At 38.9% G+C, this 252,510-nt stretch overlaps 5 protein-coding genes across 13 annotated transcripts; 2 read left to right on the top strand and 3 right to left on the bottom strand.

Moving 5' to 3' along the window:
* Window positions 1-30,716: 30,716 nt before the first annotated feature.
* On the top strand, window positions 30,717-46,267 carry MILR1 (mast cell immunoglobulin like receptor 1). 2 transcript variants are annotated; one of them, XM_038546857.1, is made up of 8 exons: window positions 30,723-30,976; window positions 34,987-35,262; window positions 40,654-40,941; window positions 42,461-42,571; window positions 44,781-44,870; window positions 45,386-45,442; window positions 45,571-45,639; window positions 46,075-46,267. In XM_038546857.1, the coding sequence occupies exons 1-8, from the start codon at window positions 30,892-30,894 to the stop codon at window positions 46,125-46,127; spliced, it is 1,029 nt and encodes a 342-aa protein (XP_038402785.1). In that variant the 5' UTR covers window positions 30,723-30,891; the 3' UTR covers window positions 46,128-46,267. The 2 variants fall into 2 exon arrangements, with proteins under 2 accessions (XP_038402786.1, XP_038402785.1); XM_038546858.1 differs by lacking the exon at window positions 34,987-35,262 and having other exon boundaries at window positions 30,717-30,976.
* On the bottom strand, window positions 37,857-77,735 carry POLG2 (DNA polymerase gamma 2, accessory subunit). Of its 4 annotated transcripts, none has more exons than XM_038546854.1 (9): window positions 77,074-77,735; window positions 72,512-72,638; window positions 72,284-72,389; window positions 71,317-71,490; window positions 65,649-65,789; window positions 63,635-63,715; window positions 62,564-62,664; window positions 49,646-49,765; window positions 37,857-39,496 (listed from the first exon to the last, which is right to left on the bottom strand). In XM_038546854.1, the coding sequence occupies exons 1-8, from the start codon at window positions 77,633-77,635 to the stop codon at window positions 49,684-49,686; spliced, it is 1,374 nt and encodes a 457-aa protein (XP_038402782.1). In that variant the 5' UTR covers window positions 77,636-77,735; the 3' UTR covers window positions 37,857-39,496; window positions 49,646-49,683. The 4 variants fall into 4 exon arrangements, with proteins under 4 accessions (XP_038402782.1, XP_038402784.1, XP_038402783.1 ...); XM_038546855.1 differs by lacking the exon at window positions 37,857-39,496 and adding an exon at window positions 45,988-46,785; XM_038546856.1 differs by lacking the exon at window positions 49,646-49,765.
* A 2,326-nt stretch (window positions 77,736-80,061) lies between these two features.
* On the bottom strand, window positions 80,062-87,296 carry DDX5 (DEAD-box helicase 5). 2 transcript variants are annotated; one of them, NM_001286941.1, is given in 14 exon segments: window positions 80,062-80,768; window positions 80,995-81,219; window positions 82,463-82,522; window positions 82,597-82,658; window positions 82,872-82,982; window positions 83,310-83,482; window positions 83,571-83,731; window positions 83,822-83,963; window positions 84,234-84,299; window positions 84,421-84,554; window positions 84,653-84,749; window positions 85,082-85,247; window positions 86,466-86,644; window positions 87,269-87,296. In NM_001286941.1, coding segments are annotated over 13 exon segments (1,845 nt in total). In that variant the 5' UTR covers window positions 86,510-86,644; window positions 87,269-87,296; the 3' UTR covers window positions 80,062-80,364.
* Window positions 86,825-121,720, top strand: CEP95 (centrosomal protein 95). 4 transcript variants are annotated; one of them, XM_038546848.1, is made up of 21 exons: window positions 86,829-87,554; window positions 89,165-89,293; window positions 90,412-90,519; window positions 94,376-94,486; window positions 97,800-97,905; window positions 99,062-99,177; window positions 103,211-103,327; window positions 103,865-104,058; window positions 104,149-104,268; window positions 106,319-106,431; window positions 106,594-106,723; window positions 107,309-107,462; window positions 114,563-114,702; window positions 115,505-115,594; window positions 116,403-116,532; window positions 117,364-117,533; window positions 117,645-117,719; window positions 118,764-118,916; window positions 120,489-120,635; window positions 121,057-121,128; window positions 121,379-121,720. In XM_038546848.1, the coding sequence occupies exons 1-21, from the start codon at window positions 87,536-87,538 to the stop codon at window positions 121,553-121,555; spliced, it is 2,571 nt and encodes an 856-aa protein (XP_038402776.1). In that variant the 5' UTR covers window positions 86,829-87,535; the 3' UTR covers window positions 121,556-121,720. The 4 variants fall into 4 exon arrangements, with proteins under 4 accessions (XP_038402779.1, XP_038402776.1, XP_038402778.1 ...); XM_038546850.1 differs by lacking the exon at window positions 89,165-89,293; XM_038546849.1 differs by lacking the exon at window positions 104,149-104,268 and having other exon boundaries at window positions 86,831-87,554.
* Window positions 121,721-127,926: 6,206 nt separating this feature from the next.
* Window positions 127,927-250,719, bottom strand: SMURF2 (SMAD specific E3 ubiquitin protein ligase 2). Its single transcript, XM_038546847.1, has 19 exons — window positions 250,617-250,719; window positions 184,928-184,966; window positions 178,745-178,853; window positions 169,355-169,488; window positions 166,376-166,441; window positions 162,178-162,262; window positions 160,138-160,221; window positions 157,412-157,614; window positions 154,768-154,852; window positions 150,479-150,637; window positions 145,880-146,075; window positions 144,620-144,723; window positions 141,616-141,730; window positions 139,765-139,943; window positions 138,613-138,750; window positions 135,524-135,644; window positions 132,822-133,023; window positions 131,509-131,584; window positions 127,927-131,256 (listed from the first exon to the last, which is right to left on the bottom strand). The coding sequence occupies exons 1-19, from the start codon at window positions 250,666-250,668 to the stop codon at window positions 131,157-131,159; spliced, it is 2,247 nt and encodes a 748-aa protein (XP_038402775.1). The 5' UTR covers window positions 250,669-250,719; the 3' UTR covers window positions 127,927-131,156.
* Between the last annotated feature and the right edge of the window lie 1,791 nt (window positions 250,720-252,510).

Here is a 252,510-nt window from a genome sequence, read left to right as displayed (position 1 = left end):
TTACCCCTCTCCTTTTCTAGCCTATTCCTACCCACTCATTGTAACTCAGTTTAGGCATCCACTCTTCCAGAATTCTCTCCTGTCTCCCCCACACTGAGCTGCCCTTCCTCTGCATTCCCCTCTGCATTCCTTACCTCCCTAGTCTTCCGTCTGTGAGACACCTTCTACAGTGTGTCATAATGGCCTGTCCTCCCCCAAGTGGACTGCTGCCTGCATGATGACAGGGACAGTGCCTGGTACCTAGTAGATGATCAAAAAAGGCTCAGTGGGTTAAGCGATCTACTCTTGATTGTGGCTCAGGTCATGGTCTCAGGGTTGTGAGATCAAGCCACGCATCGGCTCCACGCTCAGCTGGAGCCTGCTTGGGATTCTTCTCTCTCTGCCTCACCTTCTGCCCCTCTCCCTGCCTCGTGGGTGCTCGCCCTCTCTCTCTTTCTAAAAACAAAAACAAAAACGTGTTAGTAGAGTAGATGATTGGGTGAATGAAGGTAAGTTAACAATATTGTCTGAATTAGATTATTACTTCCTTGAGGTCAGAGAGCAGTAAATGCTACCCTCTGATACTGCCACCAGTAAAGCTAAATCAGATTGGAATGGGTACAATGGAAACCAAAGAATTCTCTGTCATAGGGCAAATACCCAGAAGTGATGGTTTCCAGCTAGAAGACAACTCCTCTCTCTGATCTATGGTTCAGTGGAAGTTATGAGAAGAGCCATGAAGAGCCATGCAGCATAAAATAATTTTTTCTATTGTTTCATTTATTAGTGTTGTTTTGTATTCTTTATTTCCCACTGTAAACTCTCTTCTTCCATAACTGCTAGAAATCACCCCCACCCATCTACCAAATTTCTATTTGGCAAGAAAAAAGAAACACCATGAGTCCTAAAACAGACATTGGCTTCAAAGATAACTTTCACATGCCGTAGAGTAACCAACTTTTACTTCTTAAAGTAAACGTTCAAGCAATGGTGGTGAATGCCCCACCCGATGCCCCGAAGTCCCAAAGTAAACTTCAAAGCCTTAGTCATTGTTTCCTATACAATGCTAATAGTTTTAGAACGCCATGAGAAATAAAACTTCATTTCAAAATAAGTGTTAATATTTTAAAAGAAAAGTAGAAAAAAACTGTATCCCGTCACTCACACCACCTACCCAGAATAAATTTCAAATGGACCAACCATCTGAAAGTACAAATGAAACCACAGGAGTTCTAGAAGAGAACATGAAAGAATTCCTCATGACCCTGGAATGGCGAAGGCTAGTTGAACTCTGATTTTAACCAGAAATTATAAAAGACTGACAAATCATACTCCACGAAAAAAAGAGTTCTATTCCCTCCACCCCCCAAAAGAAATTTCAGTCGAGAGGAAAAATACAAACTGGAAAAAACATTTGTGGTTTACATTATAGACAAAGAGCTAACCTATATAACATGTAAACTAATATGTAAGCCCTGTAATATCCACGCCACAACCCACCATCCCTCATTGCAAACACCTGCTTTCCGTTATTATAGGCCCATTTGCATTCATAGAATTTTATAAAAATGGAATTATACAGTACGTACTTTGGGGCGGTGTCTATCTTCTTTCAATCAGCATAGGCAAATATTAATTTCTTTTGATCGCTGAGTAGGTATTTCATTGCATGAATATATCACAGTTTATCATTATTTGTTAATGAACATTTGGGGTTGTTTCCAATTTTGAGCCAATAGAGAGAGCTGCTGTGAACAGGCCTTTGTATGGACATACACTTTCATTTCTCTTGGGTAAATTCCCAGGAGCAGGATGTCTCGATTGGATAGTAGGTGTACGTTTAATATTTCAAGAAACTGCCAAATTGTCCTCCAAAGTGGCTACACCATTTGACATCCCTGCCAGCGATGTATGAGAGTTCCGGTTTCTTCACGTGTGACCATGCAGGTCCTTGGGATCTCCAAGCAACAGAGAGGCCAAACTGGAAGTTCCAGATGAGGGTTTTATTGGGGCTTATGTTAGAGCTCAAGGGAGATGGCACAAAGGAAAGGGCCCCTCATGCTGGCTCTGAACAAAGGTCAGGGAAATTTTGTAAAGAGGCTGAGGTGGAAAATGAGTGCCAGTAACATGCAAAGGCCGGAGAGATGCAGGAAGTTAGGTACACAGGGCAGTGGACGGGATGTGCTTTGTCATGCATCGTTGTCTCTTTGGCATATTAAGTCTCCACCGGGGTGTGATTTTTAGTACTATAATGAGGAGGAAGTCGGTGAAAGTTCAGCACTGGGGCCCACCTTAGCACAGACTGGTTGGGTTCAGTCTTCACCAGTCTTGGTAGTGGAGTCCCTCCTATGGTGAGCACACTCACCGGGTCTCTTTTTAGGACTGTGAGTAAGAGCTGGGTAAGCCATGCTGAAGAATCTCCCGAACAAGTCTGATACATGATTTTCATGTTAATTGTAAGTGTAAAATTTCCTCTTGCAGGGGAAACCTAGATTGCTTTGCTTTTTCTGGGAGGAGGTGATATTCCACTTAAACATTCCAACCCTGAAAGCTCAAACGGCACAAGCAATTTTCACTTTTGAAATTAAACTTTTTTATAACGTAAGTGCATGGTGAAAGGCTAAGTAACCATCTTACACTTTAAGACAAATATTCTTTTATTTCTGTTAAACTGACTATACAATTAAGGTTCCCCAGGCAACCAACTTTTGCTTATAACTACAATTTAATTTCACATTAACAAAACACAGACGGTGAAAAGACAACTTTGTGAAGATCTAAATACAATAATAAATAAAATAATTTATACAAGAAAGAAAACAAACAAACCTGCATCCACGTTCCTGTAAGATTCACTAGTTGACAGGCACAGGGGTTCAACCACCAAGGAATGCTGGACTTTGCCCTCTGGGTGGAGGGCATTGGAGTCCAGCCCTGCTCTGTCTCAATTTGGACTGTTCTAGATCCTCACCTTTCCCTTATGAATTTTAAAATCCAATTCTTGGGTTGCCTGGGTGGCTCAGTGGTTGAGCATCTGCCTTCAGGTCAAGTTGTGATCCCAGGGTCCTGGGAGCCAGGGATCACATCCTGACGTCGGGCTCCCCACGGAGGAGAGCTTGCTTCACTCTCTGCCTATGTCTCTGCCTCTCTCTCTGTGTCTCTCACGAATAAATAAATAAAATCTTTTAAAAAATTGAAGCATGTAAATGGAATGTTTTCTAGTTCATCTTTCAAAAAAAAATCATAAATTGAGTGGCTTTTTACATGTGTGTGGCCCTCACATCTCCCTCTCCTTGCCCTGTGTCCTTAGTGGACTCCTTAAACAGGAAAAAAAAAAAAGTTCCTCAAATGTTTTTCCTCTCTTCTCCCTCTTCTTGGTAAAAGGGAATTGAAGGAACACAGAGTGGTTTTAACTTTGCTGTGCTTCTGGCTTCCAATGCCAGGGAAGTCACACACAAATCTGGAACACAGCAATTCATTAACTGCAGGAAAAAACTGTCTGCTGTAATAAACCTCAGGAAGTGCTTTTTCTGAGAAGCCAGGGGTGGGGTCGGGAAAGAGTCGGGGAGGAGGCAGCAGGTCAGAGAACTACAGTGCCAGCCATGGCTGATCACCCATCTCTTTCATGACCAGAGTGATGGGAAAGAAGGTATTGGTCATTCTTCCAGCCTGTGGCTGCAGGTCTGATAACAGTAAACTCGGCGAGTTGATGAGCAGGACTAAGCCCTCATTCGCTGGATTTCGAAGTCACCACAATGGAAGACTAAGCCTGGTTGTTCCAGTCCCTTCTCTATTCAAAGCAGTTGAATAGCTTTTGCATTTTGATGTTCACGTTCCTTGCCTGTAAAATGCAGATAATACGCCCATTCTACCTATTTCACAGGCTTGTTCTGAAGATCAAAGGAAAGCCAGCATTTGAAAGCATAGGTAACCAGCAGGGCACAATGGGAATATAACAATAGTTAGAGCTCTGGTTTGGGCCCCAGCTCACCTGATCTGAATTGCTCTGGCAACTCAACTCAACTTAACTTAATGAGCCCAAGGGGAGGGGCCCAAAGGCCCTAATTCAATGCCCACCCAGGTGCTGGCCTCATAGCCCCAGGTGGTCCCTCCCAGAGATGGGCAGCAAAATGGAGGCAGGCAGAAACCTTGTAGGGGTGGGGAGAGAGGGTCAGTGCTGTTTCATCCCCTGCTAGAGGCCCCTTTTCCCCACCCCCACCCCCAGTGACAGGGGACAAAGTTGTATTATGACTCATAGCTGTATGCATTTTTGTCTTCAAGGGAAGTTTCCTCCATTAAAAAAAGTTTAATTATATGTTACAACTGCATTGGCACAAGCAAGAATGTATTAGAGTTATATTTACATGAAAACATCTCTTTGGAGCACCTGGGTGGCTCACTGGTTGAGCACCTACCTGCCTTTGGATCAAGTCATGATCCCAGGGTCCTGGGGTCAAGTCCCGCATCAGGCTCCCAATAGGGAGTCTGCTTCACTTCTCCCTCTGCCTATGTCTCTGTCTCTCACAAATAAATAATTAAAAAAAAAATCTTAAAAAAGAAAAGAAAACATTTCTTTGACCTAAAGTTCTTTTTTATTCTTCTGATTAAAAAACAACTTTCTTCATGGGCCCCTAAAAATATCATGGACCCTGGCATTGTGCTCCCTGGGTTTAATGGACAAGTCAGCCCTGATAGCAAATCAGCTACACAACAGTGTAAGGGGCCAAGGAGTCTGCTGTGTTCTGCTCTGAGCTGCCCAGGCATTAGCCTGGGAATAGGGCCAAGAGCACCACCATGTCTCAGGTGCCCAAAATGAAAACATTCTACAGGTATTTGTGTATTCTGTACAACCAACAAAAGGAAAATTAGATGAATTGGACTTTGCTGAAATTACAAACTTGTTTGGTAAAGGACACCATCAAGAAATTGAAAGGCAATTCACAGAATGGAAGGAAATATTTGGAAATCATCTGATAAGGATCCAGAATATGTAAAGAGCTCTAATGACTCAACAACAAAAAGACCACCATTTAAAAAAAAAATAGGCAAAAGAATAAATATTTGGCCAAAAAATATATATCAAAAGATGCTCAACATCATTAATCATTTCAGGATTGTAAATCAAAACCACGATGAAATATCACTTCATATCCAGTAGAATAACTATAATTAAAATGACAAACAATAATAAGTGTTGGTGAGCAAGCGGAGAAACCGGAACCCTCATACATGGCTGGTACGATTGCAAAATGATGCAGCCACTTTGGAAAGCAGTCTGGCAATTCCTCAAAAGGTTAAAAATAGAGTTGCCATGTGACCCAGCAACAATTCCATTCTTTAAAAAAAAAAAAAAGATTTTACTTATTTATTTATTCATGAGACACACACACACAGAGAGAGAGAGAGAGAGAGAGAGGCAGAGGCCCAGACAGAGGGAGAAGCAGGCTCCTTGTAGGGAGCCTGATGCGGGACTTGATCCCCAGACCTGGGATCTCGCCCTGAGCCCAATGCAGACACTCAACTGCTGAGCCACCCAGGCGTCCCAACAATTCCATTCTTAAGTATAAACCCAAAGGAAATGAAAACATGTTTACACAAATACATGCGAATGTTTATAGCAGGATTATTAATAATATCCAAAAAAGAAGAAATGCAAATGTCTACCACTTGATAATAGATGAACAAAATGTAGTATATCCATAAAATAGAATATTATTTGTCAGAAAAAAGAATGGAATATGGATGAAACTTGCTACAAAATAGGATGAGCCTTGAAAATGTCATGGTCTAAGTGAAAGAAGTCACACATGAAAGGCCACATATGATGATGATGATTATATGATTCTATTTATATGAAATATCCAAAATAGTCAAATCTCTAGAGACAGAAGTAGATGAGTAGTTTCTGAGGACCAGGGGAGTTGGAGGAAATAAGAGTGACTGCTAATGGGGAGAGAGTTTCTTTGTAGGGGTGATTAAAAAGTTCTAACACTTGGGCACCTGGGTGGTGCAGTCGGTTAAGCATCTGACTCTTGGTTTCAGCCCAGGTGGTGGGATCAGGCCCCGTGTCCAACTCCATGCTTAGAGGGGAATCTGCTTGAGATTCTCTCTCTCCCTCCTCCTCTGACCCTCCTGCTTGTGCACTGTCTCTCAAATAAAAAAGAAGAAGGCACTGAAAAAGTGTTCTAAAAGTAGTGTGGTGATAGTTGCACAATACTGTCAGTGATGAAAGACCACTGAATTGTACACCTTAAGCAGTTGGATGGTATGGTGCGTGAAATATGTCTCCATAAAGCTGTTATTTAAAAAATCCTAGGAGGTAGGGGTTTCTTAGTTTCTTGTGTCTGCTATAACAAATCCCCACCAATTTGGTGACTTAAGACAACAGAAACTTATTCTCTCACAGTTCTGGAGGGCAGAAATACAAAATCAGGTACCCCTGGACCAAAATCAAGGTGTCTGCAGGGCCATATATCCTTCAGAGGCTTCTGGGGGCTCCCAGCATCCGTGCCCACATCACACCCATCTTCAAGGCCAGCATCTTCAAAGGTTTCTCTGTTTCATCTTCTCATCGTTCTTCCCTGTATGTCAAATCTCCCTCTGCCTTTCTCTCTCTTTTTAAAAAGATTTTATTTATTTATTTGAGAGAGAGAGAGAGAGAGAGAGTGAGCACAAGCAGGGATAGGGGCAGAGGGAGAGGGAGAAGCAAACTCCCTGCTGAACAGGGAGCCCAACTTGGGGCTCGATCCCAGGACCCTAACTCGGGGCTCAATCCCGGGACCCTGGGATCTTGACCTGAGCCAAAGGTAGAGGCTTAACCGACTGAGCCACCTAGGCGCCCCTCTGCCTCTCTTTTAAGGACACTTGTGATGGCATATAGGGCCCGCCCAGACAATTCAGGATAATCTCTCCATCTCAAGATCTCTGACTAAACACATCTGCAAAGGTTTTTTCCATATTAGGTTCCAGAGATTAGGACCTGATATCTTTGGGGGCTACCATCAGCCCTCTACACTTGGAGTCAAGGTCCCTGTCAAAGATGGGAAATGGAGCTCGAAGGTCAAGTGTCACTCAGTTCTCAGAGTTGCATCTGTGCCCTGTGGCTGGCTCTTGAGGGCTCCAGTAACTGGCCTTCAGTGGTACCTTCCAGCTAGAAAAAACTCAGATCCTGCCCCTGACCTGACACACACATGAGTCATGAGACCAGGACCAGCTTTCCCAGGTGTGTAATCTGGACAGTCCTTGAAATTCTTTTTATTTTATTTCAATTTATTTATAGAACACGAGAACAGGGCCGGGACAGAGAGAGGAGAGAATCTGAAGTGGACTCCATGCTGAGTGTGGAGCCCGACTTGAGGCTCCATCTCAAGACCCTGAGATCATGACCTGAGCTGAAATCAAGAGTCAGCCGCTTAACCAACTGAGCCACCCAGGCGCCCCACCATCTTAAATTTTGTAATAAATTTTGGTCAAGGGGCACTGCATTTTCTTTTTTTTTTATAAATTTATTTTTTATTGGTGTTCAATTTGCCAACATATAGAATAACACCCAGTGCTCATCCCGTCAAGTACCCACCTCAGTGCCTGTCACCCAGTCACCCCCACCCCCTGCCCTCCTCCCCTTCCACTATCCCTAGTTCATTTCCCAGAGTTAGGAGTCTTTCATGTTCTGTCTCCCTTTCTGATATTTCCCACTCATTTTTTCTCCTTTCCCCTCTATTCCCTTTCACTATTTTTTATATTCCCCAAATGAATGAGACCATATAATGTTTGTCCTTCTCCGATTGACTTATTTCACTCAGCATAATACCCTCCAGTTCCACCCACGTCGAAGCAAATGGTGGGTATTTGTCATTTCTAATGACTGAGTAATATTCCATTGTATACATAAACCGCATCTTCTTTATCCACTCATCCCTTGATGGACACCGAGGCTCCTTCCCCAGTTTGGCTATTGTGGACATTGCTGCTAGAAACATCGGGGTGCTCTCTCTCTCTCTCTCTATGTGACTATCATAAATAAATAAAATTAAAAAAAAAAAAAAAAAAGGGATCCCTGGGTGGCGCAGCGGTTTGGCGCCTGCCTTTGGCCCAGGGCGCGATCCTGGAGACTCGGGATCGAATCCCACGTCGGGCTCCTGGTGCATGGAGCCTGCTTCTCCCTCTGACTATGTCTCTGCCTCTCTCTCTCTCTCTCTCTCTCTCTATGTGACTATCATAAATAAATAAAATTTAAAAAAAAAAAAAAAGAAAAGAAACATCGGGGTGCAGGTGTCCTGGCGTTTCATTGCATCTGAATCTTTGGGGTAAATCCCCAGCAGTGCAATTGCTGGGTCATAGGGCAGGTCTATTTTTAACTCTTTGAGGATCCTCCACACAGTTTTCCAGAGTGGCCGCACCAGTTCACATTCCCACCAACAGTGCAGGGGGGTTCCCCTTTCTCCACATCCTCTCCAACATTTGTGGTTTCCTGCTTTGTTAATTTTCCCCATTCTCATTGCATTTTCATTTTACACTGAATCCACAAATTATCTAACTGGCCCTGCATGGGACTTTGGGCAGGAAAAGGAACAGATGAGGAGAGGTGGGTGGGAAGGCTGCCCTGTGCACTGGCCTCCCCTCAGCCCCGGAGAGTGCTCAGCTCTCTGACCCTGCCAGCTATCCTCTCCCCTTGGACAGCTCTTCCTGACCACCAGCCCCATCTAGCTACTCCTCCCCTCCAGGCTCAGCTCAAGGATGCCCAGAGCCTACTTCCTGCTGCATATGCTCAAAGCACCTGTCACTGTTGTTAATCCTGTATTTGTCTGTGTGGGACTTAAGAAGGGTCACCCCTATTAGGCTGTCTGCTCTGCAAGGGCAGACATGGGTCTGTTGGCTCAGTGTCCCTGCAGGCAACACCACACCTGTGTCACGGTGAGCCCTACCAAAGTATTTGCTAAAATGACTTTGAGAGCTGGAAGCACAGCTGAGATATAAGCCGTCATCGCATGCAATGCTCTGCATGGGCCACGGTGGCAGATTCGCTCTCCATGGATACTCTCAGCGCTGAGCTGGACTCCTTGGAGGCAGATAGAAAGCCAGTGTCAGCCCCTCACCCTATGTGGCAAGACACGGCCCTGGAGGGAGGGCAGGCCCAAGGCCAGGGAGGGTGACCAGGGCCTGAGGAGTCCACAGGAGCGAAGGAGGAAGTGTGTGTGTGTGTGTGTGTGTGTGTGTGTGTGTGTGTGTGTGTAATGGCTTGGGGGGCCTGCACCCTCCTTCCTGAGAGGTGGTTTGGGTTGGAAGTGGGCTGGGCCAGGCATCCCTGGTCCCTGGCAATCACCTCTGCCTACCTTGGTAGGGCTGTCAGATTTAGCAAATAAAAATACCTGACAGCCAGTTACCTTTGAACTTCACATAAGCAACAAGTCATTTTGTCCAATAGGTGCGTCCCCTGTGTTGCATAGGACATACCAGAAAATGATTTGGGCTACCTGAAATTGGGCATCCCATATTCTATCTGCCAGCCAGCATTCAGGACCCCACTGTTTCAGGAATGCTTATGCTCAACTGGAGTCACGTATAGAAATGCCAGAACATTTGGGGCAAAAGCAGTGCATTTCCCCATTTAAAAAATTTTTTCAGGTTGAGTGGATGCAAGGGAAAACAGGCACCACATGGGGCTGCAGATGGGAGGGAGTGTCAGAAAAGCTCGGCTCCAGGTCCGGCTCAGGACAGGAGGCCAGTGTCCTCCAGGAAGCCCCATCTGATGATGCAGCAAAGATGCTCCCTGCAGAACGATGGCTGCTCTCTTCCCTAGCTGGCACCCCACTAAACACCAGGAAAGACAAAGGCCTGGCCCTACCCTCAAGGGGTTAGGAGGCTGATTAATCAACAGATTTTTCAACAAAGAGCCAGGCATGCTGAGAGGCTCCTCCTAGAAGATAGAAAATGAGAGATGGCCTTCCTTGGATATTCTTCATCAGTCTAAGGTGGAAAACAGTATCTACCTCCACGACCAGTGACTTTATCCATCTTCTTGACAATTGATTTTATCCTCTGACTTCTTTCCAGGTTTGAGTCATCCGCTGATTTTATCAGAAGGTCACCAGTGTCCTCATCCAAGTCATTAATAAAAATATTTGGTAAATGAAGATAGAGCCCTATAGCACTCTACTAGAGATTTGCCCTGGGCTGATTTTTTTTTTTAAGATTTATTTATTTTAAAGAGAGAGAGAGTGAGAGTGCAAGGAGTGGGGAGGGGCAGAGGGAGAGGGGGAGAGAGAATCTCAAGTGGACTCCCTGCTAAGTGTAGAGCCCAACATGGGGCTCGGTCTCATGACCCTGAGATCATTACTCAAGCCGAAATCAAGAGTCGGACACTTGGGCCGCCTGGGTGGCTCCGTGGTTGAGTGTCTGCTTTCGGCTCAGGCCGTGATCCCATGGTCCTGGGATCGAGTCCCACCTCAGGCTCCCTTGAGGGAGCCTGCTTCTCCCTCTGCCTATGTCTCTGCCTCTCTCTCTCTCTCTCTCTCTCTGCGTCTCTCATGAATAAATAAATAAAATCTTAAAAAAAAAAAAGAAGAGTCAAACACTTAACTGACTGAGCCACCCAGGCACCCCTACCCTGGGCTGATCTTAATCAAAATTCTTTTGATATAAATGCTTAACAAGCTTCAAATTCCCTTCCTCTGCTGTCATGTATCCCACACATCTCCATGAGGACATGAGGCTTCTTCATGAGGATGGCAAGGGTGTCTTGATCACATCCAGAAGTACCAGTGAAATATACATCCTTTATTTATTTATTTTTTTATATATACATCCTTTAGATGGTGGCCACTGTCAATACTGTCCTAGCAGCAGTGGTAACAGATAACAATAATAAATAACGGATTTTTTCTTTTTTGCCTTCACTCTCCTTTTTCTGTTCTTTCTATCCAAGACAAAGTAAACTTTGCTAAAATAAGAGGAAACCTTAACTGGTTTATCATAAGCTCAAGGAAAAATTACCCTGCCAGGAACAACTCTTGGAGAGGGGGTGGGAAATAGTCATGGTTTATCTAGAAATCAGCAAAATGAATTTTAGATACAAAAAGTGACTTTGGTTTAAAGTACAAGCAGTTTCCAGCTTATCATCGGATGGTTTTGATCCAAAAGTTTGTTTTTAAGTTGGCTGTTGAGCCGATGCTAAATGTACTCAGAAAACAGTCTGACAAACACTGATTAGGTTCTCTGCTCGACCCCACAAGTCATTTATCCGCAATGAGGCTGAAATCTTAACTGGACCCAAGTCTCTCCAAGCTTCCAGCTTTGAGCCCCTTAATCCCAGGGAGAAATCTGGGTAGTTTTCCTTTCCAGCAGGTGGGACTCAGCAGGCAGCTGCCTGTGTGCAGGATTACTTTTAAGTTCACTGTCCATAACTTAAAGGCATTTTTAATGGAGCACAATCCCCTCTTTTGGGGAATTTCCCAGCGGGAACAATGTCCCCGTCCCTCACATCACCCCATCAGTGCCTGTAGACCCCCTCTATGAGTGCCAGAGCCTCACCTGGCCCGGGAAAAGGTGGCAGTCATTTCTCTAACCTGGTTTCTTAAGCCTAGAGCATTGGACTATAGAAACCCATCTTTCTCCTAATATTTTAATATTAGACATTAAGAGGAAGTAGCAGAAAACACAGAAGGTAAGAGCCGGGAATGTTGGCTGATGGCTGCTATTCATATTATCGATTTACGGTTTGCCCTCTTCTGCACAGAGGCTCTGGGAACTTAAGAGAGGAAAAATACTTTAAAATATTTTAAAACATTACCAGCCGGAGTAGTTCTCAATCCAGTGTGTGTGTGTGTGTGTGTGTGTGTGTGTGTGTGTGTGTGTGTGTGTATTGCTTCATCCCTTTTCCTAGGTCCAGCAGAAGTGTGTGTCAACTTCTTATCATGACCAGTTGTCACCTCAGTTTAAATAGGAAGCCTGGTTGCCGGAGCTGTGGAGGAAGCAGTCTGGGAACAGCATGAACCATAAGATATTCTCTCTCCCTTCTCAACCAGTCCCTCCATCACCTGCTTTGAAAGGAAGTAATGGCTCCTGCCTAGGAGGCTTCTCCTCTCTCCCACGCTTTTTTGGGCAGGCAGGTTGATGCTATTCCTGGACTGGGCCTCCAAGTGTTGGAAGTGTGGGGGCAATCTTATTCCCTTCTGGTATCTCACCTGAAACCCAAAAAATGTCCTAAATTTCAAAGGTGAGGGTGATAGGAAATTCCAAAACCACGGATCACAGGGGTCTTGATATGTACCCTCTATAAAACTCCAGCAGATTATTTACTAGGCCTGTAAAAACTTCATATTGTATCTTAGCATCCCCTAAAATCTTTTCCTAGAGAGTTACGAAGGCTCATGCCGTGTGCAGAACTTCAATAAAGTCTGTTGAAACAAACAAACATAATTATGGAAGGGGCCCGGATTCCTGCTGTTGGAGTTTAGGGAAAGGTAGAGAATGGGGAGTCTGGGCCAGGCCTGACAGTGCTGCCTGCGAAGGTGATGCCCAGGAAGGGTCAGGCCAGGCAGTAAGGGCTAGACACAGCCTGCATCATGAAGTAGGTAATGGAGGAGGAAGAGTGTTCAGTGCAGGGCCTGAGATGGGGGACCTAGCACCCCATAGACAGGTGCAGACCAGAGCAGAACGCTCACAGGTGTTGCCAGGGGGTACTTGCAGCTCCTAGGCGGGAAGTGGAAATGACCAGAAACCAGTAGAATCTTCTCAAAGTAAGTCATGACAAGTTAACCTGGTTTCTTTTGTTGTCAGGGTTACTAGATTGTTGAAACAGCAACATGCTACAGGTACAGGGTTTCTGAAATTCAGCAAGACATCTGACCGGGTCTGTCCTGGAGTCTTCATGGAGGAGTGTGTGGTATCAGCGACGTATGGGACAATGAAATCAAAAGAGATTTGACCAAGGGCAACTCAAAGGGCATCTTCAATGGACTGCCACCCTGTCTTCCTCCCACTGCTGGTCATTTTTATTGCCAGCTCACACCAGGCTCTTGAGAGCATGCTGATTGGATGACACAGCACTGGGAGGGATAGGTCAGAGGCCACCCGACAGACTCAGCAGTCAAGAGGGTCTCCCTGGGAGGGAGCGATGGGCCAAGTGATGGTACATAATAGAAAGTCAAACTCCTGATCTTAGTTTCCAGAAACCACTTCACACGAATATTCTGTTTTGCTGCCCAAAGTATGTGACTATGTTTTTTGTCTTGTTTTAAAGATTTTATTTATTTATTCATGAGAGACACACAAAGAGAGGCAGAGACGCAGGCAGGCTCCCTGCAGGGAACCTGATGCAGGACTCGATCCCTGGACCCTAGGATCACAACCTAAGCTGAAAGCAGACGCCCAACCACTGAGGCACCCAGGTGTCCCAGTATGTGGCTATGTTAACTGAAATTTACTTTCTTTCTAAATGAATAACATTTTTGTTTGTTTGTTTCATGCTGGATAACTAAAATAAATTAATTTTACTGTAAAAAGAAAAAACAGAAAAGGCTGAACTTTTACAAACACAGGAGGAGGAAGAAGTGCTTAACAGTACAATGCATGGGAAAGATTGATGAGTTGGAAGAGGCCTGGCCACCATCATCACTGGCCACATTAATGGAGGTAAGGAGTTCAGAGGAGGGGAGGAGATAGCCCCACTGCATTTTGTCATGAAAACTCAGTTACTTGGGAGATACCCAGACACATGTAGACAAGTGACAAAAATGCTAAGGCAGGAACTTCAAACCACATACCAAAAGGAGCATTTGAAGGAAGTGGGAATGTTAAGATCAAGAAAGAAGATTTGGAGGAGCATCTGATAAGTATCTTTAAACAATTGCATTGTCTTTATGTGAAAGAAAAATTGGCCTTTTTTTTCTACCTCCGGGTAGAAATTAGAGGGAGGTATATTCTAGTTAGAACCCTGCAACCATTCAGTGAGGACAAGTTTTTTTTGTTTTTGTTTTAGTTTTTTTTTAAGATTATATTTATCTATTCATGAGAGACACACAGAGAGAGAGACACAGGCAGAGGGAGAAGCAGGCTCCCTATGGGGAGCCCAATGTGGGACTTGATCCCAGGACCCCAGGATCACACCCTGAACCCATGGCTGATGCTCAACCACTGAGACACCCAGGTGTCCCTGAGGACAAGTGTTTAAAGGTTTTTAAAGACAGCTGAGGGAGAGGGAGGGAGACGTTTCTAGAGGGCTGCGGAGACTCCCCTGGGCCAATGTTGGGCAAATACAGCCTTCAGCAAGAGGCAAGTATGCATGCCAGTTCCTGAACACTCTAGCAGCCACATAGGCCACTCCTCTCTCTAGGGGGAAATTGTGCCTACTGAACACCTCTTCATCTTAATGAAAAATAGCTACTAAGAAGGCAAACATTTATCAAAACCAATGCCATGGATCAGGGCACTGTTCCTGCTGATTGCCAGGGTTAAAGACAAAGGAAAAGGAAAGAAGAAAGTCGTTGTCATTGCAAAGATGCTGAAGTGGCCTCTGCTGCTTGTGGGGCTGGTGTCACAGTTCCGGTTCGATGCTAGGAAGGGCCGTGAAGTTTTTCGTGGAGCTCACAGATGACCAGCCAGACAGCAGGAAAATGCATCTGTGTCCCCATTGTGGAAACTTGAGCAGATTGGTCTGACCCCTGGAACAGCAAGCACGACAGCAACCAAAACAAAAAGGAAAACAAAGTGTAGCCTAAGAGCTTACAGTCTTCATTCCCTGGAGGTGTGGTGGTGGGGCGGTGCCAGCGGTGGTGGCAGAATGACAAAAGCCCCAGATGAGACACAAAGAACCGAGGAAGAAAGGAGCCCGGATCCCAGGGCCTGTCTAGAAGTGAGGGACACAGAGCAAGACTGCTGACTTTGGGAGGACTGGCCTGGACTTGATTTTGAGGGAGAGGCCTCAGCACTGGGATTTTCTCTGGGAAGTGTGATATAAATTCCCCCCTCACAGTCCCCTTCAAACAACCTTCCGTGAAGCCTTGCATTATTTCAAATGGATTTGGAGAGGGGTGGCTGCTAAAATGTATGGAGCATTTAGCGCCTCTCATCGATTGTCTCATTGAATCCTGTGAATCTGATACTAGTATCAACCTCGTGTTACAGGAGAAAAACGAGACTCTCAGAGAGGTTAGTACACTTGCCCAAGATCCCACAACTAGTTTGAATGGTAAAGCCAGTTGGAATATTGGATATCTGACTCCAAGGCCTGAACTCCTTGCACAAATACCTCTGGGAGAAAAACATTTCAGGGTTGCTTGAAATGTCCCACAATAGGAAAATCTTTGGCTTTGAACAAAGACCAAAGGGGTCAAAGTCTGAAAAAGGTAAAAAACACAGACTATGAAATATTTATTCGCTAAGGTTATTCTAGGATGTAATTCTTCAATTCGTTCTATACAACTGTCTTAATGTTTCCTGTTTCTTTAAAGCTTCATTACCTGATTAGACAAAATTAAAATAAATAGATACATACAAATAAAAAAGGCAGCCAAGTTGGAGTATGAGAATATGCACAGGAAACAGTGCTCCTAGACAGACATGAGATTCATGTGATTTAGGGACCAAGCTGGGAGCCTGTATAAACAATTCTGATACTGAGAATGTGAGGACACATGTGGCTCTCCAAATGGATCCCTTACAAACCTCAAGGATTTGCTTTAATTCGTGCTGTTTAAAAAGACACTGGTTGCCCAGAGAAATAAAAAGCATGTGTTGAAACAAAAATCTGCACATGACGTTCACAGCAGCTTTATTTGTAATTCCAGCTTTCCCAACGGAGCTGGAATCAGTCCCGATGTCCTTCAGTGGGCGAATGGTTAGATAAACTGTGGCACATCCACACTATGGAATATTCCTCAGCAATAAAAAGGAACAAACTTGAGGCGTGTGGGTGGCTCAGTTAGTTAAGCGGCCAACTCTGGATTTCAGCTCAGGTCATGATCCCGGGGTCCTGGCTCTGCTAAGTGTTACAAGATTGATTCAATGCCCACATTGATTGTTCTGAGAGCTCCCCCCCGCTCCCACAGCCATCAGAGCTGCTGCCAACAACAGGTTTCTTGCCGCCGTAGCTTCACAGTCAATTCTCAAACAGAAGACTGAGATGATGTTATTCCTTTTGCAGAAGCTCTCAACATAGAGAGAACATAGCAATTTGGAAAACAAGGTTTGTTTCTTGAATTCAAGAAAAATCATGACCCAATCTATCAATTTTTCCCTGGTACAGTCTGCCAGAATGCTCTGAGAAGATTCTTTGTCTGTTCCTACCACGTGTCTGGGTGAGAGGAAAGGAAGGGTGGAGAGGGGCCAGCGTACAAACAGGCTCAGCAGGGAGTCTGCTTGAGGAGTCTCTCTCCCTCTCCCTCCACCCGTCCCCCAAGTGCTCTCACATGCTCCCTCTCTCTCTCTCTCTCTCTCTCTAAAAAATAAGTAAACTCCTTAAAAAAAAAAAGGAACAAACTATTTGCAACAAATTGAACAACTCTCTAGGAAAATATGCTGAGTGAAAAAAGCCAATTCCCCAAAACAGGATTCTACTTCCATTAACATTTTTAAAGTAACAAAATTTTATAAATGGAGGACAGATCAGCAGTTTCCAGAGATTGGGGACGGGTGCCAAGAAGGAAGTGGGTATAGCTATGAAAGGTTAATAAGAGAGATCCCTGTTGTGCCAGAACTGTATCTGGACTGTGATGGCAGATACATGAACCTACACAGGTGATGAAGCTCAGACACAAAGTACAGGTAAAAATGGGGAGAGTAAATAAGATCACGGGTCGTATCAATGCCAATGTCCTGGTTGTGCTAATACACCATAGTTTTGCAAAATGTTACCGTTGGGGGAAACCAGGCAAATGTACAGGAATCTCTCTATATTGTTTGTTATGAATGCATGTGAATCTACAGTGTCATCAATCAAAATTTCCGTTTTTAAAAAATGGACTAGTTCCCTGTCACTGAAGGATTCAAGCTCTTGTTAACAGTTCTAACACAGTTGATGTTGGGGGATTACTGCATTGGGTGGCCCCTGTGGCCTGCAACCCTGCAACTCTCCTGAGGTTCTATGGGGAGTGAGACCCTTCAGGGTGGTGACAGGGAAGCTGACCGTTATGTGAAAAGTCTTCTATTTCTGCTGGTCACAGGCACAGAGTGAATCAGGGAGAACCAGAATGCCTTCCACAAAGAGGATCAGATTCTCTTGTTCCAAGAGGAAGAGGTGATCTGAACTGCTCTGAAGGCATTTGGCAACGCCATCTGCTTCTCCCTAACTCTGGGGCTCTCCTGGGATCTAGGAGTTCAGGCCATTCCACTGACAAAAATGAACATGAATTTTCATACTGCTACTAAAAAAATTAAAAAAAAAAAAGTAAAAATCCTCCCCCAGGGTGACAAGGAGCAAACATGCTCCAAATAGAGGGACATTCTAGGTGGAAAGTGGACAGAAACATTTTGAGATCTAGGAAAGATGTTGGATGTTCAAGGAGGTAAAGGAGGATTTTTGAACATTATTCTAGAGATGCATTGAAATGCCCTAGCTCCTAAGTGGAACATTTCCCTCTCAGATAATTTCACGATCAGTTGCACCAGAAAATTATCCTCATATGCACCTCTGGAACAGTGCAATGGAATACTGTGACCTGTCCTTAGTCCCCATTTCCTCCATAGGATGAGGCCAAAGAGCCACTCCTTAGGCTGGCTTGCAGAGACAGTCCCTAAGGTTGGCTGTGACTTACCTGTGCAGCCAGACAGGGGCCTGCTGAGCCTGGTAGTGTCTCAGGACTTCCTGGCCCAAGGAGTCTCCTTCACTGTCTCTGGGATCCCCACTCACCGCTTGCCCTGTGTCCTCACATCCAGGACCTGATACCGTGTGTGTGATGGCAGGCCCAGGGTGCTCTGACCCAGGCACCAGCTTCTAAAGAGTGGCCTGAGTGCTGGACCAACCCCGGCGGAGCCAGCTCTCACCAGGCCCTAGTGGACACCTCCTGAAACTCCTGTGAATGAGCAAGTGACTGATGCTGACACAGTGTGCCTGCCCCCTGAATACCAACCCCAGGGCATTTGCATGTCTCCCCCACCCCACTCTATCTGCAGGTGCCCTCCAGCTGCAAGCCTCACCCTCCAAGAATAGATTTCTCTTGCCTGGGTGGTGTCCACATGCGTGCAAGAGGCTCTGCCCACACAAAGGGACTTGGAGTTCAAGTTTTCAGCTGCTGAACACAATACTACCTGCAACTGCCTGAAAATCCATTTTCAAAACGCAGCTAGGAAAGCTGAAGGAAGGGGAAAAGCAGGGCCCCAGTTCAGCCCCGGAGGCTGCATTGTTCTCTGGCCGCCGCTTACCCAGAAGGCCCCCACAACCCCTGGGGAATCGAATGGGATTGTTTTCCCAAGATCCAGCTCTTCAGGTGTGAGATGCAGTTCTTGGACAACAGCTACTGTGGCATTTCTGCAACAGGAAAGAGGAAGGAACTTCGGAACTGTGAGCCATGGCATCAACAATGTGCGCCCCCAACCAGCCGTCAGCGGAGAGGAAAGAGCTCAGTTTCCATAGTGATAAATCACGAGGAAGCCGGTGAGGGATGGGCCGCAAGAGGATTTTTCCCTTCCCCTGGTTCCCTGCAAACACATTCCCAACGCCAGAGTTGGTTAGATGCCTGGCGCCTCTCCAAGCTGAGCCTCCAGAACTACACAGGTAGAGGAGGAAAGAGGAGGTCTCCGCCAGAGGGAAATCCACACCCCAAACCCCTCTGCTACTGAGAGCTCCAGGGAAGGGGTTTGGGCTTTTCTTACAGGCGTTACATGGGTCACAGGTAGCTGGACCAGTCAGCAGGCCCAGCACTGCATCACATCTGGATGGCCACGGGCTATCTTTTTTTTTTTTTTTTTAAATTCATGAGAGACACAGAAAGAGGCAGAAACATAGGCAGAGGGAGAAGCAGGCTCCCTGTAGGGAGCCCGATGTGGGACTTGATCCCAGGACCCTGGGATCATGACCTAAGCCAAAGGCAGACGCTCTACCACTGAGCCACCCAGGTTCCCACCTGTGCCACCTTTAAAGCCCTTCAGTATGTGCCACCTCCATTATTCTGTTTCATTGCCTTGCATTATGGCCCACAGGATGCCATGCTCAGTTATGCAAGCCCCCAGCACAATTACTATCAGCCTTTTTATCACAAAAGAACAAGCCCAGTGAGGGAGGGAGATGGGCCAGAGACAACACATCAAGTTAAAACAGCAGCTGAAACGGAGTGTCCTGTTTCTGGCTTTTGGCTGAATTTCAGCTGTATTTGTATTATGCTCATGTAAACATTTGCTATGTTTTATCAATATGTAGAGTTGTGCAACTATCACCACAATCTGGTTGTCGAACGTTTCCATAACCCCCAAAGTTTCCTCTCGTCCATTTTCAGCCAATCCCTGGTCCCTCCCCAGGCAATCACTGGTCTTCATTCTGGCTCTACAGATTTAATGGAGGCTGTTTTTAAGTGACGGGACTCAGCTGCTCCGCCACTTAGTTTAAAACCTAAATCTTGGCACAAAGAGTTTGGTTTCATTTTTCAAGTGAAACCATCGGAGAGACTGGCTGCCCAGCATGGGGTTTGGTTTGTCTTTTGTCATCTGAGCAGTCTGTGGGTTGCAGGTGTATGTGTTATTCGAATCTGTTAGTGTTTGCAGATTGTATGGGCAATGCAGCTCTCATTAGGCTGAGGGCCTCTTAGCCCAGCACTGAGAGTGGAGATACCTTCCAGGTGTAGCCAGGGTAGGGCAGGAGGTTGGGAAGGGCTCTCAGGCAATCGGCAGGGGCCATGCAAGGACACTGCCTGCGGCACTGGCGATATGCTGGTCTTTGGCCACCTGGACCCAATCTTGGAGTTATCTGACTGAAATATTACACGTCAAGGTGCCTAACACTGTGCCTGGTGCATAAACAGTGGCTGGAAAACAGCCTTACGTGAATTCAGAGTTCATTTGACATAATGGCATCTTCATCTGAGGATATGCATGAAAGATGGTCTTGCTTTAAGAAAGTTAATTCTTGGGGCACCTGGGTGGCTCAGTGGCTGAACCTCTGCCTTTGGCTCAGGTCGTGATCCTGGCATCCTGGGATCAAGTCCTGCATTGGGCTCCTCACAGGGAGCCTGCTCCTCTCTCTGTGTGTCTCTAGTGAATAAATAAATAATCTTTTTAAAAAAGAAAAAGTTAATTATTTAACAGCTAACATTTACTGAGCACTAATTGTATGCCAACATTTTCAAAGTGCTTTATTTTGTGTTAACATTTAATCATCACAAACACTACCAGGCATATACTATTATCCTCCCTAACTTGGATTTGAGGAAGTGGAGGCTCAGAGAACTTAAGTAAATCCCCCAAGGTCACACAGCTAGTCTGGGCCTAGAAGAGTCTTTTTTTTTTACCACTATTACGTTGTCCACTATATGTATAGTAAGTTCTGGGAGAGCCTAGAAAGCCAGGGATCTGAACCACGGAGAAGGAAGGGTCAGGCATCTCTAGGAGGGAGTCAGCTGATCAAAGAATCAGGAAACAGCATTCCAAGTAGAGCGAATAGCGTATGCAAAGGTAAGAGGCCAGAGAACATGGCAGGATGAAGAGTGACTAATGAGGCTTAGGACAAATGAAATTTCAAAAAAAAACTGGAGTTTTCCTCGGGGAAAATAGTCTGATTTTGGCAACAGAAAGAGTCTCAGATAAGAGTCCTGAAGATCTTAAATTTAAATTTCAGGCAAGTAACAAATAATATCTTTAGTGTAAGTATGCCCCACATATTGCATGGGACATACTTACACTAAAAAAAATTGCTGTTTATCTGGAATACAGATTTAACTAGGCATCCCATATTTTATCTGGCAATCCTAACTAAAAGTCATTGAAACTGAAATGTACACTTCTAAATGGCTGAATTATACAGTATGTAAATTATCCTTCATCATAAATTTAGCACAGTGCCCAGAATAACATTATTGCCTAATGAAAAATAAAACTTTTCCTTCTGCACAACCTCTCCATTCTCTCCACATCACTCCTGGCAAAATACAATTATAAAAACCACCAGGAACCCATAGAAGTCACCAGTGTAGATTTAAATAGTTGCCACAGGTTCATTTTCCTGGGGCTTAGGGGCTTCAGAGGGCCAGAATTCAAGGTCAGAAACACCACAAGGCAAAACAGGGAGTTTGGAGTGCCCCTGGGTGTCTCATTGGTTAAGCATCTGCCTTCAGCTCAGGTCATGATCCTGGGGGTCCTAGGATGGAGTCCTATGTTGGACTTCCCCAACAAAGCAGGGAGTCTGCTTTTCTCTCTGCTGCTCCCCCTGCTTATGCCCTCTCTCTCTTTCAAATAAATTAAATATTTAAATAAAATTTTTTTAAAAAGTGGAGTTTGGACCAGGCTTCTGCTTGCTGGGTGCTCCAAATGCCAAAATCACTCCCAACCCTTGCTAATCGCTGCCCAGAAACCAATTCTTATGGGCTGGGAAGGCACTGAATGCCCTACACAGGCTGGGCAGGGGGCTACCAAAATGAGTATGCACTTTCCTGCTTTTAAGGAGGTACCATCTTTTTTTTTTTTTTTTTTTTAGGAGGTACCGTCTTAAGAATTGCATGCCTAGCCCACATCCACACATGCCTAGCCAACACACACACACACACACACTCACACATCAGCATCACGAAGAGAAAGATTCCTCCTCTGTCCCTTCTATGGGGAAGAAACTTTTTCCTCCAACAAACTTCCTCCACTTCCATACACTTTCCTGTATCTGTGGAGTTTGCTGATAGAATTGCATTTTGTAATCAATGAGAGAATATTACTTTTTTAGAATTAGCATAGTGGTACTCCCCATGGTAAACACAAAACCACCTGCTGGTAGGTCAGGCTTCAAGCCAAATTCTGACCAACCGTCAAAATTATAATCTGTTCTTTAAATTCACCGCTTCTGAGATCTGCAAATGGACTTTTTTCTGGAATGAAAAGGACTTCTCAACGTTCCACTCTGTACTCTTTACTTTCAGGGTTCCATTTCAGTCCTAGAGGATTTCACAAAAACTGCCCCCCAAACAGTGGATACTTCAGTGACAATTTGTACTTTTATAGACCTAGGAATTCTGTTGTTTAGCTCATCAACTCTATAAACAGGGCGATTTGGGCATTTTGAGTAGCAGAGTGAAGCTCTGTGGACATTATCACCGTTAGCCCAAAGGTAAACCTAGACCAAGGGGTTCCCAGCTTGAGGGTTCTCAGGGTGAGCGGCCGGCGGGTCAGAGGAAGATTCCAAGTGGCTGCCTACGATGATGAAGCAGCACACGTTGAATAAGATAATAGTAACTGGCCTTTATGGTAGTGAGCTAAGTGGTCTTACATGCACTATGGCTCACCCCTGTGTCAGCACAGCTACAGGAACTCGCCCACCATGCCACAGTTGATCAGGGGCCGACCTCAGGGCCTTTGTTCTTACTGCCCAATTCAAATTCCTCCTGCTTTTAGCTGGAGCTACATCAACTTAGCAAGGGTGTCCCTTGTCCATTAGGAACTTTAATCAATCAAATCCCTACACACATATATAGCAAAGAGAAAAATCATTAACTACTTGATTAATGCCATTTGGGTAACATTATCCCGGTAATGAGATTGGTGAAATAAAAATAATGGAAGAGTTGTTGATGGTAAAAAAGGTAGGAATCCCAGCCTGCTCAGAATTAACAGAAAGTTCCAAAGTAGCAAACAGCATTTTGCATTTCTGATGATCAGTGTACCAATGGTGAATTTTTACAGGACTCAGGGAGAGTAACTTTGACTATTTTTCTTCTAATGACTAAATTCTTTTACTAAGCATTCATTTCATTTACCCCACGGGCTTGAAGTCGTAGGGCATTTCTGAAGGGAGATTTAACTGGTAGCCCCCCACCCCCATGACTTAAAAGAAAAGCAAGCAGTAATAAAACCAGTTCTTAGAGGCAGAAAGTTAATGAGGGCCACCTGTCCATCCCCCGCCCATTTAAAACTACAGAAATTTGACAATGGCGCCATCTAATGGAAGATTAGGTTAGACACAAAAATCATTTATTTTTACTTTGAAATTTATCAGTAACAGCTTCTCCTAAGGCCCCTCTGTATCAGCTTTGGACACCCCCGTTGCTTATTTCACTTTTGATTATTATTTCTAGTAAAAACATATAGTTGATGCAAAAAATTATATAAAATACGTAGCGTAAAAATAGTATATAGAGGAGCCTTGCTGGCTCAGTTGGAGGAGCATGAGGCCCTTGATCTCTGGGTGGTGATTTGGAGCCCCCGCTCCGTGGCATACAGAGATTAGTTAAATAAAAAATTTTAAGAAGTATATAAAAACGTGTTTAAAATAAAACTCCCAGGGATGCCTGGGTGGCTTAGAGGTTGAACGTCTGCTTTTGGCTCAGGTCATAATCCTGGGGTCCTGGGATCGAGTCCCACATCGGGCTCCCTGCAGGGAGCCTGCTTCTCCCTCTGCCTATGTCTCTGCCTCTCTATGTCTCTCATGAACAAATGAATAAACTCTTAAAAAAAAAAAAAACTCCGGGGATCCCTGGGTGGCGCAGCGGTTTAGCCCCTGCCTTTGGCCCAGGGCGCGATCCTGGAGACCCGGGATCGAATCCCACGTCGGGCTCCCGGTGCATGGAGCCTGCTTCTCCCTCTGCCTGTGTCTCTGCCTCTCTCTCTCTCTGTGTGACTATCATAAATAAATAAATTAATTAAAAAAAAAAAAAACAAAAACCTCCAAGACATAGTATTCTATGCATAAACTGAATAAATATAAACACAAATACAGAGATATGTATATATATGTATATATAGTACTATAAATATGATAATTTGTTATATATTTGTGCAGCATGCTTTTTTGCACCTTTTGCCCATCATGAAAATATTTCCATTTATCTAGAACTACATTTGAAACAATTTTTAAAAAAGATTTTATTTATCTGTTTATTTATTTATTTAGAGATTTGGGGGAAAAGAAGGGAGAAAGAATCTCAAGCAGACTCTGTGTAGAGCAGGGAGCCCAGCTGAGGGCTTGCAATCTCTTGACCTTGAGATCCTGACCTGAGCTGAAATCAAGAGCTGGATGGATGTTCAGCCAACTGAGCCACCCAGGTGCCCCTAGAATTACCTCATTTTTAAAAAATGTCTCCAAAGAATCTCATCGTGTATGGGAATTCTTTTTGGGATAATAAAAATATTCTAAAGTTAGATTGTGGTGATGGTTTCAGAGCTTTGTGATTATACTAAAAACCACCTACAAATTAAATTAATTAATCAAATTACTAATTAAATTATAATACTTTTAACTTTATGGTATGTATATCTCAATAAAACTAATAAAAAAACAAGATGTCAAAAAATATAGCATTGTAAGAAATGCTTGTGATTTAAACTAGTTTCTAATCAATGAGCACACAAGTATTTGCAGTTTTTCATGATTACCAGCAAAACTTCCAGGGATGCCCTGTGCCTATCTTTGCACACTTACAGATCTAGAGGGAAAATTCTAGGTCTATATGACAGAGCTCTGGATGTAGGGATTCTGATGTTAGCTGGTATGGTAGGAGCCACTTCAAATTTCTTCCAAGAATATAAATATTTTAATACAGGCTAAAGTAAGTTCTCCGTTGAGGGCAGGCCTATATTCCCCAGTGATCGTAGGTAGGGGAGGAGGGAGATGTGGTTTAGTCTTCTCATGACAATCTCCCATAGCTAGGTATAACTAGGCATCCTGGTTAGTATCCCAGATCTGCCTCTACCGGCTGGAGACTTAGCTCTGTCTGTTCCTGAATAGTTTTTCCCTCTATAAAACAGAACAGCTCACAGGATTATCATCCAAATGCAGGGAGCTGGCCCATCTTATATACCGTTGGCATGCTAGATCCTTCCCGTTGGTTCTCGACAGACTCTAAATGTGCAGCAAACTCAAGAGAGGGAGGACAGACCCTGGTGGGTTCAGGCACATGATGCAGCTCCTGAGTGGTGAACCCCACAAGTGGGAGAGGTCACCAGCCCAGTCCAGGCCTGGATGCCAAAGCTCACTTATACATAGCTGTGAATAGATGGAGCGAGTCCCAAGAAGACTCAGAAGGAGGGCAAGGCTAGCAGCTGGCCTTGTGAATGGACCTTATCTCCCCAGAATCCTCAGCAGTCCCTTCCCTCAGAGGGGCTAGGGGGTCAGCTGACATCACTCCAGGGCCCAGAGATGAAGCTGCCTCCTCAGCAGAGCCCTGGATACTGGAGAACTGGACAACAGGCAAAATTACTAGAGTGTCTTCCTGACCCTGCCTCTACAAGGAATATAAAGCCTCCTTCTTATAGAGACACCAGGATGATTGAATCTTAACTTATTACATCTGCAAAGACCTCACTTCCAAATAAGCCCATTTTCTAAGGTTCTGGATGGATATGAAATCTGAGGAGCACTATTCAAACAAATACAAATCATGGAAACAAATAAGAAATGAAATAAATGAATTACAGTCCAGAATATCTGCTATAGGGGCCCAATCAGAAGCGCTCCCAATGTCTTTTTATACCATACAAGAAAAGCACAAAATAAAGTAAATTATTTCTATTTCTGCAATGAAAGATAATTAGATTATCATAACAAAAATATGAATAGCACTCAGAGGTTGTGAATAAATGAGGCTCAGAAGTTACAGTGTGAAAAGCTGAAAATAAACCCTCTTACAATGTTGGTGGGAATGTGAAATGGTGCAGCCACTCTGGAAAACTGTGTAGAGGTTCCTCAAAGAGTTAAAAATAGACCTGCCCTACGACCCAGCAATTGCACTGCTGGGGATTTATCCCAAAGATACAGATGCAATGAAACGCCGGGACACCTGCACCCCGATGTTTATAGCAGCAATGTCCACAATAGCCAAACTGTGGAAGGAGCCTCGGTGTCCATCGAAAAATGAATGGATAAGGAAGATGTGGTTTATGTATACAATGGAATATTACTCAGCCATTAGAAACGACAAATACCCACCATTTGCTTCAGCGTGGATGGAACTGGATGGTATTATGCTGAGTGAAGTAAGTCAATTGGAGAAGGACAAACATTATATGGGCTCATTCATTTGGGGAATATAAAAAATAATGAAAGGGAATAGAAGGGAAGGGAGAAGAAATGGGTAGGAAATATCAGAAAGGGAGACAGAACATAGACTCCTAACTCTGGGAAACGAACTAGGGGTGGTGGAAGGGGAGGTGGGTAGGGGTGGGGGTGACTGGTGGGGGGCACTGAGGTGGGCACTTGACAGGATGAGCACTGGGTGTTATTCTGTATGTTGGCAAATTGAACACCAATAAAAAATAAATTTATTATTAAAAAAAAGAAAAGCTGAAAATACTAAATATATTTAATCAGAATGGCAATCATATGCTGACAAAGTTCACCGCTTTAATAAATTCCACACTCTCAGTGAGCAAAATAATGAAAAGAATACCTTAAATCTGTCTCACACAGATATTTGAAATAATAAAAATTCTGGAAATTTTCTTTTTTTTTAAAGATTTTTATTTATTCATGAGAGAGGGAGAGAGACAGACAGACAGACACAGGCAGAGGGAGAAGCAGGCTTCATGCAGGAAGCCTGGTATGGAACTTGATCCCGCCCTGAGCCAAAGGCAGACGCTCAACTGCTCAGCCACTCAGGCATCGCAAAATTCTGAAAATTTTCAAATCAAAATTGTATCTATAAAGCAAGTGAGGATATTCACAAAATGCTATCAGAATTTTTAACACAATTTAATGTGTAGTTTTAAGTAATTATTTTTAGACATAAAATTAATAACATTTCAGCAAAGAATAAAAAACATGGGCGTATCACTGTGACCCATTATCAATGGCCCTGCTTGTAAAATGTAACTATTGAAATAAGAAAATGAAAAAAAAAAAAGAAATAAGAAAATGAATTTTGGAAAATTTCTAAATTAAGGCAATAAAATTTCTGTTATTTTTCCCAAAGCTCCAACTATTTCCATGATGTATATTTTTAGATTTCTTAAAATGTAAAATTCAAGATTTTGAAAGTAGTTTGTTGGTTTTGTTCATCTCTTAAAGGGGAAGGAACCACAATTCTATATCCAGATTTTATTGTCAGTGCTTAAGAAATACGATTTCAAGGTTGTTTCATGAAAACTTTACTGGACTTTGTACAACATAGGAGCATTAGAGCAGGATACAGAGGAAACCTGGCAAATCTGACCAAGATTTTAGAATGTGTCAAGTGTCTCTTGACTCTTTAGTTTGGTGGTAGGTATGGGCTGTTGGGCAGGCCCAGTTCCCCTACCCAGACTGGGTAGAGTGGCTCATTATCTCTAGAGGACAGCCTGTCTAGACAGACACCTGGCTGGTTCTATGCCTGTGAGCCAGGGGTGTAAAAATCCAGCTCTCTTGTCAAAAGAAGGATCAAACCCAGTGATACAACTCATACCCCATCCCTCCCTGTGGCAGCCCTTGTCCTACCCTACTTCCATCTGTCACTCTCTCAATTCACATACACATGAATCCTATCTCACACTCTGTTGCTCAGAAACCTAACCCAGGGCAGGTGAGTGGTGTCTAACTCTTCCGAGTCATTTCTGGGTGATGTCATTAAAGATGTGAATCACACTGATCACTTAACTTGTGTGCCTGATGAACTTTGTTTTTTACCACTTTTCATCAAAAAAAACATCATCTCAATACTTGGGAATGAACATCATGAAGACTTGGAAGACTCCTGGCCCCTGTGGAGGCTGGTAGCACTATAGCATCAGAGACAGTTTTGAAATTATGGAGTCTTGCATGTTCATTTTATTAATTTTTTTAAAGATTTTATTTATTTATTCACGAGAAACACAGAGAGAAGGCAGAGCTTTAAGCAGAAGGAGAAGGAAGGAGCCCGATGTGGGGACTTGATCCTGGGACTCCGGGATCATGTCTTGAGCCGAAGGCAGATGCTCAACCACTGAGCCGCCCAAGGGACACCACATGTCCCTTGCATGTTCATTTTAATGGAGATGGCAAAATCTTTGGAAAATGAGACATTGTGAGGAGCTTCATTCCTAATGATATTCTAACAGAGATATTACTTTTAGATTTACAAGATGAATTTGATGAAAGACAAGGAGAAGATACTAGAAGAATGAAGAAACATGGCACACCACTCATAACAAAACAAAATAAAGAATCAATTCCAAGAGAAAAAGTGCAGTATTTTAAAAATAATTATTATATGAAAATGCACTTGCTATCTGGGGGCAGAAGTGAAAATAAATGAATTCTAAAGTCACTTACATTTATTGAATCCCATTACTTTACCAAATGGTATTTGTAAAGTTCTACGGAAGGATAAATATTACACCAATGGATTAAATGACTTTTGTGATTTAGAAATATAAGATAATAGAAATATTGGATTTAAAAAAATTACAAAAATCATGATTAGGGCTAGGATATTTTAAAACTTAAAATTATTATTGCTTACCAGGGGTTGAAGATTTAACGCCATGAACAATATTCTTGATGTGAAGAGAAATTCTCTATTTATTTGAGACTACACGTTATCCAATGGCCATCTATTTCAAGGAATTTATTGGAAAAGTTCAGTTCAAAATTTTGGAAATTACGGGAATGATTTGATTAACAATTTGCATACAAACGTGTATGGCTTAGTTTACTTAGAGATAAAACAGGGGTGGTGGTGGGATATAGTTTAAAATTTTTGATCTGTTAATTGAGTTATGTATTTACATTATTCTGCTGGTTGTTTTTTTGTTTTGTTTTGTTGTTTTTTGTTTTTGTGTGGGTTTTGTTTTGTTTTGTCTTTTGGTTGTTAAATATTTTTAATACCTCTGCATACCTCATAGAGATTTTATAAGGATTAAATGAGATTATCAGTGTAAAGCTCTTAGCCAACAGAAAGGAATATAACTAACTTTATTCTTAGTAAACGTAACAGGTCCATGGATAAACTTCTTTTTTTTTCCATTTGAGACTTCACTCTTGATTTATTCTGTAACCTTCGACAAATTACTTTCTTTTTCTGGTGTCTCGCTAAAGCCCTCCTAGCAACTAGTGTTTGCTGGCAGCTGTAAGTAGCACTTCCTCTGCTCTGGTTTTCTCTGCTCTCTTTGTGTCCAAGCTGTGGTCTGCAAATTTCCTGACCCAGCTGAATTTCACATGGGGAAAATGCCCCAGACACATCAGCTTTTCTGAAAGTCCCCCCTTAATCACCCCCCACCTTGTTCCTTCTGGGCATTAAAGTTCCCCAGGGCTAGCCCCGCCGCCCTACCCAGGCAAGGATGCAGAAGATGTTGGTGAGAAAGTGGCAAAGCAGCAATGCCTACAAAACTTCCAATTTCTTCTGGCAAAAATTCTGATATTAAGGATCACTTCCCCAGAGATTCAACTTGTGAGGTTCTTTCCCTCCCACTCTTTAGTGAGAGAAATTATCACCAATATCATATTCTCATGTGAAAAATCACTGACAATCACTGAGGGTTGTGCTTTTTAGAAGAGTAGGTGCTGAAACAGTAACCTTTACTGTCAGAAGGGAAGAAAGGCCTTCTAGGCACTAATAGTTACCCAATGATTTGCCTCTAGACAGTGGTGGCCGAGTGGCAGACCGTGGCTTTGCTCAGTCCCCCAGCGGTGGCCAGGTATGGACCTAGAATGACTGACCTCCAGAGGATGAGATCTAGAGAGCCCAAGCAAGGAGTAATTCTGTGAGTGAATACAGGAGTTTGGACAATGTCCCAGAAGAATATGTACCTGGGCAGGGAATTGGCTTCTCCGCAGAGAGGATAGCTGTCCACAGGAAAGTGCAAGACCTATAGGGTAGGCCAACAGAAATCATTACCAAAGTGACCTGGCTAGGTCATAGCTCCTTCCACTTGGGAAGCCCCTCAACACTTTCCATTTTCCACTTCAGACTGGTGACACTGGAATATGTGGCTTTACTTCTGCATACATATCACAGAGCCAGGGGAATTCTAGACTGAGTAGAAGTGAATCACAAGCCCCTCTGGATTGTGATGTAGAGACTCTGATACTGCTAGGCCCTTCTTATAATTCAGAGCCCCTGGTTTTATCTCTTTTTTTTTTTTTTTTTTTTTTTAAAATTTTTATTTATTTATGATAGTCACAGAGAGAGAGAGAGAGGCAGAGACACAGGCAGAGGGAGAAGCAGGCTCCATGCACCGGGAGCCCGACGTGGGATTCGATCCCGGGTCTCCAGGATCGTGCCCCGGGCCAAAGGCAGGCGCCATACCGCTGCGCCACCCAGGGATCCCCCCTGGTTTTATCTCTATTAAGTGTGGAGTGGGGCCTAGGAATCGGCATGTAACAGGCATTTCTGATGCCTTGTTTGTGTATATCTACTCCAGACAGTCAGTATTTGCTTCCCAAAACTAAACCAAACTTCCACTAAATTCTTTTTGATATAGGCCGAATCCAGAGAGAGATGATCAGAGACATCTGATTCACAAAGACAATATCACAGTCAAATTTTTCCTTCTTCTTCCCACTGTCCAGCTTTCCAGACAGCCAGAGTTAGGGCAACCTATCACATCTCTCTCTTTTTGTATAAGAACTCATTGAGGGAACACAGGTTGGTCAAACCACCCAGTCATATTGTTTTAAGCTTGTCCCAGCAACTCTAATTTCTTTAACTTGGCCAAAAAAGAGGAAGTCCCTGAATGACTCACCACCCTGGGGCCACCACGCCTCCTTTGCCCCCCTCTCTGATTTCTTCTGACAGAATATGGAGTCATTTGAATAAACTGTTCTTTTGGGGCTTCTTTTCTTCTCCCACATGTAAGGCTTATTTACCATTTTGAAGCTTGCATCTCCAAACCAACGTGATGTGGAAAAGGAGTTTTCTCGCGTTCCTTTTCTCTCTTTCACTTCAAAAAGCTGCTCTGGATTGTGAGACAAGAGGAATAAACAGTAAGTTTCATTTACTTCCTTCTCTCTTTTACGGAAACCATTTTCACCGACACAGTGGGGATGGTCAACTTTCAACACGACTGTTCATGAATAAGTCTTTCTATGCTTTTAGATGAGCAACCAGAGTCAAGTCTTCTCAAAAACCTACAGTTTAAAATGATGAGATGTGAAGCAGGGAGTTGAAGCCTCTTTCCTGAGATTTGGAGATAAATATTGAGATTGTTTTTACAAAGAAATATTTTTCTTTCTTTCTAGGTTGTTTTTTAAAGATTTATTTATGTATTTTAGAGAGAGTGTGTGTGTGAACAGGGAGAGGGGCAGAAGGAGAGGGAGAGAGAAAATCTCAAGTAGACTCCCCACTGGAGCACAGAGCCGGATGTGGGGCTCCATCCCAGAACCTGGAGATCATGACCTGAGCCAAAATCAAGAGTTGTCAAGGTTAACCAACTGAACCAGCCAGGTGTCCCTGCTGTTGTTGTTTCTTTTAATGTAGAAAATCAACACGTAATCATTGTAAAATAATTCAAGCAACAAAATAAAAATATATACTGAGAGGCAGTTTATCATCATAGAGCTAGACCAGCCAGGGTCATGGTCCTAACCCTGGTTCTACCATTTTCCAGCAGGAAGCCTGGGTGCATGATGCAACCACTTAATCTCTTTCCTTTGTGATGTTGGGAAAATAAAAGCACCTAGGGGAGGGTTCTTGTCAGGACTGAGTGAGACAAGCCATGTCCCTCAGTACAGTGTTTGGTGTATGGTGAGCCGTCAATAAATGCTAGGCCAGGTTGTTGTTACTATATGAAATATGAAAGTGCTGTGATACCCTACAGTTCTCTTCCACTTCCAGAAGCAACCACTATTAACAGTCATTCATTCTCTGTTCAGTACCATAGTAAACAAACCCTTCATGACTTGTCCTTTTTTTAGATAACAATAATCACAGACATCCTTGTAAGCAGTAGATGTAGACTTGGCTCCTTTTTCATGGTGCTTGGTAATATGACTCAGCCATAGTTGACGTAACCATCCCCCTTACTGATTGTTCCATTTTTTTCTTTGTAATGTAAACAACACTGCAATAAACATCATCGTACAAAACATCCTTTGCGGACTCATGAGAGGATGAGAGCATCTCTGGAGATTAAAATCCTAGAGGTGAAATTGCCAGGTCAAAGGCCATGTACATCTGAATTGCTAGGTTGCCCTCCCAACACTCTGAACCCGTCACCATGACTACTCACATAAGCAAGTGTTTCCCATGCCTCTCCAACAGCAGAGACAATCCATTTGTAAATGTGTCCCAATCTGATGAATAAAGACCAGTATCTCAGTGTCGTTGTAATTTGTAGTTGTCTCATTACTTGTGAGGTTGAGCATCTTTTTCATGTTTATTAGTCATGAACACTCAGTTCCACAGAGAGGAAATGGAAGAGAGGAGAGACTGTGTCTTGAAGCTAAGTTATGTAACACTGAAAAAATGTTAGTGGAAAGGGAGGTATCCATGGCATTTCTGAGGGGCTTAAGCCCCTTCTCCACCCAAGTCATCCCTTGGCCCTCACATATTTAATGGCTCTCTGCATTCATTCTTCTGGGAATTACCTATTCATATTATTTATCCATTTATTTGTCTTTTTCTTATTCATTTGCCATTGACTTACATGTATAAAAAGAATCCTTCACTTTCATTTATGTGTTAAGTATTTCTTTTTAGGCTGTCACTTGTCTTAATTTTGCCATAGGGAAACTTTATATTTTAGTCAGTTTTTCAATGTTTTTGTTGTGCCTTTAAATTTTTGTGCCTTACTTGGAAGAACTTTTCCCCTCAGATGATATAATAACTTTTTATTTTAAGATTTTATTTATTTACTCATGAGAGACACACAGAGAGAGGCAGAGACACAGGCAGAGGGAGAAGCAGGCTCCCTGCAAGGAGCCCGATGTGGGACTCTATTCAAGATCCCGGAATCATGCCCTGGGCTAAAGGCAGATACTCAACCACTGAGCCATCCAGGCATCTCTATTTTCTAATATTCTCTTAATTCTTTACTAATTTTATTCTTTTTACATTAGTTTTTCTGATGAGTGTTATTTTTCCCTTGGCATTTTAAAATAATAAAATACAAATACACAAGCACTCAAAGACTACTGGGTAGTGTCAAAAGGGCTCAGGAGGGGTGCCTGGTTGGCTCAGTTGGTAGAGCATAGGACTCTTGATCTCAGGGGTGGTGAGTTGAGCACCACATTGAGCATAGAGCCTACTTAAAAACAAACAAACCCTCTGCTTCTCCCCCTGCTCGCTCATGCTCTCTTCCTTCTCAAATAAATAAATAAAATCTTAAAACGAGCAAAAACAAAGCAAAAAAAGGTCTCAGGAGTTGGTTTAGAGTTGTTTCCCATGGTCAAAAAATGGCACAATAAAAATAATAATTGCAATGGATTGAAATACATTAAATATGTTTAAACTATGAGTTTATAATGATTCTTAAACAAAAAATAACAATAATGAAAGAAGAACATCCCACTGTTACAAGATGCTAAGACACCAACTCATTATTTTCAGAACTGGTCAATAAATGGAGTGATCCAAGCATTTATCCTGCCTTTTCTATGTAAATCATATCTCAGTATAACCAAAAAGTTGATGGGGCAAGCTTCTCTTTATAGAATTATTTCAGATAATAAATGAAAAAAGAGGGATAGAATTAGTCTAAAACCATTTTGCAACCTCTAATGAAATAATGCTTCCAAGTGATTATTGTCAAAGCCAACTAAGAAACAAAAAGAGAGATGATCAGACATTATATACCTCCTAATGGAAGTACACTCTACCACCATGCATTCTTGCTAAATAAAAGCTAATCTGGATTTTATTAAGCCTTTGGGCAGGGGACAGAGGAACATGGTAAAGGATACCATGGCATTGTGATCAACAAAATCCAGATCGTGGAAAATGCTATAGAACAAACAGCTTGCCATTTTCAACAAATAAATTGCAGGGGGAGAAAAAGAAAAGAGAAATGGAAATGTCTATAGATTTAAAAAGATGTAAGAAAAAGAAAATAAAAGGGACCCCTGGGTGGCTCAGTTGTGGACCGACTGCCTTTGGCGCAGGGCATGATCCTGGAGTCCCGGGATGGAGTCCCACATCGGGTTCCCTGCATGGAGCCTGCCTCTCCCTCTGCCTGTGTCTCTGCCTCTCTCTGTGTACCTCTCATGAATAAATAAATAAAATGTTAAAAAAACAGACGTAAGAAATATATCAACTAATTACAGTGGGTCATTTTGAATCCAAAACAATGACAACAGCAGACAATTAGGGAAATTTGAACACTAACTAGATGTTTGATGATATTTTAAAAGTGTTATTAATTTTTAGTGGGATAATAGTACTGTTATGTTTACGTCAAAAAAGTCCTTATCTTTTAGAGATATGAACCATCAATTAATATTTCTAAGTCAGAATAGCAAGTGTTAAAAGAGCGCACTTCACTAAATTGTACATCTGAAAGTAATGTGTCAATTAACTGGAATTTAAAAAAATTTTTACTTATTTATTTGAGAGAACAAGTGCATGTGTATGAGAGAGGGTGGGGAGAAAGAGAAGCAGGCTCCCCCCTGAGCAGGGAGCCTGACGTGTGGCTTGATCCCAGGACCGTAGGATCATGACCTGAGCCAGAGGCAGACACTTAACCAACTGAGCCACCCAGGTACCCCAACTAACTGGAATTTAAATTTTAAAAAAGAAAGAAAAAAAATCAGAGTGTCCACTTCAAGTTCTCACTGGCAGAAGAGGTGACAAGCATGAGAGAGCTTGTCAGGGCCCCCCATGCATCACTGGGAGGAGCTCTGGTATTTGCCAAGGCTTCCTCACACACTCGTAAGCCTAGCTGTACAGGCAAGGTAGAGACCAGTGTCTCTACCACCTTGACCCACAAAATGTGGCTGGATCACCAGTTAGTTATTAAGGGACATTAACAAAGACTTTTTCTTGTGTTACTGTTTTCCAGAACTCCTTTCTCCAAGTTTGGACTCAGAAACAAAAGCAGTCAGGAGAGGTCAAAATGTATCACTAATTTGTTCCAATCAGAACAAATCACTAGAGATCACTTATTTTTTGTTTCGGAATGAGAAACACCTGAGAACCCAGAATGGAAAAGGTGAACCCGTGATTTTTAACCTAAGCATCTCAGAAGCCCATGAGTTGGGCCCCTACAAATGCAAAGCTCAAATTTCTAACTGTTCAATTAGCAAGTACAGTCGTGAGTTCAACTTCATATTTGTTGGTAAGTAGAGCACTCATTCTTGGGGGATCCCTGTGATTTACCGGATTCTTTCCTGTTCTACAATGGTCTCTCTGCTCCCCTACAAATACTCACTCAAGAGCCTGGAAAGTATGTCACTGAGATCATTATTCTTAATAATTCTATTTTACTTTCTCTTCTAAAGACTACTTTTAAATGATTAATAGAAGATTTATCTAAACAATAATACATAGAGTCAGCATTGCCAGACTTAACATGAAACATTAAATGTTCGATCCAATTTTCCTTCCTGAATAAGCTTTGGGTTTTATTTTCCTACCCTTGTCAGTTTTGAAAACATAATACCAGAAGAAGAGGGGCCCACTTTCAAACAGAGCTCCTAAGAGTGAGGTCCTGGGAGTGAGTTTGAAATTGGGATAGATATTTGCTGATCTTGTACAGGTCTACAAATCAAGGCAGGATCTTCACTGAGCCCTCTGTAGCTGGGGTTGTTGTACTGAAGCAAGTACTCTCATTTAAGCTGGGATCATGTGACCAACTGCTCAGCTTGTGTCTTCCAGGCTTGCAGAGATATGCTGTATTCAGCTGAATGGAGGATAGTGGGTAGAGTGGCCAAATGCAATGGCTTGTAATTGGGGGAATGACATCTTGGCAATCCCTCATACCTCTTCCAAAGACTTCTAGCTATTTCAGATAATAATAGCCTGATTGCCTTAGACAAAAAGTCTTATCTGAACAATTTGGGAAATTGTTGAGATCTTTTCTAGATGTTTTACTCTAGGATTCCCATCATGTAGGCAAAAATTACTTTTTCAAAAAAAAAAAAAAAAATTACTTTTTCTCTGAAGATTCAGGAAGTCTTAGAATCAGTACTGGACACTGTGGCAAGGGCCTTCAAAGCCCCAGGTCTTTCCCACCTTCTCCCCTTTACAGTGACCATCCATCGGGTACCGCATCAGCCAGCACATCTTATAACTGCTATATTTTTCTTTCCTATCTTTCCACCCTAAGCCTCTCACAACCTAGCATTAATGGTCTCATTTATAAAGATGACCTTGATAATGGATTCCTGGGAGAAGGAGAGAGGGTTTCCAGCTAATATGTGTGACTTGTACCTGGAGGTTTCTAAACATAGGAGCTCTGACTTACTGATCAAATCCTTGAGTGATCTTTAGGTCTGCATTCTCAAGCACTAGTGGCTAGACCACTAGCCACATGTGGTTAATTACATTTAAATCCAAATTAATTAAAATTAAATGAAATAAAAAGCTCACTTCTTAGTCTTATTAGTCTTATTTCAAGTATTCAATACAGCCAGCCATATTAGACAATGCAGACAGAACATTTCCATCATTACAAAAAGCTCTATTGGACATCACTGCTCTAGCTCAATGCTTTTTAGCTTATTAGGTTATAACCATCTTAATAATCAATGATAGTGATGGGTACTTTCCCTGAGAAACATTCATGAGATTACATGCAAATTTCTGCACACGGCTTTAGGAGATCCAAGTTAAAACCAACCATCATAGGACAGTTTTGAACACAAACTGAATAGAAGCCATATTGTAAAAGAAGTGCGAAGAGGGGAGAAAACACCTGTAAACATGGTCTTGGGATGTTGTGCATAATGTGAGGGCAGTCCCCCAGCTGATAATATTCTCTGGTGGTCAGTGTAGGCCACCAGACCGGACTGGGCAGTGGTATTGCAGAAAGAGAAATGGGATGAGCATGGGGGAACCTGTGTACCATCAGCTTCTTGTGAAACTTTGGTTATTCCCTTTCATTACACCTTTGATATACCACCAGTCCTCAATTGTTAAATATGAATTGAGAAGATAGGCAGTACAATGCTAACATTGGTTTTAACTCTGATTGAGTCTCAGTCTATTGTGTGCAGAATGGGGTGAGGAGAGTAGTCACTCACTTTGCAGGGAAAGCATCCAAATGCCCTTCAAATTACTGAGATTCAGCATGAGAAAGGATGGCAAATCCCACCACTGGTGTGGGTTTCCTCCATTTGAATAACAGGGGCCTACACTTCGGCAAGGAATAAACCCTTACAGGGCTTATTTTAGATGACTTATGAACTTGATGGCTGAAGCTTCAAATTAGCTGATTAATAAACCTCAAGTCTTCATTTCCTGAGCTTCTGTCCCACAGATATGTATAAAATTGTCCCACATCCTGCCTTCCAAGTAAATGCACACATTTCCTGCAATTTGTTACAGTAATCGCACTGTCCTGTAGAACTTTTTTTTTTTTTTTAAGATTGTATTTATTTATTCACGAGAGACAGAGAGTGAGAGGCAGAGACACAGATAGAGGGAGAAGCAGGCTCCATGCAGGGAGCCTGACATGGGACTCGATTCTGGGTCTCCAGGATCAGGCCCTGGACTGAAGACGGCACTAAACCACTGAGCCACCTGGGTTGCCCGAACTGTTTTGATGGATTATAAAACTGTTTTCTCTTCATTTAGATCAGATTAGTAGATATCTATTGAGTGCTTACCCAGATGCAAGTAATTTGTTGGGCGTTGCTGGGGTTTCAATGATGCCTAAGACATGTTCTTGTCCCCAACTCAATAGGGATATAAACCATGAACACAAATTCATTAATCATTGATTCACTCATCAAATATTTAATGATATCTCAAATGTGCCAAGCTCTGGGATATACATTAATTTCTGCCCTGGTGGAGCTTCCAGTCTAGTTGGGGAGATACAAAACCCAAGTACCCAAACAAATTCGTAATCACAAACTATGGTGATTGTTATGAAGGAAAAGTAAAATGGCACAGTGATGAAGAGAAGCAGAGGACGGTGAAGCAATCTACTTAGATAGGGTAGTTAGGGATGGCTTTACAAAGGGATGACATTTAACTAGAGTCCTGAAGAATGAGAAGGAATTAGCCATGTGAAGAAACAGGGAAAGAGGGCTCTAGTCAAAGGACAATAGCCTGTGCAAGGGTTCCAACTTGGGAAAGATCTTGGCTGATTGGGATGGACCTAAAAAAGGAGGCTGGTATGGCTGAAAATCAGATGAGGGGAGTGTGACCTCAGGTGAGAAGGGAGAGGGAAGGGAACAAGTCAGGGCCTGGCACCCAGTTTATCGTCTTCAAAGTTATTCCATTCTAGGTGAGGCAGGGCAAGAGTAGGAGTTGGGGATTGGTTGAGAGGCTTTTGCAGTCATCCAGGAGACAAACAATGGTGAGGATGGACAATGGAGATGTAAGTGGATTCAAAGTGTATTTTGGAGGAAGAAACCGTAGGACTTGTTAGATTATTAGATTTGATTTGGGTTCACAGGTTAGTGAAGGTGAAGAAGGAATCAAGAATGACTTCCAGATATCTAATATGATCAGCCGATGGGAAGTGGTGCATTTACTGAGATGGGGAAAACTGGAAGAACGAGGAGTTGGGGAAAATGAAAATTGTTTAATGGGTATAAGGTTTTGGGTATGCAACATGAGTAAGTTCTCCAGATCTTGCGGTACAACATTTTGCTGTACATAGTTAATAACACTGTATTGAGCACTTAAAAATTTAAGAAAGTAGATCTCATGTTAACTCTTCTTACCATAGTAAAATAAGTGAATGGATGGATGGATGAATGAATGAATATGTGAATAAAAACATTTTTTAAACAATTGGATTTTAGTATATGTTTATCTACCTATTGATTTTTCAGTAATTAGCAGATTAGCTAGAGTTCAGTTTCAAACAGGTTACATTTGAGAGGACCATAGACATCCAAGTGGATCAGATAATAAAAGGATGGGAAGCAGAAGAGGAAGTACTTCAGCCTAGAGGATTTAGGAAAGGTCTTCTGGGAAAGGTGACAGCTGAATGAGTCTTCACGGATTCCTTGAAATTTGTAAAAATATAACTGGTTTAGTGAAGAGTAGCAACTCTCTTACTCCAATCACTATGATGCTATGATCCCCTTGGCCAGTCCTTTTACAAACTCTCAGGAAAGTTTACATTTTTCCAGTCAATTGAGATATCAATCCTTGGTCTAGTTTGGATCATGTCATCTCAGAGAAGAGTCCATGTTTCCTCAAGTATGTTTCAACTGCTCTTTCCTGAAAATTACGGGATGTAGACTTCAGTTCCATAGGAAGAATGAATTATTGGTGCTGTTGGTGTTCTTCCCCAAGTTGCGTTCCAAGGCCACCATCACTGTTCCCAAAGTTGTTCTCTGAGGCCACTGTTGCCAGGTGCTGCTCTGTCAAGGATGCTGCCCCAGGGATTCCTGCTCAAGGGAGGGATGGAATAAGGAGATTCTAAATTATTTTCTTTGATTTTACTTATACTTTGGTCCCTGTATTTCATTGTTTCTGTGCCAACCTGATATTGTTTAAAGAAAAAATCTGCTTGGGAGTTGGCCCAAGCCAACTGGATCTGCTGTTTACTAGCTGAGTGACCTTGGACTAATTTCTTAACCTCTGAATCACAGTTCATTCACTGGTGGAATGGGCATGGTACTACCTTCCTTGTAGTACAGTTGTGATGTGAAATGAGGTAATGTGAATAGCAAGCCTGGTACATGATGGATACTCAACAATTATCCTTCCTTTCCTATAATACTGCTTTATTAATAAAATATATATATTTTTTTATTTGAGAGAGAATGAGTGAGAGAGAGAAAGCACAGAAGTGGGGGGGCGGGCAGAGGGAGAGGGAGAAGCAGAGTCCCCATTGAACAGGGAGCCTAACATGGGCCTCGATCCCAGAACCCCAGGATCATGATCTGAGCCGAAGGCAGAGGTTTAACCAACTGAGCCACCCAGGTGTCCCTATTAATGAATTATAAAGTAAATAATATAGCTGGGTTCTCCCGCAAAATAGGATATGATTTGACAGAGTCTAGCAGACCCAAAGACTGCCTTCTGAAAAGTTCCCTTGAACCTATTTACCAGGGTTACTTCCTGCTTGTGGGAAGAAGTAAAAGATAACTGTAGAGATGAATTCTATAAATAAAAATATAGTTAGAAGAGATGATATTTTTAGATTTGATTTAAAAAACCCACTGTAGCCTTATAAAGATTAGAAATAAAAGCACCTCTCAACTTCATACTTGGAACTAGATCTTTGAAAAAACTATACTCATTCTCAGCAACAGATTGAGCCTTCTGATGAAAGACAAGTTTGTGCTCTGATTCCTCAAAGCAGAGAGACAGCCTCCACCCTCTGGCATTCTCAGCACCTGGCTTGTGCCACACTGAGTGGAGCTAACCACATATCATCAGTCTTTCTCACCGGGATGCCAGCTTCTTGACTTTTCAAGAAGGGGTGTCATTCATCTTTGGGTCCACAGTCGGGAACAGAACAGGGGTTCAATCCATTTTGTGGACTGCGTGAGTGAATCCAATTTGCTTATCCCTTTAACACACACTTTCATTTTTCTAGACCCAGTGATCACACCAGTGCTGAACGTTAATGTTGTTAAAATAGAAACAGACCGACATATAACACTACGTTGTATCTCCTTCAATGGCTCTCTGCCCATCACTTATACTTTCTTTGAGAAAAATATTGCCATATCACCAGCTATTCCCAAGTATGTAAGGGAGCCTGCTGAATTCAACGTAACCAAGAACAGTGCTGGAGAAATGGAGGAGTATAGGTGCAAAGCTAAAAACGAGTTGCCTGATCACACAAGATACAGTCAGCCAATCCTCATCAATCCCCAAACAGGTAAGGGCTATGGGAGCTCTTTCCACAGGATCTGGATTTGCTTCCAGAAACTGCAGCTACTCCTCCCATCCCTCTTTCCTTGCTGGCCATCTGCATCCAAATTCCTTTCTTTTGGGAGGTTCTACACCAACTCTGATTGGGGGTTTCTTTCTGCCATGAAAAGGAAGAAGACAAGCCTAGAAACTAGGTCAGAAGGGGATCTTGTATGGAGACTTCCCCACTTGACCGTGCTTCCTGCTTGATCTTCCACTGGCCAGGTTCTAAGCAATCATATCAGAATTCACATTTCTCTCAGAGTTGCCGGGATTTGATTCTCTCTTGCTTTTCCGTTGATTTCTAACACCTCTGCTTGCCTGCTTGACTGTTTACTGCCCACTGCTAAGGGTTGGTGAGTGTAGACCGCCAGGACCACCCTTGGGGTGAGAAGGGCTCCTGTCCTAGTCCTGTGTTTTAGAGGGCATTGCTCTGGTGCTTCTTGGCCATGCATCTTCCCATAGGCTGAGGAGTCCAGCATATTCTCATGTCCCCACCTGGACCTTGTCCCACTTTCCTAAACCATATGCTGGGTACCTGGACCTGAATTTCCCACCCAATCAGATCAGAACCCCCTTCCAGGGCCTACACAAGTCTCATTCCCAGCTTATCCTCCCAAGGTTGTACTACAGAAAGGAAGTGAGCATCCCTGGACCCAAGTAAAGGGGCTGTTTGTGGGGGGGGGGCATGGACAACATTTGTACATACAGCCTAGAGGGTCCATGTGCACGTGAGACCTCTAGGCTGCATAAGAAGGGCCTTACGAAAGGACACTTGTTGAGGTAGAAGGATAGAACAAAAAAGAGGTTAGCTAAAGCAGTAGGCATGCTTGGGTTTGGACACTTCACCCACCCTTATCTTCTGAAGAATAGAGCCCATGCCCTGGCGATCAGTAAGTTCTAACAAATGAGGCAGCCTGTTGAACTCAGGCCCCAGAATCAAGCTTTTGCCTACAATCACAGCCCTTCCACTTACTAGCTGTGTGACTGTAGGAAAGTCATTTAACCCCCCTGAGCCTTACTTTACTCATTTGTAAAATGAGAGTAGTATCAATGAGATAAATTAGGCAATGCATGGAAAGTGCCTAACACAGTGACCGGTGTGCAGTTAATAATGAATGGTGGCTATTTAGGCAACATAAACTATGTCAGAATGACTCAGGGCTTTGCCCAATAAATAAGTGACTGTTCTGAGCCTTATGACCCTAACGATGCCACCAGGAATCAGTCTGTCAAATACTCCGCTGTTTTTCTCTTCCTTGTATGACTCCTTGTGGAAGATGTACTTGGTCATGACTTCCAGAACTTCACTGACTCACAATTTAACTCTCAAGAGTTGCAGCTGCCTATAGGAATCTGGGGACCGGGGTGCACAGTACATTAGCTAGCTTCAAAGACAGTGGTAGTCACCTTTTCCAGAACATTCCATAGCTCATTGTCATTGGAAAAGAAAGCTGTGTGGTGAAGTGAATGCCATCTTCTTCTAGGTGGATACAGCTGTCCTTTCTGCCTGCAGCTACTACTTCCAGGGTTATTGCTGGTGGTAATCATAATAATCTCAATTCTGGCATTTTGGATACGACCAAAGTACAAAGCAAGTAAGTTCTTTAGTGGCTTTCTCATTATTTGCCATGATGTTGGGTACAGAAAGCAGGAGAGAAGATGAAGAGGAAGGGAAAGGAAATACAACATTGGATACAAGGAAAACAACGAAGGAAATGATGCAAAGGGGGAAGGTAAATGAAGCAGACTTCCTGCACAGCTCACGCCTAGGCTGGTTCTCACTTCTCTGGTGGAAGCCCTTCTTGTTTAGATCACTTGGAGGTATGTGACCTGTGTGGTCACACAGGGGGCCCTCACTAAGAAGAGCCCTATACTAGGTTTCATTCTCTGTTGTCATTGTCTTGAAATTCTGAATCCTTTTTTTTTTTTTACTCTTTTTAAAATTATTTATTTATTATTTTTTAAGATTTTGTTTATTTATTTATTCATGAGAGACAGAGAGAGTGAGAGGCAGAGACACGGGCAGAGGGAGAAGCAGGCTCCATGCAGGGAGCCGACACGGGACTCGATTCCAGGTCTCAGGATCAGGCCCTGGGCTGAAGGCGGCTCTAAACCACTGAGCCACCCAGACTGCCCTAAATTATTTTTTAAATTTTAAAATATACATACCAATAAAATTTGCCATCTTAACCATTGTTAAGTATACAGTTTCATGGCATTAAGTGCATTGTCATCGCCATCATCCATGCACAGAACTTTTCTCATCTTGCAAAACTGAAACTTTGTCCCCATTAAGCTCTCCCCATTGAGCCCCCCACCGTCCCAGCCCCTGGCAACCACCACCCTCCTTTCTGTCTCTATGAATTTGGCTACTCTGGGGACCTCGTACAATGGGCTCATACGATATCTCTCCTTTTGTGACTGGCTCATCTCACTCAGCAGAAATGTCCTGGAGATTCATCCATGTTGTGCATCTGTCAAAATCTCCATCATTTCTCAAGCTGAAGAATATTCCGTTAACGACAGATATGTAGATACAGATAAATATATACACTAAGTTTATCCATTCATCTGTCAATGGGCCCTTGGGTTGCTTCCACCTTTTGGCTGCTGTGAATACTGCTGCTACGAACATGGGTGCAGAGATCTTCATAATTTTTTAACAAGAGGCCCTGCATTCTTGCTGTGCACTGGGCCCTGCAAATAAGGTAGTGGGTTCTGACTGCCAGCTGCGCAAAGGCAAGAGCTTTGCCTTGTATTTGTCAGCATCCTAGCTCTGCCACTCTGAGGAAGCTCAACAAGAGTTTTATTGCTCTATGCCTCACCTTCAGTCCTGCATCAAGCCCCAGTCACTGTTTCTCGCTATATTCACCTCTTATGACCACTTCTACTTAAAATTTCAAAATGGCCTTTTCGGGGGATCCCTGGGTGGCTCAGCAGTTTAGTGCCTGCCTTTGGCCCAGGTCACAATCCTGGAGTCCCGGGATCGAGTCCCACGTCAGGCTCCCGGCATGGAGCTTGCTTCTCCCTCCTCCTGTGTCTCTGCTTCTCTCTCTCTCTGTCATAAATAAATAAATAAATAAATCTTTTAAAAATGGCCTTTTCATTTGGCATGGAAGTAATAGACGAATATCAAGATATGCACAAAGAACAGTGTGTCTAAGCACCAGCACCCAGCAGTGAGCTGAGGGGCGTCAGGCAGGCTCCTTCACTTACCTGAGCCTCAGCATTCTGACCTGTAGAATGGGGAGACACTGTCACAACTAGGGTGAGAACCAAGTGATACTTGTTAGCCTCCTGTGCCTGAAGTCAGAAACTCAGTTGACATAAAACTTGAAAATAGATGTCAAAATGTATACACTTTATACATTTTTAAAAACCTATCTTTCCTTCCTACAAAAAGTCTTGCAAAAGCAGAATTAGTATTCTTGATTACTGGCCAGGGCTAAATAGAACTCAGCTGGGTAATTTATGATGTCTTGCAGATATTACAAAGCTTTTTATAGGCTGTTCTTTTCAGTGAAGGAAAGAAAATGTGTCTCTGGCCACCTCAAGTGTAATCTGATAAGAGGATGTTCCTTGCAGACCCAAGAAATTAAATCAGATGGGCTTCTGGCTTGGAGGAGTGGGTGCTATGGATTCCTTTCTGAGTCCATGGTTTTCCTTCAATAGACAGCAGTGTAGGCTATTGGAGCAAGTGATTCTTTGTTTCATGTCTTTGGGAGATTCTGCTCCTTAGCAGAGGAAATGAGAAAAATGTGGCTGAATTGGTTTAATTTAATAATTATGCATCAATTAATGTAGGAAAAGCTATGAGAGATAAGACACCCAGAGACAATGGAAATACGGCCATGGAAGTTGGAATATATGCAAATATCTGTGCAAATCAAGCAGGTAAGAGAACTTTATTGGGTATTTTGATTGGTTTGGTTGGTTGGTTTCAGGTTTTTGTCTTTTTTATTTAAGGTTGTACAGATACATGGGTTAAAAAAAATGAAAAGGAACAGAATACAATGTCTTTCCCTCACCACCTGACGTCAATCCCACTTTACAGGGGCAACCAACCAGTTTTTAAAATATCTCCCATAGATACTCTATGTGGATGCTAGCAACTAAACAAAGGGTTAGCAGATCATTCTATGCCTTGATTTTTTTTCATTTAACAACATACCTTGGAGATTTTTTTTAATGTCAGTTTGGAATGGTCCACACTGTATTCCAGAGCCTCTGCCCTCTTCATGCAGGCATCATACACTGCTTTATGGTAAATAGACTCAAGGTCTTGGTAACAATAAGAACAAGCCCAACACTGCCTGAGGGCTGGCCCTGTTCCATGGTGCTAAGCAATTTGCCTGCCTTGTCTATGCAAACACCACTAAGTCCTAATTTATGTTGTTCCCATTTTACAGGTCAGGAACCTGTGCCAGGCTTGGAACCACGGCAGTGTGTTCCCACAGCCCAAGAAGGTCAGTGTTCCCTGCTAAGTCCAGAGGTTGCACATCATTTTGAGGGTGGCTGGCTAAACCACTATCCCCAAGTGATCAGAGATTCAGATTATAGGACCAATAACTCTGTTCTTTATCTTTCACCCCAGGAATCAGACACCCCCAGGAGATCCATTATGCTACTCCCATGTTCCAGGAGGTGGCACCAAGAGTTCATGGTGAGCCACAGTTTGGGAAAGAGATAGTATCAAAATGAGACCACAGTCTTTGTAAGGCCACCATACTCTGGGGCTTTAGATGCCCAAGGATGGGGTAGATGGGGACGTCATGCACACCCCCAGAAAACCAATAGCAACCAATACCACAGCTCCTAACAAATCTCATCAAGAGATGGGTGGGTAGGGAGTAGGGAAGAATGTGACACTGAGAGTATCATATAAAAAATCCAAAGAGAAGGAAGGATGCAGGGGTACTTTAAACCATTTTCAAGAATAATTTATTTTTATAGTACAGGAAAAAACACTTAATACATGGTTCTGTCAGACCATCCCGCTACTAAAATGAGGGGTTTTTGGGGGAGGAGAGGGTGCTTTTAGAGTCTCTATGGATATATGTTCTAATTTTACTGAATTATTTTCTCTTTTATATTTCAGAAGCCTGTAACGACCATAAAACTGGCTATCTTTATTCTGATCTCATCTTGTGAAATCTAAGTTGTGAAATAAGATACATCTCAGTGTTAGATCCTTTTTATAAAGCTGATTTACATGAAGCAAATGTGATCAATACTTAAAAATACCTCACTGGTGACCTAAAATGAATTACTATTTTTCATGATTAGCACTATTCCTTTGGCCTATTTGTGTACATCCAATCCTGTCATCAGACAACAGTTTTGTCAGGTGGGATCCTGACTGGTGACAGTTTTTAAATGCTTCTGCTATTTTTAGGTATGGACCATTCTCCCCATTGCCATATCATTTAAAGAGTAATTGCTAGACCACTGTGCTCTTGATAAGTGCATCCTAGAAGCAGTATAGTGATCATCTTTCCAGTGTCCCCACCACCATGCCCACTGAAGGTTCAGAAGAAAAAATCATGTCTAAATTCTAAAACAAAAATTGGTAACTTTGAAAATGTGTCTGAAGAGTCCCTGTAGTTACCATAAGAGTAAAGTGAGATTACTCACTGAGTACACATTTATTATCCATTACCATTTCAATTTGCTCTCAGATTTTGGAAGGCTGCAAAAATATTTACATTGATTTTCATGGATGTTCTCAGTCTTTAATACTTAGCTAATGTCAAAGGCATGCCTTTATGTGCTACATTTCCTATCAGCGTTCTGTAGAGAGGACAGTGTTCTGTGGAAGAAAGGAGAATAGATGACTTTGCCCATCTGAACAAATCACCACAAACTGGTGGCTTAAAACAATAGAGATTTATTTTGTCATAGTTCTGGGGCCCAGAAATCCAAAATCAAGATGTCAGCAGAGCTGTGGTCCCTCTGAAGACATTAGGGGAGAATCCTTGCTTGTCTCTTTCAATTTCTTATGTTTCCTGGTGTTCCTTGGCTTATGGCAACATCTCTCCAATCTCTGCCTCTGTCTTCATATGGCCTCCTCTTCCTTTTCTTTCTTTCTCCTTTCTTTCTTTCTTTCTTTCTTTCTTTCTTTCTTTCTTTCTTTCTTTCTTTCTTTCTTTCTTTCTTTTTTTTAAGATTTTATTTATTTATTCATGAGAGACAGAGAGAGAGAGAGGCAGAGACACAGGCAGAGGGAGAAGCAGGCTCCATGCAGGGAGCCCAACGTGGGACCTGATCCTGGGACTCCAGGATCACGCCCTGGGCTGAAGGCAGGTGCCAAACTGCTGAAGCTACCCAGGGACCCCCCCTCTTCCTTTTCTTTTATTTTTTTAAGATTTTTAAAATTTATTTGGGGGAGTGGAAAGAGCACAGAGGGAGAAGCAGACTCCCCACTGAGCAGGGAGCCTGATGCAGGGCTCCGTCCCAGGACCCTGAGATCATGACCTGAGCCAAAGGCAAACATCCAACTGACTGAGCCACCCAGGCACCCCACTTTGCCTTTCTTTTATAAGGACGCTGGTTATTGGATTTATGATCCTTCCTCCCCCCACAGGATGACCTACCTCATCTTGAGATCCTTAGTTGTATCTACAAAGACCTTTTGTTCTTTTTAAAGATTTTATTTAGGGATCCCTGGGTGGCTCAGCGGTTTGGCGCCTGCCTTTGGCCCAGAACGCGATCCTGGAGACCCGGGATCGAATCCCACGTCGGGCTCCCGGTGCATGGAGCCTGCTTCTCCCTCTGCCTGTGTCTCTTTCTCTCTCTCTCTGTGTGTGTGACTATCATAAATAAATAAAAAATAAATAAATAAAGATTTTATTTATGTATTTGAGAGAGAGAGAGCTGAGGGAGGGGCAGAGGGAGAGCAAGAGAAAGAATCCTCAAGCAGACTCCCTACTGAGCACAAGGCTGACACAGGGCTGGACTCTGAGATCATGACCTGAGTGGAAATCAAGAGTCAGCCATTTAACCAACTGAGCAACCCAGGTGCCCCTGCAAAGACCTTTATTCAAATAAGGTGACATTCACAGTTTGTAAGAGTTAGGACATGGACTTAGCTTTTTTAAATTAATTAATCAATTAATTAATTAATTTTTAAAGATTGTATTTATTTATTCATGATAGACATAGAGAGAGAGAGAGAGAGGCAGACACAGGTAGAGGGAGAAGCAGGCTCCATGCTGGGAGCCCAACGTGGGACTCGATCCTGGGACTTCAGGATCATCCTGGGCCAAAGGCAGGCGCTAAACCCCTGAGCCACCTAGGGATTCCCCGCCCCCCCCCCCTTTTTTTTAAGATTTTATTTATTTATTCATGAGAGACAGAGAGAGAGATTGGCAGAGACACAGGCAGAGGGAGAAGCAGGCTCCATGCAGGGAGCCAGACGTGGGACTTGATCCTCAGACTAAGGATCACACCCTGGGCCACAGGCAGCACTAAACCGCTGAGCCACCTGGGCTGCCCTGGACTTTCCTTTTTGGGGAGCCACCATTCAGACCACCTCAGAGGTCAAATTGTATCTAGTTTAAATCTCTCATCCTAGGAGTTATTAGTAAAGTCCAATAAAAGCAAAGAGGCATTTGAAGGGCTCTAGACAAACAAAACAACTTGGCCAAAACTTTTCTGCTCTGCTCTTCTTCTGGGGGTTGCCTGAACCGGTCTTAATTGTTCCCAACAGTGGATCTCTAACTAGAAAAATCATAGCTACTGATTAGACACTAACTATATAATATCCTACAAGGGCAATATTTGTTTCTTAGATTCAGATGGGTTAAGTAATTTTACAAGGTCACTCATAGCTTAGTAGTAGTGGTTGAACTGGGAGTTAAATCCTAGCAAAGATCAGCAGAAGCACTGGCCATGGGAATGCCTCTTTAGGGTGGGAAGGGATACAACGCACACAGATCCAGATTAATTTGAGGATTTTGTTGCCATAAAGCAGCATTCATGAGCATAATTTCTGCCCTTTCTCTGCTGACATTTTTTTAAAGACTTTTAAAAATTTGAGAGAGAGGGACGCCTGGGTGGCTCAGCAATTGAGTGTCTGCTTTCAGCTCAGGGCATGATCCCGGGTGCAGGGATCAAGTCCCGTATCAGGCTTCCTGTGAGGAGCCTGCTTCTCCCTCTATGTCTCTGCCATTCTCTCTGTGTCTCTCATGAATAAATAAATAAAATTTTTTTAAAAAAATTGAGAGACAGCACCAGCAGGGGCATGGTGGAGAGGGAGAAGCTCTCCCCACTGAGCAGTGAGTACAATGCAGGGCTTGATTTCAGGACCCCAGGATCATGATCATCTGAGCTGAAGGCAGATGCTTAACTGACTGAGCCACCTAGGCACCCTCCGTTGACATTTTTATTTGGGAGGGAATCAGTGTGTCATAGAGACTAAAAAAGTAAGGGTTCCAGAGTCAGACAGACTGAGCATAATTTAGGCTCAGTTATGTCTTAATTGTGTGACTCTGGATAAGTTAAGTGTTTCAGTTTTTTTTCTTTTGGGGGGCAGAGAAAGGGGGGTAAATAATAACTGCATTATAGGGCTGCCATGAGAATTAACTCAGGTAATCAATGTAAAGGTCTTGGAACAGGGCCAGGTACATAATAATTCAAAAAAGGCTAGTTATTTGAGGTATGATACTTACATTGAGGCATACGAATTGGCTGCTCCCCTTAAAAATCTTTAAGTCTTTGAGGCCATAAAGTTGGTAACTTGGTCACCATTGGCTGCTTCTTCTGTCTTGAGTTCCCTCCTGAAGCAGAGCCTGAAACAAGGACTTAGATGCAGGTAGCCTATATGGCAGGTGACCTCAGACAGCAGGAGTTGGGGGCAGGGCCGTGAAACAAGAGGAAAAGTCAACACAGGGTTGGGGAGGGGCTAGCAAGCTCCAGACCATAATGGTAATTGGATTTGATCCAGTTAAGACCTTCTGAAGTTTTAAAGTCCAGAAATGCCTCTAAGTTTCACAGCATGCCCTGAATCAATAGCCTTTCATTTTCTCCTTGCAAAGCTTTTAAAGCAGTTAGTAGAAGCCAACCAACTCCACAATCCATATAATTACCATTGCCCCATGCCTTTGAAAGTGCTAAAGCCACTGCATACTCAGCCTCCTTCCCCACTGTAGGGGAAGGTCTTAGTAATTGTAAAGTAATTGTGAAGCTATGGCTGTAATGGTTATCACCACCCTCCTCACTACCCCTTAGAACATCGCCTGTTGCTATCCATCCAAGCAGTAATTCCATTTCCCAGGGCTGCTTTCTAAGGTCTTCTGATACCCTGTCTTATCCTGGGCTAGCCCTGAAAGCAAAGCCTGACATAAGGCCTTCAGTGCAAATAATTTATCTGAGAAGTGACCTGCGGGAACAAGTGTAAGGGACTGAAGGAAGAGCCAGTACCAGGGCATACTGTTGAGTTGGGCCCTTCTATGGGCAACTGGGGCTTGATCCCACTTGGAACCTTCGGAGCAATGAGAAAATGTCTCTCCAAACTGTCCTTGAGGACCTCTCCATTGGCTTCCACCCCTATTGACTGAGGGTTGTCCCAGGAGGTGATGCCTCCCCCACTTCTAGGCTGTGTATATGGACATTCCACATGGGCTTCCACTGGCATCTTACTGCAAAGCACCAGGACAGAAAATGAGTGGCATGTGTTGTACACTTGAAACAAGAAGTTGTCAACACAAAGTGAGTGAAGTCTCAGAGGCAGCTGGAATCAGAGGTGAGGCTCAGGGGATGTGACACAAGATACAGAGGTGGCGGGTACTCCATCTCCCAAGAATTCCTTTGTAACGACAATAATAACTGCCACACGTGGAGCACGTACCAGGGTCCAGGTGCTGTTAAGTGCCTTGTGTACTTAGGCTCACTCCTCACCCAGCTGCAACTTCCTGTGGCTTCCCATTCTACTTTATCCCCTACACAGACGGTCAGGCTTTTGGATGGAATTGTTCAGGAAGGGAAGAGGAGGAAAAGATTTACTGAGTTTTCATTTCAATAGCTACATTTTTTTTTTCATGTCTGTTTAAGCTTCACTTTGGTTCTTTTCCAAATCCATATATTCTTTGTTTTTTGTTGTTGTGAAATAGAGCACATGTTATGTGAAAATGTGTAAAAATAGATATGTGCTGTGTAATAAGTTAGACCAAGAGAACACTGCCAGCCACCCGGGAGGCCCTCTGCATGCCTCTTCCTACTCAAAACCCTCCCTTCCCTACCTTCACTACTCATTTATGGGAATTAATTCTTTGCTTTTCTTTATTGCATTCCTGAACCACCAAGTATGCATATGAACATTGTATTTTTGCCTGTTTTTGAGTTTAATATAAATGGAATCATAGAGCATTTATTCTTGTGTTGGGCTTTTTTTGCTCAACATTTTATTTGTGAGATTTATCCACGTTGGTGCATGTAGTTGTAATTATGTATTCCATTACTAAATAGCATTCCATTGTTTGAATATACCATAATTTATCTATTTTATGGCTGACAGATATTTGGGCTGTTGCCAGTTTGGGGCTATTACAAATAATGTGGCTATGACCACTCTTCAGCTAAGAACATGTCTGCTGCTTCCCAAGTGCATGCAATTATGTTGAATATGTGTAGGAATACAATGGGTCATGGGGTTTATCCTCAATCTAAGTAGATGATGCCATGATATTTTCCTAAGTGGTCCTATCCCCTTTTCATTCCCTTGAGCAGTATGAGAGCTTCCATTCCCCTACATCTTCAACACTAGCACTGTCATTTTAATTTAACAATTCTTGTGGGCATATCATGATATCTCATTGTGATTTTATTTATTTTTTATTTTTTATTTTTTTAAATTTTTTTTTACTTATTTATGATAGTCACACAGAGAGAGAGAGAGAGAGAGGCAGAGACACAGGCAGAGGGAGAAGCAGGCTCCATGCACTGGGAGCCCGATGTGGGATTCGATCCCGGGTCTCCAGGATTGCGCCCTGGGCCAAAGGCAGGCGCTAAACCGCTGCGCCACCCAGGGATCCCGTGATTTTATTTTTTAAAAAGATTTTATTTGTTCATGAGACACACACAGAGAGAGAGAGGGAGGGGGGGGGGAGGGAGAGAGAGAGAGAGAGAGAGAGAGAGAGAGAGAGGCAGAGACACAGGCAGAGGGAGAAGCAGGCTCCATGCAGGGAGCCCGACGTGGGACTTGGTCCCAGGTCTCCAGGATCACACCCTGGGCCGAAGGCAGGCGCCAAACCGCTGAGCCACCAGGGGTGCCCTCATTGTGGTTTTAATTTGCATTTCCCTGAGACTAGCAAGGTTGAACACATTTTTCTATTTATAGATCACTTGGATTTATTTTTTAAATATTTTTTAAGATTTATTTATTCACGAGACACACACAGAGAGAGAGAGAGAGAGAGGCATAGGCAGAGGGAGAAGCGGGCTCTCTGCAGGGAGCCTGAAGTGGGACTCGATCCCAGGACTCCAGGATCATGCCCTGGACTGAAGGCGGTCGCCAAACTGCTGAGCCACCCAGGGATCCCCAACCATACTCTTTTAAATAAGTTTTGATAACTGGAAAAGGAAATTTTCCCAACTTGTTCTTTTTAAGAATGTCTTGGCTATTCTTGACCTTTTTGCATTTCCAATTAAGTTTTAGAGTCAGCTTTTAAACAAAAAAAAGACTCAGCTTTTCATTTTTTTAAAGGAAAAAAAACCGCTGAATCTTATAGGGACTTTGATTGATATTGCATTAAATTTATAGATCAATGGGGGGGGGAACTATTAACATTTTTAGAATAATGGGTCTTCCAAATTACAAATATCTCACTGTGTATGTCTTAATTCTCTCGAGTGTTTTATCATTTCCTGCATAAACATCTTATATATCTTCTGTTAGATTTCTAGGTACTTGATATTTTGATGCTATGATAAGTTGTGTTTTTATTTTATGTTGCTGATATATAGACACAATCAATATTATTGAGCTTGATTGTGTATCCCTTAGCAACTTCACTAAACTCTCTTCAACTTTAATAATTTACCTGTAGATTTTCTTACAATCTGGAGACCAGTAAGCTACTGCCGTTACTGTTACCATTGTTGCCTCTGTCACCATAGCCTCAGGCTCAGAAACTGGAGGTCAGACACGGAGTGTGGAACTCTACCACCTTAGTTACTTGCTTCTCATGACAATCACTAACTCTGTTGTACTTTCTAAATCCCATGCACACGCATCCAATTGGAAGATATTCACCACCATACCTACCCTGGCAGTAAGGGAATGGTAATGTTTTTAGGTCTCCGACGCCGCCAAGTAGAAGAAGGGTTATGATGAGTTTGAGAGAGAGCCACTCAATATATCTTCCACATTAGCCAAAATTTCAATCAAGATTGAGGGTGAACTAAAGATGTTTTAAGACAAAGACTGAGAAGGAGGTTTTTCCATCATGTTTTCACTTAAAGAACTACACAATGTACTTGAACAAGAAAACTGAACACAGGGACACCTGGGTGGCTAAGTGGTTGAGTGTCTGCCTTTGGCTCAGGATGTGATCCTCGGGTCCTGGGATTGAGTCCTGCATCAGGCTCCCTGCAGGAAGTCTGCTTCTCCCTCTGCCTGTGTCTCTCATGTATAAATAAATAAAATCTTCAAGAAAAGAAAAAAGAAAAGTGAACACAGATAAAGAGTAGAGGATTCAAGAAGCATATAGAAAACATAAATGACAGAAAGCAGGGGGAGAGGGAGAGAGGTGTGTGTGAGGTTTAGAAACATTATAAAGCTACCATGATGTTTAAAGTGTGATATTGGCATACATAGTACTGAACAAGTAGAACAGTGGAATGGAATAAAAAGTCTAGATATAAATCTAAACACACATGGGAATTCAGTATATGAAAAAATATGGCATTTTAAGTCAGTGGGGAAAAGATGGATCATTCAACATACTGTAAAAACTTGAGAATCACAATAAAAATTTGGACCCCCTACTTCATTCTCTACAACAAAATAAAGTCAGATAGATCAAATATTAAAATACCCAAAAATGAAGCCATAGAAGTGCCAGAAGAAAACAGGAGGAATTTAAAAATAATCTTTAAGAGGGGAAGACTTTTCTAGGTATGACTTACAATTCAGAAGACATAAAGGATTCTTTAATTATATGACTCATTTAAAAATTACATTTAAAAATCATAAGCTAAGCCAAGAGCATAACTAGGGCAAATATTTTGAACCCACCATCTCAGATAAAGTTTGAAGTTCCATAAGCTATTATAAATTATTGGGGAAAAAACTCCCACCAATAATCCAAGAGAAAATTGGGAAAAGATGGTACCTGCAGGGTTAACACCGGAGCAGCACAAAAGCCTTGTTGGGATGACCAGCTGTCCCTTCTAACTGCCTTTTCTCAGTGATGCTTCTCAGGAAGGATATAAAGGGGAGACCTAACCAGAGGAATGATCAACAGTAGTTCTGTGATGCCTGAAGTTCAGTTTCCTTCTCTCTCCTTCCCACCCTCGAGGGACATGGACTATGCCCTTGACCTTTCCCCAATACTATCTACCAGAGGTTGTTAACTGATTTGCAGGTTATAAAAATTAGCCACCTAAGGACTACAATGATCTCCAAGCATGCCTCCTTGGCGCCTCAAACATCCCATTGGGAAGGACGCAGACGAAGGGCCAGAGCAGAATGCTCGAAGACAGGGCCCAGTACAGGGGGTTCCTCTTGCAGGCCTAAGAAGGGTACTGCCGTCTGCTTGTCCTGGCCACCATCACCTGTCAGCGTTCCTTAACAGGTCTCCCTGCTTCTCTTCTGCTCTTCTACATTCCATTCTACAGCGATCCTTTCAAAATAACAGTATGTCCTTAATTTATTTAAGCCATCCCCTCCTGCCTCAGTGGCTTCCAGAAGACTTGCTATGGCTGCCATGGCTCCAAGTGATGTGGGTCCTGACCCTGTCTGATCCCATCCACTACTCATCTCACCTCTGCTCACTTACTCCAGCATCCTCTGGCCTCTTTTCTGCTCCTCGATCACTCCACACCTTTTCCATCCTAATGATCTTGGCACTCGCTAGTCCCTCCCCCCAGGATGTGCTACCCCAGATCTTCACACATCTGGGTCCTTTGCATCATTCAGCCTGTTTGAAGGTCACATACTCTGAGCTTCTTTGACCACTTATGCAAAGTACATGATCTAGCACATAATTCTATTACCTACAACACTATCTGAAATTACCTGTTATTGTCCATGTGCCTACCTGCTTAGTGGCTGTCCCCACCTGTCTACTAGAAAGGCCTCTTCTATCTTGTTCATCACTACATCCCCAATACCTACAGTCCCTGTGAGTTAGGTGCTCAAAAAGCCTTTTTGAATGAATAAAATGAACAAATAGATAACACATATAATAACAGGCCAGGAGAAGTACACTATCTGAGAGAAAACTCTCCCATGCTTTCTTACAGGAAGATGTGCTATAACAGCAAACAAAAGCCTTCCAAAAAAAAAAAAAAAAAAAAAAAAAAGGCCTTTAAGAACACTCTTACAGCAGGGACACCCGGGTAGCTCAGTAAGTTAAGCCTCCGACTCTTGGTTTCTGCTCATCATCTCAGGCTTGTGAGATCAAGCCTTGCAGCGGGCTCTGCACTCAGTGCTGAGTCTGCTTGGGATTCTCTTTCCTTCTTTCTCTGCCCTCTTCCACTTGTACACATGCCCACATCTCTCTCTCAAATAAATAAACTTAAAAAAAAAAAAAGAACACTCTTATGGCTAAATCAATAATGAGTTTCATAGAACTATTTCTAATGACATCTTTCAATATATATTGGAGTCATTTAATACCTAAGAAGGGTATTTGGTAAGAAACTTTATTAAAAACAACCTGGATTGAAAAAAAATAACAATAAAAACTGGATTGGAGGGAAAATCTATCAAAACCATACCACCCAGGCATGCAGCTCTCTGATAAATTTAATGGCGATTATTCCTGGGTGAACATCAGAAATCACCTGTAAGTTTCAAAAATATACTTGTGTGAGCCCCACTGTCAGAGACTGTTACCAGTAAATAGGGCTCAAGTATATTTAAAAAGTTCCACAGGATTGGGGTGCCTGGGTGGCTCAGTCATTTGAACAACCAACTTGATTTTGGCTTAGCTCTTGATCTCAGGGGGCTAAGATTGAGCCCTGTGCTGTGCTCTGCACTCAGCAGGGAGTCTGCCTGAGATTCTCTCTCCCTCCCTCCGGAGGATTCTGCTCCTCCCAGGGAGAGGATTCTGCTCCTCTCCGGCTTGTATGCTCTTTCTCAAATAAATAATCTTTATTTATTTATTTTTTTTTAAAAGATTTTATTTATTTATTCATGATAGACACAGAGAGAGAGAGAGGCAGAGACACAGGCAGAGGGAAAAGCAGGCTCCATGCACCGGGAGCCCAACGTGGGATTCGATCCCGTGTCTCCAGGATCGTGCCCTGGGTCAAAGGCAGGCGCTAAACCGCTGCGCCACCCAGGGATCCCTCAAATAAATAATCTTTAAAAACAAAAAACAAAAACAAGCGCTAGAGGAGATTCCGATGTAGAACTCCAGCTAGATACATCTAATCTGGATAAACCTCCATAAGTATCACTGACCTCACCTGCAGTGTCAACATTCCAAGTTGCTAAATACTGCAGATGCCTTAGCAGTTACTGCGGATACAATCTGCAGTCAGACCAGGAATACAATCCTTCCATGAAGGCTGAGGCTTCTAAGAAGACAAGGTACCTAAATAAAAGTAGCCGTGGGCAGGACTGGGGTTTTCTTTAGAAAAATGCTTTAAAGGGCACCTGGGTGGCTCAGTTGGTTGAAAGTCTGCCTTTTGTTCGGGTCATGATCCCGGAGTCCTGGGATCAAGCCCCACGTTGGGAGTCCCTGCTCAGCAGGGAGTCTGCTTCTGCCTCTGCCCCCACCCTACTCTTGCTCACTCTCTTTCTCTCAAATAAATAAATATTTTTAAAAAATGAGTTCACTTTTTAAAAAAAGAGAAAAATGCTTTAAAACTTTAAATATTGAGCCCCAAACTCCAAAAATGAAATTTAAATTTTTAGAAAGATTTTATTTGAAAGTGAGAGAACATATGTGAGTGGTAGCAGGGAAAAGGGAGAGGGACAAGCAGATTCCCTGCTGAGTGCAGAGCTGGATGTGGGGATCAATCTCGCCACCCTGAGGTCATGACCTGACCTGAAATGAAGAGCAGGCTGCTTAACTGACTGAGCCACCCAGGTACCTCTGAAATGTAAACTTTTAAGTAGACATACAGTGGTCATACTGGTACGGCAATTCTGAGACTGCCATAATGAAGATGAGATCAAGCAAATGAGCAGTTGTGGGGCATGGCTTTCTAATTTTATCATCACCCTCAGTATTCTTGAGAACTGGGGTTTTGGAATGAGAAGAAATACAGATACATGATAAAAGAGATTCAGTAAAAACCCTGCAGTCCTAAAAAGGCAGGAGGGGACATTTTTTGGGTGACAAGAAATGTTCTCTATTGTCACTGTGGTGGTTACACATTTGTAAAAACTCATCATTTATACATTTAAAGTAAGTAAATATATTGAAATAAATTTTATCTCGACAAAGCTAATTAACACACACACACACACTGCAGTCTTGAATTTGAATATAAAGTATTGGTGTGGATTCATGACTTTTTTAATTCAGGGGGAAATATACAAACACACTTACGTATTTGCTAGTACTGAACACTGAAAAGGCCTAGAAACAAAGATCACCTTCTAACAATGAGCAGCCCCAGTACCCAGATACAGCTTCCAAATACTGTTTTCCATTAAAAGGAACCAGGGCTTCTTAGAGAAACTCTGAAATATATATCTCTGTGTAAGACATTAGATACAAAGGAAGCTATCAAAGACTACTAAGTTGTCAAAAGGACTCCAAGCCAACTCTAAGAGGCTCCCACTGGCCAAAGATAGGACAATTTGAACATCAAAGAGAACAACTTCAAATCTGCATTTATCCTACCTCTCTCATACCTCTATGCAAGTAATAGATGTTTTTCTTCACAGAAGTATTCTAGTTAATGAAGAATCAGAATATCACCGTTTTGTCAGCTCTAACGAACTGACTGACCTAAGCACTGATCAATGATTGCTAGCATCCCCAAAGAAAACCCACCAGGCATTACTCCACCTGATGGGAGAATACAACAACCTAAGAAAAATCTTGTTTCCCAGAATTAAACTTGAAACTGATCAAGGCTTTGGATTCAACTTCCAAATCCATAGGAAATTATATATAGAGAGAAACAGGTTAAACCATCATGGGGATGCAATAAGCAAAATCCAAAGAGTGACAAACACTGTAATAAACAGCCCAATTTCTTAAAAAAAAAGAGAGCGAGCTTGAGATTAAAAGACCTAACCATCAACTTCAAACAATTTTAAGAAATTATGAGACAACTGAAAAGATATCTGATTATTAAATAATTGGTTTTTAAAAACTTTTTATCATGAAAATTTTCAAACACACACAAAATACAATGGACCATCATGTACCCATCACCCAGCTTCAACAACTCAGAAATACTATTGTTTTTTAATCTATATTTTACCATTTTTATTTTATTTTTTAAAAGATTTGATTTATTTATTCATGAGACACACACAGAGAGGGAGAGACATAGGCAGAGGGAGAAGCAGGCTACCGCAGAGAGCCTGATGAGGGACTCAGTCACAGGACCCTGGGATCACAACCTGGGTCAAAAGCAGATGCTCAACTACTGAGCCACCAGGTTCCCCTATTTCACCACTTTTAAACTAGAGAATTTTAAGGCAAGTCTCAGATATCATATAATTTCACTCCAAAATATTTAAGTATATGTCTATCAGATTTTTTTTTAAAAGGCCCTAATGCCATTATCACACATCCAAGGAAATTGTCAATAATTCCTTAATATCACCAAGTGTTAATTTTTAGGAATGATAAAGGTTAACAAAAGACACTTAACTGAAACACTTACACATGAAATGAGAGCTGCAATCTGCCTCAAACTGATGGAAGGATGAGGCAAGATGTTCACAGGTGATAGTTACCGGTGCTCGGTGAAAGCACTTAAAGAGTTAATTATACTATTCTTCGTATGTTTGGAATTTTTGTCAGGTAATGACAGTATAATTAACACAAACATAACCAGGTCATAAAAGTTCAAAGATTTCCTTCAAATATATCTATTAGAACCAGATACAAAAGAGACTATAGTATTAGATTATGCCACCTAACATTTATTTTTTCTTGCTGTTCAAAAATCAATAAATGTCCTAATTTTTTAAAGTTTAGTTTTAGGTTAACCTTCAACATTTGACAGTATACATGTGGCAGATTTTTTAAAAATATTTTATTTATTTATTTGACAGAGAGAGAGCACAAGTAGGGGGACAGCAGGCAGAGGGAGAAGCAGGCTCCCTGCTTAGCAGGGACTTGATCCCAGGATTCTGGGATCATAACCTGAGCCAAAAGCAGATTCTTAACCAACTGAGCCACCCAGGTGCCCCATGCGTGTGGCAGATTCTATAAAGATTCCTTCTTTCCTGATAATAAAAGAGAGGATAAGAGACTATCAAAACCCTAAAGCTTAAGTTGTGTTTGATCCAAATAAATCATATTCTCATTCCCTTAGGCAGTGATTGGCCTTGGGATGACTAGGTGACCCAGTTCTGACCAATGAAACATAAACGAGCCTTCTGATTGGGATGTCTCGGAAAGTTTTTACTTTCCCAATTAAAAAGGGGAAGTAGGGATCCCTGGGTGGCTCAGCAGTTTAGTACCTGCCTTCGGCCCAGGGTGTGATCCTGGAGTCCTGGGATCGAGTCCCACATCAAGCTCCCTGCATGGAGCCTGCTTCTCCCTCTGCCTGTGTCTCTGCCTCTCTCTGTCTCTCATGAATAACTAAATAAAATCTTTTTAAAAATAAAATAAAGCAAAATAAAACAAATAAAAAGGGGAAGAATTTTGGCTGGTTAGCTCTTTGACTTTCTTCCTAACTAGAATGTGGACAAGTCTAGAAATACAGCAGCCACCTTGTGACCACAAAGCAGCAAGCATAAAAATTAAAGCCAACACACTAAAGATGGTAGAACAGACAGGCATCAAGAGCCTGGGTCCCTAACTCTAGAGGAAACAATTATACCAGCTCTGGGCAGTCTACCCCTAGACTTCTTATAATGAGAAAAACAAACTACAATTTGCTTAATCCAGTATGATGGAACTTTTGTTTCTCATGGCTGAACATATTTCTGATAGAATGGAATCCATTAAGAAATATAAGTAATAAAAACTTAATTAAAAGCACCAAAAATGTCCATAAGAGTAAAGGGGCTAAGAACAAATTTAACATAAGACAGTCAAATTAGGAAAGGAGAATATTTATTACACAAATATTTAAAGCTATACATTCTTAGCTGATGATATGTACTTGATTAAAAAGCCTTTTACTTTGGATATATGCATCATTTCCTTCATTGTGGTATCTCTATTTCTCAGATGTATTAACCCATTCTCCAAAGTAGTTTCAGTAATCAAAACTGTGAACAGGATACTCATTTCATCATATCTAAGGAAAAAAGTAGTTAAACAAAATACATGAGCACAATTATAAATTCACCATATTACCAGCTTTAATTACTTTAGAATCCAGCCACTTTCCAGAGTCAGAAAACTCAAAAGCAGGGCTTGAGAGCTGGACCAAAAAACACGTTTTTAAAGTTTTTGAACCATATTCAAAATAAACTTTTCAGAAAGTTTCTCTCTTATTGTAATACATAAAAAGTCATAAAAGAAAATAAAATCCAAGAAATAAACACTGGTACCTCAACACATTATTTGGGGTGAAATTAGGGATGAACCTCAGATTCTTGGTTTTGGCTCAAGTCATGATCTCAGGATCATGTGATCGAGCCTACGATGTGCTCAACACTCAGTGTGGAGTCTGAGATTTTCTCCCTCTCCCTCTTTGCCTGTGTATGCGGACCCTCTCTCTTTCTCAAATAAGTAAATAAAAAATGTTTTAAAAAATCCTCTTAAAAAAAAAAAACATAGTAAGTGTGCTTAATAAATATTTCATTAAAGATACACTGGGACCACAAAGTCTTTACCATTCAAAAAACAACTGTAACTTGATAATGTTCACTCAATTATCCTTTAATGACTCAAAAGATAAGATTCTAGAACTAAGAGGACTGGGGAGTTCAAGCACCACCATCCCTTTGTTTTATATACAATGAAACCATTAATTGCTTTATCTATAGAAACCTATTTTTCCTCTTATATCATCTGAAAGGTGTATTTTATTTTATTTTATTTTTTTTTGAAAGGTGTATTTTAACAAGTTACTAGAGAAGAGAAAAACATAAAGCTTCCCAACTTTTCACCCAAAAGACAGATATTAAACACAACATTGTGTTTAGTAATATAATGTTACTAAAGATAACAAAATAAGCCCAAAGGAGGGAAGAATTGATTACTTATAAAATGGAAGTTAATGAAATAGCAGGGGGCAAGACTGGAGACAGAGCAATCAGGAGATTATTCCAAGAATACAACCAAAAGGGATGCCTGGGTGGCTCAGTTGTTGAGCATCTGCCTTCGGCTCAGGGCATGATCAGGGGTTTCAGGATCGAGTCCCACATTGGGCTCCCCATGGGGAGAGCCTGCTTCTCCCTTTGTCTATGTCTCTGCCTCTCTCTGTGTGTCTCTCATGAATAAATAAATATATGAATCTTAAAAAAAAAAAAAAAAAAAAAAGGAACAAACAATCCAGCCAAAGGACACTGGTGACTTTAACATGGGTAGTGCAGCGAGGATGGAGAAAGATAGATCTGGTTGAATTTAGTTATCAACTGGAGGTGAAGAAGAAGGAGTTAAGAATGATAAATACAGGTAGCAGTATGGAGCACTAGATGAACAGAAGTGCTCATCATTGAAACTACTGCTCTGTTCTTTGTCGGGGATGGAATTATCTTCCACTCAGCCTTAGAATGAACCAAGCACTGGCAAGGAAAAGGCACTCCACTCGTTTTCCCTCAATCCTGATTCCATAAACGCATCCAATATACCAATTGTATCCCTGGTAAAATGAGAAACTCAGGTACACATACCACATAACATTAAGTCTTGAAGTTGCATATAATATGTACTTAGATATACTAATGAATATTGTTCCCTGCTGTAGCAATTAACTAGAGGCATATGGTTCTGTAAACGGGAAAGTTAGGAATAATTTTAGACTGTATTTTACATATATATATATAAAAATATATATATATATATATATACACTTAGAAGAGTATTTAGAAGAAATTTCCGTTACTCTTGGTTCTGTAAACGGGAAAGTTAGGAATAATTTTAGACTGTATTTTACATATATATATATATATATATATATATATATATATAAAATATATATATATACTTAGAAGAGTATTTAGAAGAAATTTCCGTTACTCCTAAAGAGTATTTAGAAGAAATTTCCGTTACTCCTAAAGATCAAAAACTCTGATCACATATCTTAGTGACAAGAAAGACAATTCTTACTTTGAATAAAGTTGTTCCAATGAGGACTGCACAGTTTCCATATAACCAGGCCACACAGAAATACCATTTTCTAGTAATTCATTAAATAACCCTTGACAAACCTGAGGAAAAAATATACACAATTCAAATATGAAGGAAGTAAAAGTAGCTAGAATGATTATCCTGTTTTTGTGAAACCACAAACCACTTTTTTCAGTCCTTAAAATGGGGCATAAATTCTTTTACCAATGTGGTAATATTGTTTACAATTCATATACTGTACACTTGTAAATTGCATACTTCCACTGAAAATGAAGAAATCCAGCACCTCAAAGCTGAATACTAAATGCAAATCTTCCCTAAGAGAAAATTTTATAACAAATACAAGAATTATCATCATCATTGCCATTCAAAACATCAACAAAACCAAAACAGATTCTGTCAGAGAAAAACCTACAAGGATCTTGGGGAGGCGGCCAGAACCCCAGGGGGAAAAGTGGAAATTAAAATTAAATCACTACCTTCCCTTCCACTGAGTGCACTATCCGCACCTTCCCAAGGAAGGAAGCTGGGTGAATCTTGTTAGTGTCCTCACTCAGGTACTGGGTGGGTCTGAGTCACCTGGACCCAGCATGACTGCTGAGGGGGTTTCTGGAAAGAAACTAAAACCACTCTCCTGGCTTTTCTCAAGAATGTTTAATTAGACCAGACAGGTTAGAAGAACCAAAATAAGGTATAGATCTGGAACCTGTGCTTATACCAGGAAGTATCAAAGGTGTTAATTAAACATGTAAGTGGGCAAGAAATAATTCACTAGACATCTGTACAAATATTCAATTACCAAAACTATGCATAGTCATTTGAAAAATGCAACTATGACTAAGCCTAACTTTAACAGCAAAACCCACTGAACTGTATGCAGCTTCTTTTATATATTTCAAATTATCTATAATAAGCCATACTATTTATCCGCAGCTATTTAAATTTTTAAAAAAGCAAATGAATCAAAATACAAATTTAAATGGCAAGCTACTAATTTATTTGAAATAATGGTTATAATTAAAATCATGACACTAAAACTCATTTACCCACCTGTCTTAGTTCCACTGTTGGGCCTCTTCCCACATCCAAAGCAACCTTAACAGGGGCTAAACAAGGGTGAAGTTTAAGTACCTAAAGCAATTTAAAGAGGGAAAAAAAGGACAGCACATTTTGTTTAAATCTAACACAAGTACTTTAACAAACACGGAGATTCTAAAATAGATTTTGTGTGAAAATGGAAGCTAGCTGAGGTCATAAAAAATCATGTAATGATGTATTCAGCTGGCTATATCAAGCTGCTCATTGATTTCTCCACTTAAATGTTCTGGAGAGATAAGTTCAGTTGATATTTTCTTGTTTTCTGACAACTCCATTTTCCCTCAATCAAAATGTCCCTTTCTGGTATTACTGCCTTCCCCACCCAGCCCCAACTGTGGGGCTTATCATTTAAACTTTCTCTTACCAAAACCTACCACTCTTCTTATTCATCCATCCACTCAACAAACATTTGAATGGCTCCTTGGTGCTAAAAACAGTTGTAGGTACTAGGGACAAATGGTAGGGATAATAGATAATAAACAAGTAAGTAATATATTTGAATGTGGGAAGTACTAAAAAAGAAGTGGGGGGAGGAGAAGATAGGAAGTGCTGGCAAGGGCTGGGTTGGAGAAGGCTGTTTGCAATTTTAAATAAGGTGGGTCACGTCTTGGAGGTGACATTTGAGTGAAGTCTTTATAAAGGTGGTTGTGGATCCTGGAAAAAGAGCATTTCAGGCAAAGGGGAGAACAAATGACAAAGTTCTGAGCTGGAAGACACTGGCATGTTCTAGAAACAGCAAGTGGTCTGTGCAGGTGGAGGAGGAGGTCAGAAGGGTTTTGTAAAAAACACTTTAGGGGCTTTGCCTTTTCCTCTAAATGAACTGAGGAGCTTAGTGGAATGTTCTGAGTACAAAAAGTAACATGTACCTTTTAAAAGGGCCACTCAGTGCTAGTGGGGAGGGAGGAGAAGTGGTAAGAAATGGTCGAATTCAGGATATATTTTGAAGACAGAATCAAATGGCTTTTGCTGATGGTTTGGGTACAGGGTATAAGAGAAAGAAAAGATCCCTCATTTGCTATATATCCTATAAATCCCAAGCCTTAGAACAATTCTATAATGTGACTTTCTTTATAGGAATATCAGGCTAAATGAACACAGTGTAATAAATCATTCAGTTATTTAAAGTGGTATTACAAACTCAAGGTTTCCAATCCCAGTTGAGTACTCAACATGTCGAAACTTTTGATCTGGGGCAGCTCTCTTTCACATTTAAGGGAAATATTAATAAATTCTTGCCACTTAAACCCCTACTTCTCCATGTTTTAAGCTAATAATCTTGCCTTCTAATTTTCTAAGAAAATAGAGGGTATGAGGAAAACTTCCTTCAAAGGCTAACCAGCCCTGGTAGCCTATTTATTATCTATAGCATCATTTCTCTCCTCCCTGGTTTTTCAAATAACTCCTTTTCAAGACCAATCCCTCCACTGGTGTTCCTGATTCTGTCTTGACCCCTGTTTCTTCCAAAATCTTGCTCCATTAGTCATTTACTTTCTTTGCTATAGCTTCAATCCCTCTTCCCTCTTGATTTTGAGCCCATAAAAATGTTGACCCAGGCCCATAGATAGCTCCTGTGATCTAGTGACTTGGGGTCAGACTAGAAGCAGAGAGGTCAATACTACAAGTCTTCTAGTCTGACATATTCCCATTCAACACTCTAATACAAATGGAAGCCACCAAGGGAAAAAGGCTCAGGGGCTAAGAATCAGAGATTGTTCTCTCTCTACCTGTCTCACAGGATCAAACAGAAATGCCTCTGGGATTACCCAATAGGAATGCCTTGTTCTATTCTGTGAGAACATGCTTATTACTCCTGCGGCCAGATTCTAAAACTGAAAAATGGTAAAATAACTTGCATTAAAAGAAATTTATTATTCACAGTTTGGATTAAAAACCAAGCACACTAACATATGAAGGAAAAACATATATTTTTAGTTTCCCAAGTTTATCTCTGAAATATTAAAAGCACCTTTCTATGAAGATTCTTCTTTCTTGTAAAGGAGTTCTCCGTTAGCTGGAAAGAATCATAGAGGTAAGCCAGCACACCTCGGTCTAGATTGCCATTAATAGATAAAACATATGGAACTACATTTTTCCGTCCATCTCGGCCCTTTACAGAAAAGCAGAAAAAAATAATCATTTAGCAGAGCTATCTCACTATAGATTTACAGAATCAGAACACAAACTTACTAATTCATTTTACAAAGCATCCACTCCAGGCCAAGCCTATGCTAGGCACTGGACTCACAAAGATGGTTATGACATGTTCGCTGCTCTCGGGGAGATCAGGGTTTAGAACAGTGAGTCTCAACTGGCGAAGTATTAGAATTGCCTTGAATTTTAAAACATAAAAGGTTTCATGCCTAGGCTCCACTCTCAGAGACTCTGAACTACCTGGACAGGAGTGGGACCTTATTATCACTATTTTTCCAATGCTCCCTAGGTGGGCACTGGAAGTATTATAATAAAGATGATAATATTATATAAAGTTTGGCAGGGCCCTTAGAGAAAAAAATTAGTATGCTTAGGGATAGGAATTTGGAGTATAGTCTCTGGAAATGTAGTTTTTATAATAAGCAAACATCTATTAAAAATCTGGTTTGGAGGGATGCCTGGGTGGCTCAGTGGTGGAGTGTCTGCCTTCGGCTCAGGGCAGGATCCCGGAATTCTGAGATTGAGTCCTGCGTTGGGCTCCCTGCATGTAGCCTGCTTCTCCTCTCTCTGCCTATGTATCTGCCTCTCTCTGTGTCTCTCATGAATAAATAAATAAAATCTAAAAAAAAAAAAAAAGATCTGGAGTATTTACTTTAAGGCTATAATTAAGAATGTAAAATATACCATAATGTATGATATAAATCAGGGATTGATAAAAAGACTTTCAAACTGAAGAATCATGTTGAATTTTTTTCAATGTCAATTCTAAAAATTTAACAGGTTTTGCATATAAACAGTTCTACTTTGATTTTTCTTTTTTTTTTTTTTACCATTATCACTGCCATCTGTAATTCTCTAATACTTAAAAAAAACGTTAATCCTCAGCTTCTACTAATTAGCCACAGTCTTCATTAATACATATGTATTGGCATTTTAAACCCATTTTAATGACCTATAGTACTATAGATTAATGTAAATTTGTCCTCAAAAGGCAGTACACCTAAAATAAGACATTATCAGAGAGTGAGACAAACCATAAGAGATTCTTAACTATAAGAAACAAACTGAGGGTTGCTGGAGGAGAGGTGGATGGGGGAGCGGTAACTGGGTGATGGGCATTAAGGATGGCACTTGATGTAATGAGCACTGGGTGTTATGTGCAATTGATGAATCACTAAACTCTACCTCTGAAACTAATAATACACTATAAGTTAATTAACTAATTTTAAACTTTAAAAAAGGCAGTACATTTCCTGAAATCTGGGATTCTATCTAACTTTATTACTTGATGTCTTTCACACATTTATAGAACTGATTTTTTTTTTTTTTTTAAATTCATGAGAGACACAGAGAAAGAGACAGAGACACAGGCAGAGGGAGAAGCAGGCTCCATGCAGGAAGCCTGATGTGGGACTTGATCCCAGGACTCTGGGATCATGCCCTAGGCTGAAGGCAGGTGCTAAACTCCTGAGCCACCCAGGCTTCCCTATAGAACTGATATTTAATATAACACTGAGGCACTGCAAGCTTCTGCGGTGCCATCTGAATAAAAAAAAAAAACAACAACCCTGAATAATATTGAAATATTAAGACTTTATTTTACTTTTTTAAAGACTTTTTTTTATTCATGAGACAGAGAGGCAGAGACATAGGCAGAGGGAGAAGCAGGCTCCCTGCATGGAGCCTGATGTGGGACTCAATTCCAGGACCCCAGGATCATGACCCTAGCTGAAGGCAGGTGCTCAACCACTGAGCCATTCAGGCATTTGTTTTTTATTTTTAAGATTTTATTTTTAAGTAATATCTACACCCAACATGGGGCTTGAACTCACAACTCTGAGATCAAGAGTTGCATGCTCTACAGACTGAGCCAGCCAGGTGTCCCTACTGTTTTCTAATTCTTTCAATGTTGGATATCCAAGGATGCTGAGGTATCCAATGGCAAATTCTCTTAGCTAGAATATCTGATTTCTCATACCATCCAGAATGAATTTCTTTCTATCCTAACTCTGTTCTTTAGACTTTACAGATCTGCTTCACCATTCTCTAAAAATAAAGAATATATTTAGATATTAACTGTAAAACTTACTAAAAACTAATACAAAATAGCCTAAGAAGTCTTTCAAAAAAGTATACTAAATGGCAGAAATTCTATTATTTTATAACATGGTCAACTAATGAACAATTTTGAGAACTATGGAAATGGAAAAGCAACAACTAAATGGAGTAAAACTGCAAAATAAAGCTTTTCATTGAGATAGTGAAAGTTACCACAATAATGAACAAAATAAGAGACTAGTAACAGTCATGACAAAGAGATCATCTTTAAATTCCTACTCATAAGATTAGGGTGCCTGGCTGACTCAGTGAGAAGAGTGTGGGATTCTTCATTGCTGCATCCTGAGTTCAAACCCCACACTGGGTGTAGAGAGTACTAAAAATAAATAAATGAGCTTAAAAAATAAATTCTTAGTCACAAGATTGATTGGCTTTTAACTATGATAATGATTATTTAACTAAAATGACTATGATAACCAAGTTTCATATGAGCTGAATATCCCAAAATGAAATGTGATGGTGTTGGGGTAATGGGAAAATATTCATAAATAACTTTAAAATTTTTCATGGTCTTATTTATATTTTAAAATTAATCTAATTATGTGAGAACTACTATGTTTTCATTATTACATTTTCAAGTTTCAAGTGCCTTTTTTTCACTAAGGCTCTATTAGTCACCAAGTAGCACATAAAACTCCACCTGTGGCCAGTCAGAAACTCTAAACATTCAAATCTGGAATTGCTCAAGAATGGGTCAGTAAAGAGGACTCAGCCACAATTCTATACATCCACAGGGCTTCTAAAACTTTGCATCCATGGGGTACCCTGAGAAACATTACAGCCATTTACACAGTACTCTGTGGGATGAAAAGGCAAGCTTCCTCCTCTAAAAAAATTATATCACCTATTTAAATTTTTGAAAACTCTATTTAGGAAGTAAATGAAGCACTTCTTCCCTTTAGTCAGGCCTGAGTTTTTGGTCAGCTGGCTAGTATATCCAACCTGGGTTGATCCAAAGCCAAACTTTTGGTCAGTGGGACTGGTAAAGGGGATACTGAGGTTCAAGACCAGGCTTTCTAACATTCCCCCTTCTCTATGATCTGGTCAGAGCACCTAGTGAGGGGGGCTATAAAGAGAGGGGGCAGCAGAATGTCCAAGTCAAGTTCTCTAATTAGTCTTTCTTCCTTCCTCCCCCTGGTTCAAACACTTATCTAGAGTGTCTGGTGGGTGGGACAAAGGGTGTATCAGGGCTGATCTTTGTGTAAGAATGGTAGGGAGTTTGGTTACATATAAGAAATGAAAAACCAATACACTGAGGATACTGGGAGCCAGGTTTCTCATTGTCACAGGAAAGAATTGTAAATTTGGAAAGAGAAAAAGCTAGAATAAACCCTGTGGCAGTAGACTAGAACTTGAAGAATGGTATGAACTCCTAGTTTTTAATAATAGGTAAATATAAACACAATTACAGAACTCAGTATGTAAACATATATGTAACATAATTGCCTCCAAAGATTTCCTAGCTGTGTCCAGTTAGGGCTCAGAAGCAATGATACCCATGTACAAGAACACCTAGTAGCAAAATCTCAAGATTTTTTTTTTTTTTAAAGATTTTATTTATTTATTCATGAGAGACACATACACAGAGAGAGAGAGAGAGGGAGAAAGAGAGGCAGAGACAGAGGCGGGGGAGAAGTATGCTCCCTGCGAGGAGTCTGATGAGGAATTTGATCCTAGGACCCCAGGATCATGGTCTAAGTGAAAGGCAGATGCTCAACCACTGAGGCACCCAGGTGTCCCAAAATCTAAGATTTTTTTTTTAATTTAAAGATTTATTTATTCATGGGAAACACACACACACACACACACACACACACACACACACACACACACACACACAAAGAGGTGCAGAGAGAGAAGCAGGCTCCATGCAGGGAGCCTAATGTGGGGATTGGAAACTGGGACTCCAGGATCACATCCTGGGTTGAAGGCTGGCGCTAAACCGCTGAGCCACCCAGGGATCCCCCTCAAATCTAAGATCTTAAATACATTTTCCTCCAATAAGAACTAAGGTTCCTTAGAGAAATGGCTGATTCCACAGCTAGGCCAAGAAACAAGATGATCCTGGGACAGTTTGTTGCTACAAAAAGTAAGGAAGTACTCAGACAATGAAGGAGATATGTCAAAAGGACACTGGCCAAGTCCAGGACAATTTTAGCATCAAAATAAAGAATGCTAGTAACAGATTATAACCTTTTGAGAAAAACAGGAATCTGTGGGCACACAGAAAGAGAGGAGGAAAAAACTTGACCCCATAGTATTCCATATTTATTTGTTGATAAATAAATTCAAAAGAAATAATGAAGTGGGACACCTGCCTGGGGCTCAGCAGTTGGGTGGCTGCCTTCAGCTCAGGTCGCGATCCCAGGATCCAGGTTCCAGGATCCAGGATCGAGTCCTGCATTGGGCTCCTGCAAAGAGCCTGCTTCTCCCTCTGCCTATGTCTCTGCCTCCATGAATAAATAAATACATCTTAAAAAAAATAAAATAAAATTAATAATAATTTAAAAAATGACCCCATTTGGCAACTCTCATAATAATCACTGATTTGCACAAGAATCAGCAATGTATGCTGCAACTGGTAGGTCAAAATGTATCTGCCCACAAGAGACTTATTAATTACTCACTAATTAATAAGTACAAAATATCTGTCAGCTTTATGTTGGAGAAACCTGGCAGCACTATCATAACCAGAAGATAAAAGTTAACATCACCAGTAACAAATTTAGTATCATATGCCTTGTGATATGATGCACTGAGAAGACAACAGCACCTTTCTGTGGTATTCTTAGGAAAAAAAATACATAAATCACAAGGAAATATGGAAGAAACTTAAACTGAGGGACACTCTACAAAGTAACTACAAAAGCCTCTATCCTTTAAAAATGTCAAGGTCATAGGATGTCTGGCTGGGTCAGTCCGTAGAGCATGTGACTCTTCAATTCAGGGTTATAAGTCTGAGCCTCATATTGGGTGTAGAGATTAGTTACAAATAAAATCTTATAAAAAAAAAATGCCAAAGTCATGAAAGACCAAAAGGAATTGTTCAGTTGAAGGAGACTAAAGAGACAGGACAACTGCATGAAATCCTAAATTGGATACTGGACCTATCAAAGGGCCTTATTAGGATAATTGGTCACATCTGAAGGATTACATAATTAGATGATAATAATGGATTATTAGTACATTCTCGATTTTGACGGCTGTGTTGTGGTTATGTAGGTGAGTGTCCTTGCACCTCAAAAATACAGACTGCACTTTTAAGAGGTCATGGGGCTCCGTGTTTGCAACTTTTTCTCAAATGGTTTCATAAATGATCAGAGAATCTGGGTAAAGGATATACAGGAGCTCAAAGCAAAACATACGTGTAATTGAGACTCATTTCCAGGATACATGTGTAAAAGTTCATGGTCTCCTAGATTCCATAGGGTCTCTATTGGCTCCTTTCCCCAGGGGAAATTGTAGTAAAGCTGGTTTCCTTTTCGTCCCTCTTCATCCTGACAATCGCTGCTGCTGAAGTTAGATGGACTCACGGCAAACTGGAAAAGAAAGTTTATTAGTTTATTAAAATAAAAGTTAAAAAGTTGCCAAAGACTTTTTATGCGGCAACTCAATGAAACTGGTTAGGTCCCAAATAAAAATTATGAAGTTCAGTTAAATATGAGTGAATATATTGCTAAAAATACTGTTTTTAGTCTGAAAGACCTACAGAGAAAAACTGTTGGTGTGATCTAGCCTTTTTGTGGTCAGTTAAAAAGAGTGGAAGGTGACCATAAACTAAATAGGACAGAGAGGAAAGTGTATACTCATCATTACTGTCCTCTAAGAAGAGTGTGATTATTTGTAATTATTCCACTTAGTTGAAGTGGGCATTTGGGGATTTTAAGAATTGGGAGAAAGGTAAGACAATGGTGAGCCACAAATGCCTACTCTTTCCTCTTCAGCATGTACTAATACTTGATGATAAGTCACAGAACCATTTTGATAAATATACAGAGTTTGTGGAGGCAGGGAGCAAAAGCTGAAGCTGTAAGGGTGTGCAAGGGTCAAACTCCACACCAGCCAGGAATGCCAGGTGAGGGTACCTCAAATGCAAAGGCTTATCAACAAAAGCTTCTGAGCAGAGTGACATCAACAGATTATCTTTACTAAAGTAACTTTTTATATGAAACAATGAAAATCATTACAAAGAGGCTTTTATGTGTGTTAACTGATTTGTTAGAACTGCCTCTTACAAAAAAAATAATCACATCAAATAAAATTTCATTTTATTATAGAAAGTATTATCTCTGTCACACTAAGACATTTTACCTATTATTAAGTTAAGGGTACCTTTCTCCACCACAGGAGTCGATGACGTAACCAGAAATCAAGCCACTGGCCTGCAGTTCTTGCTGAAGTAAACCAAACCAGTGAAGCCTCAGTCTTCTCACCGATTCTTTGGATATCAGAAAGATCAGATTGTTACTTAGTTGAAGATTACATAACCTATCCCAAAGTGAAAGTGACTGGTTCTTGATTACTTAAATACGAGATCAAGTTATCTGCCAATTTTTGTACCTTTTAACACCATCAGGTGTCTGCTTAGTATCAGAAACAGGATGAAAACATACTCCAATCTGAGCAAGGCCGTAAGGTAGCCTCTTGTTTACCAGATCCAGGCAACTAACATAGTGCTCCAAAGCACCTGTCAAAAGATAAATTTGTCATTGTATAAATCTATTCTATATACCCAAGTCATAAGGGTCAGTTTATAAACAAATTAATAATAACACTAACACAGCAGTACAAGTAGCATGGAACTATTAAGGCAGATATTGATTACTACTGAGTTTCCCCCCAACTTCTTTTTTTTTTTTAAGATTTTATTTATTTATTTATTTATTTATTTATTTATTTATTTATTTATTTATTTGAGACAGAGAGAAAGAGAGAGAGAGAGGCAGAGACACACGCAGAGAGAGAAGCAGGCTCCATGAAGGGAGCTCAACATGGGACTTGATCCCAGGTCTCCAGGATCATGCCCTGGGCTGAAGGCAGCACTAAACCGCTGAGCCACCCGGGCTGCCCTCCCTCCAACTTCTTAATTTTTCAAATCTATGAGAAAGTTGATAGTACAACAGTGTAAATAAACACAATAAACTCTTCAGCTAGATTCACCAATTGTCAACACTCTGCCATTTTCTTGTTTATCCCAAAACATTTCAGTATGTGTCTAAAATTATTCTCTGTATATCATTATTATACCATAAAACTAATCATAATACCATAATTTCATCTACCATATGGTCAATATTCTATTTTCTCCAATTGTCACTCAAAATGCCATTTATTGCTATTCTCTTTTTCCCTAATTAAGCCTCCTGCTCTGCATTTTGATTGGGCCTTTTTAATCTCTTTTAACCTGGAACATTTCCCCTTACTCCTTCCTTTTCTAACTTTGTTTTTAATGAAATATTGGCTTTTTAAAAAGATTTTATTTATTTATTTACTCATGAGAGACACAGAGAGAGGTAGAGAGATAGACAGATGGAGAAGCAGGCTCCTCGCAGGGAGCCTGATGCGGGACTCAATCCCCCAACCCAGATCATGCCCTGAGCCAAAGGCAGATGCTCAACCGATGAGCCACCCAGGCGTCCCTGAAATGGACTTCTGAGTCCAGACCAGTCACAGTCAAGATTTAGCTGATTGTTTCATTGATTTGGGTAAATCATTTTTAGCAGAAATAAATACTACATAGTTGATGTATATGTCTTCTTGTATTTTAACAGGAAGAATACAATATCAAATTATCCCATATTAATGAAATCAAATTTGATTACCTGGTTAGGTAGCAAATATCCATTCCCCAACAATATCCTGCTCAACAATCTTCCATCAAACATTTTAGAATCCACTGATGTTCCTGCTTGAATCAATTATTATACTGGACATTACAAAATCATAAAACGGTGATTTTTCTGTGTTCCTTCTACATTTATTATGTAGTTTCTGTAAAAATATAAACTTTCTCCACCTCCTTCCCCTACCAGCAGCTCAACTATTTAGTTTTTTGATTGACACTATAATTTTTTTTAACGTGTTAAGATCCATTACCATTAATATTTAATATTCAGTCTGTCTCAAATTTAGCCAGTGGGAGTCTTCTTCAAGCCAGCATCTGCGTCCTTTTGACATGACCCAGCTAGTCTTCAAGTAATTCTTTGCTTTCTAGCACCATAAAATGTCCCAAACTCACCTTATACTTCCATGCCCCAGACCTGGGATGAGACATTTCTCCAAGCACTGGTTCATTTTAGAAATCAAAAACTGTGTACTAAGTGTGTTCACTGCTATTGACTGTCATTACTTCTAGGCCTTTTCAATGAAGAAAGTTAAGAAATAATATTTTTTAAAATATGAGGTCATACTGACATTGCTGATTCAAATTTAACATTACAAAGTTTATCCTTATCTTATTTTTATATATCTTTTTTTCTTATAGTGAAAAATCTTGGTTCTTAATAACATTATTCATCTATTTGCTTTATCCTATAACATATGAAATAGCTTCAGAATTATAATTCCAATATTTCTATTTGGAATAAATCTTAGTTCTTTATAAACTTGAATTATATCCCACTAAATGACAGCACTGTGTTTAAGTTACTTGAGATTTCCACTTCTGGTAGTAAGTATAGATCAGAAAGATAAGAAAAGCTGGTCAAGAAACTTAAAAAAACATCTGCTTAGAGACTAAGCTATCAAGGCAGTGAGGACTTGAAGGTCCAAAACATGGAGAGAAGGGAGGAGCAGAGAGGTGAACCCAACATTTAGTGTCTCTTTTTCTAATTCTCAAGTAGCAGAGCTGAGAAGTTGAAAATGCTGAGCAAAGCTTCCTGACATCTTAGGGGACTGGGAAGTACAAAAATTGTAGTTCCTAGCTCCTCAAGGAGGGGCGGCTCTGGTAAACACCCCAGTCTTTCACTAGGGACACTCAAGGGCTACACTTGTAGAAGCGATGAAAATACTGAAGACTAATCTCCAATAAATTTAATCCCAGATTGTATTAAGAAAATATGCTCCCACTCTATGGGGCACCTGGGTGGCTCAGTCGGTTAAGTGTCTGACTTCAGCTCAGGTCACAATCTCAGAGTCCTGGGATCAAATCCTGAATCTGGCTCCCAGATCATCAGGGAGTTTGCTTGTCTTTTTCCTTCTGCCCCTCCCCGTTTGTGTGTGCGCTCTCAAAAAAATAAATATATTTTTTAAAAAAGATATGCTCCCACTCTGGCTGCCTGCCAAAAGCAAAGTAATTCCTCCCAGAAAGAAGGAAACATCACCTAGAAGCTCAATTTACCTCTACAATTTATACACAAATTACACAGAATATCAGGAGTAAAGTCCAAAGGACCAAAGGTCCAGAGAAAAACAAACAGTAGAAACAGAAATATCTGAGTTATTAGATGCAGACTTTAGGAAAAATGTGATTGTGTTCAAGAAAGTTGATGACAAAAAAAAAATAATAAAAATAAAAAAAGTTAAAAAATTAAAAAAAAAAGTTGATGACAAGATGAGTGAAAGGTCTAACATATGTAATTTGTCACAGAAGGACAGGAGAGGGGATCCCTGGGTGGCGCAGCGGTTTGGCGCCTGCCTTTGGCCCAGGGCGCGATCCTGGAGACCCAGGATCGATTCCCACGTCGGGCTCCCAGTGCATGGAGCCTGCTTCTCTCTCTGCCTGTGTCTCTGCCTCTCTTTCTCTCTCTGTGACTATCATAAATAAATAAAAATTAAAAAAAAAAATCTTAGAAGGACAGGAGAGAATGGAGCAATAACAATATCTGGAAATATAATGACTAAGATTTTTAAACAACTATTCATAAGTAGAGGCTACCAAAGTAGTTCAGGCATGAAAAAAAAAAGAGCAAGGAGTCTGGGAGTAGGAAAAAGTCGCAAATTGGGTAACTCTAAGCTAAAAACACTATAGTCAACTAAAGGATTCTGCAAAATAAGTGGTTTTAACATTTCTGAAAGGAAAGAAAATGTCTGGTGTATCAATAGATGTTTTGATGAATGGATATCTAAGCAAGCTAAATTTCATCTTCCTAATAGGGAAAAGATTGATTTGCTTTAGACATGGTAACAAGCAGTGATTTAACTTGCCCAAAATACAGACATTATGGAATCATTAAAGTAGTACAAATCAAAACTCACAAATATTCACCAGTTTGCTTTAGTTTGCTGTATCTTATTAAGGAAGTCTTTAAAAAGCTATAATGTGGGTACTAATTTTCAGAGAACCATGGACATTGGATAAATTACTTGGTAGTGCCACTTAGTTAAAATATAGTAAGGATGGCATTTTGCAAAGATGAGATGCTGTGGCAGCAAGTCTGTCTTGTAAAGAACTTGAATCCCCACCCCCCCCAAATCTCTGCAATCATGTTCTATTTGACTAAAGGCAAATAAATGGTGGGGGCGCCTGGCTGGCTCAGCCAGATACAGCAAGCAGCTCTTGATCTCAGGGTTGTGAGTTCCAGGCCCACGTTGAGGGCAGAGATTACAAAATAAACTTTAGAGGCAAATGATACCCCAGAAATTTCTGTGTGTTTACTCAAGAATCAGTTACAAAGCTTGATTAGTCCTATTATTTTTTAGTCAACTCAAATACCACTTAAAGGGCTCTTCAAACAGTGTAGATCGCTTTTCTGTAGGAAAAACTGGGAAAGGCCGATTTATTTTGCTCCAGAAAAACGAGCTCTTGATAAGTCTGTTGTGTGTAAAATTAAAGAATAACTGTGGAAGTATTTACAAACACTTTGGTAATGACGAACAAATGATTCAAGGGACTTAATTTACCGCTAATTCTAGGGCTGCTCAATTGAACTCTAGGGTTGCCCCATAAAATTGAGAGCATCACCTGGTCTTTCAGCCAGATAGTTTAAGAAACTGTAACTATTCCATAGGCCAGTTTTCTCCCCGGTAGAAACACTATCAATATACCCAACTACTTCAAAGAGGAGACCCGATAATTGCCTTTCCACGTGAATATAGGGCCAGTTGCAAATCGCGAAATCTCCAAGACTGCCTTTCCACCCCATCAATTTTGAAGCATGAAAATCATGAATTTTGTAGCATACCGTGAAGAAGGTTCTCCCGTAGTTTCCCAGAAGTTTTTAATAAGTTCTCAAGAAATGCTACTAGCTGTTCCTTACTCAGCTCTTTGTCTTGCAAGATTTCACGTAGAGTTTCTGCTGAAACTAACCTGAAGGCACTGTCCCCGGGCAGCGTAGGGCCAGGCTCGTGATGGAGGGCATCCACCGGGAAGACCTGCTCCCTGACCACCACCACCGAGGACCACCATTCTGCTGCCAGGTTCTTCCGCAACTCTATGCCCAAGGGGCCAAAGCCGGAGTGGCACCCGTTCAGAAGAGAATGTTGGCTAAGCTGCCGCTTGCTGCCGCTGAAGAAATGCCTTCTCCGACAGATCTCTACCAGCTCCTGGCTCCCCTCACCGGACTCGGGGGCTTCGGGCGGCTCGCTCCCCCCGGGCGGCTCTGCGTGCGACCTCAGGGGCACTCCGAGGGAGCCGCTCCCTTCCACCGACAGCTCGGGCGGCCCTCCGTCCACTCGACCCCCAAACCCAGACAACAGGCACCTGCAGACTTTCCGGCAGGCCCTGACCGCCGCACCAGAACGCATCGTCCGCGGGCTTCAACAGCGGTCTCCTCTTAGCTGGTTCATCCCGGCAAACCGCCGCAAACGTGAGGCTGGCGGCCAACGGCGCAGGCGCGACGGAAGTGAGCGTGAGCGCAGCCGGCCACGCCCACGGAAGCGCGTCACGGCGCTGCGGCTGAAGCCGCGGGGGCCCGGCCAAGTCGCTAGGGCCGACGCAGACCCCCTATCGTTTCTTGCCTCCCTTAAGCCCGGCCCCTCCCGTCTTTAGCACCCGCAGAGGTCATCCTCCCCTACTTTTTATCATCACGCTGTGTACTAGGAGTCGTTTTTGCTTCACTTCGGCGTTCTCCACCCTTCATGTTGGTTCAGAGACCCAGGCCTTAGTTCTCTGTAAACGCTGCTGCTATGGTTCTGCTCACAGGAGTGATGGAGGTGTGGCGGCGAACGGGGATGGGCTTTCCATAGTGGGGGGGTAGTTCGGTCAGTGCTGCCTGCACCCCCCCCCCGAACATTTTGAGAGGAACCCAGCCCTCCAGGTGAACGTGGAGGCATACTGATAGCTCTAAAGACAAGCTCTCTACCAGAGAACCTTTCTACAAGTCCTTCAAAACATTCAAAACGTGATTAAGACAGATCCAGGATTACCTGAACAGGCACTTACGATCTCTTTTCCTTCCCACACTGGAGCCCTCAGGAATTGCCCAAATAGTGCAAAAGTGGCACAGCCCACAAGAGAAAACTGTTGTTCCCAAAGCCCAGGATTCTTACTTCTAGCTTCCCTTAAAGTGTAGTTAGGGTAACCATTAAAGATTATCGCAGATGAGAGAACAAGCTACTGGATTCTACTAAAGTAACAAAGGACAGTTAAAGAAAGGAAGATGCAGCCTAGCAGACATAGTTAAAATTTATCATTACACGTGTATGTTGCAAGACAGGCTCAGAAAAAGCACACGTGCAGAAACTTTTTAAAAAAATTCAGTATTGGTGGGAAACAATTTTGTTAAAAATTTCTATTTAAAGCTCTACTTAAATTCTATTAAAAGCTGGACTCTATCATCGTGTTTTCCAATCAGGAAACACACCAGGGAAGAGGCCTATACACAAATAAATAAAAGCGAGAATGGGGAGAAAAATCACATTTATTAGTTCAGACAACCACAGGCTGGACACAACACACATGCTAAAAAGTGGACTGTCTTAAAACTTACTTCAAAGGTAAATAGGTAAATGTTTTCCACAGCCCCACAATCATTTCAGTAAGTGTTTACAAATTAAAAGGCCGTTAAACATTAAACAGTAAAATATGTAATAAATACTCCAACCTACCCCAAAAGCTTCTTATAAGTTAAAAGTCATAATGAATTTGACTAACCATGCTATTGAAAACTTTTCAGTCACTAGAGGCTGAATCAGTTTTCAATGTATTAGTCCTAAAAATACCACTTCCCCTGTCCCCCAACCCCAAGCAAACTCTAGTAAGATTTTACATTTTAGAGATAAGGCATTGACACCAATTAAAGCCTGTTTAATAATCAGAATTTAAATGAAGTCTCATAAAGACCTCTCCTCTCCTGACAAAAAGGAACATATATACCAGACTCTCTGGGAAGACATTCAGACCTATTTCTAGTCATTATTGAAATGAAGTGTTAGAAAGATCGGTGAGCCAAAGTTAAATCTAAAATAATCCATCATCCCCTGACCTTTCTAGCAATAAAAACCCATGTTGACCTAAGACGACTTGTATAAGTCACTGTGCTTTTGGTTATGTTGCTTCCTCTTGGTTCATCATTCATTTACTTTCACGGGGTTTTGTTTGAATATGAATAGACCCTCCAGTTTTTAAACTCCTCTAGAGTTCCCTGAATTATGGTAAAGACATTCATGATTCCCAGTGTCAACTACAGTTAAATGTCCCAAGAGCCTGAAGACTACAATCTGTATAAATTTAAAGTCTTAGCTTTGTTCACCATTTTGCTAATTCACATTAGAGCCAAGAGCAAGACTATAAACTGTTCTGAAAAATCAAGTTATTTGGAGCTTTTCAAATATAAAATTTTGCGAAGAAATAAAGTCATCCACGTTGTTCTCACACTAAGCAGTTTGAGGGTGGGGCTATACAGTTGATTATGTCCTATTTTAATCTCACTTCCCCATTCTGCTAATAAATAGGCTATTAAATGACTCACCTGATGAGGTACTGGCAGAAAGCCTTAATACAACTTAGCCTACAATTGTAAATTTACTTAATCTCATTTAATTCTTGCAATATAAATAGATCATTTTTAAGAAGGGCCTTCTGTTCTCCCCACTTCCCAAACCTAAATCATAGAAAGGAGCAGTTAATTTAGTTTTTATGGTTAAAAAAAAAAAACAAAATCAAACCAGACCATCTAAGCAAAGTTTTACATGACATTATAGATGTAAAATAAAGTACAATTTCCACTTAATTCAGTCTTCAAATATTTTTTATTGGAAGGCCATGCGTTGCCTTCATTTATTGTATTTCAAATCACTGTACATTTACTTTTGTGAAAACACTGCCTGCATTTTCTAGTACAAAAAAAACCTAAAAATTGTTTCAGGAATGTAGAGAAATATCCAACTTAAATAGCGAAAAAGTGCACCATAATTACTGCTGCACTGCAGTCATTTCTGCATTTCCCATGTTTCTTAAATAACTATCTTGTCTGATAACACACAATATAAAGAGCAATTATGAAAAACAGACATTTACATATACTTCTAAAGTCTTATTGAGAATATCCTGTTGGCATTGGATAACCAATCATAGGCGCAGCTGCAGTAGCAGGATATGCATATGCCTGTTGGTTCATACCATTGTGCATATTGGGAACATTACTTCCATATTGCTGAGTGCTATCGTAACCATTCTGGTAAGTCCCTGTTGGATTACCAGTCCTAAAACTGGTCTGTATACCAGCAGACACAAAATTACTTCCAAAGCTCCCATTGGTGTAATTTGCAGCACTGTAAACACCATTCTGAGTTTTTGCCCCAAAATCTCTCTTAAGCAGACTAGAGTAACCTCTGTCATAATTTTCCCTGTCTCTAAAGGTATTAAAGCCACCCCTTTTGCCCGCAGAGTATCTGTCCCGACGGTCATCCTTCATGCCTCCTCTACCCCTGGAACGACCTGTCAAAAAAAAAAAAAAAAAAAAAAAGAATTGCAAGCTGATTATTTCCACAGCACAAATCATTACTAGTACAGAAAAAATTAGAAAGAAGCTCTATTCAAAGTTTAAAGTGTTTTCTCAGTTTCATATGAAGATTTTACTCACCTGCCAATCCCATTTAATGGATTTGCAGACAATCATGTGACCCCAAAATCACCAACATTTCTTAATGAAGGTTAGTCTTACCTGAACCTCTGTCTTCGACCAACTGAAGCAACTTTGGATTAATTGCTTGATTAGCTTCACGAAGCACAGAGATAAGGTCGCTCACTTGCTTTATGTTATTAGGTGTAAAGAAAGTGTATGCTGTGCCTGTTTTGGTACTGCGAGCAGTTCTTCCAATTCGATGAATATAATCCTCTGAGGAGTTAGGGTAGTCATAATTGATGACAAATTTCACATCTTCCACATCTGTAAGGTGTTGCAGTGTGGCAAAATAGCAATGTACGGAGTTTTGCACACCACAACAGCCAGACCAAAAATAAAAAGTTAGACAATTGTATTCCCAAGAAGGTACGGGCTGCAAAAAATACAGTTAAAATGGTTATCCATTCCCTGTAGGAATACCATTGAGGTTGGAAGGAAAAAAAAAAAAAAGCACACACCATCTACCTGTCTCATTGCCCACCCAATGACAGAGCACCTAACAAAAGGACGTGTATTCTCTAACATATTCCCAAACCAGCAAGTCCCCTTACAGATCATCAAGTGACATCTGAATGCTTCTGCGCAGTAGGGCCACTTAAAGGTTCACAGCAACCTCTTCATGTGCTCATTTTGAGGACCTTTAAACAAAAATGTACATGGTCCTTTGCATTACACACTCATCAGAAGTTCAAAATTCTGGCCACACTGCTTGTCTTGCCAAGACCTTACAACCGCAGCTGCAAGAAAAACATACCTGTCCCCCAAAAGTTGTTTTTATGCACTGTGTCTCGTCTAGGCAAGCGCTTCCAAGAAGCCAGGATTCACTTGAGAATGTGTCTCTCTCTGGCAGGTCTCGACATGACGACTACTGTGTAGGTGAGGGAGGAACTTTCAAAGCACTGCTTTCTTTTCCCACTGACTAAGTGTGAGAAGTTGCTCCTGCTCTAGATCTCATGTGCCAGTACTCACCAATTTGTAAAAGGCTTAGTACCTTTTAAAGCTGCTCTCTCCATTTCAAACTTGAACAAAAATTTCATTGAACATTGAAGTTTGGAAATATTTCTTCAACATTTCAGCAAACTCACTGAAACTCAAAGACCCACAGATCACAGTAAACAGTTTGAAACAATGCTGTACCATGGCAGTCATGCAAAGCATGGGACAGAAGAAATACCACGGCAGTGAACTGTGAGGATAACTTCCATTTTTTTCCCCCGGAGAGAACAGTTTACGGGGCAGAGGTGGTATGTTCTGCCTTTTGAAGATTACTGGCACACTTTCAGCTTTTCACCTCTCTAATCGACTGGAAGCAGCCAGCCGATCACTAGTCCTCCATCCCCCTCGAGTCCTCCGATTGTCATGCCTAGGCCTTGCCACAAAGACTGCACCTTTATATGAAAAAAACTTAGAAAAAATGCAGAGGTTAAAGAAAGCAATAAACTTTCTTTAAAAAAATTATATGGAGATCTTCTGGGAAACCAAGCCACGAATTCGAGTTTTTACTAACCTAGCCCTCTGGAGGCCACATCTGTAGCAATCAGAATAGGAGCTTTTCCATGTTTGAATTCTGTGAAAAAGAAACGATCATCAATAATCTGAGAACTCCAGGTTCTGAGGGAAAAAATTTTTCATCTGACTTACCATTTAGAACCCAGTCACGTTCCTGTTGACTCTTGTCACCATGGATACCCATGGCGGGCCACCTACATTCAAGAAAAATTTTGTCAGTAGGCTTTGCATTTAAAGCCTGATAGGTTTTACTTTACTGCCTATCTAGTCACTAATTCCTTTAACTTCACCTGACCCATGCAGTTTTATTTACACCAGGTAAACTTATCTATGACATTCAAATCCACTTGCCCCTTCCCTTAAATTCAGCTCTCATATACTTGCTTTAATGGAAAAAACTCACATACCCGTCTCTCCTCATTTTTCTAGTAAGCTCATCACATCTTCTTTTGGTTTCAACAAAAACAATGGTTTTATTCTCCTTCTCACTCATGATCTCTTCCATTAGACGAATAAGTCTTGGAGGGAAAAAAATAGTGAATTTTAAAAGAAGTCCATGATTATGGCCACACATTTATGGTCACTCAAGAACTATCTTCAATTTACATGGCTATGAATGAAAAAACACCTGCTTGAACACTTATCAAGCAATTCTACCTTTGGTCCTTAAACCACAAAACAGGTTCCTCTCCTAAAAGAAATGTTACCGATAACCAATTTTGTGAATGAAGGAAATATTGCTAAGATTGACAGGATTTTAAAAGAACACGTTCACATTCTACCCTATGTAAGTTTCTTAACTTCTAAATTTGTACACTGAACTTTTAGTTCTATAAAAAACTTACTTTTCATCCTTTTCTACGTCATGACATACATCCACAATCTGAAGAATGTTGTGATTTGCACTCAGTTCCAGTGCACCAATGTTTATATGAATGTAATCTTTCAGGAAATCTTCAGCAAGCTGTCTTACTTCTTTTGGCCAAGTTGCACTCCACATTAGGGTTTGCCTATCAGGCTAAAGAATGTTGGATTTTAAAAAAGCATTGTATTCTAAATAAATTTAGAGCCCCGTTTCAAAATAAAACATTTTTAGGGGTACTTACTCTTATCTGATCCACAATCTTCCTTATTTGGGGTTCAAAGCCCATATCAAGCATTCTATCTGCTTCATCAAGGACAAGGTAGGTGGTTCTTCTCAGATTGGTTTTCCCACACTCTAAAAAATCAATCAGTCTTCCAGGTGTTGCAATACAGATTTCCACACCTTCAGTTAAACATATAAATATAAATAGAACTGTAACATCTAGACTTTCTAACACCAACAAAAAGAAGAAAAAGGATTTTTGTTACGTGCCTCTCTCCAAATCACGAATCTGTGGTCCCTTAGGAGCACCACCATAGATGCAAGTGGACTTCAATCGACATGCTCTACAGTATTCAGCAGCGACTTGCTGTACCTGTTGGGCCAGTTCCCGAGTTGGTGCCAGCACCAAGCACTAAGAGAAACAGAAAGTGGAATAGGTTTTTGCAAAGTCCTGGATCCTAGTTTTAAACTTATGAGCATTTACTGGCATTACTTCAGCAGCTAATGGATTTTGCTGTCCAATATTCCAGGATAATCAAGGCAACTTTGTCTCCAGTTAAATTACATAACACAACTGATGTCTCTATGTGAAACTACCAGAATTGGTTTTGCTATATATTCTGCAACTCTCTTTATTGTACTCACACAAAAATTAAGAAAAAATACACACATATATACTTACAATAGGCCCATCACCTCTCTCTAGGAATGGCTGATGATTGATATGGACGATAGCAGGCAGCAAATACTATTTGGGGTGGGGGAACAAAACAAAAGTTAAATTAAAAAGCTTCTAATTTCCTTATATCACTAATCCATTTTCTCTAACATAATCACATATTAAAACTCAAAAATTCTTCCACACTTACAGACAATGTTTTCCCGGATCCAGTCTGTGCTACTCCAACCATATCCAAACCACTTAGAGCAACGGGCCATCCCTGAGCTTGAATTGCAGTGGGTTCAGTAAAATTCTGTCTTGCAATCACATCCATTACATTTGCTGTAATTAGCAACAGTAATTCAGTAAATTTAGTGAAGCTAAGAAAAAGGGTGAAATTAATAAAGGGGGGGGAGTGAGTGCTCTGAACTAGCACTTACCAGGGAAGTTTGCTTCATAAAAATTCAGAACTGGCTTTGGGCAGTTGTGACCTCTAACCGTAATTTCCTTACTCCTTCTGTATGTCTCCACCTCTTGCTATAAAACAAATTTTAATAACCTACTAAGTACCATAACAACCTTCACCAATATGCAGTCAGCAGGCCTTAAGTTTATCAAGGATTAGCAAACTGTAACGGGCCATTTAAAATCTATATCCACATATAGAAAACCTACAGAGCACAAGATCCATCTATTGTAGTTATATTTAACCACTCTAAACAGAAAAATTCAAAGATACCACTTGCCAAAGCACCTCCTCTTCCTCGACTATCAGAAAATATGAGTTTTCCAAGGCCTCTGTTCAAATTTCTGTTTACTAAAAGTCACTGTTGAGTTACAGCCCAAGGAAGCCCTGTGAAATTACTCACTGCTGTGCGCCTAGCCAAATCAGGGTGTTCTTGATAAAAATTCTTCTCAAATTTGGGCAGCTCATCAAGATTCCACTTCTTTTTGACTAATTTCTCCCCAGGGTTTCCAAACTTCTTTCCAGATAGGGGCCCTGCCCTACTTCCCCCAAATCGAGGTGCACCAAACCTGAAATTAAAACAAAAAAGTTATATTTTCAACTACCTACTAAGACGTTTACATACAGACTATTTATTGTCCCTTGACACACAGTACAGATAAATGAAAGACTTTTCGAGGTTTAAGACTTAGCACTGTCCTTAGTGATGGGTCATGCTCTCAAAAGCCACAATTAGCACCATCTCTCTCACTTTCCGTTGTCCCAAATACACACTATTGAAGCCAAATCAACAGCCCGGGATTTATCAGGTCGGAAATTGGCTGCCCAAACGCCCCATGTTCAGATTACAAGGATAGACAACAGCTTGTGGCTCCTAGTCTTTCCCGTGAGCTTAGGCATTAAATGTCTGGGGGAGAGACAATACAAGGGAGGTGCGTAACAGCAATGTTATTATCAGCTCTTTCCAAGCCAAGCAGCTTTGGTTCTAAGGAATAATGGGACAGCACCAACGAGAACAGAACAAGGACGGTGGTCTCAGAGACATTTATGCAAGCCCATCGAATTGGGGGGATCCCCCCGGAGGGCTCCTCATCAAGATAGCAAAATTATATAACGCAAAGAAAAAGAGGAGGAGGAGCTGGCAACTACCGGGGGAGGAGTCCCGGACCGGGCGGCGTTCCCGCTGGGGCGGCGCTTCCCCCTTTGTCTCGCATTTCTCTCTGCGCCACATTTTCTCGACGCTGCCATTTTGAGCTCCTCCGCCGGGCGGGGTAACAAAGGCGCCGCCGCCATGTCCGGCGCCGGCATTTTGTACCCGCGGCTCAGCCACATGGCCGATTCCCGCGGTGCCGGCCGCCCTCCTGCTCCCGCGCCATCAATGGCTCGTGAGGCGACCCCTTCGATTACCACAGAACTCCCGGGGCCCCTACAACACTTCCCGAAAAGATGCACCGAACAGCGGTGACTTCGTTCTCCTGAAAGCGTCGCGCTTTCCAACCATTGAAATACACTCCCCCGAATTGTCCCCAACAGCTGCTCAGTCGGCGGGGGCGGGGGCTTCGGCGCCTCCCCCATCCCCCCACCAACAAAAGGCGAGCTTGAGGACCGTTAACAGGGAAACATCCCTCTGTCAGTTCCGGACAAATATCAAAATGGCGCAAGCCTTCGATTCGTAAAGGTTAAATATAGCCGGAAAAAGCCGACTGTCCATCGCCCCCGCCCGCCGCCTCCTTCATCGGCCTCCCATCCCCCACTGCCGGGCCTGACAAGTCCGTTCCCACACTCACCCTCGATCCCGGCCGCGGTCTCGGTCACTCGAATAACCCGACATGGCGTCAATGGTTGCGGTTGGCGGGGAACGAAGTAAAGAGAATCGGGTGCGACGAGTCGCTGCAGGTGGCTTTGGCGATGGCAAAGCCTTGCGGGGGCGGCAGCGGCAGCGGGGCGGCGATGACAGGGGCCGGAGCTGCTCGACAAGAGACCGGTGGAAATGAATGAGGTGCCGGCCGCGTCCCGGCAGCCGGTTTTATAGCCTGGACCGCCTCCTCCGCCGCGGAGAATGCTGGGAGCCGCTCTATGACCTAATCACCCCGCCCCTGCGCAGAGGCCGCAACGCCCGCCGGCGTTCCGGGATCCGCCATGTTCTCGCCCCACCCCCACCCTCCGCTTCCCTCAGAGTCGCCGGCTTGGGGCCCCTTTCACGGCTGGGCCCACCCGCACTGAGACGCCTTAGCCTACTCTGTGTTCTTCACCTTTTTCTCGTCTTTCCACACCTCAAGGAAGCCACCCCGCCCTTTCCCAGGTCTAGCCCTGCCGACAAAATGGCCAGCACAGACCAACCCACTCAGCCCACTTGGAGATGTTTACGTCTCCGAAGAGCCTTCACGCCCCTAACCAAGTGAGACGGGAAGGCGGAGCCTGACATTGTCACGTGACTGCTCCCGCCCATCGGGTAAGCGGACCGCACTACTTCTCCACTTGGCGTCGGCGGAGGAATACGAAACGAAATAGCTCGCCGGAAGTGCCGTACTATTGCCCCCGGGAGGCCGGCCAGGGCCGCTGGGTGACCCGGCCTGTCAAATCCACCCACCTGAGAATCCCTCAGCGGGATCTTGCCCGCGGAGAATGGTACCTAGAGCCCACAAACCGCCGCCTGGGCGCGTGCTGCGAAAGGAAGTCCTCCCGTGATGACCAATCAGCAGCAAGAAGCCGTTTTAACGTCCCTCCCTCTTTCACCCCCTGCCCTTTCGTTTCGTTCTCCCCCCACCTCGGCGTTGCGTCTGCGCTGTGCGGCCCTTCCCGGACGCCGTCCGCCTCGCGCCCAGCTGGAAGTCCGGCAGCGACCTGCCTCCGTGACATGGCCGGCTCAGAGGCTGGTGAGTCTCGGCCCGGAGCCCGGGTGTGTGTGGACTGAAACCCTTTAAGTCCGCCGGACGCTCCTAGGCCTTTTATCTCGAATCCTCCGGCTGGACTCCCTGGGTCTGGGCTGCCGGCGGGGCTGGTGACAGACACCCAGTCGCAGTCGGCGGTTCCGTGGGTTTCTTGGCCCCGCTCTGGGTCCCCCTCCTAGAGGCCATCTAGCGAGATCTTGGGGTGTGGAGAGAAGAACCCCGTGGCGAGGCCCGCAGCACGCCCGCAACCTGGCTGCAAAAAGGGCAGTCGGAAAGCTGCTTCCCGGGACTCGTGTTTCTCTGGGGCATCCAGCCACTGTCAGCGCGCTCTCTGCCTCTTGGATTGTGGGGACTGAGGCCGTTACCTCCATGTGCATTGAAGTTTTGAGGGGAACGGCACTCTAAAGATCTGCTGATGCTCCTGCCACAGTAGGATAGTGGCGGATTTTTCTCTTCAGTGCCCTCTGGAGTTACCTGCATTGTCTAGCAACCGCTTTTGAAAACCGAGTGGGTTGGGTTGTCCGGGACGCTTTTCTTTTCATCCTTTCCTCAGGACAGCGTTCAAACCAGCTCGTGGTTTGGTCAGCTGTGAGAAGTGGGCACGGGGACAGGGAGATAACGTGCCTTGAACGCGCTCAGTTCGTCAAATACGAAGTAGAAGGACTTCTTAACCACCTTAAATTGTATCAGGGAGCAAATAGGTCAGGCTTTAGAAATTACCTTTGTTGGAGAAAGTCGTGAAATAATCTTGCTAATTCCGACCGTATCTGGGGGTGGGGTGCGGTGGCACACAGGAAACTTCCAACAGTGTTGGTAATGTGCTAGTTCTGAATTTAGGGATGTCTTTGTGTATTGCCTGTATTTTACTTCTTATTCATTGACTTTATTTTTTTTATAAGATTTTATTTATTTATTTGAGTGAGAGCATGAGCAAGGGGAAAAGCAGACTCCCCGGTGAGCAGGGAGCCAGACTTGGGGGCTCCATCCTGCGGGGATCATGACCTGAGCTGAAGGCAAAGGCTTAAACCGATCGAGCCACCCAGGCGCCTCCATTAAATGTAATTTTTTTAAAGAACTAAAACAAATGTTGCAGTGTTGGGGTCATTACTTCAGTTTTTTAACAGCCTGAATTAATCACCACCTTTTGGGGCACCAGAGAAATTCTGACTTGCACAAAATAATTGGGTAGAAACATGACTAATGCTATTGGGAATTTGAAGCAGCATCCATTAATTAGTTTCTGCTAATCTCAGACAATCGTTAACAAACTGTCTCGTTTATGACATCTATTCCTGTTTACTTTTAAGTATGTTAAAAAACAGCTATGTATGGCTTGTAAAATAAGAAAAGGTAAAATAACAAGGTTTTAGTTTGCAACAGTAAAAATTGGATTTGCATCATAGGTTTGACTGCATTGAAATTCCAGCCCTCTGGAAGTCATCCCAAGAAATTAAATATGTTTTCAAAAATCATGCCTCAGAGGGTCTTTGACCTTCTATAATCAGATATTTTATCTTCTACATCATTTGGTGTTTATCTTTGTGGGGATTGACTTTCTAGTGTTATTTAAGGCTGATCTTTTCCTTTCCTGACAGAGTGGATAACTATTGCCAATAACCTTCTTTTGAAATGTCATATACACCTGAGGATACGAGAACTAGAAGATTGTGATGCTAATGTTTTTATTGCTCTTTACCAATCTATTTTGGGAGAAAAGGTACCAGGTAAGGGTACTAAGAAGTGGGAGTAATAGTGACTATATCTTAGGCCAGGAGTTTTGAGTGCCCTCAGTTAGATCCTATAGTATTTATAAAATCTTAAATTTTTTCCTTTGTTTATATCTTATTTCTAACTGTTACATTTGTTACCTTAATACCTTCCTGAGAGCCACACATAGTAACAACCTTGGTCAAATCGGGTTGAGTGGTCTTGGTCATTACTGTTTAATTATGCCTAATACCTTACCTACAGAAAGTCACACCTTTTCTGTAAATGTACCTAAAATTGAGTGGAACTTGGAAAACTATTGGGTCCTGTTGCTTAACCAATATTACAAATATGAGTTGATGTTTGTACTGCATCCCTGGTTGAGTAGCTCAGAGTCTTTAAGATTCCTCTACTATCTCTGTTTGTTTATGAAGCTCATAACCATTAAGTACTAAAACTGTGTAGTCTCTCTTCTTTTCCCATTGTTACCATGAGTTAGTGCCCTCATCACTTGGAATAATGGAGATGGCCTCTAGCTGGTATCTTTGTTGCTAGTCTTAACCTTATTTTGACTGCAAGGGCATATAGTTATCAGAGCAGTCTTTTAAAATACTTCTTTCATCCTTCCCCCCAAAATTCATCTCTCTCAATACCAGAGGAGAAACTCTCAAAGTTGATGTTAAAATCTTTCCTCACTCTGGTCTATACTGACCTTTTAAATCATTATATCAATAATTCCTACTAGGCTGCTTTGACAAGACTTACAAGAACTCTCCTTTTGTACCTTTTGTGGGTTTTTTTCCTCTCATGGAAAGCTCACCATGATTATGGGTTAGAGTCTCACTTTATGTATTGTTTCCCTTATTAGAGTATTAGCATCCCCTTGAATTTAGGGGTCTCTTTTTCTATGGTATAGTGCTTATGGTACATATATATGTTAAGTATTCAGCCAATAAAGATGCTCTGTAGGATTCAGGCTCTGTTAGCTTTATCTGTACTTTATAGCCTGTTCTGTTTGGGTAGAGCTTGCTTTTGTAGCAGTTAACTTGACTCAGAAGCCTGGTCAGAGACCATTATAATTTGGACCCCCGGATGAAAAATTTTGTAGCTTTTTTTTTTTTTTTCTTCCCTACAGACCTCATAGCTATTCCTAGGAGTCAAGAGGATGAAGCTCACAATGTACAAGCGGTAATTGATTCACTGGCCTTGGATTACCTGCAAGTCAGCTTGTCTCACATAACAGGTTGGTATATACTTAACCATCAGACAATTTTGTATTTTACTAAAATAATTTGTTAGGTAGAATCCTATAGATTGTATAGGTAACCAGATGAGTAAGCTTATGAAATAAACCAAATGACAACACTGAGCCAAGACAATTGATCAGTAGAATTAGGGCAGCCATCCTTGAGAGCTTTTTTAGCAAGTCAGACATTGAGTTTTTGATGGACTTGGGTCTGAGATATAAGTATCCTAGCTGGTAGTTTGAAGTATGTTTTTTGTTTTGTTGTTTTTTTAAGTACGCTCCACACCTAATGTTTGGCTTGAACTCATGACCCTGAGATCCAGAGTCAACTGAGCCATCCAGGTGCCCTGTTATTTAGTTATTTTAAAGCTAACATGCTGCTTGTTTATGACAGCTAAAAATTAGCAACATCTAAATGTCCACTGAATAGGGACAGGTTAAATAAATTATAAAAAAAAAAAGATTAAAAAAATAAAAATAAATAAATAAATTATGATAGCAAAAACAAAACAAACAAAAAATTATGATAACTCCCTACAGGGTATTTGCCACTGTAGAAGATTTTTGATAGTGCTCATTATGTACAATGTTACATGTTAGTGCAACAGTCTCCAATATATATAATGTCAGAAATATGTGCACTTGATAATAATATGCAGTGTGGTGCTACTTGTAGGAAACGAAGGTGAGGAGAATAAATAGTTGATTGTTTGCAGAAGAACTCTTTCAAAGCATGTGCAAGAAACCTGTAATACTGATTGCCTCCAATAAGAGGAACTTCAGCGCTGCAGGATGAAGATGGGATGAGATTTCATTATACACCTTTTGCACTTTCGAATTTTATTTTTTTATTTTATTTCATTTTTGAGAGAGAATGTGTGTGTGCAAATGTGAGGAAGAGGCAGAGAGAGAAGGAGAGAGAATCTTAAGCATTGTGGGTGTAGGGCTCAATCTCAAAACCCTGAGATCATGACCTGGGCCAAAATCAAGAGTCAGATGCTTAACTGACTGAGCCACCCAGGCGCCCCACCCTTGATGAATTTTAAACCTCATGAATATATTGTCTATTCAAAATTAATAAAGTGAAACTGTGAACCTTTTTCCAATATAAACTATATCATGCTTGTATTCTAAAGCCAACTTACCAAATATATTTATAAATCTCTATATTTTAGATAGCAAGAAAATGAGGATTATTCCAGTAAATTAATTTCAAGTAAGGAAGACAGGGAATCTGTGCACTTGAAACTACATTTGCATCACTAAGAGAAGGCTTACACTACACTATTGGTTTGTTCTTTGGCAGTTAAGACAGAAAAATATTAATCAGGATAAGTCATTTGCGTCTCTCAATTTAATATTGACAAATTTTACTGAAAATTGTCTTAAGTTTTTGAGTGGAGTTTTGCGTGAGTAAATGTGGTAAATTAGTTTGGAGATAATTCACTTTAAAGGTGATCCCAGGAATTCCCTGTTCTTCAACTTAGAATTGCTTTATCACTCGAATATGGCAAGTTTTGGCATTTGTGCTTTTTAAATCTATAGCAAGGTTGTATCTACGTATACAACTTTTTAATGAAGAGCTACTCCTGACAACTCACACCCACCCCATGAAAAGTTGCAAAACTACTTACCTCTTCTGGTATACTGCAAAGCAGCTTTTTAGTTCTTGTTTTCTGTTTAAAGCAATCATGAAGCACTGCATTCTGGCGGGCAGTCTTAGTTGCTGGGTTGGCAGAGGATGCTCCCCATCCTGGCAACTGAGAAGTTCTGAGTATGCCCTTGGGGTATACTTGTGTATCTTGTTAAGCCAGAAAAACATAAGGCTTAAGAACAAGATTTCTGTTTGCTTTAAACAGAAAAAAATTGACAAATGTTGTCCATCTGTACTAGTAGTGTAGAACATCACATTTTTGGTTTAGGCTTGTTTTGCATCATGAATGAAGTTTTGAATGGCTAGATTCTGTCAAATATCATATTTCCATTTTGCCTCTCCCTTACCGATTTGAACTTATGAGAATACAAGCATGATCTCCCAGAGGACAACCCAGGTGGAGGTGTCTTGAGTTAAATTCTGTCCATACCTGATGTTGATTAGAGTCCATTTTACGTGACAGTAAGCGTGCCAAGTTTCCAGGCTTTTACTAACCCATTTCTTGTCAGTATTTCAATTTAGCATTTATTAAAAACTTATTATGGGGTGCACTTGGGTGGCTTAGTTGGTTGAAGTCTCTGCGTTCGGCTCAGGTCTTGGTCCTGGGGTCCTGGGATCAACCCCGCATCAGGCAGCCCCCAGGGGGCTCTCTGCTCAGTGGGAAGTCTGCTTGTCTCTCTCCCTCTGCCCCTCCTCACTGTTCATGCTTTCTCTCTCTCTCTCAAATACTTAAATAAAACCTTGAAAGAAAATTTATTATGGGCCAGGTATTGTGCTAGGGATTGTATAAAGTGGATATGGTGGGAAATTGGACTGGAGAAGTTGGGGGTAAGGTGAGACTAAAAAGGGTTTTATAGGAATGCCTGGGTAGCTCAGCGGTTGAGCGCCTCTGTTTGGCCCAGGGCTTGATCCTGGAGTCCCAGGATAGAATCCTACCCACGTCGGGCTCCCTGCATGGAGTCTGCTTCTCTCTCTGTGTGTGTCTCATGAGTAAATAAATAAAATCTTTAAAAAAGGGGGGGGGGGTATATACATGGACAGTTTTTTAAAGAAAATTTTACTGAAGTATAGTTGAAATACAAAGTTATATTGGTTTCAGGTGCACAACATAGTGATTCCACAGTTCTGTATATTGTACGGTGCTCACTGTGATTAGAGTAGTTATCATCTGTCATCATTCAATGCTTATTACAATATTACTAACATTATTCCCTATGCCTTATTTTTTTATATCTGTGACTTATTTTATAATTGGAAGTTATACAAAGTTATACAAATTGAAAGTTTGTATTCATGGACTCATGGACAGTTTTTTTTTTTTTTTTTAAGATTTATTTATTTATTCATGATAGAGAGGTGCAGAAACACAGGCAGAGGGAGAAGCAGACTCCATGCCGGGAACCTGACGCGGGACTCGATCCTGGGACTCCAGGATCGCACCCTGGGCCAAAGCCAGGCGCTAAACCGCTGAGCCACCCAGGGATCCCCGTCATGGACAGTTTTTAATTAAGAAAATGGCGTGATCCAAACAAAATGAATAGGAGTTAACAGAAAAAAATGAAGAACTCCTGATGAAAGTAACAAGTTGTTTTTTGTTTTTAAGATTTTATTTATTTGAGAGAAAGAGCAAGTAAGAGAGCACGAGGAGAGTAAGGGGCAGAAGGAGAAACAGACTCCCCATTGAACAGGGAGCCTGACACAGGGCTCAAACCCCAGGATCATGACTGAGCCAAAGGCAGACCCTTAACTGACTGAGCCACTCAGGCACCTTAGTTTTTGTTTTATTACGCTACTGCTATTATCTTTAGAACAAGCCATTGTCTAGAAGTAGTATCCCACTGTGTTCTCCACTGCCATTTTTTTCAGTAGCCTAATAAAGTTCTGCTTTAGATGCTTTATATTTTGGTATAAGTTTTACCTAGGGTGTGTTTCCTTAAGTCCATTTACTTTGTTTCTTGATAAAGGATGGAATGTGCCAATTAATTATCAAACATTATATTCAAGGCTGCTTCCTTTGATTATTCAGACATAATCAGGCATCAGAAAATTCATGTTTTTAGTGTTTATAATACTGTTTTTTCTGAGGTAGTTTATAATTCTTTTATCTTGAACAGTATTTACATGGTGATATCTTCATTTCAAAATTATGGGGCTCTCAATTTCTTGGTTAATATTTTTAACTCTTTATTTTGTGTTTAGGAGAAAATATAGTGAAAGGAGATAGTGAATCTATTAAGAATCTGCTAGAAATATTTGATGGATTGCTGGAGTATCTTACAGAAAATATCAGTGAGACATCTCTTGAGAAAAGTAAGTTTGAAAATAGAAATTTGATTTTGTTAAAAAATTTGGTTTATATTCTATATCATGTCCCTTTTTGCCTGTTTTTGTTCATGGGAATTAGAATCACTAATGCATATTCCTGGTAAATTTAATCATATTAAATCACAATTCTTACTGTTCTAAGTGGTTGAAAACTATCCTAGACTGTTACCATGTCCTTTGTCAACTTGGATGTTGCTTATAAATTATTTTAAAGCTAATCTAAAAAAAAAAAAGCTAATCTAGAATAGCTAAATTCTGGCTAAAATTTGTCTGTTGTCCTATTATTGCATAAATTTCTTACTCTATAATTTTCCTCTGCCAGAACTGCCATTTTTGTTATAATTTGGATATTGCTAAAACATTAGCAGGAAGAATTGCTGTGTTTTTTTATCTTCAACCTACATTTAGGTTTGTGACAGCCTGAACATTTTATTTTAGTCTTTGAGTAACCCAGTTTCCCAAATTGTAACAATTCATTGTGTAAAAGTTTTATTTTACGGTTTTTCATAATTATAAAGATAATATCGCCATATTTTATGAAAGGTTTATGGTTATTTAAGTGGATCAACAGTATTTAAGAGCTATTTATAATCTTTGACTCAGTTTATCTTGTTTCTAGGGATTTATCCTAAGGAAGGTAATATAAAAGGAAGGTGCTTAAAAGTCTTCATTGCAGTGTTATTGCAAAGAAGAAAAACCCGTCTTTGAGATTTGAGATGGGTTGAGTAAATAAATAGTGCTGTGTGTTATGATTGGAGTAGTATATGGCCCATATAAGAATGGTTTTACTATTTTAAGGTTATCCAACAAATTTTTAGCAGCAGTAACAAATTCTAATATAAATGAAGAGAAAAATTTCGGTAGGTTTACTCTTCCTATTTCTCTCCCTGTTGATGGTGAAATGTATGCTGTGATTATAACATTTGAAATTAACTCTAAACTCTTTTTTTTTTTAAACTCTGACTCTTTAGTGATAGTTTTCTACCTTTTATCATTGTTGTTGAAAAAATTTAAAAATATATAAGTATGACCTGGAAGGAAAAATTGCCACACAAGGTATTTTTTATTTTAAAAACTTGAGTGCTTGAGTGGTGGGATGCCTGGGTGGCTCAGTGGTTGAGCGCCTGCCTTCCAGCTCAGGGAGTGATCCTGTAGAGGGATCGAGTCTCATGTTGGGTTCCCTGCATGGAGCTTGCTTCTCCCTCTGCCTGTGTCTCTGTCTCTAATGAATAAATAAGTGAAATCTTTAAAGAAAATAAATAAATAAATAAAAAATAAAAACTTCAGTGTTTTGAATGTGAAGTATTTTGAATGTTTAATATATGTTAAATATATGCTGAAAATAGAATCCTCTGGGAGGATTCAAAATTGCATGCCATGTTTATTGCTCTCAAGGAAGCCTATACTCAAGTCAGGAAGACAGCTGTAAATACATACAGTAGTCCCCTCAGATGTGCAGTTTTACGTTCTGTAGTTTGAGTTACTCACAGTCAACTTCTATCCAGAAGCAGATGATCCTTCTGACGTTTTTGTCAGAAGGTTATAATAACCTAATGCTGTGTTGCAGTGCCCATTTCATTTACCTCACTTCATCTTATCACATAGGTATTTTATCTTCCCACATCATCATGAGAAGGGTGAGTATAAGACAATAAGATATTTTGACAGACCACATTTTGGTAACTTTTGTGCCAATTTATTGTAACAGCTTTATTTTATTATTAGCTGTTTTTGATCTTAATGTATCTTAGAAGCTAAACTTTATCGTAGGTATGTATGTACAGGAAAAAGTGTATAGTGTTTGGTACTATCTGTGGTTTCAGGCATTCTTTGTGAGCCTTGGAATATCCTCCTTGGATAAGTGGGGACTATCGTACAATAAAAACATTATAGAATTAAGGGAGAGTGAGACATGTGAAACCTAATTCAAGGCTACCAGTAGGTATTTTGATGCTTTGTAGCTCTTTAGTCATTTTAGCAGCAAGATTAAGAGGTAGAAAATTACCATTAGGTGGAGATTGATTAATTTGAAATTTTACACTGACAGCAGCAGTTTTTACTATTGCAGGGACCATAGTGGTTTGGCCATGGATAGGGCCGTGGGGATGGAGAGAGGAACACAGAACTGAGAAGTACTTATATGTGAGTCTGGTAATAGTGAAATGCTGAGGTAGGGGGTAAGGAGGGATCTTTCGAGGGGAGGTCAGTAGAATGTGGTGAGTTTAGGGCTGCTAGAAGGGAGTTGCACAGATGGGATCTCCCTGTGTGGTAGTACCTGAGGTGGACAGTATTTTCTAAAGTCTGATTCTCCAAGTTGCTATGGCAAAATTACCTAGAGCTGAGCAGATTCTTCAAAATGCCAGTTAATAACGGGAAGTAAATATTTATTATTGTTAGGCACATCAGGTATGTATTGAAGCTCTTTCCTGGTACCTGAGCTAGCATTGTCATTTACTTAAACTGAAGGACAAGAGATTTGAAAGCAGAACTTGAGTCAGTGCTGCGTTCTGCCCCTCATTGTTTGAAGCTCTTGAAGCTTCAGTTTTCTCATCTGAAATTCTTTCATGGCTGTAGTGAAGGTCAAATTAGGTATGCATAAACAGCTTAGCACCAAGCCTAGCTGAGAGTAAACGCACAGTGAATGTTAACTCATGTTATTAAAATGTTGTTTGTTGAATACAGAAATAGAAAAAAATGAAGGTGGATGTTTGAACAGGGAATCTCTAGAAATGGGAATGGGAATATCCAGAGGTATAAATATGAATCATAGAAGGTTCACCCACATACCTCCTGAAGTCACTTTGCTAGCGAGGTGCTGTCACTAGTGAAACTATATTCCTCTGATATGTGGGGTAGAATGTGATCATCTGAAGGAAAATTCCATCCAAGCCTTGATGTAGTCTGATTCTTAGGTAGGCTAGGAGAGTGATAGTCTTGGAACTTGAGGTAGGCTGACACGGTCATGTGAGGCTGAAACCACAGCCTCATCCTCTTGCTTCAGACATCCTTTACAGGTAGGGAGGTTCTAAACAACAGAAAAGGACCTACCACTTAGCTTAAAAAATAAAACATTGCTAATACAAGTAGACACTGCTTTTCAAGCAACAGTTTTGTTTGTTATTCAGTACGTGCTCATCACAAGTGATGATTTGGTTCTTTGTACTTTCAAGTTCACAAGAGCCCAGTTTACCAGGAGAGGATGAGGTGCCTTACTATTCTTCCTTCTACCTACCCCTGTATCAAAATAGCATTATTAATTTTGGGGTTTTTTGGTATTGTGTTTATCTATTCTAAACAGGTGAAACTGGACAGAGTTTTAAAGAATCCCATCTAAGAGAACCTTTGGAAGAGCCAGACAGTACTAAGGAATCCAAGTCATCATGGAAAAAGGTTTCTTTTGGGAGGTAGTGCTCAATGTCTATGAATTTAATCGAAGCAAATTATGCTATTTTCTTCTACCAAGAATTGAAATGGCACACAGTATACCAGAATGGAAGCAAAAACTAGTGTGAAAACTTTAATATTTTCTCATATTTTAAACCCCCTGAGGGAGGTTTAAGAGCCTTGAGTTATATGTAATATTTAATTTTCAGTATTAAGCACCTACTTACTTTTAAATGTTTTCCCTTGGTTATCAAAATAGTTTGTATTCCTTACAGAAAACTTGAAAGTACAGAGAATAGAAACCAGTAGAAAACAATGAGCTCTATCATTTTGACTAAATAAGTACTTATTTGATGTTTTGTTATATGTTAGTATTATTCTTTTGAGGTTTTTTTAGATTTAGTCATATTGTTTATGTAATTTTGTTTTCTGCATTTTAAAATTTTACACATCAGTAGCCTTCAAGTTGTTAAACTCTTTGTAGTAATTTTTAATTACTGTATAGCAGACCATTCATATGTGTGCTTTTAATTGGCTAAACCACTCCTCTAAGGTGGAGGTGGCTATTCCTGTTTTTTTTTTTTTTTTTTTTTTTTTAAACATCCTACATTTGATGGTAGTTCTAACTAGAGGTTGAATATGATGCTATGGCTTTGTTTTAAATGTCTGATTCTCCATTTTTTCATGGAGTTTGTCATGATTTGAAAAACCCAGGCAGTGCTTTCCTATTCAGGTATAGTACATCGTGGAAAACATGTCTTAAGGGAGATCACCATACGATGACTTTCTTGACTTTATTTTTATTTTCATTAGATTTCTTTTTTTAAGTGCAAAAGTGAAACAACACAAGGTATTAATGCAAAATTAATACCCTACCCAGACTCTACTCCTACATCCCTAGAGTATCCAGTGTTTATTGTTCTGTGTGTATTTTCCAATGCATTTAATCCCTGACACTTTCCACACAGTTATTTCCACCATACATACATCAGTCAAAACAGATAAGCAGCAAGTGAAAAGCAACAGAAGGGAGTGGAGTGTCTTGCCCTTTTTCTGCATATTGCAATTAGTCTCATTATCCATAGGTAGGCTGTTTGAAGCAACTCTTGGGGTCCTTCTTGGTAGGGGCCCTCTGTGGTTAGGCCAGGTCCTAAATAAGTAAGGGAACTCTTTCAGGTGCTCCTTGTCATCAGAAGCTTTGGGCCCCTCTTGGGATGGAGATGAAACAGAATCCACCGGTGAAATAATTCGACTTGGAGATACCGCACACACTTTTTCTCTAAGAAGTAATGGTAAGTAGTTAGATACCAGTTAGTTATTCAACATCTAACTATAAAAATATACTTAGGAATGTTTTATAGTTGAGAAGAACATAGAAAGCTATAACTTGACATTAGAATTGAATTTGTAAGAGTATACCGCCATTATCCTAAATATGAACAGTTAACCTGAAATCAGTCAAGGAGGAGTCACAGGCACAATGCAAGCAGGTAGATGCAAGTTTGTCTTGTAATATATGGGACTTGATACTCTGGGAAGAGAATTCTGGATGCAACTTAATCATCCACTTACACTCAGGTTACTCCTTAAGTGTAGCTTCCTTAACTGGGTGACTTCCTCTTTTCGTGGTTTCAACCGAGAAGCCTGTATATCATCCAGTGGCAATTTTTCTGCCAGGTGTCAGGCCACGTTTCTAATAGTCTGCTGCTTATATACAGTAAGCCTAAGTATCTTTCAGACCCATTTTGAGCATCCCATCTTGCTGTCCTCCGACATCTTACTCCCTGTCCTCCCTACCTTGGTTGCCATGCTCTTTTCTGGCATCCTATTGTTTCTTCTGCTGGGGTATTCTTCCTTCCTTTCTATTCCTGGCAAATTTACACTACAAAGCCCAGCCTCCCCCATGTGCCTCAGGCTCTAAGGCTCTGTATTTCTACAGTGTGGCCCTCTCACCTTATTTTGGTAATAGCATTCTCACATTGCATAGAAATTTTGAGTATGTCATGAGTTTCAGGGACAGTAGCCACCGTACTCATTCAGCACATGTTTAATGTTTTCCCTGTGCCAAGCAGTGGTGTTACAGTGGTAAACACGATAGACACAAATTCCTTCCCTTGTAGAGCTTACGTTCTACTTGTGGAGGCAGCCAATAAGACAAATAAGTGAAATATATAGTAAAATTATTCATATTCATCTTCGTATTCCAAAGCTTTGCAAAACACCAGGCCCGCAATAAGTTGTGGGGGTTTTTTAATGGAAGAACAGGAATGCTAGAGAGGAATTAAGTGTATTAAATTGGGAATCCAGTGACCAAGTTCTTATCCAGACTCTGCTACTAGCTGTGTGACTTTGTCAGGGCCCTTATCTTTCCTGAGCTTCAGTTTCTTAATGTGTGAAATCAGAGAATTCCACAAAACCATCTCTGAAATCTCTCTCTCAGCATTAATACTTTGATTGCAAAGAATAGACGCTGAATTCCAGTGTTCAAAGAACCTAAGTCTGGCAGATTAGACAGTAGACCAAAGACATGTACTTGTTATTGGGAGGAGCAAAGTAATGTGATGACCAAAGTCAAGTGTAGGTAATACTGTTTCTTGAAGGAAAGAGAGTAGGATTAACAGAAGGTGGAAGAAATGGTGATTTTAAAGATGGTGTTCTGTGATAGCAATTGCCATGTAGAAAGGTTGCTTCTGTAAAAAGTGAATTATTTTCAGATTTTAACTATTCAGATTATAATACAATTAAGGCAAAAGAAAAAAGATTGAGAGAAAAGCTAGGCTAAGGTCTTTGGATTTAATGTCATAAAGGACTATGGTAACTTCCTTTTATATTTGGATTTAAGTCTACAGATTAACTGTCATCATATACATTTACGGGCATCTAATTTAGGCTTTGATTCCTGGGCTGTTGCGATAATTGACATGTAACATTGTTAGTTTGAGATGTACAACCTGATGATTTTATGTTTACATATATTGTGAAATGATCATCACAGAAGTCTAGTTAATGTTTGTCACCATTTATAGTTGAAATTTTTTTTGCTTGTGATAACTTTTAAGATCTATCCTCTTTGTAGATTTATAGTCCCATGACTTATTTAACTGGAAATTTGTGCCATTTGACCATCTTCATCCATTTTTTCTACCCAGGGCCACCCCCTTTTCTTAATGAAATGTTACATACATTTATTATATAGATATTTAGTGAATTTTATTAATGCTTACAGTAGACAAGTTTTAGAACATATTTAGCAATATGTCCTAAAACAATCTCGAAATTATGAGGTAAGATTTGAGTGTATCTCTTTCAGTCTGACAGAAGTTCCATATGGTAACTAAGCATGAGATTTTAAGAGAAATTTCATCAAAAATGAAGAGCATATGAGTTACTTGATCATCAAGAAAAATTAAGCCCAGGTAAAACTGAATTAGCCTCGAGTCAAACTGATGACAAATTCAGTTTGGGTAGTAGAGAAATTGTGGATGGACCATATTATGAATTTTGAACATTAGATCTTAGATGCTCTTCATGTAATTAGGAAGTTATATAGGGAGATTCACATATTTTAAACATTTTGATATGAAAATGGCCATATTGTACTGGATTATAGAAAAGGAAAGCACAAAAAGATGTATTTGCTGGTTTTAAGAAGACATCAATCAGCGTCAGAAATGTTGAAATACACAGTATCTTGGAATAAATTGCGTGGAGTTTGGGGTCTGTGCAACATGAATCTTTCTGTTTGTAGTGATTGTCAGTTGACCATTTGGTAACAGTGGGTTTTTGGGGTGCATTCTCAGACCTTCCAAGTAAGGAATACATTTATGGTGAAGTTTTTCATTAAATTGGAGAAAGGTAAATAGTCATTTGGAGAGGGGGTTCTTAAGTCCATTCTGTTTGTGGGAAGTTTGTGTACTGTAGATTTCTAAAGGAGCAAAGTGGATATTCCCTCAATTTCAGAAAAATTTACTGTAGCTTTCTATGTAATCTTATAAAGCTGATTTAAAATAATAAGCATTTAAAAATTAGACAAAACAATTTGACCTGTAAGCTTTTTTATTATGGTATCAGCCAAGATTCCTAGCTCAGAGAAAGGCAAATACCAAAGAATTTCACTTATATATGGAATCTAAAAAATAAAGCAAATGAAAACAAAAAGAAGTAGACCAGAGAACTGATGGTTTCCATACTGGAGAAGGTGGGGGGAATAGGTAAAAAAGAAATAGATACAGAGAACTGATGGTTTCCATACAGGAGAAAGTGGGGGGAATAGGTAAAATGGGCAGAGTAGAGTGGGAGGTATATAGCCTTCCAGTTATGGAATGAGTAAGTCACAGGAATGAAAGGTACAAGAAATATAGTCAACAGTATTAAAATAACATACAATGACAGATGGTAGCTATGCTTATGATGAGCATAGCATAACATACAGAGTTGCCAAATTACTATGTTGTACACTTGAAACAAGTATTATATTGTGTGTCAACTGTACCTCAATTAAAAATTACTTAGTTTGATTACACTTTATGAGATCACATAAGATGCACATTAGCATATCTGTAAGGAAAGAAATTAAAATGTTAACAGTGGTTTCTTTAGGTCAGAGGTTGGCAAACTATGGCACAAGATCCAAATGACTCACCAATTATTTTGTTGATGGTTTCCTTCTCTGTGCAGAAGATTCTTGTAGTCCTAATAGTTTATTTTTGCTTTTGTTTCCCTTGCCTGAGGAGACATATCAGAAAAATGTTGCTAAGGCTAATGTAGAGATTACTGCCTGTGTTTTCTTCTAAAAGTTTTATGGTTTCATGTCTCACATTTAGTTATTTAATCCATTTTTAGGTAATTTTTGTGTATGGTGTCAGGTACTCCAGTTTCATTCTTTTGGAATGTAGCTGTCCACTTTTCCTACCACCAATTATTGAAGGGACCAGTTTTTCCTCATATTCTCACTTCTTTGTTGGATATTAATTAATTGACCATATAAACTAGTTTTTTTTTCTGGACTCTCTATTCTGTTATTTTGATCTGTGTCTCTATTTCTGTGGCACTTCTTTTTCTAAAGCAAAGTAATATGATGTGAACCTTTGCTTTTTATTTGAATAAGTGGAAAAAATTTGTATAATTGGTTCTGGGCTATAGAACTAGAGCTTCCTCTCTGATCATTATTAATAGTAATGGGAAGTTTGGGCAATCAGACCAACATAGTTCAATGATCATGTCATTCCTGGGATTTTTAGCCTCTGGGTAAAAAAATTATTGGTTTTTAGTATAACATTCAGCAAATAAAAAAAAAAATTCTACACGTAATGCTTTCTTCTCTAGGTGCCGATGGCCCCAGTGAAATGCAGTCCAAAAAAGCCTTAACCATGTCACGTGAAGAAATGCACCCTCCCTCATCTAGTTTTTTGTCCAAGAGCAGGACATCCTTTACTGAAGACAGTGAGTAGTAATGCATTGTTAGACTATTGCTATGAGTTAGAGACAATAGTTCCTGAGATAGTTTCTGTTGCTATTAGCCTTTTTACTTTTGTTGCTCTATACTTGCTGTGATTCTTTTTGGTTTTACATGATCATATTTGTAAATGTTTGGTAATGAATTATGAGCTCTGATTTCATAAAATGGCTTTTGGTCATATGTTTTGCATCCATATTCTTCTCTTAAAGACTTTAGGATAATTAGAATCTCTAATACACATACTAGTATTATCAGTTGATGGTTTTCAAATTATTAGGGAATGATAAAATATAGTCATTTGAAAAATACTCTCATTTCTTACTGTTCTCTCTGGGATTTTAGTTAGTATTATGTAAATCATTGTTATGGCTACCTAGTTTTATAACCTGTGGATAAACCATCATTTTTATGTAGCTATCCTCCACTCATTTAGGTTTTTAGTATCTATAGGTATGTATACATAATAAATGATATATTTTTTAGAGTTTCACCTTAATGTCCACTTTATTTTTGATAACTAGTGGAAATTCCTTCTGTGGATGTGATTCCAAGTGCTAGGAAGCTCGGGGAGCCTATTCGATCAGCTATTCCTTTGCATCCACCCTACCACCCTTCAGAGCCTAGAGCACCCTGTCCCATAGGAAAAGAATACTTGCGTTCAAGTCACATCTCCCCTGCCATGAATTCTACTGGAGAGAGCACAGCATTTTCTGTGGTAAGTGGAAAAGCTTGCTTTTGAGTAGGTAGAAGTCCATAAATTTTTATTTTTTTAATTTTTATTTTTTTTAATTTTTATTTATGATAGTCACAGAGAGAGAGAGAGAGAGAGGCAGAGACACAGGCAGAGGGAGAAGCAGGCTCCATGCACCGGGAGCCCGACGTGGGATTCGATCCCGGGTCTCCAGGATCACGCCCTGGGCCAAAGGCAGGTGCCAAACCGCTGCGCCACTCAGGGATCCCGAAGTCCATAAATTTAAAGAGGTCTACTAGAATAGTAATCAAGGATACTCCACTAATGAGCACTATATTTCTCAAGCCTTACCTCTGCGTATACCTACATGTTCTTACTTTAAGACAGTAGGGATAAATGTATAAAAAGGAAAATAGTATTAGGTGTTTATTTTGTGTCATGCATAGTTCTAGGTTTTTGCAGGTATTGAATAATATACTACTCACAACAGCTATGGAACAGGTATGATTTTTATTTCCCATGGGAAAGCTGTTACAAAGAGATTAAATATCTAAGTTCAGGTACACAGCAACTGTAGAGTCAGGATTTAAACTCAGTATTCTAGTTTCAGAACCCATATTCTGTGTCCTTAGTTAAATCACTTAAACTTTTATAAGGAAGTATGAAAAACCATACACCCATATTCCTATTATCCAGTGTGAACTGCTGTTAATACCTTGGCCTATTTGCTTCCACTCTTTGGAAAAGAAAAAAAAAAAACAAAAAACAAAACCTTTTTGTAAAGTTATCCTGTCCCTATCCTCCTAGAAATGAACAGCTAGGGATATATGCAAAAGGTGAATTTTTAAACAATGATACATTCTCATTATTAAAAATTCAAACAGTGCATAAAAAGTGCAAGGATGAAATAAGTATCATTAGCATTAGGTGGCCATCATTTTTCTAAACATTCTGTACACCTGTTCAGATAGAGTGGGTGGATAGATAAAAGGGATCATAAGATAATGGTTACATTTGGAGGAGTTTTAGGGGAGGATGGTAGAAGGGCTTCTGAGTTGTTGATAATATTCTATTTCCTAACCTGAGTGGCATTTAAGTGTGAATGCTCATTTTGAAATAATTCTTGAACAGGACACTTCAATAAAAAGTTTTTAAAAATACAATTGTATTATAGTTGTTTTTTACTAAAAAGTGTTTAATTTTACTTTGGTAGAAGAAAAAGATAAGTGAAATTGAAGAGATTCTTAAATGTCAAATGTTTCTTCATAAGATTAACTCTGAGATTAAGAAATAAATTGTTTAATGAGGCACCTGGGTGGCTTACTCAGTTGGGTGTCCAACTCTTGAGTTCATCTCAGGTCATCTTGGAGTCCTGGGATCAAGCCCTACATGGGGCTCTACACTCAGTGGGGAGTCTGCTTGGGGACTTCTCTCCCTCTCCTTTCCCTCCTCCTCCCCTGTGTACTTGCAAGCACACGCACATGCTTGCTTGCTCTCTCTGAAAGAAATAAACCTTTAAAAAAGAAATCAATTGTTAAAAACATTGAGAGTACATATTCGTATTTTGGAAGGCATTATCTTTAAGTATTTCAATTACAGACAGTTTTTATTGACTCTTTTTTCAGTAAGATTTTATTTATTTGACATAAAGTGAGCATGTGCGGGGACAGAGGGAGAAGGAGAAAGCGTGATAAGCAGACTCCATGCCCAATGTGGAGCTTGATGCAGGGCTCAATCTCATGACCCTGAGATCATCATGATCTGAGCAAAAATCAAGAGTCAGACTAGACTCTTAACTGACTGAGCCACCCAGGTACCCTGACAAATGTGTTTTTTTAAAAGTCAAACGGGGATCCCTGGGTGGCGCAGCAGTTTGGCGCCTGCCTTTGGCCCAGGGCGCGATCCTGGAGACCCGGGATCGAATCCCACATCGGGCTCCCGGTGCATGGAGCCTGCTTCTCCCTCTGCCTGTGTCTCTGCCTCTCTCTCTCTGTGTGACTATCATAAATAAATTTTAAAAATTTTAAAAAAAAAAAAAAAGGTCAAACGGGTGCTCAGCTGGCTCAGTCAGAAGAGCATGTGACTCTTGATCTTGGGGCCATGAGTTTGAGCCCACATTGGGTCTAGAGATTACTTAAATAAATTAAAAACTTAAAAAAAAGTAAAACATGGTGAATAAAAGGACTGAACTTTGTCCCACAGGTTCTCCCCTTTCCTCCCATCCAAAATGTTTTTATGTGCCATCTTTGTAGCTTTTTCAAATCAATTCTTTTGTTTTTAATAGGAATCAGATAATAGAGTTGTCTTAACTTCTAAGTCACCTGAAGATAGCAAACAGGAAATTTGTTCAGCTCAGATCCAAGGCCCTCGGACAAGGAAGCTTCCCAAAGGAAAAAGGTAACCTTACTTATTGCAGTGTTTTCAGTCTGTTTGCAAAGGGATTTGAAGAAGAGTATATTCTCCAAACTGAGCTATGAAGACCAGTATGAAATCTTTGTTACAGCATGCATTACACAGCACATTTGGCTACTTAAATGTCATGTGGTCATTTTATTACAGATATGACAGCAGACCTACAGTCTCATCCTGGGATTCAACCTTCTCCCAGAGGCCAGGAAAGAGGTTAACAGAACAAGAGTTATATGCAGTTTCTGAGAAACTCTCTCAACGGCTCTCTGAACTAGATTGGGCAAGTCTTGTTTTTTATATCTATATCGAGACTGCCATAGTTGGTGAGTATTTAAGTGATCTTTCAATTAAAGATAAAAGCTAAGTAAGCTAATGTACTAAAATTAGTTGTGTCTTAGTTACTGTGAAAATGTTCCATATATCAGGCAGGTAGGACACAAGATGAGAAGTCATCTCTTGGCCTTTCATGGTATAACCAAATTTGGTACAGGTTTATCCTGATTTTTATTGAATTCTGATGAAAATAATCATTCTACTTGATTACATTAAAACTTTTATTTTTAGATACATCTAAGACAGATTTGGTATAAATTCGATCTCTTGATTTCAACTCCCAGAATCCAGTATTAACAGTTGAGGGGTATCATTGAATAAATGTATTAAGTCCTTATGTGATTTACTCTAAAGTCTATTGAAACTGAATATTCCAATAGCAGTGATACACACCCTTCAGAAACTAAACATACATAAGCATTCAAATGTTCTTAGTGCCTAATTAGGAGAAGAAGCTTTCTAAAGATTCTGTCTGCTGTTTCCAATGTGCATTCTGCTAAAATCAATGAAAGGTGTTGTATTTTCTCAATAGATGTTAAAAAGTGCCCTGGGTGATCGAATTAAAGAAAAGACTGACTATAAAGAAGATGATATTGGAAATGAAGAGATGGAGAGTGGGAAGGATGAGACACTGTCTCAGCACAGTGACAGCATCATGGAGTGTGGGTCAAAGAAGCGAAGACCAGGTACCTCCCCAGAGAAGCCAGGATAAGGATGTTCCAGGGACCCATTTAGGACTTCCATTTGTCTATGACTGGATTTCTCATTTTAAATATTTCAAAGATATATAGAAGGATCAAAAATAATAATACCTGCGTCTTCACCATCTAAAAGCATATGCTAATAATTATACATACTTTACACTTTTTGCATTTAAAAATAAGAGTTGAAGTCTCCTCTTTCCTCGCCACAGTCTATTTTTCCCCTCCTTCAAAGAAACAACTCTCAAAGTTTGTATCTTCATATCCTTGTTTTTATTTTTTTATTTTATTAAGATAGAATTGACATAAAACATTGTGTTCATTGAAGGTGTACCGTATAATGATTTGGTATATATTGCAAAATGATTATCACAAGAAGTTTAGTTAACATTTATCACTTCACATAGGTCCACATTTTTTTTCTTAAAACTTGTAAAATGGGATTTTTTGCAACTTTCAGGTAACTAAAGTCACCATACTGGATGTTATATTCTCAGAACTTACTTATCTTATAACTGGAAGTTTGTACCTTTTGACCAGCTTCACACCCACCTCTGGCAACCACCAATGTGTTCTCTGTATTTTTTAGTTTGTTTTTAGATTCTACACGTATATGAGGTCATACATTATTTGTCTTTCTCTGTCTGAATTATTTCACTTAGCATAATGCCCTCAAGGCCTATCCATGTTGTTACAGATGGCAGGATTTCCTTTTTTTTTCCCCCTATGGCTGAATCATATTCTTTTATGTATGTTTTTTTCTTTATCCATTTATCTGTACATAGGTGGGCACTTAGGTTGTTTCTGTATCTTGGCTATTGTAAATAATGCTGCAGTCAACATGGAGGGTACATGTATCTTTTTGAGGTAGTGATTTCTTTACTTCTGGGTATAATTGCTGGGTCATGTGGTATTTTTAATTTTGATTTAATGAAAAGGCGGTGTACCAAATGGGAGAAAATATTCACAAATCAGATATCTGATATAGAATTAATATCCAAAATATATAAAGAATTCCTACAACGCAATAGCAAAAAAAAAAAATTCCAATTAAAAAATGGGCATCTTTACATTCCTGTAATCTCACTTCATTATGGTGTGTGATCCTTTTACTATACGATTGGATTCAGGAGAGCTTAAGTGGCTCAGTTGGTTAAATATCTGACTCTTGGTTTTGGCTCAGGTGATGATCTCAGGGTTTTGAGATCGAGGCCCACACCCACAATGCTTAAGATTCTCTCTCCTAATTTTGGCCTTTTGTTCTTTTTTCCTGGTTCCCTCAAGGAATAAGATTAGGTGGTTTGAGATCTTTTTTCTCTTTTTTTTCTCCCAATTGAGATATGTTGACATACAGCACTGTGTATATGTACTGTACGATGACTGGATTGACATATCTTGTGAAATGATTATGACAATTAGTTGACACCCATCATCTCCTATAGATCAAGGAAAAAAAGGGTTTTTTTGCCTTTGTGTTGAGAACTCTATAACTTTCATATATACCATACAGTGGACCTAACTTGTTATTGTGTTGTACATTATATTACCAGTACTAATTTATCTCATAACTGAAAGTTTATACCTTTTGACCACTTTCATCAAATTCCTCCCGCCGCCTCTTGCCTCTGTTAACCAGAAATCTGATCTTTTTTCCTATGAGTTTGCACCCCCACACACACCTTTTTTAAAGATTCCACATGTAAGTGGTTTCTTTTTTTCCTTATAGATCTACATATAAGTGAGGTCATACAGTAATTCAGGGTCCATCCGTGTTTTCACAAATGACAGGATTTTCTTACTTTTTAGGGCTAAATAATTCATCCATCATTGGACACTTAACATTTCCATGTCTTGGCTACTGTAGATACTGCTGTGAACATAGGGTAGCAGATAATCTGTTCCACAGTTTTTTGTTTTCTGTGGATATATTCCAACAGATGAAATTGCTGTATCATATGGTAAATTCTGTTTTTAATTTTTTGAGGAACTTCCATAGTGTTTTCTATGGTAGTTGTACCAATTTACGTTTCCTCCAACAGTGCACAAGGGTTCCCTTTATTCCGTATCCTCTCCAATGCTTGTTGTCTTTTGATGGTAGCCATTCTAACAGACACAGAATGATATTTCATTATAGTTTTAATTTGCATTTCTGTAATGATTAGTGATATTGAGCACTTCCTCATGTTCCTGTTGGCCATTTGTAGATCTTCTTTGGGAAAATGTCTGTTCAGTTTCCATGCCCATTTTTTTTTAAATTTTATTTATTTATGATAGTCATCACACAGAGAGAGAGAGAGAGAGAGAGAGGCAGAGACACAGGCAGAGGGAGAAGCAGGCTCCATGCACCGGGAGACCGATGTGGGATTCGATCCCGAGTCTCCAGGATCGCGCCCTGGGCCAAAGGCAGGCGCCAAACCGCTGCGCCACCCAGGGATCCCATCCATGCCCATTTTTAAATTTGTTTGTTTCTTTGCTATCAAGTTGCAGTTCTTTATATAGTTTGGATATTAACCCTTTGTCCGATCTCTAATTTGCAAATATTTTTTTCTCATTCCAGAAGCTTTTCATTTTGATATAATCCCACTTAACTGTTTTTTATTTAGGTGTCATGTATCTTTTTTGTTTTCTCATGTATTCATTTATCACTTTGAGCTTCCATCTTAGAACTGCTCTTGCTATATCCCATAGGTAGTTTTTGTTTGTTTTAAACGGGTTTTGTTTTGTTTATTTTAGAGAGCAAGCTTGTGCAGTGGGGGGGGTGGGGGCAGGGGCAGTGGGAGAGGGAGAATCCCATGCAGGCTCCACAGCCAGCACAGAGCCTTATGCAGGGCTTGATCCTGAGATCCTGAGATCATGACCTGAGCTGAAATCAAGAGTTGGATGCTTAACTAAGACATCACATAGTTTTGATATATTTCCTTTTCCATCTGAAGATTTTTTAAATTTCTCATTTGATTTCTTCTTTGACCTGCTAGTTGTTCCATAGCATATTGTTTAATCTCCATATATTTGTGAATTTTCCAGTTTTCTTGTAATTGCTTTCTAGTTTCATAACATACCAAGTGTCAGAAAAGATGCTTTATATGATTTCAATCTTAACTTTATTATGACTTATTTGGTGTCCTAGCATATGCTTGGTCCTGTAGAACGTTCCTGTATGCTTGAGAAGAATGTATATTCTGGTACTTTGGGATGGAGTGTTCTGTAAATGTCTATAAACGTCTGTTAAATGTTGTATTGCTATTTGTCCTTTGTATTTTAGGTTTGTTAATATTCACTTTACATATTTACATGCTCCTGTGTTTGGTGCATAAATACTTAGAAATGTTTATACTCTCTATGAATTCATCCCCTTATTGTTATATAATGATTTTGTCTCTTGTTACAGTCTGTCTTGAAGTCTGTTTTATCTGATAGAAGCATAGCTACTACAGCTTTCTTTTGGTTTCCATTTGTGTGAAATATCTTCTTTCACTTTGTGTGTGTCCTTAAGGCTTAAGTGAGTCCTGTATAGTCAGCATGTAGCTGTGTCTGTTTTGCTTTGTTATCCATTCAGCCACGCTCTGTCTTTTGATTGGAAAATTCAGTCCATTTACATTAGAAGTAATTATTGCTAGGTGTCGACTTAGTGTTGCCATTTTGTTCTGTGGCTGTTTTCTATTTCTGTTCTTTTGCTCTCTTTGTGATTTGATGATTTTGCTCTAGACTTCTTATCTGTAGTGTATCTATTATAGGTTTTCATATTATGGTTACCTAAAGCCTATATAAGACATCTTGTAGTACTCAATTTTAAGTTGATAACAACTTAAATTAGAACACATACTAAAGTTCTGTGTTTTTACTTTTCCTGCTCCCATACTTTGTTCTTGATGTCGTAATTTACATATTTTTGTGTATTCATTAACAAATTATTGTAGTTATTTTTGCTACTTTTGTCTTTTAACCTTCATGCTAGATTTATATGTGATTTACCCACCACTGTTACAACATTAGACTTTTCTGAATTTATATATTTACCTTTACCAGTGAGATTTATATTTTCATATGCTTTCCTATTACTAAATACCACCCTTTTATTTAAAGGAGCCTCCTTAAAATTTCTTGTAAGGCTGTTCTAGTGTTAATGAACTGCTTCAACTTTTGCTTGTGTGGAAAACTATTTCTCCAGTTCCAAAGGACAATTTTGCTGAGTAAAAGTTTTGGTTGGCAGTTTTTCTCTTTCAGCACTTTAAAAAAAAAAGATTTGTATGTATGTATGTATGAGAGATACAGAGAGAGAGAGAGGGAGGCAGAGACACAGGCAGAGGGAGAAAGAAGCAGGCTCCATTCAGGGAGCCCAACGTGGGACTAGATCCCGGGACTCCAGGATCAGGCCCTGGGCTGAAGGCGGCGCTGAACCGCTGAGCCGCTGAGCCACCAGGGCTGCCCTCTTTCAGCACTTTGAATAGATATTACTCCCTTCAGGCCTGCAAAGCTTCTTCTGGAAAATCTCAGGAGTGGTATGGAGGTTCCCTTGTATATAACAAGTTTTCTCTTATTGCTTTAAAGGTTCTCTCAAATTAAATTTGGTAATTTAGTTATAATGTGTCTTAGTATGAGGTCTTTGGATTTATCTTATTTGAAAGTTTCTGGGCTTCCTGGGTTTGGATGTCTCTTTCCTTTGTCCAGGTTAGGGGAGTTTCCAGCCATTGCTTTGAATTGGCTTTCTCTTTTTCTCTCTCTACTGGGACCCCTATAGTGTGAATATTGGTCTTACTTGATTGTGTCCCACAAATCCCTTGAGCTATCTTCAATCTTTTTTATTCATTTTTCTTTTTGCTCCTCTGTTTGGGTAAGTTCTACTGTCCTGTCGTTAAGTTTGCTAATCCTTTCTTCTGCTTTAGCTAGTTTGCTTTTGAACCCCTGTATTGAATTTTTCAATTTAGTTAGTATGTTTTTAAATTATATAACGTCTGTCTGGTACTTTTGTTTATTTTCTCTTTGTTGAAATTCTCACTTTGTACACACATTGTTCTCCTGATCTTGGTGAGCATCTTTATGACCACTGTTTTTAAGTCTCCATCAGGTCTAAAGCCCTTTTTTCTGTTTCACTAAGATTTATTTGAGGTTATCTCTCTTTTTTTTTTTTTTTTTAAGAACATACTCTTCTTTTTTCTTCATTTTCCTGTCTGTGTTGGTCTCTGTGCACCAGGTAAAACAGTCACCTCTCCCAGTCTTGAAGGAGTAGTCTTATGTAGGAGATCAGTCTTAACATTAAAGCATGTTCCTAGCTCTTGGGTGTCTCAAAACTTTGTGATTATCCTAACTACCTTGTTTGTTCTTAATGGCTCCCAGGAGATGAGGGTGTGCCAAGGCCCCTTTCAATGTAGGTTTTTTTCTCATTCACCTGAGGTATAGGAGTCATTCAGCTAGTTTCCAGATTCCCTTCTGAGGGAATTATTCAATATGTAGCTGTAGATTCAGAGCATCTATGGGAGGAGGTACATTCAGGTGCCTTTATATTGCCATGTTAAACTGGAACCTTCTCATTCCTGTTTTTATACTGGTAACAGCTCTTACTTACTGTTATTTTACGACTTTTTTCTGTTAGTATTGTTTTGAAAATCTGAGTTTATGCAATATACTCCATTTGTATAAATGGAATCCATTGCATGGATGGACTATAGATTGCAAAATCGTAGTTATGAAAAGTAGAAACCTGTAACGTGTAAAAATTTCTCTAGAATCTTGGGGCTTAGTTGTAGAGCACAGGACTCTTGATCTTAGCATTGTGAGTTCAAGCCCCATGTAGAGGGTAGCGTTTACTTAAAAAAAAAAAAAAAAAAAAAAAAAAGGTTTCCCTAGGATCTATATCTAGTAGAATTACTTTTTACTCCAAAAATACTCTTTTCTCTTGATCATTTCATCTTTCTTCCCTTAAACTTTCCAAGGTAATCTCAAAGTAAGCCTCACCTAGTTACCTACATGTTTCCCTTACTTAAGATACACATACGTACCGTACCCAATTTTGAAAATTCATTTTAAGTTAAAATGTTCTTTTCATTGGCTCTTTGATGAAAAGAGTACATTATGAACATAGTAAGATGTCATAAAAACATCATGTAAATGGTGCAGGTCAGTTTTTCTTAATATCTTTTCTTTTTTTTAAGATTTATTTATTTTAAGAGAGAGTAAGCAAGAGGAGGAAGAGAGACTCTCAAGCAGACTCCTCCCTGTATCAATAGGCCTATCTCACAATCCTGAGATTCTGACTTGAGCCAAAACCAAGAGTCGGATGCCCAGCTGACTAAGCCACCCAGGCACCCCAATATCTTATTTATTTTTTTAATTAAGTAATCTCAGTGCCCAACACACAGCTCAAACATGACCCTGAAATCAGGAGTTGCATGCTCCTCCAACTGAGCCTGTCAGGTACCCCCTTAATATCTTACATTTAAACTGATTTGAAAGATTTGAATTAAAAGAGTGAAAAAAAAAAAGCTGAGTGAAATTTGAATTCCCTGGGAAGGTTTATTTATAAACATGTCAAACTAATTTCCTTAACCTTAGACTTTCTCATTTTTCTGAAAAGGCATGGAGTCTACCTCTATACAACTAGCAGATGCCCAAGTAAAACTAAAAACACTGCAACATAAAAACATTTGTGATTTGTTAGATTTCTTAAGTATTGTGGAGTTAGGGCTAACTTAACTACATAAGGAAAAATTGGGACTACTTAGAAAATGATGAAGTACATTAACTTTTTCTTCTAAGCATGCTGCTTTATAAGGGTAAGATGTATATATATATACTTAACATTTTCTTTCTCTACCACCACTTCCTTCCACTTAATTCCACATGTTGCTTTCTTTTCAACCCAAAGTTGAAAATAGAACCTAAGTACTTTTTTGAGACTCTATACATTTGTGTGTATTTGTTTACTTGGTCTCACTAAACATACAAATAAACACAAATTAGTTATAGGAGAGAACATGTTTAGCACATTCACAGTCATTCTTTTTGGATTAGGTAAAAACCATTTGATTTCCAACTTAGTATTTCTGGCTATATAGGAACTAATGGTACATGTTTCTTCTATGTTGTAGGAATTCCCACGCGTAGAACACCACCCTGCAGATCTCATTCACTCTCTCCTTCTCCAGTTAACAAAAACACACAATTCCATATGGAGAAAAAACGGCAGCGAAAGCCAAAAGAAACAGATATCCGCCAATTCCAAGCAAAGGTACATCCCATCTTTGACTACAATTGGGTAGCAGGCAATACAGTTTACCCTCAACCAAATATTATAGTGACTGTGCATTTATGTCATTAAAGCCCTAAAATGCGTTTAATATTCTTGAACTGAGTGGATGATAGGAAATTATGTGACACAGCTTTTATGTGCCTCCGTCTCCTCCACCCCTGCCTTTAGGGAACATGAAACTTGGGATATTCTAAGAAAACTAACCTTGTTAAATATAACCCAGTACTCTAGTGGGTTTAGAAGTAGATCCATATGGGTTGATATTTCAGAGAGGATGAGAATTTGAGGTGGATTAAAAGTGATAGGCCAGTTGAGTTATAGATAGGATTAAAGTGCCCAAGACAGAAATGAACAGAGGTGGTTAGGATTCAACATGGAGAATGTATGATTACCAAGAAAGGCTTTCTGCTGTGGAATAGGGATTTTGATACACAGCATAAATTTAGAACACTTAAATTATTTGCTACAGTATAGTTTGTGATAGTGAAAAACTGAAATTCAGATGTTTTATAATAACATGTAACTTCAATTCAGCATGTAACTTTCATTCAAGGGACTGTCAAAATAACAAAACTTGAAAATAAAGAAATGCATTATGTAAAATTTTATGCTCCAATTACATGTCTGTTAAATAATGTATATTTATGATAGTGGGGCCTGAAAGGACCTTAAAAAAAAAATGACTCAAATGGCAGAATTTTAGGTTAATTTTTTTCCCTACATTTTCATTTCGTATATGTTTTTAATAACTATAATGTCATATGGCTTTTTCTGCTTCTAGGCAATAACCGAAGCATTTGAAAGGGAACTAAGAAGAAATAAAGTTCAGGAGAATATTGGATCTCTAGGAATAAATGAGGAGAAGGAAACAGTGGGTAAAAGTCTCTACTGTAATAAATGCAGTTTGATCAGATCAGTGGAAAGTACAGAGATGATCTTTTTAAAAGGAAAAAGGAATCAACAGGCCTTAATCATTATCTCCTTAGTATTTCATCTCATGATGCAGGAGTTTCTCTTATTTTATAGAGTAGCCACGTTGCTAAAATGTGGCAAGACATGGTACCAAAGGACACCAGCACTTTTCCTTCTTACCCAAGACTTCATCGGTTTTTAAGGGGTTCTGTTTAGCAGTTGACCAGAGGTTTAAAAGATAGTTGAGGCTGACAGGTTAAAGGGGAATGAGGAGAAATCTCATCTGTTCTGTGCCTGGGTAGAAGCAGCCCAAAGCAGACATGTCTATTGCCTTTTAAAAGGATGGTTACAGAAAGTAAGTGAAAACAGCAAAAATGCTTGTGCTGGAATGTTCATGAACAAAACAGGATATAAAATACAGTATGGTTACAACTAAACATGATTTAAGAATTTTTTTAATCTACATGGAAAAAGTTGTCAAAGAAGCCAGTACATCAAAACATTATTAGTGGTTGTATTGAGGATGTGGGACTATGGTGACTCTGAAACTCAAAAAAGATTCAGTGCTTTTTCAAATTCCAAGGGGTGCCAGAAACCAAAAGATGCTTTTAACTTAGAGTAGATAAACACTAACCAGATTTTAGAAATTTGAAGTAAAGTGTTTGGTTGGGGATTAGTTAGCTATTTTTGTCAATATGTAATATTTAAGATAATATATTAAAGAGTTATTCGATTTCTCTCATTTCTGTTCTTTGTCTGCTTCTAAGGAAAAAATATACAGAGAAGCTGTTCATAAAGGAACTCCAAAACACAGTCAGCCCTGGAAGACTTACTCCAGAAAAACCACAACTCCAAGTCCAAGAGGTGGCTTGCCAAAGCCAAATAAAGCAGTTCCAAGTAAGAACCACAAAATTGTACTTTATGGAAAACTGGCATACTTTGAAAGTGTGTGCTACATTCCAAGGACACAGCACTGAAAACTTAACATCCACCAGTGAGCTGGAGAAAGTTCCCCTTTTATCACTGCCATATGCTAGATTTCTATAAAGAGAGATAAAACTGTTAAGGCATTTATTTAAAACTCTAAATACCTTCAGGAGGCCTGTATATTGGTACCAGAGGCACAATAAGGTACTACCTGCTGCTCCAGCTTTTGCTTCAATCTGCTCACTCACACTAGTTGCCTTTTCTTTGTTTCTGGGAAGTTGGTAGAACCCAAGGGATGCTCCAAAGCAAGCAGATGTCCTGTCCAGCTCTTGTTATGTTGACAGTTGGTGCCAGTGAGTGTTAGAGTCCAGTTACAAGGAAAACGAGATCATGTGAAATGCCAGGGTTCCATTTCAAACACTGCTGGCCTTCTAATTACATCCCATCAGAGAGAGTTTGCCTCCTGGTAGGGCTGAGAAGTGTGTTTGACCACACACACACACACAGCATCCACCTCAGTCGCTGAGTCAGCTGAGTTGTTAGGATGGACTTCACAAGAACAGCATGTCATCAGTCAGAACTGTTGAGTGTTATTTTCATCCTTACTGGTAGTACTCCGATCAAAGAAGGAGTGCAAAAGTTAATGATGTACTTTTAGATTTATTCTTTTCAGGACCAGAACTGCATCACTTAGATAAGCTTTGCTCTATCAGGAAGATAGAATGAGAGTTCTTATTAAACGCCATCAGAAACTGTCTCAGATTGAGGAGGTTTTTTTGTTTTTTTGTTTTGACCTTACAGTGAAAGTGAATGAACACAGTCTCCTGCCCCTTATGCTGGAGCAGTTTCCATTTCTCTATGTTTCTGGCCAAACACTAAGCAAAATGTGGAAAGAGCAAATTACACAGATTGAACAGCTCAGAAAAGATGCATATAGAGAAAATAGATCAAAGAAGAAACTCCAGGATGAAGTAAGTTAACTGTCAATTACAAGCTTAGGAATATAAATCAGGAGAAGAGCTTATCCTTCAGAATCTGTTGAATAGCATTATTAACGTTCTTCCTTTCTGTCCCTTTTAAAGATAGAAGCAGCCTTAAAAAGGCATGACCTCCTTACTGCACTTGTCAAGAAAGAATATGAACACAACAAGAGATTGGTATGTTAAGAGCAAGTTGTGTTAATAATTTTGAATTTGTAAGTTGTGTTAATGACTTGTATTTATATAGCTGGGTAACAGTCCCAGAGACTTTTGCCTTTAACAAGTGCCTATGGAAGCATCTAGAGCTGTAACCAAAACTGATGAGGGGCAAAGGTGCTTACATATACAGCTTCATTTGGTCGAGTAACATAATGGGAGATGTTTTCTTTGAGATGCTAACTTATGGTTGGTCCCACTGTAATCAGCAAGAGGCAGGGTTGAGATTTTAATTCAGGTCTGTCTCTACTTCCACAGCAACTTCGAGGTACCAAGTGGTTGTAAGCTAATGCTTTTTGTCTGCTCTGATCTTCTTAGATCATAAGTATAGAGCTGAGCTAGTTTATCATCATCCCTTCTAATTTGGATTGAGAATTGTACATAGCACATCTTCTCCTCAGTATAATGAAGAGGACAGAAGTCAAAGACGGTGTTAGAAGAGATTTTAAGACTCTTGGTTGAGATAAGCAGTAAGAACTATATTCCTAAGCAGTTCCAGAGAAAGAGGAGGAAGCCATTTGAAAACTATTAGGGAAAAAAAAAGTATCAGTCTGAACAGCTTGTTGAGGGCTTTATGTACATGACCAGATTTCACTCTCAGTACTTTATAAGATATTGTCTAATTTCCTTCGTTTTGACATAAATACCCTTGGTGGAACTACAGCTTTGCTTGAAAGTCGGAATGCCTTTTTTTCTACTCCTGTTAAGCTGGCATCTGAGTGTGGCTTTGGTGACCCTGTCGGGGACATGTGAAGATGAGATCTTCAAATTCCACCAAGATCACCTGTAGCAGTGGGGGCTTGTTGGGGCAGCCCTTTGGACTGGCGATGAACCTACCAAAGGCTAGAAGGCTTCTGGGAGCCGACAGTTTTATAGAGTCTATGCCCAGGTGATAGGCCACTGGCCCTGCATGCCTGGCTACTCCTTGAAGATCTTGTGACGGTGACTGGCGCAGCTAAGAATGCCAAAATCTGTCTTGTTCTTACCTCTTTTTCCCTTTCCCAGCAAGACTTCAAGGACCGCATTCATAAGCAAAAGCTGACACAGTCAAAGATAAAAGAAAATAGGCAGCAGATTGTCCGTGCCCGGAAATACTACGATGATTACAGAGTTCAGTTGCGTGCAAAAATGATGAGAATGAGGACACGGGAAGAAATGGTAAATACAGCTTTTTATCCAATCCTGTCAGATGGATGAATTCTATCTGTTAGCTTTCAGGACTACTTTGCAATTCCTTCCCAATTTGAATCCAAAATCCAAATGCAAGACCTAAGATGCATCCTATGAGAGTTTTGACTTGTCCGTGCCTCATTTTATTATCTGCATGGTACTCAGTCTACTCTGTCTCCAGTGCTCTCATCTGAATGTGAGGCCTTAGTTCCTCTGACCTCCTGCACTTGTTCCCCAGTACAACTGCTTCAAGGGGTTTGGGAGTTTGTTAGAAGGGACAGGGACTTAAGATGTGACTGGATGACCTGGATTCCACATAAAATTGAGAAAGGAGTGTGGGACAGATGCGCTGTGAAGTATTTCTCCAAGGTATTTGTTGTCTCATCCTAATCAGGCTGAAATGCTTAATCTTTTGGGATTCCAAACTGGCAGTAAATTTCATCTCTAGAATAAAACATTAAGGTAATTAGTTAATTGGGCCACTGCTATCATCCATCCTCATTTCTAGACCATACTACTACTACTGAGGCTTTGTGAGGTGAAGTTACTTGACTAAGGTAATACTGATGAATGCATGGCTCTAAGGAAAACCAGCATATCCAAATCCTTTGAATAATTTGTTTTCCTCTGGCCCAGTTCGATGATAACCACCTCACCCTTAGTTGTGCACATGTATAAATGCACCATTTGTTTCTTCTCTGGCTGCGGTTCTTCCTCTATATACGTGGCTCCTTGAGAACTGTTTTCTGAAAGCATTAGAGAATTTGAGGATACAGGAAAGGATGCTGAATGCCACTGGTCATTAAGGAAGTACAAAATCAAAACCACAGTGGGAAACCACTCACTAAAATTGCTGAAATAAAAGACAGGTGTTGGCAAAGATAAGGAGAAGTTACAACCCTCATGCAGGGCTCGCAAAATGATGCAACCACTTTAGATCACAGTCTGGCAGTTCGTCAAAAGGTTACCATCGCTACCCTATGATTCCGTAATTTCACTGCTAGGTATATATCCATACAACCTATGTACAATTATCTGTAGCAGCATTATTTATAATACATAAAAAGAGGAAAAAACCCAAAGGCCTGTCAACTGATGAATGGATAAACAAAATGTGATATACCCATACAGTGGAATATTACGTGGCAATAAGAAGGAATGAAGTATTGATACTTGCTACAATATAGATGAAACTTGAAAACATGCTAAGTGAAAGAAACCAAATACAAAAGGCCACATATTTTATGATTACATGAAATATACAGAATAGGCAAATTTACAGACCTAGTATATTAGTGGTTGCAGTAGGTGGGATGAGGTAGATGGGAGAGTGGCTGCTAATGAGTATAGGGGCTTCTTTCTGAAATGATGATGGTTGCACAACTTTGAATATACAAAAATCTATTGAATTATACCTCTTAAAAGGGTGAATTTTATGGTATGTGGATTATATCTCAGGCTGATACTAAAGACTTTGTGAAATAGAATCAGTATAGTTGGACAAAATGTTTATATTCTTCCATGAAAGTTCAGCATAACTTTATTTTTCTAACTAAACAGATATTTAAGAAATTGTTTGAAGAAGGTTTACAGATTCAGAAGCAGAGATTACGAGACTTAAGAAACTATGCCAAAGAAAAGCGAGCTGAACAAAAGAGACAGCACCAGAATGAACTGGACTCAATGGAGAACTACTATAAAGACCAGGTAGGCTCACTGTTGCTGGTTCACATTCTAATGTGCTTAATCCTTACCACCGGCAGCTTAGTCTGTTATTAACTCAGAACCTGTCACTATATAGGTTAGCCTGATGATTCACAGTAAGCTAGCAGCACAGACTCTTTATATTGCCCTATTTCTATTAAAGGTTTTTGGGACGCCTGGGTGGTTCAGCAGTTGAGTGTCTGCCTTTGGCTCAGGGCGTGATCCTGGAGTCCTGGGATTGCATGTCCCACCTCAGGCTTCCTGCATCAAGCCTGCTTTTCCCTCTGTCTCACTCACTCTGTGTCTCTCATGAATAAATAAATAAAATCTTAAAAAAAAAAAAGATTTTTAAGTCTGTGAACATTATATATAAGAATTACTAAATTTGGGCTACAGATAAACATTTGTTTTCCTCTCTGTACAGTTTTCATTGCTGGCAGAAGCCATATCACAAGAACGCCAGGAACTCAAAGCCAGAGAGAAATCCCAGGCCCAGGTAATAATTAACAGGAGAGAAATAATCAATTTACATATTTAAGAAGTAGAAAACAACTGTACTACAATTCAAAACACTTATCCTATGGTTAACCCTATACACAGGATTTATCCTGTTAATTTTATCTGTTAAGTCTCTGTAAGAGCTCGTAAAATTACAGAAGCTTGAGGAGTTGAAAGAGGGAGGGGGAGCAAAAATAGGCAAGGGCCGGACAAATGTGAATCACAGGATGATGTGAATTCTCTTTTAGACATTGTATAAGGTGAAGAGGGAGCTGAGATTGAAGATGGAGAAGGAAATTCAGCAGCTGCAGCACATGATAACCCAGAATGATGACGATGCTTTCTTCCGGGAATTGGAAGCTGAGCGCTTCAGATCTCGGCTTCATATGGCTTCTTTTCAGTACAGTAAAAATCCTTTCCCATAAGGCCAGATTTTATAAGTGAAGTTTCTGAGAGGACTTTACTAGGCTAGAGCTAGAACTGAGCCAGTAAATAATCTAAACCAGGAGACTCCTTTCTAAATGCCTTACTTATATATTAATTCCAATACTTTATGAAATTTTTAAAATAAAAATCATTTTCTTAAAGTATACCATTTTGGATTTATGGCTTAAAAGGGGGACTGAAGGCACACGTTCTTCATTAGTCATAGTTGCACTAAAGTAATTAACAAGCCTATTGCTATAGTTCAGTAAAAACAATAAAAATCTCTAATACGGAAAAGCACTAGGAGTGTGGGCTTGTCAGAGGTGGGGACTGGGGTTAAACCTGTGAGATACTGTGTAGATGTGTGTAGATTTTTCATCTGGTGGCTGGAAGATAAGAATTTGTGTATATGGCTTGTTAGTTGGCAGAGGACAGGCAAAGGGTGGAAGGCCAAAAAGTATGGGCCTCAGGGAGCACTAGTGCTTGCAGGTGGGAAGAGGTACAGTGGACTTTGAACCATGCAAGGTACACCAACCCTATTTTTGGTATGGAGCAATAGGAGAGGGGAAAAAACCCCAAAACCCAGCAGGGTATGGTACCTTCCATGGAGAAGGAGGCTTCAGCTTTAGTGAAGGCCAGGAGCTGGGAGGAGGCTTCAGAGCAGTTGAGGATAATGGAACTTTGTTGATCAAAGGCAGGGAATGGCACAGGGCACCAGGAAAGGACCAAAGGGGAGAAGAGAGGTTCCCATTAGGGCATGTAGAGAGTAGCGTGGTGATGAGCATATGAACAGGTTTCATCTGGCATTTCAAGCCATTCAGACTATATTACCCAGCAGATTTGATTGACACGATCAATTTCTTCTTGTCTTAAACTAAAACGTGCCTTTACCTGAGTGTCTCAGTGGTTGAGCATCTGCCTTTGGCTCATGTGATCCTGGGATTGAGTCCTGCATCGGGCTCCCCACAGGGAGCCTGCTTCTCCCTCTGCCTATGTCTCTGCCTCTCTCTCATATACGAATAAAATCGTTAAAGAAAACAAACAACTTTGTCCTCTGGAGGAGAGCGGGGGAGGCAAACCATAAGAGACTCTTAATGATAGAGAACAAACTGAGGATTGCTAGAGGGGGATGGGCTAAATGGGTGATGGATATTCAGGAGGGCACGTGATTGATATAAGGAGCACTGGGTATTATATGTAAGTGAAGAATCACTGAATTCTACTCCTGAAACCAATATTACACTTATATGTCAACTAACTAGAATATAAATTAAAATATGGAAGAAAAATAAAACTTTGCTGAAGAACAAAGCTGGAAGCATCGTGCTCCCTGATTTCAAACTGTATGACAAAGCTATAATAATCAAAACAGTAGGGTATTGGCATAGAAATACACAGATCAGTGGAATATGATGGAGAGTCCAGAAATAAACCCACAGATATGTGGTCAATTAGTTTATAACAAGTGAGCTAAGAATATACAATAGGGAAAGGACACAGTCTCTTCAATGGTATCAGGAAAGCAAGACAGTCACATGCAAAAGATGACACCGAACCATTGTCCTATACACAAAAATTAACTCCAAATGGATTAAAGATAAAGAGTTGAATGTAAGGTCCGGGACCATAAAGCTCCTAGAAGAAAACATGAGAGGTAAGCTTCTTGACATTGGTCTTGGTGATGATGTTTTTGCATTTCACATCAAAAGCAAAAATCAAGTGGGACTACATCACACTAAAACACTTCTGCCTAACAAAGGAAACCAACAAAATGAAAGGCAACCTATTGAATGGGGATAAAAGATTAGCAAATGAGATACTAACAAGGGATTAATATCCAAAATATATTAAGAATTCATACAATTCATACGCCTACGTGACTCAGTTGGTTAAGCATCCAACTTTATTTTGGCACAGGCCATAATCTCAAGGTCAGGAGATTGAGCCCCGCATCAGGCTCTATGCTGGGTGTGGAGCCTAAGATCCTCTCTCCCTCAAAAAACAGAACTCAGCTAAAAAAACAAAAAAAACCCTATCTAATTAAAAAATAGGCATAGAAGACACATCTATAAAGGCAAGGGAGGGGCGCCTGGGTGCCTCCGTTGGTTAAGCATCTGCCTTCAGCTCCAGTCAGGATCCCGAGTCCTGGGATCAAACCCCACCCACATCAGGCTCCTTGATCAGCAGGGAGCCTGCTTCTCCCTCTCCCCTCTGCCTGCTGCTTCCCCTGCTTGTGCTCCTTCTGTGTCATATAAAGTCTTTTAAAGAAAAAATAAAGGCAAGGGAAATAAAAGTAATAATGAACTATTGGGACTTCATCAGGATAAAAGGCTGCACAGCAAAGGAAACCAAATGGGAGACAATAATTGCAAATGATATATCAGATAAAGGGCTAGTATCCAAGATCCATAAAGAACTTAAAAACACCCAAAAGACAGTCAAGAAACGGGCAGAAAACATGAATGGACATTTCTCCAAAGGTGACATACACATGGCCAACAAGCACATGAGAAAGTGCTCCACATCACGTGTCATTAGGGAAATACAAATCAAAAGCACAATGAGATACCACCTCACACCCGTGAGAATGGATAAAATTAAGACAGGAAAGAACAAATGGTGAGGATGTGGAGAAAGGGGAACCCTCTTGCACTGTTGGTGGGAATGCAGGCTGGTGCAGCCACTCTGGAAAACTGTGGAGGTTCCTCAAGAAGTTAAAAATAGAGCTACTGTACAACTCGGCAATTGCACTACTGGGTATTTACCCCAAGGATACAGAGGTAGTGAAACAACAGGACACCTGCACCCCAGTGTTCATAGCAACAATGTCCACAATAGCCAACCTGTGGAAGGAGCCACAATGTCCTTTGACAGATAAAGATGTGACACACACACACACACACACACACAGACACAATGGACTATTACTCAGCCATCAGAAAGGATGGGGATGGAACTGGAGGGTATTATGCTGAGTGAAATAAGCCAATCGGAGAAAGGCAGTTATCATTTGGTCTCACTCATGTGGGAATATAAGAAATTCACTATTTTGAAAGCAATAAAGGAAGGGGGGAAACTGAGTGGTGAAAAATTACAGAGGAAGACAAACCATGAGAGACTCCTGATTCTGGGAAACAGCTGCAGAAGGGGAGGTGGGTGGAGGGATGGGGTATGTGGGTGGTGAGGATAAAGGAAGGCACACAATGAGATGAGCTCTGGGTGTAAATGTTGGCAAACTGAATTTAAAAAATAAAAAGGAAATAACAGAACTGAACAGATGTTTTTACAAAGATGACACACAACCAACAGGTCCATGAAAAGGTGCTCAACATCACTAATCAGGGAACTGTGAATCAAAACCACCTCATGCCTGTTAGAATGGCTATTACCAAAAAGAAATGTTGTGGATAAAAGGGAACCCTTGTCCACTGTTTGTGGAAATGTAAAACAGGCTATTCACAAAGGAAAACAATATGGAGGTTCCTCAAAAAATTCAAAATAGACGGGGCACCTGCTGGGTGGCTCAGTCAATTAAGTGTCTAACTTGGTTTTGGCTCAGGTCATGATCTCAGAGTCCTGGGATCAAGCCCCACATGGGACTCCATGTTCAGTGGGGAGTCTGCTTGAGGATTCTCTCTCCCTCTGCCCCTCCTTGCCTGCACTCTCTAAAATATAAATCTTTTAAAAAAAATTTTTTTTAGATAGTTAACTGTCTCAGCAATTCCACTTCTGGGTATTTATCGGAAGAAAATGAAAACACTAACTGGAAAAGATATATGCACCCCCATGTTCACTGCAGCATTATTTACAATAGCCAAATATGGAAAACAATGGTGTTTATATACAATGCAGCATAATTCAGCCATAAAGAAAAAAAAAAACTATAAAGGTGTTACACTAAGTGAAGTATGTCCAAGAAAGACAAATACTATTATCTCATATGTGGAATGAGAAACAAAATGGATAGAGAAAAGATTGGTGGTTGCCAGAAAGGGGTGGGGGGAGCTGACAGCAAAATGAGTGAAAGGGGCCAAAAGGTACAACTTTCAATTATAAATTAAAGTAGTCACAGGGATATAATGTACAGCACGGTGACTCTAGTTCATACTATATTGCATATTGAAAAATGCTAACAGAGTAGATCTTAAAAGTTCTCATCACAAGAAAAAAAATTGTAACTATATATGGTGATTGATGTTACACTAAACCTTATGTGGTAATCAATCTGCAACATACACGAATACCAAATCATTAAGTTGTACAACTGAGACTAATCTTGTTATACCTCAATTTTTAAAAAGAACTTGGCCCTTCTGGTCTCGATGGTTCTCCCCTTCTTGCCATGCCAGCATCATCTCTGGGAGAAGTGAGTGGTCTGAAAGGTTGAGTCTGATGTGCATCTCCATCCTCAAGCCCAGTTCCTGGGCTAAAAGTCAGAACACTTCATGAACATTCGGGTGGGCAGGAGAAATATCTTAGAAGGGTCCCTCACCCACCCCAAGGACTGCTACAGTTGCCTCCCCACTTCCTTCACTTACAAAACCCTAGAAGGGAGACAGAAGTGGGATTGACAGCTCATATTAAAGACATTGTTAACCTAGATAGATCATAGCCCAAATAGCCACAGAAGTATGCTAACCAGCAACAGTTGAGCAGATCACAGTGGAATTGTAGCCAACTGTACAACAAACACAAACACAAGAGAGAAGCTGTATCTCTAGCAATAAGTACAGAGCCTGACACACAGGAATACAGTTGCTATTTGTTGAATGAACAACAACCAAAAAAAGTCATAGGGAAAAGACCTAATAAAATGTAACTTCAAAATCTGGCTTGTCAGGATACCTGGCTGGCTCCATCAGTGGAGTATGTGACCCTTGATTTTGGGGTTTTGAGTTCAAGCCCCACACTGGGTATAGAAACTACTTAAAATACGTTGGGGTGCCTGGGTGGTACAGTCAGTTAAGTGTCCAACTCTTGGTTTCGGCTCAGGTCATGATCGCAGCATCATGAGATCGAGCCCTGCACTGGGCTCCACACACAGGATGGTGTCTGCTTGGGATTTTTTATACATCTCTGTCTGCCCCTCCCCCTCCACTCTTGCTTGTTCTCAAATCAATCTTTAAAACAAATTTTAAAATCTTTAATAAATTAAAATCGGGCTTGTCTAGTTTGCTAAGAGTGTAAATGTAGGAATACAACCCTTTTTTCTGTATAATTACCTTTATCCTGTTACAAAGCTCTCGTTCGTGGTATATATCCTAACTATAAGCTTCTCGGGTTGACAATACAAATAAAGGGACGCCCGGGGGGCTCAGCGGTTGAGCGTCTACCTTCAGCGCAGGGTGTGATCCCGGAGTCCCAGGATTGAGTCCCGCGTTGGGCTCCCTGCATGGAGCCCGCTTTTCCCTCTGCCTGTGTGTCTCGGCCTCTTTCTCTGTGTCTCTCATGAATAAATAAATAATCTTAAAAAAAAAAAAAGACAATACAAATGAGTGCAATGGATACCCAAGGTTAACCTTCATCACGATGAAGAGACATACCTTTTCGGTTGTCACAGAATAAAAAGAAAAACATAACACACGTCAAATCAAACTTTTGCATAGCTCATAGATTATAAAAATACTAAAATCCTTAATATACTAGCGCTACGACTTTTATATAATAACCAGTAAAAATGGCAAGGTAAGACAAAGCAAAAAAATTTTCAAAAGGATATAAAAAAAACGGACACCATGCCCAGTCTTTGAACTTTACCACTACTACTTGCGCTGCATTTCCCCAACATTCCTTCCTGTGTGGCCTATGCTACAGAGAGCCTCACACAGGCTGTGCCGTGGATGAGAAAACACCGTAGCCATTCCTTTTTTCCACCCATATATTTAGCTGGACTTTGATCCACTATCATTTACAGAGTTGTAAATCACGGCCCTTAAAGTCGGTTTCTCGGAAAAATGTAATTGGTTTCTCCTTTTGAGGATTTTACTGCTTTAACACCAAGGTAGCAAAAAAGGCCCCTACCACAGCTCTGCCCCCCAGAGCCCTGACAGACACGGTTCTGGGACTGGAACACTTCCCCAGGGAGCCCAGGGCGGCCTCGGCAATCCATCCCACACAGCCCCCAGCAGCCACTGCCAGCCCACCTGCCCAGCAAGCACCCTCCTTCCCGCTCTGCCTGCGGACAGGAAGGGGGGTCTGAGCTCTCTGGAGCCCTGCAGTGTGACAAAGACAACAACCAAGGAAGGCACGCGAATCTTCTTAAACTTCTCTCGTGATGGTTCCTAAGCTGTCACTCTTTATCAAGCCAATCGTGAAGGTTTTTCAAAACAATTCATTGTAAACTCAGTATTCTTTAAAAACTTTGATGCTGTGACAGTGCAAACAGCATTCATTTTATTGCTCAACTTCGGCATGGGCACATACATAGTTAATTTTTAAAAACCATTTATACAGATGTTATTGATAAAGCTCATGTAACAACCGAGTGAAAATACAAAGAATATCAAAGCTAAAACACTCTGTAATAAATACAAATACAATGAAAATGATAAAACTTTGTTTTTAAAGTCAGTTTGAGAGAAAGAGAATATTACATGAAGTGAACTAATTACATCTAGAAACAAAACAACTCAGCATTTGGTACAATCATCACCCTAACTTAACGTTAGGTGCCACGTGTGGCACCCACCGGCTGCGTGCTACCGCTTAAAAACAGAAGCAGGAGGAGCTGCTCTATCAAACTGTACAGATGACTGAAATAATCTCTAATCCCCAACAATGCAACCAGTTCAACACACTGGAAGTTCAAAGCAGACTTAGTGTTGTAAAATAAAGCGAATTACATTGTATTTAAAAGAAAGGAGTTTTGTGCTCTGAACGTAAATGCTACCAAAAAAAGAAGAAGAAGGAGACTCGGTAAAAATAAAACCCATTCAGGGCAACAAACTATGTGCAAAACAGAATGTACACTATACACAGCACTATTTAAAAATTCTTTACATCAAGAAATTAGACCCTCTGAAACAAAACTCACCTCTGTACTGCATATGAGCTCTACAAAGTAATCACTGTTCATAATTAAGCACTCATGATGGAGAGGCACTGTATGGAAACGTGACATCACATATCTGGAATAACACAACTAGGGGCAGGGAGCAGAAAAACCCAGCTAAGAGGGATGTGTGGAAATAAATATTCACATTACACATGAGGGGCGAGTCTCAGATTCAATGACACAGTGGGGGTTTAGTTTGCTTAGCACCTGTTTGGAAGTAATCAGGTAACGTAATTTTGAAAAATGAAATCTAAATCATGTCTTTATAAATCATGTTGGTGATACCATAGACTGCTAGGGTAGATTTCTTTTAAAGCTCTATTAAGTCATCATTATAAAGTTAAAAAGGCACTCAAAAGCGATGGTACTAGCCTGCTTTACTGTACGTTATGATAGTAGCATTTACTCCTGCATCCATTGGTTAGGACTTCTCTAATGTGTTCAGCATGGACTTCGTTTTTGGAAGATTGTAACAGTAGGCACAATCACACTGCACTAGTGCTTTAATATAACATACAAGAGATGAGTCTGCAGCCGATAAGGTACTACCGTGAAAGCTGACAACTGATGGAGTTTAGAAACCTTTTCTGTACATTTCAAGATGTTCTCGAGTGCTACTAAGACACAAGGTGTCTGGGAAGGAAAAGGTCAGTGGAAGCACGTTACCACCGCACAGGACTACGACTAGCTTGCATGTAGCGGTCCAATTTGGCTGAATGAAATAAATTCAAATGCTTCGAAACTACACAAGCAGTTCTCAACTCTTTTTTTCTAAACAGCAAAATTTCTGCTTCTTTTATCCCCGCCCGCCTCCACCTCCCACCTCTGGGAAAACTTACTTGGAATTCCAATACATAAAAGAGAGGACTTGGGAGCTGCTCCTGTACAAGGGGTTGAGGGTGGGGAGTTAGAGGCTCCAACTCAAATACCAACCAGGCCCCTCCTCTCCCTCCATCCCCTTCTCTCTTAAACCACTACTTCTGAGGCACCTCAGAGGAACCCCTTGGTTCGTGAACACAGACTGAAAACCAATCCATCAGATGAAAGAACACAAAGGGCCTATTCACTTGATAATTAAGCTGCAACATTTCCAAGGAGCTATCTCATCAAAATTTGCCCTTCTTGATTCACATCTGTGTAAGAAAAAATATATATAGTGCAGATTTCTGATAGTTGGATTTTAAAAGCCACCCATGACTTCAGATTTTTTCAATCCTTTACTCCAGAATTTTGGTTACCTTCTGGATCATGCAACATGCCACACACCTTGAAAGCTCAATCTGGGTATTTCAAAATCAGACACTGATCAACACCCAGGGAACTGGGATTCCCTTACCTCCAAAACAGAATTCTTCCGTTCTAAAGTAATTTATACCATAGATTCAGAATCACTATTTCTCCAGTAATCCTACCCCCTCCTCACCCCTACCTTCATTTTGTTAGGTAAAAACAGGGGTTTTCTAAGCTGGCTGAATAAAATTTTTCCTTTGTCATAATTTTAGCTGATTAAAATATTGAGCAGCTAAACAAAGATTGTGGATGGTTTACTTGATAGAAAGCTAGACCATAATTAAAATATAAATTAGGTGCACTTGTCATAGGAGACTTTGGTTTACAGAAATAGTATATATATTAAAGATACGCTGACCCAGCAAAAGAATGAAAATCCCATCCCATCCAACAATCTGAGGACCTATAAAAATGCAGTATTTCCATTTAAGATGAAGTAAATCCCAAATACCTGATCATACTGATTCAAGATAAAAAAATTAGGATTTTTTTAAAAGTCTCTTAAAAAAAGGAGCCCCTGAATGCATCTTACTGTATCAAATAAGCTAAGTTTAGACTAAATGGTTGCATTAGGAATCTGACAACCAAAATTATGTGGCTGTATTCCAGGAAGTTCGTGCTTGAAAAATATACAAAAGACTTACTTAGGCTAGTTTGAAACATATAATGCTTTTAAAATATAATGCTTTGCTATAGAAAAATGTAATTAAACATGTAAATGGCTTAATTGTTTTTTAAAGATAATGATTCCTTTAGCCAATTGTTTACAAAGGTAGAATAATTCAAAATAATTTTATTTATTTTTCTTTTACAAAGAGCAAGTACAGGAGCTGTTCAAAATCATGTATTCAATCAAAATGAAATGTGACGTGTACCGACTGCTGAAGTTGTCTTGATGTTTGAGAGACTTGAAATCTGTGGAGCAATTTGAATAGATTACCTTTTATAAAAATAGTAGTAGTCTTTAAGTGTAGAATACTGCCTAACTCTGGAAATGTAGGAAAAGTCAGCATTCTTTAGGTTCAAGATATTAATTTTAAATAGCAGCTGAGTGTGGCCTCATGGCAAAGCATAAAGACCTCTTTTTTTTCCTTGAAAAGGAATTTCAAAATTGTCCTTTCCCCTCACAGTGTCCTAAAAATCTTTTGGGGGGGGGGGGAGGCATTTTCCTGTATTTCAGCATTCCGCGAAACTTTGCTGAAAGGAGGCTGTCGGTCGGGGTATAAATAGAGTCCTGGGTAAATCCTTGAAGTCCGTCATTCCACAGCAAACCCACATGTTTCTTCAATGGCTGTTAGCAGCTTTTCATATAACTTTTCATAGCTTTCATAGGGCGGAATGTCTATTCGATTGAAGCTGTAAATGAGCAAATCAGATTGACACAGTTCATTCAGAATAAGCAAACTGGTCTAGCAAGTGTATACTAATACAGTCACATCACATTTCATGACACACAGAAAATTAAAAGAAAAAGTTGTACTCCTCTAAAGTAGAGACTGCCACTTTCAGGCTTTCCTACCAATTTCTGCATAATCTCAAATTCAAATCGGTTTAAACCTAACACCTACGTACATGGAATGCAGGGGAAAAGCTTCAAAAACAACTTACCAAGTGTGGGCTTTCGGCAGGTTGTTAGTGCAAGCATCAATCTGGTGTATGGTGAAGAGTCGTGGGCCTGCAGCGCCTGCAAAAGAAGTCAATGTGGGTCACGTCACTGTAGGTGTGTGTGTGAGTCTCCAAAATCTCAGAATAAAACTGATACGTAAACCACAAGGCCTAAGATGGAACCACTGGTGACTCCACATAAGCTGCCAAGGGCAGGAGAAAAAGAATCTGGGTCTTGAAAAATGAAATTGACCTTGGATAAACACTGGATTCCTTAATATGCTAGCATATCAATTTGAGAAAAGGCCCAGGATTGGAATCCTTTGCCAACTTCTTCTATTAAAAAATCAATGTGCCAAATGTATGAGAAGAAAAGTAAATGGATAAATTCAAGATCAAATATATATATACACACATTCAAAAAGATGACAACCTAAATGCAAATTTAGATTTCATGCCTCAAACCTGGCCGAGAGCAAAAGATTAGCAGTCCATGGAATAAATTCCAGTTAACATAAGACACCCCATAAAAGTGTATGTAGAAATATAGCTTCACTTTACGCTTCTGGGTAGTCTGCTAACAAGTTCTCCAAGTAAGGAATTAAGCACAACTCCAAGGATGCCTTCCCTGTCTGTGGACTTCCAACACGTGTGCTGCGGGCAACGCTGTCCTGTCTGGCTGTGTAGGTCTTCAGATGTGACTGGTGGCAGCAGCCTTGCAAATGAAGAGCTTCAGAGGGAAAGGAAGCAAGTGCCACCCAGCGAAGCGCCACAATCCTTAGAGATATTGCCAACTCGCCCCCAAATTAAATAGCTATGCCGCAGAAAATAAGTCTTAAAAATGGAGTATGTTTGGAAATAAATGGTCTGACACTGTGCAATAATGACCAAACAAATGGCTTCCACAATGCAGGCTGCCTCCAAGAAAAGAATACAAAAGTAGAGGGAAGAGGCGTCCCAAGTGGGTTTTGGCTCTGCCAGGTTGAGGTGTGGAAGTGGAAGCAGACAGGCTTTCCCTACTGGAATGCGCCACACAGGTTAAAAGCCAGGTGACCAGAAAAGAAAAGGCAGAGACCACTGCCTACGGTCTCTAACGTACAGCACTCACTACAGGCACAGAGGCCCCAGGGAAAAGGTTCTTGGGAGGGGAACAAAGGAGAGGAAGGAGAAGAAGGTATCAAGATAAGGAGAGTCAGATATGGAAGAGAATGAAGAGAATCTGCTTAGAAGCCTGTGGTTTGTAAACTATATAAACCAAACATTGACGCCCTCCACCAGTGCTCTGATGCCATGTCGCGTTCCTCTGGCTTTTCTACCTTGTAAAGCTTTGAAGCCCTGCAGAGGCACTCTAGATGATCCTGTCACAAACTGAAGTAACCGTGCTCTTCGCTCTTCATCAAAAAACTCCACAGCCTTCCAGAACCACTTGACGACATTGCTGTCTGGTGTGCAGTGTTTTAATCGGGTGTTTACCTTCCAGTCGTTAACATCTATCTTTCCAAGTCCACAAATAATGAGCTGTTAAAATATTGCACAAATAATGAGCCAATGGAAATCCAAAGTTAAGCCCCAAATCCCTCAAACAGAACTTTAGATTTGTAGTGGTGGCTCTCATATGATGGTTCTTAATCAAAGATACAAATCAGAATCATCTAGAAAGCTTTTCAAAACATACACACCATCAGGTCCTATGTTCAGACTTCTGATTCTGTGGGTCTGGGGTGATATTAGGGATCTGTATTTAAAAGGATCCATGGGTGGTATCTACTTCCTGCAGGTTCCCTATCCAGAGTCTGAGAACCACCAGTGTGGAGAACATGACAGGATGAAAGTCTCGTATTTTCATAGAATTCTAAATTATGTTTAATGGACAGAAAATAGACTCAGAGTAAATACAGTGCCTTCCTTAATACCTGTATCATACTGGTATATCTGGTATATCATATCATGTATATACTGGTATATCATACTGGGTTTCAACACTTACGAGCTTTAGGATTTGGGCAATTGAGTCCATCCGCCTTGGCCAGCAGTTTCCACTGCTGTAATACTGTGTTAACACCTACTTTACTATATACCCTGTGCAAGAACCATACTGCTCAGGAACTCAAGAAATGGGTGCTGGATAAGCAAGAACAATCCATTTGATAATCTTTAAGTTACAGCAAAATACAAAATACAGAACTGCTCTGAGAGAGAGCTCTGCTGGACATCCTGATGCAAGGTCAGCATAGATGAGCCATATCAAAATCACTTGGATACTATTAATATATGTCTTTAGGGTCCAAGACTAATTCATCTAAGTATTTATAACAGTGAATTATAACAGTGTGTAGTATTAAAGCATAACATAACTGCAAACATAACTGCGAATCCCACATTTTGGAATTAGTTCTATTAATCCCATATAACACTAAAATAAATTATGTATTTTCATAAAAAATTAATTTCATTACCAATAGAAACTACATAATAAACCCTAATCATATTGCATAAAATCTTCACCAAAGCTTCAATAGAGTTCTGGAAAGATTACTGAATCACAGCTAGGCTCAACAGGGAGGTAGGTATCCAAATAGGATTATGGAAGTATTTATAACACAAAAGATACCTCCTCAGTTCTTTTCTCCAGAGGAGTGGTAATTGTAAGGTGAAATTTCTCACTCATTTCAACCATTACTGCCATTCCTGGCCACTTCCACTGGCCATTTCACTACTGAATAGTTCAAACACAAAAGGAATGGGGTTAGGGAGTCAAGCCAATCTATTTAGATCCCCTAACAGGTCTATTAATAGATTTAATTAGAAAGGACACTGAAGGGGAATCTGGCTGGCTCAGTCAGAAGTCCTGTGACTCTCAATCTTGGGGTTGTGAGTTCAAGGCCCATGCTGGGTGTAGAAACTACTTAAATAAATTTTTAAAAATTTAATTTTTTAAAAAAATTTATTCATTTGAGAGAGAGTACACAACGGCGGCAGGGTGGGGGAGCCAGAAGCAGATTCCCTGTTGAGCAGGGAGCCTAATGCAGGCTTGATCCCAGAATGTGGAGATTATGACCTGAGTAGAAAGCAGATGCTTAACCAACTGAGGCCACCCAGGTGCCCCAATAAATATTTTTTTAAAAAAAGAAAGGACACCGAGGTTAATGAATTTTAATCAATTTTTACATTTATTTGTAGATTTCAAATATTTATGCTACTCCTAGCCACGAATTAAATTTGGGGCCTTCAGTAGAATAAAAACCTCATTATTTTTTCAAAGTAGTTCAGATGTATTTGTATAAAAGTCTTAATTATAAAACCAGTTCAGATGTATTTGTTTAAAAGTCTTAATTATAAAACCTCATTATTTTTTCAAAGTAGTTCAGATGTATTTGTTTAAAAGTCTTAATTATAAAACCAGACTAAAGGTGTTTTAACAACCAGCTTTAAAAGAAAACAAAAAAATGGTTAACTGTTTATTACTGCTATTGGTAACGAATATTTCCAAAGAGAAGAAAGATGTTTAGATACACTTTATCCTAAATGTTTTAATTATTTCTCTATGATCTTGTTTATCAAATGCTGTCTTGCAAAGCTTAGTGTAAATCCAATTGAACCTAAGCTTTTCATTCAAAAAATTTCAATATGGTGGAGACAAAGTGATGGCATTTAATTATATCAATGACCACTGAATTAGGAAAAAAAAAATAACCACTTAATTAGGGAATAGAAAACATGTACATATAGAAGAATGTACACCTAAGACATGAAATCTATTGAAAATAAGAAAAGAAAATATGGAAAAATAAGAGTGTTCACAATATGAGAGAGATGGCTTACTTGTAGAAAATCCAAAGCATAAATAAAAAGCTTTTCCAAAGCAGGAAAGACCTTTCCTGTGAATAAGAATTCTTAAGCACTGTACCATAAAACTTCAAAAGCACCAGCAATATGACTTTCCTCTAAAACGCAGTTAACAGAAAATTCCCAACCTTCCCTGTGACACTAAATGATGTCATGACATTAACATACTGACCTCTAACTCCTTCTCATCAAATGTCTTCAGCAGATGCTGTGGAATTACTTCATTAAATCCTTTCTGCAGAGCCAGGAATTGCGCCTCAATGCCTCGTAAAAATCTCCAGTTCACATAGAGCCTGTAAACATTGGGCAGGGATTTCACACAATCAAATAGATTCAGATTTGGTGACTATTACGAATCTCTACTTGAGCAACAGTACACCTTGTGAGCACCTAGCATTAAGAGTTTAGTCTAGAGTCTAGGCTGCCTGGGGGGCTCAGTCAGTTTGGGGTGCAGCTCTTGGTTTCTGCCCAGGTCCTAATCTCATAGGTCATGAGATCAGGCTCCACATCAGGCCCTGCACTCAGCTCAGAGTCTGCTTGTGATTCTCTCCCTCTTCCTCTCCTCCCCACCACCCACACCAGCCACTCTGCAACCCCCAACCCTGCTCTCTCCCTCTCAAACAAATAAGTAAAATCTTTAAAAAAAAATTAATCTACAGTCTAAAGGAATCTCAGATTCCTGAGGGTACTGGACCTGGACCTGAGAGATAGTTCATTATAAATGAAAAAGTGGAAACCTTCCACTAACAAAAGCAGCATAAATAAAGCAACTCTGCAAATCAGAGAAACTCCTAGTACACTGGAAGGCAGCTAGAAATTAGTTGGGTCTGAAGTTAAAATCTGTACGAAACGTCTTTCTGAACTTTTAGCATACATGCCACCAATCAGAAAGAAAGAGGCCATTCAACCAAAACAGACTATTTTTATGGTTGCACTTCAAAGTATTATCTGAATGTGTGGGGTATTTTGTTTATATTTTGCGGGTGGTATGTAGGGAAAGAGGAAGTAAAGACACTCTTTAAATCCAAAATGAGAACAGTAAAAGCCAATAGTAAACACTTTTTGATTAAATACTCATTGTTCCCTGGAGGCCTTAAAAAAAACTGGAAGATCTAAAAAAAAAAAAAAAAAAAAAACTAGAAGATCTAATTCTACCAACAAAAAGTATACCAGACTACATCTAACATGTAGCTTTACTTATATTTTTGACTTGGACTTATAACCAAATTGCCTTTTAAAAAAATCTATCTACCTGGGAAAACTCCTCCATCTCAAAAATCTCAGAACTATTCACCTTCCAAATATGTCAACATTTCTACTTCCAAACCTAGGGAAACAATTCTCTATTTTAAGAAGCTACTTAAGATTAGATCCTTTGGTGGACCTCATTTTTATTTAAGAGGACAGCAAAATTGTGCATCTACAAAAGTTTTTCTAATTTTTTTCTGTCAAAACTGTATCTGGTAGGAGATATGACTTTGTGCAAAAACATGCTTGAGTCCCAGCAAGTGGGGTCTAAGAACTCAGCAGTCCATGCTAGATCCCAAAGTGACACACTACTGAATGACATTCAGGAAATTCCCATCCATTCTTTTATTCGCCAATTAGAAATGTAATAACATGCACGTTTTCTATGTAAAGAAAAATCAAACAGTAAATGTAGAGACAGAATAAAAACTGAAAGCCCATTCTATTACCCTCCCCTCCCTGTCTGCATCCAGGTCCTGCACTCACACTCCCTCATCCTAGCCAAACACCTTATTGGTATGTAGTCTTCCTGGACATCTTCCGAATAATTATAAAATAACACAGACTTTGTTTCCCATAATGTCTAAAACTTGCCTTAAAAAAAAAAAAAGCGTATCTACTTATTTTAAGTAATTTCTATACCCAATCTGTAGCTCAAACTCATGACCCTGAGATCAAGAATCACATGTTCTTCCAACTGAGCCAGCCAGGTGCCCCTAAAACTTGCTTTTTAAATCTAACAACTTATATAGTCTCTTTCTTTTAAACATCCATCCATATAATATTCTGTTGAGTGTATGTATGTATGTAAATTGTTCTCCTCTAATACACTTCATTAGTTTCCAGTTGTTTTTACAAGCAGTATTTAAGTGAACATCCTTATTTATATTTAACTACCATGTGTTTCCACAGAATAGATTCCTAAAAAACAGGGCTGCTGGTTGAAAGGCATGTGCATATTCATTTTGGGAGCTGTTATCAAATTGCTTTCCAAAAAAGCTATTCCAGGGTTCACTCCCATGAACAGTCTGTGAGACTGATGGGCCTCAATGTGTCAACCAGGAAAACTTAAGCCAGTAAGACTTAGAGACATAATCTACACAAAAAGAACAGTGTGCACATTTCTGTGTACATGTGGCAAAGTTCAAACACCTACATTAGATTACCATAGTTTTATGTTTCAAAGAACTTTAGTTCACATAGGCCAAATGATCTAACCCAGTATTTCAAAACTCCTCAATCATCAGGTGATTATATAAAATTTGAAGAACATTTCTTATATTTATCCCTTAAACTCACTATTTATAAACAAAATGACTGCTGGAAACACAGCATGTAGTGTTCTGTACAGCTAGCTGTGGCAGTTCTACTACAACTAGCCCCATGCACCCTGTTTCTTGGTATTCATGCCTTTAAACAGTTCCCCCCACACACGCTGAGCCTGGGCTGGTTTGTGACTCCCTTTAACAGAAGAACATAGCAGAGTTGATCCAGCCAGTTCCAGGCTTAGGCCTTAAAAAGATTTGACAACTTCTGCTTTTGTGCTCTGAGAAACCAGCTGCTCCTAAGAAGTCTGGCTATCTTGCTGGGGAGACAGACACCACGAGGAGAATTCTGAGAGGCCTCAGACTTGACATGGAGATAACCAGGGAGCCTAAACCAACAGTGAGAACAAGATCCCAGATGGTGACCCAGTGACCATTCCAGCCAGCTTCCAGCCACCGTAGCCATCCTAGCTGAGGGCTCAGGTATTTGAATGAAAAGGCCATCCTGGGGTCAGTCCCAGCGAACACCACATGGAGGAGCCCTATGCTATCCCTACTGTTCTCTACCCAAATTACCTGTAGAATTGAGAGATCAAATAAAACAGTGGTTGTTTTTAAAGCCACTAAATTCTGCAGAAGCCTATTTTGTAGCAATAAGCAACACTACCTAAATATATCAGTGTTTTTCTGTATTGTCATTCGAGAGCATTAAAATAATTCTCAGGCTTGAAAACACAGAAGTGTTTACCTGACATATTCTTTTTTATTTTCTTCAGTAACAGGGATACTCTTGCCATTTGGTTTAAGTTCATGCTGAATAATTTCACCATATGCGTTATGTTCGACACAGAAAGTATGGTCCAAAACACCTGTAATATCATTCTCACTAGAAAGGAAAAGAGAGAAAGATATTAAACTGGAAAATCTAAAATATGGATCCTACAGATGTCTTAATTGGTGAGACAAATAAAATTAAGATAGTTTCATGACATCACAAATATAAGATCAGATTCCTTTTGCCAGTCCTTATGCTACCATATATCCTAGTTTTGGGGCAGAAAGGTCAAAAAGCTTTAACCTTCATAAACACAGGAAACATTTCACTTCCTGAGTAATGACAAAGTCCCCTGCCAAAGCTGGGCTTTACATAGGGAAAACTTCAGTTATGTTTGGCTTTTAGGTAAGAAGCCCTATTTGAATCTGGGTACCCCCATGCAACCAAATACCTGAGTGTCCCATGGGAAAGCTACCTGTGTATTTGAAAACTAAGTATGGCCAATGTATATTCTTAAGTAAATGGCCTCTGACAAAACAGAACTGATTCTTCTAGGTATCTTTTTTAAAGTATGGTTTCAACAATCACTACTGCAGCAGGAATTTGCTATTCTCACACATGCAGGATTGGAACAGAACTTCTATCATGTGGAGGAAATCATTATTATGTGGTACCTTTAAAAACAGAAATATACTTGTTCTCCACCCCCCTCTTTAAAATAGTACTTTGGGGCACCGAGGCGGCTCAGTCGGTTAGGTGTCTGCCTTAGGCTCAGGTCATGATCACCAAAGTCATGTGACAGAGCCCCTCATTAAGCTCTCTGCTCAGCAGGGAGTCTGTTTCTTCCTCTGCCCCTCCCCCTGCTTGTGCTTTCTCTAGTTCTCTCAAATAAATAAAATCTTTTTAAAAAATAAAACTAAAGTTAAGTAATAGCACTCTAGGGAAGTTGAAATATACAGGAAAGCAGTAGAAAGCAAAAGTCTTTTGCAATTCTAAAACTCAATCTCTCTCAATATTTTCTGCACATCATTTTTTTAAAAAAAAGTACATCCATTTTGAAACATGTATCTTTTTTTAAGGTTCAGATTCTAATTATAATGAACAGACACAAGACTCAATACATACAGTATCCACACTAAACTGTTATGAAGATCTGGATCAACTAACTCCATGTCATCCAAAGTAATTGACTTCCCAAGCAACTGTTTATAAAAAGGCAATGTGAAACCACCATCAATATAATGTCCATGAAACACAGCCATTCCCATTATTCGTCCAACAAAGTGGAAATATGATAAATGTTCCTGAAATTGAGAAAAGTTTACATAAATAGTCAAGTTAAATGATATGCATTTATGAATATGAATTAAGCAACATTCATCTTTTTTATAAGTATCAATTTATACTCTACAACTTATTTAAGTGGAACAGATTATCACACCAAAGGTCAGAATCAATGGGGAGAGTTGTCTATAGGGCATGTTCAAAATTCTCTCCATTGCTAAAATATCACACCAGGGACAATGTACTCCCAGAGTACAGTCACTTTGTAAAAATTAGAAATTAAGTCCAAACTATACTCCCACTGTAGCTTCACGAAACCACTCACAGATCTCATTCTCTTCCTCTCCTTTTGTCACGTGCTGAGCACGTTATGATCCTGACTCCATTATGGAAAAAAAGCTTTCAATCCTAAACCTCCCTATTTCCTTGATCTAACCAGAAACTAATCTTCAGAACACCACAGACTTAAAAGTACAGATTTCATGTCTAACTTGGACTAGAGTCCTAGTTCTGCCACTTACTAGCCAGGCCTATTTGGACAAATTACTTAACCCCTATAGGACTCATTTTCCACATCTGAAAAAATGAGGGTAATAACAGTATCTCAAATAGGTCTCTGTAAGGAATAAAATGAGATGATGAAGCTCATGGTACTAGACGGGCATACGGTAGTAATGGGCTCCCCAAGCAGAACCTCACCTAAAAATCTTCCCTTTATAAAATTCCCCCCCCAAAAAAAAATAAAATAAAATTTCCCTGCAGTGAACCTAACATTTCTACCATGTATGAATATATTTGGTCTCTAATTATAAACTATAAAGATAGCTGCATTTTAAACTTTTTTTTTTACTTCTCTAATTAATAAGCAATCTTTAAGCTCATCTTAAACCTCCCTTTTATAGAAGAAAATATTTAGAAAAGACAAGTAAAACAAAAAACTCACCCATAATCTAATACCCAGAGATAACCTCTATCAGTATTATAGTGTAGAGTCTTTCAATGTTTACACATATATGTATTTACCAAAATTGTATCATCTTATTTTGCAACCTTTTCACTTAATGTATCATGAACACCATCTTTACATGTCATTAACTACTGTCCCACAGGGTCATTTTAATGGCCATATAATATGCCCTTGTATGGAAGGCTAAAAACAAATTAATAACAGCTACTAACTTTTGTCGAGTGATCAATAACATATAATAGGGTTAACAATGTACAACGCTATGCTAAACACTTACTGTGCAGGGTCCCACCCCTTCTGAGGTTCAAACTATGTTTATTATTATTAATAATGATAAAATTGAGGCTTAATCATAAAGCTAGTAAGTAAAAGGACCAGGTTATATGATTTCATGTCTTTCTAATTCCAGAATCTATGCTCTTAACCATTAATATAATTGTGCTTCGTATCATAATCTATTCAACCCATCTCTTATAAAAAATGTTTCCAATTAGGGCTACTTTAAACAATGATGTAGTAAACATCCCTGTGCACAAATTACTGCACAAATCTGTAACCATTTAGATATTTAGTAAGTATTTAGAAAATATTCTAAAAGCGGACTTGTGAAGAAGTTATGACTAGGCTAAGGACACTAATCCTGTATCATAAACTACACATTGACATTTCAATATGAAAAGCATTACAGGTCACAAGTTCATTCACATCATAACCACCAATCTTACCGGATTAACTGCAGAATCAGGATTGATCTGCAAAGTATAGATATCATCTCTTGAATACTGGAAGAGGCCATAGTAAGGATTCAACATTTCATGTGACAAGAGATATAACCACTCCCTAGAAAGCAAAATAGGACACAGAAATTTTTTTATTAATATTTTTCATTAAGATATGCTATTAATCATTTTAGCAAGGAATTTTTTTTGAAGATTATATTTATTTATTCATGAGCAATACAGAAAGAGAGAGAGGCAGAGACATAGGCAGAGGGAGAAGCAGGCTCCATGCAGGGAACCCGATGTGGGACTTGATCCTGGGACTCCAGGATCACACCCTAGGCCAAAGGCAGGCGCTAAACTGCTGAGCCATCCAGGGATCCCCACAAGGAATTTTTTAAATAAAAGAAAGTAGTTCTATAACATAATATTGGAAAAATCTACCATGCACCAAAAAGCAAATGAAATCTCTTGTTTTGTTATACTGGAATCACTCAATGTGGGGCAACTTTATGACATTTCAGTATCAGAAAGTATAAAGGTATTATCCAGAAGCACCAACCATTCATTAGATGCCACAGCCTAGTGATCTGTTACCTATTTAATTACTAAATAAATTTCTAATCCAGGATAAATATAAAATGAGGGGAAGGGTATGGTTTTGTTTCAAAACATCCACATGATCTATATTATCCTGGTCCATTCCTCTAATGGCCAATTTATACTGGTTTATACCGATACATAATATAGCATTAATTTTCTTTCACCTTTGGAGAAGGCTCTGTTTTGTTGTTGGTATTGTTTAGTAAGGAAATTATCCCATTTCATCATCTTTTTTGTGAAGACCTTAAAATATACCACAATAAAAGTAGTAAGTGGTCAGAGACCACAAGGCATTTGGTATAGGTAGGAACACAAGAGCAAGTCTCTATTTGGGGGGTTAGGTTCCATAATTGGTTTCAAGTGTACATCAGTATTTTTAAAAACCACATAATAAATAGTACTCTCACCTTAAACTTATGAAATCCTTTATGTTTTCCAAAGTATGAAAGATAACTTATTATTCATCTTGGTAAAATAAAATCACTAGTTTAGGACTTAAAGAGATATAATTCTAGTCTCAATTCTTATCATTCTTCCACCAGGAAAGGTATTTAAGTATGCTCTGATATAACGGATTAAACAGACTGAATAGTGTTTTTAGGAAATGCAGTGAAACACTACTGACTAGTAATCAAAGAAAAATGTTTCAAAATTCTGTAAGTGACACAGTCTAAGTCAAATCACTACCATTTATGTAATACTGGAAAAACTCTAGAGATTAAAAAAGGATGTGAGGAAGGCCTACATGTAAGCGAGTTTGCCAACACACTTAACGCTCACCTAACATGTCTTCTATACTTTTTAAAGCATTTTTTTCTTTAAAGATTTTACTTATTTGAGAGAGAGAGACAGAGACACCAACAGAGATAGCAAGAGAGAGCACACAGGGAGGAGAGGGAGAGGCAGGCTTGATCAAGCAGACTTGATCACAGGACCCTGGGATCATGACGTGAGCCGAAGGCAGACACTTAACAGACTGAGCCACCTAAGCACCCCTTTTATGTATTATTTTAAAGGAAAATCCAAATTTTTGTTTTGTTTTGCCAAGTATTTAGAACACACATGTAAGCAGATCCCAGCTACTTGAGGGGTCTGCTATGCAACAGAGAACAGAAAATGCCTTTCATTGTCACATCCCATCCCAATCTGCCCATACCCTGACAGTAGTGAGGTTAAGAAATAAACAAGGGACGCCTGGGTGGCTCAGCGGTTCAGCATCTGCCTTCGGCTCAGGTCGTGATCCCGGTATCCAGGATTGAGTCCTACATCAGGCTCCCTGCATGGAGCCTGCTTCTCCCTCTGCCTATGTATGTCTCTGCCTCTCTCTCTCTCTGTCTCTCATGAATAAATAAATCATATTTATTTATTCCCAGGACTCCAGGATCATGCCCTGAGCTGAAGGCAGACACTTAACTGCTGAGCCACCCAGGCGTCCCTAAATAAATAAAATCTTAAAAAAAACAAAACAAAACAAAAAAAAACTGGCTTATTTAAATGTACATATAATTACAGCATTTAGATTCCATCAACAGATAATTAACAAGTTTTTCCCAAGACATATTCAAATCTAGTTATGAGTAAGTCATAAGAATTCCACAGAAACTATCAAGTCCTCAGTATGATGTGCATGTGATCAATTCTAAAATTCCAAACTAAAAAAACTGTCCATTTATAGCTAAAAAGGCCACAGAATAAAAAGAAGTCTACAGGTGAAACAAGTTAATGCTAACTAATACTTATGGGACTTGGTGGAAACACAAATTTAATTTAGGCTGGATTTAGATTAGGGATGGCAGAAATATCATGATGGTCCTTAGGACGTTTCAGTACAGAAGCTGTAATGTTTCTGCTACATCTACATAAAGTAAATTTTCACACCTTGTAAAATAAATGTCTGTATGAATGTAGCATATACATTACAGCTTCCTTATTGAAACATCTTAAAGACCATGTATAATACATACGTATGTACACACACATACTTATGTGCACACACGAACGTTACTTTAATAAGGTTAAAAAGCACGGCAATGAAAGTAAAGGAAAACAGCATTTAGTTTAGAATACATGTCATTAAACTCTCCAGACGGTTGCTAACACTGCAAAGCAGAGGGAATAACATACGGAAGGAGAGAGATGGAGAGCAGGGTGTGTGGGACCCACCACAGCCCAGGTAGGGCTGCAACTAGTTTTCAGAGGAAGACTCGCTGGGCTGTATCATCCATGAGGGAGTTCTCTATTACTCCATGCACCATGAACATATCTATTAGGACACCTCTATATCGCAAAAATTAGGGAATGTTACACTAGAAAATAAGTATCAGTGAGAAGGTTACCAGAGGAAGTATCTTAAACTTATAAATATAACCATATGTCATTCACTATTTACTCATGAGCAAATCTTTACCTGGCAACCCCTCCATAGTCGAGGCCTTCTTCTCCACGAAATTTTATCATTAATCGCTTCCACAGATCTTTTGGTCTCATTTTCATGACCTGCCGATAGGATTCCTTAAAAAAAAAATTAACACAGTATTGTCACTAGGTGCTTTAAACTTGTTATTTAAACTTTCCCTTGCATCCCACCTACAAAGCATACATTTATTGAAAGGAGATGAAATTTGTTCACCAAATCAATGGATAAACTCCAAGTGTTTGAAACCTCATGGAACTTATAAAGACAAGATAGATATAGCTTAGTACTACTGAAATTAATTCATTTGATAAATACTGTATTACCAGCCTCAGTGCAAAACTCCATATTTAACTTCTATCAACCATGGCAATAACTACACTCACATTAAAAATGGAATTTGATAAAAGTACCGAATTTTTAAAAGCTGGTTAACCTAATTCTAGGCAGAAAGTAAAGATGAAAAAAATAAAGTTCAAAAGAACATTAGTAATCATTAATGTGATCTTCATTAAAGCAGTATCTTCATATTATTTTAAAATACAAATGACTGACTTACAAACAACGTCAGAACTGTCCCAAGAGAAAAAAGTTCATCCTTTAGGAAAAGGCTGATCAAATCCCCAAACATCTTTTACCCACGAATCCTCTGATGAGTGAGAAACCCCTGCCTTGGACCCTGTTCACTTATTAGGGAAGAACTTTGCAGGTGACAGTAGGGCTAAAAAATCCAAAGATAAAAGAATATACTAAAAAGGAAGATTTTCAATAAATTAAAGAAGTAGTCCATAAAGAAACAAAACCATTTTGTTTTTTTTTTTTAAAGAATTAGAAAATAAGGGATGGCTATTTGTAGTCTTTTAAAACTCATTAACAGTGCAGGGGCACCTGGCTGGCGATGGAGCATGCAACTCTTGATCTCAGCATTGCGAGGCCAAGCCCCACACTGGGCACAGATTTTACTTTAAAATATTTATACACACACACACACACACACTAAAATTCATTAACAAATAATATTTGCAATGCAGAGACCAAGCTGAACCAACTGGAATATTTCACATTTTTCATTTCATTTAAATATTTATCTTCTAGATTAAATATCTGATATTGTCTTTACTCCCCATAATTAAAAAAGAAATTAATGAAACCTCCCATTCTAGAGAGAGAGGAATTCCAGAAAGTATTCTTAGAAAACAGTGTAACACTGAAAGTTAACTTTTCTATATTTAAAAATAAGACTTGTAAGTTTACCTCAAAAATCTCTTCCCTGGAAACCTCAATGCGGCAATGGCCAGCCTGAGGCTGCTGTTGGGAAAGTTCTTGCCGCAAAATTTTTAGTTTCTGAACCAGGTCTCGCTTGTACCGCGGGACTGTCAGACACTCGGCATCATCAGGGCAGAACGGTACCACTTGCTGTTGCTGTTGGTCTTTCAACTGGTTCTGCCGACTAAAAGTAAACAGGAATGTTATTTTAAATAAGAGACTGCAGTTGTACATTTAAAAGAGCATCATACTATAAAGCAAATCTACCCAAAATTTTCAGGCTTTATAATATTCTTGGCTTGACATTTTTGATGACAATTAACTAGCTTCAAAGTTTATTTCTCAGGATCTACACAAATTTATGAAATTGGATAACAGAGTTTTATCCATTCTTCTTTATACAGCTGCTGAGAACAAATTTCTCAAATACCATCTTTGTTTCTTTCTGCATAGTTGACCATCACTCATTTTAAAATTTAGACATATGTCAAATCCTGTGCCTGTTATCTGGAGTCAGTCTCTCTGGAAGAGACGCACAGCTTGAGCTGGTAGTTTGGCAGAGCCCCTTTTCCTATATGCGCTAAAGTCTAGACCACAAGAATGTGGAAGGTCACGTGTAAGTTACTGGCACAGAGAAATGAACACATTACAAACACGTCTAAATGCCTTATTAAATGGCTACTTTTCTTTTTATTGTAGTAAAATATGCAAAACATAAAATTTACCATTTTAACCTTTATCTAATATATATAGTCAGTGGCATTAAGTACATTCTCACTTTTGTGCTAAAGTGACTTCTAAGTGGGTACATATATGGTTTACCACAAATACATGAAAATAATCTCTCAAGTACAGCAGAAATATTCTTCTGAAAAGGCACATTGCCTACAGATATTTTTATTCTCTTGGCAAAAATACTGTAAGTTACAAGTAAGAATTTTTTTAAAGAACCTTATGATATAATAAACTACTTAATTCCAAAAAACTAGAAATAAAAAATCCAAAATTCACTATTGATGCCCTTGCAGACACTGAATCATTTTGGAGTTTAATTTTACACACAACAGACAGGAGCACAATCCTGTCACCTAAAAACAAAGGGCAATGGTAGCTATGATAAATAAAAATAACTTTAAGATTTCTAACAAATCACACCAAACTTATTTTACATACAGTGATTCTTACATAAACCAGACCAGATTTTATTCCTAAAACACATAACTACCCAGAGAAAATACAGCTTCCATGAAAATTACAAATCACTATTTACTATTCTCATAAACATTAAAGATGTTTTTTATATACACATAACAGAGTATTATATTAAAGATACTCCCTAATCAGCTGTATAATCCTATGCCCAAAAAACCCCCAAAACAAAACAAAACAAAGACCAACTTGGGTATACCTCATACTACACACAAAAATGTAATTCAAAATCAGAGACCTCAATGTAAAACTGAAAGCCATTAAACTTCTGAAACACAAATGACAATTTTCATGGCCTGTGTTAGGCTGATTTTTTAGATATGACATCAAAAACACAATTCACAAAAGAACAAATGGATAAATTAAACTTCATCAAAATTTCAAAAAATACTGTTAAGAAAACAAAAAGATAAGTAATGGACTAGGTGAAAATCTTTCTGAGGCATATGTCTAATATTTTGGACTCTAAAATATTTAAAGAATGCTAAAAACTCAAAAATTAAATAAATGAACTCAATTTTTTAAAAAGAGGGCAAAATATTTCACCAAATAAGATACACAGATGGCAAAAAAGCATACAAAAAGATGCACAATGTCATTAGTTGGTAGATAAATTCAAATTAAAACTACAATGTGATACTACTATATACCTATTAGAGGGTCTAAATTTAATAAGGTTATACCAAATGTTAGCAAGGATGTGGAACAACTATAACACTCATACACACCTGGGAGGAATGTCAAATGGTACAATCACTTTGAAAAACCACCTGCCAGTTTTTTTCAAGTTAAACATAAGTCTATCATATGATGTAGTTATTCTACTCGTAGATGCTCATTTATCTAAGAAAAGTGAAAGCATATGAACATATAAAGACTTATACATAAACATCCATAATAGTTCTGTTATAACCAAAAACTGGGAATAATCCAAATGTTCATCAATAAGTAAATGGGTAATTTGTGGTATATCCATATAATGGAATACCACCCAGCAAAGAAAATAAATGACCTATACAAACGAGAGATGAATCTCAAATAGTTATGCTGGGTAAAAGAAAACAAAGAAGACCACATACTGCAGAAATGCATTCGTCTAACACTCTAGAAAATGCAAACTAATATATAGTGACAGAAAGCAGATCAGTGGTTAGCTAAAGACAGGGTATGTTTTGGACTGAATTGTGTCCAAAAAGATATGCTTAAGTCTTAACCCTCGGTGGGAAGTGACCTCATTTAGAAAGAGTCTTTGGGGGATCCCTGGGTGGCGCAGCGGTTTAGCGCCTGCCTTTGGCCCAGGGCGCGATCCTGGAGACCCGGGATCGAATCCCACGTCGGGCTCCCAGTGCATGGAGCCTGCTTCTCCCTCTGCCTATGTCTCTGCCCCTCTCTCTCTCTCTCTCTCTCTCTGTGACTACCATAAATAAATAAAAATTTTTAAAAAATACAATAGAAAGAGTCTTTGCAGAGGTTCTAAGGGGAGAACATACTGCATTAGGGTGGCCCTAAACGCAATAAACTGGTATCCTTATAAAAAGAGGGAAATTTGGATTTATACATACAAAAAGGGGTGGAAAAAGAAATAAACTTTGGCACTGTCTTCTGTTCCTAACACAGAATTCCTAAAATCCCCAAAGTTTCCAGAGTGACAGAGATGATAGAAGTGTCCCTTTGTTCTAATATTTGATCTTTGCCTCTGGTTTGACACAGCGCTCCTAAATCCCTTAGAATTTCCTGGGTATAGGGGCATTTTTTGCTTTAATGAGGTGACTCTTGGTGGGGTCCTAGATATTTATGGAGCTGGTTGCTAGAAAAAAAAAAGCTTGATTAGAACCCTGGAACTTCCACAGCCCCAAACTCCCAACCTCTGAGTAGGGGAGAAAGTTGGAGACTGAGTTAATAGGAGATGGATATCTCCACAAAACCCCCAAAATAGGGATCCTTGGGTGGCGCAGCGGTTTAGCGCCTGCCTTTGACCCAGGGCGCGATCCTGGAGACCCAGGATCGAGTCCCACGTTGGGCTCCCCGTGCGTGGAGCCTGCTTCTCCCTCTGCTTGTGTCTCTGCCTCTCTCTCTCTGTGTCTATCATGAATAAATAAAATCTTTAAAAAAAAAAAAAACAAAAACAAAATGATGAGCTTCCAGGTTGGTGAATGCACTGGGAGGGTGAAGCACCTAGAGAGGGCCTGGAAGCTCTAGGCGCTCCCATTCCCACACTTTGCCCTATGCAACTCTTCCATGTGACTGTTCAAGTTGTATCCTTTAAAATAAACTAGTAATGGCAAATAAAGTATTTCCTTGAGTTCTGGAACCGTTTTAGCAAATTACTCAACCCAAAGAGGGAGTCATAGGAACTCCCCAATATACAGCCAGTCAATAAGAAGTACAGAATATTTGGGATTGGCATCTGAGATGGTGATGGTCTTGTGATACTAAGCCCTTAACCTGTGGGGTCTGATGCTAACTGCAAGGTAGTGTCAGACCTGAATTCAACTGCTGCACACTCAGTTGTTACCTAGAGATCTAGAGAATTGGTAGGCTTGAGGGGAAAACCCACACACACGTGGTCATATGATTTATGTATATAAACAGATCACAGAAGACCACATGAAGACAAAGATGGAGATGATGTGTCTGTAAGCCAAGGAACAGCAAGTTTTTCCAGCACCCAGCAGAAGCTAGGAGAGGGGCATGGAATGGATTCTCCTTCAGAGCCTCCAGAAGGAACCAATTCTGCTGACAACTTAATTCTAAACTTCTAGCCTCCAGAACTGCGAAAAAACAAATTTCTGTTGTTTTAAACCACCCAGTGTATGACAATTTGTCACAACAGCTCTAGGAAACTAATACAGGTGGAAGCCCTAAAGGAGGAGGGGGGTTAACAAAGAAGCACAAGGAAATCTAGGGGAAGGATGGATTACGTTCATTTTCTACATTGCAGTGATGGTTTCACAGATGTATAATATGTCAAAACTTAAATTGTACACTTTAAACATGCACAGTTTATTGTACGTCACTTACACTTCAATAAAGGTAATTTAAAAAAAAACCCTCTGGGATGGCTTCAACTATCCTGGAGCTATTTATGATGCACTAACAGAAAAATAAAAAATATCTACCCTATAAAACATCCTGTCTCGTCAAGTGTGCTACAGTGTACCTTTCCTTAATACTTCAGGACAGGTTCCTACTTAAGCACAGTGGATTAAAATACTCGTGTATCAGAGCAAAACAAGTCATATATTCTTATGTAAAATTTTGTCCAACAAAAGTAACTTATAATTGAAGAGAGCAGACATTCTAATGCATTACAAATGGCATCTTTAGTCTTCTCTTGTTCAGGCTTGCACTTTAACATGTATTATTTCAGAAACTTACTTTAAAACTAAATGCAAGTTAGCAGAGAGCCGAGGATCTGTAAACTGTGTTGTTCTGTTGTTATGGTCAACGAAATAAACTCTGCCTGTAGCTGTATTACGGATCTCCCATCCAGGAGGCAATGGACCAAGCTCTTCACAATTGATGTTGCTAAGATCCCTGCAAAAACAAATATAAAATAAAAAATACCTCATTGCTGGGCCTGCTGAGCCAGGCAAGTGTAAATGACACAGAACAATTCCATGAAGTCTGAGAAAATGTATTGTTTCAGAAACCTGAGATGTTCAGCTAGAATCTTTAATTCCCAATGGTTTAACAAACTTGCATATTCAAAACTCAATTCATAAATGGCTCAGGAACTCATCACATAGCCTACATTTTTAGTAAGTTCATTCCTGGGCTTTAACGTAATACAGATTTTAAATTAATATAAAAGCAATCACAACATTTGCCAATATAAGCTGCTTCAATACTTGTCTGACAAAATACTGCTTTACAAATGTCAGTGACATAAGGAATGAAATGTTTTCTAAAATTTCCCTTCAATTATTACTTTCATTATTATACCGTAAGATTTGTGTAAATAAATGTTCATTCCATATTAAATTTCCCAACAAAGCGAACTGGAAATGTTATTGAATTTAGAGACCCTGAAAATAATCACAGTATATTTTTTAAAGGAAAACTGCTCCATTTTGAATTTTGAAACCTACAGAGCTGGTAGATGAAAAACGCTTTTAAGACACCTAAAGAAGAATGCTCTAAGGCTTACTGCTACAGCAAAAAAAGCAAAAAGACTTTTAATGGATCAAAGACCATTGTTATTGTATTATACATTCTTAAAACACTATTATATATAGGTAAGATTAACAGGACCTTAAAGAATTAAATAAAAACATGTCTAATGTAAACTTAAACTATAACAGATAATTGTAATGATTAATCTCATCAAAATCATGTCTTAAAAGTTCAACTAGAAAAAGATTTTTCCTGAAATAACCTCTTCTTTGTCATGGTAAAGCATAATGATGGACACATATAAGCACCCAGATTTGCTGAAACAATGATCTGACTTCTGCTTATAGGTGCTCCAAGAGACTCTTCTGCTACAGATCAACTAAAGCTTAGAAAATATACTGCTAGCCTCAAAAGAGGTGAGACAAAAAGTTCCAAGCATCTTCCTCAAATTAAAAAAAAAAAAAAAAAAAGTGACTGGAGCTGGTACTGATGGCAGGCAGGCAGAGGGGTAGGGCTGCCAGGGAGTAGTTGTTAACTGGGAAACTCAGCCCCAGGCCAGCAGCAAGTTTGGAAAAGGAAATCTGGAACTTCCCCACTAAGCTGAGAATTCAAAGGGAAGATGAAATGATTCCAGGAAAACTTCCTCAATTCCCCTTTAGGTCCACAGAATTCCAACCAATTAAGATCAAACAAATTCACAAAGATCACCACACACTCCAGAAAGAAAGGTCATGATGGACGACTGAGAGTGAGTGGAAACTGTAAACCACAGAATTAGATCCCTAAGTACTGTCAGAGATCAAACAGAACAGCTCTGATAGGCAACCTTTACAAAGGTTGGGGGGGGGGGAGGGGAGTAAGAATTACAAAGACAAACTATCAATGAGAGATTATTAAGAATGAACAGATGGATTTTTTAAATGGAACTTTTAGAAATGAAAAGTGATTACTGAAATCAAAGAATAATTCTTCTGATATAATACAGTTTGGTTTTATATAATTTTATTTAGAATTTTATAAATCTATTCATATGTGAGAGAGCTCTAAAGAATGGGTTAAAAGAGCAGAAAACTGGAAGCCATCTTTATATCCAATTGGGAAATAAAGAAAAATGGAATGTTATACACAGCCATAAAAGTACAGATTTGTACCACAAGACAACATACTTAGCATGAAATACAACAAATAATAAGGCCTTAATCACGACTTTTAAAGATAAATACAAAAGATGGTAAAATGGGACTTCTCACATAAATCTTACTGTGTATCTTTAAACAAAAGTGTCTGAGTTACACTATTTTATAAATGTCTTTGAACAGTGATATTTTAATATAATCTAAATATTCATGGTCTGCTTTGATAAAAGATCCTCCATAGAAAAGGCATATTTCCTTAATGGAAAACAAAAGATATGGTACATATTTTTATAGTAACAATTTGGAACACAGAGACTAAAGAAAAATCTAGAGCACTATTTTATAAAGTCATTATTCAACACTCAACATAAAATATTCTTAAACCTTTATAGAAACCCTTTACTCATTAATAAAAAACTGACATGTTTCCTTAGGAACATCCTTAGGAATAAGAAACATCACCAACAGTGGTGCCAAAATCTCTCTCAATTTCAACTTCTGACACCAATTCATATACTATTCTTTCAACAGATAACTCAGGATCAAATTTTCACTATTGTAAATCATTTAGTTTTAAAAAAATCACTTTTGTTCTATAGATTTCCTGGCCAATAATTAAAGTATTTTATAGAAAAGCTCATTATTGACCTACAATTTGATAAACAGAATCCAAAACACCTTTTCATAATTTATGTAACAAAACTCTTGTTTCTAAAAGTTAGGCCCTTGGATTTTTTTCAGTGACCTTATTAATAAAACAAAAATTTCCTCCCCACTACTTTTTAAACAGTTTATATTATCAAGACACAGAAACAGCAACCTTGATACAATAACTAATGATAGCACATTCCTTGGTTGCCACCCTCAAAAGATTCTAATTAGGCTATATCACAAAGTAAAACATTTACATTATAATAGCTTCATTTATAAATATCAGTTAGCCCTTCAATAATACAGGTTTAAAGGGTGCAGGTCCACTTATATGCAGATTTTTTAGAGAGATGCTTACTACAAATATGTTTTTCCTTTCTTTGGATTTCCTGAACGTTTTTTTTCTGTAGCTTACGTTATTATAAGAATACATATATAATACATATAACATTACAAAGTATATGTTAATCATTTATGTTATTGATAAGAATAAGGTCAACAATGGGCTATTAGCAAAGTTTTGGGGGAATCAAAAGTTATACAAAGATTTTTGAATGTGCGGGTGGTCAGTGCCCCTAACCCCTGTATTGTTCAAGGGTCAACTGTAAATACAGAGTATCAAAGCAATCCAAGATCAGCTAGTTACATCTGTTTTTGATTCAAACGCAAGACTTTTGACAAGTAGAGCTCTTGAGTATAATAAGCTTTAGGTAGAAAAAGATCTCTTCACCCTCCATGGGTCTTTTTTACAGAGGAAGAGAATGGTGCAGTTAGAATATAAAATATGTTCAACTCACAGAGGTAAAAATATACAGCTTATCAAGTGGATTTAGAATTTAGAATTCGCTCTTTTTTGTAGCTCAACTTCAAATGAGGTAGCTTCAAATGAACTACTTGACTTTATATCTGTTCGTTAGAAAATAACTCCAAAGAGCTAAATAGTGTTTTGAAAAAGTTATTGATACTAAAATGTATCAAAAATTATGCTAAATTACTAAATTGATTTATGTGTCATTCCATCTTCAAGTTAAAAGATAACTCACATTTGGATTAGTAAATGCATTCAATAATGCCTACAGTTTAAATGTACAGGTTCTGGTATTTAAAAGAAATTTAATTCATGCGACACCACGACCAAGTTTACTCAAAGGGTGCCAAAGCTGGTTCAGTATTTGGAAACTGATCAACGTAATCTGTCATATTAACAGCATAAAAAGGAAAAATCACATGACAGTACCAGCTGATGTAAAAAAACAAGTGACAAAAGTCTTAAGTAAATAAATAAAATTTAATTAGGTTATTTCTTTTTTATATTAAAATGAAACTGTATTAAACAATACATAATAGAACATTGACTACTCTCATATTAGTTAAAATAAATCTATCTTTTTAAAGAAAGCCTAACCAGAAATAAAAATATCAATTTACTACCCTTTAAAAAGAACAGGGAGGAGATGTATGTTTTGTGAGGTTTTGTATGTTCTTCTCCACGTCAGTTTTCAAACTCCTAAAAGACCCATTTTTTCACCCTGATTTTTTTTTTCTTAAGGGTGAGAAGGTAGAAGGACTGGGGGCTTTTGGGGGGCAGGGCACTGGGATGGGACTACAGAGGAATAGGAAGGCCTTTCCACTGTCAACTGAAATGCCTATCACAAAGAGCCTAACTTTCACACAAACCATTATAAGTTGAAGATTAAATAATCAAAGAAATCCTAGGTAAAATAGGTATCCAGCGGTGTGGAGAGTATGTGGATATGTTCTTACCTAGGCACTCTTGGATCATGCCATGTGCTCACACCAGTCTGAGTATGTAAGAAATACACCTGACCTTGTTGTGTTGTCCTCTGTTCTGTAAAATTAAGAAACACTAATAATAAAAACATATTCAGAATGTCCAAATCAAAGACAGCTATAGACACTAGGATGATATTATATCAATAGTTAAACTCTCCAAATTACCAGTCTATTGTATTACCAAAAAAATGCTTATAAATCTTTTTTTTTTTTTTCAACTCAATACATTTTCTCCTGGAAACAATCTTACAAATGGTGATGAGGGTCAGAGGCTGGCTATCTAACAGCCAACTATATTTACAAGATGGCTCAAATACTAAACATGTTGCTATGGAAAACAGAAAACAAGATTGTCACAGTACCAGTATTGCAACAAAAGAAACATGAAGAAATGATCTTTTATTTGTCTTAAAGTGGAGCCTGAGGGGAACAAAAGAAAGCTCAGAGGAAGAGGCTAACCAACTATAGGGAGATTCTGCAGGGAGTTGCAAAAACTTTCAAAGGGTTTGCAGGCTGGTAATGCTTGTTTAGTATGCCTAATTTTATACCAAAACTTAAGTTTTTTCTTGAGAGAGGTGTTTTCTCAAGACTACCATATTTAGACTCAGAGGCAAAAAAGATGGAATATGTCATTAAAAGGGGAGACACTCTATACTCAAAAATAGACAAAGATGCAAAAATAAGCAAGTTAGAAAGAGGAAGAACAGAGAAAAAGCATGCATTCTGGGGAGAAAAAGGTCAAAGGCGACATTAACTCCAAGCCCCTGGGAAGAGAGTAAGAAAGCCAGGGCAAAGGGAAGGAATCTGTGGAAAAGTTTCTTCAGTGGTAGTTTTTAATCTTTATTTATTTGTGTTTTTAAGCAACAGAACCACCTGTCTTTAAACAAAATCTAATGAAAAATTCCAATATAAAAAACGATACTATTGCTAATATTTATTACTATAAACCTACTTATAAACCTATAATAAAATCTATTTAAACTTAAGCTTCTTAAAATTATAAACATAAAAATGTTTAAAGTTGGTGACATATGACAGCTGCAATAATTTCAGCCTTGGTAGCCACATTACTCCTAGGTTTTGGTTGTACAAAATTTGTTTTTAATTCAAATCACACAAATATTGTAAAAATATAACCACTCCCACTCCAAACATCTTGCCTTATAATCTCAATTAAAGAGAAATGACAGGGCAGCCCCAGTGGCTCAGCAGTTTGTTACCGCCTTCAGCCCAGGGTGGGATCCTGGAGACCCAGGATCGAGTCCCATGTCGGGCTCCCTGCATGGAGCCTGCTTTTCTCCCTCTGCCTGCGTCTCTGCTTCTCTGCCTCTCTCTCTCTCTTTCACTCTCTCTCTCTCTCTCATGAATGAATAAATAAAATCTTTAAAAAAAGAGAGAGAGAAATGACAGAAAATACTTTATTCTAAGGTCTGAACACTAATAATAACAAGCAAAGTTTACTAAGTGCTTCCTGTGCCAGAAACTATCAGGCATTTTACATGAAATCATCATTCCTCTCTTGCAACAAACCTCCACAGTTGGGACTACTAATTTCCCCATTTTATGGAAGATAAAAAATTGAGGCTCACAGAAATTAAATAATGTGCCCAATGTCACACAACTAATATGTGGTAAAGCCAGGATATAAACCCAGGTCTATTTCCCACGGCCATGCTCTCATCACTGTGCTACGTAAGTTAACCTGTGCAGTATAGCACAGTTAATGGACAAACTGGGTTTTTTCTAAATTAAAGAGTTAAAATATATTTTAAAAATAAAGCTAGAATCATGCATTTGCAGAACAGTTTAAAACATATTGTAGAGGAAAAATAAAACAAGTTGGATCAGGTGATTCCCAACGCTGGTCATTAGGTGTCACCATCAGCCCAGACATGGTTTATCTACAGGCTGTTGGGAGGACAAGGATATAATTATTTTGATATACTTTTAGCAAGAAAGGAGAAGACAGCTGAGTTCCTAGTATCTACAAGAATACTCCCAGGTTATGACTAATTCAGAAAGTTCTATATCCAACTAGAAGTCATCTTCCGCATGAAATTCTACAATTTGGGAAATTATGTTAGATTATAAAAATTTTATACAGAGAAGTGACTAAGTCATTTACAACAATAACCCAAATCATGTAGATAATCCAAAATTATAGACAATACAAAGATATAAATACCATCAGAAACATACTTTTGAAGTTATTTCTAAATATGTAGGTCTAGAAAATTTTACACTGCAGGTTTGACTTCAGATTACCATTATCAATAACAGTACCATCTTACCTTCATAGAATGTATTATTTGCAAGTAACCTCACATTGTCACATATGCTCTTCATGATACCTCTGAGACAAGGAGAGGTATCATTCATCTCATTTCATTATAAAAGAGCAAAAGGGCTGAGATTAAATGACTAGCCCAAGTCAACTGTTGGTTAGGTAGTCCTCTACCACTTCACAGGTTTTCCAAGGTTGGGAGATTTTACACATTTACTTTCATGCAGAATCCTAAACCCAGATTAATAACTTCTTTAAAGCTGATTTTCTGGCTTTCTTAGTAAATTGAAACCAGTAAACCATACTCTATTTTTCCTCTGCTAGTCATACCATAGCCTTCCGGGAGGTCTGGAGGAGTATGTAGATGAGTCCTGCTCATGTAATTTCTATGTCGTTGTGACCGGACTCTCCTCTCGGCCAGTCTGGGATCTGAAGACTGTCCACATGTTGCACCATTTGTTCCACTAATTGGAGTGTTCTCATCAACAAAGCAGCTAAGAGGTCTGCCGGGACTAGAATATTCAGATGCTGGTCTATTTAAAAGTAACAAGGAAAAAAAGTTACTCAACCAAGATCTCAGAGGTAGAGTTCTCCAGACAATGTATGTACCATAGGGACAGTCACAAGATGGAATGATCAATACAAATATAATGATTTCAAGAATTCTGAATAAAAGCAATCCTGATGCCTCTAAATACCAAACTCATGTTAATAGGCAGACTATCAATTATGTATTGAAATCATTTTGTACTGATTTGAATTACATTTTATACAAAGTCCAGAGATACTTGTAGATGTGAGTACTACTTTACAAAGCACTACTTGACTTAGCCTCAGCCCACCTCTCAGACCTGACTTTCTACCTTTCTCCCTCTCCATTTCTCCCACACTGATTCTCTTGCGTTCCTTGAACCTGCCTTGAACCAAGACTGTTTTACCTTCAGGGCTGGAAAGGAGCTCTTCTTCCCACCCAGAATGCTTTCTTTTCCTATTCTTCCTAGGCCAGGCTCCTTTTTGTCATTCAAATCATAACTTAAGCTTAAATGTCTGAGAGGTCTCCTGACCTTCAAGTCTAAGGCAGTCACTAGGCATTTGATAAGTCCATCACCTTACTTTCTCAGCCCAGCAATTATTATTATTTTTTAATCTGAACCCTTGGTTTGTTTTCCCTTACTAGAATATTCTTTGAGAAAAGAAAGTCTACCTAGTTTCTTTCCCACTATATACATATATGTGTGTGTGTATCCCCTGCACTTAGTACTTGGCATATATATAAAAGTAGCTCAATAAATATTTATTGAATGAATAAAGAAGATAGTGTGACTCTTCAAAGAACTTCTGGTATATGGTAGGGCATCCAAAATATAAGAGGATAATCAAGAATTAATTTTTAACTAACATTTACAACCACAATCAACTTTATACACATGGAAATTAAGTCAGTTTCATTAGTTAAATGAGTTAGGAGGAAATGGGACTTCACTAAAGCACTGACACAAGTACATATTTATTTACGCTCAGATGCAATAAAAATGGGTTGACTACAATAAAATCCTTGGCAGTTTAATATTAGAAATACAACTCTCAAGTAAGTATTTTTTAAAATAGCAACATGAGCTAAGCTTTTACCTGAGGATTGTAATATAACACAGAAAACTGTGACTTAATGAGTTAAGCAACGAATCCCCAATAAATAAAAGTAGGTATAGCTTAGAGAAGTATTTGATGTTCTGTGTCTGGTACAAGTCCTGCTCAGGAAAAGGAGAGAGGTGGGGGAGAGGTGAGGGAGAGAGGGGAAGAACAAACAGAGTAAAGGCAGCAGTTTTTTTTTAACTTTAAAAAAAAAAGGAAATTCAGTCACTTATCCTATTCAGTTTCAGTTACTGTGAAAGACACAGTTACTTTTTTTTTTTAATTATTATTCATGAAAGACACAGAGAGAGAAGCAGAGACACAGGCAAAGAGAGAAGCAGGGAGAACAATGTGGGACTTGATCCCAGGACTCTGGGATCACACCCTGAGCCAAAGGCAGATGCTCAACCGCTGAGCCACCCAGGTGTCCCATCAGTTACTTAAAACGTACTTTCAGGAGGCCTGGGTGGCTCAGTCGGTTAAGCATTTGACTCTTGATTTTGACTCAGGTCATGATCTCAGGGCCATGAGATTGAGCCCCAAGTCTGGCTCCATACTGAACATGGGGCTTGCTTGAAATTCTCTCTCCCTCTTCTTCTGTCCCTCCACCCCCATCTCTGCCACGTGCACACCCTGACTCTCTCACATAAATAAATAAACATTTTTTTTAAAAAAGTACTTCCTTGGAGTTTCCAAAAATTATCTTGTATTGTGTCTTTACACATTAAGCTCTGTGAAGGCCCTTCTCCCTTGCTCACTGTTATAGCATAAATGCTGAGCATTGTAACTGGCATATGACGATTTGGTGAAATGAATGAATGACGATTTGGTTACCACTACTCTAACACTTTTCATTATCTTCCCCTTATCTGGTTAAATTTGAACATTCTTCAAGATTTAGTTCAGAAATTCTCCTCTTTCAGAGTTTTCCTTTGCAAGTTCTAACAACCTGCTGCCTCCTACTCAAAATTAGGTGCCTGCCGTATGGTCTCAGAATATCTGGTTCTTATCTTGATCACAGACCTTATTAGATGTAATATAATAATATAATCATATCCCAACATGACTGAACAAATGAAGATTCAGTATATATAGTTTGTTACAGCCATTCAATAACGGACTCAAAAAAATTTTTAAGAGTCCCATAAATAAGATGACTTTTCAATTTATTCAGTTAACTCATTTAATAAATATTTATTAAGTACCATCACAGGCCCTAGAGCTACAATAACAGGATGACCTGCTAAACAATCTTTATTGAAAATTACTTTTGGAAATAATAATGGCACTTGCTGTAAGATCTACTGATCTTGAGCAGTATAAACCAAGAAAGGAAATCTGGTAAAGCTGACAGATAAACAGAAAGTGATGACTTCAGGAAGGCAAAAAGCACAGACCCTGGGAAGATATTTGTATGTTCTTACCGTGTTGGGCGTTCCCATTGCGTAGTTCTTGTTATGTGGTTTAGATACTGGATTCTTCCAGAGGCAGTTCGCCTTTCTTCCCAGCTTAAATAAAAATTGAGAGATAAGGCATTAATAAGAAGGTGGATACAGAATGTTTTTAGTGCAATAACTGGGTCAGGAAGACATCTGCTGTTATAAATCAGGAATGACAAACTGAAAAATCAATATACAGAATACTGGAACTATTTTCAACTTATTTTAAAACTGTACAATGTATTTTTCTGGAATTCTGAAGCTTCTAAAATATTTACACTGAGGTATGACTAATATTTTCCATCAGTCAAACTCAGAATTCTTCAATAATGTCAACACTCATAAATAATACTAATTTCTCCAGTATTTAGTGGGGAAAAAAAGCCATACCAAAAATAAAAATTACACCTAATTTTAAAAATTAACATAAAAGTATGTAAAAGTTCTTTAAAGCTTTTAGCCTACTCAAATTATTTTTTTCTCAAAAGAATGGTACTTCCTCAGTAACTTTTTAATGCATGTAACAAAATAAGCAAATGACCATAGAAATGTGGTAATGTTAGTATTTCCATCAAAACCCTGGCAGAGGTTTAGGAGCCATAAAGAATAGGAAATAAAGATATGCTAAGAGGTTTTCTTGCCCTGTGATAACAATTAAAGCACAAAATGTAGTGTTTAGCAATTAATTTATAATAAGACTATATATTATAAAACATAGACCGAATTGGTATTTTTAAAGGAGGTGATATAAAAACAAATGGAAGGGGGGGGGAGTACAATAAAGCAAAGCCTTACATTGTTGTAATCTCTTAATACTGATTAGTTCTTTCATACTAAAGTTCCCCTTCAAAATTACCATAATCTACTTCATATCCATAAAAGTTAACATATATATAAGGAGCTAAAGTGGTCTATAAGTAAACTTAAACTATGGCGATTTTTAAGAGTTTAAACAAAATGAGCAAATACCTTGGGTTGGATGTAAAATTTAGTATCAAAAATAATTTAAGTAAAAATTCAACCAATTATATACTTTAAATAATTTATTATATATAAACTACACCTCACTGGTGTTAAACATACTTTGAAAGTTAAAAATAAAGTCAGAAAAATGTCAGCATTAGTATCAAAGATACAGAGCAGTGATCAAAAGCATGAGCTTTGGAATCAAGGCTTATTAAGTCTATGTTCCAGCTCTCCCATTCACTATGTGGCCTTCAAGGCAAGTTTACTTAACTCCTCTGAGTCCCAGTGTTTTTAATCTATGAAATGAATGAGGGTGACAACAGTAGCAGCAGAAGTAATAATAGCAGCTAATTATTTATTAAGCACCTACTAAATACAAAACACTGTGCTAAGTGCTTTACATGAATGATTTCATTTAATCCTCAAAATGGTGTATGGTATGTATACTATTATCACCATCCTCTTCTATAAGTAAATATAAACCAATGCTTGCAAAAGTTAAATAAACTGATTAAATTCATTAAGCTTGTAAATAGAATAGTAAGGATTGGAACGCAGATGGTCTAATTCCAGAATCATAGCCATGTAAATGAAATGATCTAATGTATCACATAAAGTACTTATAAAAGTACCTGACACACACATGCTCAATAAATGTTAAAATTTTTACTACGCAAACCTCTGTCCCATTCCTCTAAACAGAATAATGTCTCCGATTCAGCACTTATATGCCTGGTTTTGAATAATTTAATCAAATAAAAAAGTTGTTATTTTAAGTACATAATATTTACAGGAAAGTTATATTTGTCAAGCAATTTGATTGTCTCTTAAGTCAAAACTCTTAAAAACCAAATTTACCACATCTACTTCATGGCTTCTTTTATAAATTTGTCTTGACAAGATTCCTCAATAATTTTCCAAGTACAAGGAAAATCTAGATTTTAGAACTGATCAGTAAATTTTTAAAGTTAAGAATACAATAAACACCAACTTATCTGTCACTATTTGAAGGATACTATCAACTATTTCTCTAATGATTTGGCTTTATTAATGGCTTACCCATCTGGCAAATCATTATCAAATAAACGACTGCAGTCCACAACTTGTCCTCCTGTGCCTATTCGGTCTCTGGACTGAAGACTTACTATAAGACAATAAAAAAAATTACTAAGAGTCATAAAACTAGAAAAATTTCTTACAATTTAAAAAATATATCTTTAAAAGACATCTAGCTTACCTTAATACTTTAGAATAAACTCTTTAGCTTCTAATAAATTCTGTAACTTCTTTCTCCATGAGATTTTCCCTTTAGGAGTGACATTAGAGTTTTATGTTTTTCTACCCTTTATTGTACTTATGGAGGGGAGTTTAAATCCTTTTTGTTTGTTGTAATGGGGCAAGCAAGGCCTCTACTACACTTAAAAGAGGCATAACGCATCAAAGGTATATATTCACATATAGAGGGACTGGAAAGGTTCACATTAATTTGGGTTTAATTCTTGACCCATCTTTAAAAAAAGAGACTCTTGAGTGGCACAGCTGGCTAAGCATACAACTCTTGGTTTGGACTCAGGTTGTGATCTCAGGGTCATGAGACCGAGACCCTGGAAAGTCAGCTTGAGATTCCCTCTCCCCCTCCCTCTGCACCCCCTGCTTGTAACTTGCTCTCTCTCTCTCTCTCTCTCTCTCTCTCTCTTTCTCTAAAGTAAATAAATCCTTAAAAATAAAAACTAGGGGCACCTGGACAGCTCAGTCAATTAGGCATCAGCCTTCAGCTCAGGTCATGATCCCAGTGTCCTAGGATAGAGTGCCGCACTGGCCTCCCTGCTCCACAGGGAGCTAGCTTCTCCCTCTCCCTCTGTCTGCCACTCCCCCCTGCTTGTGCACTCTACCAAATAAATAAATAAAATCTTTGGGGATCCCTGGGTGGCGCAGCGGTTTAGCGCCACCTTTGGCCCAGGGCACAATCCTGGAGACCCGGAATCGAGTCCCGCGTCCAGCTCCCTGCGTGGAGCCTGCTTCTCCTCTGCCTGTGTCTCTGCCACGCTCTCTCTCTCTCTCTCTCTCTCTCTATGTCTATCGTGAAAAAATAAATAAAATCTTAAAAATAAATAAATAAATAAATAAAATCTTTAAAATTAAATAAGTTAAAATTAAAAAAACAAAAACAGTAGATTTTGGCAATAGAGCAATAGATTCCATGAGTTAAAACATTCATCATCCAGTGTAGTGTAAAACTACCACTATAAATTTGGAAGCAAGAGATGTAAACTCTAGAACCAGGCTCTAGTTTGGCACAATGATCTTGGACAAAACACTTAACATTCTTAAAGTTTAGGCTAATTGATATGCCTGAAATTCTTTGCTGCTCTAATATTTTTAAATTCTATTTTTGGCAATTCTTCCAAAAGATAAAATAGAAACGGGCAAATGTGACTATAATCCAACTTCTTAATCAAAAAGTTTAACACATTACTTCTTTATATGAACTTCATTTATAGGTCACATGGTACCATAACTCTCCTCAGTGAGTATCAACAAAATGTTCTATGAAAACTGTACTAGAAAAAAAAAAAAAGAAAACTGTACTAGAAACAGTATTTACCAGTTTTTATACAGAAAAGCTACATGAAATGCTTACCCAGATATAATCACTATAAAAACTATGTATTTTCTCATTAGCTTTGTTCAGAATAATATTAAGGCTCAAAATGAAGGATTTTATGAGCTTCAACTCCAGACTGCTGTATTACAAAACACCTAAGCAATTTTTAAGTGGGTTTGTATTTTTAAATGGCCTAATCCTAGTAATATATAAAATGAGTCACAGAAATACTATGTTTATAAGAACCTTTTCCAAAGCTTTAAACATCAGAAATAATCTAAATATTCAGCAATAATGGACTGGCTAATTTATTTGCCCACCATGGACTGCCACACAACATTAAAAATGCTATAGAACTTTATCCATGAACAACAACAACAAAAGATGTGCAAGACAGATTAAAACAGGTAACTTAAATTCTGCACAGTGTAATATCATTTTAAAAAACAACAACAGGGATGCCTGGGTGGCTCAGCAGTCTGGTACCTGCCTTCGGCCCAGGGTGTGATCCTGGAGTCCCAGGACAGAGTCCCACACATCGGGCTCCCTGCATGAAGCCTGCTTCTCCCTCTCCCTGTGTCTCTGCCTCTCTCTCTCTCTGGGTCTCTCATGAATAAATAAATAAAATCTTAAAAAAAAAAAACCACCACCACAACAAAATACATCATTTTAAAAAACAGAAAAGGTATATATATCAAGGTAATGACAATGATGGCATATTATAGGTGCTCCTTATGTTCTCTGCCTACAGTTTTATTTGATTTGATCTTAACAACAACAACAACAACAAAAAAAACCTCACAAGAATTGAGTAACAGTTTCAAATGTAAGGGAAAAGATTTATAATCCTGAATCAGTCGTCACAATTTGGGAGATTTTTCTTTAAGATAATACTCCAAAAAGAGGATAAAATTAAGTGCCCAAAAATGCTTACAAGTTTCAATGTTATAATAGCAACAAAATAACATTAAAGTCCAGTGATTAAGTTATGATATATTGATAAAATTCATCCTTTAAAATCATTAATTATAAACACTAATAATGGTTACAGTAAGTGCAACAAGTTTTATATTCACTGAACCAAAATCATAAAAAATATATATACACATAAGTATATATAAAATTATTAGAAAGGGATAAATATTTTTTAAAGTTAGTATTTTAACCTTCTTTTCTCCATTTTCCAAAAGGGTGTTATATAAATCTATGTATGATTATTTGTAAAGATCTAATTCAGCAAAAACTAGAACTTATTCTGGGTTGGTTTTTCTTAACTTACTCCTTTTTTTTTTTAATTTTTATTTATTTATGATAGGCACACAGTGAGAGAGAGAGAGAGGCAGAGACACAGGCAGAGGGAGAAGCAGGCTCCACGCACCGGGAGCCTGACGTGAGATTTGATCCTGGGTCTCCAGGATCGCGCCCTGGGCCAAAGGCAGGCGCTAAACCACTGCGCCACCCAGGGATCCCCTTACTCCATTTTTAAATGGCAGGATCATAACATATAATGTTTGAGTCCAACATATCTCTACTATGAAAACCAATTCACACAAAGGTTTCAAATTTAAACACACACATTTTAAAGTAAAATATTCCTTTTTTATACAGTATACTCCACAGGTTTATTTTTTAATTGCTGACAAAAAAAGTCTGCTGTTTTTATAAATGCCAATTTATACATCTACTGCAACTATTTTGTTACTACTGGACATTAGTTGGCAAACGTTACATAGCATACCAAATCAAATAAAGTAAGAACAATCACATTTAAGTCTTACATGACAGCATTTACGTTTGAGTTTTTTACTCCCTTCTCAATCTATGAATGACAGGAATTCTTAATAAGGCTGTAGTGTATATAGTTCCCTGTGATAACTGTAGCAGGGCTTTGTTATGTTGCTACTCTGGCAATTCACTATGAATCCAATTCATTCTCTTGGAAAATGAAGCCCTTCAAAAGTAACTTCAGTAACTAGAATCTGATAGGTTCATAATGCAATCAACTAATCCTAAATTCTGCTCTAGAGAGAAGTGGTAAGGTTCCAATTATGTTTTCTTCTTTAAGAAGCCTCAAAGGTGCCCATCTCAGTGCCTACCACACTATATATCTTGATTAAAGTTCAATCCATCAATTCTTCAGTCTCAGGAAATTTTATATAAAACCCTTCCTCTGAGTCAATTCAAGATAGTACACTAAGTGCCTTATGAGTAAGATAACAACTTCTCCCTTTCTCCAGTGTTCTACTATCATGCCTCATATCCTTTTCAATTTGCACAGATTATTTTAAAACTGTAAAACATTAAACAAAGTTCAACAGAATATTCTACTCAAAAACCAGTTTAAGAATTATTTTTAGAAAACTTTCACATAACCTATAAATTCTGTCTTTAAAAGAATGCCTAAACATTAGGAGCCTCTTTTTTATTTTTTACCATTATTTATGGTTCAAGGTTTTTATTTTTAAATTAAAGTAGCCTACAACCTGGATCCAGTTGGAAACATTTTACAGGACACATTTAACTCAAGCCAACACAATAAAGCTATAGTTAATGTACTAAGATTTAAAAGATATTTAGAGTTTAGGTCAGTCTGAATGATGCCAAAATTTCATGTGACTTTAAATTCCACATAATTTTAAACTCCACACTTACCTACTATCTGTCCTCTAACCGTATCATTGTCATTTGGCCCAAGTTTGCACAGATCCAACCTCTGATCTATTTCAAATCAACAAAAAAAGCAATTAAAAATAAGCTGGTATCAGAGCTTCCAACAACTATAGGTGATGGTAAACTTGCATAATCCAATGGCAATCAGGCCTATCATTTAAATAATTAATAATGTTTTAAAGATGAAACAAATGCTTAAAATCTCTAAGTGAATTTATAATTATATAAATGTTTCAACAAAATTGTGATAAATTCAGATTTCAAAAACCATAAGGCACTGGCATATACACTGCCAACATGCAATTACTTTTTCTCCAAAGGTTTCAGACCACTTTGAGTCTTGGCTTGTCACTTAATAGTTGTTGTTCTTAAGCAATTTTTCCCTGAGTCTTGATTTTCTAACATATAATTGAGGTACCTACTTAATATTTTAAGGATCAAATTAGGTAATTATGTAAAACTTTTAGCACAGTACCTGGCATATAAATGTTAGCTATTACCACTGTTATATTTTATCTAACCATTTAAATGACTTCCACACACACAAAGTAAGTATTAATAAGAAGCTGAGTCAGTTCTGCTACTCATTTAGGGGCAACTCATTTATTCTTTCATGCCTTATCAATAGAACAGGCCTAACACTGACCTGGCCAGTTACAGTAAGGAACAGTGTCACCCACAGCACACTGCTTTTACTCTGATTATAGCACTTAAAACTAAATTCTTGTACAGCTATATGCCATGTGTCTATTTAAAGAAGTTGTAAATTGGTAAAAGGGGGAGACCATACATTAGTCTTTGTATTCTCCACTCCAAACTGTAAAACACTGTATCAGCATGCTCAATAAATGTTTGATGAATTAAATATTAATCAAAAAGGTCAAGTAAATCAATGCAATGAAACACAGGCAGCTGAAAGAAAAATCTGTGTCCCAAAAACTACAGTGCCTAGCTATCTAGCCAAAAATAGACATTTTTCTCTTTGCAAAATAAATGGACACTGTGAAATCCACTATCTAGTGGACTTCTGCAAAGTAATTCCTTCTCTCTTATTCAATCTCTCTAAATGCTGCCTCCTCCCTTTGCCAGCAGGCTCTTGCCCTTGCTTTTCAAAGGAAAGGATCCATTCCTTTTCACCTTTATACCACCAGGGTTCTGTGCCAGTACCTGGCACATGAAAGATTCAATAAATGTTGGCTAAATTAAAGCAGAGATAAGGTAGTACATGTGGCCTGTAAGTCTTCAGTTTGCCTGCTGGGTTGGGTAATAAAACAGTTCGTTTGTATATGCTAGAACTTTACCAATCCTAACATCCTCTATTTCCTGTTGGGTGACCCTATCAACTCAGAAATACAAGAAATTCTCAGATGCCTTTAATTTCCTCCAACTCAGAACTTTTGGCATAATTTTCTCCCTTTTTCTTAACAATATTTATATATCTAGACTGTGATATCATACTACATCAAAGGGATCATCTCTGGGGCAGTCCAGGTGGCTCAGCGGTTTAGCGCCGCCTTCAGCCCAGGGCCTGATCCTGGAGACCTGGGATTGAGTCCCATGTCGGGCTCCCTGCATGGAGCCTACTTCCCCCTCTGCCTGTGTCTCTGCCTCTCTCTCTCTCTCATGAAATAAATAAATAAAATCCTTTTTTTAAAAAAAGGATCATCTATTAATATATCTAATATTCAAAGCTAAACTTGCTCTTTATTTTATCAATTTCTTTAAGCTAGATACTATGTGAATTTTTTGTTTAGCAGACTCATCCGGGCTAAAATCCCATAACAATGCATGACTAGCAATATTTTTTATGTTATATAAAAATGAATTCTGGGGGGGCACCTGCTGGCTCAGTGGTTGAGCATCTGTCTTTGGCTCAGGTCGTGATCCCAGGGTCCTAGGATCGAGTCCCACACTGGGCTCTCCCACGGGGAGCCTGCTTCTCCCTCTGCCTATGTCTCTGCCTCTCTCTCTGTCTGTCACAAATAAATAAATAAAATCTTAAAAAAAAAAAAGAATTCTGGGGATGCCTGGGTGGTTCAATGGTTGAGCATCTGCCTTCGGCTCAGGGGGTGATCCGGAGTCTCGGGATTGAGTCCCACATCGGGTTCCCCACAGGGAGCCTGCCTCTGTCTCTGCCTTTCTCTCTGTATTTCTCATGAATAAATAAATAAAATCTTAAAAAAAAAAAAAAAGAATCCTGTGAAAACAACAAAAAATTTTGTTGAAAAAGACATTTTCATCTATGTCCCAATGAAAATAACCACCCAAAAGATGCTTTGTCATCTAATTTCATGAATTATGCATATGCTAATTAAACTTGTCAATCCAATATGGAAATCATTTCTCATGTCTTGACCTTGGCCTGATCTTCTAAGCGCCCAGGCTGGTGGAAAACTAAGCTATAATTAAGTAGTTAATACAGCTGTCTTATACTCAATGCCTTACCTTTCCAGAATGTTTAATTTTTTTCACAGTTTTATATATCACTCTTTATGTATCACTCTAATAATTCCCCTTTAACTGCCACCTTAAACACTCCAATCACCTAAATAAAATTTACTTTATCTCCTAAATCCACCAAAACCAGAGAAGGGTGCTAAGAAATTAAAAAAGGCATACATATCAAATCTATCCTAACACTTATAAAGTGATAGGATAGATATCCTAACACTTATAAAGTGATAGGATAGATATCAAATCTATCCTAACACTTATAAATTCACTGCATACTAAGCATCAGCTCTGATTCGGTTCAAGTTTCACATATTTTAAATGTTTCATTCTTTTTATAAAGTCCATAAAATAAATTTAACCAAGAATTTTTACCAATGTTTCCAACATACACAGGAAGTTAAGTTCCTGGATTCCCTGCCTCCCCCCAAAACACACACACACACACACACAAAATATATATATATTTTTTTTTTTTTTAAATTTTAAAAAGCACTCCTATCTACTCACAACCAGTGTCTTTGAGGCGGTTGATGGCATTGGAAAGAAGTCGAACACAACCAAGAAATCCAGCACCTTGTTTTTTATGGATCTTCTTGTGATTCCACACACTGATGGTGACTGAATCAGATTTTCCAATATACCTAAAACACAACATGATTGAATGAGTGATGTGACAACTATAAGCAGTTAGTATAACATTTTTCTTTAGCTTTTGTAATCTAAAGTCACAAATACTTCAGAGTATGGCTAAATACTACAAAATATTTTTTGAGTTCAATCAATCCCACAGGATTGAATTTAAATTTTTAAAAAATCTTAAAAGTAAAATCTAAAAGTTATTTTTATTATATCCTTCATCACATCTGCCACTCTCAGTCTGGGTAACAATTTTTGTTAGTAAAAAAACTATTTTAGTAGCTAGTGTCAAATAACACCAAGGGAGTTTCCAATATTTCTTTCCAAGAACAAAAATCTCGCATGAACCTTTATCACAGTCACATTTTAAAAACATTTCAAAGACGTAACCTATTATCTCAGAAAATACTCGCTTAGTTTTCAAGGGGCATTGTCAAGGCTGACAGACCAAAAATCTGACATACCTGTTATGTTTTAAAATGCGGCAGAACAAAGGCTGATTGTAACGCTTTTCCCCTGCTTCTTCCCTGTATGCAGGCCTTGAGCGAGCAGGACTCTTGCAGATTTCACTTCACTGCCTGCAGACAAGCAGAGCAGGGAAAAGCGTTACTACACTTGTCTGTGCATACACCTGCAAGTATGTAAAAGCTCTACCACAGCCAATTGTTCACATGGTGCCATCCCATGCAAAAATATAATAAAATAAATAATTATATCAGTAGAACCCTAACTAAATTTCATTGTCTCTAAGTGGTCAAATTTTTGGTCCAGCAACCTTGATCTTAAAGTACTTTGTCATTGAGTAAAGCAGTAGTATCAGAAAATTCACCTAGTATATAAAAAAGCCAAAACCACTTAAGTGAGAACTAAAACTTAACTGAGGAACAGGGAAGCCACACTTGGGATCCTGCTCTGCTTAAAGCATGCCACCCCCCTGGACTTTTAATTATGCAAGCTAATACATTCCCTTCTTAAAAATTAAGCCAATTTGAATTTCATTGCTCTTGCCTGCAAATGAAAAACTCTGAGCTAAAATATCCAGCACGCATGCACTAATTTTTAAATAGACCTAACAGACCTAACTTGGCAAGTATCTACTGCATGATATGTCAAAATTCTAGAATCAGAATCAATTATTAAACAGCTAAATCACCCCAAGCCAAGCACTAAAAGAAAAAAATCACATTAAATCCATTTTCCAGCTGGTAAGCTTGATATACAAGTATGATAAAATACTGATTCCCTCATGCCTAGAAGAGTCCACCACTGTGTAAGCATCCTTTCAGGAGGCTGGCTGTCAAGACCCAGAGACCTTAAGAACATACACTGAAAACAGAGGAGGTTCTGTCAGTTTGTGTCCTTGAACAACTGAGACAGTGAATCGTCTCCCTGCCAAATGGAACTTTTATACAAAATCATTACTGTGACTGTATGAAGCTACTAAAAATCTGAGGTTGCCTATTATATCAGTTAGTCTGCTCTAATCAATACAGGGGGCAAAATCATAAAGGGCCTTGTCAACCATGGTATGACCTTTAGTCCACGTGAGGCTGGAAATCAATGGGAGATGTGCAGCAGGAATAACAAGATTTGAAATATGTTTTAATGAGATTGCCCCAGCTGCTGTGTTGAGAAAGACCATAAGAACAAGGCTAGAAAAGCAAGGAGTCAAAGGAGGGGTCAGCAAACCAACTCTGTGAGCCAAATACAGCAAAGCATAGGATACAGTGCGATTTCATTTTTTTCAAGTACATTTTTCAAGTACATTTCGTACATTTTTAAGTTTTAAGGCCATATTATAAATATTTAGAAAGTCTACATCTCTTCATTCACATTTCCACATTACCATTACATTAGCATCACATTCACATTACCACTTTTCTAACATAAAGTCATCATTTCTATTTGCTGGATTCCACATACAAATAATGATGATTCAACAGGGATTCTAGCCCATACCATTGGAGAGGCCCCTCCTCCTATATCCCACTGACCTGGCCACCCAGGAATCTCACTCAAATCACCTATTAGCACATTAGAATCATACCAAGCTCCGGTCTATAACTTGCACAGAATCCCTGACAAACCAACAAGTTTAGGTATAGATACCCTCTCTCCCAGGTACAACATGAAGCAGCTACTGAAGATGAAACCTCCACCCATGCCAAAGATTTGTCACTGCCGGTCTGCCAGGGAGGAATGTAGAGGCTACTTTTGGGCAACAGGCTTAAGCAATGGAAACGTGAGTAAGGTCAAAGGGGCCACAGTGACTACTGAGCTGAATGCAAATAGGCTCAGCAAGAAACCCACCTCAAAATATCCATAGGCCTTAGTTGACCAATGGGCTGCTTACAACTGGCACAGTTACCAAAAAAAGAAAAATTGATCTGTTCCCAGACCTCTTCACCCCCCTGTTAATAACTACAGCCCCATACCACTGCCTCTTGGCAGAGTCTCTCCTTTGCTATCCTGCCCACTGCTCCCTCACAGAGTATTCAGTAAACTTCTGTCTCCTTTGTTCTGCCTTGGGTGAATCCTCTCAATGCCTGTGCCAGTGGCCTCTACCCCATCAGGTCACCCAACACTCCAGTGTTGGAACTAGTCTCCTGGACATCCTTGCCTCCCTCTAAGCCATTCTTCCCACTATAGCCCAAGCACCCACTCTTGTATATAAACATGATTATAGCATCTCCCCCACTTAAAACCCTTTCATAGCTCTCCACTCCTTTCAAGAGAGGATTCAAACTTACTAGTAGGCTTTCAAGGACCTTCATGAGCTGGCTCCTTCTTGCTTCTTTTTGCTTGTCCTATGCCATACTCCCTGTACATGAACTCACTAATGTTGCCCCTCCAAAGTGTTTCAGAGTCATGATCCCTTTCACATCTGGGTCTTCACACAGGCTGCTTTTGCTTAGAGTTGTCCCACTTTTCCTTTTTCAAATTAACTCCTACTTAAGGTCTAAGTCTAAATGCCATTTTTTCTAGGAAGCCGTCCTTAACTCCTAAATTCATATAAAGAAATTCTGCATATTTTTAGAGAACCTTACATGTCCCCATATTCTTATCTCACTGTTTATAATTCCTATTCACTTGTGTTGATATTACCTGTTTCATTCTTCCTATCAGTCTTCTAATGTAGGCCTTACTGCTGTCATCAATGGAAACTGATGCACAAGGGGTTAAATACTGAGCTAATGCTCACACAAGCAAGCTGTGGAGGAGGCAAGTCAAGTACTTCCACTTCTATCACCTACTTTTTGGTTCCTATTTATCTGCCTACCAACTTGTAGTTATTGAGCCATAGCACTGAGGGGCATACACAAAAGCCTTATTCTGAGTTATCTCTAGGTATCTCAGTGTTTCAGTAGTAGAAACATGACATTTGTTCACATGTGATTTATAAAGTCAAATTTAAGTACTGACCAAAATCCAAGCCGAGCTAGGTACTTTAGGGTAGTTCTAGCACTAATTGTCTAGAAGTAAGTAGGTGAGATGTCAAGCATAAAGGTTTGATAGGAGATCTAAAACTCATTTTTGTAGGTAAGTCAAATGGAACACTTTGAAAAAAAAACTGAAACTGAAGAAGGGTGAAGTCTAAAGCTTAAAAGGCCAAAGACTTAAAACTCAGGATATCAGGGTAGCTAACATGTTTATAACATGAGAAAATGCTGACAAAATGGTAGTGGTGTAGAAAGCAGGTGATAACAGAATTAACAACCTGGAGAAAACAAATCTACACCTGATTTCAGGGAGAGACAAATAAGAAACAAGACTATTACTGCTATCAAATCCCTGAAATATTTCTGAACTTGTAAGCCTGTGACAGTGATAGTGGGGCTGAAACAAAGATTGGTGAAAGTACTAAAAGGAATGGAAAGCCCTCCTGAATCCCCTCCCTGATCCAATTCATCCTCAATCCTGGCAGAGACCTAAGGTTTATTCTCTGAAAAGGATCTAGAGGATCTGTCTATCTCTGAGGGATACTAGACACAGCTGAGGAAGGAGATAGAAGTCCATAACAAAAGCAGAGATATTAAGAAGAGGTTAATATGGTCAATAGAGACACTCCTAGCATCCTTACACTATTTAGCATTGGGAACATTAGCATCCAAGAATACATATAGTACCCAAGAGGGAAAAAGGAGAATTCTGTGCAATGAAATTGTCACAGTCACACCTGATACCCTCCTGAGTGGACCAGCTCTACCCATGGGAACAGAATTTCCAATCAACACCAAAGTGCCTCCCCTTAAATATAAAAAGATAGAAATCCAAATCAAACTAACAGAAAAAAAAGGAACTCTAATAATGAGAGGCAACAGAAGAGAACTCATTTCTCTTATTAGAGAAGATATTGTATCCAAGAAATACGAAGAAATTATGAAAAAAAGATATTCAAAAAGCAAAGTGATCTTGGAAGCTAAAAATGTGAAAGTAGAAATTACAATAAAAGGTATGTTGTTAAACTAAGTTGGGGAAACAGCCCAGATATTTCATCACAGTTTTTAATTTTTTATTAAAACAAAAATGGTTTATTAAAACAGAAAGGGCACCTGGGTAGTTCAGTCAGTTAAGTGTCTGAATTTGGCTCAGGTCATATCTTAAGGTCCTGGGATCAAGGCCTGTGTCAGGCTCTTGCTCAGTGGGGAGTCTGCCTGTCCCTTTCCCTCTGCCCCTCTCCCTATTTGTTCTCTCTTTTTTCTCTCTCTCTTTTCTCTCTCTCTCTCTCTCTCTCCAATAAATAAAGAAAATCTTTAAAAAGAGAAAATATGAGAGAAAAAAAGGGCAACTAAATGATGATGAATTCATAAGGGATAACATCCAATATAACAGGAACATCCAAAAGTTCCAGAAAAGGAAAAAGAGAGAAAAATAGAGGGGAAATCAACCATAAATACATAAAGACAGGGGGGCACCTGGTTGGCTCAGTCAGTGGAATATGCAACTCTTGATATCAGGGTTGTAAGCTCAAGTCCTGTGTTGGGTGTAGAGATTAAAAATATGATATTTTAATTACTTACTAAATAAATAAAAATTTTCCTATAACTAAAAAGTATCCACAAGCAGGAATTTCTCTGATATCAGCCATAACATCTTTCTAGATAGGTCTCCAGAGACAAGGGAAACAAAAGCAAAACTAAACTATTGGAAGTACATCAAAATAAAAAGCTTCTACACAGAAAACAACAAACAGAACTAAAAGACAACCTACTGAATGGGAAAAGATATCTGCAAATGACATACCCAGCAGAGTTAATATCCTATATAAAGAACTTACACAACCCACACCAAAAAAAAAACATAATCCAATTAAAAAACACACAGAAGATAGGAACAGACATATCTCAAAGACATACAGATGGCCAAAAGACACATAAAAAGATGCTCAACATAACTCATCATCAGGGAAATACAAATAAAAACCACAATAAGATATCACTCCACATCTGTCAGAATGGCTAAATCAAAAACTCAAGAAACAAGTGTTGGTGAGGATGAGGAGAAAAAGGAACCCTCGTGCACTGTTGGTGTGAATGCAAAATGGATCAGCCACTATGGAAAACAGTATGTAAGTTCTTCATAAATTTAAAAACAGAGGGGCACCTGGATGGCTCAGTCAGTTAAGCATCCAACTCCTGATTTCGGTTTGGGTTGTGATCTCAGGGTCATAAGATTAAACCCCATGTTCAGCTCTGCCCTCAGCATGGAGTCAGCTTGAGATTCTCACTCTCCCTCTGTCCCTCCCCCAGCACTCGCTTCGCTCTCTCTCTCTCTCAAAAAAAAAAAAAAAAAAAAAATAGAACTATCCTACAATCTAGTAATCACACTACTAGGTATTTATCCAAAGTATGCAAAAATACTAATTCAAAGGGATATGTACCCTGTATTTATTGCAGCATTATTTACAATAGCCAAATTATGGAAACAGCTCAAGGATCCATTGAGACATGAATGGATAAAGAATGGAATATTATTCAACCATAAAAAAGAATGAAATCTTACCATTTATGACAACATAGATGGACCTAGAGAGTATAATGCTACAAAATAACTAAGAAAAAGATAAATATCATATCATTTCGGGCAGCCCAGGTGGCTCAGCGGTTTAGCACCACCTTCAGCCCAGGGTGTGATCCTGGAGACCCCGGATCGAGTCCCACGTCAGGCTCCCTACATGGAGCCTGCTTCTCCCTCTGCCTGTGTCTCCGTCTCTCTCTCTCTCTCTCTCTCTCTCTGTGTCTCTCATGAATAAATAAAATCTTTAAAAAAATATCATATCATTTCACTCATATGTGGAATTTAAGAAACAAATGAATAAAGGGGGAAAAAAAGAAAGAGAAACCAAAAAACAGATTTTTAATTACAGATAGTTACCATAGGGGAAGTGGGGGGGATGACAGGGATGGGACAGGTGAAAAAGATAAAGGAGATTAAGAGTACACTTATCTTTTTTTGGAGAGAATATAAGAGTGATTGGGACTGGGGGGTAGGGAGCGATTGAGAAGGAGAGAGAATCTTAGGCAAACTCCATGCCCAGTACAGAGCCAATGCAGGACTCCATCTCATGACCCTGGGATCATGACCTGAGCTGAAATAAAAAGTTGAACACAACCTACTGAGACACACAGGTGCCCCAAAAGTACACCTATCTTGATGAACACTAAGATATGGAATTGATGAATCACTATATCGTACACTTGAAACTAGTATAACACTGTACATTATACTGGAATTAAAATTTTTTAAAAGAGTTTATTACCCAGATTAAAAGTTCCCAATACAAGGCAGCCTGGGTGGCTCAGCGGTTTAGCACTGCCTTCCACCCAGGGTGTGATCCTGGAGACTCGGGATCGAGTCCCACGTCGGGCTCCCTGCATGGAGCCTGCTTCTCCCTCTGCCTGTGTCTCTGCCTCTCTCTCTCTCTCTCTCTCTCTCTCTCTGTCTCCCATGAATAAATAAATAAAATCTTAAAAAAAAAAGTTCCCAATACATATCTAGTACTATGTAACATATATACCAAGACCATCATCAAAAATTTAGTATCAGACACAAAGAGAATACCCTGCAATCTTCCAGTGGAAAACAATAATCTAGAAGACCAAATTCAGATGCCATTAGCAATACTCTAAAACTGCACTGTTCAAAAGGGCAGCCACCAGCCACATGGAGCTATTGAGTACTGGAGGCTAGGCCAAATTCAGGCACTCCATAAGTGCAAAACAAACTCCTCTAAGATCTCAAAGACTTAGCTTAAAAATGTTTTTTTTTAATCTATTATTTATTTTAAAATAATTATTATATTGATTTTATGTTGAAATAAGGGTATTTTAGATATACTGAACTAGATAAAATATATTTATTGAGCCTAATCCTTTTTATTAGCTTTTTAAAATACGGTTCTAGCAAATTTAAAATTACAGACAGCTCCATTTGCGGCCCACACTGTATTTCTACTCAGCAGTGCTGATAACCTGTAAGACATGGAGCATTGTATTCACAATTTGGAAAGAAAGTGATGTCTTACCTAGAAGTTTATACTCAAACTATCAATCAAGTGAGAAGACAAAGTATAATTTCAGATAAGATCTCAAAGAATTTTCCCTATCTCTGTACTCTTTCTCAATGAAAGATAGACTTCACCAAAACAAGGAATATAGTCATTGAAGCTAGAAGAGACAAAGGAAATTCCCAATGTAATGATAAAGGCAAGTTTCCAGACAACCGTGTGGCAGGTCTTAGACCAGCTTAGACTACCAAACCAGACTGGAGGAATAGGACAAAGATTTTAGGAGGGATATCTCCAAGAAGAAAATAAAGCCAGTGAAAGAGCTCATGTGGTTGAATATATGCAGAAATGTTCAGTCCTGTAGGAGAGTTTGGGAATTAATTAATAAGACAGACAGAAAACTAAGCAAATGACAAAGTAAGATAGTTAAAACCACAGAAAAACAAAAGTTGTCAAGAAAGGAAATGTAATCATTGCACACTACATGACTCAGTTATGAATAGTTACATGATCATAATGTAAATATAGAACAATTATTTAACCAGGAAGGTTCATATAACTATACTGGAGGGTTCGGAGAAAGAAGGGCCATGTGGGTATTGTGGGAGTAAGGGTGAGAGAGATCAGTTATAAAAGCTAAATTTTCGGGATCCCTGGGTGGCGCAGCGGTTTAGCGCCTGCCTTTGGCCCAGGGCGCGATCCTGGAGACCCGGGATCGAATCCCACGTCGGGCTCCCGGTGCATGGAGCCTGCTTCTCCCTCTGCCTATGTCTCTGCCCCTCTCTCTGAGAGAGTCTCTCTCTCTCTCTCTCTGTGACTATCATAAATAAATAAAAATTTTAAAAAAAATAAAAATAAAAATAAAAATAAAAGCTAAATTTTCTTGTAGGGTAGGAAATGTAAAACTAATACCTAAAGCTGAAAGTACATATACACTAAATCTCTCTCTGCATTCCTCCTCCCTCTTTCAATCCATACACAAAGAGAGATGTATAAAATAAGCATGATATCTAGAAACAAAAGAAAATACCAGAACTGTCAATGTTACTCAAAGTAGTTACCTTGAGAATGGGAATCAGGAATAAGATGGGGCAGCACACTGCATTTTCCCATTAAAAGCCTTATAGTATTATGAGCCTTTTTAGGAAGTTACATATACTACTGTAATTAAAATAAAACTGGAGTGCAGCCCAGGGGCTCAGCAGTTTAGCACCGCCTTCAGTCTAGGGCGTGATCTGGGAGATCCAGGATCGAGTCTCACATCAGGCTCCCTGCATGGAGCCTGCTTCTCCCCTCTGCCTGTGTCTCTGCCTCTCTCTCTCTCTGTGTCTCTCTCATGAATAAATAAAATCTTTTGAAAAATAAAATAAAACTGGAAGAAAGAAACCATCCCTACAAAAGCAAAGAGAGTGCCTATGAGTGCGCCCCAATTATGACTTCTATTTTTATACTCATAGTCATTTATATTCATAATTTGCCAAAAGTTAATACCTTTATTTAACTGAAAAAAGATGGGGTGTGGTTGCTGTATACTGCATATACATTTTGTTCTCCACAGGCTTATTAAGGGCATTTCATCTTTCAAAACCAGCTACCACCAAGCCAAAGTACCTTCCCATTAGGTTTTATATCCCTTCATGAAGACCAAATTATACCCCAGATCAAACTCTGATCATTTTCAGTGATTCTTTTCAAAGACTATATAAAATAATATTGATTCTATGTTTCATTTCAAATGAATCATTTAAACCTACAGGTCATAATGCTGATTCCATTTTGGATCAAGTGTATTCTTCACAGTATCTGTAGAATGGCATTGCCCAGATCCATCAACCACCACCTTAGCAAATGGATCAGGAAGTCCTGTGAAAAAAGGGAAGAATTTTTTTTTTTAATTAAAGAATATTCTGACATGGAAAATAGAAGATTAATTGTATAAAGCTTACCATTTGCTACAAGATTATCTCATTCTTCATGAAAAGTTTAACATTTAGCTATAAATGAAAGTGGCCCATTTTAAACTAAAATTAAAGTTAATTCTAGAGGTGCCTGGGTGGCTCAGTCAGTTAAGCACGGCTTTCAGCTCAGGTCATGATCCCAGAGTCCTGGGATCAAGCTCCATATCACCTCCTTGCTCAGCTGGGAGCCTGCTTCTCCCTCTTCCTGTGCTGCTCCCCCTGCTTGTGCTCACACTCTCTCTCTCTCAAATAAATAAATCTTTTTTTAATGCCATGGAGGAGAGGGGAGCCTGAGAATAAACAAGTGTTTGTACTGATTATAAAGAATACACTTTTAATACTATGTCAGGCACTAAGTACTTTACAAATATTAAATCTCTTATTCTTCACAATAATCCAATGGGGTAAATACTACTATAATCTCTACTTTGCTGATGAGGAAACTAAGGCACAAAGAGGTTAATTAACTAGTCTAAGGACAAACAACAGCACATGACAGAGCCAGGTTCTAAAGTTTGGATTTTTTTTTTTTTTTAAAGTTTGGATTTTTAAACCCATGCATGTATAATCTCATTCTTGATTTCATGCTTTACCCACTATGCTATGTTATACCTCTCATTTACTATGCAGTTCAACAATGAGTACAAGTAAAAGCTTAGAAAAACAGGCAAACAGTTGGAATTTGAACAGTAAATCAAGACCTTTTTTTGGGTGGGGGGAGACAGGATTCATTTGGGCTTTAAAGGACAAACAGGAAGATTGCTGAGAAAAGTATGACAACATTGACAATATCTGAAGGGCTCTCAGTCGTCTAACCAAATCATCGACGCTAAGGAGTAAAAGTAAATACTGCTGGTAAGTGAGATTAAAAGTCAGAAAATGACTTAAGTAGGTAACAGGGAGCCACTTTAGGTTCCGAAGCATGGCTGTAAATGCATGGTTCTATTTTCCACTAGTGGTATTCAGGGTGGACTGGGAGAAGGAAAGGTAGGTACAGAGACTACCTATAAAGCTGCTGTAAGTTTCATTCAGCAGGATATAAGAAGAGTAAATTGAGTAGACCCTGCACGAGGGAAATCACATGAAAAGGAAAGTGACAGTGAAGTAAGCTACTCTGAAAAATCTAATATGAGTTTACATGAAACTAGAGTCAAAAATGACACTACAGGGGCACCTGGGTGGCTCAGTGGTTGACTGTCTGCCTTCGGCTCAGGGCATGATCCCGGGGTCCTGGGATCGAGTCCCCCGTTGGGCTCCACACAGGGACCTGCCTCTGCCTATGTCTCTGCCTCCCTCTGTGTCTCTCATGGATAAATAAATAAAATCTTTTTTAAAAAATATGACACTACAGTTTTCAGCCCTAAGTAACAATGAGAAGATTGGTCCTTTCGGGGGGGAAAAAAGTTAGAAGGTAGAACTAAATAAAATGTTAAAGAGACAAAAATGAGAATTTAGATATTAGACATATTGAGATAGCAAATAGACAGCTAAAAGTACCAGAACAAAATGTTGGTAAGTGTTGGTAACTGAAGAAATTTTACAGCTTGATATCTACACTAACTTTTTTTTAAGTCAAGATACCAATGTGCCAAGACTCAAGGCCAGGCAGAAATTGCATCATCAGTTCCCCAATTCTATAATTCCGTGCTCTGTCAACTTCAAATAAGAGAAGACTAAAATTTACAAGTGTTAAGCATTTAAGAAGATATTTGGAAGTTAGGGTATTGATGTATTTAACTATATTCTTGAAATTTATTGCTATTCATGTTATTTCAATAATACCTAATCATTTTTAAATATGTTTAATGGAAAAGTACTTTTCATACTTCAATAACATTGTTATTGATATCAAACAATAACATTAAGTATTTTTAATACTTAATGCCTTCAATAACATTAAGTATATTTTCCTGGGAGGAATCCATTCTTTCCTGTTCTTTTGAGTCTACAATCTCAACAAACATATAAATGTATATTTGCACGCAAAAACAAAAAACAAAAAATTGCACTACTAGCTTTCCTTTTAGATGTTTAACTAGTTACAGAATTAAGGACTAAGGAAAACAACTTTTTCACACAAAACCACTAGGCACGGAGACACCTGGGTGGCTCAGTGGTTGGGCCTGCCTTCAGCTCAGGTTGTGATCCTCGAGTCCTGGGATTGAGTCCCACATCGGGCTCCCTACAGGGAGCCTGCTTCTCCCTCTACCTGTGTCTCTGCCTCTCTCTCTCTCTGTCTCTCATGAATAAATAAGTAAATCTTAAAAAAAAAAAAAAAAAACACTAGGCATGGCTTCCAAATGCTTAGGTATGAAACTCTCAGTCCCAACCTCCTAAGTTTCTCTTCTGTTAAATAATACAAAATACAAGCTCTCTACCCTAACAACAACAACAAAAATACCTAAATTTCAACTTACCTGATTATATTATTCTACAAACATTTAACTTGAGAGCCAGGTTACTGTGATGTGGTCAAAAACTATCAGTTTTCTGAAGTGAGTGAGACCTCTAGTGGTAAATATAAAGTGGCTAAGGTGTTTTCTGTATTTTAAAAATTTTCTCAATTATCTCCATCATTTGAGTCATAAAAAAAAGCTAAAGCTCAGGACTTTCTCACTACACAAATGCACTTGAGCTGCAAATAATAATGAAACAAAATTTCAACTTAGAAGTATACTACCTTCCAGAGAAAACAAAGTTGTTGTTGTTAACAAAAAAACAAAAAAACAGGGCTTGAACACATGACTGTGAGATCAAGATCTGAGATCAAGAGTCTATAATACTTAACCAAGTGAGCCACCCAGGGACCCCTAAAGCTTTATTTTTGATTGGTGGAAGAAAAAAAATCTTTATACCATTATCTTGGTTCTGAGTGACTTCAATTTGGCCCGTATTTACTGCATCTTACCACAAATCTTTTATTTAAATGTTGCATAAAAGAGAAAAAATATATATATTGATGAAAACATTCTCTAAAAACAGATAATGCATAAACAGATATGTGACAAAATTACTGGTAGAATCTCGATGGTGGATATTCACTACAAAACTTTCTACATGTTCCCATATGTTTAGACATTTTTCCCTCTAAAATTCTGGGGCAAGGGGAAGTGACTTATTTTTTAAAGCTAGTAAGTATCCAAACAATTCTAAAAAGTGAGTTAGCAAAACTTCTCAGCAATGGTAGATACCCAGAATAAATAGTATTATCTCAAATTATACAAGTTATTCTACAAGACAACACTTGGCAGTGTATTTTTTCCTGTAATTAAATATATACACAATATATTTCATAAGCCTATAGTCGTGCTTGATATTAAAATTTACTTTTCTCATTCAACATGATTTAAACCTCACTACAAGTAAACACTTTATATTTTGGTATCAATGATAATTGCATTCTGATCAATAATCAGACACTCTAACTCAAATTTCATTAAGAGATTTAGAAGTCAACGTGGATGGAACTGGAGGGTATTATGCTGAGTGAAATAAGTCAATTGGAGAAGGACAAACATTATATGGTCTCATTCATTTGGGGAATATAAGTAATAGTGAAAGGGAATAGAAGGGAAGGGAGAAGAAATGGGTAGGAAATATCAGAAAGGGAGACAGAAAATAAAAATTAAAAAAAAAAAAAGATTTTAAAAAAGGGATCCCTGGATGGTGCAGCAGTTTAGCGCCTGCCTTTGGCCCAGGGCACAATCCTGGAGACCCCAGATCGAATCCCACGTCGGGCTCCCGCTGCATGGAGCCTGCTTCTCCCTCTGCCTATGTCTCTGCCTCTCTCTCTCTCTCTCTGTGATGACTATTATAAAATAAATAAAAATTAAAAAAAAAAAAAGATTTTAAGAAAGGGAGACAGAACATGAAGACTCCTAACTCTGGGAAACGAACTAGGGGTGGTGGAAGGGGAGGATGGCAGGGGGTGGGGGTGAATGGGTGACGGGCACTGAGGGGGGGGCACTTGATGGGATGAGCATTGGGTGTTATTCTGTATGTTGGCAAATTGAACACCAATAAAAAATAAATTTATTATTAAAAAAAAGAGATCCTTCAACTTATAAACAGACCAAAGACAGATGTAAACCTACTACAGCAGAGGTTGTTCCCACTGTGAACCTGGGAGATAGTCCATCCCTGGCTGAGTGCCTTCTGAAGGCCTCAGGATTGGCTTTCCTGTTTCCCTTTCCAGAGCCATCAAGTGTTTCTTCCATTCTGGCTTTAAAGATAATCACATAGTTTCCCCTAATTTATCTTATCTCTAGAGCAAACTCAAAACTCTTAATAATTTTTATTAATTTTTATTCCTACACCAGTGGAAAAAAAAGAGTTTCTTCTCTTTTTCCCCACCTACAACTTCAGGGCAGATAAAGATTATAGTAGTTCTAATAACTGGCTCTCTGAGCTCTACCAAAAATTAAAATAAGATTCCTCTAGATTTCCTAGGAAAACTGAGACAAGGATATCTGGATATTTTACTGGAGAAGCTGTGTCTTGGGACTCTGGAGGAAAGAACGAACTCGGGAAGGAAGGCTGAGAGACAAAAATGCAAGATTTTATCTTTAAAACCAGAGCAGATGTCTTGGAGAGTACAGAAGCACAGTAAGGGTATGCACTTCTCATTTGCCTCCCTTTTTCCTTGTCACCTGCCTATCTGATCCCATTTGCAACTCTGCAGTACTACTGAGATAAATCCTACCTCAAATCAACCTTTAAGAAGGGTAAAAAAAGTATATACATTGATTACTAGGGTTATTCATGATAGGGATGAGATAAATAGTTCAGCAAAAGCCTGTGGAGATAATACTTGGTGGAAGCATGGAAAAAGACCAGTGGCCTCTGCTTTGCTGGGTCATGCAGTAGAGTGGAGAGCACATGGTACATAAATTGGACACTGTTAAAACTTTAACTATGTCCCAAATTATCCTATTTAACTCCCTTCCCATATAAGCACAGACAACAGAAAATTTTCTAATTATATAGGTTTATAAGATGTTATTTTATAAACTTTTTAATTCTGGTTTTCTCTAGAAATTCTAGACGAAAATTTCAAGTGAAATGAACTTAAGTAAGATTTTAAAATGCATCAAGCGCTTATTACTTCTTTTAATCAAAGCCTGAAAATTAAGTAATATCATACTAAATTAGCACTCACAGCTAGTTTTTGCTGGCTGGTAGAACTTGAAGTTTTGAATCTAATGAATATTCTCAAATTATAACTTCAAATATTTTACATATAAAATTCTGTTGGCTTAGAGTTCTTTACTAAAAATTGTATCATTTTTACTCAATTATTTATATAGATATATATTTTTTACTCAATAATTTAAAGTCATTATGAGATATCTTACAGGGTAAAAGATTCTAAACACACGTGAGGGGTTCTTCCCAATCCTCCTTCACAAAATTTAATCCTAAATAAAGCCACAAAAAATTTCTGACAACTTATTGGCAAAGAGACTGCAAATATGGGAACCAAATGTCTGCTTTGGAATCTGAGACATAAGAGTATCTATGATCGAATGTGGCAGAGATTTCTTTCCTACACTCTGGAAATTCCAAGCAGGCTGAATGACTTCTCTACTTTCCAAGGAATCATAACTGCCTGAATAAAATTTCCTATAAAATGTTAGAAAAGAAAAAAAAGTTTTTACAAAATAATCTCTACCTTTTCTAGAAATCTAGGAGTAGTACATGCACACCTTTAATATTCTTTAAACACATATACACATTCACACACACATTTCACACAAATATGTGTAAGAGGTGGATATGAGTAAAGGGACTAAAGCTAAAAAGGCACAAAATCCAAAAAAAAAAAAAAAAAAAGTGTTGCCAAAAGGCTCTGAACCAAAGCATTCATAAAACAGTACTGAGTATGTTTTTGAATAGAGAATTCACTAAGCCAGACAATCCTGAAAATGTTATCCAAAAAGTCTACACACTACATACAAGATTTAAAGTTAATTTACTTACGGAAAAAATCCTTTTTCACCAAGTTTTTTGCACAGAGTACTGTAAAGGAAACAAAAAAATACATGAAAAGAATTAAAATGGTTAAGGCTGCATTGTCAAAAGGTTCATTTTAAAACACTGAAAACACCAGTGAATAATTAAACACTAACTACAGCAAAGTTTGAAGTATGATCACAAATTTTTAATAAAGACTAGCAAAAGACAGCTGAACTGGTAGTTGCAACTTCAACAATGATCACCAGTAACAGCTGAGGGCCAGAAAGTTTATAAATCTGGTATTCTAATAAGGATTGACTTCCAATCAATCTTCTATCAAAATTCACCTGAAAGTAGCTCAGTGAAAAGAAGAAAACAGTTCTAAGGAGGAAATATGTAATTTCAGATTGACATATATGCTTTTTAAATGAAATAATTTTGTACTGAAGAACATAAATAAGATATAGCTTTCTTGATATAGATGAGAGTTTTTAAAAAGAAACATTGTTATTTACTCTCCATCCAACTCCACAGAAATTTTACAAGCGATAAATTACCTTCTCCTAAATCACCAGCTCAATGACAAGATAGATTAACTGTATCTACCAAAAATTGAAAGTTAATATATTGAGCTAGGTACCCCAAATCCACATCCTCTGAATTACCCTGCATTAAATTATTACTTTTATGGTGATGCACAACCTTGTGAATGTATTAAAACCACTGAATTGCAAACTCTAAAGGGGTGAATTTTATAGTATGTGATTATATGTCAATTAAAAGTTAGTGCTTATGTAGAGCTGTAAACTTTAATTCAAACTTGTTACAAGAGAAGGGAAAATATCAAGTTCCATATACTTATGATTTATAAAAAATCTGTAAATGTAATGTTTGGTTAATTTCTACCACTTCTACTCAGTTTATATAGTCTGTTCAATTAATTACAACTATTTAAAATTTAGTGCATAAAATTCATTTAACATAACAAACCTCAGCAGTAAGTCTAAATATAATCACTATAAAAGTTCAAATAAAAATCATTTTGAAGACAGATGCCATTGCAAATTAATAAAATTATTAAGTAAGCACAAGATACTGATTTACTAGTCAGTTTCTTAAGCCTTATCTTAGAAAGTTTTATTTTTAACAACATAAACCCTCAATCATGAAAACTAAGGGCCATAAGTAATAGTACTAAATCACAAACTGGATTTAGAAGAACTTCTCCCTAAACCTTCCTTATCAACCATATAAGCTGAATAGAATACTCAGGATCAATACACATACAATACATACATGAATCCAAATTATAATCTTCAGTATTGGTGACATGATGTTTTTTGAACCACCATCCTACAATCCCAGAATTGAAATGATTTGACATTCTACTTTAGAGAAACAGAAAATATATCTGAATTCTCCAACTTCCTATTTATACCTGTACTAATTATTGTTTTTTTTAAGAAAGTATAGTTAACATACAGTGTTATCTTCGTTTCAGGTGGACAATATAACGATTCAACAACTCTATACGTTACTCTCAGTGATCCTCACGATCATTCTTAATTCCCTTCGTCTATTTCATATTTCACTCTTTCCCCACTGACCTTTCTCTCTGACCACCGCCAATTTGCTCTCTGTTAAGAATCTGTTTCAGTTCTTTTTTCCTATGTTTATTCATTTCTTGAATTCCACATAAGTGAAATCATATAGTATTTACCTTTCTCTGACTTATTTCATTTAGCATTAAACCTTCTAGGTCCATCCATGTTGTTGCAAGATCAACATTCTTTTATATGGCTGAGATCTCATTCTTTTATATGGCTGAGTAATATTCCTTGTACATCTTTATCCATTCATCTATCAATGGACACTTGGGTTGCGCCTCCCTACCTTGGCTATTGTAAATAGCGCTGCAATAAATATAGGAGTGCATATATCTTTTCAAATTAGTGTTTCCATTTTCTTTGGGTAAATAACCCAGTAGTGGAACATATGGATCATATGATAAGTCTATTTTTCCTCCACATCCTCACCCACACTTGTTATTTCTCGCCCTATGATTCTAGCCATTCTGACAGGTATGAGGTGGTATCTCATTATGGTTTTTATTTACATTTCCCTGATGGTTAGTGATGTTGAACATCTTTTCATTATCTATTGGCCACCTGCATGTCTTCTTTGGAAATATGTCAGATCCTCTGCCCATTTTTTAATAGGATTATTTGTGGGTTTTGCACATTGAATTGTATAAGTTTTTTTTAAAGATTTATTTATCCATGAAAGACACAGGGAGAGGCAGAGACATAGGCAGAGGGAGAAGCAGACTTCCCACAGGGAGCCTGATGTGGGACTCAATCCTGGATCCTGTGAACCAAAGGCAGATGCTCACCACTGAGCCACCCAGTCATCCCTGAATTGTATAAGTTATTTATATATTTTGGATATTAACTCCTTATCGAATGTATCATTTGCAAATATTTTCTCCCATTCAGTAGGTTGCCTTTTTGTTTTGTTGGTTTCCATTGCTGTGCAAAAGCTTTTTATTTTGGTATGCTCCGAATAATCTAACTTTGCTTTTGATTCCCTTGCCTGAAGAAACATATCTAGAAAAATGTTTCCACAGTCAAAATGTTTCCACAGTAATGCCAAAATTATTGCCTGTTTTCTTCTAGAAGTTTTACAGTTTCTGGTCTCACATTTAGATCTTTAATCCATTTTATTTTTGTGAATGGCATTAGAAAATGATCTACATTCATTCCTTTGCATGTGGCTGTCCAATTTTCCCAGCACCATTTGTTGAAGAGACTGTCCTTTTCCCACCATATATCCTTGCCTATTTGGTCATAGATTAGTTGACCATGTCAGTGTGAGTTTATTTCTGGGCTTTCTATTCTTTTCCACTGATCTATGTGTCTATCTTGTGCCAGTACCATACTGTTTTCATTTCTACAGCTTTGTGGTATATTTATCTTGAAATTTGGAACTGTGATACCCCTCTAGGATTGTTCATCTTTCTCAAGATTGCTTTGACTATTCAGGGTCTTTTGTGGTTCCACACAAATTTTAGTATTATTTGTTTTAGTTCTGTGGGAAATGTTGTTAGTATTTTAATAGGGATTGCACAAAACCTATAGACTGTTTTGGGTAGTATGGTCATTTTAATAATATTGGTTCTTATAATGTATGAACATGGAATATCTTTCCATTTGTTTGTACCATCTTCAATTTCTTCTATTAATGTTTTATATTTTCTGGAGTACAGGCCTTTCACCTCCTTGGTTAAGTTTATTCACAAATATTTTATTCTTTTTGGTGCAATTATAAATATTGCTCTATTAATTTCTCTTTCTCCTACCTCATCGTTAGTGTATAGAAATGCAACAGGTTTCGGTATATTGATTTTTTATTCTCCAACTTGACTGAATTCATTTTTCAGTTCTAATAGTTTTTGACGGAGTCCATAGGGTTTTCTATATATAGTATCAGCCATGTCATCTGAAATAGTCAAAGTTTTACTTTTTCTTTACCAATTTGGATGCCTTTTATTTCTTTTTCTTGTGATTGCTGCAGCTAGGACCTCCAGTGCTATGCTGAATAAAAGTGGTGAGAGTAGACATCTTTGTCTTATTCCTGATCTTAGAGGAAAAGCTCTTAATTTCCCCCCCTCAGGACCAGATGGACCTAACAGATATATACAGAACATTCCATCTCAATAAGCATTATTTTTGAGTGCACATGGAACATTGTCCAGGATCCAGGATAGATCACAGGTTAGGCCACAGAACAAGTCTCAATAAATTCAAAAAAGACTGAAATCATATGCATTTTTTCCTACCACTACAGAAATCAGTCACAAGAAAAAACCTGGAAAGAACACAAATATACAGAGGCTAAATAGCATACTACTAAACAATGAACAGGTGGACCAAGAAAACAAAGAGGAAATAAAAAAATACATGGAGGCAAATGAAAGTGAAAACACAATGGCCCAAAATCTCTGGGATGCAGCAAAAGCTGTTCTAAGAGGGAAGTTTATAGCAATTTAGGCTTAGCTCAAGAAAAATAAACAACCTAACCTTACATGTAACAGAGCTAGAAAAAGAAGAACAAAGCCTGTTGAAAGAAGGAAATAAAAGTTTAGAGCAGAAATCAACAAAATAGAAACTAAAAAAGACAAAAGCTCAATGAAACTGGGAGCTAATTCTTTGAAAAAATAAAATTTTATTTTATCTGGATAAAACTTTAACCAGATTCATCAAGAAAAAGAGAGAACTCAAATAAAATCAGAAATTATGAAAAAGAGACAACCAACACCACAGAAATACAAGGGATTATGAGAATATTATGAAAAATGTTATGCCAACAAATTGGGACAACCCAGAAGAAATGAATAAATTCCTAGAAACATAGAACCTTCCAAAACTGAATCCGGAAGAAACAGAAAATTTGAACAGACCAAGTACTCATAAAATTAATAATAATCAAAATAATCAAATTTTGATAATAATCAAAAAGCTTTCAACAAACAGAAATTCAGGACCAGATGGCTTCACAAGTGAATTCTACCAAACATTTAAAGAAGAGTTAATAGCTGTTCTCAAACTATTCCAAAAAACAGAAGGAAAGTTTCCAAATTCATTCTACAAGGCTGGCATTATAAAAGACAAAAACAAACAATATAGGCCAATATCTCTGATACTGATACATGTAAAAATTGTCAACATAGTATTAGCAAACCCAATCCAAAAATACATTTTAAAAAATCATTCACCATGATCAAGCTGTATTTACCCCAGGGATGCCAGGGGCAGTTCAATATTCACAAATCAATCAATGCAATTAATCGTATTAACAAGAAAGAGGATAAAAAAACATACAATCATCTCAATAGATGCAAAAAAAGTATCTGACAAAGTACAACATCCATTCATGCATGATAAAAACTCTGAACAACATAAATTTAGAGTGACTCCATTTCTTCATTTCCCACTAATGCCTTAACCTTAATTCATTATAATTTGGCTTCTTCTCATCATTGCCCCTACATGGCTTCTCCAAAGCACCAGGGATATTAATTACTAAATCCATCTAATGGGCATCTTTCCTTTTTTAAAAAATTTTATTTATTCATTCATGAGAGACACACAGAGAGAGAGAGAGGCAGAGACACCGGCAGAGGGAGAAGCAGGCTCCATGCAGGGAGCCCGACATGGGACCTGATCCCGTATCTCCAGGATCACATCCCGGGCTGAAGGCAGCGCTAAACCACTGAGCCACTGGGGCTGCCCAAACATCTTTCATTCTTTATCACACTTGACCCCTGAGGAGCATTTGCCGTTACTCCCTCTTCTGGAACCCCTCTTTTCTTTTTGGTTTCTGTTCAACACCACATTCACCTGGTTTTATACCAGGCATAAAATGCACTCTAAATCTTCTTTGCCAGATCTATACTCCCCATCCATGGAAATTGGAGTTCTTCAGGATTTTTGGCCTAGAACCTCTTCTTTTACTCTATAACCTGAGGAGTACAGAAGCCCATCTTTGCAAACTTTGTAATGTAAACTACTATATGCATTTATATTTTTCTGGGGAAAGAACATACATTTTTTCTTAGAAGAAAATTCATAGCTTAACAGACTGAAAAAGCCCCCCTCCCCTCTCAAAAAATAAATTTGAAGAGCTACATTTCATACGTTCTCCCTGGCTTTTATCATTCTGGTGACACCTAAATATTAAGACTCAATCTTAACTCTCCTGAACTTCAGATCCACACAGGGAAATTAAATATGCCCCCAAAATAAAATCGCCATCTCCTCCTCCCCCAAAAACTGCTATTCCAGTTTACTTTCTTTCAATAAACAACCCCACTTTCAAGTCTACTGATCCGGTCAAAAACCTCCACAGCAATCTTCACTACTCTTCCCCGACCTCACCTCCTGGCAAATACCAATTCTAATCAATTCTGCCTTTGAATCAGCCTCCCAATCAGTCCCCTGCCTCAAGCCTCAACCCACCCACTCCAGTCAATTCTCCACAATGGATCCAAAGTGATGTTTTTACAAATACAATTAAGTCCTTCCACGTATTTCCCCTCCTCCTAATAACATTCCAAAATATCCTTAAAAACATTCCTCAGAACTATCCTTCGACCTGTGCTCAGGATCTCCTAGCCATCCTACCACTTTGGAAGTCCTCTACTGATCTGCATTTTTAAAACATTCCCAAGGTTGTTGAGCCCAAACTTTTTATTAGTTTACTTACAATGCCCTTCAGGCTCTGACTCCTGCTTACCTCTCTGACCTCATCTTTCATTACCATCTCTGCTCTCCGAGCCCCCAAGTCCAAGATCCAACTACACTAAACTTCTACTTTGTCAAACATACCCCACCTCTCACCCACAGAGATTCATGTGCCATTCCTCTGCCTGAAACATTTTTCCCAGGCTTCTCCTACTCATCTCAAAAGGGAAAGAAACTCTTTCAGAACATGTTTCTCTCAACCCTCCACCCATCTCTATTTTCACAGAAGCCCATACCTATCACATGCACTCATCATACTTCACTGTAACTGCTTAAGTTTAGAATAATGCTTGTAACTATGGGAGTGGTAAACACAATGGAGCATAAGTCAGGTCTGTCTCATTTGTTTGTATCTCTCTCCAGCACAAGCACACATTGCACCAGGCAATTTGATGGGTGCTCAATAAATATTTGTTGAATGAATGAAACAGACTCCACAATTACCTAAAATAATTTCATTGAAAGGGGGACTTTTTTTTTTAAGATTTTATTTATTTATTCATGAGAGACAGAGAGAGAGAGGCAGAGACATAGGCAGAGGGAGAAGCAGGCTCCCTCTGGGGAGCCTGATGTGAGACTCAATCCCAGGACCTTCAGATCACAATCGGAGCCAAAGGCAGATGCTCAACTGCTGAGCCATTCAGGCATCCCAAAAGGAGGACTTTTTATATTATATGACAGATAAACAATCCTCAAGTAATTATAATTTTAAATTATGAAATTTTATTTTTATTATTTCCCTTTATTTAAAACATACTCATCAGATCATATTTGACAATTTTCTTTTAAAAATCACTAATAAGATGTTAATACATGATTAAGTTTCAAAGAGCAATTGAAAAATCAAAATCAAAATAACAACTTTAAAATCAGATACAAAGTTTATAAAAAGAAACTGAATTTTAGTAATCCAGAGCCTAGGAAGACAGTACCAAGGTCCTAGAAGAAACAAGATTAACTTAAAACATAAATATCAAGATTGGCCAGAAGTTCAGTTGGTTAGGTGTCTGACTTTGGATCAGGTCAAAATGATCTTTGAGGTCCTGGGATCAGGCCTTGCTTCTGGGCTCCCTGCTCAGCAAGAAATCAGTTTCTCCCTCTCTCTCTTTGCTCCTCCCCTCACCCGTTCTCTCTTTCTTTCTCAAATAAATTAATCTTTTTTTAAAAAAAGATCAGATTGTTAACCTTAACACTAGATCTCAACAAATTCAGCCAGTTTTTGCTTCAACTATTTAATACCCTAGAAGCAAAAATGTACATTTGTAAATTTTAAAAGACTGTTAAACATGATTTGAGATTTGGTAATATTCTTTATTTGCATAGCTAAATAATTTTCATAGCTAGAAGCCTGTACTGTACAGTTCTTTTTCTCAGGAATGTATTTGGGTACTAGAACCACAGCCTACTGCTCTTTCCATCTCCAGTACCAATTGTAAGGCCTCAGTAAATGCTCAATGATTTAGTGAATTTCAACAAGACAAACTCCTATTTGTCACCACAACAAATTCTCAACCAAGGAGGTATGTATCAGAATCTCCTGGGGAATGTATGCACAATACTATAATGTAATTTTATGTTGATAACATAACTTTACATTTGTATTTGTATGAATTTATATTTGTAAATCTATCGTGTTTTTTTTTTCCAAAGGTTTTATTTATTTAATAGAGAGAGAGAGAGAGAGAAAGAGAGAAAGAGAGACAGAGGCAGAGGCAGAGGGAGAAGCAGGCTCCAAGCAGGGAGCCGACATGGGACTCGATCCCAGGTCTCCAGGATCACGCCCTGGGCTGTAGGCGGCGCTAAACCGCTGAGCCACCCAGGCTGCCCAAATCTATCGTTTTTTTAAAACAAACCATAGAAAGCTGAGCCAGATATTTAGCAGTCATGTAGCAGTTTTGATTAATGCTAACTATAAATGTGCCATTACACAAGCATAGTATCATTACTTCAGAATCCATTTGGGACCGTGTCTCATGCAGCCTGGAGATTTGCACTAGACTGATTTTACTAGATTACTTTGATCATGTTACTATCCCCTTCTCAAATTCCTTCAAAGCATTTTCCCAAACCCATCCTGTTCTACCTATTCTGCTCACCACTTCTGCAGATAGATGGTTTAAATGCGTAGAGGAGATGATCAAAGTAAAGATGAGTCTTTTTGATATGCTGGTAACTCTATTTCACAGGAAAGCAGATGTGATTATCTTGAGATACTTTTTTTTTTTTTTTTAAAGATTTTATTTATTTATTCATGAGGGACACAAAGAGGAAGAAGCAGGCTCCATGCAGGGAGCCTGATGTGGGACTTGATCCCAGGTCTCCAGGATCAAGCCCTGGTCTGAAGGCAGGCGACAAACCGCTGAGCCACCCAGGGATTCCCTGTCTTGAGATACTTAATAAGAAGGCAGCACTTCCTGTAACATTCACTCTTTCAATATTTTTTAAGCACCTACTTTGTGCCAAGTGCTATGACAGATTCTGCAGATACGAAGATAAGTAAGACCCTCAGAGCTTGCAGGTCAGATATAATTCAAATACACCATCAATGACTTTTTTTAGCTGTTTCAGGAAATGATTTTAAATTTTGTAAAAATCTCCTTTAGTATATTTCATTTGAGGCAACCAATTTGAGGTGAGTGGAGAATACAATTTGCAGAAGTGCAGATGCGATCAATATTACTGTTTCAGTCAATAATTTCTTTTTATGGTTGGATAGGAGTCTTCTATAGGCAACACACCATGTAGTAACATCAGAGTAAATCCCAGCTGTAGAAACAGAATGGTATTGCTGTTCTTACTGAGTTGTACTCATAATGAATGGCTGTCTATGCTTAATCTGAATAAAACTCCCAACTGTTCAGTATCTTCTTGCCAAAATTTCCCCTTCCTCCTCCAGATTGGAGTTGCATTCCAATTACACTGCTGATTGGAATGAGACTGCTTGAGAGAAAGAAAAAAAACCACTCAGACATCTCGTCTTCTGTCTCCCCATGAAAACAGATTTTATAATACTGTTCCTGCAACTCAAAAGTTGTATAGACTATTTTTGAAAAGAGTAGATTTTTTTCTGGATTTTCTTTGAACTTGTATTATCATTGTAAAATAAAACTGAAGTTCAGGAAAACATTACTATACATATTCCAACAAGATGGCCTAGTGCTTTAAAAATGTCTACTAATATGTACCCTTCCTGATTGCTGGCACATGACAGTAATCTAGATCTTTCTGCTCTAAGAAACAACCACCACCCTCAACTCCTACACATGGAATGAAAATGAAATTTAAGCTCTATAGAAAACTCATACACAAATTTTAGAAGTATATATTTTAGTTATTGTTGCTTGAAAAAGGAGCACTACACAAAGATTCACATTCAAAAGCATTATTACAAAATGTTGCAGTGGGCAGAAGTATCAGCTACAATCCTCTGTGCATAATAATAATGAAACAGTTGAGGATGACAAGTAGCATGTCGAAATATTATTACACATTCATTAAAATTATGTAAACATATTTATTGACAAGAAAATATTTAACCACTAAGTATAAAAGTCCATTTACAAACAGTACATTTAATAAAATGTAATTTTAGTAAGAAGATGGGCTAACACTTATTGAATACTATGTACAAATGTATGCCAACTACTCTGTGAAGTAAGTGGTATTATTACCTACATTTTAGAGATGAAGAAATGGAGATTCAGACATAAAGACTTGCCAGAGATTACAGTGTAAGTACTAGAGTTGAGATTCTAACTCAGACTAATTATAGAATCCAATCTTTTAACCAACATATATAAAGAGAAACAGAGTGTTTCAGCTTAGTTCTTCCTATATAAAGGAACCTATGCTGGTTAAAGCAATTATTGGTATAATACAAATTCACAAAATGGTCAATGGAAACCTAGGATGCAAAAGGGTCTTCTACAAAAAATTAGTAATTTCTTCTTTCAATAGATGTAACGGTTTACCTCTACAGTCATATGCTTTTTAACGAAGTATCTTGCCACAGTTCCATTTTTTTAAAAGATTTTATTTATTGATTGATGACAGACACATAGAGAGAGAGGCAGAGACACAGGCAGAGGGAGAAGCAGGCTCCATGCAGGGGATCTGACGTGGGACTCAATCCCCAGTCTCCAGGATCACACCCCCAGGCCGAAGGTGGCGCTAAACCACTGAGCCACCAGGGCTGCCTGCCATAGTGCCATTTAATCAAGAAATTTTAGGCAATCTGTTTTATGCATGTTATATAACAAACTGGGCCCACTAAGTTTAACTTAATATATTTAGTACCAGGCAGGCAGTTAATTAAATTAGCATATTAGAGGACATGTTAAAAGATACAGGTTCTACCACAATGAGGTAAATATTTTTGTTAAAGATTTTACTTATTTATTTGAGAGATAGAGACAGCACAAGTGGGGGCTGCAGAGGGAGAGGGACAAGCAGACTCCCCGCCCTGCGCAGGGAGCTCTACGTGGGGCTCAGTCTCAGGATCCTGGGATGACGACCTGAGCCAAAGGCAGACTCTTAACTGAATGAGCCACCCAGGCTCCCCTGAGGTAAATATTCTTACCAAAAATAACCAAAAACCCAAACTACCAACATTTAAATATCTCACCAAAGGCAAAATGGGTTCTCAAGTTAACCAATTAAAAGTGACCTTTCTAGCTCACTCATACCAAACAACTTTTAAGTAACTATAGCTTTTTTACCTTAAAATATGAAGATTTTTCAAAAAATTTTCCCAAAGAAGCATATTTTAACTAAATAATACTGAAACAAGATTAGGGTGTACAAATAAGCTTTTAAAAAAAATTTTTTTAAGATTTATTTATTTATTTATGATAGAGAGAGAAAGAGAGAGGCAGAGACACAGGAGGAGGGAGAAGCAGGCTCCATGCCGGGAGCCCGACGGGGGACTTGATCCCGGGACTCCAGGATCGCGCCCTGGGCCAAACGCAGGCGCTAAACCGCTGAGCCACCCAGGGATCCCCAGCTTTTAAAAATTTAACTACAGGTTTGTTCACTCATTCAATACAATGATTCATTTTGACATAATAAATGCAGATATATTATTTGTTTTAGCCACACTTGTAAACATCTGCCTTATAGTAAGGTAATTTTAAAATGAAACTTCTCTTACAAGCACAGTAATCAAATTCTGGTATAAGTTCACATGTTAAAAAATAAGTAATGTTCAGCTAAAGCCAAGCAGCACATTCAGCATGAAATAAATGTAAAGCATGTAGTCTAGGTACCTGGCAGGTAACAGACACACAACAGAAGGTATCATTGTAAGAAACTCTCTGAAAACATTTCAGCTATATATCTTGAATCATTATTTCCATAAATTCTCTTCTCCAAATTGGGGGTGAGAATACATAAAAATACTGTCTCCTCTTATAAAGACAGTAAAAAAACTATGACCTCCTATGCTGTCTGCAGACTGAACACTCACCTGGCTTGTGTTATTGGAGATACAGCCACTGCCTCCTCTCTACTAAACACCTTCATTCAGATGGACAGAACTCATAACTGAGGGCTGCTCAAAGTAACTGATATGTCTAAATTTAAATTTAACCACATGATAATTTACTTCTTCATCAGAAAACCAAGAAGAAAACATTATAAAATATAAGTACATAGGTGCAATGAAGCCTGAACACTTATTCTATATGTCAGGGAAAAGTTGTATCACTTTTTGGCCACTCCCGAGTTTCTCTCATTTACTTTTTCTAGAGACACTCAGAGAGACAGCGAAGTATAGTGTTAAACTATAAGCACTATAGGAGTTTGAATCTGGTGCTATTACTTATTAACTTCTGACCTCAAACAACCACTTAATGCCTCTTTACCTCACATCTTACCTATAAAAATAAGGATACCTGGAGCCACCCTGAAGTGGTGCTTTTTTTTTTTAAGATTTTATTTACTTATTTGAAAGAGAGAAAAGCAGAGGGAGAGGGAGAAGCAGGGAGCCCTCAGCCCTGCTGAGCAGGGAGCCCCATGCATGGCTTGATCCCAGTACTCTGGGATCATGACCTGAGCCTAAAGCAGCTACTTAACCAACTGAGCCACCCAGGCACCCCTCAAGTGGTGTTTTAAAGATTAAATAAATTGAATTTTTTTTAATTTTTATTTATTTATGATAGTCACACACACACACACACACACACACAGAGAGAGAGAGGCAGAGACATAGGCAGAGGGAGAAGCAGGCTCCATGCACCGGGAGCCCGATGTGGGATTCGATCCCAGGTCTCCAGGATCGTGCCCTGGGCCAAAGGCAGGCACCAAACTGCTGCGCCACCCAGGGATCCCTAAAGATTAAATAAATTGAAACACAAAAAGCATTTGGAACAGCACCTAGTATACAGCAAGTGCTCAGTACATATTAGCTATTATTGTCCCTTCTACTCTAAACTTTCTAATAAAATTAAGCCACCAAGTTGCAAGCATCTTAAAAAGCAAGAAAGGGGAAAAAAATTTAAAAAGCAAGAAAGGAGTCTTCTCATAACCTGGTGAAGAATCTTAGTTGGGTTGCTGTAACAAATCCCATACAGTAGGTAATGTAAACATTTATTTTGCACAGTTCTGAAGGCCAGGAAGTCCAATATCAAGGTGCCAAGAGATCTTATGTCTGGAGAGGGCTGTCTTCCTGTTTTGCAGACAGCCACCTTCTTGTTGTAGGGTCACATGGCCAACAAAGGAATCATCTTTCTTGAGCCTCTTTAAGGGCACTAATCCCAATTCATGAGGGCTCCATCCTTATAACTTCATTACCATGCCCCACCTTTAAATACCCCCAAATTGGGAATTACAGCTTCAATATATAAAATTTGGGAGGGGGGGCACACACACAAACATGCAATCAGTAACAAAGTTTATGTACTTAAAAATAAATAAGTAAATAGTGGTAAGTGAGTCTCAATACATATGTCTAGTGTCACTCTTCTCTCAAGCTCCGAGCCCACATTTCAAATGCCTATCCCATATACCCACATGAATACCTCACCAGCACTTCCAATTGTATTTATTCAAAATTGAATCAAACAGCTTTTCTCCAGAACCAGCTGTTCTTCTTTCTGACCTTCCTAGTTCTGTGAATTATACCACATGTTTCCAATCATCTAGAAAGCAAATGTCTCTTATCTCTCCTCTCCCTGACCATTTCACATCTAATGCAGTTGCCAGATTGTATCCGGTATCATATACATATCTCTGCCTATTTCCCATTTTCAGTGTTCACCTTTAAACACTGTATCTAGAGTACTTTATAATGGGCCCAAAAAACTTCCACACAGGGTCTCCTGCTTCTTACAAAAGTTTGGGAGTTGTGTTCTAATATCCATAGAAAAGGAGACTACAACCAAGAGTTATGGCTTGCCCTATACTGTCGTCTAGTAAATGAGCTTACTGGGCATTCTGAATCCAGGCTCTATTCTCTTTTTCTATAGATTCCTTACTCAGAAGGCCATCAATGATCCCAGTCTTCTCTCTCCTTAACCCCTAGACTGAAAATATCAGCCTCTTTGTCCCCTGAAATAAGTCCAGAACTTTTCTGCCTTTGTCTTCATTCAAAATATTCCTCCCACCTCAAGTTATTATTCTAACCACCTACCCTCAAAATCTTATCCATTCAAATCTCAACTTCATGTGAAACCTTTTCTGATTTCCTTTCTCACTATCTGATTTTCTCTCTCCCTTCCTATGAACTTCCAAAAACACTTTGACTCTGTTTGTATGTCCCTTCTCACTAATAAGCTTGTATTAAAGTTATTCACATGAGATCTTACCTGTCCTTCAATGCCCTGCTAACCTATACATCTCTTAATGACAAAGCCATGACTTACTTTCATCCCTCCTAGAGTTTATTAGACATGTGCTATCTTATAATATGCACTCAAATACTTGTTGAAATCAATGAAAATCCTCAGAAAGCCAATGACAAACTATAAGCATGACCAAACTAAAGGGTAAATAATAAAATTCATTCTTTGCTTCGTTTAACCTAGCAAGTCTTTTTGTTGTTCAAATCAGGGTGGCTTTCTCAACTATTTGTAAGCACTCTGCTTATCTTAGGACCCAACTACCTATTGAAGCCCTTCCTTAAAAACAGATCTCACTAAGAGGCACATGGCTGGCTAAATTAGTAGAACATGTGTCTTTTGATCTCCGAGTTGTGAGTTCAAACCCACATGGATATAGAGATACTTAAAAATCTAAAAAACAACAACAACAAAAAACAGATCTCACTGAGCCTTCTTTCATACACAATAAAAAGGTGTACTATCACCTTTTATTATCACCAATTATATTAACCTTATTTCTACAACAGTGCAAACAGGATAAGCTCTCAGGTATTCTGCATCCTCCCAGCCTCTAAAAACCGTAGCCACTTAAATATCTGATAATCTACTCTAATAGAGCAGAGTGTCAAAGATATTAGTTTCCCAAACCAACTCCATTTGTAAATATAAACCAGTAGCACAAATAGGAAAGAAGACTGAAACTGTAAAAAAGCATTGTGATTTATGATAATACTTCTTTATAACTTCATGCTTTTGAGTTATTTCCTGGGTTGATAGGGAATTACTAAGTTTAATAAACTTATTTTATAATAATTTTGATTTACAGAAAAGTTACAAAGATAGTGGGTGTTCCCATATACTCCATAACCATGTATTCTATTATTCATAACATCTTACATTAGTATGGTACATCTGTCACATAATTAATAAACCAATATATGTTATTATTAACTAAAGTTCATATTTTATTCAGATTTCCTTAGTTTTCACATAATGTCTTTGATCTGTTCCAAGATCCCACTGAGGAAGCCATATTACATTTAGTCATCATGTCTCCTCAGGTTCCTCTTGGCTCTGATAGTTTCTCAGATTTTGCAATTGTTTCTCGGACTGATTATTAATGGCCTTGACAGTTTAGAGGAATACTGGTCAGGTATTTTGTAGAATGCCCCTTAAATGAATCTGTCTGATTTCTCATGATTATTCTGAGTTTATGAGTCACTGAGAGGAAGACCACAAAGGTAAAGGTGCCATTCTCATGATATCATGTCAAAGGTGACTTATCACTGTTGATATTAACCTTGACCTGGCTGAAGTAGTGCTTGTAGGATTTCTCAACTCTATAGGTACTCTTCTATCCTCCCTTCCATACTGTACTCTTTGGAAGGAAGTCACTATGTGCAGCCCACACTTAAGAACTGGGGAGTTATTTCTCCCCTCCTTAACTGTGGAGGGAGTTATGTGGAATGTCCACATAAATTATTTGGAATTCTGCATGGGAGAGTTGTCTATCCTTTTCCAATTATCTATTTATTCAATCATTTATTTATACCAGTATGGACTCACAAATATTTATTTTATACTTTGGATTATAATCCAATATTACTTTACTCTGTTGCTCAAACTGTTCCAGCTTTGGCTATTGGAAGCTCTCCTAGTTGGTTCCTGTGTTCCTTTGACATAGGCACATAATTGTGGGGAAAAAGGGCATACTTGCATACTTTCTGACACTAGAAAATGCTCCAGGTTCATCTTGGATATTCCCTGCCCCTGTCCTAGAATCAGTCATTTCTCCAAGGAGCCCAGGGAATTATAGTTTTAAACATCCATAAAGAACCACATTTTTCAAACATAAACAATTAAGCCAATTAATCCCTCAGTTACTAAGGTCTTTCCCCACTAGAATATTAAACTCCATGAGGTCAAGAACTTAATTTTGATCTCCACTGCACCCCCATAGTCTAGAAAATCATGCAAAGTACATCTTCAAAAATTACCACAAATACTGAAGTCTTACAGATTCTGAAGCTCCACAGGAGGGCTCAAGATTGTGTCATAACATAACCTGCCATTCCAATGGAATCTGCCTAGATGCGTCATGTTTAGACTCCTGTTCTAACATCACTATGGCTAATTTGCTGCATTGTTTTACGGTAAACAAAAGGCTTCCTTTTTCCACTGTTCCTCCCTCTTATTCCACTGCAAGCCAAAAGTTTAAGTATTTCCCAGTAAACTTTCCAGCGCAAAGGACTAATGCATCACATTTCCTAGATTCTTTCTATAATGGCATATTGCCATTTACATTACCCTCTCCAAGTTCTATTCAACAGATCATTTTTAACTTTGTAGAGTTTAAATGAAAGGCATAATGCCAAATCCTTTCCAACAGTGGCAAAAGAATTACTGACAAAGAAAGTGCCAAAAATCTGATACTTGTTTATACACAATGCCCCCTCAGTTAGTATATATGTAAAACAAAGCATCTAAAACCTACCAATATCTTCTTATAAATCTTTATGTGTAATACACAAAGTTTTATAGATTTATAAATATAGTATGCAGAAAGAAAAAAGCATAAACTAAACATATACTGTCTCATTTACATTTGATTATAAGGTGAAGACATGCTCCCATAGCCTATTCAAACACATACTAAAATAAGCCAAGATTATAATGGGATGATTCTACTACGCAACTTTATAGTATAACAATGTATTCACTAAAATTCAATATTCACGAATATCACAATATTCACTAAATAATTTGTGATGGCTTTTTTTTTTTTTTTTGATGGCTTGTTTTTTAAAGAGAGTTACAATAAGGAAAAAGAAACCTACTCACTACTGACAAAAAGGCAAGTCAGGTATCCCTATTTCAAACTTAACAGGTATCAAAATGCTGTGTTACATTACTCTCAATAAAATGTAATCTATAGCTACAGCATAAACCGGAGAGTTATCCATCCATGGCTGTATCTGTAGCGTGATCTTGACCCACTGGCCATAGGTGACTGGATGAGCAGCCAGTCAGATCCCCTCTCCTGTGAAACTAGCACTAGGAGTCAGAGCCACTAAAATTAGGAAGCACTTAGAGAGAGTTCTAAATGGCCCTAATAGGCCACTGGGATTAGCTATTTCAGTTCCTGAGGCTTTCCATTTCCTGGATCCTGTCTCGCCTAAAGTCAGGCTGCACTTTCCCATCTGGGTGCCAAAACTATATCCTTGCAATAATGTCTCCTTTTACTTTAGTCTGAATGGGTGGTTTTCCTGTTACTTACAACCAAAAATGTTTTAAGATAAAGGTAATCCACAGGGCTTAACAAAGTACTGTCACAGACCAAAATTCACTTCACCTAAAATCATTAACATTTATCATCAAGATGTTTTCAAATATTAGTTCTAATCTTAAATCTCAACAGAAACAAAACTTGTGTTCAAAAAACTATCAGACAAGAACATATAAACATGCTTATAATACCGAATTTTGTATTCAACCAGTATCTCTATTCTGTAACAGATCATCAAATTAACATTAGTATAGATTGTTACAGACTATGAGCCAACATACAGAAAACTACAGTAGTCCCTATTTAACTGCAGGGGATACATTTCCAAGACTCTCAGTGGATGCCTGAAATGGTAGACAGTCCCCACCCTGTATATAAAAGGTTTTTTCTTTTACACACATATCTATGATAGAGTTTATCAATTACACACAGTAAGAAATTAACAATAATAGAATTATAACAATAAGCTGGGACACCTGGGTGGCTCAGCGGTTGAGCATCTGCCTCTGGCTCAGGGCATGATCCTGGAGTCCCAGGATCGAGTCCCATATTGGTCTCCCTGCATGGAGGCTGCTTCTCCCTCTGCTGTGTCTCTGCCTGCCTCTCTTTCTCTCTCTCTCTCTCTCTCTCTCTCTCTCTCATGAATAAATAAATAAAATATTTTTTAAAATAATAAGCTAATAAAAGTTATATGGATGTGTTCTCTCTCAAAATATCTTATTGTACTGTACTCACCCTTCTTGTGATAATGTGTGATAAAATGTCTACATGACGAGGTGAGGTGAATCATGTAGGCATTGTGAAATGGTGTTAGGATACTACTGACCTTCTGATGATGGGTCAGAGAGAGGATTATCTGCTTTCAGACTGCACCTGACACTGCAAATACTGCAGTAGACTCCTTTGCCCTGTTACTGTATTTGTTTGAGTATATCTACTCTATCACCTTAAAGTTATGTTTCTCAAATTGTAGCATGCATCACATCGACTGGAGTGCTTATTAAAAATAGATAGGGAATGGGCAGCACAGGTGCACCTTCAGAGTTTCTAATTCAGTTGGTCTGGAATAGAGTCCCAAGACTAAGTTCCCAGGTATGCTGATGCTGTTCATCTCTAAACCACACTTTGAGAACCACAGAAAGTAATGGTTCTTAACTTCCAGGGGATGAAATGGTGGTGGTAAAGAGCCACGATGAAATTCTGATAAAAACTACGTACTTATACACACACACACACACACACACACACACACACACTTTAAAGGGTTTATGGAAATTCAGAAGGTCATCCATGTCCTCTTCTAAATAATTCTGGGTTAGAATCTCATTAAAAATAATAACAAAGGATCTTATACACTATTTTTCAAGTACAGTTTTAAGTTTTACCTAATGTTTTTTCACATTCATCTTGGGTTTGTGGGGGGTTTTTGTTTTGTTTTTTTTTAAGAGCCAGACTTAGGGCACCTCGGTGGCTCAGTTGGTTAAGCTGCCTTCTGCTCAATCTTGATCCCAGGGTCCTGGGATGGAGCCCCCACATCAAGCTCCCTGCTTAGTGGGGAGCCTGCTTCTCCCTCTCCTTCTGCCCCTCCCCCTGCTTGTGCTCTCTTTCTCTGTCAAATAAAAAAATAAAATCCTAAAAAAAAAAAAAAAAGCCAGGCTTTTTCATTCAAATTACTAATTAACATCAAGAAGATTCTGTTTGGAAAAACTGACAACAACTGTACCCTGCTACAGAAGAACAGACAAAGTTTTATCTTCAAAACAGACAAAATCTGTATCTAGATTTAATTACAAAGAAAAAAACCATTTAGGAAGAACAGATTAAGATCTTAATTATCACATGAAAGACATACCTGCATTCCCTTAAAAAAAAAAAAAACAACTCTAGATTAGAACTAATGGACACATTTCTTGCTATGAGGAGTCACTTTGTTGTCCACTGAAACCTGTACATAAAATTCACTGTATCTGGACAAAACGTAGAAACTCATTCTCTGAAAGCTCTCTGGGCCACTAGAAAAATTCAGACCTGTAAGCACTTTTACATAATGACCTAAATGTCATTTATCGTGCAAAGGCAGAATTTTTAGGATTTTTGTTTCAAAAAGTTATTAGGTTTTTGTATCCTCAAGAGCATCTACTGTTGCAACTAAAATGTGACAGGCCTTGTAATAAAATCTGTAAAAAAATAAAGTAAAAATCTGTAAAAAAAAAAAAAAATGTTTCACTATATGTAGTTTGTAAACCTTTATTTCTACAATTGAAAAATCTCACATAATGTTTTATTTTTAGTAAAGTGTTTTTATAGAAATTAAGGTATAAAATTTTGATATAGTTGGAAAATAAGTATACTACAGACTGAATGTTTGTGTCCTTCCAAAATTCATATGTTGAAGCTTAATCCCCAGGGTACGAAATTTGGAAGTGATTTGGTCAACTCACCTTGAAACTGACCAAAGCCACAGAGAGGCCCCTTGTAGGAATTTCAGCTGAGAGTTCCAGCTAAAGTCTCAGCTGACAGCCAGCTGAACCACCAGTGACTATTAGTGAATCTTCAGATAACATAGGTCCCAGCCTTTGAGCCACCCCAGCTGATGCTGAGTAGAAGAAAAACAAATTGAATCTGTCATGCCCTGAACAAATTGCAGTTTCTCAAGTAAAATAAATGTCACTGTTTTAAGTCACTAAGTTTTGGGGTGGTTTATTGAACATCAACAGATAATTAGATGAATTAAGAACAGATTAAGACCCATTAAAGCTGGTATTTTTTTGTACTAGACCACATTTCAAAGTATATAGCTAAAGAACCATACCCAGACCTAACACTCATCCCCCTCATATACAAAAAACTACTAAACTCTTGATAAACCCTGACCAGGCCACTTAGCCTGTTGATGCCAATGAAGCAAATGGGTGACATATTCCTAAACTCACACATTTTATGTACAAAACAGAGGAAGCTAGACACAATTCTGTACCACACTTATGCTACAGACTATCTCCAGCTAGTCCAGCGCTTACCACAAACCCACATATCACCAGCCAGTCAACAACACTCAAAGATTTCCCTCTTCTAATATGAAATAAAGATAATTCATGGTCTTCTGGCAAAAAAAAAAAAAAAAAAAAAAAAGACACCTACCCACTCCATTTCTCCTGCCCTGAACTTCATCCTTGAGAGCCTCCCTAAACTCTGGGCTGGATCAGGTTCCATGCTTGGCAATAGAACTTTTTCACTTAGTGTTCAATCTTTGCTCTATAAGAGTTGTTATGCTTTCTTTAACAGTTTGGAGGTCCCACAGAGATCATATGATTGAGCTACCCAGTGAAGCTGACAGACCACCGATACTTAAAAACCTATTGAGCCCTAGATTTAGCTGCGTTTTGGCACCTTCTGATAATGATTCAGATGATTTCAGCTCTGAGTTTGTTCTGTTCTGTCCCGCAACTTTTTGCTTATTCTGGCTCCAAGCCATCTGGTTTCTCAAGGGTAGAGATGGAGAGGAAATTTGGTCTCTTTCTTGAATGACACAAAGAGAGGGGATCTATTCTGTATATGTCTTTTGTCAGTCCACCTCTGTCTTGTTTAAGGGATTCCTCAGAAACTCATGGTCTGGGCCAGATTCAAGGACCACAGGTACTAGACTACTGGCTCCCTCTCAACTGCCTACATAGTCTGTGTATACATTTGTCTACCACAAAGCAAAGGAATATCTTTTTACATCTGTTGCGGGGACTATCAATTCAAAGAATCAAGTATATGTTTATTCATTATAGTCTAAGTTCATATACATTTCTGATAATATGGTATAATTATACCATGGATAGTTTATAATTGCAGCAGCCACTTTGAGGAACTCATGATTTCAGTAATGACTTATACTTATGCAATACCTTAGAACCAAAGGAGGCAAAACCCCCAAGACAATAGTCCACTTTCTTAAACTGGTACATCAAGACATTTAAACACCTCAAAAACATAACTAACTGCTTTGAAGGACTCCCTGGCAAAAGCTAAAGAAAAGGTAGCTTATTCTCAGTGCCTAACTACCTGCCTCCAACGCTTAGCCTTTATCCAGTGTTCTAGAATCCTAATGATCTGATTCTTCAGATGAAGACCTCATACTTTTTTCAGTTTATCATCATTGGTTTCCTTAACATCCTCCTCCCTTAAATAGGAAGGTCCTATCTCCTCCCTTGTTACTGAGCACACACAGACTAAGGAACAGACAATCATGCAATTTCCATTAAGAACTTAACACTCTTCAAAAGAAGGTCATGCTGTTGTTTTTTAAATTTCAGTACCCGAGGGAATCCCCAAACCCACTAAGAACTTTAGGTTCTTTTTTCTTTTTCTTTTCTTTTTTTTTTTTTAAGATTTTATCTATTTATTTGACACAAAGAGAGAGAGAGGCACACAAGCAGGGGGAGCGGCAGGCAGAGGGAGAAAGAGAAACAGGCTCCCCGTATTGCAGGGAGCCAGTTCCCAGGATCCTGGGATCATGACCTAAGCCTAAGTCAGACACTTAACTGACTGAGCTACTCAGGCACCCTGAGCCTAAGGTTCTCTGAGGAATTTGGAATATTTTAGACACGTATATTCCCAAGCCTTCCAGAACTTCACAAGCTTATACAGACTACTAATTTCCTCAACAGAATGTCAAATTAAAAAAAAAAAAAAAAAAAAAAAAGGCAGGATCCTAATGCAGATCAGATATCCCAAATCAGAAGAAAGTTTAAAGAATGCTAAAGATATAGAAAAGGGCCTCTGGCCATCCCAGAAGCCTTTCTTACCAAGGTAGACCGGACCAAAATCTAAAATTGCAAGCAAAGGGATCCCTGGGTGGCGCAGTGGTTTAGCGCCTGCCTTTGGCCCAGGGCGCAATCCTGGAGACCTGGGATCGAGTCCCACATCGGGCTCCCGGTGCATGGAGCCTGCTTCTCCCTCTGCCTCTGTCTCTGCCTCTCTCTCTCTCTCTCTCTCTCTCTCTCTCTATCATAAGTAAATAAAAATTAAAAAAAATAATAATAAAATAAAATTGCAAGCAAAATCACTCATAATCAGAAGATTTTAGAAATTTTAGGGAATATTTTCATATGGACCTAGAACCAGACCACCATATGGTCTTCTCAGCCCTGTAACAGTTTAAACCGAAAATAACCAGATTGGCAGATTATTTAGGTGAATTACAACAGAATATTATCAAAAAACTCTAAAACAATGAAAAGGGGAGGGGAGGCCCACATGTCCCTTCAAATTAAACAACTTACTCAAAGTCCAACCTTCCCTCCTACGACAGATAAAGAACTGTCCTCAGGGAGATACAGCATGTATGAAAAGTTCAGATACTAGAAAATTGTACCTTAAAAAACAAGAAAGGAATCCAACAATCAAGTTAGAGATACAGAACAGACATGCCTCTGAGAATCTCTATAATACCCTATTATAGGGCAGCCCGGGTGGCTCAGCGGTTTAGCGCTGCCTTCAGCCCAGGGCGTGATCCTGGAGACCCAGGATCGAGTCCCACGTCGGGCTCCCTTCGTGGAGCCTGCTTCTCCCTCTGCCTGTGTCTCCGCCTCTCTCTCTCCCTCACCCTCTCTCTCTCTCTCATGAATAAATAAAATCTTTAAAAAAAAAAAAAAAAACCTATTATATTCTCTGCTCTTACCAGACAAGATGAAGATAATACTCCGTTCAAGAACAGACCTAGAAATTCCTAGTGGGCATAGCATCTTCTGTTTCTACTTTAAATTCCTTTCTACTCTCCTTCATCGTACTAAAAAAATAACAGTGATGGTATCACAAATAACGCTATTATTCTCAGTCTCCCAACTTTTACCAATTTCAATTAGCCCATTAGTATGACCTCTGCTCTCCATAATTTGCTAGGTTGAGGCTTGTTCTGTAGATAGCATTAAGTTAAATGCTTTGCAGAAGACATAGATTTAGCAATCCCAAATGAAAATTGTGCACAAAACAGCCCTAGACCCCTTTGTTGTCTTGTGTCTACTGGCCTCTCCTAATCCACTGTTAGATCAGATACTTGTACTCTTTGAACTAAAATTTTCACTTACATATGGTGCTGATCCCATTAAGAGTTCAAACTGATCCTTACAAAACTCTCAGTTACTCCAATATTTAAATCTGAAGTGATTATCAAGAACAAATCTCATATTGACCCTTTATTAGAACAAAGATATGTTGTCTTTTGTAATACTCACCTTGAGAAAACTAACAGAAATGACTACAGATTTGTTAAAGATCTCAGGGCATCAATGGAATTGTGATCCTTAAAATTACAGCTTTTTTTTTTAAGATTTTATTTATTTATTTATTCATAGAGACGAGAGAGAGAGAGAGAGAGAGAGGCAGAGACACAGGCAGAGGGAGAAGCAGGCATTATACAGAGAGCCTGACATGGGACTCGACCCCTGGTCTCCAGGATCACGCCCTGGGCTGCAGGCGGCGCTAAACCGCTGCACCACCGGGGCTGCCCAAAATCACAGTAGCTCTTGATGAAACACCTAACTTTCCTCAATTCCTTCCATAAGTAATCTAACAGCACTGTTCACACCAGAAGCCTATTGCTTATCTTGCTAAGATATACTATCCCTGTTTGCACTGGGTGGCACTTTATGCATTCGATGGATCCCACATGCTACCCAATTTTTTTTCTTCTAAGCAACATTCGACATTTTTGTCAACCATCTGATCTCTTATGAAATCCTTTTTTGCTCACTTTTTAAATCACCCTTCACCTCTGTTCAGAATTTATTCTTGCAACATCAACTTCTCCTCAGATAAAGGGGAACTAACTACCCGATTGCTTAGCAATAACTCAAAAATTAATTATGCCCGGCTCTGATCCTACAGATACCCACTTTTGTCAATTCTGATTTAATACTGTTTGTGGAATGACTTATCTTAAAAGTGACAAAGGCAATCCCCATGCAAGATATGCTGCTACCATTGAACATGGAGGCACTAAAGTAGATCCACTGCTTAGAGAAACATAGGGAACCCCCTCTGTTCCTGTCAAATGATCAAGGAATTCATTTCATTGGAAGGAATTCATTTCATTTCAAGGAATTCAATTCAAACAGAAACTCTGTAACGTATTTCTCTTAACACAGAAACTCCACTGCTCATGTTATCCCTAACCTTCAGAAACTCTTCATTCTTCCTAGCCTAAAGTTTTGCCACTAAAATCAATGGCCACGCAATTATTCTCTCAGAGCTCATACAGACTTTCTCCCTATGAAATCATTACAATGTACCCAACTCGACTGGGCCACAAATCCACTAAAAACTTATTCTGTACTCTTACATGCAAATCTAGCTAAATACCTTGAGACACTAACTTTAGATACTCAGTCTTACCCCCAATAAGTGTAAGTGATCTTTTCTCTGGAAAGGACCTCACCTAAAGAGACCATTTCAAGTCTTCCTGTCAACAGTTACAGCAGTCAAGCCTCAAGGTGTGGATGTATGCGTTTATGTGTACCAGTGAAAACAAAGCTACCAATCCAGACCAGTGGATTTATGAAAATAACTTCAGAAACAGAGGACTCCAAAAAACACACAACTTGCCCCAGAACCACAGATCAAGCTGATGACTGCACATACAGACAACTTCTGAACAAGATACTAGAGCAAAACTGTGATTGGTTCTTTTTTTAAAAAAATGATTGTTCCAGTGTTTTTCTGGGATTTTTTTTTTTGAAATCTTATTTATTTATTCATGAAAGACACAGAGAGAGGCAGAGACATAGGCAGAGGGAGAAGCAGGCTCCTGACAGGGTGGCCTGATGTGGGACTTGATCCCAGGACGCCAGGATCATGACTTGAGCCAAAGGCAGATGCTCAACCACTGAGCCACCCAGGTGCCCCTTTTCTGGGGATTTAAATCAAGTACCAAGTAATCATTGTGTTCTCTTGGCATAGTGAGAATAAGTTTAACTATGTTAAACTTGTACAATCAAACCATATTGTTTATAGGTTATCCTATGCATTGGCAGCTAGCTAGCTATACACCATAATCTCAAGACAGGAACATCCATATCCATATACATTCAAGACATGTACACAGATCACTTCTGGCCAGTTCATGGCTTATCTGACCAACAAATCCTATGTCACCAGCCTACCAACAGCACTCTGCTTTCCTAATATGAAACAGAGATTGTCTCATAGTCTTTGGGTTTAAAAGGTCTTCATTTTTCACTCCTCAAATGCTGTCTTCCAGAAGCATGTGTATCGAATCATCAGTTGTGGGGTCCCTGGGTGGCTCAGTTGGTTAAGCATTCAACTAGATTTCGGTTCAGGTCATGATTTCAGGCTTGTGAAATGGAACCCTCTGTTGGGTTCCATGCTGGGTTGTGGATGGAGCCTGCTTAAGATTCTCCCTCTGTCCCTCTCCTCTCCCACCCCTACCCTTCCTGCTCTCTCTTAGCAACAATGACAACAATATCAAGCAGAAAAGGAAGATTTAAAATCCAAATTCTTCTCACTTCAAATTCATACTCTTCACTACATTTTGCTGTTTACTTATGGATGAAATCTAAAGAGAAAATAGCTCCCTTCATCTACTGTGGCAACTTCATCCCACTCCAAAACATGATTATAAATTGTAAAGAGTACTAAGAACCCTTAAGACAAGTTAGAGCAATTTTCACTACACTAAAATTAAAGGGACAACCAGACCAGAGTAAGCCACAGGTTTTCTAAATAGATAAAATTTTCAGAGGAACCAAGCGATGTCCTGAGAAAGAATCTTGAAGACTGGGCCTGATCCCAGGTCAGAATCTTAAAGAAGATTTTTTAAGTTACACAGCAGGAGAAAGAAAGAAAGAAAGAAAGAAAGGCTAGAAAGAATGCCAAATAATCTTAAGAGGCTAAGAAAAGCAACATTAATAGAATTTTTAAAACAACATAGCACAAGGAGACAGAAAGCAAACAGAAAAACAGAACTAAGAAAACAGGCCAGGAAAAAAAATCATGATAATAAATAGGTAAACTATTCAGAACCAAAGCAAGCCTATTCAGAAACCTCCTACATGAAGAGCCTAGAAGAGCTACCAAAGAAGGCTACCTTGAGACCACAGTTTGACCTGAAATCTACAGGAAATGAATTTAGTGACTTGACTGCAAGAAAAATACTTATCCCAAAACATAGGCTCCTGGTGGAGAAAATAAAGGCTTACACACAGAAGATGTAGAAAAAAAAAAAAAAAAACTATAAAAACAATAACCCTAAGTGTTAGCAAGGTTTAGAAGAATGACCTGGGAAATCATGAAAAGATTCCTGGAAGGAGCTATTTAATATTTCAAACAAGTTTCAAGCTGAGAGACATGAAACTACTTGTATTTCAACTATATGTCAACTGAGCCCAGAAATACTCCCATAATATGCATGAAGATTAGCTAATAAACCTGAGCTCAGTGAACAGGGTGGTTTTACCTTACAAAAGGAGACAATGAATGATAGGAAAGACTAGCCATGTGAAGTGACTAGAGGAAATAATCATCTGCTTTCATCCCTAGGTTGTGAAACATAAAGTTAATGCAGATTAAGTGGTTACCAAACATCCTAGAAGAATTTTGTTGTTTTATTTTGTTTTTAACAAGAGACTTCCAAAGTTATGGCTGCATCAATCCAGTAGAAAACCACTTCATTTGAGAGATTATCAGTCAATTGGGAATTTCTAAAATTATATGATCCTGCTTAAATTAAATGCCACAAAAGAAAGGGAACCTGTTACTCTGCAAGCAGGCAGACAGCTAATCTGCCAAAACACAAGGAGTTAGCTCTTGCCACCACACCCAAACTGGTACAACAGGTTGGTGTAAGCATTAAGGCAGGAGAACTATCTGTTAATACCAACAGACCTAAAAATTTCTATTTAAAGGCTCTAGGACAACCACACAGGGAGACAAAATAAATGACAGTCCATCCAGAGTTGAAACAAATTTACCCCAAATGGGTTTTTTTACTCTGTCCTTAAAAAACTGTAAGAATTACCCAGAGTTTGCCTCTCAGTAGCTGAACTGATGAGCAACCTGCTTTTACAAATAAGCTCCAGCTAAGAGCTTTCCTTGGTTAGGACTGAAGAGAAACCCTGAGGCCCTGCTTTCACCAGCATTCAACTAGCTCTAGGATATCCTTAAAATTAACTCCTAGTAAAGTGAATTTGCAAGGCTAAGAAAGCTAAAACAGAAAAGTCTCCATTCGTTTCATCAATGAGGGCACCAGTCTTCTTCACCAAGAACAATTTTGGAAGATGCTGAGTAAAGACTGGACTAATCCATAATGAAAGTGGAAATGTGAATAGTAATGAGAACAGACTATTGTCATCTAAAACTCAAACTTGAAAAGAATACAGGAATTAAAGGAAATGGGCTGAAGACTTTTTAATATGAGAGGCACATGTGGATATTTAAATTCTGAAAGAAGTGTAAAAGGATACTTGACACGGCAAGTTTCAGATCCCAAAAGGAAAATTAACTGGCCTTGACGAATGAGGAACATACTTCGACAGGTCTTCTTCAAGCTCCTGGAGGAAACCAGCTCCTCAACCTACTCTTTCAGGAGACAAAATATATTTAACCAATGCCCACCCCTACCCCCGACTGACAACAACAACAACAACAACAAAACAGCTTAATGTGACAAGATTCCTAAATTCTACTTTTGAACTAATTTTCATATCCTCTTTATTGGGTGTAAGAAGTATTTACACAATAACTATTATTCACTGAGTGTTTACTACTTCTCAGGCACTGGGTTAATAAGCACTTACATGGATTAGCTCTTTAAATTCTCTGGATTTAGGGCAGCCCTGGTGGCTCAGCGGTTTAGTGCCGCCTTCAGCCCAGGGCCTGATCCTGGAGACCAGGGATCGAGTCCCACGTTGGGCTTACTGCATGGAGCCTGCTTTTCCCTCTGCTTGTGTCTCTGCCCACCCCCCTCTCTCAGTAATAAATAAAATACTTAAGAAAAAAATAAATTATCTGGATTGATACTTCTCCCTCTGCCTGTGTCCCTGCCTCTCTCTCTCTCTCTCTCTCTCTGTCTCACGAATAAATAAAATCTTTTTAAAAAATAAAAAATAAAAAAATAAATATTTTATTTATTTATTCGTGAGAGACATAGGCAGAGGGAGAAGCAGGCTCCATGCAGGGAGCCCGATGTGGGACTCGATCCTGGGTCTCCAGGATCACGCCCTGGGCTGAAGGGCAGGTGCTAAACCACTGAGCCACCCAGGTGTCCCAAGAATTTCTTAATACAGGTTTCCTCCACTATCTGAAAGTTTGCTTTAAACCACTTCGTTTTTAGGATAGAGCTATATCAGTACCCATTTTCACTTAACCAAAAGAAATCTGAAGAGGATTTTTGATTTTACAAAATGTTAATTATTTCTTTGCTATACACAATTTCAGCTTACAAAAGATTTCATAGCAATGCTCTACTTTTGGTTAAGCAGAGGAAACCTGTACTTGGCAACAGAGGTACATGGTATTTATTATTACAATAAAAGGTAGAATCCCTAATGAGAGATTCCTCTATAACCAGGGTTTTGGGAGTTGATCAGAATTCCTTAAAACCAGAGGGAACAACAGCTTCAAAGAGAAAGTGCAGTATAAAAACAGAAGCAGAGGCAAGAAACGCCCTTCCCACTGACTCCTCCACACCCACTCCAGTATCATTCCATCCCAGGTGAAGTGTTTGTATTAGCTCGTAAAAATATATTACAGTCATTTATATAAAACCCTTAGCACATATTTACCAAACAAAGTAAGAATAACCATTAACTGTGTCATATTCACTATATGGCAAGTAAGTCTAAATTCCAGGACTCAACTATCTTCCTTGGTTTGTTGTTCACATAACATGTGTGATTTCACAACTTCAATTAATTAGAGGCATCACAAGGGTTGGGGAGACAGGCGCCTGAGAGGCTCAGTTGGTTAAGCATCTCCCTTCTGCTCAGGTCAGGATTCTAGGGTCTTGGAATCAAGTTCCACATCAGGCTCCCTGCTCGGCAGGGGGTCTACTTCTCCCTCTGCCCACCCCCCCCCCCAACATGCTTTCTCTCACACTCACTCTCAAATAAATAACAAGTAAAGGCACCATGAGTATCAGTAAAATTCTCACCTCTATAATTCTAAGGTTTCAATAGTATGCTTAAAACACTGCATACAGCTCTCAGTACTATACTTTAGAGTAACTTAAGAACATAGGCAACTACCAAGAGATTAGGAAAAAAAATTAATTTTATATTCTCCAATCAAAGATGGAAAAACAGAAAATGCAAACACTTCAGCTGATAAAAACTGCTCCCCTCAAAAAAAAAAGATTAAAAAACCCTATAACAAACACTCCAAGTTGAATTAAATATGCTCAAACAAGAGTTCAGAGATGTATAAAAACAAAGAACAAAATGGAAGAAGGAAACAGAGAGGAGGAAAAGAATCTGGAAGAGGAAGAGGAGGATAAAGGCAACAAACTCAGGCCAGAAACTGAAGAAAGATAAAACCACCACAGAATGAAAAAAAATCACAAAGTGTCCATGGGAAAACAATCAAATGAAGAGCTAAAAATTAGGGTCACTGAAGGGAGGCCTGGGTGGCTCAGCGGTTGAGCATCTGCCTTTGGTCCTGGGATCAAGTCCCACAGCAGGCTCCCTGCGAGGAGCCTGCTCCTCTCTCTGCCTGTGTCTCTGCCTCTCTCTGTGTGTCTCTCATGAATAAATAAATAAAATCTTTGGGGCAGCCCCAGTGGTGCAGCGGTTTAGTGCCGCCTACAACCTAGGGTGTGATCCTGGAGACCCTGGATCAAGTCCCACGTCAGGCTCTCTGCATGGTGCCTGCTTCTCCCTCTACCTGTGTCTCTGCCTCTCTCTCTCTCTCTCTCTATCTCTGTGTCTCTATGAATAAAAATATAAATAATCTTTAAAAATAAATAAAGAAATAAAATCTTTAAAAAAACAAAGGTAAAAAAATTAAAAATTAAAAAAATAAAAATAAAAAATAAAAATAAATTTAAAATTAAATTAAAAAATAAAAAATAAAAAAACAAAAACGGTCACTGAAGAAAGGCAGGAAGACAACCGAGAGAATAAAAAGGCGATAAAAGGAGGCAGAGAGAAAGAGACTGAAATGGAAGAGAGAAAAATATGGTTAATACATATACATATAATCAAGAGTCGCCAAGGAGGAAAAATAGAATAAAAAAGATGTTTACGTCTAGTATTTAAAGTCACAGTACAAAATAACTTTCCAGAAATAAGAGAAAGTAAATCTACATACTGAAAAGGGCCCATCGTATACCAGGGAAAACAGACTCAAACAATAAACTCAGGAGACCTATCCCAAGTAAAACCAGACTTTAAAGACAAAGAGAAATCCTCAGTGCTTCCAGGTAAGATCGAATTAGTACCCATGAAAACAGGCTGGTATCAAACTTCTCAACAACACACATAGCAAGGCAACTGTGGAGAAGCATTTTCAAGAAATTCAAGGAAAAAAGTACAAGCCAAAGGTTTCACATCAAGCAAAATGATCTTTCAAGCATCAAGATTTTTAAAATAGTTGTTTTCAAATGTACAAGAACTCAAGAAGTATTCTATCCATAGACCCTTCTTGAGGAGTTTCACTGTAATATGAGCCTCACCCAAGTAAAAATAACTAAGGCAACTTAAGTAAAAGACTTGTGGTGAGTATTTTATTGTATCTACTTAAAGAATTACAGGAGCTCCTGGATGGCTCAGTTGGTGGCCTGGGTGGCCTACGGTTCTGGGATCAAGTACCACATTGGTCTCTCTGCTGGGCAGGAACCCTTTTTCTCCTCTCCCTCTACCCCTCCCACCCCTGCTCGTGCTCTCTCTTAAATAAATATAATCTTTAAAAAATAAATAAATAAAAATAAAGAATTACAAAGAAGACAGGAACATATGTAAAAGCACACTATACAAATATTGCATGTTCTGACAGATATTATATATAATAACCTGATAAAAGTGGATATTAAGCACACATACACATAGAACCATAATAAAAACTTATCGTATATTAGGATCACTCTCCTGAAAAAAATCAGAATGTTTATATATTTTTTTTAAAGATTTTTTTATGTTAGAGCAAGCACATGAGCAGGGAGATGGGAGGGGGAGAAAATCCCAAGCAGAGTGAGAAGTGAAGAGCCACATGTGGGGTTCAACCTCAGCACCTAGAGTTCATGGACCTGAGCAGAAACCAAGAGTTAGATGCTTAACCAACTGACTGAGCCACCGAGGCATCCTCAGTGTGTTTATAAAGTAGAAATATTATGAACACTCTCTGAAAAACAAATGTAACCAATGAAATCCCTTATTATTGATTAAGAATGTTTCATTCAGTGGGGCACCTGGATGGTTCAGCTGCTTAAGGATCTTACACTTGATTTTGGCTCGGGTCATCATCTCAGGGTCATGAGATCAAGCCCCATGCTGGGCTCTGTGCTGAGCTTAGAGTTTGCTTGGGACTCTTTCTCTCATTGCTTCTGCCCCTCCTCCCGATTGCTTGCTCTCAAAAAAAATAAAATTAAAAAAAAGTTTCATTCATCATCATTAAAATACTGCCCCTATGTTAATTTATGAATTCAATGATATCCCAATAAAAATATGAGCAACTTTTTTCTGGAAAAATAGATACCTAACTACATATAGAAAATATCACAATAGCTAGGGAAACACAGAAAAGGAAAAGCTAGGGGGGAGAAGAGAGTAGTCCTACCAGATACTGAAACAAACTACAAAGCCTTTATAATTAAAACCACTAAGAAAAACAGTGATCAGTGTTGGTGCATTAACAGACTGATGGATTAGAATAGAAAGTCCAAAAACAGACCCAATTCCTTCACTATTTTATCATGATATATTTGATATACATCCCTTATATTTAAAAAATGAGTTATTTGGGATATGAACAAATGAAACATCTGTTTACATAATTTTTGTCACTGAAGCTGTAACTGATCTCCAGAAAGAAGAGACAAGCCTCATTCATCTTTCCATCCACCTATATAGCAGCAATACCACATTCAGGCTTTATTTTGACAAAGCAGGCAACAAAATGAATGAATGAATATACATAGGCAATGAAGATAATTTACCTCAGAATCAACTGAGAACTACAAATTCACCAATTACTATGAATACCAACATGAAAGTTTTTTTGCCAAGGAAGTGTAATGACATCCTAAAGTAATCTCAGAAATTATTTGCAGCTTGCTCTGTTTAACAGTAAAAATGACCGTCCTAGACAGAAAAAGGCTCTTTGGTGCTTTATTCCCGAATGAGGCAAAATTTTAAGGGTTTATTAAAAGTAAATGAAAAACTTCAAACTTTTAAGGGCAGTAGCAGCAGTATGTTTATCATATTTAAATTTAAAAATTAGTTCAGTGCAACTTGCTGGGTCCTTTATTCTACTCTTAAATGCGGTGGTCATTATACAGGATATTGTCTCTAGCCCTAGGTTTTTGTTTTGTTTTGTTTTTAAGATTTTATTTATTTGTTCATGTGAGGCAGAGAGAGGCAGAGACATAGGCAGAGGGAGAAGCAGGCTCCCTGTAGAAGCCAGATGCGGGACTCAATCCCTGAGGCCTATGATCACACATTGAGCCAAAGACAGATGCTCAACTGCTGAGCCACACAGGCACCCCTAACCCTAGGTTTTTATGCCATTTCTGCTTGTTGGTTTTTTTTTTTTTTTTTTTTTTTTTTTTAAGATTTACTTACTTGTTTGAGAGAGAGAGCGTGGGAGGGACAGAGGAGAGGGATAAACTTTAAACAAAGAAATTTTTTTAAGATTTTATTTATTTATTCATGAGAGAGAGAGAGAGAGGCAGAGACACAGGCAGTAAGATCCCCTTTCTTGATCTGTGTGCTGGTTATACAAGTCTCTTTAGTTTGTGAACATAATTGAACCGTATGCTTATGATACCTGATTTTTCTGTATGTATGTTACATGTTGATAATAATTATTTTTAAAAAGATTTTATTGATTTATTCACGAGAGACACAGAGAGAGAGAGAGAGAGGCAGAGACACAGGCAGAGGGAGAAGCAGGCTCCATGCAGGGAGCCTGACGTGGGACTCCATCCCGGGTCTCCAGGATCAAGCCCTGGGTTGAAGGCGGCGCTTAAACCGCTGAGCCACCTGGGCTGCCCTAAAATATTTTATTTAAATTCAATTTGCCAACTATAGTTTAACACCCAGTGCTCATCGAGAAGGATAAACTTAAGTACACACCTGTGCTGAGCCCAACTCAGAGCTCCATTTTGTGACCCTGAGATCAGAACCTGGGCTGAAACCAAGAGTTGGTCACTCAACTCTCGGCACCACTCAGGCATCTCTGCATTTGTAATTTTATGTCTTCCCAATTCTTATATTTGTTCTTGTCTTGTAAATACTGTACATTATTTCCAATACAATGATGAATAAAAGCAGTAATACTGGACTTTCTGAACTTATCCCTAATCCTAAAGAGAATACTTCTACCATTTGATCATTCAGTATGATTTTTCTCTTATTTTAGTAGATAATCATCAAGTTAAGAAAGTTTCTTCTAAGCTTAATTTTCTAAGCATTTTTAACATAAGTGGGTGTTAAAATCTGCTCCCACATCAATTATGATGAGAATATGCTTTTCCCATTTTATTCTATTAATAGGTGATCAGTTAGCATGTTTTCTATAGTTAACCCTGCATTTAGGAAAATTCGTCGAGATAAATTTTTTGTCATTATTTTTTAGTTTTAATTATTCCATATTTTGGAAGGCATTAGACACTGCTAGAATCATTTACTAATCACTTTTTCAGGACAGAATTTCCTCCAGAGTACCCTTACAGAACATATGCTCAAAACCGTTAAAGAGGGGCGCCTGAATGGCTCAGTCAGTTAAGTGTCGGCCTTCTGCTCAGGTCATGATCTCAGGGTCCTGAGACTGAGCCCCACGTCCTGATTCTGCCCCTGCTTGTGCTCTCTCTCATTCTGTCAAATAAATAAATAAAATCTTTATAATTAAAAAAACTGAAGATACCACAAATTCTATTTGTATATATGCTTAGAATCAATCTCTTGTTCAAGTACCATAATTATGTGCTTATTAAAACATCAAAAAATGAGACTTCAGTCCAAAGTGATACAAGATTTCACATCTTGTTTATTTTCTGTAAAAAAAAATTTTTTTAGGCTCTTATTTCTCAGGAAAATTATCAATTCTAGAAGAAACCAAACTGTGTGGGGGAAAAAAGAAGCTTAAAGAAAAAAAAGCTATCTAGAAAGTACTGCCTTAAAAGTTAAGTCATTTTGGTATCACCAGACATAATCTAACTATTTAAATTGCTGTCCTTATTATTTAAAATTAGGAACAGAAGGAGGCCCGTATGCAACTTTATACTTAGAAGTATGATTTTTAAGTGTCCATGTTATATAACAGCAAGAAAATAAAATGAGTTTTTATCAAACTTTTCTTAAGCTAAAATCTGGCATACTAATTAGGTCAGTTTTATAATGCCAGACTTGATCTTTATACAGTATTAAATATGAAATCTTATTACAACAATCAACCATTTAAAAACTTCTATATGGTAAAAGTTACCATGAAGTTTTAAAAGAAATGAAATGAAATACAGTGTAACAAAGAATTAATATCCAAAACACACAAAGAGTTTCTACAAATCTTCTACAAATCGGGACTCCTGGGTGGCTCAGCAGTTAAGCACCTGCCTTCGGCTCACGGTGTAATCCTGGAGTCCCGGGATTGAGTCCCACATCAGGCTCCCTGCTTCTGTCTCTACCTCTCTCTGTGTCTCTCATGAATAAATAAAATCTTAAAAAAAAGAGCTTCTACAAATCAAGTAGAAAAAACTAATAGGAAAATAGTTAAAACAATATAAACATGAAATTTGCAGAAGTAGAAATGGCAAATAAAAATATGAAAATATGATTACCACAACTAAGAATCAAGAAATTAAAATAAAACAAATATCACAGTAACATTTTAACCCACCAAACCGGCAAAATTTAAAAGATCTGTTAAAACTCAGTATTTTTCAGGGTTGTAAACATATTTTTTTTAACATGCATAGTCACTAATGTAAATTCATACATCCTTTTTAGAGAGTAATTTTGCAGTATCTAACAATATTTAAAATTCAGTTACCCTACTCAGCAATTCTAGAAATATTCTGTAGACATACTAAAATATGAACCAAAAGATACACACACACAAAATGCTCACTGGGCCACTACTTATTAGAGCTGAAAAGAGACAATCCAAATACTGAGCAAAGACAAGAGTCTTCTATTTTTAATCACCGTATAGTATTTTTATACTATCTATACTATGGTTTAAATAGAATAACTTCGAGACAGTGAAAAAGTCATAGAACACTTGTACAATGTGATTCAATTTCCATGTTTTATTAAGAAAAAACCATGTGACTGCATACAAGTCAAATGCATAGTAAATCTAGAAAACATACACAATGAACTAGGGACAGCAATTATCTCTGGGGAAGAAAGAAGAGGTTCAAAGGCAAACTTACACTTTTTACTGTATACACTTCCACGCTGTATAAAATTTCTAGTGAGAATGTAGACTTATAATACTTGTATAATTAAACAATGAAAATTAAAAGGTTTAATGTTTACTACTTCCTGGGTCTCTAAATAATTTAGATTTCAAAAATTTATAGAGAATATGTTTGTAGTTTTTAAAAAGGATGAGTCAAGATTATTTTTAATCTAAACTTTTTTATTATAGTTGACATATAACATTAGTTTTCTAAATTATCATATATGTAAAAAACTGTTTTCTACTTTTGTTCCCTGAATAGTTTTAAAGCCTCTGAATTGAACACAAACTGCCAAATTCCACTTCAAAAGCAGACTATGTTAACAATTTTATTTCATATTAACACTTGTCTGTTACAAAACCAGTCATACAGTCTAAGAACCTTTGTTAAAGGTTCTTATGTACTTATGTTTTTATATCATTTATGTATTCATGTTCAAATGCTTCAAGATGATTGTTCTAATAAGTACATGAGAGGTACTGATTTTTCTGTGATAATTTTTCTGTGATTTTAAGAAAAAGAATCACTAGGCAAAAATACAGACACAAGAATACATAATATTATTAAACTCAATTGCCATTAGCATATAATTCTCAAACATATATGCACAATATCCCCTCCAAGATAAAAGATAATTATATTAAGTTATACTAGGTAGCAACTATAAAGGACACATTATAAGCTGTCAACACAAAATAAGAGCTGTCTAAAATCATCCCATCAAAGTCAAATTTCAAACACAGAAAAAGATACTCTTGTCACAAATCCCTATAGAACTATTCAAGTAGATAAGCTTTTGATTATTTACACAGAGGAAAATATAAATTATAGAATATTATAGATTATATTTATAGAAAATATAAATTATAGAAAAGGGCATCACATTGTATAAGTGCCCCCCCAAAAAAAGGCTACCTGAACCTATTTCCTTAAAATATAACCTAATCTAAAGCTAAAAATTCCATATTTGTGTTTGTCATACAAATGTTTCAGAAACGTGTTCTGAGAAATGGTTTAAAATTGTTCATTAGTAAACAACAATAAAAATAACCCCTCTAAGTCCTTTTACCAATTGTCAAATATTTCATGCCAGACAGAAGTATCTCAGCACTATTTTTTTTTTTTAAGATTTTGTTTATTTATTCACGAGAGACAGAGAGAGGGAGGCAGAGACACAGGCAGAGGGAGAAGTAGGCTCCATGCAGGGAGCCTGATGTGGGACTCGATCTGGGTCCCCAGGATCATGCCCTGGGCTGAAGGTGGCGCTAAACCACTGAGCCACCCATGCTGTCCTCAGCACTACTTTTTAAAATGAGAAACATTATACATACATTATGAAAGGATTCTGGAAGTACAGATTAGACATATTTCCTGCCCTTAAGAATTTTATATTCTAGTTGGGAAACTATGACTAAGAAACATAAAACAATTACTATCAAATTAGTGCTAAACTGAACTATCAAAATACATCAGCATAAAAGGCAGTCAAAAATAGGAAAATCCAATTAACAAAATTATCACCGTATAGTATTTATACTGTGTGTGGAAAATAAACCCTATAACAATGTTCTATCATCTAGCAAGGCAGTTAAGACACACAAGCACAATAGAAAACATTGTAAGAAGTGCCTTAAGTACAAGCAAAGAATTCTGAGATTTCAGAGAAAAGAACTCTAACTACCTTCTCAATTATCTGAAGAAGCTGTACAAGAGAGGTACAATTGTAACCAAACTCTAGAGATGAGTATGATTTTTAATCAATAGAGATGAGACTTGAGATAATCCAGGAGGAAGAGAGAAAAAGACAAAATTTTAAAATGGAGGGGGCAAGATATAGGAGAGGGTAGAAGGAACATTCCAAGTTCTCTAAAACCTAGGTTAAATGAAGGGAAAAAAGTTAAGGCTTAAAAGGTAGACTGGGTTAAATAGCTTGAAGAACAGACTAAGAAGTCTGGATCTTGGCCGGCCTGGGTGGCTCAGCGGTTTGGGACCACCCTGGTCCAGGGCGTGATCCTGGAGACCCGGGATCAAGTCCCACGTCAGGCTCCCTGCATGGAGCCTGCTTCTCCCTTGGCCTGTGTCTCCGCCTCTGTGTGTGTGTGTGTGTGTGTGTCCCTCATGAGTTAATAAATGGAATCTTAAAAAAAAAAAAAAAAAAAAAAAGGAAGAAGTCTGGATCTTATCCTGTCAACAATAGGGAAAAACTAAAGAAATACTTTCTGAGCAGGAAAAAGACATGATCAAAGTGAAGCTCTAGGTAAGATTAATCGGATAGTAATGCCCAGAATGGACTGCAGGACAAAGGACTCAATGCAGAGAAACCATTTGTTTGTTAACTACAGCAACAATCTCAGTCTGATGTAATAAAGACTGACTTATGGTGGTGGAATGAGAAAGAATGAAAAAGGAAGGGATGGGTCTAGAGAGATTCCAAAGCAGAAAAGGCAGGGCTTGACAGGGTTGGGAGGAATGGGGAATTAGTTATAAATACAAAATGTCTCCCTTGTTTGGAAATGTTTATTAACTTCTGACTACTTACTGGATAAACCCAGACTCCTTAGTTTATCATTTAAGTCCCTGTACAATCTGACCTCAGGTGTTCCTTTTCTTCCCCTCTATACCCTACTCCACACATATAAGTTGGCATTTTATATCCTTTGCTTTTGCTCATGCTGCTTTCTCTAGCAGAAGATTAAAACACCATGAGTCCAGAGATGGGCTGAGAACACTGGAATTACTTGGACTGAGAGTAGGACAGAAGAGGTTCCCAAAAGGAAGAGTAGGATAAGTTACTAAGAGAAGGGAACTAAACTGCAAGTATCATCCACTTCAGCAGTAGGCAATTTACAAAGTAGGTAAAACTGGTAACAGAGTATTACATCTGGGGGAGCCACTTTAAGAAAGTAGGGAGTGGATGGAAATTAATCCTTTCTTGTATAATCTTTTGTACAAGCTAAATTTCCTAAGTATATACATTTAGCTCACTTTTAAATTTTTTTTAAATCATGCACAAAATATACAAAAATCAGGTAACAACTCACCTCCGGTCACAATAGCAGAACAAGTCATCTTCTTCACAGTTCAAGCTAAATAACTACCTCACAGCATCTCTGATCTTTCCCTTCTCATTATATATCAAAATTTAAAACTTTTAAATAGAAAAAGGTGAGCAACCCTGTCAGGACCCTTCTCTCTTGAGAGCTTTTTGTATATCCTTGTTTAATAAAATTCTATTGCTTTATTCAAAAGAGGAAGGAAGGAAGGAAGGAAGGAAGGAAGGAAGGAAGGAAGGAAGGGAGGGAGGGAGGGAGGGAGGGAGGGAGGGAGGGAGGGAGGGAGGGAGGAAGACTGTCCTTGACTGACTATCAATATAAATCTATTTTTAAACTTAGTAATTTTCCTATTAAAGCACATTTCTGAACAGACTATAAGAAAATGTTTCAAATAATTCCAAAATGTATGGTAATCTCTGGGTAGTACCTTATTTTCTTAGCACTTTATAGTAATTTTCAAAACTTCTAAAATTACTTTGTAATCAGTGTTTCTTAAATAATATAATATACTGACAATAATTTCATCTTTTAAAATACATCCTAAGAGTGCCTCAGTGGCTCAGTCAGTTAAGCATTCAACTCTTGATTTCAGCTCAGGCAAAATCTCAGGGTGGAGCCTGAGCCCTGTGCTGGGCTCTGAACTCAGCAGAGGAGTCAGCTCAAGATTCTCTCCCTCTCCCACTGCCCATCTCCGTCACTAGTGAGCACACACGTGCATGTGCATGTCCACACTCTCAAATAGAGAAATCTTTTTAAAAAATACATTCTAACAAACTTAAACTCAGGTTTTATTATTTAATAAGTAAGCTTTGAATTCTCCTTGTAGGTTTGATACAGATTGCATAAAATAAGTCCCTTCCCAAGCAGGTTTAAGCCTAATAAGACATAGCATTAGACTCAGTAGTTGCTCCAGGGTATGTCACAGATACACTAGCGCTTAAATTCTATCCCCAAAATTAACTAAAAGCTTAGGAATATGTAATGTGTGTCCAATTCAATTTCCTACATTACTTAAGGCTTCAATGCTAAAATGCATTCAGACTGATGTTCAAACCAAAGAAAGCAAGATCCTGAAACAGTCATTAAGATACTACTAACTAGGGCAGAAGAGATCTACATTTTAGAAAAAATTCCAATAAAGAAACTAAGTTGCCCCTATACACTCATTCCTGAGCAATTCCAAAAAATGCATATTTATGAAATGTGAGAGAGATGCAGACTTCCCCCTTTAAGACTGTTTCCAGAATTATTTTTTTCACAATATTTTTCTTCTAAAACAGAAGTGTAAAATTTTATTTTCCATAATGCTCAGGACTATTTGAAATGTCTATTTTAGGTGAGTCACATTTTTTAACTTTAAGGTGTTTTAACACAGTGTATCACTCAAGTGAAACCCACATCAGTTCTTAGGTTCATCTTAATCATTAAATACATTGTTCAAGAAATTTAAAATTGATCACACAACAAAAGCTACACTAATTCAGGACTCTGTAGAAAAAAATAAAACTGTTAAGGATAACAGAAGAATGCACATCAAAACAGTAGTCAGGAGACCACTGCTCAGTAAGTCATTTAACCTCTCTGAGATACTTTTTTTTTTTTTTTTTTAATAATATGAAACTGGACCTGATGCCAGGGGGAAAAAAAAAGTTTCCACATATACAATTTTACATATAACCCAAGGGATTTACAGTGCTCACCAGGAACCAATCCACAGACTGCTTAAAGATCTACATATCCCAGGTTAAGGTAATCGCTTGGTTCTCAACCAGCTTTAAAACTTGAGTGTTTCTATTAGCAAGTATTTTAGCAATAAAGCCATAATGTAATTGACAAAAAAAAAAAAAAAAAAGAAAACAGTTCTGATAGTAAAAGTGATCAACTTGACTAATAAAAAAAGACTTTCAAGGACACCTTGGGTGGCGCATCTGACTCACTCATGCATGCCGTCTCTCTCTCTCTCTAACAAATAAATCGGTTTAAAGTTTAAAAAAAGACTTTCAAACTCAAAATTTTTTAAACATACCATCTCTTTCACCTACAAAATTGTTAAAATTCTAAAATTTTTAAAAAATCGCTAAAAAGGTGATCATGTTCGCGGCTTGCAATGCATTTTCCCAAGTCTGGCTTTGGTCATTTATAGACAAATGTCCCGGTACAGACCATCTCTCTAGAAAAAAAATACACAAGATGTTGCTTGCATAAAGTTTCAAAGCAGAGTCTCCTACCCTACACTTTAGGTTTACAGCTCTAGGACTTTCCTTTGCCTCCCTCTGCCTTTCCCTTTGTGTACTAGAGTACAATCCCCTGTTTCTTTCTCTTTCATAGTATGCTCCCTCATTTTGGTGGTCATATCTTTTAATCTCAAGAAGGGATACGTGGACAGATTTTTTTGAGATCTGGCATGTAAAATACCTTTATTCTGCCTTCAAACTTGATGGAACAAATGGTTGGGTTCTAGGCTACACATCATCTTCCCTCAGAATACTGAATATTGCTCAACTCTTTTCCCAGTTCTGATAGTGTTGTTGAGATGTCAGTGCCATTTTTAATTCTTCATGTGAAATTAAAAGCTTAAGAACTGAGTGGTGAGACCCTCCCTTCCCCTACTGGCAACTGATACTTTCACACTGTAGGGTGTCTGGCAGGGTGACCAAGCTGTTTCACTGAGAGACTTGGTATTTGTGTTTTCTCTGGAGCTGTCCAATCTTTTCCAGAAAAGACTTCTCCATAAAGGATAAAAGATATAACTGGCTGCTAGTGTTCCTGAAGCTGAGCAGTGCAAGGGGGCTGGGAGTTTCCCTGTTTAAGATGTTGCCAGTCCCCTCATTTTCAGGTGAGCATTTCTCCTCACCTTCCACAGTGTCAGGTATCCCTGGGACAGAAGCCAGTTTGGTTAACTTCCTCTGCAAATAAGACACTTTTTGTGAGGGCTGAGGAAAAACAGTCACCTGGCTGCCTGGGATGAAGTATATACAGAACCGTTTATAGACTAAACTATTTCCCATTTGCAGCCTCACATCTCACCTGCAGCCTCAGAGATAGACAATGCCTCCAATTTCTGAGCCTTTTCTAGACCTCTGTGAAATGAACTAGCTGGAATACTGCAAGAAATTGGGTATACCTGCCTGCAGATACTTTATATTCTATTTTCTCAGCTAAATTACCTACTCCAACCACCTTTCATCTTCCTGAAATTCTTTCACATCACTTAGCTATTGTCTCCTCTTCTGTTTTTTGGGGGTTTTTGTTTTGTTTTGTTTTGTTTGTTCTTGTAGGTGTATGCTGTTTTTATCTCTTTACTCTCACAAAATGAGGTTTTGGGATAGAACAGAAATAAACATTTGTTCAATCCCTCAAGCTTAAAAAGACAATAGTGCTTGAAGGATTATTTGATGCTAATATATATACTAGGGTGCATCTAGGTTCTGTGAAGCCCAGAGTTTACAGTTTGAGGGTCCCACTTTATGAATATAAAATCAGGTATGAGAACAAATAGTCAATTTAGAGTGGGAAAATCATAAATTTTAACAAGCTGACAAATACCACATCATAAAAGCAGAAAAAAACTATTTTTGTTAATTGACACAACCCTATGATACCTTTTTTCCTAGTTTTCTGGCTGCATATTCTTTTTCTCTTCCCATATGGCATATTTTGCAATTTGTTTTACTGAGATAAGAGTTGCATAACATGAAATTCACATTTTAAACTGCAATCCAGTTTTTTTGGTATATTTCTAATGCTGTACAACCACCGCTGCTATCTAATCCCAGAACATTTCTATCACTGCACAAAGAAACTCCATACCTAAGCAATCATTAATCTACTTTATGTCTCTATAGATTTACCAACTGGAATCATACAATATGTGACCCTTTATGTCTGGCTTCTTTCACATAGCCTATTTTTAAGGTTCATTGATATTGTAGCATATGTTAGTACTTCATTACCTTTTAGGGATGAATGATATCCCATTGTATAGATATACCGAATTTTATCTATTAATCAATTAAAAGACATTTGGGTTGTTTCCATACAACTACTTTAGCTACTACAAATAACGTTGCTATGAACAGTCATGTATAAATTTTTGTGTGAACCTAAGTTTTCATTGATCTTATATACCTAGGAATGGAACTGCTGAGTTAAATGGTAATTACATGTTGAACTTTTTGAGAAACTGCTAAACTTTTTGCCACAGAAGCTGAATGGCTGAACCACTTTCGATTCCCATCAACAGTATATGAGAATCCTTGCCAATGGGGCACAAAAGTTTTAATTTTAATGAAGTCCAACTTGTTCTTCCTGTGGTTACCTGTGCTTTTTGATGTCATTTAAGAAATCATTTCCTATTCATGGTCTTGTGTTTCCATCTAAAAGTTTTCATGGTTTTAGCTATTAAACTAGGTCATTAATCCACTTTTAATTTTTATATATACTATGAGGTAGTAGTTTGACTTCATTCTTTTCCATGTGGATATCCAGTTGTTTCCAACATCATTTGTTGAAAAGAGTAACCTCACACTGAATGGTCTTGGCACCCGTGTCAAAGATCAACAGACCACGGGTATAGGGGTTTATTTTTGGACTCTTGATTCTATTCCATTGATCTGTCAACCCTTAAGCTAGCATCATACTTTCTCACGAGTTTTATAATGGTGTCATTTCTATAGAGACAACAAAAGAAGAATTCAGTCCTTCCTCTAGTGTACTTGAACATATTTTTCTTGTTGATGGCTTCAAAAAGTTTCTTCTAGCACAGGTTCATTAATGGTAATGTCATGTAAACTTTTAGGATTTGTGGCCAAACTTGGGAAAACTCTTAACAAGTCTTTTTCATGTGAAGCTTTAAGATTTGGAAGAATTTTCACAGACTGGCTTTTGGCATCAAACCTTGCTTTTCCTTCACTAACCACATACGTCAGGTGCCAGATACCAAGGGACACATTCCTATCACTGTACCATTTCTAGGTCTGCACATTTATGTCACAAGGCCAGGTAAGTTAACATAAGAATGTGCAATACTCCTAGAAACTATCCCTATACTGGGATGACTAATAACACCCTGATAATACATGAATAGGCTATGAAACAAATAAACATATCCTGCTAAAACCCAATTAAATGTATTCCCAATGTCAGTTTCCAGATAACCAGATACCCAAAATGCCTACAGCCATTCCAGTACCACCAAGGTGGGGACAAGTGTAATAGAGGGGAAGTCGGTGAAAAAAGAGACAGCTATCTTAACTGATTGTGGTTAGGGTATCATACATTAGCAAATTCTTTCTAACTATGTGACAATGTACAAGAAATATTGTTTCTTGATCTGGATGCTGGTTATATAGGTGTGTTAAGTTTGTGAGAAGCCTTAAGGTGCACACTTACAATCTTTGCACTTTTCCATGTATATAGTATATACCAATAAAAGATTATCTAAAGTGACCATGTGAACTCACTGCCAGGGTCCCTCCCAGGCCCTAAAATAAAATCCTGAAAGTTAAGCTTCATAGCTTCGTTAGTTTTATGAATTTCACAGCTTCATGAGTTTTCCAGTAAACTCACCCCTGTATATAGCAAATTATATATGATAAAATATGATTTCTAGTACCACCTTGGAGACTTGGGTCTTGCAAACTCACCGTGGAACAGAGAAAGACACACATGATGTCCCTAAGCAAGATACTCACCTAAAATGGGAAAGAGGTTGGTCTATAAACTCTAAGACACCTTTCTTTCTTTTTTTTTTTTTTTTTTTTTAAGATTTTATCTATTCATTCATGAGAGACACAGAGAGAGAGAGAGAGGCAGAGACACAGGCAGAGGGAGAAGCAGGCTCCATGCAGGAAGCCCGACGTAGGACTCAATCCCAGGTCCCCAGGATCACGCCCCGGACCGAAGGCAGCGCCAAACCACTGAGCCACCCGGGCTACCCTAAGACACCTTTCTAACAATCATTCTTTCAAGAAATATTTACAGAGTATATCCCAAATGTGTATTTATTATTACCCTTGGTGAATAAAACACATAGACCCTGCCTGCAGGAGCTCCCAAACTAGCAGAGATGAAAGATAATGAGCAACATTAGGTAAAATCTAAGAAAATTTAAGTATTGATTTTAAGTAATAATAATGTATCATTTAAACCACAAGTGACTCTTAATGACAAAGAACAAACTGAGGGTTGATGGAGGGAGGTGAGTGGGGGATTGTCTACATGGGTGATGGGTACTGAAGAGGGCATTTGTCATGATAAGCCCTGGGTGTTGTATGTAAGTGATCAATCACTGAATCCTACTCCAGAAACCAATACTGCACAATATGTTAACTAACAAAATTTAAATTAAAACAATAATAGTGATGTATCATTATTATTTTTTGGTAAAAAAAAAAAAAAAAGGCGGGGGGCAGCCCAGGTGGCACAGCAGTTTAGTACTGCCTGCACCCTGGAGTATGATCCTGGAGACCCAGGATCGAGTCCCACGTCAGACTCCCTGCATGGAGCCTGCTTCTCCCTCTGCCTGTGTCTCTGACTCTCTGTGTCTTTATGAATAAATAAATTTAAAAAAAAAGGGATCCCTGGGTGGCGCAGTGGTTTAGCGCCTGCCTTTGGCCCAGGGCGCGATCCTGGAGACCCGGGATCGAGTCCCACGTCGGGCTCCCGGTGCTTGGAGCCTGCTTCTCCCTCTGCCTGTGTCTCTGCCTCTCTCTCTCACTGTGTGCCTATCATAAATAAATAATAAAAAAAAAATTTAAAAAAAAAAAAAAAAAAAGAAATATTTAAAAAAAAAAACAAGATAAAGATGATCCCTGCCTCCCCACTCTGCCAAAAAAATACACATACAGTCCCTAAGATGGGAAAAAGATTGACCTTTTCAAGAAATTAAAACAAAATCAATGTGACTATAACATAATGTGCAAAGGAAAGACAACAGGGGCCAGATTATACAGGATCTTGTACAAATAATGTCTACTTCATTCAAAGCATAATGGAAAGCCAATGGATATTTTTTTAAAGATTTTACTTATTTATTCATGAGAGATACAGAGAGAGAGGCAAGAGACACAGGCAGAGAGAGAAGCAGGCTCCTCACCAGGAGCCCAATGTGGGACTCGATCCCAGGACCCCAGGATCACGACCTGAGCCAAAAGCAGATATTCAATCACTGGGCCACCCAGGTGCCCCTCCGTTGGAGAATTTGAAGCAAGGAAGCAAAATTGCCCAATTCACTTTTTCTTTAAATGGCTGTAAATTCTTCGTCACTTTTTCCATTAAGAGATGAGATCCATGTTCTTTTCCCTTGAATCTAGAAGAGCTTGTAATGAACTAACTGGCTTGTAATCAATAAAATGGGGCACAGACTTACTTCCTAGACCACTCCAGAAAAGAGGATATGTAGCTTTCACCTTGTTCCTTGGACAACTGCTGGTGCCCTGAGCCAGTCATACTAGCAGTGTAACTGCCCTAGAACTGCCATAAACTAGTCTATTCAGTGCAGAGAGGCGACAGAGAGGCTTTCCAATGACCTGAAGAGAGATAAATGTCCAGCCTGCCCCCAGCTATTCCAGCTTCAGACATCATCTGAATAAAACATATGACAGACTGAGCCAAAACCACCCATCCCAAACTCCTGACCCAAAGAAACCATGAGAGATAATAAAATTATCATTTGTGTTTTAGGCTTCTAGGTTTTGCAGTAATTTTTTATGCAGCAATTTTAACAAGGTTTTATAGCAAATATAGTAATTAATCCAATTAATTAGGGAGAGAGAAAGAATTTGTTTGGCAAACAATAAGGAAGGATTTTCCTGATAGAGACCAGCTTTCAAATATTTAAGAGATTTGAAAAAGCTATGTCATAACCCATAGAAAGTCTAATGAGTAAGGCATATATATCTTGCTGAAGTTAACATAGTTAGCTTTCCAGCCTCTACAGATTTTTGCCCTGCATCATGATTCTCCTATAACAAGTGAAAGTGCATAAATATACTTATCAGGCCACTAAGCAGCCAACTCAGAGTCTTGCATTATAATCCTTTTAAATATAGTAACTATCTCTTAGGACTAAATCAATCACTGGCCTCTCTTCAACTAAAAGGAGTGAGCCAATTACTGCAGAAGCATCAAAACTGCCAAACAAAGCAAAAACTATTAGATTTACTCTCTTTTGAACTAGGAATCACCACACATTACCACTAAGTAGGACAGACCTTTTAATTTATGCATCTCATCCAGCTTTCTAAAACTTTTATTCATTTAAGTAACAAAATCTAATGAGCACCATGGGTATGCAAATATGAATAAAAGTTAGTTTATAGCTACAAAGGAGTTCACAGTGCTATGAGGAACACATTAATACAACCAATGACTCTTAAGTCAATACGAAATACAGTACAATGAAGTGTGCTAAAGTATTGTAGGAGTATAAACAAGGCTATACTGGATGTTCTCTATTTGCTCTCCAAATCCATTCTCCATCCTTCACCCAATGCTTAGTGTCCTAGGAGAATGACTTTTATGAACTACACAACCTAGGTTCCCTGGCCTTCTGGCTTCAAACTGCAAACTGGGTTCAGTAAATAAGAAGCAACAGCAAGGGTCTCTCCGGGTTCCGAACTACTCTCTTCCTTTGCTTTGGTCCAAAGATGGTGCTAGTCCCTTGATGCTGCACTACTCCTTGGTATATTCCCCTAACCTTGTCCATTCATTGTAAGTGGTCCCTTCATGACATTCTCTTTCACCTATGGTGAGAATGTTACCTGTTTTTTATCAGGACTCTAACTGCTAGAGAGGGGTACCTAACTAAGCCTGGGCAAATCTGAGAAGATTTCTCAAAAGAAATAATGCTTCAGTTATGTCTTCATAAGTGAGAAGATTAGGCAAGAAGACTAGATAAGGAACGAAAGTTAAGGAAACAGCACTGTCAAGAATCTGGGAGTTATGAGAAAATATGAAAAGCATAAGAAAAGGTAAGGAGTTCAAAGTGGGAATGGGGGTTATAGTTTAACAGAGACTTGAGACATACCAACCAAACAAAGCACAGACCTTTCCTGCCTCCTGATTAAAACCAATTAGTCAATAAAGAGGTAGGGAAGAAGGAGGAAAAGAGGTAGAAATGCATCTCTTCATAAAATGAGTGAAGTGTTCTTATTTTCAACTGAGTAAATATTATTTAAATATTTATTATAAATATTCTATTCCTATTTTTTTATTTGTATAAACCTAAGTGCTAAGAAAATTTCTTCATGTAAATAAGTAGATGAAAATGAAACGATTCACATTATAGCAAATGCCATAAAATTATTTTAATCCTTCAAGCTATATACAAAAAAAAAGCCCCACAATAATCTATTATGATTTTTTTAACTTTCTGGAAAATAATGGCATTTCCTTGACATCTCTATTTTTTATGAAAACTATCTTTAATGATCAGCTAACCACTTGATCGAGTCCTTCAATTTTGTTGAATATTAAGGACCAGAAAACACCTGACTTGTAAAAAGATGTTAATCAGTCACTGGAGTCATTGTCTTCTCAACAACCTAATCAATACTCTGATTTGTCTCTTTCATGCCATGGAAATCTTCTCACCACAGGACAATGTATTATTTGGAATGGACAAGAGATGTACCTTTTTTCTGTAAAGTAGAAGAAAATGTGAAAGACTGATCAATTTCAGAATCTGAAAATTGAGCTCCCTTAAAAATATCCACAGGCTTTCTCATTCTTTTATTCATCCTCATTGTGTGTACCATTAACTCTAGCACTGATTGCCTGGTTACTTCATCAAGTCTTTTCTTCCTGTATACTGCAAGTTCCCCAAAAGCAAGATCAAGGTCCAAACCTCTTCTTGAAATGCCAGTGACTACATCTCAGTGTTAGGTGCATGTAAAACTCTCAACAAATATTCACTAAATGGAGTATATAAATATTTTGTCACCATTCCAAGTCTTCTTTCTAATTAAAGAAGACATACTTAAGAGTAACCAAACTGGGGCACCTGGGTGACTCAGTTAAGTATCTGCTAAGCACGGCTCAAGGCATGATCCTAGGATTGAGGCCCACATCAAGCTCCCTGCTCAGTGGGGAGTCTTCTTCTCCCTCTCCCTCAGCCCCTACCTCCTGTCCAAGCACATGCTCACGCTATCTCCCTGTCTCTCGAATACATAAATAAATAAATAAAATCTTAAAAAAAAAAGGTAACCAAATTGAAAATCAGACGTAATTTGAAATGTCATCAACAATCCTATTTTAAAGTACCAAAAATATTGATTTCCTATCTAAGCTTTCTTACCTCTAAAATAAAAAAAAAAAATTCAAAACTAGAAAATAGAAAAGTAAAATAGAAGGTTTCATATTTCTTTTTCTTTTTGTAAAGTAAGCTGTACATCCAACGTGGGGCTCAAACTCACAACCCCAAGATCAACATTCACATGCTCCACTGACCGAGCCAGCCAGGCACCTCCAGAAGGATTCATAATTTATTAAAAAGGACTTCTGATTCAACTAGCCTCGTTTCTATAGAAATGGAATAATACTGCCAATTGTTTCCTCAAAAATCTATTGCTATTCTCTTTGTAAGATTTAAGAAAAAAAAATCATCAGATAAAGATTCTCATTTCACTTTCATTGGTTCAGAATACTTATAAAGCTGGGTTCTGAATAGATTATATATAAGAACACTTTAAAACTGTAAAGCTCTGAAAAATTAATTATCTCCCTAACACTGACAGACTAGTTATACATCTGAATTTTCTTAGGTGATGCTACAAAAACAGATCTTTTTGTAGTGAATATCACACTGATCTTTACTTTGTTAAGAAGTAAATTTTGGGGGTGCCTGACTGGCTCAGTTGGAAGAGCATGTGACTCATGATCTCTGGGTTGTAAGCTCAAGCCTCATTTTGGATGCAAAAATTAATTGAAATCTTTTTTCTTCCTTTTTTTTTTTTTTATAGAGAGGGAGGAGAGTGGGTGAGAGGGAGAGAGAGAGATCTTAAGTAGGCTCCACACCCTTGATCTCACAACCCTGAGATCATGATCCAAGCTGAAACTAAGACACTTAGCTGACTGAGCCACCAGGTGCCCTAAAAATAAAATATAAAGAAAGAGTAAATTTTGCAGAATATGGTAAAAGAGTTCTATTCATGAAGTCAAATATTAACTTGAATGAATACTTCAGTCTCTCTTTATAACTTCTGTCAAAATTACTAAGATAAAATGTCAGTTAATTCAATAAGGACATCACAGAGATCCTATTATTTGTTTCAAGTGAAGTCCTAAAGACCATGTAAACTTTCTTCAATTTCCTCATTTTTTTTTTGACATTTATTTGCCTTAGAGAGAAAGACAGAGACAGAGCAAGAGAGAGAGCACACAGGAGAGTGCAGGGGCAAAGGGCAGAGGGAGAGAAAGAATCCCAAGCAGACTCCCCATTGACTACAGAACCCGATGCTGCAGGGCTTGATCTCACCATTCTGAGATCATGATCTAAGCCAAAATCACGAGTTGGAGGCTTAATCTACTGAGTCACCCAAGCGCCCCCTCAATCATTCTTTAATTCACAAATACTTACTGAACACATACTATGTATTGAGTACTACCTTATGGTATTTTGAATGTATCACATGTATCAAATGGCATCTCACTTTTCTTAAAATTTTTTCTCATCCTTCTTCCTTTACCAAATTCCCAAATTTCAATAATAAAAAGATTCAATCTTATAGTATTAAATTCACATGATTCTGAATAATCTGACCAATCATAAGTTTTTTTCTTCACTAGAGAAAGTTATATTTAAAGCCAGTTGACATAAGATCATATACAAAAATGAGAGAACTCATGAACCATATGATCCTCTCAATAGATGCAGAGAAAACATTTGACAAAATACAGCATCCATTCCTAAACAAAACTCTTCAGAGTGTAGGGATAGAGGGAACATTCCTCAGCATCTTAAAAGCCATCTATCATGGCAAATATCATTCTCAATGGGGAAACACTGAGATCCTTTCCCCTAAGATCAGGAACACGACAGGAATGTCCACTCTCACCACTGCTATTCAACATAGTACTAGAAGTCCTAGCCTCAGCAATCAGACAACAAAAAGAAATAAAAGGCATTCAAATTGGCAAAGGAGGAGTCAAACTCTCCCTCTTCGCAGGTGACATGATACTGTACATAGAAAACCCAAAAGACTCCACCCCAAGATTGCTAGAACTCATACAGCAATTCGGCAATGTGGCAGGATACAAAATCAATGTCCAGAAATCAGTGGCATTTCTATACACTAACAATGAGACTGAAGAAAGAGAAATTAAGAAGTCAATCCCATTTACAATTGTACCCAAAAGCATAAGATACCTAGAAATAAATCTAACCAAAAAGGTAAAGGATCTATACCCTAAAAATTACAGAGCACTTCTGAAAGAAACTGAGGAAGACACAAAGAGATGGAAAACTATTCCATGCTCATGGATTAGAAGAATTAATATTGTGAAATGTCAATCAATGCTACCCAGGGCAATTTACACATTCAATGCAATCCCTATAAAAATACCATGGACTTTCTTCAGAGAGTTGAAACAAATAAGATTTGTGTGGAATCAGAAAAGACCCCGAATAGCCAGGGGAATACTGAAAAAGAAAACCAGAGCCGGGGGCATCACAATGCCAGATTTCAAGTTGTACTATAAAGCTGTGATCGGGAACCCTGGGTGGCGCAGCGGTTTGGCGCCTGCCTTTGGCCCAGGGCGCGATCCTGGAGTCCCGGGATCGAATCCCACGTCAGGCTCCCGGTGCATGGAGCCTGCTTCTCCCTCTGCCTGTGTCTCTGCCCCTCTCTCTCTCTCTCTGTGACTATCATAAATAAATAAAATCTTAAAAAAAAAAAAAAAAAAAAAAAAAAAAAAAAAAAAAAGCTGTGATCATCAGGACTGTGGTACTGGCATAAAAACAGACACATAGATCAATGGAACAGAATAGAGAGCCCAGAAATGGACCCTCAACTCCATGGTCAACTAATATTCGACAAGCAGGAAAGACTATCCACTGGAAAAAAGACAATCTCTTCAGTAAATGGTGCTGGGAAAATTGGACAAGCCACATGCAGGAGAATGAAACTAGACTATTCTCTTACACCATACACAAAGATAAACTCAAAATGGATGAAAGATCTAAATGTGAGACAAGAATCCATCAAAATCCTAGAGGAGAACACGGGCAACACCCTTTTTGAACTTGGCCACAGCAAATTCTTGCAAGATACATCTATGAAGGCAAGGGAAACGAAAGCAAAAATGAACTATTGAGACTTAATCAAGATAAAAAGCTTCTGCACTGCAAAAGAAGTCAACAAAACTAAAAGACAACCTACAGAAAGGGAGAAGGTATTTGCAAATGACGTATCAGAAAAAGGGCTAGTATCCAAGATCTATAAAGAACTTATTAAACTCAACAGCAAAGAAACAAACAATCCAATCATGAAATGGGCAAAAGACATGAACAGAAATTCACCAAAGACATACACATGGCCAACAAGCACATGAGAAAATACTCCGCATCACTGGCCATCAGGGAAATACAAATCAAAACCACAATGAGATACCACCTCACAACAGTGAGAATGGTGAAAATTAACATAACAGGACAGGAAACAACAAATGTTGGAGAGGATGTGGAGAAAAGGGAACCCTCTTGCACTGTTGGTGGGAATGTGAACTGGTACAGTCACTCTGGAAAACTGTGTGGAGGTTCCTCAAAGAGTTAAAAACAGAGTTACCCTACGAACTAGCAATTGTACTACTGGAGATTTACCCCAAAGACACAGATGCAGTGAAACGGCAGGACACCTACACCCCAATGTTTATAGCAGCAGTGTCCACAATAGCCAAACTGTGGAAGGAGCCTCAGTGTCCATCAAGGGATGAGTGGATAAAGAAGATGTGGTCTATGTATACAGTGGAATATTACTCAGCCATGAGAAATGACAAATACCCATCATTTGCTTCAACGTGGATAGAACTGGAGGGTATTATGTTGAGTGAAGTAAGTCTATTGGAGAAGGACAAACATTATATGGTCTCATTCATTCGGGAAATATAAAAAATAGTGAAAGTGATTATAGGGGAAAGGAGAGAAAATGAGTGGGAAATATCAGAGAGGGTGATAGAACATGAAAGACTCCTAACTCTGGGAAACGAACAACGGGGGTGGAAGGGGAGGTGGGCGGGGGGGGGGATGGGGTGACTAGGTGACAGGCACTGAGGGGGGCACTTGATGGGATGAGCACTGGGTATTATACTATATGTTGGCAAATCGAACTCCAATAAAAAAAATACAAAAAAATTTTTAAATGAACAAATTAACTACTTATGTTTGCAATTCTAATAAAAAGAATTTTGTATCTACTCCTATAACACGTGTAGCATATAGTTTATGTAATAAAGTTTATCCTAAAATATGGATTTTGATTAAAAGCCAGTGTCACCTTTAATAGGTTCTAATTCTCCAACTCCATTTATTTCAAGTACACTCATTTAGACTTTTAGTTTTCAGTTTTACAGGTCTTAACTCACTCCTGACATCTACCTGTGCAAAAATATCCCCACCTACTGACAAGAGGTGAGACTACGGGCTATTCTTGAAAGTGCCAGCAAGCTAGAGGGAAATGTATTAAGTCATGAAAGACTGTATTTGGATCCATTTTCACCACCTCCAACACCCTGAGCTAGTCAAACTATTCTCCAAAGCTCTTCTATTTTTTACCAAAAGTAAGAAGGAGGAGAGAGAAATGCAGTTAATGTGTTTGCTAAATAAGTTAATAATGAAAATTGTAACACAATAGCTAATCTAACTATATGAATGAATTCTTTATGATACACTGTGTATCCCAAGGTATGCAAAACATTTGTGCCTATTTTATAAGATATGATATTAAACAGATACCTATATTAACCTTTATTAATGTTGTTCTTGCTCCTGTCAATAAAAGCATATAATTGGTTATGACTAACATTCAGAAGTCTTTGATCAAAAATTACAAAATACATTAACATAATACTTTACAACTTGATCAGTATTTTTCACACATATTATTTCTTATCCAGCAGTATCTTAAATAATACTGTCATTCTGGGGGCAGCCCGGTGGCTCAGTGGTTTAGCGCCACTTTCAGCCCAAGGTGTGATCCTGAAGACCCGGGATCGAGTCCCGCGTCAGGCTCCCTGCATGGAGCCTGCTTCTCCCTCAGCCTGTGTCTCTGCCTCTCTCTGTGTGTGTGTCTCTCATGAATAAATAAAATATTAAAAAAAAAATACTGTCATTCTGGGACACTTGGGTGGCTCAGTGGTTCACAGTCTGTCTTCGGCTCAAGGTGTGATCCCGGGGTCTTGGGATCAAGTCCTGCATCAGGCTCCCCACAGGGAGCCTGCTTCTCCCTCTGCTTATGTCTCTACCTCTCTTTCTCTGTGTCTCTCATGAATAAATAAATTATTTAAAAAAAGATTAATAAAAATACTGTCATTTTAAGCATGCACTCAAAACTAAAAGCACAGGCACCAAGAAAGTAAGTGATATGCTTCAAAGGACAAAGCTTACCTGTGGCCTAACTAGGATGTGGACCTAAATTTTCTGCCTGCAAGTTCTATACTCTTTCCATAACATCCCAATTGCCTTCTCCCTAATTAAATCTTAGGGGGTAAATCTTACACAGGAAATAAGATCTACCTTATGGATGTCTGTTTTGTGACAATTCCTAGGAATGTATTAGGGTCAAATAAAAAAGTCTGCTTAGGGGGTGCCTGGGTGGCTTGGTTGGTTAGCAACTGACTCTTGGTTTCAGCTCAGATGGTGATCTCAGGATCATGAGATCAAACCCCATGTCCAGACCCCCATGGGGCTGGCTCTATGCTTGGTGTGGAATCTGCTTGAAATTTTCTCTCTCCCTTTGCTTCTGCCCCTACCCCTGCTCAGGCTCACATGGACCCTCTCTCCCAAAATATATATATTTTTTAATCTTAAAAAAAAAACGTCTCGGGTGCTTGGGTGGCACAGTTAAGCATCTGACTCTTAGTTGGTTCAGGTCATGATCTCAGGATCAAGCCCCATTATCAGGCTATACACTCAACATAAAGTCTGTGTGAGATTCATTTCGCTCTCTCTCTCTCTCCCCTCTACCCCTCCCACTCATGCCGTCTCTCTAATAAATAAAGTCTGCTCAGATTTTAATGAAATTGACTTTCTTCCTTTGTCTTATAGAAAATACATGCTCATAATCCGACCAAAAAATACCCATAATCCAACACACATTTAACAATTACAGTATATCCTTTCCTTTCTATTGCCACATTTTACATATGTTTATTCTTTTTATCCCACCTTTTCCCAAAAACGATCTGAGGGGGCTGACAGGCAAACCTTATTAATTCATACCTGTTGCATCCACTTTCATCAGTAAGAGATAAAAATAATAAAATTATTAAAGGTTCATTAATAGTAGAGCCTGGGTGGCTCTGTCAACTAAGCATCTGCCTTCAGCTCAGGTCATGATCCCACGGTCCTAGGATGGAGGCCCACATCGGGCTCCCTGCTCTACAGGGAGCCTACTGTTCTCTCTCCCTCTGTCTGCTTCTCCCTCTCCCTCTGCCTGCAGCTCTCCCTACTTGTACTCTCTGTCACAGAAACAAATAAAATCTTAAAAACAAAAAAGTCTGTAATAGAAATTTTCAGAAGAAAAATACAGACCCCAATCTAGGTTTATTCTGATTTCCTATATTTCCAATCATGGTACTATATAATAAAATTAATCACTGTCTGGCAAATGTCAAGAAATTGATAAATATTTATTTGTTGAATAAATGAAATAATCACTCCAAAGCATTACAAGATTCTAAATCATTACAGGATCCAGAAATTAAAGACTCACTTATGCTTATTAAACTGTTATTAAAATGTTTATGAAAAGCTTTTTAATCACTGTTTGAAATCAGAAGACTTATGTTAAAGCTATAGTCACCAAGAAAGTGTGGCTTATAAATGATAAACTTATAAACAATCGAATTATAGCTAAAGGAACAGAACAAAGTCCAGAAATAGAACTAACCATATGTGTATTTTCAACTGACTTTCAGCCAAGGTGCCAAAACAATGCAACGGAAGAAACAAAAGCATGTGAACAAATGATGCTAAAAAAGTCAGATATCCACATGGGGAAGAAGAAGAAGAAAAAAATATTGACCTTTATCTTTCACACTGTATTAAAAAATTAACTTTAGAAGAGTCCCAGATGGGGGCATCTGGGTGGCTCAGTTGGTTAAGTGTCTGCCTTCAGCTTGGATCGGTATCTCAGTATCTCAGGGTCCTGGGATGAAACCCCGAGACCCTACAGAGAAGTGTGCTTCTCCCTCTACCTCTGCAGTTCCCCTTGCTTGTGCACACACAGGTACTCTTGGGCTCTCTCAAATAAATAAATATATGACTCTTTTTTTAAAGAGTCATAGATGTAAATGTAAAAGCTAAAACTATAACACAGAAAACATAGGAGAAAGCTTTTAGAATTGTGGATTTAAAAAAATGTCTTAGGGGATGACTGGGTGGCTCAGTGGTTGAGCATCTGCCTTTGGCTGGGGCTGTGGTCCCAGGGTCCTGGGATGGAATCCCACATCAGCTCCCCATAGGGAGCCTGCTTCTCCCTCTGCCTACATCTCTGCCTCTCTCTCTCACGAATAAATAAATAAAATCTTTTAAAAAAAGGAAAAGAAAAGATGTCTTAGGACATAAAAAGTATGAATCATAAACGAAAGACTGATGAACTGGGCTAAATAGAAATTCAAAACTTCTGCTTTTTGAAACACTACTGGGGAGGAAAGCCCCAAATTAGAAGAAAATATTTGCAAAACACATATCTGATAAAGGACTTATATCCACAATACAAAAAGAAATCTCAAAACTTGATAATAAAAAAATAATTCAAATTATGAGCAGAATATTTCAGCATTCACCAAAGACACACAGATGGCAAGTAAGCCCACGAAAAGATGCTTATCACTGTAGGTCAATAAGGGAATTAAAACTAAAGCTTCAGTGAAATATCTCTACACCAATTAGAATGGCTAATATAAAAGATGAGAAGAGCAAGTGTTCAAGTTTCAAGTATTAGCTAGGACTGGGAGCAACTGGAACTCTTGCTGGTAGAAACGCAGAACGGTACAACTTTGAAAAACACTTTAGCAGATTTTTAAAAAATCAAACACATATTTACATATTTACTATATGATCCAACAATCTAATTATTTACCCAAGAGAAATAAAAAAAACATGTTCACACAAAGAGAGGTCTATACTCAAATGTTCACAGCAGTTTTATTTGTAAGGGCCAAAAACTAGAAAGAACAAATGTCTGTGGATATTTGTGAATGGATAAAGAAAATGGGGCATATGTGCAAAATGCAACATTCCTCAGAAATAAGGAGGAACAAACAACTGAAATACAAGATAGATCTCAAAAGCACTATGCTAAGAGAAGAAGTCTGGCCCAGAAGACTACAAAACGCACAATTCCATTTACATAAAATTCTAGAAAAGGCAAAACCATAGTAACAAAGTAAAGTGGTGGTTGCCAAGGACTGGAGATGGGAGGAGACTGTCTATGAAAGGGCATGAAGAAACTTTCTGGGAAAAAAGGAAACTTTGTGCAATCATCGATATAGTAATTCCTACCTCACATTTAAGGTATTAGATTCATTATTACCTTATTATTACCATTTTACCTTAAAACTTGAAAAAATTAATTAAATAAAACTTAAGTTTTGTTTTTATGTCGGCTGTCAATTTTTTTTTTTTCTGTCAATTTTTAGTAAGAAACCAAACTGCTAAACTTAAGATATATGTCAATACGGGATCCCTGGTTGGCTCAGCGGTTTAGCGCCTGCCTTCGGCCCAGGGCCTGATCCTGGAGATCCAGGATCGAATCCCACATCGGGCTCCCTGCAAGGAGCCTGCTTCTCCCTCTGCCTGTGTCTCTGCCTCTCTCTCTCTCTCTCTGTGTGTCTGATGAATAAATAAATAAAACCTTTAAAAAACAAAAAGATATATGTCAATACTTAATATATCAAATATGGTTTTTTTTAAAAGTAGTTTATGCCTTCAGAAGTTATTCTAAAACAAACTAATATGAAATTCCTCATTTTGTTCAACTAATTATGCATTAGTGGAAAAATCCAAAAGAAAGAAATTCTTTAAATATAAACATTTAACTGTAAAAAAAAAAAAAAGCCAAATACTGATACCTGGAAAACTAGCATCAAGTGAAATACTAACAGGATTACCATTCAACAAAATTGCTCAATCAAGCAAAAATACCTACTGCTGCATTCCTGAATACAAGCAATAACTTACAAAATACAATGAAAATATCACAAATATAAATTAGCTGGAATTATATCACAACATAGAAAATTACTGAACTACAAACAAAAGCTTAAATAAAAGTAAAAACATAGTGTGCTTCTAGGAGGGAGAACTAAAAACACTTAAATGCTTTTTCCCCAAAGTAAGGTTAATTCTAATTACAACCCCAAGGAAATTTCTTCTGAAACTTAACAAGTTTAGTATTTGTATGGAAGAGCAAATAAGTGAAGATAGCATAAAAAATTTCCATCACAATGAGCATATTAAACCAAATTATAAAGCTACCATAATGAAAAGAGTATGGCACTGAACAAGAGATAATCTGACTCTATTATAACTAATTTAACATAACAAAAAATATCCCATCACTGTGGAAAGAATGGGTTAATCAATAATGATGAGATGACTAAACAGAAACTGGGAGATAAATATCTTCCTAAACCATTTTTAAGAAGCACTAAAATAAAATGTACTTAAACATCTACTAAGCCTCTTAAAGAAAAAGGTCTTCCAAGTAACAGAATAAGAAAAACAAAAGTTTAACAGATTTGACTCCTAAAATAACAAATTTCTGATGTCCAAAAATGGTCAAAATTAAGAGTCAAATAACAGATTGGGGAAAACATTTGTAGCAAATCTAACAACAGATTAACATTTTTAATTCTCAGGCAGATCAATAAGAAAAAACATGAACGTCCTAACAGGTAAGTAGGACAAGGCCAAATAAGTCAACTAAAAGAAAAAAAATAGGAAAATATTCAACTTCACAATGTTGAAAAACTATATTTCTATGGAATTAGGAAAAAAATGTAAAAACAAGAGCCAATGCTTGTAACAGGATAGTAAGAAGGTACATTTATTTATTTACTGCTGCCCTATATATACGCACAATTCTTATAGGAAGCAGCCTGAGGAAGAATTAATAAAGAACTTAGAAAAGATCCACACTCCATAACATAATAGCACTTTTTTTTTTTTTAAGATGTATTTATTTTAGAGAGAGACCATGTGAGCAAGGAGAGGGACAGCAAGAAAAAGACTCCTCAAGCAGACTTAAGACTGAGCTCAGAGCCTGACTCTGGGCCTCTACGCCTGGCTTGATCCCAGGACTTTTAAGATCATGACCTCTGCCAAAATCAAGAGTTGGAGGCTTAACAGACTGAGCCACCCAGGTGCCCCCACAAGAGCACTCTTTCTGTGGAAATATCCTAGAAAAATAATCCTTTTTAAAAAGTTATCCATATTAAGATGTTTACAGCAATTATCTGCAATTAAAATTTTAGAAGTAAAAGTTGTAACAAGAAAAAAAAAGTAACAATAATAGTTGTTATGTAGTATCCCCTTAACTGGTTATCCTAAAATCAATCTTTGGGGGCACACCTGCGTGGCTCAGTCAGTTGAGCATCTGCCTTGGGCTCAGATCATGATCCTAGAGTGTTGGGATAGAGCCCCATGTCCAGTATCCTGCTCAGCAGGGAGGCTGCTTCTCCCTCTCCCTCTGCGCGCCCTCTCTCTCTCTCTCTCTCTCCCTCCCTCTCAAATAAATAAAATCCTTGAAAAGAAAAATCAGTCTTCACAGTTCCCACCCCAGTCTATCCTCCCCACTGCCCCAAGATAATGTTTCTAAATATCAAAGCTTAAAATCCTTCAATGGTTCCCCCACCTTAAAAAAAAAAAAAAAAAAAAAAGAAAATCTGGGATCCCTGGGTGGCTCAGCAGTTTGGCGCTTGCCTTTGTCCCAGAGCTCGATCCTGGAGTCCCGGGATCGAGTCCCGCATCGGGCTCCCTGCATGGAGCCTGCTTGTGTCTCTGCCTCTCTCTCTCTCTCTATCATGAATAAATAAATAAAATCTTTAAAAAAAAAAAATCAAACACCTTGGCAAAATATAGTAAGTTCCAAATTGGGTTGGTCCCTGTCTATAGACTCATCTCTTGCCACTCATACTTAGTGCTTTAGCCACAAAGAACACATATAGAACTACAGAGAATTACTTCTTTGTCTCCAGCATCCATTCAATAAAATGCCAAAAACTCTTAATCCATGCCGAAACAAAGATTCTGGCTCCTTAGAGCTTACAGCATAGAAACAACAAATATCCTTCATTGAGTTAGATCTGATACCAGAGGAAGAGCCTCTTCGTCACAGAGGAAAGGCCTACTCAGGTCAAGGAAAGTTCTAGGGATAAGGGTAAGCCTTGAGTTGAACCTTAAAAGATGACCGTGAATCTCAAGGGCCAAGGGTAATTCCAAATACATGGGATATATTTATTTTATTTTTCCACACAAAATCTTAGACATTGTAACAAGCTTTCTAGACAGACAATTTAGGATTCCAACATGTACTTACTACCTCTTAGAGCTATTGCAGATTAAAAGTGGTAACAGATATAAACTTAAGACAGTGTCTGGCACTTAATAAGCATTCAATACATGTCAGTCCATACAGAAACACACAACAGTGCTGATTACAACAGTGTATTTCAAGGGTCCAGCATTCTTAGAATAAAAGTAACAGTAAAAAAAAATGAGAGTAAAAAAGAGAAAAAGCAGTAAGAATGGAGTTAAATGACTTATCACCATATAGCCAGCGTCAAAGTTCTCTCTATACACCATGATATTCTTTTACTACACATTACAACAGACAGTAATTTATATTCATAATGATACTAAATCATAAATAAAACATTAAGTTCTGTTAAATATGGTCTATTTGGAAAAAGTAGGATATTGTACATCTTTAAAAGCCTTCACAATCTGGGCAGCCGCGGTGGCGCAGTGGTTTAGCACCGCCTGCAGCCCGGGGTGTGATCCTGGAGACCCAGGATCGAGTCACGTCAGGCTCCCTGCATGGAGCCTGCTTCTCCCTCTGCCTGTGTCTCGCCTCTCTCTCTCTCTCTCTCTCTGAATAAATAAATAAATAAATCTTTAAAAAAAAAAAAAAGCCTTCACAATCTATAAAAGACATCAAAAATGGCTACAATAAAAAATCTTGTGTGCCTAAAGTGTGGCCTTTGTTTACCTTGAAAATTGAGTTACATGCTAAATATGCTAAATGATAAACAAAATAAGTGACATGGTAGAATATGATAGTTACAGTTCAACCAATAGGGAAAAAAAAAGTAGAATCCGTGATTTTAATACATACACACACCCTTTTCTCAGCCATGAAAACCAAACTACATGCAGCACCTAGGCAGGTTCCACAGCATGTCTGAGTGTTAGACTAGAACAGACAAGAGGAAGGAGCTTAAGCCACATTAGCTTCCTCCTCAAAAACCAAGCAAATAAAATGAATTGGGGACATTCAAATCACTAACACCCCTACTTAGAAGCCCATGAGATATAATCAAATTGTAATTTTTAAAGCCTTGAATCCAAAAAAATAAAAATAAAAATAAAAAAATAAAGCCTTGAATCCATAAAATACACAGTAAAAACAATACTAAGATACCAGCATATCTAAAGTGAGACTTTTATGTATTTTTTAAATATTTTATTTATTTATTCATGAGAGACAGAGAAAGAGAGAGAGAGGCAGAGACACAGCCAGAGGGAGAAGCAGGCTCCATGCAGGGAACCTGACATGGGACTCGATCCCGCGTCTCCAGGATCAGGCCCTGGGCTGAAGGCAGCGCTAAACCACTGAGCCACCCGGGCTGCCCTAAAGTGAGACTTTTAAAGTTGATTTTCCTTTAGCTATAGACAAGGTTAACCTCATTACTGCCAAGGGTTTTATAAATTAATACATGAAGAACAGCATACAAAAACATTTAGGTTACAAAAAGGCCTGCAATAAATGTTCTAGAGAAGTAATCTTTCTCCATATCCAAGAAATTTAAATATTAGAAATCCCTGGGTGGCTTAGTGGTTTAGTGCCTGCCTTCGGCCCAGGGCGTGATCCTGGAGACCCGGGATCGAGTCCCACACATCGGGCTCCCTGCATGGAGCCTGCTTCTTCCTCTGCCTGTGTCTCTGCCTCTCTCTCTCTCAATCGGTGTCTCTCATGAATAAATAAATAAAATTTAAAAAAAAAAGAAATTATACTAAACTGCTTTTTCAAGATTTTGGTTTTCAAAAAACAACAAGGATATAAAAAATTTACCCCAATTTTTTACTGTAACCAAATTCAAAGGATGTTTTCTATCCAAAGCATTGTAAGAAAAGCTTATATCAGATATTCATAAGTACAATGAATACAAATTTTATATTTTATAATCAATTTCCTATAGAAATAACAGTTGAAATTGATAGCTTTACCATACAGCCGCTTTTAATGATTGTTAATGTGTCATTAAGAACAACCAAAGTACTTGATGGACCAAATCAGATTTTAACTACCAATGGCCTGAGGAATCTCAAATGTGGGATTAAATTAACCCTACCTCCTTAGCATCAAAAACACCAAACAGTTCACTAGGTAAGTGTGGGCTAAGGAATAATACATGGAAAAGTCTAATAATATTTGTCGTGGGCAGAGATCTCATGGCTCAAATATTTCTTCTCCAGCCTGTGTGTATGTGTGACTGTATGTGTGTGTGTCATCACGTAAAAACTGTTTATACCTTTCAGTAAAGGGACAACTCTATGTTAAAGATAGAATTGACTACAGTTCATAAAGCACCATGGAATCAAAGACATTTTATATAAACTTAAAATACTAGTATGATACTGACTTAAGGCAAAGAACAATAATTTTAAAGCATCTTACAGTCCAAGTGTATTGTAAACCAAATAAAAATTCACTGTGGGATGTGTCTTTTTTTTTTTTTTTTTAAGTAATTTTCCTTATTATGGAACCCGGATCTAAATGAACTGTTAAACACTTAGTCTAAAGGTATGCCAAACATTTCTTAAGGTCTTAACAAAGAATCAACTTTTTTTTTTTTTTCAAACAAAACGAGGCCTAGGTTAAATATTTTATTTGGCTTCTCAAGATGGACTGAAAAGTTGGGCACCAGCTCCAGACCAATTCCTGGACGCACATCAAACACAGCCCTGTCATTTATCCAGTCAGTCAAAACAATCTTTTCCATCTAACCCTTTAATGTTTATGTCCTAAAAAGCTGCTAATTGAATCCAGCTCTTGAAATCTATTTGTTAAAATCTATACCATCTAATTTGTAAATGGACAAAAATGAGAAAATATAAGTTAACTTTCCTGGCAAAACAGAATCCACCAAATATAACCAAAAAGGAGAGGGCAATGTTTTTAATATCTGAATAGCTTTTTCTTAAAATATGACAGAGACAAATTCTCAATGGTTTTCAAAAACTGAGAGTACCTCAAACTGCTTTTACAATTAAGGGGACACAGTGTATTTAATATTCCACAGAAAAATCTAAAAATACAAAATCACTCTATAAATTTAGCCCAGTGTTCCCTCTCCCCCCCCAAAAAAAAGAGGTGTCATCTTTTCTCCTAAGTTTACTCATGGATTTTTATAATGTATCATAGACTGTAAGGAAACCACAAATAAACACATTAAGATCTTTTAAAAATTTCAAACTCATTATATCTAAAAAAAAAAAAAAAACCTCCGAAATACCTGTTTTCTCCTTCATTTTCTCATGATGCACATAGCCTAGAAGGAAGTAAATGGTCAACAGCCTATTTCTGAGGTTTTTTGAACACCTAGAATCACAGGTTCTTTCTGTGATCACCACCACGGGACTGATTCCAGAGAAGAGCATCAGTAGATAAACCCTAAAGCAACAAAGATCCCTTATAAAGGTTTCCAAAGGAAACTGAATGGGGGCAACGGTAGTGGGGGGGGGAGGGGATCCCTAACCCAGGTTTTCCATTAAGAACCACTCAGTTCATGATTCTTTGCAATTTTTCCCTAGAGAAAGTAAAACTGTCGTACAAGTCATATATTTTTAAAATCGCAGCCAATTTACAGTCAGACTAAATTCTCAAATACCAAATTCACTGCAAGTTTTAATCTGCAAAGTTCAGCCAGTGGACTGGGATGTGACACACAAGCATTCAATTACAAAATTAGTCCATATAAATCTCAATGTCTAGTGTAGGCAAACATAATTACAGTTTATTCTCACACGCGCGTGCACACACATACACACACACACACACAACCTCTAAGGAAAACCATTTTTCTCACCACACATCCAAACATCGACGCGGATAATACTGAATGGTGAAACTGGGAGAGCGACAGTGATTTCAATTCCACTTTTCAAACCAAAAGTAATCTGTCCTTAAGATGAGGTGACACGACCATGTAAGAACACCAAAAAACGGCACTGTGTCAGCAAAATGTACCTGTAACGTTAAAGATTTAATGCACTCTGAATCAGAAACATTTTGCAAGAGAGAAAGAAGCCTTCTACCTAGGAACCCCTCCATACATTCTTTTCCATTTAGAAAAGGAAAGGGGAGGAGGGGAGAAGAGACAAAACTTCCCTTGCAAATTTGTATGAGCACATACTTCGAAACGTACCCTCAAAAAAAAAAAAAAAAGTGTGTTCTTAGAGCAGGTCTGGAGTTAGTAGTGAGACACAAGTTCTGCGGCCTACAAGGAACAACCCAAAACATGCTACCCTACAATCAAACACTTCCAAAACACAGAGTGTACAATGAGCCAGAGTCGGCGGAGCAGGCGGACACACCGGAAAAAAAAAAAAAAAAAAAAAAAAATCCACCTCGGTCTCCTCCCCCTTCCCAAGGACTTGCGTTTCAGGTGTGTGGCACCGGCCGCAGCGGCCGGCGGCGGAGAGTGAAGGTCTTGCAGGCGGGCACAGTGGGCGAACAAGTTACCAGGGAACACACACTCTCTCACACACACACACACACACACACACACACACCCTCCCGTTAAGCGCTCCATCTTTAAGGAGTGTTTACTGCGCGCAGTCAGCGGCCGGATTCAACAATCCCCGCCACGGGAGCTCGTCGCCCCCTCGACGACCCCACCTGGGCGGCAGCCCCGCGGAGAGCCGTGCTCCTCGGCCAGCGCGCGCCGACCTCCAGTCAGCCCGCGCGTCCCACCGGGCAGCCCGCCCCTCAACAAAAGACCCCGACACCGGTCGGCTCGCTCCCGAACCTCCCGAGCGGGGCGAGCCCGTTGCCACTCCTCTCCCTGAACTAGGCCTTCCCCCGTCCCCGACCCCCGGCTCACCATTGATCACGACCCTGGCCCTTCCCAAGGCCACAGGCACCCCCCGCCGGCTCGCCCGCCCCGCGGCCGCCCCCCTCGGCTCCCCTCACCTGTCAGGCGCAGCTTGACGGGCCCGTTCCTCCGGCCCCCGGGGTTAGACATGTCCCCGGCGGCGGGGGCGGCGCGGCGGCGGCGGCGGCGGCGGGGCTGCTGCTGCGGCGGCGGCGGCGGCGGCGGCGGCGGCGGGGCTGCGGCCGCGGCGCGGGGCCCGGGGCCGGCGGGCGGGCGGGGCGGGGGCGACGGCGAGGCGCGGCGGAGTCACCACAGCGGCCGGGGCTGGGGCCCGAGCAGCCGGCGCCGCGGCCGCCACGGCCGGAGGGTCCCGGATGTGCCGAGCGTCGTCGCCATGAGCCGCGGAGGGAGCGGGACGCCGAGCTCCCCCCTCCTCCCACTTCTCCTTCCTCGGCCCGGGCCGCACAACAAAGCGGCAGCCGCGGCCGGCCGCGCCGCCTCCGCCCGCGCCCGCGCCCCCGCCGCCCGCCCGCGGCCGCCTCCGCCCGTCCCTCCCCTCGGCTCGGCGAGGCCCAGGAGGAGCCGCCGGCGCTGCTCGGCCGAGGCGGGCGGCGCTCGGCGGCGCCGGAGCAGGACTCGGGGCTCGGCCGCTTCCTCCTCCACCCGCCCTCTTGTCTGAGGGAACCGGGTCCTGGGGCCGCCGCCGCCACTCGTCGGCTCCGGGGGGCGGGGAGGAGACGGGAGGCGGGGCCGGCGGGGCGGGGCCTGGCGGGCGGGCGGGCGCGCGCTGGGTGCCCGGGGCGCGGGGGCGCGAGGGCGCGGGGCGCGGGGCGCGGGGCCCGGGCGGGCCTGGGCGCAGGCGGGGAAGGGCGGAGAAGGGCGGGGGAGCTCGCCGCCGCCGCCGAGGGTCCCACGCGGAACTTGGTGGAGACAGCCGGCGAAAGGAAGAAAGTGGCGGCGCCGAGCTCGGTGGCACCAGGAGGGGCTTGGTGTCCAGCCCACTGAAGGGAGAGCTTTTGTCCGTGCGACGCCGACTGCACCTCTTCGATGCCCACTGCGTGCACGGCGCTCTAGGGGGCTGGAGCGAGCGAGGTTGGAACCGAGCCCCCTGCCCTCGGGGAATTCAGCGTCGCTGGGGTGAGGGAAGAGCCACGATTCCCACACCAGGCGCCCCTGCAACCCCCCTGCGGTGTTGTGCTCCTAGTATCCCGGCTGCCACCTCCATCCTGGACTCACCTGGTGGACGAGATCAGGTTACCTGCCCGCTCCGGCTCTTTTTCCAGCTGCATCTCGGAGGATAGGCGATTGATAATAATACCTTAAAGGATTATTATCAAGATAAGCCTTGGAGAGCAGTGTTTGAAAAGCTTTTCATACAGAACTGTATCTCGTTATCTCGGGAAGAAAAAAAGAGATAGAAAATGAAATAAAAATAAGTGTACCTTGCCATTTGACCCTGTAATTGCACTCTTGGGAATTTTTTTTTATACATATATATTAAGACAGAAGATGTTTCTTTGAAAAGTTCGGTTAATAACAAAAGGGGGAATGAGGGAACAGCCTAATGGTGAACTGTATTACATCATCCGCATCGATTTTTATGCAGCCATTTAAATGGCAATTATGAAGATCATATAATATGGAAGAGTTTACAAATAAAGTTTAAAAGCACATCAAAAAGTCGTATGGGGATCCCTGGGTGGCGCAGCGGTTTGGCGCCTGCCTTTGGCCCAGGGCGCGATCCTGGAGACCCGGGATCGAATCCCACATCGGGCTCCCGGTGCATGGAGCCTGCTTCTCCCTCTGCTTTTCTCTCTCTCTCTCTCTCTCTCTCTCTCTATGACTATCATAAATAAATTTAAAAAAAATTAAAAAAAAGTCGTATGCATGCAAAAAGATCTAGGACAATGAAAACTAAGAATAACAATGGGGGGATTTTTTTATGTGCTTTGTTAGTTTTGCTGAAGGCTGTTATTAATGCCATTTTAAATG

Source organism: Canis lupus, chromosome 9 (genome assembly GCF_011100685.1).
Source record: "Canis lupus familiaris isolate Mischka breed German Shepherd chromosome 9, alternate assembly UU_Cfam_GSD_1.0, whole genome shotgun sequence".
Taxonomy (NCBI): Eukaryota; Metazoa; Chordata; class Mammalia; order Carnivora; family Canidae; genus Canis; species Canis lupus.
This window is presented reverse-complemented; position numbering and strand designations above follow the sequence as displayed.

What these genes read in the sequence shown, in the direction of transcription:
- MILR1 (XM_038546857.1), top strand. Translation starts at nt 30,892, where the DNA reads ATGTGGAAAAGGAGTTTTCTCGCGTTCCTTTTCTCTCTTTCACTTCAA. An exon ending in TATCTGTGCAAATCAAGCAG is followed by an intron (nt 44,871 to 45,385) that starts GTAAGAGAACTT and finishes CCCATTTTACAG; the next exon opens with GTCAGGAACCTGTGCCAGGC. An exon ending in GGTGGCACCAAGAGTTCATG is followed by an intron (nt 45,640 to 46,074) that starts GTGAGCCACAGT and finishes TTTATATTTCAG; the next exon opens with AAGCCTGTAACGACCATAAA.
- POLG2 (XM_038546853.1), bottom strand. Translation starts at nt 77,635, where the DNA reads ATGCGTTCTGGTGCGGCGGTCAGGGCCTGCCGGAAAGTCTGCAGGTGC. An exon ending in GACTCCTGTGGTGGAGAAAG is followed by an intron (nt 71,491 to 72,283) that starts GTACCCTTAACT and finishes TTTCTTTTCCAG; the next exon opens with TTTGCCGTGAGTCCATCTAA. An exon ending in AGAAGAATCTTCATAGAAAG is followed by an intron (nt 63,716 to 65,648) that starts GTGCTTTTAATA and finishes AAATTGCTTTAG; the next exon opens with GTACTTAAACTTCACCCTTG.
- CEP95 (XM_038546848.1), top strand. An exon ending in AAAAAGGTTTCTTTTGGGAG is followed by an intron (nt 97,906 to 99,061) that starts GTAGTGCTCAAT and finishes GAACTCTTTCAG; the next exon opens with GTGCTCCTTGTCATCAGAAG. An exon ending in TAAATGAGGAGAAGGAAACA is followed by an intron (nt 115,595 to 116,402) that starts GTGGGTAAAAGT and finishes TCTGCTTCTAAG; the next exon opens with GAAAAAATATACAGAGAAGC.
- SMURF2 (XM_038546847.1), bottom strand. Translation starts at nt 250,668, where the DNA reads ATGTCTAACCCCGGGGGCCGGAGGAACGGGCCCGTCAAGCTGCGCCTG. An exon ending in AGACCTCCCGGAAGGCTATG is followed by an intron (nt 154,853 to 157,411) that starts GTATGACTAGCA and finishes TTAATTTTACAG; the next exon opens with AACAGAGGACAACACAACAA. An exon ending in CATGATCCAAGAGTGCCTAG is followed by an intron (nt 150,638 to 154,767) that starts GTAAGAACATAT and finishes TTGTTTTTGCAG; the next exon opens with GGATCTTAGCAACATCAATT.